The sequence below is a fragment of the Symphalangus syndactylus genome, chromosome 3 (assembly GCF_028878055.3).
Source record: "Symphalangus syndactylus isolate Jambi chromosome 3, NHGRI_mSymSyn1-v2.1_pri, whole genome shotgun sequence".
Classification (NCBI taxonomy): Eukaryota; Metazoa; Chordata; class Mammalia; order Primates; family Hylobatidae; genus Symphalangus; species Symphalangus syndactylus.
Window position 1 is genome coordinate 124,517,297 of NC_072425.2, and position 252,413 is coordinate 124,769,709.

The 252,413-nt window shown below is 42.8% G+C and overlaps 5 protein-coding genes and 1 long non-coding RNA gene across 17 annotated transcripts; 3 read left to right on the forward strand and 3 right to left on the reverse strand.

The window, feature by feature from the left end:
- Window positions 1–44,347: 44,347 nt before the first annotated feature.
- Window positions 44,348–48,890, reverse strand: SLN (sarcolipin). The gene is made up of 2 exons (XM_055272987.2): window positions 48,763–48,890; window positions 44,348–44,814 (listed from the first exon to the last, which is right to left on the reverse strand). Exon 2 carries the CDS (start codon window positions 44,737–44,739, stop codon window positions 44,644–44,646), a length of 96 nt encoding a protein of 31 aa, XP_055128962.1. The 5' UTR covers window positions 44,740–44,814; window positions 48,763–48,890; the 3' UTR covers window positions 44,348–44,643.
- A 20,113-nt stretch (window positions 48,891–69,003) lies between these two features.
- LOC134736219 (uncharacterized) lies at window positions 69,004–133,775 on the forward strand. The gene is made up of 3 exons (XR_010120097.1): window positions 69,004–69,206; window positions 84,947–85,007; window positions 130,982–133,775. It is a non-coding gene; the product is annotated as an uncharacterized lncRNA (long non-coding RNA).
- LOC129479601 (sorting nexin-7) lies at window positions 73,806–76,146 on the reverse strand. Its single transcript, XM_055272985.2, is given in 4 exon segments — window positions 73,806–73,910; window positions 73,913–74,483; window positions 75,565–75,662; window positions 75,819–76,146. Coding segments are annotated over 4 exon segments (993 nt in total). The 5' UTR covers window positions 76,099–76,146; the 3' UTR covers window positions 73,806–73,866.
- On the reverse strand, window positions 93,372–197,286 carry SLC35F2 (solute carrier family 35 member F2). Of its 12 annotated transcripts, XM_063636493.1 has the most exons (10): window positions 196,539–196,667; window positions 156,711–156,826; window positions 156,411–156,596; window positions 154,106–154,281; window positions 150,051–150,178; window positions 144,809–144,968; window positions 143,172–143,328; window positions 142,528–142,580; window positions 140,833–140,987; window positions 129,056–130,856 (listed from the first exon to the last, which is right to left on the reverse strand). In XM_063636493.1, the coding sequence occupies exons 3-10, from the start codon at window positions 156,425–156,427 to the stop codon at window positions 130,671–130,673; spliced, it is 1,032 nt and encodes a 343-aa protein (XP_063492563.1). In that variant the 5' UTR covers window positions 156,428–156,596; window positions 156,711–156,826; window positions 196,539–196,667; the 3' UTR covers window positions 129,056–130,670. The 12 variants fall into 12 exon arrangements, with proteins under 12 accessions (XP_063492566.1, XP_063492565.1, XP_063492563.1 ...); XM_063636491.1 differs by having other exon boundaries at window positions 156,411–156,826; XM_063636487.1 differs by lacking the exons at window positions 129,056–130,856; window positions 196,539–196,667 and adding exons at window positions 139,074–139,732; window positions 196,732–196,856 and having other exon boundaries at window positions 156,411–156,826.
- A 25,520-nt stretch (window positions 197,287–222,806) lies between these two features.
- On the forward strand, window positions 222,807–223,545 carry LOC129479599 (large ribosomal subunit protein eL19-like). The gene has a single exon (XM_055272983.2). It carries the CDS (start codon window positions 222,835–222,837, stop codon window positions 223,096–223,098), a length of 264 nt encoding a protein of 87 aa, XP_055128958.2. The 5' UTR covers window positions 222,807–222,834; the 3' UTR covers window positions 223,099–223,545.
- A 22,720-nt stretch (window positions 223,546–246,265) lies between these two features.
- Window positions 246,266–246,664, forward strand: LOC129479602 (large ribosomal subunit protein P2-like). The gene has a single exon (XM_055272986.2). It carries the CDS (start codon window positions 246,320–246,322, stop codon window positions 246,662–246,664), a length of 345 nt encoding a protein of 114 aa, XP_055128961.1. The 5' UTR covers window positions 246,266–246,319.
- The last annotated feature ends 5,749 nt before the right edge of the window (window positions 246,665–252,413 follow it).

A 252,413-nucleotide genomic window follows, 5' to 3' on the forward strand; every position in this document is an offset into this window, starting at 1 on the left:
AAGCTGAGATTAATGTGAAAAACCCCAGGTAAACTCCCTCTGTCATTCAAGTTAAATGGTCCCTTTGTGATTGATTGCACCTACCCTACAAAGGCTCGGAGGATTTCCACAGCATCACAAGGCATAAGTTTTGGAATCAGCTTTACTAGGAAAATTTCTAAAGCAAGGGTCAGCAACAGAAGAAGGTTCAGGTACTTCCCATGCTCACAAGGCACACCAGGGCCTAGTGGTGTCGGTCTGAGTTCAGCTGGAGAGAGTCCTGCCCCCTGTTGTTCTTTCTTTTAGGGAAAGCCTGAAGACAACCTCGGCCAAGGGGTGAAGATCTGATCAGACCACACTGCAGCCAGGCAGTCTGGCTTGGCTGCCAGCGGTTTGGGAGCTGAGTGGGAGCACTAGCTCCCTGCACCTGGAGGCCCTAAGGTCTGTGGGATGTTGCCCTGGGGGAGGAAATCTCTGGTTTTAAGGGAAGCTAAGCTGGGATGCAACATCTTTGCTGGAAGAGAGAGGAGTTTTCAGCTGCAGCTGGTTTGTCCAAGCAGCCCAGAGAGAGTTCATGAATTATTTTTTTGAGAAATCTCTTCATATTACACCCATATACTTACATTTTTGACATATTAGCTCTCCGTACCAAGTGTATAGCAATTATAGAGGAATAGGGACATCAACAGCCTCAAGCTATATGGTGCTAACGGTTATATCATCCACTTTGGGTGACGTTTTTACTCTTTCTGCAGAGCACGGCAGGAAAAACTTGCAATCCAAAGACCCGTGTTCTAGTGCACGTGCTGCTACCTTTCTTAGGTCAATGATTTCATCCTTCCAACTTTGTTTTTACCATCTGTAACATAAAAATAATAATGACAGCTCCTCTTCAGAGGATTATTGTAGGAGTAAAATTCAAATAAGCTAATAATTATTAGCTATAAGTGTTTGGGAAACTCCAAAGTACTAGTTAAACACAGGTTTAATTACGGTTCAATTTTCATCCCTCTGGTTTTTGGCTATGAGCTTCCTCTAACAAAGAATTCAGCTATAAAATTTGTCCTTGGAGCCAGGGTTCCCCACTAATTCAATTCAGCAAATATGTATTGAAAACTTATTTTAGTCCCAGGCATCGGGCCAAGTCTGGGGACCAAATGGGAGACAAGAAAGTGTAGCCTTGGTCTCAGGGACCTCACAGTCTAAATCTAGTGCCTGGCTTCTCAAAGCCCAGTCTTTGAACCATCACGATGGGCACTTTAGAAATGAAACATCTCAGCCCCCTCCTCAGACCTACTGAATGATAATCATTTTAACGCTCCCCCAGGTGATGTGTGTGCACATTCAGCTGAGAAGCACTTCTCTAGGGATTATTGATGTGGTTCTTCACTGAAACCTGACAAGATTTAGTCTCAGCTGTTGATGGTTTAGAAACCAATCAAACATTCCCTTTGTTCTCCCTCAATTTACGCAGTCACTATAACTTGACCCTGCTCCCACCTCTAACAAAGGACTTCGTGTTCTGTCGTCATCACCCAGAGGTGCAAACAGGAGCTGGCATGGAGAGGAAGAGGGCCTCATCCTGGACATGGGCCTCAGAGGGTGGCCTACCCCCACCCCATGCTGCTTGGGGCGCTTCCTACAGTAGCCAAAGCTGGTCCTGCCCCGATGTAGACTCCCACGGATGACCTTTCTCAGAGGATCCTTCTTTCAAGGTGTCTGTCAGGATGGCCAATCTCCTAGATGCTGGAGAAAACAAATGAGTAGAGTCTTCACTTGTTAGCTTGTTCGTTGTTCCCTCACTAACCAGAACCACCTGGTTGCAGCTTGGTGATGGTATTTCTCCGTTCTGACTGCCGTAACAGAATTCCATAGACTCAGTGGCTTAAACAGTCTCACGGTTCTGGAGGCCGCAAGTCCCAGGTCAGTGTGCCAGCATGGTCGGGTTCTGGTGAGGGCCTTCTTCCTGGCCTGCAGATGGCCCCCTTCTCACTGTGTGCCCCACGGCCTTTCCCCTGTGCATGTGCAAAGAGAAAGCGTGAGAGAGAATCTTTTTTTTTTAAGACAGAGTTTTGTTCTTGTTGCCAGGCTAGAGTACAATGGCGTAATCTCGGCTCACTGCAACCTCCGCCTCCTGGGTTCAAGCGATTCTCCTGCCTCTCAGCCTCCCGAGTAGCTGGGATTACAGGTATGCACCACCACACTGGCTAATTTTGTATTTTTAGTAGAGGTGGGGTTTCATCATGTTGGTCAGGCTGGTCTCAAACTCTCGACGTCAGGTGATCCACCTGCCTCGGCCTCCCAAAGTGCTGGGATTACAGGCATGAGCCACTGTACCTGGCTGAGAATCTTTTACTTCTCTTTTTTTTTTTGTTTTTTTGTTTTTGTTTTTTGAGACAAGGTCTCACTTTGTCACCCAGGCTGGAGTGCAGTCATGCCATCAGGGCTCGCTGCAGCCTCGAACTCCTGGGTTCAAGCAATCTTACTACCTCAGCCTCCTGAGCAGCTGGGACCACAGGCATCCACCACCACACCTCGCTAACTTTCTTTTTTACAGGTAGGGTCTCACTATGTTGCCCAGGCCAGTCTTGAACTCCTTGTCTCAAGCAACCCTCTCACCTTAGCCTCCCAAACTGTTGGGATTACAGGCATGAGCTACCACACCTGGCCTCTTTGATGCTTCTTATAAGGCCACCAGTTTTATTAGATTAGAGCTCTACCCTTAGGATCTCATTTAACCTTAATTACCTCAAATGCCCATCTCCAAATAGAGTCACATGGAGGGTTAGAGCTTCAACATATAAAATGGTCCGGGGGGGGCGGGGTGGGCACAATTGAGTCCATAGCACCAACTCTTTCTAGAAGTTATTTGGAATCTGAGCTTTGTGCTTCCTAGAATGAACCCAGGAGCTTGAAGGCACCAATACAATCAAAATAGTACAATTCTGCTGCCCAACTGTTCTAACCCTATTTTAAGAGAATACCAAAACCTTTGCAGAGAAGGTAGAATCCATTCTTAAATAAACCAAAGAATCTCACCCATCTGAATCTTTTTGAATAATCTAGAATAAAGATGAGGAATTTAAATCAATTAAAAATACTAGCCAATTACAAGAAAGCTATTAACATGTTTCTATGAAAACGTAGGTTTGGGGGTTATGTGCATTCTTACCATAAGCCACATAGCTAATTTCCTGGCTTCAGGTCTTTTCCTTGCTTAAACTTACATTCCTGACTTATATTCCTGACCCTATTTAAATAAGAAATGAACGCCAGGCGTGGCGGCTCATGCCTGTAATCCCAGCACTTTGGGAGGCTGAGGCGGGTGGATCACGAGGTCAAGAGATTGAGACCATCCTGGCCAACATGGTAAAACCCAGTCTCTACCAAAAATACAAAAATTAGCTGGGCATGGTGGCAGGCGCCTTTAGTCCCAGCTACTAAGGAGGCTGGGGCAGGAGAATCACTGGAACCGGGGAGGCGGAGGTTGTAGTGAGCTGAGATTGTGCCACTGCACTCCAGCCTGGCGACAGAGCAAGACTCCGTCTCAAAAAAAAAAAAAAAGAAATAACATGGATGAACCTGCTATACAAATGTGAGAAGTTCTCTTTTTAAAAATTATTACTGTTTCACATAAGGACACATGGATCATCTAAACAGGATCTATCTAAAATACCATTAACTAGCTATGGGTTTACTTGTTTTTATAATTAATACCTTTTAAGTACATTTATTTGGAGAACTTTTTTCCAGCTTTCAAAAGCATCTTTTATTAAACTTCTTAACATCATTGTATTTCTTTACAACATGAGGTTGTAAGAAATGATATGAAGAGATTCCATCTACCCTTCACTCAGTTTCCCCCAGTGGTAACAACTTGCGTAACTATGATACGAAATTACAGCCAAGAAATTGCCATTGATACAATTTACCCACTTACTCAGATTTCATCAGTTTTACATGCATGTGTGTTTCCATGCAACTTTCTCATGTTGGTAGATTCATGAAATCATCACCACACTCAATATCTGGAATAGTTCCATCACTATAAATATGCCACCTCCCTCCCTCAACCCCCATAAGCCCTGGCAATCACTAATCTGTTCTTCATCTCTATCATTTGATCATTTCAAGAATTTTATAAATAGAATCATACAGTTGATATCCTTTTTTTTGGATTGGCTTTTTCGCTCAGCATAATTCCCTTGAGATCATCCAAGTTTTTGTGTGCATCAATAATTCACTCCTTTTTATTGCTGAGTAGTATTCCATGGAGTGAACATACCACAGTTTGTTTAGCAGGTTTACCCTAAGCAGTTGCCAGCTTGAATTTTCCCATTAGCTTAGTGATTTGGGGGTCCCAAGATATTTTCCTTTCACTTGGATATATGGTGATATCTCATTGTGGTTTACATTTGGTATTTCCCTAATAATTAAAATGTACATCTTTTCATGTTTTTGTTTTTGTTTTTTTTTGCTATTTTATAACCGCTGCAGTGAAATGTCTGTTCATATCTTTTGCCCATATTCTAGTTGAATCGTTTGTTTAGTTTTGAGAGTTCTTTATACGTATGGGATACTAGTATTTTGTCAGGTATGTGGCTTGCAAATATTTTTTACCAGTTTTTTAGTTTGTCTTTTTATCCCCTTAGCAGAGTCTTTCACAAAACAAAGATTTTAATTTTGATGAGGTCCAATTTATCAATTTTCCTCTTGTGGATTGTGACACTTTTGGTGTCAAGTCCAAGAACTCATCACTCAGTCCTAGGCCCTGTAGATTTTCTATGATTTTTTTTCCTAAAGGTTTTAGAGTTTCATGTTTTACATTTAAGTCTCTGATCCATTTTGAGTTAACTGTTATATAAAGTAGAAGATTTAGATTGAGGTTCATTTTTTTAGCCTATAGATATTTAATTGCTCCTGCAACATTTGTTGGAAAGGCTATCCTTCCTCCATTGAATTGTTTTTGCACCTTTGTCAAAAATCACTTGGATGTATTTCTGTGGGTGCATAGGTATTTTAAAAAATCATTGAATCTCTCTGCTCTTCAGTTTCTTGTCTGGATAATAACAGTTCGTTCAGAAAATATTTATTAATCTGCTATGAGGCAGACAGTGTGCCAGGCACGCTATAGCTGCCCTTAAATTGTTATCAGTCTTGGAAGTGAGTAAACATCTAAGCAAATACATCACGATGGAACAAGGGTTATGATTGATCTCAGAGGGCTCTGAGAGCACAAATCTTGGCTGAGGGTAAGGGTTAAAGATCTCCCCAGGAAGACTGTTGATTAACCCAAGTCTTTAAAGAAGAGTAGGAATCTCCAACTAAGCAGGGGCTGCAAGTTGTTCTCCAATATCTGATGGAACCTCCTCTCATAGTAACAGAAAATCTCGTTTTTAAACTGGAGCACATGGTTCCCCAGAACAAAGACTTACATTTCCTGACTTTACTTCCAGCTAGGTATTTGACTAATTCTGATTAATAGCATGTAGATGGGAGCATTGTTGGAAGCTTCTAAGATTATTCCATTAAAGATATGTGGAACTGAGGCCAGGTGCAGTGGCTCATGCCTGTAAACCTAGCACTTTGGGAGGCCAAGGGAGGTGGATCACTTTGAGCTCAAGAGTTCAAGACCAGCCTGGGAAACATGGTGAAACCCCATTTCTACAAAAAAAAAAAAAAAAAAAAAAAAAAAAAAAAATTAGCTGGGCATGGTGGCACGCACCTGTGGTCCCAGCTACTCAGGAGGCTGCCGAAGGATCACTTGAGCCAGGAAGTGGAGGTCTGCAGTGAGCCCAGATGATGCCACTGCACTCCAGCCTGGGCAACAGAGTGAGACCTTGTCTCAATAAAAAAAAAAAAAAATTTTTTAAAGATATGTGGGACTTACTCTCTGCTCCCTTGTTTCTAGGTTCTTCTTGCTGCTATAAACCGGATGCGATATTTGCCTTCTTGGACCGTAAATAGAAGAGCCACATCCTAGGGATGTCAGAGTGGTGAGTTGGACATAGCCTAGATCCCTGAGAACTTCAGCAGATCTACCAGCTTTGGTCTGTCCTCCTCTAGACTTGAATGTGAAAGTGAAATAAGCCATCTTGTTTAAGCTGCTAGCTTTTATTTAAATCTCTGTTATTTACAGCCTGACCTAATATTGACTAACAGACCAGGTGCAAACACATGGAGATATACATGACACATCCAGAGAACAATGTTAGCACAGAATGGCTGGAGCATGAATGTCGTTGGTACCTAACTAGAAATGAGGCAGGAGCCAGAGGCAAAGGCAGAAGCCAGGTCATGAAGGGTGTGGTATACCAGGTCTGCTTGTATTCAGGAACACAGATCCTTTCTTCGAAATCTTTCCTGGAGGAAGATTTAGGAATACCCACACATCCAGATGTGCTCTTCCACAAACGATTGAGAGAGAGAGAGAGTGGGTGTTGGCCTTGGCTTTGGTGCTATGCCAGAGCCCTCAGCAGGCTGCTGCCTTCTGCAGCTCAACCCTCCTGGCTTCCTTGCTGCTGCAGCAGCTGACACTGCAGCTGTGGGTCATGCAGATGTTATGACAAATCATTCAGGGTCCCCCTGGTCCCTAGGTCCCTGCAGCAATAGCCTCACCAAAGATGCCTAAAAAACAGTGTCTTCAGGCTGGCACAAACTCCTCCATTAGGGGGAACCCAAGCCCAGATGGGATTTTAGACACAGTTCCACACCCTCCATCCCTCTCCTGGGGCCAAAGCACAAAACTCCTTCCTTCAGCTTCACAATTCCCAAACACACACACACACGCACGCACACACACATATATTCACGCAAATATGCATATATACACGCGTATATAAGGCAGCGCTGTGACTATCACAGAGGCTTGATGTGGTCACATTTGCACCTAAGAAATTCTCTCTGCCTGCTTCTTGAAGAATGGTTGGAAGGCAGCAGAAAAAGAAACAAATAGAACTGTGGTTGCCCAAGGAAGAAATTCCGAGGGTCTGAACCAAAGCAGAGACTGAGGGGATGTATTTGAGTATCCCATCCCCTCACAGATATTTGCGTAGCACCAAACAAGTAAAATCAGCAGGATTTGGTAACTGGCTAGATGTAGGGGTGAGGTATAGGGAGGATGGTAGGATGATTTCTGAGACTAGATGACTTAAGTTATTAATAATAATAATAGTGGCCAGGCACAGTGGCTCACACATGTAATCCCAGCACTTTGGGAAGCCGAGGCGGGCGGATCACAAGGTCAGGAGATTGAGACCATCCCGGCTAACACGGTGAAACCCCGTCTCTACTAAAAAAACACAAAAAATTAGCCGGGTCTGGTGGCGGGCACCTGTAGTCCCAGCTACTCGGGAGGCTGAGGCAGGAGAATGGCGTGAACCCGGGAGGCAGAGCTTGCAGTGAGCCGAGATCGAACCACTGCACTCCAGCCTGGGCGATAGAGCAAGACTCTGTCTTAATAATAATAATAATAATACTAATAACGATAGCTACCAATGACTGACCACCTCGTGTATGCTATTCATTGAGTCAAGTGTATTCGGGCTTTGTTTTCTCCCACTCATCAGCTTCACACACCGTGGGGCAAACTTGCTTATGGTCCTATTATATTAGGACAAATTCGTTTTCTCTTTTTTTTTTTTTTTTTTTTTTTTTTGAGACAGAGTCTCACTCTGTCACCCAGGCTGGAATGCAGTGGTGTGATCTCGGTCACTGCAATCTCCACCTCCTGGGTTCAAGCCATTCTCCTGCCTCAGTCTCCTGAGTAGCTGGGATTATAGGCATGTGCCACCACACCTGGCTGATTTTTGTATTTTTAGTAGAGATAGGGTTTCACTGTGTTGGCCAGGCTGGTCTCAAACTCCTGACCTCAGATGATCCACCCGCCTTGGCCTCCCAAAGTGCTGGGATTATAGGTGTGAGCCACTGAGACAGGCCCATTTTCTCTTTTAACTCTCAAACTAATTCTGTGGTATATTGTCTTTATCCATACTTTACAAATAAGAAAACTGAGTACCGTGCTTACAGCTTCCTAGCTTTAAGAAACTAGCACAGATGTGCTGCAAACCCAGCTTTTCTGGCTCAGCTCAGTTCTTTATTACACAACATATGCTATATCCCACCAGTTCAGCACTTAAATTATGTTAGAAATGGAACTGAAAGAAAATATACCAAAACAGTTATCTTTGGGTGGTAGGATTAGAAGTTATTTTTATTTTATACATATTATTTCTGTTAACCACATTTTCTTCTGTGAGTATATATGCCATCTGTAATCTGGAGAAAATAATAAATGTTTTTATTTAAATAACACAAATAACCTTATGAGAAAGAAAGAATAGCCTCAGGAGAGTGAATTTATGCATGTTCTTTGACAAGGAAGAGGAGACCCTCTGAAGTATTCAGGCCAGGTTGCCCTTAGCAATGATAGCCAACCCTAGCGATATTCCAGATAAAAGCCTTTTCAGAGAGGAGCCCCCTGGGCTGGCGCTGACCAGGGCCCTCCTTTTGCTTAGCCATGACCTTGAGAGTTTGTCATCGTCTCGCTGGCTCTCAGAGACCACTGGGTTTTATTTATGTTTTGTTTTGTTTTGTTTTGCTTAATTTTACCAGTAATAAATTTAGGCATTGAAGCAAAAATTCCAGATAGAACATCCTCTGCCGACACTTCATAACTCTCTGAATAATGACATCATGAATATTTATGTCTTGCTATTATCGCTGCTGCAAAGAATGACAGTTTAAGCACAAGTGACCTTATTCATTTTCCATCTCACTGCTCAACCCTGAATATTGTGTCTTTATTTTCTCCCGCTCATCAGCTTCACACACCCTGGGGCCAACTTGCTTATGGTCCTGTTACATGGAGGAATGTCTCTCAAAGAAATGTTCATTTTTCCTGTTCTGGCACAATCAGAGGGTCGGGGAACCCTGCATTCTTTTTTCCAGGCTTCGGCGAATCTTCTTCAAGGGCCTATTATATGCCAGGCATTCTGCTAGGTACCTGGATACAAGATGAATAAGACCTACTCCTCGCTTGCAGGTCCAGGAGTTGGGAGACAGACATATAAACAGTTCATTATGCTAGAGCAAGCTGAGGGCAATGGTTGGTACCAAGTCCTAGGTGTTATGGGAGAGGCCACACATGGGGACAACATGAATAAAGGCACTAAGGTGAGAAAGAGCACAGAACATTACAGGCAATTCAGTGTTGTCAGAGAGCAGGAGCGTGGGATAAAAATGGTGTTGTGTTACTTAGGTTTGTGCAGTCTAGGTGTGCCAACTCTGACTTTCACAATGACTCAGTAACCAATTCAATGTGCTCAAATTCACAGTTTGTTGCAAAAGAGTCACATACAATTAATGAAGCAATAATATCCTGTATAACATCCATAGAAGCAGTAATTGGAGATAACAAACCACAGCGATGGGTTGGGAGACCAACACGTGGCTAAGTGGGTCCAAAGTCCTTGACTTCAATCAGCAATGAAGTCACTGCTTCTCTTGGGCAGAGCCTTGGGAGTGGATGGGGAGGGGACAAATGCCAAGTTGGGAGGAGGCCTCAGTGTCAGAGGATCAAAAGGTGTCCTGTCCAAGGTCAGGTTCTTGCTACATTTGTGGTCCTCCAGAGGTGTGTCCGTTCTCAGTATCTCAGCCACCTTTCTGAATTTACTTTTTATTGGTTCATTTCATGTCTCAGTGGTTCTAGGCCACAGCAGGTATTATCTTACTACCTCAGTCCATTACACATATGTTTATCACTTTGAGATGTAAACAGCTTCACTATTGGCTCAACGTCACTTGACGTGAGTGACTCCATTTTCAGACATTGGGATCACAAATCATTATCATATATCGTGGCAACTAGATCTTGGATGATGGCTTAGTTAAAGAGCTGGAACTTGGCTAGGCATGGGGCTTATGCCTGTAATCTGAACACTTTGGGAGGCCAAGGCAGGAGGATCCCTTGAGTTCAGGAGTTCAAGGCCAGCCTGGGCAACAAAGCAAGACCCTGTCTCTACAAAAAAAAAAAAAAAAAAAAAAAAAATCAGCCAGGCATGGTGGTACACACCTGTAGACCTAGCTACTAGGGAAGCTGAGGCATGAGGATTGCTTGAGCCCAGGAGTTTGAAGCTACAGTGAGCTACTGATTGTATCACCACACTCCAGCCTGAGCAACAGAGCAAGACTCTGTCTCAAAAAAAAAAAAAAAAAAAAAAAAGCTGGAACTTGAAGCTGAATTTAAAGCATCAAAAAGAAACAGCAAGATTGTTGGGAAATTGGTAGTGCAGTCCAGGTGACACATTATAGGGGCCCAAACTGGAATTGTAGAGGTGAGTATACAGATGAAGAAACAGATTCGGAGAATATTGGGAAGGTGAAATCAGGAGTGCACGATTACAGGAGAAAGAAGAGTGTGCATCTGAAAGAGTTGGGGTAGGTGTATCAGGGTGTGGGACATGGAGAAAAAGGAACCAATCAGTAGACAACTTTGTAGATTTTCTTATGGATATTTAATCCATTTAAAATGTGGAATCTTCCCATCTAGGTTCTTGTTTCTTTTCAAATATTCAGATCTTCTTCTGGTCTCTCAATAAGGCTTTGTCACTTTCTTCATATAGGTCTCATTTCTTGCTAGGTTAATGCCTATGGATTTGGTGGGGGGGGGCGGGTTTGTAATTTCCCCATTACTATTATAAATGGGCTCTTTTCAATATCTGGTTCTCTCATTGGTTGCCTAAGTTAGAATTCCTTTGATTGCAAATAACAGAAAACCCAACTCAAATTGCTATAAACAAGTAATAGCACATATTGAGTGCTTATTATTGCTAGAAATGGATCTAAGTACTTTATATGTACTCATCTTTTAACATTTAAATAAAAGAAAAAGATTTACTGATTACCATCAATAAATATCAATAAATGAATCATGCGTCTGGCTTCAGACATAGATGAATCTAGCAGCTCAAAAAACATCACCAGAATTGAGTTTGTCTCCATCTCTTGGCTCCACAGTGGCAAAGTGACTGAAGCTGCTCCCATGCTATTTAATTTTAGGTTCGGGTCCTGGCAAGAAGTTTGGTAGGGCAGCCTATTTTAAATAATGACCTGGAATTGAGTGTCTTAGTAGCCTAACGTGAGACATGCACTCATCCCTTGAACAACGACAGTTGTTAGGTGCTTTGACTAAATGTGGTCATGTGCCACTTCACCAAAACTACAGACATGAAAAGAAGAGGAGGAGTCATTCACCTCTAAATAAATCAGGTACTTTTAGAAGAAGTGGGGCAAATGGACACTGGAGAAGGGCGACAAAAAACAACTAATGTCTACTCCATTGATTACTACTCCATTGGTTATTATTTTTGTTTTGGATTAAAATTGCACACACATAGACATTCTCTATCTATCATCTATTTATCTACATATACATTCTTATATATATGCATATATATGACAACCAACCAGCTTGGATAGTTGGTTTTTGTTTTGTTTTGTCTTGTTTTTTTTTTTTGTTTGTTTGGTAAAGATATTCTTTTTTTTTTTTTTTTTTTTTTATACTTTAGGGTTTTAGGGTACATGTGCACAATGTTCAGGTTTGTTACATATGTATCCATGTGCCAAGTTGATTTCCTGCACCCATTAACTCGTCATTTAGCATTAGGTGTATCTCCTAATGCTGTCCCTCCCCCCTCCCCCCACCCCACAACAGTCCCCGGAGCGTGATGTTCCCCTTCCTGTGTCCATGAGTTCTCATTGTTCAATTCCCACCTATGAGTGAGAACATGCGGTGTTTGGTTTTTTGTCCTTGCGATAGTTTACTGAGAATGATGTTTTCCAGTTTCATCCATGTCCCTACAAAGGACACGAACTCATCATTTTTTATGGCTGCATAGTATTCCATGGTGTATATGTGCCACATTTTCTTAATCCAGTCTATTGTTGTTGGACATTTGGGTTGGTTCCAACTCTTTGCTATTGTGAATAGTGCCGCAATAAACATACGTGTGCATGTGTCTTTATAGCAGCATGATTTATAGTCCTTTGGGTATATACCCAGTAATGGGATGGCTGGGTCAAATGGTATTTCTAGTTCGAGATCCCTGAGGAATTGCCACACTGACTTCCACAATGGTTGAACTAGTTTACAGTCCCACCAACAGTGTAAAAGTGTTCCTATTTCTCCACATCCTCTCCAGCACCTGTTGTTTCCTGATTTTTTAATGATGGCCATTCTAACTGGTGTGAGATGGTATCTCACTGTGGTTTTGATTTGCATTTCTCTGATGGCCAGTGATGAGGAGCATTTCTTCATGTGTTTTTTGGCTGCATAAATGTCTTCTTTTGAGAAGTGTCTGTTCATGTCCTCTGCCCACTTTTTGATGGGGTTGTTTGTTTTTTTCTTGTAAATTTGTTTGAGTTCATTGTAGATTCTGGATATTAGCCCTTTGTCAGATGAGTAGGTTGCAAAAATTTTCTCCCATTCTGTAGGTTGCCTGTTCACTCTGATGATAGTTTCTTTTGCTGTGCAGAAGCTCTTTAGTTTAATGAGATCCCATTTGTTGATTTTGGCTTTTGTTGCCATTGCTTTTGGTGTTTTAGACATGAAGTCCTTGCCCACGCCTATGTCCTGAATGGTATTGCCTAGGTTTTCTTGTAGGATTTTAATGGTTTTAGGTCTAACATATAAGTCTTTAATCCATCTTGAATTAATTTTTGTATAAGGTGTAAGGAAGGGATCCAGTTTCAGCTTTCTACATATGGCTAGCCAGTTTTCCCAGCACCATTTATTAAATAGGGAATCCTTTCCCCATTTCTTGTTTTTGTCAGGTTTGTCAAAGATCAGATAGTTGTAGCTATGCGGCATCATTTCTGAGGGCTCTGTTCTGTTCCATTGATCTATGTCTCTGTTGTGGTACCAGTACCATGCTGTTTTGGTTACTGTAGCCTTGTAGTATAGTTTAAAGTCAGGTAGCGTGATGCCTCCAGCTTTGTTCTTTTGGCTTAGGATTGACTTGGCGATGCGGGCTCTTTTTTGGTTCCATATGAACTTTAAAGTAGTTTTTTCCAATTCTGTGAAGAAAGTCATTGGTAGCTTGATGGGGATGGCATTGAATCTATAAATTACCTTGGGCAGTATGGCCATTTTCACGATATTGATTCTTCCAACCCATGAGCATGGAATGTTCTTCCATTTGTTTGTATCCTCTTTTATTTCATTGAGGATTGGTTTGTAGTTCTCCTTGAAGAGGTCCTTCACATCCCTTGTAAGTTGGATTCCTAGTTATTTTATTCTCTTTGAAGCAATTGTGAATGGGAGTTCACTCATGATTTGGCTCTCTGTTTGTCTGTGATTGGTGTACAAGAATGCTTGTGATTTTTGTACATTAATTTTGTATCCTGAGACTTTGCTGAAGTTGCTAATCAGCTTAAGGAGATTTTGGGCTGAGACAATGGGGTTTTCTAGATATACAATCATGTCATCTGCAAACAGGGACAATTTGACTTCCTCTTTTCCTAATTGAATACCCTTTATTTCCTTCTCCTGCCTGATTGCTCTGGCCAGAACTTCCAGCACTATGTTGAATAGGAGCAGTGAGAGAGGGCATCCCTGTCTTGTGCCAGATTTTCAGAGGGAATGCTTCCAGTTTTTGCCCATTCAGTATGATATTGGCTGTGGGTTTGTTGTAGATAGCTCTTATTATTTTGAGATACGTCCCATCAATACCTAATTTATTGAGAGTTTTTAGCATGAAGGGTTGTTGAATTTTGTCAAAGGCCTTTTCTGCATCTATTGAGATAATCATGTGGTTTTTGTCTTTGGTTCTGTTTATATGCTGGATTACATTTATTGATTTGCATATGTTGAACCAGCCTTGCATCCCAGGGATGAAGCCCACTTGATCATGGTGGATAAGCTTTTTGATGTGCTGCTGGATTCGGTTTGCCAGTATTTTATTGAGGATTTTTGCATCAATGTTCATCAAGGATATTGGTCTGAAATTCTCTTTTTTGGTTATGTCTCTGCCAGGTTTTGGTATCAGGACGATGCTGGCTTCGTAAAATGTGTTAGGGAGGATTCCCTCTTTTTCTATCGATTGGAATAGTTTCAGAAGGAATGGTACCAGTTCCTCCTTGTTTTGTCTTGTTTTGTTTTGTTTTGTTTTGTTTTGAGACAGAGTCTCGATCGGTCGCCCAGGCTGGAGTGCAGTGGCCTGATCTCGGCTCACTGCAACCTCTGCCTCCAGGGTTCAAGCAATTCTCCTGTCTCAGCCTCCCAAGTAGCTGGAACTACAGGCATCTGCCACCACTCCTGGCTAATTTTTGTATTTTTAGTAGAGACGGGGTTTCACCATGTTGGTCAGGCTGGTCTCGAACTCTTGACCTCAGGTGATCCACTCGCCTCAGCCTCACAAAGTGCTGGGATTATAGGTGTGAGCCACTGTGCCCGGCCTTGGATAGTTTTTAAATTATTTTAATGTGGATGTTGTGCTAGATTGATTGCACTAGAAGCCTCAATGTTGACACCTCCCTGAATCTGATTTCTCCACTCTCTCCACTGACTGTGGACTTGTGCCTTGCTTTTCACCAATAGACAGTATCAAACTTGACTCAGGCAGAGGCTAGAAAAAGAAACTTTTGCTTTGGGAGGCCAAGGCGAGCAGATCACAAGGTCAAGAGATTGAGACAATTCTGCCCAACATGGTGAAACACTGTCTCTACTAAAAATACAAAAATTAGTTGGGCATGGTGGCATGCGCCGGTAGTCCCAGCTACTCAGGAGGCTGAGGCAGGAGAATTGCTTGAACCTGAGAGGCAGAGGTTGCAGTGAGTTGAGATTGCACCACTGTGCTCTAGCCTGGGTGACAGAGTGAGATTCCGTCCAAAAAAAAAGAACCTTTGAGTTTCCTGTTCCTCTGTTTTAGCATGTTCACCACCATGGGAACAAGCTTGGGCTAGCTTGCTGGAGAACCAAAGACCACGTGGAGGCAAGTCAAGCTGTCTTTAGCAAAGTTACCCTAGACCAACAAGTCTTCAGCTGATCTGCCAGCTAACTACAGATGCATGAGCAAGCCCAGCCGAGATTAGCCATGCTCAACCCAGATCAGAAGGGCCACTCAGCCGTAGACTCATGAGAAACAATAAGAGCCTGTGATTTTAAGTCACTACATTTTGTGATGATTGATAATGCAGCAATAAGTATCTGAAACAGACACTCTCTATGTATACCTAATAATGTGATCATCAAAATTAACAAAGCAACTAAGCCTAAGATACTAATAATGAGCTAACTCTGATGGTTGGGAAGATAGCCGGAATGGGAATGACACACGGCTGTAGCCTAAGCAGGTTGCTACAGTGGACAGGCGGGCAGCCCGAGGCTGTGGAAAGCAGGATCAAGAAGTGCTGAAAGCAGAAGTAAGTCGCAAAACAAAGACGATTGACAAACTAATCAACCTACAAGTTCTCATTCATACATTGATTGAAATACTGTTAGGTGGTACAGTGTATATAGGCAAAGATAAAGGAGCCAAGGACACCAGACAATATTCATAAAATGAGCAGAGCGTAACAATCCTTGTGCTATGGTCGAATGCACACTGGCAAGATACGGGGGCCGAGTGCCACAGAAACTGGAGAAGGAGAACAGCGCTGGGGTACAGGAAAACTGAAGGAGAGAAACTGACTCACATTTTCCTACGGAATGGGGAGAATATTTTCCCTAGAAATTTGGAAGCTCAGTTTTCTGAAGTATCTGAATCATGTTGTAAACCCTAAAAAAAGAAAAAAAAATCTGAGAAAAAATATTTCATTGGCTATGTGCTAGGATGGAGAAAGCAGAGTTGAGATGAGAACTGAGTTTTATTTCTGCTTGACCTTGGGCTGGCCACAGAATGTCTTTGGATCTTAGTTTCCTCATCGAGAAAATGAAGACATTAGGTAATCTCTAATGTTTCTCCACTTCTGAAATTCTCCAACTCTCTATACGAAAGAAGAAGCCAGCCATAAAACAGAAAATGTAATTTGGGGGATATGTCATCTACCTTAATTTTGATGCAAGAATCAGCTCTTCATCAAGGAGCCGTAAGAAGAGAGAAAAAGCTGGCAAACTGTCATTTCAAAGCCAAGGATGAGGTAGCTATCCACATTTGACTTTGAATGTATGATGAAAAAGAATAATCTTTCAGCTATTATCTTTTTCCAGAAACCTTTCAAATCTCCCAAGAGTAATGAGGCCTATGTCTACTTTTTTTGACAGTGTGAAAGATGATCAAACATCTCTCTCTCTCTCTCTCTCCTTGGAACACAAAGTCTCAGAGTTCAAATAAATACTCGTTTGATGACTTAGGGAATGGTACTTCAACATTAACTGTCATTACTCTCAATACATACAGTGGTCTAGGTCGTTACTGAGCTTTCAACATCCATCCCCATTCTATTAGCATCTCAATTTGCTAGCAGGAGAATAATTATCCTCCTGTAGTCGTGGAGAGTGGATAATTCTTGAAAAACATTTCTCACACTAGAAGATGAAGAGTTAGGATCCTCCTTCCTCTGGTCTTGGCATGCAATACTAAGGTTGGCCAATAGGACACTTCCTATGAGGACTTGGAATGTGAGCCAACTGGGGCTAGGATTGGATGTCATTCTTTCTAGGTGTTGCTCACCAGATGATTTTTTTCCCCACAATGCCTGTTGAGATTTCCATGGATTCTACATGTTTCTGAAGCCTGGTCCTTCAGGCTCATGTCTATTGTGTGGGCCCCTAGATGTTACCAACAAATTCTCTTTAGCTTACACTATTTTGAATTCATTTCTATTGCTAGTAGTTAAAAATCCTGCCTGATTCAATGATATTCCACCAGAACCAGTCATGTGCCTAAGTCACAGTGTTATACTGTCTCTTATGTCCCAGACCTTAACATGCCGATTCCTCTGCATTGTGTGCTCTTCCTCTTTTAATAATGATTCACAGTGGCAAAGACTTGGGATCAACTCAGGTGCTCATCAGTGGTAGACTAGATAGAGAGATGTGGTACACAAACACCACAGAATACACGCAGTCATAAAAAAGAATGAGGCTGGGCATGGTGGCTCATGCCTGTAATCCCAGTACTTTGCGAGGCCAAGGCAGATGTATCACGAGGTCAGGAGTTCGAGACCAGCCTGGCCAACATGGTGAAACCCTGTCTCTACTAAAAATACAAAAATTAGCTGGCCGTGGCGGCAGGGGCCTGTAATCCCAGCTACTCAGGAGGCTGAGGCAGGAGAATCGCTTGAACCCGGGACGCAGAGTTTGCAGTGAGTCAAGATCATGCCACTGCACTCCAGCCTGGGTGACAGAGCGAGACTCCATCTCAAAAAAAAAAAAAAAAAATGAAATTGTGTCCTTTGCAGCCACATGGAGGGAGCTGGAAGCCATAATCCCAAGCAAACTAACGCAAGAACAGAAAACCAAATACCACATATTCTCACTTATAAGTGGGAGCAGCACACACGGACATAAATATGGGGACAATAGACACTGTGGAGTATTAGCAGGTAAAGGGAAGGGAGCAGGTTTTTAAAAACTACCTAGTGGGTACTATGCTCACTACTAGGGTGACGGGATCCATACTTCAACCCCTAGCATCATGCGATATTCCCATGTAACAAATCTGCACATGTACCTCCTGTATCTAAAACTTGAACATTTCAACAAAAATAAAAATTAAAAATATACTCTTAAAAATAAATAAATAATTCACAATTTAGGGGGACGTTTTATGGCAATTCTATAGTGTAGCAGTTAAAAGCACGGGTTAAAGTCCCAGTTTATCCATTTAGGATCAATGTAACAAGTTAGTTGTTTTGGTTCTGTGTCCCCACCCAAATCTCTTGTTCAATTATGATCATTGTTGAAGGAGGGGCCTGGTGGGAGGTGATTGGATCATAGGAGTGAATTTCCCCCTTGCTGTTCTCGTGATAGTGAGTGAGTTCTCATGAGATCTGGTTGTTTAAAAGTGTGTAGCACTTCTGCCTTTGCTCTCTCCTCCTGCTCTGCCATGTGAAGAAGCTGCTTGCTTCCCCTTTGCCCTTCGCCATGATTGTAAGTTCTCTGAAGCTTCCCCAGTCATGCCTCCTGGACAGCCTGTGAGTGGATTAAACCTCTTTTCTTTATAAATTACCCAGTCTCAGGTAGTTCTTTATAGCAGTGTGAGAACAGACTAACACAATACATTTGGCTTCAGTTTCTTCATTTGTAAAATGAGGATAATGGAAGCATCCACATCATAGGGTTGTTATGAGGACTCAATGAGTTATATCGCCTGAGATTAACTGCCTGCAAAATTCAATAATATATTCAATGAGTATAATACTTGGCACCTGGAAAGTGCTGCATCATTATTAGCTATTGTATACCAAGAACTTTACAAACAACTCTCTCTGTTTTTCACAACAATTTCATCCCCATTTTTTTTTTTTTTTTATTAATTTTTTTTTGCATACAAAAACAATAAACATTTTCTAAAAATACATACAAACAAAAAGATGCGTATCAAACATATTAGGAAGGTTGCACATGGGAAGTCGGGGAATAGAAATGGGGGTGGGAGTTAAAATAAATGAGAGAGGGACTTTATATGGATCAGTGATAATAACTCAATCCTCTATTTGACAAAGAAGAGGGAGAAGGAAGAGGAAGAAAAAGAAAGTGGGATAAAGGATCAGAAAGGGAGGAAAATAGAAAAAATTAGAGTATGACTCCAGGGTGGACCTGTTTTGTTGTCATTGAGTTGGTTGGTTGGTTTGTCTGTTGTATTCTTCATGTTTCGCCAAGTTGGCCAGACTGGTCTCGAACTCCTAGCCCGAAGTGATCAACCCGCCTCGCCCCCCAGAGTGCCGGGACCACAGGCGTGAGCCACCACGTCCAGCCCCCACATTGCTTCTGGCCTCCGTGGTAGACCTCCCAGACGGAGCGGCCAGGCAGAGGAGCTCCTCACTTCTACCCAGACACAGGGCGGCCGGGCAGAGGGGCTCCTCACTTCCCAGACGGGGCGGTCAGGCAGAGACGCTCCTCACTTCTTCCCAGACGATAGGTGGCCGGGCAGAGGCGCTCCTCACTTCCCAGACGATGGGTGGTCGGGCAGAGGCACTCCCCACTTCCCAGACGATGGGTGGCCGGGCAGAGGCGCTCCTCACTTCCCAGACGATGGGCGGCCGGGCAGAGGCGCTCCTCACCTCCCAGACGATGGGTGACCGGGCAGAGGCACTCCTCACTTCCCAGATGGGGCAGCCGGGCAGAGGCGCTCCTCACCTCCCAGACGATGGGTGGCCGGGCAGAGGCGCTCCTCACCTCCCAGACGGGGCGGCCGGGCAGAGGCGCTCCTCACTTCTTCCAGACGGGGCGGCCAGGCAGAGGCGCTCCTCACTTCTTCCCGGACGGGGCGGCTGGGCAGAGGCGCTCCTCACTTCCCAGACGGTGGGTGGCCGGGCAGAGGCGCTCCTCACTTCTTCCAGATGGGGCGGCCGGGCAGAGGCGCTCCTCACTTCTTCCCGGACGGGGCGGCCGGGCAGAGGCGCTCCTCACTTCCCAGACGGTGGGTGGCCGGGCAGAGGCGCTCCTCACTTCCCAGACAATGGGTGGCCGGGCAGAGGCGCTCCTCACTTCTTCCCGGATGGGGCGGCCGGGCAGAGGCGCTCCTCACTTCTTCCCGGATGGGGCGCCCGGGCAGAGGCTCTCCTCATTTCTTCCCGGACGGGGCGGCCGGGCAGAGGCGCTCCTCACTTCCCAGACGGGGCGGCCGGGCAGAGGAGCTCCTCACTTCTTCCCGGACGGGGCGGCCGGGCAGAGGCGCTCCTCACTTCCTCCCGGACGGGGCGGCCGGGCAGAGGCGCTCCTCACTTCCTCCCGGACGGGGCGGCCGGGCAGAGGCGCTCCTCACCTCCCAGACGATGGGAGGCCGGGCAGAGGCGCTCCTCACTTCCCAGACGATGGGTGGCCGGGCAGAGGCGCTCCTCACTTCCCAGACGATGGGTGGCCGGGCAGAGGGGCTCCTCACTTCCCAGACGATGGGTGGCCGGGCAGAGGCGCTCCTTACTTCCCAGACGGGGCGGCCGGGCAGAGGCGCTCCTCACTTCCCAGACGGTGGGTGGCCGGGCAGAGGCGCTCCTCACTTCCCAGACGGTGGGTGGCCGGGCAGAGGCGCTCCTCACTTCCCAGACGGTGGGTGGCCGGGCAGAGGCGCTCCTCACTTCCCAGACGGTGGGTGGCCGGGCAGAGGCGCTCCTCACTTCCCAGACGGGGCGGCCGGGCAGAGGCGCTCCTCACTTCCCAGACGGTGGGTGGCCGGGCAGAGGCGCTCCTCACTTCCCAGACGATGGGTGGCCGGGCAGAGGCGCTCCTCACTTCTTCCCGGATGGGGCGGCCGGGCAGAGGCGCTCCTCATTTCTTCCCGGACGGGGCGGCCGGGCAGAGGCGCTCCTCACTTCCCAGATGGGGCGGCCGGGCAGAGGCGCTCCTCACTTCTTCCCGGACGGGGCGGCCGGGCAGAGGCGCTCCTCACTTCTTCCCGGACGGGGCGGCCGGGCAGAGGCGCTCCTCACTTCCTCCCGGACGGGGCGGCCGGGCAGAGGCGCTCCTCACCTCCCAGACGATGGGAGGCCGGGCAGAGGCGCTCCTCACTTCCCAGACGATGGGTGGCCGGGCAGAGGCGCTCCTCACTTCCCAGGCGGGGTGGCCGGGCAGAGGCGCTCCTCACTTCCCAGACAGGGTGGCCGGGCAGAGGCGCTCCTCACTTCCCAGACGATGGGTGTCTGGGCAGAGGCGCTCCTCACTTCCCAGACGGTGGGTGGCCGGGCAGAGGCGCTCCTCACTTCCCAGACGGTGGGTGGCCGGGCAGAGGCGCTCCTCACTTCCCAGACGGTGGGTGGCCGGGCAGAGGCGCTCCTCACTTCCCAGATGGTGGGCGGCCGGGCAGAGGCGCTCCTCACTTCCCAGACGGTGGGCGGCCGGGCAGAGGCGCTCCTCACTTCCCAGACGGTGGGCGGCCGGGCAGAGGCGCTCCTCACTTCCCAGACGGTGGGTGGCCGGGCAGAGGCGCTCCTCATTTCCCAGACGGGGCGGCCGGGCAGAGGCGCTCCTCAATTCCCAGACGGTGGGTGGCCGGGCAGAGGCGCTCCTCACTTCCCAGACGGTGGGTGGCCGGGCAGAGGCGCTCCTCACTTCCCAGACGGTGGGTGGCCGGGCAGAGGCGCTCCTCACTTCCCAGACGGTGGGTGGCCGGGCAGAGGCGCTCCTCACTTCCCAGACGGTGGGTGGCCGGGCAGAGGCGCTCCTCACTTCCCATACGGGGCGGCCGGGCAGAGGCGCTCCTCACTTCCCAGACGGTGGGTGGCCGGGCAGAGGCGCTCCTCACTTCCCATACGGGGCGGCCGGGCAGAGGCGCTCCTCACGTCCCAGACGGTGGGTGGCCGGGCAGAGGCGCTCCTCACCTCCCAGACGGGGCGGCCGGGCAGAGGCGCTCCCCACCTTCCAGATGGGGCGGCGGCCGGGCAGGGGCTGCAATCCCAGCACCCTGGCAGGCCAAGGCAGGCGGTCGGGGGGTAGAGGCTGCCGCGAGGCCAGACCAGGCCACCGCACTCCAGCCGGGGCAACACCGAGCACTGGGTGAGCGAGACTCCGTCTGTAGTCCCAGTACCTCGGGAGGCTGAGGCGGGCAGAGCACTCGGCGTCAGGAGCTGGCGACCAGCGTGGCCAAGATGGCGAACGCGTGCCTGCATCCAAAGGAGAAAAGGCAGGCAGCGCGCCGGCAGTCCCAGGCAGTCCGCGGCGCGGGCAGCAGCAAGCCGAGTAGATTGCAGCCTGGGGCAGAGAGGGGAAGAAAGACAGACAGACAGACAGACAGACAGACAGACAGAAAGAAAGAAAGAAAGAAAGAAAGAAAGAAAGAAAGAAAGAAAGAAAGAAAGAAAGAAAGAAAGAAAGAAAGGAAAAGAAAAGAAAAGAAAAGAAAAGAAAAGAAAAGAAAAGAAAGGAAGGCAGGCTCATCCCCATTTTATGTATAAGGAAACTGAGGCCCAGAGAAGTTTGAAACCCGCCTTAGGCCCCATATCTACTAAATAACAATGGCAGAGTAAAATTCATGTCCGTTATCTTGCTATCTTCTACTGCCTGACTCATCTCAAGTTCTATCTGCCCCCAGAAAGATTTGAACCCCTACGTTTTAGAGTTTTACTTGGGGGAGCTCTCTGCTGCTCCCTCAGCTCAGCTCAATTCCTCTCCCGCCAAAACAGCATTGCCAAATTGTAATCATGCCTCTGGACTTGAAGCTCCTTCAAGTCAGGAACTGAGCTTCCTTTGCTCAAGCACTGCGCAGCACAGCGCCTGCTACACAGCAAGTTCTCGGCAGAATTGAGGAATGAATGGAGAGGAGGGTATGAAAACAGCATAGAAAGGGCAGGATGGAGGAACCTAGGTAACATTCACCTTCACCTCTGCTTTGCCTGGAGCTAGGCCTGAACCTCCCTGATTCCAACCACACTGAGTAATGCAGAGACTTAAAAGTCAAATCACAAGGCCATGGAGCCCAAAAAGAGTGTGATTTTTAACCATGTAATTCACCTTGTGGGATTCAGTCCCTGGGATGTAATCTGAGATAGAGGAAAAAAGATTTTATATAAAGAGATGCTCATGCTGGCCACAGTGGCTCACGCCTGTAATCCCAGCACTTTGGGAGGCCGAGGCTGGTGGATCACTTGAGGTCAGAAGTTCAAGACCAGCCTGGCCAACATGGTGAAACCCCATCTCTACTAAAAATACAAAAAATTAGCTGGGCATGGTGGCGCAAGCCTGTAATCCCAGCTATTCAGGAGGCTGAAGCAGAAGAATCGTCGGAACCCGGGAGGCGGAGGTTGCAGAGAGCCGAGATCGCACCACTGCACTCCAGCCTAGGCAATGAGCGAAACCCCGTCTCAGAAAAAAAGTAAAAACAATAGCACAGTGGTAAATAATGTTGTTTTATAATATTAATAATAAAAAAATGTTCAAAGCTAAATTTATTGTGTGCTTACACTACAATGTACAGTATTCAAGGCACTTTAAATGTATTAACTCAACCCTCAAAACAGTGCTATGAGAAAAATACTACCATTATCCTGCCCCGCCTCCTTTGAGACAGGGTCTCGCTCTCGCCCAGGCTGGAGTGCAATGGCACGATCTTGGCTCACTGCAGCCTCCGTGCTCCAGGCTCAGGTGATTCTCCCTCTTTAGCCTCCTTGGTAGCTGACACTACAGGCCCGCACCACCACACCCAGCTAATTTTTTGTATTTTTAGTAGAGACAGGGTTTCTGCATGTTGCCCAGGCTGGTCTCGAATTCCTGAGCTAAAGTGATCCTCCTGCCCTAGTCTCTCGAAGTGCTGGGATTACAAATGTGAGCCACTGTGCCCGGCCCCATTATCCCTTTTTTATGATGAGGAAATTGAGGCACAGATGTTGCCTGGGTTCATATAGCCAAGAAGAGACAGTAATAAATAATAAGTACTAATATGGAAAAAAAATACTTACACTATAATTCATGTGAGAAAAGCATGTTTATTTAGTCTTCAAATAAAAATAAATGTATGTTTATTTAGTCATCAAAATGCTTCTAAACAAACAACAAACAGAGAGACAGAGTTTCAACTCTGTCACCCAGGCCGGAGTGCAGTGGCATGATCTCGGCTCACTGCAACCTCCGCCCCACAGGTTCAAGAGACTCTTCTGCCTCAGCCACCTGAGTAGTTAGGATTACAGACGCCTGCCACCATGTCCAGCTAATTTTTGTATTTGTAGTAGAGACAGGATTTCGCCATGTTGGCCAGGCTGGTCTCGAACTCCAGAGTTCAGGTGATCCAACCACCTCAGCTTACCAAAGTGCTGGGATTACAGGCATGAGCCACCATGCCTGGCCTCTCTCTAATCTTAATAGAACCCCCCTGCAGATCCATTCCTCCTCTCCCACCCCCAGGGTCCACAGCCCACCCCCAACTGCTCACTCACTGGCTCATCCACGTCCTTATAAATTTGTATATGAACTATGTCTATGGACTCCAAATAGTTCTCCCACTACAACTTTCCCCCATTAATCTGTTCTACTCTTATTTGTGAAATTTAGCTTCCCATAGGCAGGTCTGATCACATTTTTCTTTTGCTGAAAAACCCTCCTTGATTCCCCACAAATTTTATGTAAGAAAAATCGCCTTTAGACGGTATTTTATCCTTAAGGCATTTGAAACAACCATAGACAAGGCTCTTCTTAGAATGATGGAAACTTAACATACAGAAGAAATTTAGAGGTCATCTAGATTGATTTCTTACCCACATATTTAAACTCACATTTTTAAAGCTCTATGCAGAATGAATTGGTGGGGACAGAGAATAGAGGAGGTGGTCTTGATTTAACTTGGAAGACTAGATAAACTAAACTAACATCATAGATTTTGTTCAAACCCACATCATCTTGTACTGCTGAATTCGCTTCCTCAACGGTACTTTGCTTTCAATCTCTCCTCCCTTCAAACTTTGTATCATGTCACACTACCACAGATATATTTCTAAGATCTAAACTTACGTCATGCCTTTGAGAGCTTCCCATTCTTGCAAAATAAAGTCCATACTTGGCATTCAGATGGTGAAAACCCTTTGTTATCTAGTCTCAACGGAAATAGCTGGAGTGCAAACATGTCTCTAGTTCATGACCCCTCCCTGTATCCCCACCCTTTTACTTTATAGCTCTTCCCATTAAGGGGTGGAGTCTATTTCCCCAATCTTTGAATTTAGGCTGTTCTTGTGACTTTCTTTGGTCAATAGGTGGTACAAATGACAGAGTACCAATTCCAAACCTACGTCTAAAAATGCTTTGTCCATGTCCACTCACGTTTGTGGAACCCTGCCACTGCCACTTGAGCAAGCCCACGCTAGCCTACTAAATGATCAGAGACTCATGTCTCAGCCAACATCCAGCCAATCACCACATGTGTGGGTGAGGCCATCCTAGGCAAGCCAGCCCCCAGCCTATCCCCCAGGTCTCTGCTTATTTGTGACCAAGCCCAGATGAAATCAGCCAAGTCTGGCAGAAACCCCCAGAGGGCTTGTGTAAACAGTAATACATACTTATTGTTTACTCCACTTGACTTAGGGTGATTTGTCACACAGCAGTAGCTAAATAAGACAACAACCGACCTTCCAGCCTCTCCTCCCACTTCCCACTTTGTACTCTGATTCTTACCCTAAATTACTTGGTACTCCCTGAGTATCTCACAATAATGTCTCAATGACTTTATTATGCTGCATCCTCTGCCTAGGAGGCCCTTTTCTCTTTCCTATCTTGTGAAAATCTACTTGTCATTCAAGATCCAGCTGAAACATCATTCATTCATTCATCAGATATGTATTGAGACAAGGCACTGAGGTCTCACAACTGAGCAAAACAGCCTGTGCACTCAACCAGCTCACAGTTGAAGAAAAGGTAAACGAGTAAATAGTCAATGTCACTTCTTTCTTTCTCTACCTCCTTTAGGTAGGCTTAAGTCTTTCTTATTCCTTCCCACATACTTTCATTCCTTGATTATAGCACTTCTCACAGCGTGATGCCAGCCATAATAATAATAAGCAACTTGGAAAGCTCTTATGGAGAGTAGATGAGATTCTAGAGGCACAGCCTTTAGCATGGTGCCGGAAACGTAGTAAGTGGAAATTAAATGTTAGCTGTTGATATTTTTAGTTAACACACACGTTCATCTCCCCTGCCTGACTGCATATAAGCTTCTTGAGAACAGGAACTGAGCCAAATTCAGCTTTGTGTCTGAAGTGCCTAAAGAGAGTATGTGCCTGGCACATAATAAACACTCATTAGATGTTTGTTGAGCAAACATCACCAGAAGTGTAAGAATTGAGCAAAGGCCCAATAATCGCAGAGCTGTTCAGTGGCCCTGGGGCTCTTGGGTTATACTGGGGCGCCCTCTGCTGTGTATATGTTGGATATAAAGTGAAACTTTTAAGGAAGCCCACGGGAAAGTTTCCACAAAGGCTCATTCCGGGCAAAGGTTTCTCAACTTGAGGGGTACTACACCTTGCCCCAGTTCTACACCTGGGGTCAGTTTATTTTATTGCTGAAACCACCTATGTTATTTATGGGGTTTTTCTTGTCTTTGTTTTCTTTCTTTTCTTTTTTTCTCTTCTATTTTCAGGGTCTTGCTGTCACCCAGGCTGGAGTGCAGTGACCCAATCATAGTTCACTGTAGCTTTGAACTGCTGGGCTCAAGTGATCCTCTTGCCTCAGATTTTTGAGTAGCTGGTACTACAGATGCATGCCACCACACCCAGTTAATTTTTTAAAAAAATTTTTAGAGGCCAGGTGTGGTGCCTTACGCCTGTAATCCCAGCACTTTGGGAGGCCGAGGCGGGCGGATCGCGAGGTCAGGAGTTTGAGACCAGCCTGGCCAATATGGTGAAACCCCGTCTCTACTAAAAAAAAAATACAAAAATTAGCTGCACATGGTGGCACGCACCTGTAGTCTCAGCTGGTCAAGAGGCTGAAGCAGGAGAATCACTTGAACTGGGGAGGCAGAGGTTGCAGTGAGCTGAGATCGCACCACTGCACTCCAGCCTGTGTGACAGGCTGGCTTCAAACTCCTGGCCTCAAGTGATTCTCCCACCTTGGCTTCCAAAAGTACTGAAATTACAGGCATGTTATTTGTTATTTGAAGGAACAAAATATTTTGGCTTAGATTCTGTTCCTTGTTTAGGTCATAAATAAACCCTTCAGAAGAAATAAAGTAATAATAAAATAAAGAGGTGGTGGAATAGATGAAAAGATAGGTCACCTGACTCTGTTCCCTGCCACGTTTGGAATCCTTTTGAGAAGAGAGAGGAGAAGCAACTACATACGGGGGACATATCCATTACTTGAGATTCTAGCTGACGACGTCCGAATGTATCTCAACTCACAAAGTAAACGCCAGATCATATGCCATGATGACTTAATCAGGTTACTTTAAAGAAAATATTTAAACAGGAGAGATTTTAAAAATTGCAATTCATCTTGTGACAAACTACTTAAAATAATATATTTGCCTGAAAAGAACACATCTAATTTATATATTAGCAGACACTGTGGTGCCCCGTGGTGAGAAGGGAGATGTAAGTGGGGTGATGACTTTTCGTTTCTGTAAAGCGGTTTCTATTTTTACTTTAAAGAAAACATGTTCAAAGAAAGTTGCTCTGAATTACAGCTCTGAACTTAAATTACAGCGCTCCGTAGACACTGGCACTATGCCTGGTTCTTTTTTGTTGAGTACCAGACGTTGTATATGAAAAATGGTAAAGATAACTTGATGCCTAGGATTATGCTATCTTTCTCCTGGGGGAGTTTTCGTTTGCTTTGGCAGGCTGCTGTGGCACTAGCAATCTTGTATCGCCATTATCTACTCAGGGATTTAGATGATTTATGGCTGGATGTCAGAGACTTCTGATGTTAGTTAAAATGAGTAAAATTGTTCCACTCTATATCTTTCTCAAAACTCACAGGACAGCCATTACAACAGTGAGTTTCTTGTTTCTTTTGTTTTTGTTTTTTTCCCACCCATATATCCTAACTTACACTCTATGGCAGCCCAAATCCTGGAACTACACAGCAAAGGTGAGCAGAAAAGGACTAAGACAAATCCTCTTTGTCTAGTCAGTGGACAAAGTGTGGGGGCCCTGTAGGATTGTGAGTGTGAAGGGAATCCTCATTTTCTTTTTTTTTTTTTTGAGACAGAGTCTCGCTCTGTCGCCCAGGCTGGAGTGCAGTGGCGCAATCTCGGCTCACTACAAGCTCCGCCTCCCGGGTTCACGCCATTCTCCTGCCTCAGCCTCTCCGAATAGCTGGGACTACAGGCGCCCGCCACCACGCCCAGCTAATTTTTTGTATTTTTAGTAGAGACGGGGTTTCACCGTGGTCTCGATCTCCTGACCTCGTGATCCGCCCGCCTCGGCCTCCCAAAGTGCTGGGATTACAAGCGTGAGCCACCGCGCCCGAAGGGAATCCTCATTTTCTTTCTTCTAGTAATCTCCTGGCCCTGCCCTGTGGCAAGTCATGAAGCTGCACTTTTGCAACAGCAGCAGCAGTGGTGGGCTTGCAAGCACCTCAAACTCAGAGAAAATCCTTTTTTATTACCAGAGGAACTGGAAAAAGATGTCCCTGTGATCTGGAGAATGTTGGGGGAATCGCTATTATTGTTTTCTTTCTTTTTTCTCTCTGCTTTCTGCTCCTGAGGTAGACCCCATTGTGAGAAGTACACAACAACATGGAGAGGCTGAAACCCCAGCTTTTTAGACGGAAGACCGTGAAAAGAAGCCCTTGAGAACTAGAAAGTTTTCGGGAAGTCATGGAGAAGAGAGAGCTGGGGAAATGGATTCCTTGAATCTTTGTATGAAGTCACTTCTGAGCTACTTGTAGGTGGAACTGATATGAAGCAGCACAGCACCGCAAAGGTTTTGAGAACTAAACCATAGTGTAGACCACTGCCCATGTGCCAGACTAGCCTTTGGGTGGAACACAAATAAAGTGAACCAAAATAGCACTGCAAAGGTTTTCAAAACTAAACTGACTTTGGAACCATAGAACAGAGAAGGTAGATTGGGATTTGTAATCTTAAACTACAAAGACTGGTTACCTGCTAAAACTAAAGATCAAATTATCCAGAGGATCTTAACAGATCCCAGAGTCTCATAACGTAATATTCAAAATGTCTAGGAAACCATTCAAAATTCCTTAACATATAAAGAATAAGGACATTCTTAATAATTCTCAGTAGAAAAGAGAATCAACAGTTAGCTCAGAGATGACCAGAAGTTAAAATTATCAGACAAAAACTTTAAAGCATCCATTCTAATTATGCTCCATGAAGTAAAAGCAATACACTTGAAATGAAAAGGAGTTCTCAGCAAAGAAATAGAGGCTCTTAAAAAGAACCAAATGTAAAATTTAGAACTGAAACATAAAATGAAAATATTCACTAATGGGCTCAATAGCAGAAAGGAGATGGCAGAGAAAAGAGTGGGAGAACTTAAAGACAGATCAGTAGAAATCATTAAAGCTGAAAAACAAAGACAAAAACCATTTTTAAAAAATTGAACAGAGTCTTGGGAAACTGCAGGACAACATCAAAGGTCTAATAGTCCATATCACTAAGGTCCAGGAAGAAGAGGAGAAATAAATTAATGCAGAAAAAAACTTGAAAAAATAATGGCCAAAAAATCCCAAATTTGTTGAAGGACTTGGATTTGCAGATTTAAAAGCTCAGTGGACCTCAAACAGAGTAACTCAAAGAAAACCACAGCCAGATGGGTGGGGGACGGGGATGGTGAGGAAGAAAGAAAACCACAGTCAGACACATCATGACTTAAAACTGCTGAAAACCAAAAATAAAAGAAAAATCTTACAAGCAGCTAGAGACAAATAAAACACTACATATATGGCATGACAAATTGAATGATTGTAGATCTCTTTTAAGAAGCCATGATGGCAGGGCGCGGTGGCTCACGCCTGTAATCTCAACACTTTGGGAGGCCGAGGCAGGCGGATCACGAGGTCAGGAGATCGAGACCATCGTGGCCAATATGGTGAAACCCTGTCTCTACAAAAATACAAAAATTAGCCGGATGTGGTGGCATGTGCCTGTAGTCCCAGCTACTCAGGAGGCTGAGGCAGGAGAATTGCTTGAACCCAGGAGGCAAAGGCTGCAGTGAGCCGAGATCGAGCCACTGCACTCCAGCCTGGGTGACGGCGAGACTCTGTCTCAAAATAAATAAATTAATTAATTAAATAAAAATAAAAATAAACCATGATGGTCAGAAGACGGTGGAACATTTTTAAAGTGCTGAGAGAGAATAATGGCCAACCACAATTCTATATTTAGTGAAAATAGTCTTCAAGGATGGGGTCAAACGAAGACATTTTGAGATAAAGGAAAACTAAGGGAACTTGTTGGCAGCAGACCTACTCTAAAAGGGAAGATAAAGGAAGTTCTTCAGGTGGAAAAGAAAAGATACCAGAGGAATAACTGGAATGAAGAAAAAGCAATAGAAATGGTAAATATCTGAATAAATAGACTGTTTTTCTCTTAAGTTCCTTAAAACATGTCTATTGAAAGTAAAATTATAACATTACGTTTTCTGGGGGGGGGTTCAGTTTATATAGATGCAAACATATGACAACTTTAATGTAAAGATAGGAAAGTAAAGGAATTTCCCTTTACATTTCACTCGAAGTGGTAAAATATTAACTCTAAGTAGATTGTAAAAAGTGCATATTGCAATTCCCAGCGCAATTATTCAAAGATATATAGCCCCAAAAATAGACAAATTTATAGGGAATACACAAGAGAGTGGAAACAGAAAAAAAAAAAAAAAAAAACCAGAAGGAACAACAGAAAACAAATAATAAAATGATAATACTAAATATAACCATATTAATAGTTACATTAAATATAAATGGTCTAAAGACACATTGTCAACATGAGTAAAAGAGTGAATGAAGGCTGGTTTACTTCTGGCTTACCCTTTTTCCTACGGTACACTTTTGAGGGTCCCAAAGGCTATGGAGCTTGCCATGATTTCCCTTCTTAGGGGACTCTGAATTCAAATATTTATTCCCTTAGTTCCTAACGGTGATCTAAACCACTGCTCACCCTCTCAATCACTTCTTCAGAATCTAGAGACTAATGGGGAAAAAACAGTCCCAAATGCTGAGTTGACTTCTTGTGTTTCCTTTTTCTCCATGATTCTATCTCTGTAATTATTTACTCCCTTCTTAGCTCCTGAGGCCTTCAAACAGATTTTTAAAAAATATTTTGTCCAGCTTTTTTTTTTTTTTTTTGCTTTTTTCAGAATAAAGGTTGGGTTCAGTTATCCGCTTTCTACATATTTAAAATCCTAGAAGAAATGAAAGATTTTAAGAGAAAATATAAATTATTCAAATTGATTCATGAGTAGAAAATCTAAATAATTTATCAACCATATAATTATCTAAGATCTATCCCTAATCACTGTAGTCCACCAAGACAATTTTACCAATGAGTTCTACCAAATCCTCAAGAAAAGATAATTCCAGTATTACATAAAATATGACATAATGTTACATAAATATTACAAACTATAAGGAAGAATTTAAATCTACCCAATCCAATTCATAAGACCAGCATGATGCATGATCCTATTACCAAATCTAGACTGAACAAGGACAGCACAAAAATAGAAAATTAAAAAACAATTCCACTTATGAATACAGATGCAAACATTCTAAATAAGATAATAAGCTGACTCTGATACTATAATGAAAGAATATGTTGTGATCAAGTAGGATATACCCCAGGAATATACATAGTTTAATTAATTACCAGGTCAAATGAGAAAAAAACTTCATGAGGATCTCAATAGACGCTAGAAAAGTGTTTGATAAAGAAAAAAAATCCAAATTTTTTAAATTAACAAATTCAGAATAGAAGGAAAACTTTCTTTACCAGATAAAAACTATCCACCAGAAACTTATGTCAAATATCACACCTAGTGGGGAAACTGTATTTGCCTAATATGTGATTGTCCACCTGAAAATTCCAAAGCAACAACTGCCAAACTACTGGAACTGACAAAAAGTTTAGTAATGTGGCTAGATATAAAATAAATATGTTATTATAAACATATTATTGTTATTAATAGCAATGTTAGTTTTTAAGTTATTTTAAAATATTCTAATTATTTTAAATTAATAGAAAAACATTTCATTTGTAATAGCAAAAAGCTATAAAATCTATAGGAATAAATTTAATAAGAAATATCAAGACATTTTAAATAAAACTAAACATTTTGCTGAAGCACATTTTTTTTTAAATAGACTAGAAAATTTAGAAAAATACTTCACATTCATTACTGGAAATATTTAATCTTTTAATGGTGATAATTCTCTTAAAGCTGACTTAAAATTCAATGTAATTCAAATCAAAATCCCAAAGGGCTTTTTACAAAATTTGAAAAACTGATTCTAAACTTCATTTGTAAAAGTTAATATGCAAGAGTACTTAAGACAATTTTGACTTCTAACAGGAAGAGCCAGCCTTGTTTACTTGCTAGCATTTCATCTCTATAGCATCTGCTATTTCGACTCTTCCCAGTCAGAAAAAAAGGAATGACAAAGATGCTTCTGTTCTCATTTTTTAACAAGAATGTATTGATATATATTTTTTGTTTTAAAAGTATTTTTTAAAAGGAAATGAGAAAGCAATGAATGAGAAAGATGAAAAAGAATACTAAAATTTTAGTTAAAAGATGAGAATCACTGTCTTGTCTTGTTTTGTCTTCTCTCATCCAACCCCCTACTCCCAACACACACACACACGCACTGGTCAGTGTGTAGGACTTGGTGGGGCAATAACCTCTCAAAACCTCATCTTATACAGAAGTTGGGGTTCCATAGTATTAGCCCAATTAACCTAAAACTTATGTTTAAAAGTTATCATTTACCTAGATTCTACTATGTTTTGTACTTTGTATGTATTTTTATATTCACCATTTCTACTTCTTCCATTACTTTCTGAGATAGGTAGCATTATTTCTATATTTAGATGAGAAAAGTGTGGCTCATGGAGTTTAATTTACTTGTCTTAGGTCAAACACTAATAAGTGGCTTACTCAGGATTAATTAATTGTTGCCAAAGTCCATCTTTCTCCACTATGCCCTATTGCCTCTGTTCTGAGGAAGAAGCTATGGAAAGAATTCCTTTGGCAACTCTCAGGGAATAGGATACTGTGTCACTAGGAAGATTTTCTAGCCAAGATCTTGGTGCCTGTGATGACTCATGTTTAGATCATGTTCCTTGAGAGTAGGGAAAGATAGGAAAGATATCTGTAAGCAGCTGGTTTTAGCATCTGAGAGTTGTAAATAATGTTCTTAAGAAAACCATCCAATGATCTTACTTTGTAGGGAAACTTAGAGGTCATAGAAGCACTTATTCCTCTCCACAGCTAAAATTTCAACCCTTGCTGATATTTCCTTTCCACTTCCAGACTTAATGATGGCTAAAGTGTCTATCACTAAACAGACATTAGAAAGATTCTGAGAGATTCAGAAGGCTTTTGATTCCAGCACCCCTGAGCCCACCCTTTTCCAAGTAACTGCACTACTAGAAGCTGAATCTTTAGTAAAAATACCTGGATATCCAGCCAGGACAAGTGTCAATACATTTTCCAGCCTATAAAAGAGAAACCTGGTCATGGGTAGCCACACAATTAAACACTTCCAATTATATATGTGTGGAATGGGATACACTCTTTGAGCCACAGACAAAAGGAACGATATTTTGCTTTTTTTTCCCCCACCCGAGAGCTGTGAAGACAGATTCCATAAAGAAATCCAATTTGATAGAGTTGCCACTTGGAAAACCATTGGTCTAAACATCAGGGGATCTGGCTTGTCACCCCAGCATTGCCACGAACAAAACATTGGTAGTTGTGTAACTTCTCTAAGCCTGTCCCCCACCTCTATAAAATCTCACTGTTGAACCTAGTATCTTTGAAATCTCCTCTAGCTGGAACAGTCTGGAAACCTTATTGGAGGTCTGGTAGGAGACAATTACTCCCTGTGCTTGAAATTAAGCCCACATATTGTGGAGGTATCTCTCCTACTCTCTATTGAAACTTGTGCCTACATCATGTAGTCTAGTTTAAGTACCACTGGGTGATGTCCAATGTGAAGCATTCATTTAAAAGGGCTCCACGCTTTCTGTAAGTCAAAAAGCTCTACCACATTAAAAGAGGCAACAATAGACCCCACTCTTTCTCTTCTTTCCCCCTCGATTTCTTCATCAACCCCAATAACATAAATATGGCTACAGAGACCTTGATTGCAAGTATTTTATAGTCATAGAACAGTAAGATTAGGCTGGGCACAGTGGCTCATACCTGTAATCCCAGCACTTTGGAATGCCGAGGAGGACAGATCACTTGAGCTCAGGAATTTAAGATCAGCCTGGGAAACATGGCGAAACCCCATCTCCACAAAAATTACAAAAATTAGCTGAGCCTGGTGGCACACGCCTGTCGTCCCAGCTGCTCTGGAGGCTGAGGTGGAAGGATCACTTGAGCCCAGGAGGTCAAGGTTGCAGTGAGCCATGATCATGCCACTGCACTCCAGCCTGGGTGACAAAGTGACCCTGTCTCAAAACAAAAACAAAAACAAAAACAAAACAAAACAAAACAAAAAAACTGAAAGTTAGGAAGTAGCTAGGTGTGGTGGTGTGTACCTATAGTCCCAGCTACTTAGGAGGCTGAGGCAGGAGAACAGCTCGAGCCCAGGAGTTTGAATCTAGCCTAGCCAACATAGCAAAACACTGTCTCTTAAAACAAACAAACAAAAAAAAAAAGTTGTGAAATATGACCAAGAAGTTTTTGTTAATGAAAGAGGTCACTGTTGATGATGAAAGAATGATTGCAAAAACATGGCTAGAATCTACTATCACTTAGCCAAAGAGCCCTGATAGCTTCAAGGAAACTCTAGCCAAACAAAATTTGAATAAATTTGTCTCTTCCCAGAAAATATAAGACACTATAATGAAGGGTTATAATAATTTACAATTAAATAGTATTGTAACTTAGAACAACTCATATTTCAAGGCTGAGTTTTTGTTTTGTTTTGTTTTTTGTTTTCGTTTTGTTTGAGACAGAGTCTCTCTCTGTCGCCAAGCTGGCGTTCAGTGGCGCAATCTCAGTCACTGCAACCTCCGCCTCCCGCGGGTTCAAGCAATTCCCCTGCTTCAGCCTCCCGAGTACCTGGGACTACAGCTGTGCACCATCACGCTCAGCTAATTTTTTGTATTTCAGTAAAGACGGGGTTTCACCATGTTGGACAGGATGGTCTCCATCTCCTGACCTCGTGATCCGCCCGCCTCGGCCTCCCAAAGTGCTGGGATTACACACGTGAGCTACCGCACCCGGCTGGTTGAGAGTTCTTTTCTGATTGGCACCCAGATTAACAACAACACCAAAAAAACTCTTCTGGTATCTCTTTTCCAAATCATCATAAATAATATTCAAAAGAACATTTGCCAGCTTTGAAGTGCAGATCAAAAATGATGCTTATCTAAATATATGTCCTGCCCTCAGGTAATAATACGTCATTTTCTACCAGCAGAGATATACTTTCACTCTTATCTCCAGAGATAAGTGTCCATGTGGTTTGTACAGCTAGGTCTGAAGAATTGGGCTTGCTCTACCTTTTCACTGCAGATAAAAAGGATGTCCTTTTATTTCAGAGAATTAATTGCAGATTAAATACAGCCTCAGCTGAAAGTTCACATCAATCATTATGGCATCAGAATAAACATATCTATGACAATGAAAATATCAGGAAAAGATGAAAAAGACAAGATGAAACCACATACAGAGGTCTTCAAGGGAAATATATTTATTTCACTATATAAGTCTTTCTCAGGAGCAGAATGCTGTATGGCTTAGAGACTAATCATCAGTTGTATTACATGTCTGAGATGTGCCCTTTCTTTTTTTAAAATCTTTTTAATTAAAAAAAATAGAGATGAGGCCTCCCTATGTTGCCCAGGCTGGTCTTGAACTCCTGAACTCAAGCAATTCACCCAGCTGGACCTTCCAAAGTGCTAAGATTACAGTCGTGAGCCCCCATTCCTCGCCTGTGATGTTTCTTTTTTTTTTTCTTTTGAGACGGAGTCTCGCTCTGTTGCCCAGGCTGGAGTGCAGTGACGCGATCTTGGCTCACTGCAAGCTCTGCCTCCCAGGTTCACGCCATTCTCCTGCCTCAGCCTCCCGAGTAGCTGAGACTACAGGCGCCTGCCACCAGGCCTGGCTAATTTTTTGTATTTTTAGTAGAGACGGGGTTTCACCGTGTTAGCCAGGATGGTCTCGATCTCCTGACCTCGTGACCTGCCAGCCTCAGCCTCCCAATGTGCTGGGATTACAGGCATGAGCCACCGCGAGTGTCGTTCAAAATGAACTGGTCTAAAACCATCCTTAAAGTCAGTGACATATGGTATAATTCAAAATGTGTCTCAGGTTGGCAGTCTCTCAAATTCTCAAATTGCATATGACTGTCTCTCATTTCCAAATTCAAGATGGTATGATGTATGTGATCAAATCCAATCTTCCAAGTTCAGCTTCCCGCTGATTCTGTTGGTCTGCAATATGAATGTGACCCCAGTCATTCTGACAGGGATGGGGTGGGGATGGAAATGGTGACTTACAAAAAGGGCCTTGCAGTGTTGCCTGTGGAGCTCTTTCACTCACAGAGACATCTCAAAATTGATTGCAAGACACTATGAATGCCTTGTCATTCTGAATGAATGGAAAGCTCAGTGTGGATGTGGCAAACAACAGAAGCTGCTTTCATGTTGAATCGTCAAATAATCACCATAAAACCTCTGGGCATCTGAAAAGCTTGCCATTGTGAAGTCGAATTAGCTTGGGACTTGGCAGGGTGTTTGTGATGTGGGTGGTGGGTATCACCATGCCTGTCATCATTGTAGACACAGCATGTGTTGAAAATAGACTTCTTCCTCCATGTCCTTTTTGAAGCAGTGTCAGAGGAGTATAAAATGAGTGTGTTGTTGGAAGAGAGACAGCTCACAGTTGGATCTGGATCAGGCAGTATTGGCTGGAACTTGTGAACACTGCCCCGAGACAGATATCTTATCATGCAGACCCTGGCTGGAATTGCTGCTGCTGAGAAAACTCATTTTTTACTTACTTTCCCAGAGAGAAAGTCACAAGGTTCTGAATTTTTTAAGTCTGAGGTCTAAAGTAAAGACTGTTTTATGCTGATTTTTAATCCTTGGGTGTAGTCTGACTGCCCGGAAAAGTGAAAGTCAAAAGGAGACATAATTTGGAAACACCTATTGATGTTTAATATCTGTAAAGCCATTAAAACTGGAATGACAGTTCCAGCATCTTCATTGAAAATATGTCAAAATAGAACTCTTGCATACAAGTTAACACACTATATAACTTCAGGTTTAAAAAATAACTTTTATTCAGTGGCATTGTAGATAGGGTTTGAATCTCCAAGTACAACAGGGCGAAGTTGTTTGGGAGAGAATATAGACCCATTGTGGGAACAGACTAGGAATGGGGGTAAAGGGTGCAAGGAAAGCTTTTCCTGGAGACATAGGAAGATAAAGAATGTACATTTGCAGTTCAAAGGGATGGGGCTAAGAATTTTGTGACCTCTCCGGAAAAGTGGAGTTGTGTGAACTTCTCAGTCCAACCAGAGCCCAAGTTCTTGAGAACAGTAGAAATGCAGGGCCGGGAGCTGTGACTTGCTCCTGTGATCCCAGCACTTTGGGAGGCTGAAGCGGGAGAATCACTTGGGCCCAGGAATTTGAGACCAGCCTGGAAAACACAGGGAGACTCCATCCCTACAAAAAAAATAATAATAATACAAAAATTAGCCAGGTGTGCTGGTGCATGTTTGTGGTCCCAGCTACTGGGGAGGCTGAGGTGGGAAGATTGCCTGGGCCCAGGAGGTGAAGGCAGCAATGGGCCGTGATCTCACCACTGCACTCCAGCCTGGGAAACAAAGTAAGACTGCTGTCTGAAAGAAAAAAAAAAAGAGCAGAAATGCAAATCTTAGGTGCTGGTGTGGGAGGATGTTGTAGATCTGGGATTCTCAAACTTTAGTGACTGTAACAATCATCTGGGGAGCTGGCTTAAAACATAGCAAGCCAGATCCCACTCTCAGAAGTTCCCTTTCAGTAGTTTTGGAGTTGGTGCAGGAATCTGCAATTGAAAAAGTATTTTGAGTATTGTAATTCAAGTAGTTCTTTTTTTTTTTTTTCTTGAGACGGAGTCTCGCTGTGTCACCCAGGCTGGAGTGCAGTGGCGCAATCTCGGCTCACTGCAAGCTCCGCCTCCCGGGTTCACGCCATTCTCCTGCCTCAGCCTCTCCGAGTAGCTGGGACTGCAGGTGCCCGCCACCACACCCGGCTAATTTTTTGTATTTTTAGTAGAGATGGGGTTTCACCGTGGTCTCGATCTCCTGACCTCGTGATCCGCCCGCCTCGGCCTCCCAAAGTGCTGGGATTACAAGCGTGAGCCACCGCGCCGGGCCAATTCAAGTAGTTCTTGCATTTTGAGAAATACATTGTATTCTTCATGAGCAAAGGGATTCTACAATTCAGTATCCCTATCCCTTTCCCCTGCTAAAGAAAGAAAAAAAGAAGCCACAACTTTCTCAAAGTGTTTTATTATCCTCTTAAAAGAAATAGTGTTGAAATAGCAGCAGCAGCAACCACCACCCCACCACCAATCCTTGATGCTTTCTTTAAAAGTGTACTAAAATCTTTGGCTGGGCACGGTGGCTCACACCTGTAATCCCAGCACTTTGGGAGGCCAAGGCAGGGGGATCACTTGAGGTCAGGAGTTCAAGACCAGCCTGGCCAACATGGTGAAACCCCGTCTCTACTAAAAATACAAAAATTAGCCAGCGTTATGGTGCATGCCTGTAATCCCAGCTACTCAGGAGGCTGAAGCAGGAGAATCACTTTAACGCAGGAGGCAAAGGTTGCAGTGAGCTGAGATCGTGCCACTGTACTCCAGCCTGGGTGACAGAGTGAGACTTTGTCTCAAAAAAAAAAAAAAAATTACTAAAATCTAACACTTCTTTTTAAAAGTGAGGCTATGTACCAAATATCATACTTTGCTTGTGTTATAACAAGATTAACTATCACTTATTGAGCATTTACTAATGCCAGGCATTGTGCTAAGCACTTTGAAAATATCACCTAACTTAACGCAGTGATCCTGCAAAAAGTATTATTCTCTATTTTTTTTAATTGATACATAATAGTTGTTCATACTTACTGTTATCTTCTACTTTTATAGCTAGGGAAATTGAGGTTCACAAAAGTTCAGTAACTTATCTGGGATCACGTATTAGTAAGCAAAATATAGCCTGTGAATCTAAAGACCATGCTTTTTTCCAGTGCTTTATTTTAAAATGATCTAATGGGTGGGAGATGAAAATTACCATGTGACAAATTCCTGCAAGTGTGTGTAACCAGCTAATGCTGTAGATGGAGCTGTCATTTCCACTTAATCCCCATGTATAAAACTGACACACTGAAAACAGCAAATCGACCATCAATACTCTCCTCTCTAATTATCTACTGCTCAGTTGACTGACAAAGACAAGGTGGTTTCAGGGCTTGTTTCAAAGTCCTGGGAAACACAGAATTGTATAAGTTGCAAACCCTGTATGATTGAACTGCGGTGATTGAGGCATTTACCTGGAGGCTTCTGACATACACATCTTTTGGCTCTTTCAGCCCAGAATAAGGAAAGGTGCTTGTGCCCTCGAGTGATGCACAAGGGCAACTGTGGTGACCTGGAAGAGCCCAGAAGGGCAACCGTGGTGACTGGGAAGAGCCAGCTCTCAGAATTGGAGAGAACTGTGTTTGCCTCTCAGCTTTGTGTTTTAAGCCTGGCCACTTGTCCTTTCTGAGCCTCAGCCTTCTCACTTTTAAGGTACAAATGAAGGTAAATACTTCACAATATAAAAGGGAATTGAGTAAAATAGAACACATAAAAGTGCCTCACATATAGGAGACATGCAGTAAAGTTTGTTTAAACATGGTGTGTGTACATGAAGTTTGACCTTAACTTTCTACAGTTTGAAAAGTGGAAATTTCTCTGGTTTCACCCTGTTTGTAGATGAACTCGAAAACATGCTCAACACATTGGGCTTTGATGAGTAATTCATAAACATTGTCAACTTGTTCAGGGTGGTGATAGAGACAGATCAAAAGAAGCAAACATCATGAATTTTTCATAAAGAAGCAAACTGCCTTTGGAACAACTGTTTCAACTGCCTAAAGTTTAAAAAGAAGTTTGGTTCTCTCATTAACCTAATAGAACTTTTAGAACTGGAACTTTTTATGCCTCCTTTTTATTATACTGTGGTGAACACAGATCATGAACTTAGTCATAGAAATAGGTACATGTCTATTCCAAAAGTTTTTACATCTAGCCAAGTAGTCACTGACATGTTCAACAGATACTTATCTAGTGATTATGATGGACCAGCTAGAAACTAAGATTAAACATTGAAGACAGTCCCCATAAACAAGAATTGCACGTGGGAGAGACACACAAACAAACCAATACAATGTGATAAATGCTATGAGTGTTTAGGCATGAGGCCCAGAGAAGGAAATTATCTGGGGATAACTTTCGGGGTAATAACACTAAATGGCAAAGAGAATAGCTATGCAAGGACCCCACAGTAGGAGACAGCATAGCATGTTTGAAAACAACAAATAGGAAATGGTTGGAAATGAGAGTGGAGGTGGGGCGTGGGGGACAGGTAAACAGAAGAGAGGCTACAGGTAGACCTGGATCTGCTAAGAAGGGTCTTCTGTGCCAAAGTTTTAAAAAACATTCTGAAAACAGGAAATGATAAAATAGATCTACTGAAAGAATGATAGATAACATATTCAGAGGAAAAGGGAACAGAACCAGTTTAATTTGTCACTAACTACTTTCTGGGGGTACTCTAGGCATTCAGGACAGGATTCTGGGTAATGAGATTTCAAGGTGGTAACAGACATACGCAGCCTGCTAAGGAAATGTCCAGGGATGCCATCTAGAAATGGCATTGATTATGCACCAAAATGCCTATGGGGCAGGCCAGAATGGTAGAAAGACTGTGTTCCAGTGAAGCAAAAGGGACAGCAAAATGATAAAGGAATAGTAAAAGTAAAGAAAGGGCTGTCCCCTTGAGATGCCTTAAATTAAATTAGAGAACAATGGAAGCACTACCATTTTGTGACCATTTTCACACACCCCATGTGGGTCCATGAAGCAAAGATGGAAATGTGATTATGGATGCTGATCAGGTTGGAGTATCTTGAGTCTCTTTTCTTAGAGCCACGGCTTGGGACATGAATTATCTGGATTATTTCTTATGCCTTATGGAGCCAACTATATGGCAGCCCCAGGAAGAGGAGTTGGGGACCAGATATGGTGTTGAGACTGCCAGAAATGAGTAAAAAGTATGTGTATTTCAGTGTAAGAGAATAGTTAGATAAAAACAAGAAGTTCCAAAGGATGTACACCTTAGTAGTGAGTTTAGAGAAGACTGGAAGGAAAGTCTAAGTCAGCACTGAAAGATAACTTTTTAAAAAAAAATCAGATGGTTGGTTGGTTGGTATGGTAAAGTGGGCAGCTCAATACCAATACATGCTGGAATCTTAGCATCCCAGGACTTATGGCAAGAAGAAGAGAACATCACCCAACAGAGAACTGCTCAATGGGGTGAGATGGTAAATGGGAAGAGCCAGTCTGGCTGCTGTGGACACAAGTGATAGGATGACCCTAGGCCAGTGTCTAAGTTATATGTAAGCACAGACACGACTCAAACAACTGTTGGTGGCAAAGGGCTCCCTCCAGTGCATAAGGCATGCCAGCAAGAATCTCAGAAGTGATTCAACTTGGAAGTCAGAGCAACGTGGTCAGAATTGTGAGATCTGCTCTTATGTGGCATGACTACTGCCAGTGGCTGGAGAGATACTGTGTGCTTCAACTACACCTAAATTCACCATCCTTTCTAGCGTTTGGTTTTTCATTCATGCTATTCCCTCTGCCTGGAATCTCCTCCAACAGCACCTTATCCTTATCTCGTCAAAGAACTTTTCGCACCATTATAACTACCTATTTACATATCTGTCTACCCCACTAAATTGTATGCTCCATGAGAATGGGGCTTGGCTGTCTCGCCATTTTATCTCCAGTGTCTAGTAAATGCTCAGCACTTAGTTTCATAATAAGTACTTGTTGAATGAATGAATGAACGCAAAAGAAAAAAGCCAGAGTAGGATCAAGTCTATGAGCTGGAACTTCAGTTAATAACTAGGATTTAGTTCTCTGGTTCTAGAGGAGAACTAGCATCTTGTTTGGGATAATCAGGCAGCATTTCAGTGGGTGGAGCCAACATTGAGGGACGCAGAGTTCTGTGATGAGTCAGGGTACTTGAGGTCATAGGGAAGTTTGTACATAAAGGAGATTTATGAGTCAGACTGGGATTTAGCCATAATGACTAGGACTCCTGAATGTGAAAGACATTACATAATTCCTAGCCCCACCACTAAAGTTGTTAATGGATATCCTATCCCTGCAAAGATTGCTCACAATGTGGTCTAAAAATGGGCCCTCTCAGTAGATTCAGTCACAGGAAGTTAGAGAAAGAAAGGAGTGAGGATTAACAAGCAAAAAGAAATGACATAGAGGACTGCAATTGTTACCTTGATCTAAACAGGCTGATATTTTAGAATACTAAAGAATGTGAGGGTAAAACCTAAAGCATAATCCAGTGGTTTGGAGATCTATAACAAAGCATGATTTGTACACAGTTCCCCATAGAGGTTAAGATGATCCTTTTCTCATTGTGGCTTCCCCATTTGCATCTGTTTAGTGAAGTCTCTGATCCTCAGTTCCCGAATCTGCTAAATGGCATGAGTTATGGAACGTGCCCAGAACAGGGCTTCATATACGGTAGACTCAATAAGTGGTACCTGTTGTCAGTGTTGGCACCATCGCTCAGATTTCCGTGAAAGGCCAGATGGTCCAACATCTGAAGGGAATGTGGTGGCTCTCCCCAACACACACACACACACACACACACTTTCTCAAACACATACACAAACAGTAGGTTTTCTGCAAATAAGGAAAAGACTGCTAACCATCTACTAAGGGCCCTAGAGCCACAAGTCTGTGAGTACATATGCTGCCTACTAAATCATTAGCAGTTGCACATCCATATGCGTAGTCTAACTGAAGTTAGGGACAAGGCATTGAGGACTATACGCTGCTATTTCCCAATTTGGAGAGGAACCTCTCAAAATATAACGTTTTTTCTTTAGCTATTTGAGGATTCTTAATCCTGGCTGCACATTAGAGTCACCTGGAGTTCTTCCAAAAAAAGAATAACACTCAGGTTCACCCAAGGCGGAATAAATTAGAAATGGCTAGAAATGGGGCTCAAGCTTGCGTGGTTTTGCTAAAGGTGCCCCAAGTGATTCTAATATGTTAATCCAAGGGTAGCAGTCTGGAAGGGCAGCAGTGGCATCACTTAGGAGCTTGTCCAAAATGTAGGCTCTCAGGCCCCACCCCAGACTGAATCAGAATCAGAACGGAATTAGAATCTGCATTTAAATGAGACTTCTCAGTAATTCACAATCACATCGAATTTTGAGAAGCAATCATTGTTATCGGTGATTCTCAACTCTGGCTATACAATGTAATCATCTAGAAGACATTTTTAAAAGATAGATACTTGGCTCTATCCCTTGGGATTTTTATTTAATTGGTCTGAGAAGGACCCAGCCTCAGTATTTTGAAAAATCACCCCTGGGATAATTGACTTTCTTTGAATGTAGCCAAGGTTAAGAACTATAATGTGATGTAGGCAATGCCTCAATGACAGGTCAAATTCTTGGCAAGAGATGCCTTCATGAAGGCGGCTATGTAAGATGAGGTTTAACAACATTCCCTTTCTCCGTGGTTACCTCAGCACAAATAGCATATTTGTTCTGTCTAACATGGGGTGTTCGGGCAACATGTTTAAGAAACATCTATTTTATATGTCTTTTATAAACATATAAGTTTGCATTTTCTATTTTCCTCCTTTTAGAACTGTAGTTGATTAAAGACTAGCTCTATTTGTGTAATAACAATGATCAAAATAGACTATGCTACTCTTAGGGACATGACTCATGTTCTTGTGTTACTTAGTGTAAATAATTTTAAATATTTACATGAAAACAAACATGAAGACATTATAAGATAGAAAATACATTTCTCGTGGATTCTAAAGATAAAACACAAGACTTCAAAGAAATGTTGTACTTTTAGCCAGCAATTCAGGCTATGCTTCAGACCTCCAAGTGGAATGGATTTATTCTCCCTCTGCCCTTGAGACTAGTTTAGGGGAAAAGTTTGAGGAGCGCTGAACCAATGGAATTACTTGAAATATGACACAGTGTGTTGACTTGGTTTCAAATCTTCAGCAGTTGGAGCATCTTGGCTTACCTCAAATGCTAGAAATACGGTAGCACTTGTCACTCCAATCCCAGCCAAGGGTCAAATGCTCTATCACACATGGAAGCTAAAATAAATTCTAGAAGTTGTTTTTGAAGTTGACTTAACTTTATTCACATGACAGCTATAAGGGCTGACAAAGACTTCCTCTAACATTCCTTCTGGCAGGTTGAATTAGAGTTTGGTTGCAGACCGTGTGGGTTGAAGGGATGTGTGGTGAGACAGATCAGGGGCTTGTAACAATCCTACATCATCATGAATCCAGTTTAATTTTAACTTTGTGGCTTGTCTAACACATTTTCAGTTAAGAGTTGGGGAATAAATCTAACGTTCCCTGGCAAACACTTGGCAGCCCTTGGGAGCAGCATCTTTAGAGAACGCATAATCAATCCTAGCACTACAGCATAGCAGGTATTGTGAGTGCAGGTCACAGGTGCCCTCAGGTGGAGAATGGCATCCCGTGACAATGACAGCAGTGGGGTCTCAGGGCATAGAGCAGGCAGCTCCGGAGCATCTCAGTCAATCCCAGGACCATGGCATGGCCTCTCAGTACTGATAGGACCTCACAAGGAGCCACATAAGAATAACTGTAATCAAGACAATAGTGAAGTTGAGAAACAGCTCCCGGGTGTTTATCCCCATTTTCACAGCGGCTTGGTGAGAACTTCAGGCAGACTTCTGAGGGCACACCAAGGACCTCTGGCTTGTCCTCACCTCCTGATAAAACAGAACAAAGAAAACACAAGGAGATTAATGGGCATTCCTGTATAACAATGCTCGTTCTTTCCTCAAAGGAAACAGAGGTGTTGTGGAAAAGGAGAGTGTGATGGACTAAATTGTGTCCCCCAAAAATCTACATGTCAAAGCCCTGGCCCACAGTATCTCAGAATGTGACTGTGTTTGGAGATAGGGTCTTTTAAGAGGTAAATAAGTTAAAATGAGGTAATTAAGGTGGGCCCTAATCCAATATGACTAGTGTCTTTATCAGAAGAGATTAGGACACAGACACATACAGAGGGGAAGACCATGTGAAAACACAAGGAGAAGATGGGCATTTACAAGCCAAAGAAAGGACTCAGAAGAAACCAACTGTGCCAACACCTTGATCTGGGACATGTAGCCTCCTGACTGTCTTTGGACTGGAGACTTCCCTGAGTCTCCAGCCTACCAGCCCACCCTGCAGATTTTGGACTTGCCAGTCTCTGCAATCACCCAAGCCGATTCCTTAAAAACAGACACCAATCGCCTCAACACAACACATTCTATTAGTTATGTTTCTCTGAAGAGCCCTAATGATTACAGAGAGAGAGCCTGATTTCTCTGCCTGATGTCATAAAGACCACCATTTTTGTCCTTTTTTCCTGTGATGATTGTATTGGTGCTTTTCATAAAATGTGAAATATTACATTTTTCTTTCTCCAACTTCTGTGTGTGTTTGTGTGTGTGCGTATGCATGTGTATACTTTTCTTAAATGTATCAATAAGCGGGAGTACAAAACAGAAAAATTTTATGGTTTAGTATTGTTCTTGCTTTCAATTACACAGATAAGTGGGATGCCATAATCTTTCAGGCCTCAGGCTGCTGTAGGTCTTCATCTAACTCTACAGAAAGCAGAAAGTACTTTCAACAGCTGCATGGCCTCTGACAAGTCCTGCATTGGGCACATAGCCTACTGGGATCAACCAAAAGCCCCTCGCGTAACAGGCATTCAGCCCAAAGAGCAAGTGTTAACTTCATGGGTACTTCTGTTTCAACAAGGGCTTGTGCCAGCTATTTTTAGTCAGGTCCAGGATGTGCCTAGATTGTAAACATTTCAAAGAGCAGGGATGGTATCTTCATAGTATGTACAGATTGTCCATACAGGAAATCATACTTTGAGAACATATGCAATGAAGTCATCAAACTATTGTCTTCAGTGAGATAGTGTAAATTGCACATTATTTATGCAGTCTAAATGAAATTAAAGATTTATATATTTTACATAATTCGATATCTATGTTTTAGACATTTAGGACCAAAGTCTACTGTAGAGTGAAAGTTTAGGGAGAAAGGGTGTTCCGTGTGTTTGCTAAAGGTGAGAGTTCAAGAGGCTGAAAGGGTTGTTAGCAAGCTTTTGGTCTGAGTGGTATTTTTAAATTAACATAACTGAATTATTAATTGTAATTACTGTATTGATTGTATTATCAATGGACCAAATTACTAATTGCATAAATGCCAACTGAATAATCATTTTTCATACTGTATAATTGGCATAACATACAGGTTCAGCCAGGCATGGCAGTGGGTACCTGTAGTCCTAGCTACTTGGGAAGCTGAGGTGGGAGGATCCCTCGAGCCTAGGAGTTTAAGACCAGCCTAGGCAACATAATGAGACCCTGTCTCAAAAAAAAATACAAGTTCAAATCAGATGGTGCCAACCAGTAGATATATAGCCAAATGATGACAGATTTATGTTTCATCTCCCTTTTAATTGTTATCCCTCTTTTAGACCTCAGCATGAAGGAAATAGTAAATTGCCAATGAAAACCATTACAAATGGCTGGGTGTGGTGGCTCATGCCTCTAATCCCAGCCCTTTGGGAGGCTGGAGTGGGAGGATCACTTGAGCCCAGGAGTTCAAGACCAGCCTGGATAACACAGCAAGACCCTGTTTCTCCAAGAAAATAAAAAGGGGAAAAAATAGGAAATCTTTACAAAGATTTGCATGGAGGAGAAAGTAAACAGAAGAAAATGAATGGATCAAGGAAAAAGGATTTATGAGAATGTACAAAAGAGCAGAGGAGAACAGAACGGTAATGAGTCTTGCCAAGGTGCCTGGAGGTAAAGGAATGAGAAACGAAGACAGATTCTTTCTTATAAACTTATCAGTGAAATAAAACCGTAGTCCAAATGTCCACTTATTTGGGTAAGTTCTCAAGAAATGCAGAGATATGCAGAAAATATGAAGCCTGGCTTATAATGATCAAAACATTTCAAAGAGAGCAAAACAACGGTCCCACAAAATCTGCCTATTAAATTAAGCTGTTAAGTCACGGGAATCATGGATAGTGATCCAACAGGATATACTCAGAAAATGAGAAGAATACTATTGAAAGCTGTTCCACAGCTCTGTTTGTGTTACCTTCACAACAACTCAGGCATGTGTTATTGAAGTTTTTATCTTTCTCAAGATTACAGCTGAGAAACTGACTTTTAGAGAGAGGAGATTAAGATGTTTATGTAATGACAGTTAACAAGTTAGAGGCAAAGCTAGAATTAGCAGACTGGAACTAGTTACTAGAATTCCTAGGAGTTATGACACAAGTGAATTATCACTGCAATTAACTGGCCTGGCTAAACAAAGTTAGCATAAATTTTCTACCACTTTGGAAAACAATTTACCTTTCTTAGAATTAATGTTGAAAATGTTCATTCTCTAATACCTAGCATTTCACTTCTACCTTAAGACAGTCAAGGACATGTATGCCAGGTTACATAAACAAAGAGGTTCACAGCAATATTATCACAATAACTCCAAACTGGAAACAACTCAAATGTTTATCAGCAGCAGAATGGATGATAAATTGTGGTATAGTCACACATTTGAATTTCATAAAGCAAAGAAAACGTGAACTATAGCTACACACAAAATGGGTAGATCTCACAAATATAATTGTTGGGTGAAAGAAGAATTTACAAAAGAAACATAGAATATGACTCCATTTATATGAAGTCAAAAATAGGGAGGTTAATCATATTGTTTAGGAATGCAGACACAGATGGTCAAACTATAAAGAATAACAGGGACAAGAGGGTCCGAACATCTTGGGGCAGAATGGGGGTTGATCAAGAATGGGCTTCTGGGTGCTGGCAATGATCTGTTTCTTGACCTGGATGATAATTATAGAAGTGTTGCCTTTTAGTTATTGTTTAAACTATATATGTTTATGCACTGTTTACTTTTTTTTTTCAGTCATCTCTGAATTAGCAGGCTACCCATCACACTTCTTTCTTTCTTGGGATTTACCTCTTACTACTTCTTGCACTTTAATAGTGACCTTGAATATTTGTTGTTTGATGTGATTTTAGATGAATAAAACATAAAGAGTTAAGGTGAGAATTTCTAGTGAATTCAATTCAATCAACACATATGCTAACTGAAAGGTGTGGTGTGAACATTCCTTTCACACACATTTATACACTTTAGGAAGAATGAACCAGTTAGGCAGAAATTCAGATCAGCCAAGTTCCATTTTTCTGTTGTTAACCCGTAAAGACACTTTGGGTTTCATTTTAAACATTCCCTGAAGTCAAGATCATGCCATATGATCCAGTGATTGCAAATGGATGAACTAAAACCCAAAAAGCTCTGAATAAATTGTACAGGAAGTATGACATTGGCTTTCTTTGAATGGAGACTTAGAGAAGATAGGAAACAGACCTTCTTCCATAATACAAAAAAAAAAAAATTTTTTTTTTTTTTACTAGGAAGGGAGAAAATGCATACCCTTAGGAGAAAAAAAAGGAAAACAGAAAGCAATAGTACTCACTTTATATCTTAAGGCATGCTGTATCCAAGGGGCATTGCCTATTTCATTAAGAAATGTAAACATTCCTCTGCCTTTCTCATTTGCAGCTTGTACACACACACACACCGTATGCTAAGCATAAAAATCCTGCAGTTACCTGAAGAGGATCAAAGACACACCCTGGCTATGGCAGGTTTCTCCTCGCTGTCTCCAACTTGAGCTCCAACTCCTTCTCCCCTCCCAGGCTGTCTGGACTCCTGGACTCTGGGCAGCGCCTAAAGTAGTCCGTGGAAGCTGGCAATCACTGTGATGTCACTGATGAAACATCTCAAAGGAACACCCTCCGAAGGTTCGAGGCTATTTGTGTTCAGGGGGACATGGAAATGTGTTGACTAAGACTTTGTTCCTTTGGCTGCCAATTTGCCACCACCGGGATTTAAAAACCTTCTGTTTCCAGTTGACTTTTAGTGTAACTGATGTGGGTTTTAAATGTATCTTTTACATCTTCATGAATGTCTTTAACATGTCTTTAAAACATCATAAACCAAGAATGAATGATAGACTAATTTTAACCAATCGATGCTGCATTTGACTGCTCTCCCTAGTCAGCATGTGAGGTGTAAAAATGAGACTTCATTTTACCACCCATATCTTTAGTTATTTGAAATTGAAGAGTTTGCTGCCTTACACCCACACACATGCACACCCATACACACATACACACACACACACTCCAGAATTCAGTAGGCATCTTTAGATCTTTCAAAACTGATTTTAGTCCAAGCAGTGAAAGCTATCCCCTCAGTCACCTGCTCCACGTAACTTTCCAGCTAAGCTGTGCATTGCAAGTTTACATGTGGATCTATAGTTTCATCTGAAACAGCCGAGGAAGTCACGGTTTGTGTATCTCTGTCAATAAATTAATAGAGCAGTACACTCAACACAGTTCAACTCAGTTATTTGGATAGATTGGGGGTGGAAGGAGAACTAGATTAGGGGTAAAATTAGTGGAAAATATGAATTATAGATTATATCTGAAAGAAAAGTATTATATAACTTTCTAATATAAACACTAACTAAAATTAGACTAAGATGAGTTCGTAACCAACGTATCACGTCTGGAGCCCCTGAAGTGTTAAATTAGGCTTGAAAGCAGATCAGTTAAGTACTTTAAACATGACGCTAGCAATTGTGTTTGCTCGGCAGATCCTTTCTTTATATTTAATAGAGGAAATCTCCCCCTCTGAATTCCCAATTAGGGTCAATCAAAATAATGCATTCCCAAAAGGCATAAACAAACAAAATTCTCTATGTGGTTGTGCTCATAGTCAAACCTTTCCCTCCATTCCTCATACCCCAGAGACATTACCAAAACAAGACTTTCCATTTCATTTCCTCATTTTAACATAAGCTTAGCAATGGGTAATCTTAATACAACATTCTGTCGCCACTTGTCTTGTGAAAAGAAAGCTTGCTGAAGTGACAGAGAGTGTATAATAATTATAGTGCAATTGAACATTGGCAGTTATCTGTTGCCATCTGGCAAACTCCTTGAATGTAGTCAGAGTTCTGTCTTCTGCCTCCAAGCTCTCACCAGATTGTTTCCCAGGCTGGGAATGTTTTCCTAGTTACCAAGCCACACCTGTCCCTTTTTGTAACCACTCAAAATTATTTTTTGTCAAATTAAAAAGTTATATATTTATTGTAGGATATGTGAAAATATATAAAGTATTTAAAATTTTTAAATTACTTTTAATCTCACCACACAACGGGATAAAAAACAAAACTTTACATTACTTTTTTTTCTTTTGAGATGGAGTTTCGCTCTTGTCACCCAGGCTGGAGTGCAGTGGCGCGATCTCAGCTCACTGCAACCTCCACCTCCCGGGTTCGAGCGATTCTCCTGCCTCAGCTTCCTGGGTAGCTGGGATTACAGGCATGCACCACTATGCCTGGCTAATTTTTGTATTTTTAGTAGAGACGGGGCTTCACCATGTTGGCCAGGCTGGCCTTGAACTCCTGACCTCAGGTGATCCAACCGCCTCAGCCTCCCAAAGTTTTGGGATTATAGGTGTGAGCCACCGTGCCCGGCCTACATTACTTTTTATTCATGTGTCTGAGGCTGCACAGGCACAATCTCAAATTCCCAGGATATTTTTGGTAAAAGAATCTGAAACTTGAAAACCTTTTTTCTTAATTCATTTGGAATCAAATTATTTGTAGTATATCATGTGTTGGTATTAGGTTTATGGGATAAGCATTTATTTTGTACACATCAGATTATGAATTAGCTCTACAATATTTAAAATGTTAAATACAATAGGGAAATGTTAACGTATCACCAAAATAGCTCTCCAATGCTGTCATTTTGTTGAACTGGTCAATTTCAAAGTAACTTAGACGAAAAATTCTACTTCTTATTTGACCCAATTGATGGGTCAGTCCGGTTTGCCTCATTTAAGCATGTCTAAGTTGCAACAAGGACTACTGTGCCCAGTTCATTGACAAATTCCCAGACTTCAGACGCTTCTGAAAGTTGGTGGTTTCTTCTGTGATGTCAAGAGATTGGGATTACACTTGGAATGTAGTTGTCACTAGTTTAGCCTTACCCTCTCCAGAAACACATGCAAGCTGACCCAAATCACCTGACAACTACTCAAAGGCATAAGGAGGGTTTAACCCTCAGGATCTGCAGGTCTGCTAAAAAAAAAAAAAAAAAATCTTATTTCCTGCAAGGAGCCAAAATAAAATAAAAATAAACTCAACATTATTTTTAAAAATCATCATTATTGTTTCTCATTTAAGAAGTTGAGAATTCCAACATTTCAGACCTCATTACCAAAGCAAATTCATCCCTTGCAATTAACGTTACTTAACTCTGCTAATACTTTCCTTCCTGAGAGCAATTCCCATGACTTAGCAGCATTCATTTCATATCAACTTTCTTTCAAGGTACTTCTCTGCCCATTGGCAGGACAACATTCTAAATAAACTTTGAAATTATGTCTCTGCCTACTAATCTAGAACTTAGCCAACGGCCAAAAATGTTAAGACAACAACATTAACATTGACACTGGCACTGAATGTCTGATTGGTATCTCCCCACCACCATCACCATATACATTCTCAGGTGTAAGAATGACATCCTTTGAGAATCAGTGCTGAGCTCTTGTGCCTGATTAGTTGCTAAACTAGCTCGTTTCACGTACTCCCCTCGTCCACCCGCCTTTTTACCCTGAGAACTGAAAAGTGGAGACCTATGTCAGTCCTAGAATTCTGCAAGTCTGCAACATGATGGGAGAAGTCACCAAGGCCTTTATGAAGGCGATAAGCTCTTAGCACATCGCAGTATCGACCATGATCGTCTCGGTGGCCTTCTCACTTTGCCGTCTTCACATCCAGCTGGTCGTGGAGCTGGGGAGAAAGAGAACAGCAGCTTTCTGCTCTTCTCCCTCACTTTCCCAAACACATGAGTGAGCACATGCCCAGAGAGAAACGAAAACCCTACTTCTTGAAGTTTTCTCCACGTCACTATTGCCACAATCATCATGTAAGCCCTGCCCTTCTGGCCATGGGGAAAGCCCATGCAAAAGTCATGAAGAAGCTTAAGTGGCCACTGGCAGGTCGACACAATACTGCTAATTCAAACACTTTAGCCCAAGCCATCTGCGGGAAAGTGAAAAGCAAATGGACCTTGAAGTGACAAAAGCCTGTGTTCATGTTCTAAATTTTCCACTTACTGAGTAACATTAAGAAAATGATCTATCCTTTCTGGGCCTCAGTGTCCCCATCTATAATATGGGAATACTAATAACCCTCAAAGATTTGTGGCCAAGATCCAATTAATAGTGTATGTAAAATCAACTTGTTCCTTTCCATCACTAAGATTTGATACTACACCAATGTGTGTAAAAACAAGCACAGAGCCTGCCTGGTCGTAAGTTAAACCATGCTAGTTGTCTGAGGTTTTTTTCAATCCTAATCATTAAAAGTAAATAAATAAATGACAAGGAGGAACTCCTTCCTCTTGGACAAGTACAAAGCTTCTCCTTTCATTTATGACCAAAGGAGAATGGGCTGAGTGTCACTTCGTGTAAAAGTCCTGTGAAACATGCACTAGTATAAGGACTGACTTGAGCCCGGGCAGTGAGTGGAGTGCATGGAGTTGAAGCAAGCTTGGCCTCCTTGACTCTCTCCCTCTCCTGCCACCTGCGTGTCCCTCAGATGCTGCCCAGGTACTGTCACTACAGAGCAGAGGGGATGTACATCAGAAGGCCAAGTCATCACCTTTGCTATTACTTCTGCAATTGTTCAACTGGTATCAAGTGAACACTACTAAGTATACAGCATTGTTCTAGTCACACAGGAAATAATAATGACACAGAATAGGGCTACTGCTCCCCAAAAGAAGAACATTAAGAAAAGTAGACACTATTCGCAGTAGCCCAGTTATGGAATCAACCTTAGTGTCCATGAGCAGTTGAATGGATAAAGAAAATGTCATCTATATACACAATGGAATACTATTCAGCCTTAAAAAAGAAGGAAAATATTGGAGAACATGATGCTAAGGGAAATAAGCCAGACACGACAAATATTCCATGTTCTTATATGCGGAATCTGAAACAATCAAACTCATAGAAGTAGAGTAGAATGGTGGTTACAGAGGCTGGGGAATGGGGTGAATGGGGAGATGATGGTCAAAGGATACAAGGTCTCAGGAAGAACAAATATATATTTTAGGCCTATTGCACAGGATGGTGAATATAGTTAATAATGGTGTATTGTACATTTCAAAATGGCTAACAGTAAATTCAATTGTTCTCACCATGAAAAATGATAAGTATTTGATGTAATGGATATGTCAATTAGTTTGATTTAATTATTCCACATTTGGTACCCTATAAATATCTACAACCACCGATTGTCAATTTACAATAAAATTTAAAAATTTTTTTAAAAAGGGGCGGCTGGCCGCAGTGGCTCACACCTGTAATCCCAGCACTTTGAGAGGCCAAGGCGGGTGGAACACTTAAGGTCATGAGTTTAAGACCAGCCTGGCCAACATGGTGAAACCCCATCTCTACTAAAACAAAAATTAGCCAGGCATGGTGGCACGCGCCTGTAGTCCCAGCTACTCGGGAGGCTGAGGCAGGAGAATTGCTTAAACCCAGGAGGCGGAGGTTTCAGTGAGCTGAGATTGCACCACTGCACTCCAGCCTGGGTGACAGAGCAACACTCCATCTCAAAAAAATAAAATTAAAAGAAAGGGGCAAAAAAAATTAGAATACAAGACAGTGTGAGGGAGGTGGCATCAGAATGACATCAGGAAAGACGATAGGAGCACCTGGGTGAGATGAAAAGAGAGCAGAGCAGCTTCTTACAAAGCATGGAGAGTGGCACTGAAGATGAAGCAGACTCATAAATGATCAACTAGAAGACTATAGTTAGCCTCAAAAAGAGAAAAAAGCTACTTAGGGCTAAAATAATAATAACCACAACAATGTCAACCAGCACTTACTAAACATGAATCACCTTATTTAATTCCTTCAACAATCCTGTGAGGTGGGTACAACATTCCTATTCCATGGAGGAGAAAACTCGGGCCCAGAGAGGCTGTGCCTTAATAAGTCAAAGAGTGCATAAGTGACAGAACTGAGATTTAAAGCTTTTGGACCCAGCCCTGAGCTCTAACCACTACACGATAGTGCATTCAGCACAACTATGAAAGCATCCTCTATCCCAGGAGCCTCCACCTCATTTTCACTGTGCACTTTATTGATAAAAAATTTTACCATGATCACTGACAGAAAACGTATGTATTTTTAATAGATTATATGCAGGTGCTACTATACTAATTTATTATGCATATTTTACAGCACACTAATAAACATTTTAAAATATGAGGCCAGGTGCAGTGGCTCACACCGGTAATCCCAGCAGTTTGGGAGGCTGAGGCGGGTGGATCACTTGAGATCAAGAGTTTGAGACCAGTCTGGCCAACATGGTGAAACCCCATCTCTACTCAAAATACAAAAATTAGCTGGGCATAGCGGCAGACGCCTGTGATCCCAGCTACTCAGGAGGCTGAGGCAAGAGAATTGCTTGAACCTGGGAGGTGGAATTTGCAGTGAACCAAGACTGCGCCACTGCACTCCAGCCAGGGGGATAGAGCGAGACTCCATCTCAAAAATAAATAGATAAATAAATAAACAAAATATAAGGCACAAAGCAAGAGAAAGTAAAAGTCTACTTTGTTTGTTTTTCCCCATCAGGAGACTACTTTTCCCCTGTTCGGAGACCTCTGCAATACTCTATGGCACCTAAAAAAGAATGCCATAAAATTTAGCTTTTGGTTATACATTGAATCCTGGAAGGTGAACAATAAATCCTTGCTGAAAATATAAATAATTATTACCTCTGTCATTACCCACTTGTGACAACTGTGATTTTTGTCTCACTAACTGAATTTAAACTTCAAAGGCACAATTGCTTGTATTTCTTTTGTTTCTCTAGCTGTGCCCTGAACCAGTGAAGAAGCAGAGTAGATGCTCCAAAATGCATAGCACTGATGCATTTTGAATGATGCATTTTGAGTGAGAGGTTGAGCCTCCATCACTTCACATCCCTGCTGACGTCCAGGTGTGTCTGAGCATGGCAAATGTCAGTGGGGAAGTCAAGGTCAACATCAAGGCTACTCATACATGGACCTCAAAGCCTCCCAGGAGAAACTCCTCTGAAGGGAAGTGAATCAAGAAGATACACATGGGGCCAGGCGTGATGGCTCACACCTGTAATCCTGGCACTTTGGGAGGCCAAGGCAGGCAGATCGTCTAAGGTCAGGAGTTCAAGACCAGCCTGGTCAATATGGTGAAACCCCCATCTCTACTAAAAATACAAAAAAATAAAAAATAAAAAATCAGCCAGGCGTGGTGGTGCACACCTGTAGTCCCAGCTACTTGAGAGGCTGAGGCAGGAGAGTCACTTGAACCTGGGAGGCAGAGGTTGCAGTGAGCCAAGGTGGCGCCACTGCACTCCAGCCTGGGCAACAGAGAAAGACTCCATCTCAAAAAAAAAAAAAAAAAAAAAAAAGATACACAAGGGTCAGCAACAGGGAGAACAGACTATGCTTCCATAGCAGGGAACACACATTCCCTGTGTTAGTTCAGTCCCATGAGAAGCAGATGCCAAGATGACACTAAGTGTGCAAAAGAAAAGCATATTAGGGGAAATGACTCTGAGAGAAAATAGAAGGAAGTGGGGAAACTGAGCTAGTCATCAAATAGCAATCCAGGTCTGACCCCAAGAGGAGAGAGGGCAAGGGGACAAGAAGACTGGATGGCAGCATCTTAGACTGCAATGCTAGGGAAAGTCTGACAGGGCCATCAGGAAACCTCAAGTCAAAATCTCCTGTTGCAGGTGCCCTGTGTCTCCCAGGGATAAGTCAGCCTTAGTGTTCCTCTCATGCTCAGTCATCGACTGGGAGCAGCCTGTGGGAAGCCGGCCTCCAGGTAAACGTGACTGTGATTTCAGAGCACAGCAGCTGGGCCCACCTCCATTATGGTGCAGTCAGTTCTAAGAGGCGCATTCTCATAGCTTCCACACTCACATTCTGCCCATTCTACTTCCCTGGAGCCTGGCCTGGTAGGGGAGAGGGCTATGGGCAAAAACTCCATAACTCTTTACTCTTTAACAATTAACCTCAACAGCATGTAGCCCTGAAAGGGAGAGAGAGATTCTCCCTGCAAGTGTCACCTCGCAGACCTCAGCATATCCACGGAACCAGTGGTGTAATGTCCTTCAGAAGTGTCATGGAGCCTGGCAGAAGCAGCTAGACTGTCCAATAATTACTTACCTGCCGTTTATATTAATCTGCAGGCCTCAGCAGCGGACAGCAGCAGAGAAGAGCCAGAGCTTAAGAGCAAGAAAATGACAGACCGTACGTGACAGCCGACAGTACTTGTTCATGAGCACACGTGAGCCACCCCCAAAGTTGCTGGCAATAATCAGGAGGAACATTATAGTGGCACGCAGTCTTGCATAATAGGTGGGAAAAAGAGCCAAAAAAAATATGTGTTACTCCTATTTATAATAACCCATTTTAAGTCCTGGATTGGTGAGGTGACACCTGTTAGCATCATTTGACTTGGAACCAATTAAACTTCTCTTCTCTGGAACAAGTATATTTCTGCTCTATAATAAGATTTTGTAAACAAATGGCTTTCTCTCAGCACATTAAACATCGTTACCAGGGGGAAAAAAGAAAAGAAGCAGCCAAAAATATGTTTACTACTGGGCTAATACCATCTGCCCCCAGAACACTTCCAGATTTCAGACAGGCTTTGTTATCTTTTGGACAGGGAAATAAGAATTCAGTAGTCAGTTGATGTGCTGTTACTGAACCGTTCAGGGAGATTCTAGCCAGACACGCCCACTTGAAATATGCTGTTCCTTTGTGAATCTGATCAAGGGTATTTTCACTGAATCTCTTCTGGGAATCTGTCAGTCAGAATAACACAATTGCAGTTACAGCAAGAATAATAAGGATTAGATAAAATTGCTTGTTGTTCTCTGTGAACAAGTTCATTTGGCTTTAGCTTTTGGCTAGTACAGCAAAGAGAACAGAGTCCTGAATAATCGTGAAAATCTATCTCTGCTCTCTGTGTGAGTAAGGAGAAAACTGAACTGCCTGTTTGCAGCAATGTGGAAGAAGATTAGCTGGATGCAAGCTCCAGGCTAGGTTTCCTTTTGGATTAGGGATATGCTATCTCAGAAGGCAATCAGGCACATGTTCGACAGACTGGGGAGTAACCTAACCTTTTACACTTTTACAGTGAGAGAGAATGTGGAGTTGCCAGGGGCTAGTGTTCTCAGAATTTGGGCAGCTTATCTTGGAGAAGTGGTTCAGGGCTACTCTATGTAGCTTGCATTTCACTGGTTCTTACCCCATTTGGCAGTGTAGAACAGAAAACCAAATATACACATCCCTCAGGCCACCAACTATATCTGTGTCATCACGGGGGTATACCTCTTGTACAACAAAAGTCCAATCAAGTCAGATGCAATAGTTTGTGCCTGTAATCTCAGCTGTTCCGAAGGCTGAGGCAGGAGGGTCTCTTGAGCCCAGGAGTTCAAGGCCAGCCTGAGCAACATAGCAAAACCCAGTCTCTAAAAAAAAAAACAACAACAAAAAAAGTCCAGGGCCAGGCGTGGTGGCTTACGCCTGTAATCCCAGCACTTAGGAGGCCGAGGCAGGTGGATCACCTGATGTCAGGAGCTCAAGACCAGCCTGGCCAGCATGGTGAAACCCTGTCCCTACTAAAAATACAAAAAATTAGCCAGGCGTTGTAGTGGACACCTGTAATCCCAGCTACTTGGCAGGCTGAGGCAGGAGAATCGCTTGAACCTGGGAGGCAGAGGTTGCACTGAGCTGATATCATGCCATTGCACTCCAGCCTGGGCAAAAAGAGTGAAACTCCATCTCCAAAAAAAAAAAAGAAAGAAAAGAAAAGAAAAATCCAATCAGCAAACACTTTCTTCTCTTCCTCCTATTCTATTCCTTTTTTTATTAGATGTTGACAGCATTCATCAGGCATTTACAGTCAACCCTTTATTCCTACCATACAGGCTGAGAACCAACACATACACCAGACATTCATCCCTGCCACTTCCTCTATGGACAATCACATCTTCCAAGCACCACCACTGCTTGCCTTGGGCATTGTCCAGGACTGCAAGGAAGGAACCCTTTCTCTGCAGCCATCTATGCTGGGTCCCAAAGCTTTGGACCACTGGAGGTACAAAAGTACTCTTACTTCTGGAGCAAAATTGGGGTAGGTGTGGAGAAGTGTGTCTCTTTCTGTGTGTTACAACCTGTTGAGGAATACTGTATTAGTCAGGGTTCTCCAGAGAGAGAACCAGTAGGATATATTCAGACATCTAAGAGGATATTTATTATGGGAATTGGCTCACATGATTATGGAGCCTGAGACCCACAGTAGGTCATCTGCAAGCTGGAGAACCAGAAAAGCCAGTGGTATAATTCAGTCTGAGTCTGAAGGCCTGAGAACCAAGAGAACCAAGGGTGTAAGTCCCAGAGTTCAAAGGCCCAAGAACCAGGATCTCCAATGTCCAAGGGCAGGAGAAGATGGAGGTTCCAGACCAAGAAAAGAGAGAATTTACTCTTCCTCTGTCTTTTTGCTCTGTTTGGGCCCTGAATGAAGTGGATGCTGCCCGCCCACACTGGTGAGAGCAGTCTCCTTAGTCCCTGATTAAATGCTAATCTCTTCCAGAAACACTCTCACTGGCACACCCATAAATGATGTTTAATCTGGGCACCTTTTGGCCCAGTCAAGTTGACACATTAAATTCACCATCACAAGTACTAAAGGAATACTATCTTGCTCTCACTCCAGTGTCTGCACAGACATGAGTTCATGGGGAAGTTCAGCCAGGGAATACACAGAATAGGCATCACCCTTCTTCTCTTAGTATGAATTCTTTCTCAGGAGGTGCCTAAATTCCCAGAGCAAATCAACTTCCATCACACCTGCTCCGTTTGCCCGTGAAACATGCACTGACAAATCTTGGACTTGAGACACTCGAGTCTCCGTGTTTGTGTATGCTTTCCTCTTAATTAGAGCATCTTTCTTTCTTCCCTCAATGGCTCCTACCCTTATTTGATGATTAACAATAGTACTTAATTCAAGGGCCACATCCCCTGATCCTCTAGGCTTGGATGGATGAATCTCTGAGATCTACCTAGCCCTATGCACTACTGATTTCACCATACAGTTAGCAATGACTTTCTTATTCATCTCCTCTCCTATGGATAGGGATTCTATCACTCACCTCTGTAAACTTAGTGCTAGCTATGTAGTGTACAATATGTAGTAGGCACTCCATAAAAGTGCTAAATAAATATATATATAAAGTGATTCGTTAATAACTGTTCAACTCTGAAGAGTCACAGCAAATAAATGTTTTCAAAATAAAATGTTCTAATATTTCATCAGTTTATGCTCAGAAAAGATGGAGATGTTTACAAGAGCTGTAGTAACTTGAACTACTCAGAATTTCTTGATCTAAAAATAGTACATGCTAGGCTTCCTACCGCTGAGCAAGTCTGCCAGCTGTTCATTAGCTTGGCACATATTAATAATATGCTTTAAAGAGATGGTTTTGTCTTCTGTTGAAGTTGAACAGCAAACTATGATTTGCTGTAGATTTTTTTTTTGAAAAAATGTAAAAATTTACTAAAGTAAAAAATAACTAAAGTGTTTCTATCACACGAAATTAACAATTTTTAATGTCTTTCTCATATTGCTTCATGTCTTTTTAAATAAAAGCATTAAAATATTATAAATCAAGCTGAGATCTCATTGAACCACCCTTCCCATGTCTATCTTCCTTCTCACCTTCCCAGATAAAACAGCTGATATGAGTTTGGGGCATAATCCAAGTTCCTATGATTGATTCTTTTAGATCTAGCATCCAGATTACTTTAATTTGATAAGTAGGTTTCCCTCTTTCTTTCTTCTCTGAAACAGTGTGTGTAAAATAGGTACAGTTGACCCTTGAACAATAAGGGGGTGAGGAGCACCAAGCACCTGCACAGTTGAAAAATTACCTATAACTTCTGAGTTCCCCAAAACTTAACTACTAACAGCCTTACCCATAACTGCCATACCTGTACCTTACCCATAACTACCATACCCATACTTTACCCGTAACTATCAGAAGCCTTACCCACAACATAAACAGTCTGTTGTATAAACAAATTAATACATATTTTGTATGTTTTATGTATTACATACTGTATTCTTATAATAAAGTAAGCTAGGAAAAAGAAAATGTGTTTAAAAATCATAAGAAAGAGAAATATATTTACTATTCATTAAGTGGAAGTGGGTCATCATAAAAGTCTTCCTCCTTTTCATTTTCACATTGAGTAGGCTAAGAAGGAGGAGGATGAAGAGAGGCTGCTCTTGCTGTCTCAGGAGTGGCAGAGGTGGAAGAAAATTCCCATGCAAGTGAACATGAGTTCAAACTCATGTTCTTCAAGGATTAACTGTATTATCTATACTTTTTCTTTTGAAGGTTTGCTACAAGTAGCCCATTAAACTATGAGGCTGGTGACCTTTTTGGAGTGTCAGAGGAGATTTTTGACAACTAATTTCATGATTTTTTTATGGTTATAGGTTCTATTTATTAGGTTTTCTATTTATTCTTGAGTCAATTCTGGCAATTTATTATATTATTAGGAATTTTTCCATTTAATTTTTTTGTAATTTTATTAATATCACTTTTCATTGTATTCTCCTAGACTTTCAATTTTTCTCTTACCTACTTTATGCTCCCTCATTTTAAAACTTTTTATAATAAAACTTTTCAACACACACAAATAGAAGAAATAATATAATGAACCCTAAGTTTCAACAATTAATAAAATTTTGCCTGTATTTTTACACTTATTCTTATTCCCCTCACTTTTCTTTTCTTTTTCTTTCTCTTTCTTTTTATCTCCCTTTCTTTCTTTCTTTCTGTCATTATTTCTTCTGGAGTATTTCTGTGGAAATCCCAGAAATAATGATCATTTCATATGCATCTTTAACTGATAACATTTTTTAACAGAACCACCATACCATTATCATATCTAACAAAATTAACAATAATTCCTGAATTCTATTTAGTAGCCAATCTATATTAAAATTTCCCTGATTGTCTCAAAAATGTCTTTTTACAGTTCGTCCAAATTAGGATCCAAAGTCCATGTGGTATATTTGGTTAATAAGTCTTTATTTTCTAACAGTTTCCTCTCTTTTTATGATATTTCTTTGTCAGAGAAATATGCCTCTATCCTGTATGATGTCCACATTCTGAATTGGAGGCACTGCTTCCCTGTGATGTTATTTAACTTGCTACTCTATCTTCTGTAGTTTCCACGAAATGCTAGTTAGACCTAAGTTCATCTAAACTGGTAATTAGATTCCAGTTCAATTTTTTTTTTTTTTTAGCAAGAATACTTCATAGTTGGTGTTGCATACTTCTTATTACAGAAGATTGCATGGCAGATAATGTCTGGCTTTCCAAGTTATAGTGTTGCTAAGACTGATCAGCACGTTCTGATAGTTTTAGAAGCCTTTAATAATTGTTGCCTTGATTTATTATTTAGTGGGAATTGCAAACAGGTGACATTAATTCTATCTACAGATGTAATATATCTACATATATTCACAGAAATTCTTCCCTACAGCACTTGCCTTCATCAAATCTATTTGATTATCCCAAAAATATAGTTCAGACAGGAAGGCAGGATAAATGCTTTATTCTTCCCCTTTGCATATCAATTTTCATGTTAATGAGTTGATGTCCTATTAACCTCCAGTGGTTACCAATGGGGATTTCTAGTTTATGAACTAGAGGATTGTTATTGTTGATGTTTCAATCAATAACCACAGATCAATTCTTTCTGCTGTTCAAATTTGTTCCATCTTAGGCCACTGGCACCTTAAAGATGGTTTTTATGTCCTCCTTTTGAAATGACTCCTTCCAGAAATCATCCATTTTGCAAAGGACCCCTGACTCCTTTCAGTGAGAAATGGTATTTGGAGAGTACCATCTGGATACTAGGGGCGGTTGTTGCTACAGGATTGTCATTGTAAACCTTTTTGTTCCTAATATTATTTCATTTTCCTTTCTTTTTTGTTTCCTTCTTAATGAGTCTTCCTATTTATTTTTATTTTTATTTATTTTATTTTATTTATTTTTTGTTTTTTGAGACAGAGTCTCGCACTGTCACCCAGGCTGGAGTGCAGTGGCATGATCTCAGCTCACTGCAACCTCCATCTCCCGGGTTCAAGCGATTCTCCTGCCTCAGCCTCCCAAGTAGCTGGGATTACAGGCGCCTGCCCCCACGCCCGGCTAATTTTTTGTATTTTTAGTAGAGACAAGCTTACACCATGTTGGCCGGGCTTGTCTCGAGCTCCTGACCTCAGGCGACCCACCAGACTCGGCCTCCCAAAGTCCTGGGATTACAAGCGTGAGCCACCGCACCTGGCCAAGTCTTGCTGTTTATTAATTTGTTTTCTATTTAATTAATTTCTCTTTTTACATTTATCGTTTACTTCCTTCTATTTTCTTTGGGTTTATTCTTTGTCCTGTTTCTAGCTTCTTTATTTAAATGCCTAGAGTTTTTTCTTTCTTTTTCTCTTTCTTTTCCAAGTACTTGCGCTTGAGGTTATAAATTTCCTACATTATAAGTTAGCTGCTCTCAGTATGTTTCTGTATGATAGCACTCTTGGTATGTCACCTTTAAATATTATATCTTTTTTATTTGGACTTCCTTTTTAATCACAAATTATTTACAAGGGAGTATTATTAGCCTGTTTTGGTTTTATTTCAAATATATAAATATTTGGGTTCTTTTTTATTATTTAGGTCTAATTTTATTTACTCATTTGCCAAGAATGTGTTCTAGTTGGCATGAATTCTTATAGTTTTGTGAAACTGTATTTGGGGCATAATATGGAATAAATTCATGTAAATCTTCTCTGTAATTGAAAAGAATGTGTATTCTCTGATTGTCAAAACTAAGATTTAGTGCATATCCATTAGAGCAAACTTGCTATTTGTATTTCGCAAATCTCCCATACCTTTACTAATTTTTATCTGCTTTATTGATCTATTTCTGTGCAAGGTGTATTAAACTCTACCAAAGTAACTGGATTTAGATGTTTTCCTTGTAATTTGGAATATTTTAATTTATACTTTTGAGCTTTTCTTGTTATATTTCCACATTTCTGATGAGATTTTTTTCCGATTTAAGAATATTTTTTCTTGTTCTTCAATATTTTTCATTGTATTCTATATTATCTTGTTTAAATAATGTTGTACTAGCTGTCTTTTGATTGATATTCACTGATAATTTTTAAATCCGTTTATTTTTGACATTTCCATATAGTTTGCTTTTGTCTCTCTATAAGTTGCCCATATTAAATTTTTAAGATTCAATCTTAGTGTTTATATTCAAATGAGTAGGTTCAACCTATTAGTATTTATTGGATTGTTCTGAAACATTTCTAACATCTTATTTTGCATTTTCTATTTGCCAGATTGTTCTTCCTTTTCTTTGCTGACTGGTCTCATAAGCTTGGTTTTGTTGTCATTGTTGTTTGTTTGATTTGTCTTTTCATTTTTTCCCCTCCTTTGAGTCTATATAGAAGCTATATATTCTATGTTTTTTTAAAGATTGTCATTATTTAATCAACACTTATTTATTGAGATATTTTCTGAATGTATTGTTACACCCAGGATTCTCGCATTCTACTTGTACCAAGTTCACTTTTGTTCTTGCCAAAGTTCATCTTTTAATAATTCTTTCATTAAGAGTCTGTAGTAACCCTTTTTAGTCCTCATATACTTGAATATGTGCTTTCTTCAGACTTCTCTCTTCACTGATATTTTTTCTGACTATTAAATTTCATTAACACTTATTTCCGCTTGCTACTTTGGAGCAATGACTCCATTGTTCTCTGGCTTCCATTTCTGTGGCAGAGAAGTCTGCTGTTGCCCTGATTGATGTATTGTTGTAGATGATCTGTCCTTTCTTGCTAGTGACTTCTAAGACTTTAACTTATTTGTATGGCTTTGTATCTCATTCTATCTCTCGTCCATATTTCCCAAATTCTCTTTCATTTTCTGCATCTTTATTTATCTCTACATCCCGAAAAATTTCTTCTGTTCTATCTTCTAATTCATTTTCTCTTTGACTCTTTTAAAATTACTATTTAGCCCACTCGTTATATTTTTAAATTTTGTGACTATATTTTATTTTCAAGATTTCCAATAGTTTCTTTTCATATCTTCTTTTCTGCTTTCATAAATACTTAGTCTTGTTTTATGGATAATAATTTTGCTTTGGGGGGGCTTTTTTGCAGAGGCGTTGACAATTTTAAACTTCATGTCCTCCTCTTTTTTATTTTTGGGGAGGTTGACAGTTTTAAACTTCACGCCTCTTTCAGATTATTCTGTTAGCCCTCCTTCCTTGGCTGTGAATTTTCTTGTTTATAGATTCTATTGACTATTTTTCATGACACTGAGCTTCATTGTATTCTTTTGGTTTGAGAGTTCATCCTCAGTAAAGGGTTTCTTCTATATTTTGCCTTACCAGTTATCTGGCCTCAAACCAAGTCATACACTATAATGTGCCTTTGGATTCCCACCTATTCAGGCAGTCCAGTTACAACCATGTATATTATTCAAACTCAAATTCCAGTCTCATGCAGAAATGTCTGTTTCAGCTACCAGGCTTGAACAGAAGTATTAGGTTGGTGCAAAAGTAATTGCAGTTTTTGCAATTAAAAGAATTGGTTTTTGCAATTAAAAGTAATAGATTGGCCAGGCATGGTGGTTCATGCCTGTAATCCCAGCACTTTGGGAGGCTGAGGTGGGTAGATCACTTGAGGTCAGGAGTTCAAGACCAGCCCAGCCAATGTTTCTTCTAAAAAAATTTTAAAAATACAAAAAATTAGCCAGGCATGGTGGCAGGCACCTGTAATCTCAGCTACTTGGGAGGTTGAGGCAGGATAATTGCTTGAACCTGGGAGGTGGAGGTTGTAGTGAGCCAAGATAGTACCACTGCCTTCTAGCCTGGGCAACAGAGTGAGACTCCATCTCAAAAAAAAAAGAAAAAAAAAGTAATAGGTTTCCAATGATAAGTGAATTCATTTCAGATTTATTTCAGTTGCCTTTTTTTTTTTTTTTTTTTTTGAGATGGAGTTTCACTCTTGTTGCCCAGGCTGGAGTGCAATGGGGTGATCTCAGCTCACTGCAACCTCTGCTTCCCAGATTCAAGTGATTCCACTGCCTCAGCCTCCCAAGTAGCTGAGATTACAGGCATGTGACACCACACCTGGCTAATTTTCTAGTTTTAGTAGAGACGGGGTTTCTCCATGTTGGTGAGGCTGGTCTCAAACTCCCGACCTCAGGTGATCCACCTGCCTCATCCTCCCAAAGTGCTGAGATTACAGGCGTGAACCACCACAACCAGCCTCAGTTGCCTTTTAAATACAAGACATGGTTGATATTTGAAAGCAAAGAAAATAGCTCTTTGTCTCCAGATTGAAAAACCTGATTTCCATTCTCATCAAGTCTGGAGCACGTTTAAATCTTGATCTCATAAAGGCACTGACGTTTGTTCTGTCTCCAATCCTAGCTTCACAAGAACCGTGTATCTTCAGGTCCTGCTATCTCTGTAGTTTCTCTCTCTAAATGTGTGTATGGTGGGCCTTTTGCAATTGTTTTTTAGTTTGATTGTATATATTGTTTAATATTTTATCTCTCATTTCTATACATGTAGGACAGAAGATGGAGATTTCTGCATATTCTCATTCAGTCATGCTGACCCAGTAATTTTACTTTTATTCTTAAAATAAATTATTATTGCAGGAAACAGCAAAATATAATTTTATATGAACTTAAAAATAAGAAAACTCGAACTTGATTCTCTGAACCTGAAGTTGGGATTATTTTTTTCAACTCTCTTATTATGCTTCATATCATTATATAAATAATCATGAAAATAGCTGTCATCATGGTGACATCTAATATTTTCAAAGTATGTGGCATCTTCAAAGCACTTGAGACTCATAAAATTCCTGTAAGAATAGTTTGTATTATTATCTCTATTTTTCAAATGAGGAAAGATAAATGAGCCACACAACTAGTTAAATGATCAACCCAGAATGGAATCTTACCTTTTATAGATGAAAGTAATATTTATGGTCATTTGAAATACAGATTTCAGATCAAGTGTTTATTTCACTACATAAATCCCAATCTTGTAGAAGATATTTATTGACAACATGCATGCTGACAAAATGGTTTAATAGTTTTCAACAAATTTGCATTATATTAAATGCTATAGCATATATAAATATTTGAAAAATAGTCGTAAATATTATGTTTTCAGTCCTTTAAGTTGTGCTTGGTATGAATAAGGATTCATGAGCCTCTGCAGTAACTCCATGTACCCAGGCATTGATCCCATCTACATCATTAATGAAACATCCTCAGTCTCTTAAGTTTCATCAACCAGATGACATCATGAAATTCTACCTGAACTTGTCAAAGAATTAGCATAGTCCTGCCATAATTTGATGATAGAGGAATCCAAAATGGATCATTTAATGAGAATATAGATAGATAGATAGATAGATGCTAGATCCTACTAATCTTTTTATAATTCCTAAAAAGCAATAAAACCAAGATATTAAGAAGATGAAAAATATTAGACAAGAATGGAGATCCACCATCCCTCTTCCAAGTCTGATAAATTCTCAATTCTACTAATTACTGAAAGATGTTAGAGAAATTTTTCTTTTTAAAGAAATCTGCCCCTGAACTCATTACTGAAAGGAATACCTTGCTGATAAAGGCCAGCACTTCCTTTTATGAATATTAAACATGGCAATCAGAAATTGAAACATGGCCTTGCTGTCACTTTTTTTAAAAGTAACAGAATAAATTTTCACAAATAATTTGGTGGAGGCAAAATATAATTACTAGCTAGAACTATCTCCACACAATATTTTTAATCAAATGGATAGCTCTCTTTTCTCTTTGACGATAAGAGATAACATGCTTTTGTTATTCTTCATCACAGTAAACATTATTTGAATAATTAACTTTTTAATTATAAAAGTAATATATGCAAATTGTGGAAAAGGAGAAAAATTTAAGGACCAATTAAGCAAAAAATAGCAATGTTAACTATGATTAATATTTTGTCACTTATCTTCCAGTCTTGTATACATTTATGGTTTTCGTATCTGAGAGCATAATGTCATATACTCAGAACAAATGAAGAGTGACATGCCGGGCCTGAATTAGTGAGGGTCATCCTTGCAAAGAGATTGGTGGGGGACGAAAGATGTTTCAGCTTTATCACTTCTAAACAATATCTATGCTTTAGTAAAAATGAAAAAATAAAATTCAGTACAACCATATAATTGAGAAGACTAAAGGGAAAAAAAATCTGTTGTCTTTTGTTTTTTTGAGATCAAAGTCTCGCTCTAGCACTCAGGCTGAAGTGTAGTGGCGTGATCTCGGCTCACTGCAACCTCCACCTCCCGGGCTCAAGCAATTCTCCTGCCTCAGCCTTCTGAGTAGCTGGGACTACAGGCATGCATCACCACACCCGGCTAATTTTTGTATTTTTTTGTATAAACAGGGTTTCACCATGTTGGCCAGGCTGGTCTGAAACTCCTGACCTCAAATGATCCGACCACTTCGACCTCCCAAAGTGCTGGGATTACAGCCACGAGCCACCGTGGCTGGCTTGTTCTCTTGATTTTTAACTTTGTTTATAATGTTCTTACATTCCTAAATTTGCATAAACTTGTAGAAGCTGTGAGTTCAGAGATTATTTTGTCCAACTTTTATTTTATAGATGAGGAAATTAAGGCCAAGAGAAATTAAATGACTTGATAGCAAGGTCACATCTTTAATGCCTTTGACCTGTATATTACAGGTTAATATTAATTTACTTTCAGTGGTTAAAAAGCATGTGCATTTTATTGATCCACTTTGGCATTAGTCTGGATTTGGCATATGTGTTATTCTCACTCATTAAGAGATTTTTTTCCCAACAGCTAATCCAAGCGAATTCCCCCTTATTATTCCTTTTTATGGTACTCTGTTTTCTTTTATAGCACTTATCACACATTGTAATTATATATTGCTTGTGCTTATATATTGTTTTCTCCATGACCACACTCTACGCTCCTTGAAGGCTAACCTTCTACATGGTCTGTCTTCATTGTATACCCAGTGCCTAGCATAGTGCCTGGTTTGTAACATGTGCTCAATAACTTGGAATTGTTTTTATGGTTTCCCTTTTCTGACTGTCTTTTCGTGGGCATCCAGGTTACCTCAACTTATTGAGCATTTACTGTCTTCTAGAATTTAGACAATGTAAGAACATCATATATGTGTATATACATTAAGCTCATTAATTAGCCACATTATTATCTCTATTGTACAGGTGAAAAATACTGAGGCTGGGAGAGGTTAGGTAAATGTCAAAAGGTCAGAAACCTAGCAAATGACAGACACCGGTTTCAACCTCAGGTGTGATTCCAGAGTCTAAGATCTGAACTTGTATGCTATCTTCTTGCTAGTTTCCTGGCTTCATTTGATGTTTGAGATTCAGTAATAGGCACAGTATCTCTTGACCTATAGTTTGAACATTTTCTGGGCTTCTGGATTAATATAACAATAGAAGCAGACTGAACATATGTTTCTAATTTTAATCCCTTGATATGGTTTGGCTGTGTCTCCCGCCAAATCTCGTCTTAAATTGTAGTTCCCATAATCCCCATGTGTCGTGGGAGGGACCAGGTGGAGATAATTGAATCATGGGGGCAGTTCCCCCATCCTGTTCTCCTGGTAGTGAGTTCTCATGAGATCTGATGGTTTTATAAGGAGCTTCCCTCTTCGCTGGACACTCATTCTTCTCCCTCCTGCCACCGTCTAAGAAATGCTTTTGCTCCTCCTTCGCCTTCCACCATGATTTTAAAGCCTCCCCATCCGTGTGGAACTGTGAGTCCGTTCAACCTCTTTTTTTAAAATTATCGAGCCTCAAGTGTGTCTTTATTAGCAGCGTGAGAATGGACTAATACATATTAAAATGACAGTAGAGGGACTTTTCTTAAAGCATAAAGTCATAAGAACAAGGAAAACTGAAAGGAAAAAGTAGCAAAGAAAGGTGTAACTGACTCAGCAAAGCTAAGACATCTGAATCTTAAACTGGTAGTAGGGGAAACCCAGCCACCCTGATTTATGCTGTTCAAATTGGTGGCAGTGGCGGGAAAGAGACGGGTGGCTAAAATAAGAATTGGTTGAGAGCTTCTAAAAATATTGTTTGGTCCGAAGATTCCTTCCCCCACCTCAACCTTGATACAACCAATAACTGCCCTCCCCCACCCACATTTTATTTCTTGGGGAGAGTTTCTGGACTAGAAGACTACAAGCATAGGTGAAGGCAGAAGTATCTTACTGAAAGGGGGATTTTTAAGAATGTATATACCATTGGCTGGGTGCAGTGGCTCATGCCTGTAATCCTAGCAGTTTGAGAGGCCGAGGCCAGTGGATCATTTGAGGTCAGAAGTTCGAGACCAGCCTGGCCAACATGATGAAACCCCATCTCAACTAAAAATACAAAAAAAATTAGCCTTGCATGGTGGTGCACACCTGTAAGCCCAGCTACTCAGAAGGCTGAGGCAGGAGAATTGCTTGAGCCCAGGAGGCGGAGGTTTCAGTGAGCCAAGATTGTGCCATTGCACTCCAGCCTGGGCGAGGCGTGAGACTCTGTCTCAAAAACAGACAAAAAAAGTGTAAACATGAAATGAATGAGCAAAAGTAAATATGCAAGTAGACATGAAGTGAATTTGCAAAAAGATGAAGGTGGTGGGGATAGGAAGAGATAGGAGTGAGTGGAGCACTGCTGTTTGTTGTAAAGGCAACTAGTCTCATTAAACTATTGCATATATAACTTTAAAAACTACAACCAATGAAATCTTTTTAAAATGTAAGGAAAGCTATATATAGACTTCTCATTTTCCAACTCTTAGAATCAGGAAGTACACAAGCAGGTTTATTACATGGGCATACTGTGTGATGCTGAGGTTTGGGGTATAACTGAATCCATCACCCAGGCAGTGCATGTACTACCCAATAGGTAGTTTTTCAGTCCTTGTCTCCCTCTCTCTTTCTCACCCCTTTTGTTGACCCCAGTGTCTATTGTTCCCGTCTTTACGTCCACGTGTACTCAATGTTTAGCTCTCGTAAGTGAGAACATGTGGTATTTGGCTTTCTGTTTCTGCATTAGTTCGCTTAGGCTAATGGCCTCCAGCTGCATCCATGTTGCTGCAAAGAACATGGTCTTCTAAGTGTCTTCTTTTCTCCATAGCCTCACCAACATCTGTTATTTTTTGAGTTTTTAACAAGTCATTCTGACTGGTATGAGATGAAATCTCACTGTGGTTTTGATTTGCATTTCTCTGATGATTAGTGTTGATGAGCATTTTTTCATGTTTGTTTGGCCGCTTGTATGTCTGCTTTTGAGAAGTGCCTGTTCCTGTCCTTTTCCCACTTTTTAATGGTGTTAATTGTTTCTTGCTTGCTGATTTAAGTTCCTTATAGGTGGCCGGGCGCGGTGGCTCATGCCTGTAATCCTAGCACTTTGGGAGGCCGAGGCGGGTGGATCATGAGGTCAGGAGATCGAGACCATCCTGGCTAACATGGTGAAACCTCGTTTCTCCTAAAAGTACAAACAAACGAGCCGGGTGTGGTGGCAGGCGCCTGTAGTCCCAGCTACTCGGGAGGCTGAGGCAGGAGAATGGCCTGAAGCCAGGAGGCAGAGCTTGAAGTGAGCCGAGATTGCGCCACTGTATTCCAGCCTGGGCTACAGAGCAAGACTTCATCTCAAAAAAAAAAAAAAAAAAAACAAAAACGTTCCTTATAGGTTATGGATATTAGACCTTTGTTGGATGCAGTTTGCCAATATTTTCCCCCATTATGTAGGTTGTTCATTTACTCTGTTGATAATTTCTTTTGCTGTGCAGAAGCTTTTTAATTTAATTACATCCCACTTGTCAATTTTTGGTTTTGTTGCAAATGCTTTTGAGGACTTAGCCATAAATTCTTTGTCAAAGCCAATATCAAGAAGGGTATTTCCTAGGTTTTCTTCTAGGATTTTTATAGTTTTAGGTCTTATTTTTTAGTCTTTAATTCATCTCGAATTGATTTTTGCATATGGTGATAGGCAGGGGTCCAGTTTCATTCTTCTGCATATAGATAGCCAGTTATCCCAGCACCATTTAGTGAACAGGGAGTCTTTTCCCATTGCTTATTTTTGTTGACTTTCTTGAAGATCAGATGGTTGTAGGTGTGTGGCCTTATTTCTGGATTCTCTATTCTGTTCCATTGGTCTATGTGTCTGTTTTTGTGCCATTATCATGCTGTTTTGGTTATTGTAGCCTTGTCATATAGTTTGAAATCAGGTATGGATGCCTCCTGCTTTGTTCCTTTTGTTTAGGACTACTTTGGCTATTGAGGCTCTTTTCTGGTACCAAATGAATTGCAGGATAGTTTTTTCTAATTCTGTGAAAAATGATGCTGGTACTTTGATATGAATAGTGTTGAACCTGCAAATTGTTTTGGGCAGTATACCCATCTTATCCACCTTGATTCTTCCAATCCATGAGTATAGAATATCTTTCCATTTATTTGCCATCTCTGATTTCTTTCAGCAGTGTTTTATAGTTCTCCTTGTAGAGATCTCTCACATTCTTGGTTAGCTGTATCCCTAGGTATTTTATTCTTTTTGTGGCTATTGTAAATGAGATTGCTTTCTTGATTTGGCTCTTAGCTTGAATGCTCTTGGCATTGATTTTGTATCCTGAAACTTTACTGAAGTCGTTTATCAGTTCTAGGAGCCTTTTGGTAAAGTCGTAAGGGTTTTCTAGGTATAGAATGATATCATCAGTGAAGATAGATAGTTTGACTTCTTCTTTTCCTGTTTAAATGCCTTTTATTTCTTTCTCTTGCCTGACTGCTTGGTTAGGACTTCCAGTACTATGTTGAATAAGAGTAGCAAGAGTGGGCATCCATGTCTTGTTCCAGTTCTCAAGGGGAATGTTTCCAGCTTTTGCCCATTCAGTATAAGGTTGGGGGTGGTTTTGTCATAGATGGCTCTTATTATTTTGAGATATGTTCCTTTGCTGCCTAGTTTGTTGAGGGTTTTTACCATGAAGGAATGTTGTATTATATCAAAAGCTTTCTCTGTATATACTGAGATGATCATATGGTTTTTGTTTTTAGTTATGTGGCAGATCACTTGTATTGATTTGTGTATTTTGCATCAACCTTGCCTCCAGGAATAAAGCCTACTTGATCACGATAAATTAACTTTTTGATGTGCTGCTGGATTCAGTTTGTTAGTATTTTGTTGAGGATTGTTGCATCTATGTTTATCAGTGATATTGGCCTAAAATTTTCTTTTTTCACGTGTCTCTGCCAGGTTTGGGGATCAAAATGATGCTGGCATCATAGATAAGTTAAGAAGGAGTTCCTCCTCGTTGATGTTTTGGAATATTTTCAGTAGGGTTGGTACCAGGTCTTATTTGTATGTCTGGCAGAATTTGGCTGTGAATCGATCTGATCCAAGCCTTTTTTTGTTGGTAGGTTTTTTATTACTGATTCAACCTCAGGACTCATTAGTGGTCTATTCAGGTTTTCACTGTCTTCCTGGATCAATCTTGGGAGCTTGTGTGTTTATAGGAATTTATCCATTTCCTATGGATTTTCTAACTTCTGTGCATGAAGGCTTTCCTAATAGTCTCTGAGGGTCTTTTATGTTTCTGTGGGATCAGTTGAATGTCACATTTGTCATTTCTGATTGTGATTATTAGCATCTTTTCTCTTTTTTCTTTGTTAATCTAGGTAGTGGTCTATTGATCTTGTTTATTATTTCAAGGCACCAACTTTTGGTTACATTGATCTTTTTTTCATATTAAACTTTTTATTAAAACTAAGTCCTTACAACATGTTTACAATATCATGTTCCACAGTCAAATATTTAACAAAAAAATCTATACACAATTATTGGCATACAAATTTAAGAACATAATTAAAACCAAGCTAAATCTCTCTGTATCTATATATCTATATATGTATAGATGTATATCCATACAAATAGATATATAGATATATCTTCAAATTCATGTCAATGAACTGGAGTACCTGAGGTTTCAAGTTGTTGGTTTTTCCAAATAGTATAAAACATTTTTCAGCTGGCCGGGCATGGTGGCTCACGCCTGTAATCCCAGCACTTTGGGAGGCTAAGGCGGGCGGATCACGAGGTCAGGAGATCGAGACCATCCTGGCTAACATGGTGAAACCCCGTCTCTACTAAAAATACAAAAAATCAGCCGGGCGTGGTGGCGGGCGCCTGTAGTCCCAGCTACTCGGGAGGCTGAGGCAGGAGAATGGCGTGAACCCCGGGGGGCGGAGCTTGCAGTGAGCCGAGATCGCGCCACTGTACTCCAGCCTGGGCGACAGAGCGAGACTCCGTCTCAAAAAAAAAAAAAAAAACAAAACATTTTTCATCCACTTTGTAAAGGACATGGCAGATCCAGAAAGAATAACTTTGGTTGATAAATGTTGTCTCCCAAAGATTAAACAGAACTCCTCAGTGGGATTAAGGTTCATCTTCGGAGGCTTCTTCCAAGTGGAGGTTGGTGATGTAAGGAATGTTTCCCATGTAGCAAGGCACTGTTCATAATAGTGGATACTCTCCTCAGCCATATCTGTAAATGCTAACTTGATATCATTTTGCATATTTTGTTGCCATCTTTCCCATTCTGCTTTCAGGGCATTATTAGCATATTCTACTTTATCTTCAAGTTTTCCAATCTCCTCTGTAAGCAGATCACTATCTGCCTTTTTATAGGTCAAAGCTTCAACTTTGGAATCCAATTCTGCTTGTATTTGGTCTCTTCTTTTCATAACACCCATTAACATTTCACTATAAAGCACGTACTCATGTACAACAGGAAGCAGGGCCTCTGAGAGTCCAAACATCCATTTTTCAGTGGCCTTACAGCATCTGTCAATGCAGCTGGCAACATCTTTTAGAGTATCAACCAGATCCTCTTCTGACACTAACCACAGAATATGAATTGGACCATATTCTTTCATTTCATCAAAATATTCCCTTTCTTCCTTGAAAATTCTCCAAGATATTTTATCTATCAAATTTGTTTTCTGGCTAAAAATTTCAATGAAGTTATTCATTTCCATGAACTCTTCTAGGCGTTTTTTTTTTTTAATGTCTTTTAATTGGAGCTTTTAGCCCATTTACATTTAAGCTTAATTTTTGTTTGTTTTGTTTGTTTTTGTATACTTTAATTTCTAGGGTACATGTGCACAACGTGCAGGTTTGTTACATATGTATACATGTACCATGTTGGTGTGCTGTACCCATTAACTCATCATTTAGGTATTTCTCTTAATGCTATCCCTCCCCCCTCCCCCACCCCACAACAGGCCCTGGTGTGTGATGTTCCCCGCCCTGTGTCCAAGTGTTCTCATTCTTCAATTCCCACCTACGAGTGAGAACATGCAGCGTTTGGTTTTCTGTCCTTGTGATAGTTTGCTCAGAATGATGGTTTCCAGCTTCATCCATGTCCCTACAAAGGACATGAACTCGTCCTTTTTTATGGCTGCATAGTATTCCATGGTGTATATGTGCCACATTTTCTTAATCCAGTCTATCATTGACGGACATTTGGGTTGGTTCCAAGTCTTTGCTATTGTGAGTAGTACCGCAATAAACATATGTGTGCACGTGTCTTTATAGTAGCATGATTTATAATCCTTTGGGTATATACCCAGTAATGGGATGGCTGGGTCAAATGGTATTTCTAGTTCTGGATCCTTGAGGAATTGCCACACTATCTTCCACAATGGTTGAACTAGTTTACAGTCCCACCAACAGTGTAAAAGTGTTCCTATTTCTCCACATCCTCTCCAGCACCTGTTGTTTCCTGACTTTTTAATGATCGCCATTCTAACTGGTGTGAGATGGTATCTCATTGTGATTTTGATTTGCATTTCTCTGATGACCAGTAATGATGAGCATGTTTTCATGTGTCTGTTGGCTGCATAAATGTCTTCTTTTGAGAAGTGTCTGTTCATATCCTTCACCCACTTTTTGATGGGATTGTTTGATTTATTCTTGTAAATTTGTTTAAGTTCTTTGTAGATTCTGGATATTAGCCCTTTGTCAGATGGGTAGATTGCAAAAATTTTCTCCATTCTGTAGGTTGCCTGTTCACTCTGATGGTAGTTTCTTTTGCTGTGCAGAAGCTCTTTAGTTCAATTAGATTTCTGCGTGGTTTTTAATTCCTCTCATTGAGGATGCAACAGCTCTGACTGTTGGCCCCATCCTGCTTAGCAATCCAGTACCCTGCTTCTTGTGAGAAGAGAGTTGTGCAGTGAGAAAAATTTTGAAGACTTCATTAAATGTTAAAGTTGGATGATCAGCAGTTCAGCCCAAAAATTTATGTAAAGGCTTCCTGCATGTCTCAATGAAGTCATCATTAAAGTGTTCCACCATTCCTTTTACTATAAATTTTTCTGGAAATGGTGGAATAATCAGACTCGGGTGTGCTTCTTCAAGTTTTCCCTTCAACCAAAGGAAACCTTGATACCATCTCCTAACTTCAAATTCACTGGAGTCAAATTCTCCACAAGATGTCTTAGTAATAATCCTATGCGTAATGAAAGTTTCTATTGTAGTAACATAACTTTCAGGTTTATCAACTGTGATGAAGATTTCCTTTAAATCTCGTTCATCTTCAAACTTGTTTTGGTTTATCATTGATAAAGGGGATGTTGGCATCATAGTGCTGAAGGAATTCATGTCCATCAATGAGGCATCGTTGCTGAACACCTCCAGATCATCCTCATCCTCGTCCAAATCGAGCACACCTCTGCCTGCAGCAGGGCGGAAGAGCCGCTGCTGCGCAAGAAGCGGGCACCGGAGGCCCAAGGAGCGCGCCTGAGATGCCTGGTGCTTGCTCTCCTACATTGATCTTTTGTATGGATTTTCAAGTCTCAATTTCATTGAGTTCTCTGATTTTACTTATTTCTTTTCTTCAGCTAGATTTTGGGTTGATTTGTTCTCTTTTTTCTAGTTCCTTTAGGTGCAATGTTAGATTGTTAATTTGAGATTTTCTAGCTTCTTGATGTAGGTGTTTGGCCCTATAAACTTTACTCTTAACACTGCTTTAGCTGCGTCCAAAAGATGTTGGTATGTTGGGTCTCTACTTTTATTGATTTCAGAGAATTTTTTGATTTGTGTCTCGATTTTATTGTACACCCAAAAGTCATTCAGGAGCAAGTTGCTTAATTTCCATGCAATTGTGTGGTTTTGAGATATCTTCCTGATATTGATTTCTATTTTTATTGCCCTGTGGTCCTAAAATGTGCTTAGTATGATTTCGGTATTTTTAAATTTATTGAGACTTGCTTTATGGTTGAGCATGTGGTCAAACTTAGAATATGTTTCGTGTGCAGATGAGAAGAATGTATGTTCTGTAGCTGTTGGGTAGAGTATTCTTTTAGATGTCTATTAGGTCCAATTGGTTGAGCGTCAAGTTTAAGTCCAGAATTTCTTTGTTAGTTTTCTGCCACATAATCTAACACTGTCAGTAAGGTGTTGAAGTCTCCCACTATAATTATGTGGCTCTCTAATCCTTTTCATAGGTCAAGAACTTGTTTTATGAATCTGGGTGCTCCAGTGATGGGTATATATATATTTAGAATAATTAAGCCTTCTTGTTCAATTGAACCCTTTATTATTATGTAATGCCCTTCTTTGTCCTCTTGACTATTGTTGGTTTAGAGTCTGTTTCATCTCATGTAAGAATAGTGACTCCTACCTTGTTTTGTTTTCCATTTGCATGACAGATCTTTCTCCAGCCATTTACTTTGAGCTTTGGGTGTCAATTACGTGTGAGGTGAGTCTCTTAAAGATGAAAGATAATTGGATGCTGTCTTTTTATCTAACTTGCTACTCTATGTCTTTTAAGTGGGGTGTTTAGATCATTTACATTCAGGGTTAATATTGATATGTGAGATTTTGATACTGTCATGTTGTTAGCTGGTTGTTTTGTATACTTGATTGTGTAGTTGTTTTATAGTGTTTATGGACTATGAGCTTAATTGTGTTTTTGTGGTAGAAGGTATTGTTCTTTTGTTTCCATGCTTAGCACTCCCTTAAAGACCTCTTGCAAGCCTGGTCTAGTAGTAATCAATTCCCCTGCTGTTTGCTTGTCTGAAAAGGACTTTATTTCTCCTTTGTTTGTGAAGCTTAGTTTGGCAGGATACAAAATTCTTGGTTGGAAATGCTTTTTTTTTTTGTTTTGTTTTTTTTAAGGATACTGCAATTAGGCCCAGAATCCTTTCTGGTTGTAAGGTTTCTGCAGAGAGGTCCACTCCTAGCCTGATGGAGCTCCCTTTGTAAGTGACCTGACCCTTATCTCTAGCTGCCTTTAAGATTTTTTTCTTTCATGTTGACCTTGTGTCTTGGGGCTGGTCATCTTGTATAGTATCTCAGAGTGGTTCTCTGTATTTCTTGTATTTGCAATCTCTCTAGTGAGATTGGTGACCTTTTTGTGGATTACATCCTCACATATGTTTTCCAAGTTGCTTACTCTCTCTCCTTCCTTCTCAAGAATGTCAATGACTTATAGGTTTGGTTTCTACAAAACCCCATATTTCTTGGACAATTTGTTCATTTTCTTAAATTCTTTTTTTTTTGTCTGAGTTGATTTGAAGAACTGATCTTGATGCTCTGAGATTCTTCAGCTTAGCCTATTCTATTGTTAATGCTTCTAATGGTATTATGGAATTCTTGTGGTTAATTTTTTAATTCCAGAAGTTCAGTTTGGTTCTTTCTTAAAATGGCTATTTTGTCTTTCAACTATTGTATTATTTTACTGAATTCCTTGAATTCCTTGGATTGGGTTTGAACTTTCTCCTGAACCTTAATGAGCTTCCTTGCCATCCAGATTCTGAATTCTATGTGTGTCATTTCAGTCATTTCACTCTGGTTAGGAACTATTGCTGGAGAGCTAATGTACTCATTTGGAGGTAAGGAGACACTGTAATTTTTTGGATTGCCAGAGTTCTTATTGCTGACTCTTTATCATCTAAGAGGACTGGTGTTCCTTTGTCTTTTTAGATTTGCTGTCATTTGGATATTGTTTTTATATACTTCATTTCCCTTGAGGGTTTTGTGGTGTACGTTGAGTATAGTCAATCAGCTTTGTTTCTGGGTGTTTTCAGAGAGCCAAGGCTCTGTGCAAGATCTTTATTTGTGGCTAGATTCTTGCCCTGCATTTCACAGATGATATATATTGGAAGAGTATTTTTGGCATTGTAACTTGGGGTGTCATCCAGTGGATGGCGCTTAATAGTAATGGCCAACAGATATGCTCTTAATTAGCCGAGTAGCTCTTCCGTATTTCAGTGGGTTTATTGCAGTGCTCTGTGGTGGGGAAGGAAGAGAGATGACTTCCTTACCAGGTCCATTCCCCTGCCTTAGGGTAGTTCCCTCCTAACACTGGCACCATGCCAACGTTGCCTTCGTTGGGTGTTCCAGGCCACAGGGCTCCTTCAGGCAGAGGCTTTGGCTGCCAGACAGGCCTCACCCTTCCCAGACTGACACTTTGGAGGGAGGCATACCCCACTCCCGCACCTGCCCAGAAACCCGCTTCTTACTCTTCTCAGTGTTCTGAGTGTGCAGGCTCCTCTCCCACTTAATCACTGGCGACAGATGTCAGCCTGCCACTTATGAGCTATGTGCTGCAACCCAGGGGTATTGGAATCTGGCCTGCAGCTTCGTCCTCTGCGTTGGGCATTGGTTGTGCTAGGGGAGCTGGAGTGCTCTCAGGCTGTGAAGAAAGCACTCTGCCTGGGCAGTGGAGGCCATGCTGTGTACCTGCTCTTGCAGGAGTGGCCAGGCAGGGGCCTTGAGAGGGGCCAGTGGATAGAGGAACATGCAGAACAGACATGCCCCAGTCCCACAGGAAAGATGGCCCCACTCTCTCCTGACCCAGCAGCCAGCCAAGGTTAGAGCTACTCAGAGGAAGACAGAGAATCTTGTGGGATGGGCGCCTGTGGCCACATTTTGCTGCAGCTGCTCCATGTGCAAAACCACTTAGGCTCTGCACAGCCTGGAGCACTGTTTTTGCCTACTCTCCAGGCAGATTCCCTTGACAATTCAAACATCTGTAGGAGTCATGGGACCTCTTGTAGCTAATATCTGAGAGGTCTGTGGTGAGAGTGGGTTACCCCGCCATCACTTCACTCACCCCTTCCTTAGGAGCTGTTCAGGGCTGGGAAACAGTCTCAGTGCTCTGCAATCCCATGCAGGGTTCCCAGCTTCCTCCTCCTGCAGTCTCAGTGTCTGCCTTACCTCTCTATTACTCTGTTTTCTCTCCAAAGATCTGTCCTAAGGATGTTTGTTTACTCAATATTTTGGTGTCTCTCATTGGGAGATGTTCCCTGGCTGTATCTGTTGGCCATCTTATCACCTCCATCCAATTTTTTTTTTTTTTAAGATGGAGTTTCATTCTTGTTGCCCAGGCTAGAGTGCAGTGGCACGATCTCCAGTCACCACAACCTCTGCCTCCTGGGTTCAAGCAATTCTTCAGCCTCAGCCTCCCAAGTAGCTGGGATTACAGGCACCTGCCACCACGCCTGGCTAATTTTTGTATTTTTAGTACAGACAGGGTTTCACCATGTTGGCCAGGCTGGTCTCGAACTCCTGACTTCAGGTGATCCACCTGCCTTGGCCTCCCAAAGTGCTGGGATTACAGGCATGAGCCACCATGCCCGACCCATCCAATATTTTTTAAATGATAAAATGTATTCTCAACTCCCCTTCTATCCTCTTTCTCTCTTTAAAGTTATAAATCTTATGTTAGTCCCTGCAGCCACTCACCTGGAGAAGGCATGTTTAAAATACCAAATTGGCCAGTAGCAGTGGCTCACGCCTGTAATCCCAGCACTTTGGGAGGCCAAGGTGGGTGGATCACTTGAAGCCAGGAGTTCGAGACCAGCCTGGCCAACATGGTGAAACCCCATCTCTACTAAAAATACAAAAATTAGCCAGGCATGGTGGCAGGTGCCTGAAATCCCAGCTACTAGAAAGGCTGAGGTATGAGAATTGCTTGATCCTGGGAGGTGGAGGTTACAGTGAGCCAAGATCATGCCACTGTGCTGCAGCCTCTGCGACAGAGTGAAACCCTGTCTCAAAAATAAAATAAAATGCCAAGTTGACTTAGATAAGTAAGCAGAACACAGACAGGAAAGAAGTTCATTTCCTATCATTCCATATGAATCAGCCAAAAACTTGCTGGAAGTGGAAATTCAGTTTTGCCATAAAAGGACCCCTTTAATGATTTATCTTTCACCTCTGTGTAACTCTGTATTTCTTTCTACTGATTTCTCCATAAAAGCTCTGCATAATGGTGTGGGTTGATTTATGAGACTTCCTCCAGCCTTTATTCCATTTTTATTTTTTCTTACTTTGTTATTTCCCCTGGCGGATGCCAGTGTTAGTACTTGACCCATACAAGGGGTGTTCAGCCAAAGACAGTCCTCAGTCAAATTGTGGCCTGAGACAGATGGTGAGGCCAGTTGGTGCCTTGGGGCAGTCAGATTACATTTCCAAGGCGTTCTCGTGTAACAGCTGTGTGCCTTTGATCAAAACATTGAGAAACAAACCCTCACGTCTCCCATAGCACAAAAACAGCCAGGACCCTGTTTTCCTGGATCAAAGAGAGGCATGTCAGATACTCTATAGTATCATGTGCATTAAATACCAACAGTCTCAGAAGAGCTGCGGAGGCCCAGGATGACAGGGGTCACTACAGAAAGAGGACCTCTGCAGGAGGTGAGGAGGGGCTCCACCGGAGCAGACTCCCTTTGTATCTGTTGTACCCTCAGCACCTACAACAGTACTTGGAGCAATGTAGAAGCTCAATAAATATTTTTTGAATTAATTGTTATATAAGTGAGCTGCTTCTGTCTGGCATGTGCCTTACTTTACTCAGATTGACGCATCATTCCTGCTCATTTTTGAAAATCCAGCTCATCTCTTTCTCATAGTGCTTTCTTTGACCTGTCTAAACACTTCTCTCTATATAAAGCTGTACTTTTGAACAGATTTCCGTTGCTTGTTCTTATAACACAGTATTGCAATTACTTTGATTGCATGTCCCTCCTTCCTTCAAGACCTTTAATTCCTTCGTAGCTAAGGACAAGTCTTATTCATCTGTGTACTCATGCTGCCTAGTATAGTTCCTGTATATTTACTCCTTCATCCAACAGGATTTGAGCACCCTGCTTTATTCCCAGCACTGAAACAGGCTCTGGGGATACAGCAGTGAACAAGACATGAGCCCTCTCTATTCCCCAAGCTTAAATTTTATAAGGATTGCAGACAATTAAAACGAGTAAGTGCAATGGTAGAGGTTATGAGGACACCAAAGAAGCACATAGGAATGACACCACTGCATAAAATTTGATGGATCATTAAAAGCCTCCTAGAGGATGCTTCCCAGGAAGAAAACAAAGAATATCTGAAGGATAAATAGAAGTGAGCCAGTAAAGGTGGGGGGGTGTTCCAAGAATAGAAGAAAGGAAGACAGAAGGGAGAAACAGATGAAAGGAAAGCAGGGAAGGATGGGAGAAGTGAAGAAGAGAGGAAGGCAGGGATATTGCATTCTCTTATTTGCCTTGTAATATTTCTTCCAGTAGGTGGCCTTACCAAGAGCCCCATAATTGCTAGAGGCCACCTGCTACCCCATCTTACTTGGAGGATCTGTTTTTACCCCTAGTCACAGAATCACAGGCTATTGTAGAGCTGAAAGCGACTGTTAATACCTAGTTCTATCCCTCTTATTCTACACATATGAACGATGAAGCCCACAGAGGTTAGTAATAACTGTATTTTGCTTTTATCTGTTATCTTGCAAAGCATTTTTACCCCTATCCAGTGTGCGTCCAACAGCCCTGTGAAGCAGCGTTATTCTTTTTTACATATCAGGAAACTGGGGTTTAAATGGAATTAGTGGTAGAGCTGGAAGCCAGGTCTCTACCAAGGGCACACCATGACGAGCGGAGCCAGCAGGAGATGACTCCTCATCCAAACTCCTTCCAGAAGGCAAGAAGAGCGCTCTGACACCTGATGGGGACTGGCCATGCTAATTATTCACAGCATGTCCCAATTAAAAGAACACTTGTGCTGAGTGCCTTGTTTGCCAATAGCCTGGAGATCACTAGAATGACTGGAGTTGACTGGTCTTGCCTTCATTTGGTGTCAGGTGGTAGGTCAGTCTTTTTACAAATAAAAAGAGTGTTCATTTTGGACTATTTAAAAATGTGAAATGTCTGTAAAAGCAGGACTCTATAAGCCAAGTTAAAAGATAAGCCATACAGTAACAAATGCTGGCAAGGATGAGGAGAAAAGGGAATTCTCATACACTCTTGGTGGGAATGTAAAATTAGCACAACCACTATGAAAAACAGTTTGGAGATTCCTCAAAAAAACTAAAAATAGAGCTGCCATATAATCCAGCAATCCCACTCCTAGGTTTATACCCAAAAGACAGGAAATCAGTATATCAGAGAGAGATCTGCACTCCCATATTTATTGCAGCACTGTTCACAGTAGCCAAGATTTCGAAGCAACCTAAGTGTCCACCAACAGATGAGTAGATAAAGAAAATGTGGTACTATATATAATGGAGTACTATTCAGCTACAGAAAAGGATGAGATCCTGTCATATCCAACAACTGAGATAGAACTGGAGGTCATTATGTTAAGTGAAGTAAGTCAGGCACAGCATGATGAACATCACCTGTTCTCACTTATCTGTGGGAGCTAAAAATTAAAACAATTGAATTCATGGAAATAAAGAGTAGAAAGATGGTTACCACAGCCTGGGAAGGGTAGTGGTGAAGTCGGGGATGGGTATGGGGGTGGGGAATGGTTAATGGGTACAAAAAAAGTAGTTAGAATGAATTAGAGGCTGGGTGTGGTGGCTCACGCCTGTAATCCTAGCACTTTGTGAGGCCGAGGCGGGTGGATCGCTTGAGGTCAGAAGTTTGAGACTAGCCTGGCCAACATGGTGAAACACCATCTGTACTAAAAATACAAAAATTAGCTGGGAGTGGTGACGCACACCTGTAATCCCAGCTACTCGGGAGACTGAGGCAGGAGAATCACTTGAACCCAAGAGGCAGAGGTTGCAGTGAGTCAAGATTGCGCCACTATATTCCAGCCTGGGTGACAGAGTGAGATCCTTCTCAAAAAAAAAAAAAAGAAAAGTAAGACCTAGTATTTGCTAGCACAACAGGATGACTATAGTAAAAATATATATAGATATATGAATTTTAAAATAACTAAAAGAGTGTAGTCAGAATGTTTGAAACACAAAGGATAAATACTTGAGGTGATGGATACCCCTATTTACCCTGATGTGATTATTACCAATTGCATGCCTATATCAAAATACTTCATGCAACCCATAAATACATACACCTAGGTACCCACAAAAATTAAAAATTAAAAAAAAAGTTAGCCACAGACTGGGGAAATATTAACTTTATAAAAACCATCAAAGAAATAATATCCAGAGCTCAAAGAATTCTAAAGTCAATAAGAGAAAGATTAATAACCCAATAGAAAAATGAGCAAAGGATATAAAGAGGCAACTCTCAAAAAAACAGGAAATCTTAATGACCAAAAAAAGAAAACATGAAAAATATTCCCTGTTAATCAAGATGCACCATAAAACAGTAAGACAAACTTTCACCTCCATTCATTTTATAAAGGTTTTAAAGTCTAATAAGTGTTGATGAAGATGGGACAATGCTATCTAGGGAGGGAATGAGACAAGATCTAGTAACACGGAAAATGCTCTATATTCAATGAATTTTACTTCTAGATATATATACACACATATATAATAGTAATATATGTAATTAATGTTATATATATGATTTATGTAATGTATATTAAAGAAACTGTCATGTATGTGCAAGGAGGTTCACTGAAGTATTATTTGCCACCACAGTAAAAAAAATAGCAAATTTCAAGATGTTATAGACTATGTTACCATTTCTATAAATTAAATTATATTTATTAGTACATATATATGGAGCAAATGTGTCAAAGCACTAAATCAATTATAATGGTTAACTCTAGGAAGGAGAGGAATAAGATAAGAAAGGGAAATACAGGGACTTCAAATTTGTCAGGGTTTTTTTTCTTAGAAATTTTTTCAGGCCGGGTGTAGTAGCTCCCACTTATAACGCCAGTGTTTTGGGAGGCCAAGGCAGAAGGGATAGCTTGAGGCCAGAAGTTTGAGGCCAGCCTGGGCAATATTGGGAGACTCCTATCTCTACAAAAAAAAATATAAAAATCAGTTGGGAGTGGTGGCACAGTCCTGCAGTCCCAGCTACTCAAGGCTGAGGAGCGGGGGGTTCTCTTGAGCCCAGGAGTTAGAGGCTGCAGGGAGCCATGATCACTCCACTTCACTCCAGCCTGGGTGACACAGTGAGTCTTTGTCTCAAAAAATACATAAATAAAAATAAAATAAAAATTTCTTTTCGAAAATCTGAACCAAAGCCTTAAAAATATTTTTTAATTATTTGTTCATGCCTATATCAAAACTATTTGTTTTTGTTTGTTTGTTTAGATACGCGGTCTCCTGGCTTCAAGTGATCCTGCCCCAGCCTCCCAAAGTGCTAGGATTACAGGTATGAGCCACCGTTCCCAGCCCAAAATTGCTTTTCAAAACATTTTTAATAAGCCTGACTTTTCACACAGAAAATTCAAGTACTTAACTTTCACCCCAGATTTAATCCCACCAGTTTCCTCATCTGTTAATTTAAAAAAGAACAGATTAGATCACTTCTAAGATCCTTCCAGCCCTGACACTCTAGCCTCCTATGAAATCTCAAAGGCTTTGAAGAGATTGTAGATGAGTGACCTTTTGTTCAAGTAAGTTCTGGAAGGAGCTAGGAATGTACTGTCAGCTGTTATAAGGGAAAGAAGCCTTGGAACCTTTTTTTAAACCATGAAAGCTGCTTCTTTTCACGTAGCCTCACCCCAGAGGCATTCCCCAATTAGTGTCCTAGCTATTTATATTCTGGGAACCCTATCTAAATTTAGCTTCCACACAAAAAGTTTGTACTGTGATGGGATCTGGACACTCTGGTACTGTTTTCCTCCCCCTACCCCAAGTGAAAAGCCTTTACATAATACTTGGTGGTCATTAATTATTGTGTAGAACTTTAGGCTTAGGAGTTTGGTGGCCATATATTGAACTCAGTAGTAGACCTTGTAATCTGTCACAGGTCTGATGATGTGGTAGATTATTTTGCATTCAGGATGGTCCCAGCAAAATCCTTGTCTTGTGAGAAGCTGAAGGAGCCAGTTAACAGGTTAAATGGGAGACTTGCGGCAGACTCAAGGATTTTTGTTTGTTTCTTTAGAGATAGATAGATCTATGTTGCCCAGTATGGCCTCAAACTCTGAGGCTCAAGCAATCCTCCCACCTCAGCCTCCACAGTAGCTGGGACTACAGGTGCAGGTTAATACAGCTGGCTAGAACCAAGGATTTTATACACAGTCAGGCAGTCTTTCTAGTGCACACAGCTCCTTCCTAAGGAATCTACCTGGACTCTCATTTAACCAAAGGAGAACTGAAGAAACTTCAGCAAAAGGACTGATAATGAGAATTTAATATATTTAGTTGTAAAATGAAGAATAAAAGAAGGGCTGGGAAACAGGTGGAAGAATAGTATGTGAACAAAATAGAAATGATGCAGCAAAAATTATGGGAAGAGAAGAGGTAAAGGAGAAAATAGAAAAAGATTCTGAAAAAGGATCCCATCTTAAACTGAAAGTATATGATTAGTTTTTAAATGGTGAACCAGTGATACTAGAAATGCTTTTCAACAAAGATACCCATTAAAACTAATGAAACCAATTTTCCTAAATACCAAAAGAAACATTTTTAAAATAGTACAGAAACAGTAAATACTGGCCGGGCGCAGTGGCTCACGCCTGTAATCCCAGCACTTTGGGAGGCCGAGGCGGGCGGATCACGAGGTCAGGAGATCGAAACCATCCTGGCTAACACGGTGAAACCCCGATTCTACTAAAAATACAAAAAATTAGCCGGGCGCGGTAGCGGGCGCCTGTAGTCCCAGCTACTCCAGAGGCTGAGGCAGGAGAATGGCACGAACCCGGGAGGTGGAGCTTGCAGTGAGCCGAGATCGCGCCACTGCACTCCAGCCTGGGCGACAGAGCCAGACTCCATCTCAAAAAAAAAAAAAAAAGAAACATAGTAAATACAATACACACAATAATTAGAGCATTAAATAAATAGCAACACTGAAGGGTGATTCCATGATATATTGTTAACTGAAAAAAGTAAAATGCTAAAGAGCACAGGTAGCATGCTGTTTTTTGTGTAAGAAAAAAACAGGAAGACAAGAAGTATACATATATCTATTTCATTTTTTGCAAAAAGAAATACAGGAAGGGTAATCAAAAAACAATGAGATTACCCAGATACAAGGAGAGAAATTAGGAGGATGAAGGGGAGAGAGAGATGCTTCTCTGAGGGTAGTTTTTACTTTTGGAAGTGTGTGAATATATTCCATACATTCAAATAATAAAATGGAATTAACAAGAAGAAATGGCCATGCACAGTGGCTCATGCCTGTAATCCCAGCACTTTGGGAGGCTGAAGTGAGAGGATCACTTGAGGCCAAGAGTTCGACACCAGCCTGGCCAACGTGGCAAAACTCCATCTCTATTAAAAAATACAAAAATTAGCCTGGGGTGGTGGTGTGTACCTGTAGTCCCAGCTACTCGGGAGGCTAGGCAGGAGAACTGCTTGAACCTGGGAGGCAGAGGCTGCAGTGTGAGCCAAAATTGTGCCACTGCGCTCCAGCCTGGGCAACAGAGCAAGACTCTGTCCAAAAAAAAAAAAAAAAAAAAAATGAAGGACTTAAAACTGAGAACAGACAGAAAACCTGAGTGTATTTCACATTAATAACCTCAGTAAAAGGCAGGGAGGCTGATAAGGAACTTTTGGACACAACACTTTGAGCAAAACCCTCATAGAAAAGGTGGGGAGTGAAGGGATAACAGACAAATCCTGAGCTCTTTTCCGTTTGTGTGTTTTTTATTTGCTACTGCCTCTCCAGAGTTTTGTATACCTTTGTTTAAACTTTTATTTTAGGTTTGGGGTACATGTGCAGGTTTGTTATATAAGTAAATTTCACATCATGGGGTTTGTCGTACAGATAATTTCATCACCCAGGTAATAAGCATAACATCCAATGGGTAGTTTTTCCATCCTCACCTTCCTCCCACCCTCCACTCTTAAGTAGGCCCCAGTGTCTATTATTCCTTTTTTGTGTGTCCATGTGTACAAAACGTTTTGCTCCCACTTCTGAGAACATGTGGCATTTGGTTTTGTTTCTGCACTAGCTTGCTTAGGATAATGGCCTCTAGCTTCACCTGTGTTGCTGCAAAGAACATGATCTCACTGCTTTTATGGCTTCATAGTGAAATGGGAAAAGTTGCCTTGTCCCCCTCGCAGGGTGTGTGATGGGGGTGTGACTCACTTCTTCAGTGCCCCACTGCTCAAACCTCTATGGGGAGCATGCAGACGGGCAGGCTGTGGGGCTCCGACCCCACAGCAGTGTCTAGGGGTGAATGTTTACAGCTGAAGCCCCAGTGGGCGTGTATTACAGGGTGCTCTTTTAGTTTAGCCGTCCATAGGCGGTTTGTGTTACTCAGCTCAATTAGACCCCTGCCTTATCGCAAGCACAGAGGGCTTTCTGTATCCCTGGGTTCTTGCCTTGGTGTACTGGAAGAATCGGATCACACGTGGGCTTGGAGACTTGAGTGCAAGTTTTTGTTGAGTGGAAGTAGCTCTCAGCAGATAGGGGAGCCAGAAGGAAGACGATTTTCCCCTGGAGTCTGGCCGTTCAGCAGCGCAGGCTCTCCTCCTCCGACCCTGGCCAAACTCCATGTTCTTCTGCTGGTAGACGGCCTGCTGACCTGCCCGGGTCTGTCTGTGTGCTCCTCCGCTGGCATGTTCCCCTTGAGTCCTCTCGACGTCCGGCCGCTTGTGTGTCTGCCCGCTAGGGTCTCGGGATCTTTATGGGCACAGGATGGGGGCATGGCAGGCCAGGGTGGTCTTGGGAAGTGCACCCTTTGGGCAGGAAAACAGAAATGCCTGTTCTCATCTAAGTCTGTGGGCACAGGCCTGGGGGTGAAGCGCCAGCCAGAGACCACGCCCTCCTCTACCCAGCACTTCCCTGCCCCTCTTCCGGATCAATAGTATTCCATAGTGTATATGTGCCACATTTTCTTTAGTCTACCGTTGATGGGCATTTGGGTGATTCCATGTCTTTGCCATTGTGAAACAGCGTTGCAATAAACATACACGTGCATATGTCTTTGTGGTAAGACAATTTAGATCTCTTTAGGTATATATACCCAGTAATGGGATTGCGGGTTGAATGGTAGTTCTGTTTTAAGTTATTTGCTGAGTTCTTTTTTAATAGGTTTGTTTTTCATAGTGGTGTGGATGTAACAATTCTGAATCTATTTTGTATTTATTGAAGAATTAAGGGTGTAAATATGATTATGTTTGAAGAAGCCAGGGTTCTCACTCTGGAAGAAAGGAGGTAGAATTATGGAATGGAGAAAAGAAAGGAAGATCTCTGTGGTGTTGTTGAATTGGCACAGGAGATCACAGTATGAACTCATGATTTCTAAAACAAACAAACACGTCAATAGCGATGAGTGTCCCTAATGCCCAGATCTTAGTTGGTTTATAATAGAAACGGCATCATCTAACTAGAGGGAAAGATGATGTTGCAAAGCGTGGCACCTTTTTTTTTTTTGAGACGGAGTCTCACTCTGTCGTCCAGGCTGGAGTGCAGTGGCACAATCTCGTCTCACTGCAACCTCCGCCTCCCGGGTTCAAGCGATTCTCCTGCCTCAGCCTCCCAAGTAGCTGAGATTACAGATGCCTGCCACCACGCCCAGCTAATTTTTGTATTTTTTAGTAGAGACGAGGTTTTACCATGTTGGCCAAGCTGGTCTCAAACTCCTGACCTCAAATGATCCACCCACCTCAGCCTCCCAAAATGCTGGGATTACAGGCATGAGCCACCATGCCCGGTGGAACGTGGCTCCTGACACGAAAAAAAATTAACGTGAATCCACACTTCACACCATAAATGAATTCCAGATGGATTAAGTAACTGTATATAAAGGGTAAATCTATAAAGCAAACAAGCAAAAAATTTAAATAAATAAAATATCAAAAATATCTTATAAACTCAGTGAAGGATTTTTTAAACAAGACCCAGAAGGCAAATACATAACGAGAAAAGTTGATGAGATTTGACTACAGCAAAATCAAGAATTTCGGTTCAACAAATCATGGCATACCAGCAAGTGCTCTAGTAACAAATTAGAATGTGTTTGTGACATATAAAACCAATAAGGAATTAATTTTGCGGTATACAAGGGTCACTTGAAAACATACAAGAAAAAGCAAGGACATTCCATTTTTTCAAAAGTAAATAATATGAATAGGTGGTTCACAAAACAGAAAAACTAAATGATAAACAGGTATATGTCCCCCAAGCCAAGGTCTTTCTCTTCCTCCAATACACACCAAATTTCTTTTTTCTTTTCTTTACACTTAATCTTTTTATTTTTAAATTTTTATACCGAAATCTTTAAGTTCAGCGGTACATGTGCAGGATGTGCAGGTTTGTTACACAGGTAAATGTGTGTCATGGGTGTTTGTTGTACAGATTATTTAATCAGCCAGATATTAAGCCTAGTGCCCACTAGTTATTTTTCCTGATCTTCTCCCTCCTCCCACCCCCTGCCGTCTGGTAGGCACTAAGTTTCCCTCTATGTGTCCATGTGTTCTCATCATTTAGCTCTTGCTTATAAGTGAGAACATGCGGTGTTTGATTTTCTGTTCCTGTGTTAGCTTGCTAAGGATGATGGCCTCCAGTTCCATCCATGTCCCTGCAAAGGACATGATCTCACTCCTTCTTATGGCTCCGTAGTATGCCGTGGAACACCAACCAAATTTCTTATCCTGGCCATTGAGTTTGTACCAGCCATTGCTTCAGTCTTGAATGCTTCCTAGGGCTGCTTCCTCCTTGCTATTCAGGTCTCAGTTGAAAGGGTGCTTTCCATCCATCCCCACCTAAAGCAGCCATCCCACTTCCTGCCCCAACATTCCTTATGACATCACCCTCTTTTATTTTCATTAAATATTATTCAGTAGCATGTTCTTCTATATGTGTCAATGTACTTGTCTCTCACCAGAAAGTTAGACTCACAAAATAAGAAATGTATCTGTCTTGTTCAACCTTGCATGCCCAGTGCTTGACACATAGTTGGAGTTCAACAAATATTTGCAAAATTAATGAACACATTAATGTATTAAAAGGGTCATACAATCCCTGTTGCTGGAATGATGAGCTTTCCAGACAAGGATGTTCAGTCATCATCAAATGACTAATTAATGGAATCTTGCTAAGTGGTGCCAAACATCGGACGGAGAACTGGACAGGATGACCATTTAATATACTCCTTCTAAAAATAATATCTAATGAGTCAAAAGAACACAATTCCCTTGGATACCTTTGTTTTGAATACAGTGCCTGGGGCTCAGTGTTTGAGTGAAATAGATTAAGCCACTTGAAACTCAACCCTCTTTAGGACTGTGCACATCACCCAGAGGGGCTCTGATGTGAATTCCATCAACAGGAGATGGTGGTTTGTACTGAATATTCCAGCAGGCAAAAATATTCTAACCATGAATCTCTGTGACTCAAGGTCATTGACAGTTGCTTCCCATTTTAAAGCCCGTGAAGTGACAGTCACCACACAATAATGGAAAAGTACATTTTGCTAACCAAGTCCCATGTGAGAAAATCCGGTTAGTTTCTTATGATCTGGTCCCAGGAGGGAGCAAAATGTCATAGGTACCACATCTGCCATTTCACTTAAGGCACAGAGGCTTTGATTTAACAGAGTGCTGAATTTATTTCAACAGAGTGCTTACACGCTTAGAAAATCTATCATTCACCTTCTTAGCATGCCATGAGATTTCTAATGATTCATTTATGTAGCTTTCGCTTGCCCAGTGTAAGATGAGCCTAGTCCCTGTGGATTTGTAGGGATTTCTGTTTATGAGGTTTTGTTTTGTGTTGTTCTACCTTAGGTGAAGAATTAAATTAAGCATGATCCTAATTCTTAACACATTATCATCATCAGTCCATGCAAAACATCCCTCCTGCTTTATCTCTTTAACTTTTGCCTTTATCCTTTACTCCTACGTCACTAACTCTGATGCATGTTATATAATGTCCTGAAATAAGCACATAGCCTCATGAAAACTGTGATGAGTTTGTATGTACTTCTAATATAATTTCAATGTGCTTCTTACTTTTGTCACTTCATTACCATGTTTAAGACATACGAATTCCTGCATGAATATCTACTTCAAAGCTTCTAACTATTTCAGTTTTTACCCACTATGTTTTTTGTTTTTTGAGATGCAGTCTCACTCTGTTGCCCAGGCTGGAGTGCAATGACATGATCTCGGCTCACAGCAACCTCCGCCTCCCGGGTTCAAGTGATTCTCCTGCCTCAGCCTCATGACTAGCTGGGATTACAGGCACCAGCCATTATGCCCAGCTAATTTTTGTATTTTTGTAGAGAAGGAGTTTCATCATGTCGGCCAGGCTGGTCTTGAACTCCTAACCTCAGGTGATATAGCCCACCTCGGCCTCCCAAAGTGATGGGATTACAGGCATGAGCCACTACACCCAGCCTGCCATGTTTTAATGATCCTTTCTCTTACGCACTTGTTACTGCTATTGTCAACAAAATCTTATTTTCTATATTATTTTCAAGTTTGCTATTACTAGCCTAGAGAGAAACAATGTTGATTTTTATAAGCTGATCCCGTCTCCAGCAATTTTGCCAAGTATTTTTATTTGTTATATATTTAGGCCAGGCATGGTGGCTCATGTCTGAAATCCCAACACATTGGGAGACCAAGGTAGGAGGACTGTTTGAATCTAGGAGTATGAGACTGGCCTGGGCAACAAAGCGAGACCTCACCTCTATACAAATTCGATATTTAAAAATAAAAAATAATATATTTAGATGTTGAACAGATGTGGTTTTGTCTTTTTCATTTCAGTCCTAGTATCTCTTAGACCCTTTTCTTGTTTAACACTGGCCAGGACCTTTTTTACTATGTTAAAAAGTAGTAGTGGGTTTGGCACAATGGCTCATGCCTGGAATCCCAGCACTCTGGGAGGCCAAGGTGGGCAAATAGCTTGAGCTCAGGAATTTGAGACCAGCCTGGCCAACGTGGCAAAACTCCATCTCTATAAAAAATACAAAAATTAGCCAAGTGTGATGGTGTGTCCCTCTAGTTCCAGCTACTGGGGAGGCTGAGGTGGGAGGATAGCTTGAGCCCCAGAGGCGGAGGTTGCACTGAGCCAATATCGCACCACTGCACTTCAGCCTGGATGACAGAGCCAGACCCTGTTTCAAAAAACAAAAAAACAAGGATGTCCACTGCAGTAAGACTGAAAAGAATTCAAGTATCAGCCAGGCGCAGTGGCTTACTGGCTCATGCCTATAATCCTGGCACTTTGGGAGGCTGAGGCAGGTGGATCACAAGGTTAAGAGTTCAAGACCAGCCTGGCCAACATGGTGAAACCCCGTCTCTACTAAAAATACAAAAATTAGCTGGTCATGGTGGCATACGCCTGTAGTCCCAGCTACTCGGGAGGCTGAGGCAGGAGAATTGATTGAAACCGGGAGACAGAGGTTGCACTGAGCTGAGATGATGCCACTGCACTCCAGCCAGGGCAACAGAGGAGACACCATCTCAAAAAAAAAAAAAAAAAAAAAAAAAAAAAAAAAAAAAAGCAAATATCATTGCTGAGGGATATTTGGGTAAACTATAATACATCCACATGATGAAGTAATGTACAACTATAAAAGAAAATGAAGAAGAAAACAAAAATACAAAATATAAAATGAGGAAGATCTTTTATTTTACTATGGAATAATCTCTGGGCATTTTTGTTTAATGAAAAAGCAGGGTGCAGAACTGTGCATATACAGTACTTCCTTTATATCTAAGAGAGAAAAGAAATACAAATGAGGACGAGCGCAGTGGCTCATGCTTGTAATCCCAGCACTTTGGGAGACCAAGGGGGGTGGATCGCTTGAGGTCAGGAGTTCAAGACCAGCTTGGTCAACATGGTGGAACCCCGTCTCTACTAAAAATACCAAAAAAAAAATTAGCCTGGTGTGGTGGTGCACACCTGTAATCCTAGCTACTTGGGAGGCTGAGGTGGGAGGATTGCTCGAATCTGGGAGACTGAGGTTGCAGTGAGCTGAGATTGTGCCAGTGTACTCCAGCCTGAGCAACAGAGTGAGACTCCGTCTGGAAAAAAAAAAAAAATACAAGAGAGGAGAGACAGAGTTTGTTCCTCCACACTCCAGTACTTGTTGCAAGTTAAAACTAGGGCCTTAATTCTTTAGGCACCTAAGGCAGTTTCTTGACCTGATATTCTAGCTCAGTAATCATTGTCTGTATTTACTCTGCTCAGTGCCATATCTGTTGAATCCATATTTCAAGTATTATACTTTTTATACCTGAGATATCTACTTGGATCATCTTAGTTGTTTTTTGTCCTTGCTTCATATTAACCAATATAATCTCCTATTTCTTTGAGGATATTTATTAAGCTCATTTGTAAATCATGGTTCATGTCTTAAACCAATTCTGGTTCCTCCAGCATAGGTCATTTGGGTGGTGGTTTTTCCATCAAACAGATTGGACTCCTCCACTATTTCGATATTTTGTTGCCTTTGAGTTCATTTTCCCCTGGTAATGTGTACCCAGAGTGAGGAGCTAAGGCCCAGACTCTTGCTTGTGCCATTTCTGGGGAGTTGGGGAGGATGAGTGTCATTTCATATTTTACAACTTCACCAGGTAATTCTGACCCTCATACCAGATTATTGCAGAAGCTACATAAACCTTTACCCTCAAAGATACCCACTGAAAGATCCTTTCTCCCCCCATTTCAACTCTCCAATCCTGGAAGTGTGGGGAGATGGGAGAGAGTGGGGAACACACAAAGACTCAATTATCTGACTGCCCCATTGTTAACTGCTCCTCACTCTAGCCATCCACGCTGCTTTTGTCCCACTGACTTGAGGCTTTGGGCTGGAACTACTACATTTCTTTTCTACTTACAATAGAGATATCAATGATCTACCCAGGACAATATACAAAAAAAACACATATCTCAAAGTCCCCTTTGCCCCTCCATCCCACTGGAGCCTGGCCTTCTACCCAAACTGAGTTTTCCTTTCCATACCAGGTCGTAATCACTTTGCATCTCCTCAAAGTTTTCTCATGAATTTTGCGTTAGTACTTCAAATCCCAGAGCTTTTCTCTTATTTCCGTGGCATCTCTACAGTTCAGTTAGAAGAGACAGCCAGCAGCTCTGCTCATTCACCATCATATCTGGAATCGGAATCAGAAGTAGCCTCTGTCCTTAGCAGCACTGATTGAAGTCTCATTTGACCTATGATTTTTAGGAAATTTTATAAATTTTAGCTTTTTTTTTTTTTTTGAGACGCAGTCTCACTCTGTCGTCCAGACTAGAGTGCAGTGGCTCAATCTCAACTCACTGAAACCTCCACCTCCTGGGTTCAAGTGATGCTTGTGCTTCAACCTCCCGAGTAGCTGGGACTACAGGCATGTGCCGCCACACCTGGCTAATTTTTGTATATTCAGTAGAGACGGGGTTTCACCATGTTGGCCAGGCTGGTCTCAAACAAACTCCTGACCTCAAGTGATCCACCTGCCTCAGCCTTCCAGAGTGCTGGGATTATAGGCATGAGCTACCATGCCCAGCCTATTTTATACATTTTAACTCTGCTTCTTCCACTCATTAGCAATTGATGTTGGACAAGTTAATTAAATTCCCACGATCTCTATTTTTTTTAGATCCCATCTCATGTAGTAATTGTTAAAATTAAATGAGACAACATTCAAAATCATCTATGAAATTTGTTGTACAAAGTAAGTATAATCTAGAGGCAGCATAGTGTGTAGTCAAGTATCAATTAGCTTCTGCTGCTTAACAAACTATCCCAAAGCTCAGTGGCTTAAAACAGCACAATTTATTTATGTTTTTGTGGGTTGGCAATTTGGGCTGCACTCAGCTGAAGAGTTCTGGGAATTGTCTACTGCCATCTAGAGCTGAGGAGGTAACAGGGCCAGTATCTCTCATTAGCCAGGAGGGTAGCCCAGGCTTGTTCACATGGCAGCAGGCTAGGTCCCAAGAGTGAGATAAGAAACATGTATGGGATGGTTTGGATCTGTGTCCCCACCCATATCTCATGTTGAATTGTAATTCCTTGTGTTGGAGGTGAGGCCTGGTGGGAGGTGGTTGGACCATGGGGGAATGTTTCTCACAAATGGTTTAGTACCATCCTCTTGGGACTGTCCTCCCCATAGTAAGTTCCCGTGAGATGTGGTCATTTAAAAATGTGTAGCACCTTCTATTTATGATCATCATGGCAGATGGGAGGCAGGAGTAAATTGCAGCTCTGACTCAGATAGACAGAGCAGCATGTGGAGGCTCACATCGTGAACTTAAGCTCCAGAACAACTTCAATAACAAACCAGGAGTCCCGAGAGGACCCACAGACCCTCTGAAGGAAGTGGACTGCTCCTGCAGGACCCAGGAGACACCCCAAACACTGTGCCCAAACTGCAGAAGTGGGAAAGGGAGATCCTCCACCCCCAAACACACACACCCACTGGGGAAACTGAAGATCTAGTTTGCAGGAGGATTTTCTGACCATACATGGAGCTGAGTCAATTTAGAGAGCCAAGTGAAATACAGGGGTAGAGGAAGCAGCAAGAAAGGTCCTGGGAGCTCGCTGGTCCCCAAGCAGGCCATTCCTGCCTAGCACCACAAGGATCCTTTGGGAGGGTGGACAGAGGTGCAGGGGTAAACACCACAGGGAGAAGGAAGTCTCCAGGTGAACTTTGTAACAATTTGAACCTGGTGAGAAGCCTCCTGGCCAGAACTCAGGGGAGGGTGAGAATCTGGTGTGCAGACTCTATAGATGGAGGAAGAACCAAAGCCCTTTATTTTTGCAGCTGGGAGACAGGTAGCCTGGGGCAAGTTCTCAAGCCCTGCTCTCCCACTGCCTGGAAACAGACTCAGGGCTGTTGGAGGGGCACAGTGGGAGTGAGACCGATCCTTTGGATTGTGTGGGAGCTGGGTGAGGCCTGTGACTGCCGGCTTTCCCCACTTCCCTGACAACATGCATGACTCAGCAGAGGCAGCCATAATCCTCCTAGGTACATAACTCCATTGACCTAGGGACCTCACCCCCATTCCCCACAGCAGCCTCAGCAAGACCCACCCAAGGAGAGTCTGAGCTCAGACACACCTAGCCCTGCCCCTACCAGATGGACCTTCCTGACCAACCCTGGTAGCTGAAGACAAAGGGCATATACTCTTGGGAGTTCTAGGGCCCCACCCACCACCAGTTCCTCTCTATACCACCACAGCTGATACTCTCTGGAAAGTGCCACCCTCCTCCAAGTGGTTGGCAGGAGGCCAACCGGCACAAAAATAGACCATTAAGCCACCAAAGCTAAGAACCTTCACAGAGTCCATTTCAACCCCCTGCCACCTCCACTGGAACAGGTGCTGATATCCATGGCTGAGAGATCCGTAGACAGTTCATATCACAGGACTCTGTGCAGACAACCCTCAATACCAGCCCAGAGCCTGGTAGACTTGGTGGCTAGACCCAGAAGAGAGATAACAACCACTGCAGCTCAGCTCATAGGAAGCCACATCCATGTGAAAACAAGAGTACTATATCAAGGGAACACCCTGTGGGACAAAAGAATCTGAACAACAGCGTTCGGCCCAAGACCCTCCCTCTGACAGAGTCTACCCAAATGAGAAGGAACCAGAAAACCAACTCTGGTAATATGACAAAACAAGGCTCTTTAACACCTGCCAGAAAATCACACTAGCTCACCAGCAACAGATCCAAACCAAGAAGAAATCGCTGATTTATCTGAAAAAGAATTCAGAAGGTTAGTTATTAAGCTAATCAAGGAGGCAGTAGAGAAAGGTGAATCTCGATGCAAGGAAATCCAAAAAACGATACAAGAAGCAAAGGGTGAAATATTTGAGGAAATAGCATAAAACACAATCAAAACTTCAAGGAACACTGGACACACTTATAGAAATGCAAAATGCTCTGGAAAGTCTCAGCAATAGAATTGGACAAGTAGAAGAAAGAAATTCAGAGCTCAAAGACAAGGTCTTAGAATTAACCCAATCCAACAAAGACAAAAAATAAAGAATAAGAAAATATGCACAAAGCCTCCAAGAAGTCTGGAATTGTGTTAAACAACCAAACCTAAGAATAATCAGTGTTCCTGAGGAAGAAGAGAAATCTAGAAGTTTGGAAAACATATTTGGGGGAATAATACAGGAAAACTTCCCCAGCCTTTCTAGAGACCTAGACATCCAAATATGTCTGGAATTGGTTCCAGTGAGTTCTTGGTCTCGCTGAATTCAAGAATGAAGCTGAGGACTCTCACGGTGTTACAGTTTTTAAAGATGGTGTGTCCAGAGTTTATTCCTTCAGATGTTCAGATGTGCCCAGAGTTTATTCCTTCTGGTGGGTTTGTGGTCTTGCTGACTTCAAGAGTGAAGCCACAGACCTTCACAGTGAGTGTTAACAGCTCTTAAAGGTGGCGCATCCAGAGTTGTTCATCCCTCCCGGTGGGCTGATGGTCTTGCTGATTTCAGGAGTGAAGCCGCAGATCTTCACATTGAGTGTTACAGCTCATAAAGGTAGTGCGGACCCAAAGAGTGAGCAGCAGCAAGATTTACTGTGAAGAGCAAAAGAACAAAGCTTCCACAGCGTAGAAGGGGACCCTAGAGGGTTGCTGGTGCTGCCTTGGGTGGCCTGCTTTTATTCCCTTATTTGGCCCCACCTACACCGTGCTGAGTGGTCCATTTTACAGAGAGCTGATTGTCCATTTTACAGAGTGCTGATTGGCCCATTTTACAGAGTGCTGATTGGTGTGTTTACAAACCTTTAGCTAGACACAGAGCGCTGATTGGTGCATTTACAATCCTTTAGCTAGACAAAAAAGTTCTCCAAGTCCCCACCCGATTAGCTAGACACAGAACACTGATTGGTGCATTTACAAACCTTTAGCTAGACACAGAGCACTGACTGGTGCGTTTACAAACTTTTAGCTAGACACAGAGCACTGATTGGTGCATTTACAATCCTTTAGCTAGACATAAAAGTTCTCCAAGTCCCCACCTGACTCAGAAGCCAGCCGGCTTCACCTTGCACAAATACAGGGAGAACGATGAACACCTGGGAAAATCATCATAAAAAGGTCATCACCTAGGCACATTGTCATCAGGTTATCTAAAGTTAAGATGAAGGAATGAATCTTAAGAGCTGTGAGACAAAGCACCAGGTAACCTATAAAGGAAAACCTATCAGATTAACAGCAGATTTCTCAGCAGAAACCCTACAAGCCAGAAGGATTGGGGCCCTATCTTTAGCCTCCTCAAACAAAATTATCAGCCAAGAATTTTGTATACAGCAAAACTAAACATCATATATGAAGGAAAGATACAGTCTTTAGACAAATGCTGAGAGAATTTGTCACTAACAAGCCACCAGCTACTATAAGAACTGTTAAAGGAGCTCTAAATCTTGAAACAAATCCTGGAAACACATCAAAACAGAACCTCTTTAAAGCACAAATCATATAGGACCTATAAAACAAAAATACAAGTTAAAAAAAAAAAAACCAAGGTACACAGGAAACAAATAGCATGTTGAATGCAATGGTACCTCACATCTCAATACTAACATTGAATGCAAATGACCTAAATGCTCCACTTAAAAGATACAGAACTGCAGAACAGATAAAACTCACCAGCCAACTATCTGCTGCCTTCAGGAGACTCACCTAATACATAAGGACTCACATAAGCTTAAAGTAAAGTGACGGAAAAAAGGATTTCATGCAAATAGATACCAAAAGTGAGCAGGGGTAGCTATTCTTAAATCAAACAAAGCAAACTTTAAAGCAACAGCAGTTAAAAGACAAAGAGAAGCTGGGCACAGTGGCTTATACCTGTAATCCTAGCATTTTGGGAGGCCAAGGCGGGCAGATTACCTGAGGTCAGGAGTTCGAGACCAGCCTGGCCAACATGGCAAAACCCTGTCTCTACTGAAAATACAAAAAATAGCCGGGTATGGTGGTGCATGCCTGTAATCCCAGCTACTCAGGAGGCTGAGGCAGAAGAATCACTTGAACCCAGGGATTGGAGGTTGCAGTGAGCCAAGATTGTGCCACTGCACTCCAGCCTGGGTAACAGAGCGAGACTCCATCTCAAAACGTAAAAAGACAAAGAGGAACATTATATAATGGTAAAAGGCCTTGTCCAACAGGAGAATATCACAATCCTAAACATATATCCACCTAACACTGGAGCTCCCAAATTTATAAAACAATTCCTAATAGACCTAAGAAGTGAGATGGAGAGCAGCAAAATAATAGTGGGGGGCTTCAATACTCCACTGACAACACTAGACAGGTCATCAAGACAAAGTCAACAAAGAAACAATGGATTTAAACTATACCTTGGAACAAATGGATTTAACAGATATATACAGAATATTTCATCCAACAGCCACAGAATACACATTCTGTTCAACAGTGCATGAAACTTTCTCCAAGATAGACCATATGATAGCCCACAAAACGAGCCTCAATAAATTTAAAAAAATTGAAATTATATCAAGCACTCTCTCAGACCACAGTGGAATAAAGCTGGAATTCAACTCCAAAAGGAACCTTCCAAACCATGCAAATACATGGAAATTAAATAACCTTCCCTGAATGATCATTGAGTTAAAAACAAAATCAAGATGGAAATTAAAAAATTCTTTGAACTGAACAACAATAATGACACAACCTATCAAAACCTCTGGGATATACAGCAAAGGTGGTGGTAAGAGGAAAGTTCATAGCCATAAACGCCTACCTCAAAAAGACTAAAGAAGCACAAACTGAAATTCTAATGTCACACTTCAAGGAACTAGAGGAACAAGAACTAACCAAACCCAAACCCAAACCCAGCAGAAAAAAAGAAATAAACAAGATCAGAGAAGAACCAAATGAAATTGAAACAAAAAAATACAAAAGATAAATGAAACAAAAAGCTGGTTCTTTGAAAAGATAAATAAAATTGATAGACCATTAGCAAGATTAATCAAGAAAAAAAGAAAATCCAAATAACCTCATTAAGAAACAAAACATGTTACAACTGACACCACTGAAATACAAAAGATCATCCAAGGCTACTATGAACATCTTTATGCACATAAACTAGAAAACCAAGAAGAGTTGGATAAATTCCTGGAAAAATACAACCTTCCTAGCTTAAATCAGGAAGACTTAGATATCCTGAACAGACCAATAACAAGCAGCGAGATTGAAATGGTAATTTAAAAATTACCAACAAAAAAAAAGCCCAGGACCAGAGGGATTCACAGCAGAATTCTACCAGACATTCAAAGAAGAATTGGTACTAATCTTTTTGACACTATTCCACAAGAAAGAGAAAGAAGGAACCCTCCCTAATTGATTCTATGAAGCCAGCATCACCCTAATACCAAAACCAGGAAATTTCGGACATAAACAAAAGAGAAAAGTACAGACCAATATCCTTGATGAACATAGATGCTAAAATCTTTAACAAAATACTAGCTAACCGAATCCAACAACATACCAAAAAGATAATCCACTATGATCAAGTGGGTTTCATACCAGGTATATGGGGGATGGTTTAACATACACAAGTCAATAAATGTAATATGCCACATAAACAGAACTAAAAACAAAAATCACATGATCATCTCAATAGATGCAGAAAAAGCATTCAGTGAAATCCAGCATTCCTTTATGATTAAAACTCTCAGCGAAATCAGCATATAAGGGACATATCTCAATGTAATAAAAAGCCATCTATGACAAACCCACAGCCAACATAATGCTGAATGGGGAAAAGTTTAAAACATTCCCTCTGACAACCGGAACAAGACAAGGATGCACACTCTCACCACTCCTTTTCAACTTAGTACTGGAAATTCTAGCCAGAGCAATCAGACAAGAGAAAGAAATAAAGGGCAACCAAATCAGTGAAGAGGAAGTCAAACTGTCACTGTTTGCTGACTATATGATCATTTACCTTGAAGACCCTAAAGACTCCTGCAGAAAGCTCCTAGAACTGACAAAAGAATTCTGCGAAGTTTCTGGATACAAGATTAATGTATACAAATCAGTAGCTCTTCTATATACCAGCAGCAACCAAGCAGAGAATCAAATCAAGAACTCAACCACTTTTACAATAGCTGAAAAAAGAAATACTTAGGAATATACCTAACCAAAGAGGCAAAAGACCTCTCCAAGGAAAACTACAAAACATTGCTGTAAGAAATCACAGAGGATACAAACAAGTGGAAAAACTTCCCATGTTCATGAATGGGTAGAATCAATATTGTGAAAATGACCATACTGCCAAAAGCAATCTACAAATGCAATGCAATCCCCATCAGAATACCACCATCATTCTTCACAGAATTAGACAAAACAATTCTAAAATTCATGTGGAACCAAAAAAGAGCCCACGTGGTCAAAGCAAGACTAAGCAAAAAGAACAAAGCTGGAGGCCTCACACTACCTGATTTCAAACTATACTATAAGGCCATAGTCACCAAAACAGTGTGGTACCGGTATAAAAAATAGGCACATAGACCAATGGAACAGAATAGAGAACCCAGAAATAAACCCAAATATTTACAGCCAACTGATCTTCAACAAAGCAAATAAAAATGTAAAGTGGGGAAAGGACAATCTTGTCAACAAATGGTGCTGGGATAATTGGCTAGCCACATGTAGGAGAATGAAACTTGATCCTCATCTCTCACCTGATACAAAAAGCAACCCAAGATGGATTAAGGACTTAGATCTAAGGCCTGAAACTGTAAAAATTCTAGAAGATAACATTGGAAAAACCCCTCTAAACATTGGCTTAGGCAAGAATTTCATGACCAAGAACCCAAAAGCAAATGCAATAAAAACAAAGATAAATAGCTGGGATTTAATTAAACTAAAGAGCTTTTGCACGGCAAAAGGAACAGTCAGCAGAGTAAACAGACAATCCACAGAGTGGGAGAAAATCTTCACAGTCTATACATCTGACAAAGGACTAATATCCAGAACCTACAATGAACTCAAATCAGCAAGAAAAAAGCAAACAATCTCATCAAAAAGTAGACTAAGGACATGAATAGACAATTCTTAAAAGAAGATATACAAATGACCAACAAACATAAGAAAAAATGCTCAACGTCACTAATGATCAGGGAAATGCAAGTCAAAACCACAATGTGATACCATACTACTCCTGCAAGAATGGCCATAATCAAAAAATTAAAAACCAGTAGATGTTGGCATGGATGTGTGGTGATCAGGGAACACTTACACCCTGCTGGTGGAAATGTAAACTAGTATAGCCAATATGGAAAACAGTGTGGAGATTCCTTAAACAACTAAAAGTAGAACTACCATTTGATCCAGCAATCCCACCACTCAGTGTCTACCCAGAGGAAAAGTCATTATACAAAAAAGATACTTCCACACACATGCTTATAGCAGCACAATTTGCAATTGCAAAATCATGGAACCCACCCAAATGCCCATCAATCAACAAGTAGATAAAGAAACTGTGGAATACTACTCAGCCATGAAAAGAAATGAATTAATAGCATTCACAGAGACCTGGATGAGATTGGAGACATTATTCTAAGTGAAGTAACTCAGGAATGGAAAACCAATGATCGTATGATCTCACTGATATGTCAAGGCTAAGTTATGAAGAAGCAAAGGCATAAGAATGATACAATGGACTTTGGGGACTTGGGAGGAAGGGTGTGAGGGAGGTGAGGGATAAAAGACTACAAATAGGATGCAGTGTATACTGCTCAGGTGATGGATGCACCAAAATCTCACAAGTCACCACTAAAGAACTTATGTAACCAAATACCACCCATACCCCCATTAACCTATGGAAAAAGAAAGAAGTGTGTATTTCTTTTGAGGCATAAGTATAGAACTTGAACAGAGTTGCATCTGCTACAAGTGATTGTCCAAGGCAAGTCAAAAAAACAACTCCAGATTCCATCTCTTGATGGGAAGAGATACAAAGTCACATTCCAAGACCTACACATGGAAGCAAAAGAACAATATCTATTATCATGAAAACACATGAAAGTATAAAACCCACTGGTACAGCAAACACACAAATGAGGGAGAGAAAAGACTCAAATGTTACTGCTGCAGAAAACCACCAAACCACAATGATAAGCAATAAGAGAGAAAGAAAGGAACAAAGGATATACAAAACAACCAGAAACCAACTAATAGAATGACTGGAATAAGCTGTCACATATCAGCAATAACCTTGAATGTAAGTGAATTTAATGTTTCACTTAAAAGATTATAGACTGTGGCCAGGTGCAGTGGCTCTTGTCTGTAATCCCAGCACTTTGGGAGGCTGAGGCAGGAGGATTGCTTGAACCCAGGACTTCATGACCAACTTGGACAATATAGTGAGACCTTGTCTCTAAAAAAATAAAAATAAAAAATGAAAAAATAAAAATGTAAAAATTAACCAAGCATGGTGGCGTGAAATTGTAGTCCCAGCTACTCAGGAGGCTGAGGTGAGAGGATTGTTTGAGCCAGGAGGCATAGGCTGCAGTGAGCCAAGACCATGCCACTGCACTCTAGCCTGGGCAATAGAGTGAGACCTTGCCTCAAAATATACATATTTTGAAGGATGACTATGACTAAATATATACAGTCAGAGAGAGAATGAGAGAGAGAGACTAGCTGAATGGATTTTAAAAATTGCTGAACTGTATGCTGCCTATAAGAAACTCATCTCACTTGTAAAGACAAAAAATAGACTGGCAAGAAAGGGATGGAAAAAGATAGTCCATGCAAATGGAAACCAAAAGTGAGCAGGAGTAGCTATACTTACATCAGAAAAAGCAGACTTTAAGTAAAAGACAGTAAAAAGAGACATTATGCAAAAAAGGGCATTATATAATGATAAAGGGATCAATTCAACAAAAGAATATAACAGTTGTAGGCCGGACGTGGTGGCTCACACCTGTAATCCCAGCACTTTGGGAGGCCAAGGCGGGTGGATCACCTAAGGTCAGAAATTTGAGACCAGACTGACCAACATGGTGAAAACGTCTCTTCTAAAAATTCAAGAATTAGCCAGGCGTGGTGGTACGCGCCTGTAATCCCAGCTACTCAGAAAGCTGAGGCAGGAGAATCGCTTGAACCCAGGAGGCGGAGGTTGCAGTGGGCAGAGGTCGCACCACTGCACTCCAGCATGGGCGACAGAGCGAGACTCCGTCTCAAAAAAAGAGAGACAATATAACAATTCTAAACATATGCAACACCAAAGCACTCATGTGAGTGCAAGGAACAAAACTAAATATTATTAGATCTAAAGGGTGGGATAGACTCCACTGCAATAATAGTGGGGGACTTCAACACCCTACTCTCAGCATTAGACAGATCTTCTAGACAGAAATTAACAAAGAAAGTTTGGACTTTAACTGTGTACTTTAGAACAAATGGACCTAACATTTACGGAACATTCTACCCAACAGCCACAGAATATACATTCTTCTCATCAGCACATGGAACATTCTCCAGGATAGACCATATGTTAGGACACAAAACAAATCTCAAAAAAATTTTTTAAATTGAAGTCATATCAATTATATTCTCAGATCACAATGGAATAAAACTAGAAATTGATAACAAAAGAAACTTTGGAAACTGTACAAATACAGTTTTACAAATACAGATATTAAACAACATGTTCTGGAACGACCACAGGGACAAGGAAGAAATTAACAAGGAAATAAATGAGTTAGTGTTTGTAAAGTGCTTTAAGCAGCAACTGCCACAGAAAGCCTCTGTGTGTTTGCTTATTTTTGTTTTTTGTTAAGTTCATCTTTCTCTTGTCTCCTGACTTCCCTGGCTTTGCTCATCATGTTTCCTCTTGAAGCAAGGGATCAATCTCAATCAACTTTCCTTTTCCCATGAAAATTCCACCCATCCCTCAAGGTTCTGTTCAAACACTTCGTTTCCTCGTGACTCTTCCTTGAAACAGGGTCTAGCTTTGTTGCTCAGGCTGCAGTGCAGGGTGCAATCATGGCTCACTGCAGCCTCAACCCAGGCTCAGGCGATCTTCCTACCTCAGCCCCCTGAGCAGCTGGGACTACAGGCATGTGTTACCACACCCAGCTAGTTTTTTGTATTTTTTTGTAGAGACAAGGTTTCACCATGTTGCCCTGGCTGGTCTAGAACTCCTGGGCTGAAACAGTCCACCCACCTCAGCCTCCCAAAGTACTGGGATTATAGGCATGAGCCACTGCACCTGGCCTTCCTTCTTCCTTTTAATCGATATTACTTTTTACCCTTTCTGTACTCCATCATCACTTTTTATTTCTCTGACAGCAGTTGTTATATTTTGCTTTGCATAGATTATATATTTCTTCATCCAAAAAATAATGAGCTCCTATTATGTTCCAGACACTGGATATAAGGCGATGAACAAGATAAACTAACTTGGTTTATCACCCTACAGTAGAGGTGTGTGTGTGTGTGTGTGTGTGTGTGTATACGTATCTTCTAGATTACGCCTCCTGAAATCAGATTCACTTATTTATCTTTCACATACCCTAGCCAGAGTAAGTACTCAAAAGCCATTCTTTGGGCTGGGCACAGTGGCTCATGCCTGTAATCCCAGCATTTTGGGAGGGCAAGGCTAGCAGATCACCTGAGGTCAGGAGTTTGAGACCAGCCTGGCCAACATGGTGAAACCCCATCTCTACTCAAAATACAAAATTAGCCAGGCATGGTGGTGCACACCTGCAATCCCAGCTACTCAGGAGGCTGAGGCAGGAGAATCGCTTGAAACTGGGAGGCGGAGGTTGCAGTGAGCCAAGATAATGCCATTGCACTCTGGCCTGGGTGACAAGAGCAAAACTCCGTCTCAAAAAAAAAAAAAAGCCATTCTTTGGATTGAAATATATTGAATTGAACTCAGTCATGTTGAAGGTTATCAAATTGACAATGTTTCATTTGGGTCACTAGTTAACTCTCTTGTTAGTTGCCTGTGACCAGGAAGGGAGCTAGATTGTCTTTAAACCTTCATCAATGGCATCTCCTAAACCATCACTTCAAGATCTCCCTATTTAGGCTCTCAGTTTAAGCCAGACCTCATTTTCTCCAGCTGAATAAAGCCAGAACAGTCAGCTCCCAGAGCAAGTGTCACTTGTGGCTTTTCGTAGAGTCTGTGGGAACAAAGCTGCTTCTCATCCCTTTGTGCTGCTTCCCATAAGATGAAATGCATGTCCATGACTCAGTGCTATAATAGACCCAGGGAGTTACTATCAGTGAGTGTGACATGACTGTGCTCTGACTCTGAAAATGCCTTCAAGTCCTCAATCGTATTTTCATGGTACTATGCTTCTAGGACCTCTGCTATGGAGTTTGAGAAGTCAGTGTAGAACAAGATAAAAACAAACTAAATCATAAAATAAATGTAAAAAAAAAAATCTCATGTTCTGATTCTCCCCGTGATGACTGTTTTTAATAACAGAAATGATCAAATTCTAGTGGGGTGCAGTGGCTCACGCCTGTAATCCTAGCACTTTGAGAAACTGAGGTGGGTGGATCACCTGAGGTCAGGAGTTCGAGACCAGCCTAGCCAACATGGTGAAACCCTGTCTCTACTAAAAATACAAAAATTAGCTGGGCGTGGTGGCGGGAGCCTATAATTCCAGCTACTTGGGAGGCTGAGGCAGGAGAATGGCTTGAACCCAGGAGGCAGAGGTTGCAGTCAGCTGAGATCATACCACTGTACCCCAGCCTGGGTGACAGAGTGAGACTCTGTTGAGAGAGAGAGAAATCAAATTCTTTCAAAATGTTTTTCTCATATTTTATGAGTGGGATTGGGAGGACCCTAAGTACCTGTATAATCTATGTATTTGATACCCTAGAATGGGGCCAAGTATCATTGTTACTCATATTTAACAAAACAGAGGTAGAGAAATAGGCAAGCTAAGTGGTTTAACCGAGATCCCAATGTTAGTGGCTAAACTACAATTCCAGACTTGCATTTTGCACTGTCTCCCAATAGATTGTACTGTACAAATACCAAAGGGTGTGTGTGATGTGTATTTGTTGGCATCAGGGATGGAAACTATCTACAAACAACATGGTAGCCGGGCGCGGTGGCTCATGCCTGTAATTCCAACACTTTGGGAGGCTGAGGTGGGAGGATCATGAGGTCAGGCGTTTGAGATCAGCCTGGCCAACATAGTGAAACCCCATCTCTCTAAAAATACAAAAATTAGTCGAGCATAGTGACACGCACCTATAGTCCCAGCTACTCAGGAAGCTGAGGCAGGAGAATCACTTGAACCTGGAAGGCGGAGGTTGTGGTGAAGCAAGATCACGCCACTGCACTCCAGCCTGGGCAACAGAGCAAGACTCTGTCTCAAAAAAAAAAAAAAACAAAAACAAAAACAAAAAAAAAAACACTGACTAAATCTGACCATCTGACCCAAGGAAGGCTGGGACTCAGAAGGCCCAGGTTGACACACTCTCTGTGGGCAGTTGCTATGGAGAATATACATTCCAGGGAGAGTCACATAAAGGTCCCTGAGACTTGGAATCTCAGAGTGAAGCACCACCCACAGAGTGCCTTAAACCAGACATGGAGATGTTTCTCCCATAATTACCATGGGGCAAGGCTTCCTCTGTTGCAACAGAAGTGGTGCAGGATTCAGAGTTGCTTTTCAGGCTGGGGAGGCAGAAAAAGTATCGGTCCATCTGCTGTGTCTCATACAGGCATCCAGAAGAGAGTGTGAAAGAGATGGCAAGCAGTTTATTCATAGAGGGCAAGTTTTCAGTTTCACAGATGGATGATAAAACAAATCTGAATGCAGCCTTACAAATCTTAAAGAGTCTTAAGAGCTGATGTTTGTAGCCCAAGCTGGGGGAATATGGAGCCTCCAAAGTAATAATCTTGATCAGATATATGTTCTTTCACCAGTTATTAATTATCAGGATGTCAATAACAGGACTTGACTGAAGAAGTCCCAGGAGCTTCTTGTTCTTGCATTAGTTAATGCAGGTGTTTATTTTCCGAAATTTTATTTCAACACCGCCATCTAGTGTACAGTTTCCTGATTCTTACCAAGCCTCAGGATATCTGTTCAAGTGGGTGTTATTCAGTTCTTAGGAGGAGCAATATTCTCTGGCTTGGAAAGATGTCTATGACGTTTCACTAAGTGCAAAAAAGCAAATTACAAATGATATGTGCTATATGTTTCAATGCATGCAGACTACATGTATGTATTTGTACAAACTTTTTCATATGTGTATATGCATAAAGATCTGGAAAGGAGGCTGGGCGCCGTGGCTCAGGCCTATAATCCCAGCACTTTGGGAGGCTGAGGTGGGTGAATTACTTGAGGCCAGGAGTTCAAGACCAGCCTGGCCAACATGGCAAAACCCCAGCTCTACTAAAATACAAAAATTAGCAGGATGTGGTGATGCCCGCCTACCTGTAGTCCCAGCTACTTGGTGAGGCTGAGATGGGAGGATCACTTCAGCCTGGGAGGCGGAGGTTGCAGTGAGCTGAGATAGTGCCACTGCACTCCAGCATGAGTGACAGAGAGAGACTCTGTCAAAAAAATAAAGATCTGGAAAGATATTCTCTAACTTGTTGATAGTGATTGTCTCTGGCTGGGAGAATTGGGGGAATTTTTTTGTTACTTATTCTTATCTGTACTTTTTCATAATTGATCATTGACATATATAGGGTGAAAACTTAATTTTTAAAAAGATCAAAGGAGCCCCCAAAGTGAGAATCCACCCAAAAAAGATTATTTTCTGAAGGCAATTATATTCAACAGTTATTTATTGAACAGTGACTATGTACAATGTATTCTGCTTTTTTTTTTTGGTTTTTTTTTGGTCTTTTTCCTTCTGTTACAATGTTTTCTTTTGATCTTCAAGTATACCAACAAAGTAAGATAAACTCCTCTACCATAATAACAGCTACCATTTAATGAGTTCACTGTGTATTAAGCATTGTGCTGAGCTCTTTGCATTCTGAATCTTAATTCTGGAGGTGAAACTACTGAGGTGAGAATACTAAGGCTCAGAGAGGTCAAGTAGCTTACCCAAAGTACCAAAGGATATATGGGATTTAAATACAGAATACAAGTATTTTTCCAAAGCCTGAACACTGGACCACTACACAATTCCCAATTCCCCTCCAACTTTTTTTTTTTTTTTTTTTAAGACAGAATGTCACTCTGTTGCCCAGGCTGGAGTGCAGTGGCAGAATCTCAGCTCACTGCAACCTCCGCCTTCCAGGTTCAAGTGGTTCTCCCACCTCGGCCTCCCAAGTAGCTGAGATTACAGGCACCTACCACCACATCAGGCTAAATTTTGTATTTTTAGTAGAGATGGGGTTTAACCACATTGGCCAGGCTGGTCTTGAACTCCTGACCTCAGGCAATCCGCCCTCCTTGGCCTCCCAAAGTGCTGGGATTACAGGCGTGAGCCACCATGCTGGGCCGAGGAAATTTCTTAGAAAGTTGAAGGGGAAGGCCAAGGCGGGCAGATCACCTGAGGTCAGGAGTTCGAGACCAGCCTGGCCAACATGGTGAAACCCCATCTCTACTAAAAATACAAAAGTTAGCTGGGTGTGGTGGCGGGAGCCTGTAATCTCAGCTACTCGGGAAGCTGAGAATCACTTGAACCCAGGAGGCAGAGGTTGGAGTGAGCCAAGCTCATGCCACTGCACTCCAGCCTGGGCAATAGAGCAAGACTCTGGGAAGAAAAAAAGAAAAGAAAAGGTGACAAATGAACTATCAGAAATGCCTAAAGAAACCAAAGAGCAATGGAATATAGATGGGATATAGTTGATTCACTAAAGGAGGCTTTCACTACTAAACTGCTGATGACTTACCCACTATCACAGATGCCCCTTGGCTAGAAAGGAGCTGGCCTAAAAACTCCACCCTGAGGATTCTCCAACACACATTTCCTAGGTTAGACCAGACATTATGTCAAGCAGGTAATGGAGGACTAATTCAGTATTGATTTAGCATTGGAGTTTTGCTGGGCAAGACTGTGGGTACAAGCAAATGGTGTAGGTGGAATGGAAGAAGTCCAAGCAATCAACTAGACTCCAAGCAGGGTAGAGAGAAGAAAAAGTACTCAAGAAGGGGGAAAAAGTCAACGTTCTTAAAGAATAAGATTTCAGGGGAGTATACAAAATGGCTGTGCTGGGTTTGAAGAGGTGAATTGTGCTCAGCATCTGGAATACGTGAATTTAAGACAGGGAAAGCACTTCTGAGTGGTAACAAACTTTAGATGTAATATGGGAGTAGCTGCTAGAGAGAAATTAAGGTAACAGTCATTGGCATTAAGGAGATAAAGAAGTTGTGAGGTTCAAGGGGAATTGGCCATGAATCATTCAAGTGATGGAGGAAGCTGGGTGGGAAACCTATAAGCCAAGTTTCAAAGTCTTTATTGAAGACTGGAGAGTGAATAAGAGACAGAAGCTGACAACATCAAGAGACAAAAGGTATAAAACTAGACATGACTGGAGATATTGGGGGAAGAGCAGGAGAGAGGTGAGGGATAAAAGACTACACATTGGGCCGGGTGCAGTGGTTCACGCCTGTAATCCCAGCACTTTGGGAGGCCGACACAGGTGGATCACGAGGTCAAGAGATGGAGACCATCCTGGCCAACATAGTGAAACCTCCATCTCTACTAAAAATACAAAAATTAGCCGGGCGTGGTGGCGGGCACCTGTGGTCCCAGCTACTCAGGAGGCTGAGGCAGCAGAATCGCTTGAACCCGGGAGGCAGAGGTTGCAGTGAGATGAGATCGCACCACTGCACTCCAGCCTGGGCGACAGGGCGAGACTCTGTCTCAAGAAAAAAAACAAAAATTACACACTGGGTACAGTACACTGCTAGGGTGCACCCAAATCTCCAAAATCCCCAGTAAAGAATTTATTCATGTAACCAAACACTACCTGTTCTCCCAAAAACCTATTAAAATAAAAATTTTGTAAAGATTACAGAACTATTAAGTGATAGATTCTGCCACTAGAGCACACACAATTAGCTAATGTGTTAGAATCCCTTAGAACACAAGCCTCCTTAAAAGAAAAAAAAACTAAATATGAAACAGGGAGATAATAAACTAAAATTCACAGTTGTATTGTTGGAAATACATTTTATTGTTGTGAGAAAATCACAAACTAATTTTTCCATTGGGCAAAATTGAAATAATACCATTGGAAACAAATTTTATCACCATGGCAATAAAGCACAAATAGCTATTAATCCCCATCAGAGAAAAGATTTCTGGTAGGTGTTAGGCTTTTAAAAAAACAATCGTCAGATTTTTATTTCTAATTTATTTCCCACACAATGTGGATGTATTTTTCTTGTATTATTTTTTAAATTTATTAGGTTTTTCAAACCTGATAGTTTATTCTTAAGTGTGAATCACCCTAATAATGTAGTGAAATGACCCAGATAAATTTATGGGTTGTTTTTTGTCTTTTTCAGCAAGGAAGGTACTAGAAAACTGCTATAGATGCATTGAGCACATCATCTTTTCGAAAGGGAATGGAATAGCTTAGATTCATTAAAAATAGTCATTGCTCCAGAATTTTATATGAATATATTAGAATCTCTTGGGGGCATCTCCTCTAAAAAGATGAGTATTAAGAGTTGCATCCTGGCTGGGCACAGTAGCTCGTGCCTGTAATCCCAGCACTTTGGGACGGCAATGCGGGTGGATCACCTGATGTCAGGAGTTTGAGACCAGCCTGGCCAACATGGTAAAACCCCGTCTCTACTGAAAATACAAAAAATTAGCCAGACATGGTGGCACACACCTGTAATCCCAGCTACTTGGGAGGCTGAGGCAGGAGAATCGCTTGAACCCAGGAGGTGGAGGTTGCAGTGAGCCGAGATTGCCCACTTCACTCCAGCCTGAGTGAAAGAGCGAAACTCGGTCTCAAAAAAAAAAAAAAGTTGCATTTCTTAGGAGCGTTGATGGTCTTGTTTTGGTAGAGGAAGAGAGGATATTCTGTGTTTTGAGGATTGAACATTTTAAAATTATTTAACCCCTAAAGATGCAAACTCCTGGCCGGGCGCGGTGGCTCACGCCTGTAATCCCAGCACTTTGGGAGGCCAAGGCGGGCGGATCACTTGAGATCAAGAGTTCAAGACCAGCCTGGCCAACATGGTGAAACCCCATCTCCGTTAAAAATAAAAAAAATTATCCAGGTGCTGTGACAGGCGCCTATAATCCCAGCTACTCAGGAGGCTGAGGCAGGAGAATTGCTTGTACCCGGGAGGTGGAGGTTGCAGTGAACTGAGATCGCACCACTGCACTCCAGCCAGGCTGACAGAGCAAGGGTCTGTCTCAGAGAAAAAAAAAAAAAAAAGATGCAAACTCCTGGGCAGGAAAAAAAGTCAATCATTCTGGGCAGTAGACACTTAAATCAGTCCTTTTACGTGCCTAACTCCAGCTGATGCTTTAAGGGATGATTGCATATAAAGTAAAATGCTAAGTATAAGCAGGCATGATGGTTCATGCCTTTTGTCCCAGCAATTTGGGAGACTGAGGCAGGAGGATCACTTGAGCCCAGGAGTCCAAGACCTGCCTGGGCAACACAGTGATACCGCTATCTCTATAAAAAAAAAAAAAAAAAAAAAAATTTTGGCCAGGTGCGGTGGCTCACGCCTGTAATCTCAGCACTTTGGGAGGCCGAGGCAGGTGGATCACCTGAGGTCGGAAGTTCGAGACAAGCCTGGCCAACATGAAGAAACCCTCTCTACTAAAAATACAAAATTAGCCAGGCGTAGTGGTGCATGCCTGTAATCCCAGCTACTTGGGAGGCTGAAGCAGGAGAATCGCTTGAACCCGGGAGGTGGAGGTTGTAGTGGGCTGAGAATGCGCCATTGTACTCCAGCCTGGGCAATGGGAGGGAAACTTCGTCTCAAAAAAAAAAAAAAAATTTTAGTCAGGTGTGATGATGTACATCTGTGACCCCAGCTACTCAGGAGGCTGAGGTGGGAGGAACACTTGAGTCCAGTGAACTGTAATCACATCACTACACTCCAGCCTGGGCAACAGAGAAAAAACGCTAAGTATTAGGTACTGCAACATGTGTAGCTAAGCTTCAGCAGGTTTTTATTCATTCTCTCTTTTTGTGGGGCGCAGGGGTGGGAGGCAAGTTATTGCTCCATCACCAGGCTGGAGTGCAGTGGCATGATCACAGCTCACTGCAGCCTTGACCTCCTAGGTTTAAGGGATTCTTCCACCTCAGCCTCCTGACTAGTTGGAACTACAGGTAAGCACCACCACACCTAGCTAATTTTGTATTTTTTTGTAGAGACAGGGTCTCACCACATTGCCCAGGCTGGTCTCAAACTCCTGGGCTCAAGAGATCACTTAGCTGGCTGATTTCTAATAGTTCCCTGGGTAGCAGGCCTGTGTCAGGGAAGTGGCCAAAATCTGAAGCCCACAGTGGAACTGTAGTATGGCCAAAAAATATTTTTTTTGACAGGATCTTGGTCTGTCGTCCAGGCTGGAGTGCAGTGGTGTGATTAGGGCTCACTGTAGCCACAACCTTATAGGCTCAAACAATCCTCCCACCTAAACTTCTCAAGTAGCTGGAACTACAGATGTGTGCCAGCATGCCCAGCTAATTTTTTATTTTTTGTAGAGATGGGATCTCACTATGTTGCCCAGGCTGGTCTTGTACTCCTGGACACAAGCAATCCTCCCACCTTGGCCTCCCAAAGTGCTGGGATTACAGGTGTGAGCCACCATGCCCAGCCAGCCAAAAATTAAATCTTGTTTTAAGCCAATAAGATATTTGGTGTTGTTACAGTAGCATAACCTAATTCTATCCTGCCTGGTACAAGCCTGCATTTCCTCATTGGTTAAATGGAGACATGTATAGTATATGCCTCCTTAAGATGTGAAGTTTAAATAAGACAATGTATGTTTTTAAAAAACAGTCCATTGCCAGACACATACTACTGCTAGATCCATGACAGTTATGAAAGGGAAGTGACAAAGAATCACCCTAGATCATCCAGCTTTTTAATGATAGAACCCGTTTCTTCAATCCTAAGCAGTCGCCTGGAGAGTCTATAAGAGTGTGAATCATCTACTCAGATATGCAGATTCTGGCTCCCAAATATAGTCATTTTCACAAACATTCATGTTAACACTGGAATAATCATATGTTCCTCTCATTCCCCTTCTATTTACTTTGTCATTTGTCAATAGCTTATGTTCCAACCATAGAAAATATAACTTATTGAATTAAGCTTTCCTTTTCCTAAATAGGAGTAGCATTTCCTCATCAAGCATCTTCTAAAATTCTTTGTTCTGTCCCATTTACCTTATGCCAAGAATGAGACTTCCTGGAAAAGATTGATATGCAATTTAGATGTATCATATTTGGGCAATGTCTTGAATATTAAATCACTTTTTGCTTTGTTACATTGTAGGATTATTACTACTTACCCAAACAAAAAGTAGTGATTCACAAGTTTAGGATCTGATAGAACATAGGAAAAAGCATAGTTAATCAACAAATACAAATGCAATATTAGTGAGTTCCTGTTATTTTTAAGGCTTTATGTTGGTTCTATGTTGAATGTTTAAAAAGTGTTTGTTTCTGACCTTTCCTATTCCATTAAGATTTTGATACACTGCAAAGTGTAGAATAAGGCATGTCTTGGTCCATTCACACTGCTATAACAAAAATACTATAGATTAGCTGGCTCATGAACAACAGACATTTATTTCTTGCAGTTCTGGAGCCTGGGAAGTCCAAGATCAAGCTGCCAACAGAATCCATGTCTGGTGAAGTCACTCTTCCTTGCTTGTAGATACACTGTGTCCTTGCATGGTGTAAGAAGGAATGAACTCTCTGGGGGTTCTGTTATAGCAGCAAAATGGACAAAGATAGCATGGAAACCCCAGCTGCTAGCACTACAAGTTCTCCACATCACACATTGTGTATAGACTGTGGCCTCCCCAATGGGCAGGCAGTGAATGTTAATAGCTGATTGAGTGAGGCATATATGGAACCATCTGAATGCTTGTTTATGGTCAGTTGGAGTTAATAATTGTTCAAATGGCCTCTTAAAATTGTTATGAATTCTTTCATTTCCTTCTCCAAAAGTGTTCGCATTTTAAATTAAGATTGCTGGAAGAGGCTGGGTGCAGTGACTCACACCGGTAATCCCAGCACTTTGGGAGGTCAAGGCAGGCGGATCACCTGAGGTCGGGAGTTCGAGACCAGCCTGACCAACATGGAGAAACCCCATCTCTACTAAAAATACAAAATTAGCTGGGCATGGTGGGGCATGCCTCTAATCCCAGCTACTCGGAGGCTGAGGCAGGAGAATTGCTTGAACCCAGGAGGCGGAGGTTGCGATGAGCCGAGATTGCCCCATTGCACTCCAGCCTGGGCAACAAGAGCAAAACTCCGTCTCAGAAGAAAAGAAAAGATTGCTAGAAGAGGATAGTATTTAAACCGAGGAATAAGGTACATTGTAAAAGTTTGAGCATTGGGAGAAGAAAGCTTGGAACATTAAATCCTACAGGTTTATGCATAAAGGGTGGGTAAAATTTTGTCGTTCTGAAGAGGCTTTGCTTTCCCTAATACACCATTTATATATTGCCAGACTTCTCAAGACACCCTTTATAGGACTACTAGAGAACTGCATGGTCAGCATTACCTAATTTCCTCATAAATCTCTTGCCTTTTAATCAGCTAAGTGGCTATCTGCTAAATTCCCCTGATTTATTGATGTATTTTGAAGGCTGAGGATATGTCCAGATACTAAGTGATTAAATGTAGATGAAATGGCACATCACCATAATTATGACAGAAAAGAGAATCGTGACTAGGCATACGTAAGACCTCACAGAGACAAACTGTAGACAGCTTCTTAAAAGGGCAGCCCCCAGCGTTGCAGAGAAAACTGTATTACCAAGCTAGTTTTTCCAAGAAAATCATCCCAACAGCTCTCATTAGAGATGCATTTGCATTTGCTGTCTCAGCAGTTCCACAGGAACCATGACCCCTTCAGAATTTACAGAGTGGAGACTTTGGCTGCTGACTAAACTGAAAGGTTAAAATCCTGGTTTCTAATTTTACCTTAGCCACCAAACTCAGTGTGACCTGAGACAGATATTTCAACTTTTCTGAGACCTCAATTCTTTTTTGTTTGTTTGTTATTGTTTTTTGTTTTGTTTTGTTTTTGAGACAGAGTCTCACTCTGTCTCCAAGGCTGGAGTGTAGTGGCACTGTGTTGGCTCACTGCAACCTCCATCTCCTGGGTTCAAGCAATTCTCCTGCCTCAGCCTCCAAAGTAGCTGGGATTACAGGCACGAGCCACCACGCCTAGCTAATTTTTGTATTTTTAGTAGAGACCTGGTTTCACCATGTTGGCCAGGCTGGTCTCAAACTCCTGACTTCAGGTGATCCACCTACCTCAGCCTCCGAAAGTGCTGGGATGACAGGTGTGAGCCACCGTGCCTGGCCGGGATCCCAGTTCTTCAACAGTTTTTTTCTAACTGACATAGTCAATGTTTATTTTTTTTCCCAGTAGATGTCCAATTGCTCCAGCACCACTTGTTGAAAAGACTATCTTTCCTCCATTGAACTGCTTTTGCACTTTTGTCAAAAATCAATTTCAGCATATTTGTGTGAGGTTCTTCCTAAGTCCAATTGATCTATGTGTCTGTTCCTCTGCCAGTGTACCCAGACAGAACGAGGGGTCCAGCTGCTTGTTCTCATAGTTCAATAATGAGATGCAGACAGACTGAGAAAGAAGGGAGTTTATTTCTGCAACCAGTTTCAGGGAGAAGGTTGGAGTAACTCACCGGACCAACTCAAATTTACAAGGTTTTTTTTTTTTTTTTTCAGTGCTTATACATATTCTAAGTTATATGCCTATGTGTGGGAGTGCACCTACAAGCGGAAGTGTTTCATTCGATCTACATCTAATCTTTAACTAGGGTCTAGGGTCTGGAAAGCTTTCTCTAGAGTCTTGGAAAGTTTCTTCATCTTGAATGAACTCTGGCACGAGGTGTATGTGTAAGAATGCTTTTATTATTTGATCAGACTTTAGGGCCGGAGAAAACCCAGGCCAGGTCTTTTTTTTTTTTTTTTTTTGAGACAGAGTCTCGCTCTGTTGCCCAGGCTGGAGTGCAGTGGCGCGATCTCGGCTCACTGCAAGCTCCGCCTCCCAGGTTCACGCCATTCTCCTGCCTCAGCCTCCTGAGTAGCTGGGACTACAGGCGCCTGCCACTGCGCCCGGCTAATTTTTTTTGTATTTTTAGTAGAGACGGGGTTTCACCGTGGTCTCGATCTCCTGACCTCGTGATCCGCCCGCCTCGGCCTCCCAAAGTGCTGGGATTACAGGCTTGAGCCACCGCGCCCGGCTACCCAGGCCAGGTCTTAATGGGTTTGTTTTCGCATTCCAGCGCTCACACTCGGGCACTAGTTTCTTCAGTTCTTTAATGTTTAACTTACACATTCATCAGAAAAGGGTTAGTGGAAACCGACTGTTCTGGTTGGTAATGGAAACCTGGTCTGACATACCAGTGCCACAGAGGCTTAAAAAAGGAAAAAAACAACAAAAATATATATTTTATATATATTATATATATTTATTACATATATATGTGTGCACAAGTGCAGGTTTCTTACACGTGTATATTGGGTAGTGGTGAAGTCTGGGCTTTTAGTGTACCCATCACCCAAATAATGAACACTGTACCCAACAGGTAATTTTTCAACCCTCACCTCCCTCCCACCCTGCCACTTTTTGGAGTCTCCAATATCTATTATTCCACTCTGTATGTCCACGTGTACCCATTGTTTAGCTTCCAACAATTATTCGTCTGTTAACCAAAGGCAGCCCCTGATGAGGACAGTCTTTATAATACCCTTTTTAAAACAAAACAAAACACTTTGATTTACAGGACATTATGGAAGCACTATAAAATGACAACACTATTGTTTATGCAAACGGTCTTTAGGTTGTTACAATTGTTAAAGCGCCACCTGCTGGAAAGTCCACCCATAAATATATACCAATTCCTTAAGAGGCTGAAGACAACTTTGTTTCAAAACACAAATAGTGAAAGTGACACCAGCAAAATCCTCTCTTCTTACAGTGTTACCCCAGACCAGTTGCACAATATACTTCATCTACACAACACTATGGAAAATGTAGCAACTCTGTTATACTAGTCATCAGTAGGGTTTGGGCTTTTTTTAAATACTTTTTTTTTCTAATTTAATGAGGGGATGGGGGATAGCTATGTTGGAACTATGTTGCCCAGGCTGGTCTCCAACTGTTGGGCTCAAACAATCCTCCCACCTCAGCCTCCCAAAGTGCTGGGATTACAGGTGCCAGCCACCAGCAGTGCTGTTTTTTGTTTGTTTGTTTTTTGTTTCTTTTTCTTTTTTGAGACGGAATTTTGCTCTTCTTGCCTAGGCTGGAGTGCAATGGTACAATCTCGGCTCACCGCAACCTCCGCCTCCCAGGTTCAAGCTATTCTCCCGCCTCAGCCTCCCAAGTAGCTGGGATTACAGGCATGCGCCACCATGCCCGCTAATTTTGTATTTTTAGTAGAGCAGGGTTTCTCCATGTTGGTCAGGCTGGTCTCGAACTCCTGACCACAGGTGATCAGCCCGCCTGAGCCTCCCAAAGTGCTGGGATTACAGACGTGAGGCACCGCGCCCAGCTGGTTTTTTTTTTTTTTTTAATGGCATGAATGTCTACAAAAAAATTTTTAAATCAATAAATATTGTTCTAATAGGCTAAAAAAAAGCATTTAGAGGACTTTTTTTCTTTTTTTCTTTTTTTTTTTTGAGACAGAGTCTCATTCTGTCACCCAGGCTGGAGTGCAGTGGTTCGATCTCGGATCACTGCAAGCTCAGCCTCCCAGGTTTACACCATTCTCCTGCCTCAGCCTCCCGAGTAGCTGGGGCTACAGGCGCCCACCACCACACCTGGCTAATTTTTTTGTATTTTTAGTAGAAACGGGGTTTCACCGTCTTAGCCAGGCTGGTCACGAACTCCTGACCTTGTGATCTACCTGCAAAGTGCTGAGATTACAGGCGTGAGCCACTGCGCCCGGCCTTAGAGGAGGTTTTCAACTAAAGAAGATGTGTTTCAAAAGCTTGTGCTTGCTCCTGATTTTTAGCCTCAGGGATCAGCACGCATTTAGATAAATTACTTCTTATCTTCATGAATGGAATTTTATAGTAAAATACTCACTGAAAGATTCTTTATGAAAATTGGCCGGGCGCGGTGGCTCACGCCTGTAATCCCAGAACTTTGGGAGGCCAAGGTGAGCGGATCACGAGGTCAGGAGATCAAGACCATCCTGGCTAACATGGTGAAACCCTGCCTCTACTAAAAATACAAAAAATTAGCCGGGCATGATGGCGGGCGCCTGTAGTCCCAGCAACACGGGAGGCTGAGGCAGGAGAATGGCGTGAACCCGGGAGGCGGAGCTTGCAGTGAGCCAAGATTGTGCCACTGAACTCCAGCCTGGGTGACAGAGCAAGACTCCGTCTCAAAAAGGAAAAAAAAAAAAGAAAATGGTTGTTATCAAACGTATTTCTGATTTTAAATGTTGTGATAACTTAGATTCAATCTCTCTAATAAGACAATTTATATCAACAATCCCTCGGACAGTCTTGTGAGCAGCGGTGATTCTGTACAGGTCTGCAGCAACTCAATTCTTGCCTCCTCAGAGGAAATAATTAGTCTAAGAGGCAAGGCAGAGTGAGAAACCAAGCACGTTTTAGAGCAGGAATGAAAGTTTATTAAAAAGCTTTAGAGCAGGGGCCAGGCGTGGTGGCTCATACCTGTAATCCCAGCACTTTGGGAGGCAGAGGCAGGCGGATCATTTGAGGCCAGACTAGCCTGGCCAACATGGTGAGACCCCCCAACTCTACTAAAAAACACAAAAATTAGCTGGGCGTTGTGGCGTGCGCCTTTAATCCCAGCAACTATGAAGGCTGAGGCAGGAGAATTACTTGAACCCGGAGGGCAGAGGCTGCAGTGAGCCAACATCACGCCATTGCACTCCAGCCTGGACAACAGAGTGAGGTTCTGTCTCAATTTTTTTCTAAAAAAAAAAAAAGAGAAAAAAGCTTTAGAGCAGGAAAAAAAAGTAAAGTACACTTGGAAGAGGACCAAGCAGGTGACTTCAGAGATCCGAATGGAGTTTTGAGTCTCTCCTCCCTTGATTTTTCCTTGGGGTGGACTGTCCCCGTGCACAGTGCCTGCCAGCACTTGGGAGGGGTTGCATGCGCAGTGTGTTTACTGAAGTTGTGCGCATGCTCATTTGAGGCATTTTGCCCTTACCAGTCCAGCCTTCCTAGAGGGATATCATATACCAGTTAAACTCCGCCATTTTGCGTCAGTGTGCATGGGTGAGCACACTCACTCAGCTCCTAAGATCTTATTGAGAAGCTGCTGATAACCAGCTTCGGGTGTTTTCTGTCTGTTGGGAGACTGCCTTTCCCTGGTGCTGGCTGTGACCAGTTATATTTAAGACAGAGAGTTTAAAAACCGCCTGACCATCACCGGATGGTTGCCTAAGGTTCCTTAGGGAGAGCCCTCTCCTGCGGTGTTCATGTTTGCCTACCCACCTACTCTAACAGTCTAATTTGAAGAAGTTAAGACCTCATTGTTCAACAGGGTGGTCACCATCACATGCGGCTATTGGATACATGAAATGTGGCTAGTGACACGCTGAAATAATATTTTAAATATATTGATTAAAATATATTATTTTTAAAAAAACTTTAAGATCTCATGTAAGCCAGATGTTTGAAAATAAATTTTTCAAGGAAGCAGTGTTATACAGGCTGGTTAAACTCCCAGTTCTCACAAATTTCTTTAAACCAGGATGCATAGCCTTGCACAGTATTATGATATAATAGCTGTCATTCATACCACTGCTTCTCTGGGACATTGTTTTTTAACTTGGGATGCCCTGATTGGAACTCCTCTGCCCCTCTCCAGATGAGACAAGGCAAAGGGAAAGACTAGGACTAAAAGGCACAGGAGGAAAGAACAGAACAGGGTAGGACAACTTGCTAACCACATGTGTCTGCATAGAAGGCTTTACTTTAGGTCAATGTCCCCTTCAGTGTTCTGTACTGGTTCCAAAGGTAAAGTTTATTTAACCCAAGAGGTGAGCTGACCGATGGGCTAGAAAGATGAAAAAAGGGGCCGGGCACGGTGGCTCATGCCTGTAATCCCAGCACTTAAGGAGGCCGAGGCGGGCGGATCGACTGAGGTCAGGAGTTCAAGACCAGCCTGGCCAACATGATGAAACCCCGTCTCTACTAAAAAATGCAAAAGTTAGCCAGGCGTGGTGGCGGGTGCCTGTAATCCCAGCTACCCTGGAGGCTGAGGCAGGAGATTTGCTTGAATCTGGGAGGCGGAGGTTGCAGTGAGCCGAGATCATGCCACTGCACTCTTGCCTGGTGCAGAGCAAGACTCCTGTCTCAAAAAAAAAGGAAAAAAGGCCACTGTTGACCTACAAGAGCTCCAACTGGGTTGAAGAAGGGCAGGTAGGTAAACCGCAAGCACTGTGGTAAGCGCTAAAAGGAAGATATGAGCAAAGACTATGGAAGCTTAAAGGGAGGTGGGACCCAGGCTGAGAAAGCGTTCCTAAGAGACTACATTTGAGATCAACCTTGATGGACAGATAGAATTTTTGTCACCTGAGATTCTCTACTTCACCATTACACCATTATCCCTATAGAGATAGAGGTTTATTTTTTTATTTTATTTATTTATTTTTTTGACACAGGGTCTTGCTGTCACCTAGGCTGGAGTGCAGTGGTGGCAATCATAGCTCACTGCAACCTCAAATGTCTGGGCTCAAGTGAGCCTCCTATCTTAACCTCCTGAGTAGAGCTGGGGCTACAGATGAATGCCACCCTGCCTAATTTTTTTTTCTTTTTTGTACAGACAAGGTATCACTGTGTTACCCAGGCTGACCTTGAACTTCTGGCCTCCTGGCCTCAAGCGATCCTCCCGCCTTGGCCTCCCAAAGGGCTGGGTTTAAAGGTGTGAGCCCCACCACACCAAGCCCAGGTTTATTATTAAGCAAAATATTTTAGGAAATGTGTGCTCAGAGATCCCTGGCCTCCACCCCTGGAGACTGACTCAGTAGTTCTGGGATAGGGCTTGATAATCTCTATTTTTAAAAGCATCTCCAGTGTTTCTGACATTCTGCTAAGTCTGAGAATTAGTAATGAACTAGGAATCCATTTTTGTTTGGCGTAAAACTCAGACAAATCACATCGCTTTCCTGTGCCTTCCTTTATTTATCTTTAAAAAGGGAATTGGGCTAGATGATAATTAAAGTGAGAGGTCAAGGTTTTCAAGTTCCTTGATTATTTACATTATTGGGAAAGTTGAAACTACTTGTACACAACTCATAACGTCCAACAGTAGGCGGAGAGATACCCTTCTTAGAGTAATAGAGAAGTAGAATGGACAATTGAAACACTGGTTCCCAAAGTGGGGGGGATACAATTATGAATGGCTGGCTTACACACCTTCACGAGTGTGTGCTCACACTCAAAATGAGTGGAACTAGAATCTCCCCCACTAGATTTTTTTTTCTCCTTCTAGTTAATCTGGTGAAAGGGGGGCTGGGGAGGATGTTGGTAATGACTATACAATTCTTGCCAAGGGAGGAATACACTGGTATAATGACTATAATTTTTTCTTTCTTCCCCAAATTGTAACCACCCAGTGGGTTCACCTTGCCTGTTGCCTAGACAGAGCTGATTTATCAAAACAGGGGAATTGCAATAGAGAAAGAGCAATTCACACAGACCCAGCTGTATGGGAGAGTCGAGTTTTATTATTACTCAAATCAGTCTCCCCAAGCATTCGGGAAGCAGAGTTTTTAAGGACAACTTGGTGGGTGGGGAGAAGCCAGTGAGCTACGAGTGCTAGTTGATTAGGTAAGAGATGAAATCATAGGGAATTGAAGCTGTCCTCTTGCACTGAGTCTGTTCCTGGGTGAGGGCCACAGATCAGATGAGCCAGTTAGTCAATCTGGGTGGTGCCAGCTGATCCATCAAGTGCAGGGTCTGCAAAATATCTCAAGCACTGATCATAGGAGCAGCTTAGAAAGGGTCAGAATCTTGTAGCCTCCAGCTGCATGACTCCTAAACCAAAATTTTTTATCTTGTGGCTGATGTTAGTAGTCTAGTCCCCAGGCAAGGAGGCTTGTTTTGGGGAAAGGGCTGTTATCATTTTTGTTTTATTTATTTACTCTTATTTTTTGAGACAAAAGTCTCATTCTGTCACCCAGGCTGGAGTGCAATGGCGTGATCTTGGCTCACTGCAACCTCTGCCTTTTGGGTTCAAGCGATTCTCCTGCCTCAGCCTCCCAAGTAGCTGGGGTTATAGGTACCCACCACCATGCCCTGCTAATTTTTGTATTTTAGTAGAGACAGGATTTCACCACGTTGGCCAGGCTGGTCTTGAAATCCCAACCTCAGTTGATCCGCCCACCTCTGCCTCCCAAAGTGCTGGGATTACAGGTGTGAGCCACCATGCCCAGCCTCATCTTTGTTTTAAACTATAGCCTATAAACTAAGTTCCTCCCAAAGTTAGCTCAGCCTATGCCCAGGAATAAACAAAGACAGCCTGGAGATTAGAAGCAAGATAGAGTTGGTTAGGTTAGAGTTCTTTCATTGTCTCAGTTATAATTTTGCAAAGGTGGTTTCAAAATCACCTCAAAAAAAAAAAAAAAATTTTTTTTTTTTTTTTGAAACGGAGTCTCGCTCTGTCGCCCAGGCTGGAGTGCAGTGGCGCGATCTCAGCTCACTGCAAGCTCCGCCTCCCGGGTTCACGCCATTCTCCTGCCTCAGCCTCCCGAGTAGCTGGGGCTACAGGCGCCCACCACTATGCCCAGCTAATTTTTTTGTGTTAACCAGGATGGTCTCGATCTCCTGACCTCGTGATCCACCCGCCTCGGCCTCCCAAAGTGCTGGTATTACAGGCATGAGCCACTGCACCTGGCCAAAAAAAATTTTTTTTTCTCTCCACTACTTAATGCAGTCCTAGGACCGGAGCTGTAACTACAAGTGCTACAAGCAGGAATTATTTCTAAGCAGGAAACTGTCACTATGTTTTTAAACTTTGTCAGAATTCCTAAGGGCCTGATGAGGGGTTGGTTGTGCCTTCACCCCATCTGGAAAAATTGGGATTAGGAATAAACACAGGCTGGGCGTGGTGGTTCAGGCCTGTAATCCCAGTAGTTTGGGAGGCTGAGGTGGGTGGATCACCTGAGGTCGGGAGTTCGAGACCAGCCCGACCAACATGATAAAACCCCGTCTCTACTAAAAAAAATACAAAAATTAACCAGGCACGGTGGTGTGTGCCTGTAGTCCCAGCTACTCATGAGGCTGAGGCAGGAGAATCGCTTGAACCCGGGAGGTAGAGGTTGCAGTGAGATGAGATCACACCATTGCACTCCAGCCTGGGTGACAGAGCGAGCAAGACTCTGTCTTAAAAAAAAGGCTCACTAGTTCAGAACCTATGTGACCCTTCCTTCTATGAATGGGCATGGACTGAGGAGGAGGCACTCGCTAGACAGGTACTGCTACCAGCAACGTGAATCAGCACAGTGGCCAAACCTAATGTCCCTTCCAAAAGTGGAAAAATTGGGGTAAAATTAAATGACAGATGGAAAAAAGGAGGAATAGCCAAGAAAAAAATAAAAAGTGCATTATAAATTGAGGAAAATCCAATATCATATTAATGACTCTAAAGAGACTCAGAGCAAGAGATGACACTGTCTCTTAGCTCGATGATCCCAGGTGCCTGAAAGGGCAAAGCAGTGTGCCTGCCAAGACCACTCCTGCTTTTGGAGTCTGACAAGATTAAAAGGAAGCTTGCAAACTTGAGTGGCCTCTGCCTGGGAGACAGTCACACAATATGATGGACTAAAGTAATTATTAAAGATTCTGTATATTTATTTTGCTGTAAGGGATCCATGGTTGAAAACCAGAGGTGGCCTATGGTGTCATGATATATATTAGTTTGCATCCAGTTCCTGGTTCCTAACTACCATAGCCCCATTACAGTCTTTTGTTATGTTGGGTTAGGCCTCAGGAAACAGAATATTTCTCCTGCCCTCCTTTCACCTGCCCCAAGGCAGGACTCTAACCTTGCCAGCTTTTCTGATTGTGGGTCTTCAGACCCTCCCCAGGGAGAGTCCCACCCTATACCCTGGGGGAAGGAATGCTGAATCAGGAAACTTCCATAAAAACACAAGAGGGCCAGGCGCAGTGGCTCACACCTATAATCCCAGCACTTTGGGAGGCCAAGGCGGACAGCTCACTGGAGTGCAGGAGTTTGAAACCAACCTGGCCAATGTGGTGAAAACCCGTACCTACCAAAAATACCAAAAAAAAAAAACAAAAAACAAACAAACAAAAAAAACTGGGCATGGTGGCTCATGCCTGAGGCTGAGGCACAAGAATTCCTTGAACCCAGGAGGCAGAGAGCCGAGATCATGCTACTGCACTCCAGCCTGGGTAACAGAGCCAGACTCCCCTCAACAAAACAAATCCAAGAAAAGTGAGTTCAGGGAGCTTCTGGATAGCTGAAGCCATGAAGGTTCCTGGAAAGTGGTATGCCCAGGGAGAGCATGGAAGCCCCTCACCCCTTCCTCCATGCTTTGCCCTACACATATCTTCATCTGTATCCTTTATAATAAACTGGTATACATACATAAAAAATACTTAGACACGATAAACATTCAATATCTGTTTAGTGAGGAGGGACACATCATATTAGTTGTAAGGGGTGACTTCGGATTTCTCCAAGAGCACTCAGACTCAAGTGAGATAACTCAATTATGTTAAAACATTAACCTTCACTTATGGTGGTGTATTTTCTAGTATAATACATACATCAAAAATTATTCTCTAAAAGTGTTAAATTTTATGTTTTTGAATATATAAACAAAGTATATCTCTAAAAGTTAACAGAGATGGCTGGGCATGGTGACTCACGCCTGTAATTCCAGCACTTTGGGAGGCCGAGGTGGGCAGATCACAAGGTCAGGAGTTCGAGACCAGCCTGACCAATATGGTGAAACCCCGTCTCAACTAAAAATACAAAACTTAGCCAGACGTGGCGGTGCATCCCTGTAGTCTCAGCTACTTGGGAGGCTGAGACAGGAGAATCGTTTGAACCTGGGAGGCAGAGGTTGCAGTGAGCCAAGATCAGGACACTGCATCCCAGGCTGGGCAACAGAGCAAGAGTATATCTCTCAAAAAAAAAAAAAAAAAAAAAAGTCAACACAGATAGGTTGAGATTTGGATGGTTTCCTAGGGTTCAAAAAATGCTACCTCCTTTTTCTTTTCTTTTTTTTTCTTTTTTTTTTTTTTTTTTTGAGACAAGGTCTGTTGCCCAGGCTGGAGTGCAGTGGGGCATGATCTCGGCTCACTGGGGCCTCGACCTCCCGGGCTCAAGTGATCCTCCAGCCTCGGCCTCTGGAGCAGATGGGACTACAGGTGCATGCCACCACATCCAGCTTATTTTTGTGTTTTTTAGAGACAGGGTTTCACCATATTAACCCAGCTGGTCTCCAACTCGTGGCCTCAAGTAATCTGCCTGCCTCAGGTTCCCAAAGTGCTAACAGGACTAGTTGGATTTCCTAGGCTAAGAATTCCGAAGTCTAGCTGGGGAAGGTGACCTCACCCACCTTTAAACACAGGGCTAGTAACTCAGCTCACACCCAATCAGGTAGTAAAGAGGGCTCACTAAAATACAAATTAGGCTAAAAGCAGGAGGTAAAGAAATAGTCAAATCATATATCGCCTGACAGCATGGGGAGAGGACAATGATTAGGATATAAACCCAGGCATTTGAGCCGGATCGGGCAACCCCCTTTGGGTTCCATTTTATGGGAGCTCTGTTTTTACTCTATTAAATCTTGCAACTGCACACTCTTCTTGTCCGTATTTGTTACGGCTCGAGCCGAGCCGTCCACCACTGTTTGCTGCTGTCGCAGACCCACCGTTGTCTTTCACCCCTCTGGATCTGGCAGAGTGTCCACTGTGCTCCTGATCCAGTGAGGCGCCCACTGCCGCTCCTGATCGGGCTAAAGGCTCGCCATTGTTCCTGCACGGCTAAGTGCCCAGGTTCGTCCTAATCAAGCTGAACACTAGTTGCTGGGTTCCATGGTTCTCTTCAGTGACCCACGGCTTCTAATAGAGCTATAACAAACACTCACCACATGGCCCAAGGTTCCATTCCTTGGAATCCATTGAGGCCAAGAACCCCAGGTCAGAGAACAAAAGGCTTGCCGCCATCTTGGGAGCTCTAAGAACAAAGACCTGCAGGTAACAGTGCTGGGATCACAGGCTTGAGCCACTGCACCCGGCCTACTTCCTTTTTCTAAAGTCCATCACAGTGTATATGTATCCTAAACACCCAAATATGTAACCAAAGACTTTGTGAATGACCCTGCTCACCAACAGCAATCTTGGAGGATCAGCAACTGCAGTTCTGACTGCAGCTGTCACTGGTGTAAATAAAATGAAACGAGCAAAATAGCACAAATTTAAAACTAAACCGTCAGCGTGCTAATCAAACTGAAAGTCTTCCTAAAAGAGCCAAACATTTTAACATAACCTTTCCCACTCTCATCATTGTTAATGTTAGGGAGCAAAAACCAAACATCAATTGGAAAGGCAGTTTTAATTGGTTGCAGAAAATGGAAGGTTACTTCACTCAAAAAAGTAAAAAAAACTCATTGTGGTAATTCAGTATTGGAAAATGTTTATTCCTGCAAATGATCGGTGAGCTTGCTCTGAATTCCCTTGAATCCCAGCATAGTCCCCAAATAGACAGGCCTGCCTCACCCCACAGAGGATATCACTCTGAAAAATTGAATATGAAGAAATATTGAATACATCAAGTCATTCAAAATCCACAAGGAGGCCAGGTGTGGTGGCTCATGCCTGTAATACCAGCACTTTGGGAGGCTGAGGTTGGTGGATCACTTGAGGTCAGTTCGAGACCAGCCTAGCCAACATGGTGATACCCTGTCTCTACTAAAAATACAAAAATTAGCTGGGCATGGTGGTGCATACCTGTAGTCCAGGTAGGAGAACTGCTGAACCCGGGAGGCAGAGGTTGCAGTGAGCTGAGATGGCCCCAACTGCACTCCAGCCAGGGTGACAGGGCAAGACTCAAAAAAAAAAGAAAGAAAAAATCCACAAGGCTTTTGATGGATTTGAAGGATGGTTTTACTGGAAAAAAAAAAAAATCCACAAGGGGAACTAGTTAATCAAAGAAACCACACAGTTAGTTGATGTATTTCCATGAATTCAAAGCCTTTTAATGATGTGAACACTTACTCCCCATTTCTTTTTTACATTGTTACAAAAAATTTACAGAGTTTTCTGAAAGTGGCATTTTGTTGGTTGTTATTATACTAATGATACATATTAACACTTTGAAGAAGTATCATAAAAATCACAGGGCATTACAAATTTTTGATAAGAAGTAGTAATAGTATCCTCTTTTAACAACTGGAGGCTCCCAGGCATACTCTTCGGTGAGAAATGATTAATTTTATATTTTCATTTTGATGATAATCTTTTCTTGTTTTTACCAGTTATAAAAACAAAGCTTTTTCTTTGTTGTGATAATGTGCACTAAGACGTAGTTTCTTGAGCTGATGCTAAATAAAATGAGATCAATAGGAATATTCCAGGAGGTCATGAGAAGTTTTTAGAAAGGATGGCATCTACCTGTATACGGAGCTCTGAAAAATGTTGGAGAGTATGGGACTGAAACTGTGAAGCACATATCCAGTGTCACAGGCTCCGAGAGCAGAGAGTTTGCTCTGGGACCTGGAATGGGTGATGGAGAAATGTTTTAAACAAACAAACATGCCAGGCACAGTGGCTCCCATCTGTAATCCTAGCACTTTTAGAGGCCGAGGTGGGCAGATCGCTTTAGCTCAGGAATTTGAGACTAGCCTGGGCAACATGGCGAAACCCCATCTCTCTATAAAAACAAACAAAACAGGCCTGGCATGGTGGCTCATGCCTGTAATCCCAGCACTTTGGGAGGTCGAGGCAGGCAGATCACTTGAGGTCAGGAAGTCAAGACCAGCCTGGGCAACATGGTGAAACCCCATGTCTACTAAAAATACAAAACTTAGCTGGGCGTGGGGCCACACACTTTTGTAATCCCAGCTACTCACACTTGAACCCAGGAGGCGGAGGTTACAGTGAGCTGAGATTGTGCCACTGCACTCTAGGCTCTGCGTCTCAAACAAACAAAAAAAAAACAATTGTGGGAGGGTTCCTAGGTTTACTGCACTCCAGTTTAATGCTTGTGTGAGATATAATAATTATATCTCAGGACTTTTCAAGGGCTGACCCACCCGTTTTCTGCCACATGCAGTCAGACCCAAGGCCTCATCTACCCAAAGGCCTGTGGACAATAACTGCCTCAGCAAAAAAAAAAAAAAAAAAAAAAAAACCTTGAAGCCTCTGATAGAGGAAACGTACTCCAGAGCCACCGTGAGTTGCCCCTGTTCCTGACCACCAAGCCCAGCCTGGACAGCCTGCTTTCCTGCCCTGGCCTGAGGCTGGCTCACTCCTGATCTCTCCCCAGTCCTGCTTTCCCACTGGAGCCTCTAAGACCCCAGTGTGGAGTCCGCACTTCATCTCCTCAACACGAACAGATGTTGGTCCTCAAACACAGAAACGCACTCTTAGCTTGGTTTCTGCTCTATTTTGGTATTTCTACTTTCGAACTTTGTTTAGTGTTCCTTTCTAAAACCTAACCGCTGGATCCAACCCAGGGTTGTAGAGTGTCCACTCTGAGTCTGCTATTTCCCCAAGTGTACCCTCAGCAGGCAGCAGGCTCTGCTTTATCCTGGTGGGGGATGGGTGCGCCATCTTCTCCAGCTACAAGACAGCAGAGTGGGTCTCCTGGAGGTTCTCCTCCAGCTTCAGCCCCAAGTTGTCAATCCCAATGCTGGTGACTGGAGGCACGCTGCTTTCAGCCGGCTCGGCCGTGCGAGTCGGGGTGGAGCAGTACAGGATAAACCCCACCATGATGACAGTGAAGGACAGGATGTAGAGTCCTGAAAACTAGAAGGGAAGAACAGGCAGTGAATTGTGCCCCTCACATACACACCTTTGCTGCTGGCTTTTGCCAACTGTGCTTTGATGATTACCTTCTCATAATCTTTTTTTATTTTTATTTTTTTTTTAAGACAGGGTCTCACTCTGTGGCACAGGCTGGAGTGCAGCCTCCACCTCCCAGGCTCCAGTGATCCTCCCACCTCAACCTCCAGAGTAGCTGAGACCACAGGCACTCACCACCACACCTGGCCAATTTTTGTGTTTTCTGTACAGACGGGGTTTTTCCATGTTGCCCAGGCTGGTCTCGAACACCTGAGCTCAAGCAATCCTCCCGCCTCAGGCTCCCAAAGTGCAGGGGATTACAGGCGAGAGCCACCACCCCTGGCATCATGATCTTTTTCCTGAAAGTTGCCTAAGGAGATGCTAATGCACAAAACCTCCCCATGTATGCTGGTGAATGATGGGACTCTGTCAACAGCACCCGGCACATAAGCCACCTGGATCCTTGGATCTTTAGGAGAAATGGACCTTTGCTTTTCTCTGTCATAATCCAGCTACACCCCACTCTGCATATAGTCCCACTTAGTGGAGAAAATAAAAGGTCATCATGGATACCACAGAGAGCCCCATTCAGACCCTAGACACAGCTTACAATATTGGTATGAAACAGAGGAACATACGACTATGATGAAATGTGGAAGTACAGAAGTGGCATCTGCTCCACAGCCTCTCAATGTGTGCTATTCAATGAAATTCATTTTGCTAAAATTTAATACATTATCTTGTCTCTGTAGTCAAGTATTACATAGTAAAATTTATGGTGGACTGAGCAGATTCCGAATTTTAGAGCTAGAAAGAGCCTAAGATACCAGAAGAGTCCAAAGCCCAAAGAGGTGACTGGTGTAAGGTCCAGTGAGGACCATCATAGGGAACAGAGCCCTGTGAGAGGCATCTCATACGTTCTGTTCCCAGAAGGACCAAATAGAGCAGGAGCCCATTCTGACAGATATTTTACAAGTATGGATGGAGTTTTTGGTGACTTTCCCCAACCTTCCCCTTCCTAAGACTGAAAACCACCACCCAGAGAAAAATGCAATGACAACACTAATTCATTGGGTATATGTATCGAAAAATGATATACCCCAAAAGTCTAAAAAATTATATTAAGAACTTTGTATATTTCCTCTTATTTGAGTTGAAAATCCATACAAAAGTTGAAGTATTAAAGAAATCAGTCTGTATTTTTTTTTTTTTAGATGGAGTCTCACTCTGTCTCCCAGGCTGGAGTGCAATGATGTGATCTCAGCTCACTGCAACCTCTGCCTCCTGGGTTCAAGTGATTCTTCTGCCTCAGCCTCCCGAGTAGTTGGGACTACAAGCCTGCACCACCATGCCCGGCTAATTTTGTATTTTTGGTAGAGGCAGGGTTTCACCATGTTGGCCAGGCTGGTCTTGAACTCCAGACCTCGTGATCTGCCCACCTCAGCCTCCCAAATTGCTGGGATTACAGGTGTGAGCCACCGCGCCTGGCCATCAGTATGTATTTTTAGCAGCATGATAAAGCACAGAAAGAGAGTGGCTAAAGACTGACCAAGAATGGTGTACTAAAAATTAGAGAAACTATGTAGTATAACTAATGTGTAATTAAATACCCAGGGCCTTTTTTTTCCTTTCAATTGGAAAAAGCAAACTCAACTTATGATTATTCCTGCTAACCTGATTTTAAAATTAGGAATGGAGTAGCTAACATCATACTGAATGGGGAAAATCTAAAAGCCTTAATTCTAAGAACTGGAAAAAAACAAGGATGCCCACTTTCACCACTCCTATTCAACATAGTACTGGAAGTCCTAGCCAGAGTAATTAGGCAAGAAAAAGAAATAAGAGGCATCCAAATTAGAAAAGAAGAAGTTAAATTATCCCTCTTTATAGATGACATGATCTTATATCCAGAAAAACCTAAAGGTGCCACAAAATAGCTCTTAGATCTGATCAATAAATTAGGTAAAGTTGTAGGATACAAAATCAACATATAAAAATCAGTAGGTTTTCTATACACTAATAATGAACTAGCTGAGATAGAAACCAAGAAGTCAATCCCATTTACAACAACTACACAAAATAAAATGGGAATAAATTTAACCAAGGAGGTGAAAGACCTCTATAAGGAAAGCTACAAAACCCTGATGAAAGAAATTGAAGATGACACAAACGGAAAGACCCATACTTATGGACTGGAAGAATTAATCTCATTAAAATGAGCATACTGCCCAAAGTGATCTATAAATTCAATGCAATCCCTATCAAAATATCAGTGTTATTTTTCACATAAATAGAAAACACAATCCTAAAATTCATATGGAACCACAAAAGGGCCCAAATAGCCAAAGCAATCCTGGGCAACCAAAACAGCATGGTATTGGTATAAAATGAAAATGAACTGCTATCTCTCACCGTATAAAAAAATCAACTCAAGGTGGGATTAAAGACTAAAATATAAGACCCAAAACTATAAAGCTACTAGAAGAAAACACAGGGGAAACACTTTAGGACATTGGTCTAGACAAAGATTTTATGGCTAACATCTCAAAAGCACAGGTAACAAAAACAAAAATAGACAAATGGGACTATATTAAACTAAAAAGTTTCTGCACAGCAAAAAAGACAATCAACAGAGTGAAAAGATAACCTCTTGAATGGGAGAAAATATTTGCAAACTGTAAATCCAACAAGGGACTAATAGCCAGAGTATACAAGTAACTCAAACAACTAAAGAGTGAAAAACAAATAATCCTATTAAAAAGTGGGCAAAGGACATGAATAAACATTCACCAAAAGAAGACATAAATGGCCAACAGGTATATGAAAAAATGTTCAGCATCACTAATCATCAGGAAAATGCAAATCAAAGCCACAATGAGATATCATCTTACCCCAGTTAGAACGGCTAATATTAAAAAGTCAAAAAATAACATGCTGGCAAGGATGTATAGAAAAGGAACTCTTAGGCCAGGTGCGGTGGCCCATGCCTGTAATCCTAGCACTTTGGGAGGCCAAGGCAGGTGGATCACCTGAGGTCAAAAGTTCGGAGTAGCCTGGCCAAGAGGTTGAAACCTCGTCTCTACTAAAAATACAAAAACTAGCTGGGCATGGTGGTGGGCACCTATCCAGGAGAATCACTTGAACCCAGGAGGCGGAGGTTGCAGTGAGCCGAGATCATGCCACTGCACTCCAGCCTGGGCAGCAGAGCAAAAACTCCATCTCAAGAAAAGAAAAAGAAAAGGGAACTCTTAAACACTGCTGGTGGGAATGTAAATTAGTATAATAGAGTTGCTGTGGAAAACAGTATGGAGATTCTCAAAAAACTAGAAATAGAACTACTATACAATCCAGCAATCCCACTACTGGGTATTTATCCAAAGGAAAAGAAATCAGTATATCAAAGGGAGATACCTGCACTCATCTGTTTATTGCAGCACTATTCACAATAGCAAAGATATGGAATCAACCTGTCTGTCTGTCAGTGGACAAATGAATAAAGAAAATATGGTATATAAACACAATAGGATACTACTGAGCCACAAAAAAAATGAAATCCTATCATTTGCAGCAACATGGATGGAACTAGAGGTCATTATGTTAAATGAAATAAGCTAGGGCAAAAAAAGACAAATAATGCATGTTGCACTCATATGTGGGAGCTTAAAAAGTCAATCTTGTGGAGGTAGAGCATAGAATGACAGATACCAGAGGCTGCGGAGGATGTGTGGATTGGGGACGGGAGATGAAGAGAGGTTAGGTTTTTGTGTTGGTGGTTGTTTTGAGACAGGGTCTGGCTCTGTCACCCAGGCTGGAGTGCAGTAGCTCAATTTCAGCTCACTGCAACCTCTGCCTCCCAGGCTCAAGCAATCCTCCCACCTCAGCCTCCCAATTAGCTGGGACTACAGGTGCGCACCAACATACCCGGCTAATTTTTGTATTCTTTTTGTAGAGACAGGGTTGTGCCATGTTGCCCAGGCTGGTCTCGAACTCTTGAGCTCAAGCAATCTGTGTGTCTTGGCCTCCCAAAGTGGTGGGATTACAGGCATGAGCCACCATGCCCAGCCTAAGGACGTTGTTTATTGGGTACAAACATTCAGTTAGATAGAAGGAATAAGTTCTGATCTTTGACAGCAGAGTAGGTTGACTACAGTTGAAATGATAAATACTCGAGGTGATGGACGTCTCACATACTCTGACTTGTACACAGTCTATGCATGTAACAAAATGTCTTATGTATCCCATAAATATATATAAATACTTGTATCAGTAAAATAAGAATGGGGCATTCTATTTTATTCACACCAATAAATAGTTTTAAATTAGCTTAGGTTTCATATTATGCCCAATAAAAAGTTCAAATAAGGAGATGACAGAGAAAAACAATAAGAAAACAGAATGGGCTAGGGAAGGAGGGAAAAGGAAGAGAAAGAAGATGAGAAGGAAGGACGGGGTGGAAGGAGTGAGAAAGAGAGAGATGGAGAGAGAAGAAAAAGAAAGCTAGCTTAGCACAGTGGTAGGCACCTGCAGTCTCAGCTACTCAGCAGGCTAAGGTGGGAGGATCGCTTGAGCCCAGGAGTTTGAGGCCAACCTGGGCAATATAGTGAGACCCTATCACTAAAAAGAAAATTAAAAATTAAAAAAAAAGCAAGATACACTCCCAAAGGTAAAAGAAAAAACTAAGTAATTTTTTGAAATGAGTATTAAGTAGATTGCTGGTCACATCCAGCTGTGGGCTCTTTGGGTCACCAACAGCTTTAATGTGCTAACTTGTTGTAGATGCTCAATTATTTCTTAACGTTAAACCTTAAGAATTCCTTAAGGAATGTAATAGCCACAGCCCTCCCCAAGACAGGAAAATGCTTCCTGGATTAAATGATAATGCAAAACCAATAATAATGTCAAGCTAAGCAGACAACTATAATTTCCTACCACTGACTTTCATTCTTGGATCTAATACATAGCACAGGGCCCAACACATAGCTGGTGTTTAATAAATGTTTGTTGAAAAAAATTAATTCAGAGAATATTAGGGGAAGTTAGAGCTATTTGGAGTACTCTCAACTTTTAAAAGTTGGTAATTTTATTTTTTTTGTTGTTATTTTTATTTATTTTTTGAGACAGAGTCTTGCTCTATCACCCAGGCTGGAATACAGTGGTGCAGTCTCAGCTCAGTGCAACCTCTACCTCCCGGGCTCAAGCAATTGTCCTGCCTCGGCCTCCCAAGTAACTGGGATTACAGGTGCCCACCATCATGCCCAGCTAGTTTTTGTATTTTTAATAGAGATGGGGTTTCACCATGTTGGCCAGGCTCTTCTCAAACTCCTGAACTAAAGTGACCCACCCACCTCGGTCTCCCAAAGTGCTGGGATTACAGGTGTGAGCCACTTGCGCCCAGCCTTAAGTTGGTATTTTGACAGGTAATCATGCTGTCCCATAAAATGTTCACCGTTACCTGTGAAAAAACCTATATAACTTGTTCAAAACCTGTTATATTTGGTTTGGTGGCTTTTAAATGTTCAGAAGAAAAACTATCATGTCTCTCTCAAGAAGGCAGGTGATTAAATGGAGTCACTTTTATTAGCATGGAGAGACTAATAAAGAGATTAAGTCTCCTGAATTAGAGGCGCTTACTTCTTTGTCTTGTAAAATTCTTTGTGTCTGGATCTATACAGGAAGTTTCTTGCGGTTACTTTATTCAGCAAATATTCACTCACAATCAATTTCAGGAGAGGCAGAGTGCTTAAGGTCTGACACAGATGAGTGTAAAAACTTCTGAGCCTCTTTTTCTCAACTGTCTGCTTCAAAAAATTAAAGCCAAAGTTATTTTAGACACAGTTTTTAAAACTGGTAGTGTATCAAGCTTACAATCTGCCTTTAAAAACTACTTCTTGGCCAGGCTCAGTGGCTCATGCCCTATAGTCCCAGCACTTTGGGAGGCAGAGGCAAGCAGATCACCTGAGGTCAGGAGTTCGAGACCAGCCTGGCCAACATGGTGAAACCCTGTCTCTACTAAAAATACACAAATCAGCCGGGTTTGGTGGCAGGTGCCTGTAATCCCAGCTACTCGGGAGGCTGAAGCATAAGAATCACTTGAACCAACCAGATGAAATGCAGCAACGGCATCACAGAAAAACTTAAGGCTGACATTGTAGTCTATGACAATTTGGCTCTCAGAAAAAAATCTGGGCCCATCAGGATGACTTCTCTGATTCACCTTGACTTTATGTATTTTAATTTTTTTTTTTTTTTTTTTTTTAGATGGAGTCTTGCCCTCTCGCCCAGGCTGGAGTGCAATGGCATGATCTTGGCTCACTGCAACCTCCACCTCCCAGGTTCAAGTAATTCTCCTGCTAGGACTACAGATGCGCGCCACCACGCCCAGCTAATTTTTGTATTTTTAGTAGAGACGGGGTTTCACCATGTTGGCCAGGATGGTCTCTATCTCCTGACCTTGTGATCTGCCCGCCTTGGCCTCCCAAAGTGCAGGCGTGAGCCACTGTGCCTGGCACACTTTGGCTTTTTTTTTTTTTTTTTTTTGAGACAGAGTCTTGCTCTGTTGCCCAGGCTGGAGTGCAGTGGCGCAATCTCGGCTCATAGCAAGCTCTGCCTCCCGGGTTCACGCCATTCTCCTGCCTCAGCCTCCTGAGTAGCTGGGATTACAGCTGTATGCCACCACGCCCGGCTAATTTTTTGTATTTTTAGTAGAGACAGGGTTTCAGCGTGTTAGCCAGGATGGTCTCGATCTCCTGACCTCGTGATCCGCCCGCCTCGGCCTCCCAAAGTCCTGGGATTACAGGTATGAGCCACCGCGCCCGGCCTGGCTTTTTTTAAATGATGTTACCAATAAGCTATAAATATTCCTTCAGTCTTAGTTCAGGAATACTTTAACCAGCAAGTCTGCAAAGATAACAGCTGGTTCCTTCACATGTAACCTTGCAATGCAAAAAGGTTTACACTCCTTAAGCAGAAATTTCTGAGAATCCACTGAGCTTAATGTATCAATAATTCAGCTAAGTGTTGTGAGTTCATGGCCGACTTCTGGGAATAGCATAAATAAGGATTTGTCTGGATACAAAATTTAACAAGGACAAAGAAATATAGCTGATAACCTCTGCTGAAACTAAAATTAGCGGGTTAACAGCCAGCATCCTAACTATCTGCTCAAATGACTGTAAGGAAAATATGAAGCAGGTCAGCAATCCTTTACTGAAGGCACGCTGAGAAAAGACGGGTCTCGCTCTGTCAGCCAGGCTGGAGTGCAGTGGTGTGATCAGATCATGGCTCACTGCAGCCTCGACCTCCCTGGGCCCAAGTGATTCTCCCACTTCAGCCTCTCTCTGGAATGGCTGGGACTACAGGTGCACATTACCATATCTGGCTAATTATTTTTGTATTTTTTTGTAGAGATGGGGTTTTGCCATGTTGTCCAGGTTGAAAAGAGATATTTCTAAAGCAGGGGTTCTCAAAGTATAATTCAAAATCCTTGAGGGGACCTGAAACCCTGGGGAAGAATCTATACAGTCAAAGCTATTATTACTTTTTTTTTTTTTTTTTGAGACAGAGTTTTGCTCTTGTTATCCAGGCTGGAATGCAATGGCGCAATCTCGGCTCACTGCAACCTCTGCCTCCCAGGTTCAAGCGATTCTCCTGTCTCAGCCTCCCAAGTAGCTGGGATTACAGGCATGTGCTACCATGCCCTGCTAATTTTTGTATTTTTAGTGGAGAAGGGGTTTCACCATGTTGGCCATGGCTGGTCTCAAACTCTTGACTTCAGGTGATCCACCCTCCTCAGCTTCCCAAAGTGCTGGGATTACAATTGTAAGCCATTGCACCTGGCCCTCAAAACTATCATTACTATAATACTAAAATGCTATTTGCCCATTTCGCTTTCATCGTCTTGCAAGTGCACCACAAAATGTTCTAGAAGCTACATGACATGTGATACCACAAGGCAGAAGGAAGGAGCAGATGTGGGAATCCAGGTGTTTTCTAGTAAGCCACAGAGTAAAGAGATTTTTTAAATATAAATCAATGATATTCTTCTCACTATTTTTTTATTTTGAAAAATACATTTTTTCATAAGAATGATAACATGATGAATTTATTATTTTCTTAATGAGTTAATAAGTATTTTTTATTTTCTCAGTTTTCATTTATAATATGGTAAATAATAGGTATAAATGACTGGGGTTCCCAATTTTTAAGCATTTAAAAGAGGCTTAAAATTTTAAAAAGAATGATCAGCAAGCCCTGGATCTAAGGAAAAAAAAAAAAAAAGATAAGAACTGCTAAACTGCTGCCCCAGGAATTTTCAAATTAGCTGTGAAGTTGGAAAAAAAAATCTATATACTTGGTTCTCTCTGATTATGAGACTTTAACATGATGCAATCATAAGCTTGAGACTCTCATCTTAATAATGAAATTAAGGTGGAAAGTGCAGAGGCAAGAAGCCTGGACCGATAAAAGACTGACAACTAAGACTTAGTATTGGCTTTACCATTAACCAGCTGCTGACTAAGGGTAAGTCACTGAGCTGCACATCACCTCCCTGGGCCTTTGTTCCTCCATGTCTAAAATAAATGGCTCCTCCAGGCACGGTGGCTCACACCTATAATCCCAGCACTTTGGGAGGCTGAGGCGGGAAGATCACCTGAGGTCAGGAGTTCAAGACCAGCCTGGCCAACATGGTGAAACCCCATCTCTACAAAAATACAAAAATTAACCAGGCATGATGGAGGGTACCTGTAATCCCAGCTACTCAGGAGGCTGAGGCAGGAGAATCGCTTGAACCTGGGAGGCAGAGGTTGCAGTGAGCTGAGATCACACCATTGCACTCCAGCCTAGGCAACAGAAAATAATCTCAAAAAATAATAATAATAAATAATAAAATAAAATGAATGGCTCAATCAATTCTCAAGGGAAGGTGTATCAGACTCTCTGAGGATGTTATTTTTTCAAACTCCATATTTGCTCTCTTGCTTCCCTTGAAGACACTGATATATTCCCTCCCACCCCACCTCCCTTGAGAATTAGTACATGTAATAGGACCCACTGCTGATGGCAGCAGATTACGCTTGTAAACGCTATGATGATGTGGATAGAAAAAGTCTGAAAAACCACTGGACTGAATTACCTTTAAGATATAAAATTACTGGCCGGGCACGGTGGCTCACGCCTGTAATCCCAGCACTTTGGGAGGCCGAGGCGGGCGGATCACAAGGTCAGCAGATCGATACCATCCTGGCTAACACGGTGAAACCCCGTCTCTACTAAAAATACAAAAAAAATTAGCCGGGCGAGGTGGCAGGCGCCTGTAGTCCCAGCTACAAGGGAGGTTGAGGCAGGAGAATGGCGTGAACCCCGGGGGGCAGAGCCTGCAATGAGCCGAGATTGCGCCACTGCACTCCAGCCTGGGTGAAAGAGTGAGACTCCGTCTCAAAAAAAAAAAAAAAAAAAAAAAAAAGATATAAAATTACTATCAAAGACAGAACCATTCCAATCATGCATGCATGATAAGCTGGCCATCTCTCTTTCCTTTCCATCAGGTACTCCAGACTTTTTGTCTGTGTACCAGGGCAAAAAGAATGAATGGAAAAACTCCTAGTGCTCAGGCTAAGTTACACTGTCCCTCAAGGTCAACAGCAGCTCTGGGTCAGCTTGTTTATCACCTGAAAACATGTGTTAACAATTCCATAAGCTAGTGCCCTGGGCCATACCATCGAAGATGAAATCCATGTATTTCACTCTTTAGAAAAACCCTAGAAGGGCAATTCTTATGTGAACCCATTTTCTAATTCAGAAGCAGTAAAGGGAGGCCCGACCAATGAAATTCTTGCCAAGAGGATGAGGTTTTATTTTTTGATCTAGAGTCTTGAAGAAACCTGCTACGTTTTTTGGATCCAAGCAAGTATTCTTATTTGAACATGATCTATTTGTTTACCTTATAGCCAAACAGAAAGAGTCCAACGAAAAGGCTGTAGAGGTCCGCTGTCAGGATGCCCAGGTTGACGGAAGTGGCACTAGTGACTTTAATCACCAATGGCATGAAGCTGTACAGGCAAAACATACACAGGGCAAATGCCACGAATAGCAGGGCTGTGGAAAAAAACATGGAATATCTAATATTAGGGCAAGAAATCATAAGACAAAGGAGTTTGAGGCTTGGCTGCCATATAAAACTCCCTAACCCTTTAACATACTATCTACAAAGCCCCTTGTTAACAGTCAGCATTGCAAATGAGACCATAAAGCTCTCTCGAAAAAAGAATATTAATAGCAAGTTGTGATGTGGATAAAGGACCTCAAAAAATCCAACAAGGTATTGGATGATCAAGGTCAGAAAATCCTGCTTATGGTGTGACTGAGTCCATTGCTCTTATCACCCCTCGCTACGCACCCTGCCAGGACAGAGTGATACCTGTGATAAAAGGCCAATAAAGGCAGAATCAACATCTCGTGTCAAGAAAAATCATTCATTATCTTTTCTTTGCTTTTGTTTGGTTGGACATGATTCGTATAATTGTATTCAGAATAAAGTATCTTTAAAGACATCAAAGACAGTTATTAGGTCCATTGTATTTTGTTCATCTCATTAAATTAAGTGCTCCAAGGCAGCACAATATAATTATCCTTTTTAGGACAGTGCTTGCCATGTGGATGTTGACTACATTAGCAGTATCTCTGCTTTGCAACTACTTCTTTAATCTCATCCCATACTCAACACACACACACTTTCTAGCAATCTAAGTTATTTTTATTTTTATCTATTTTTTTTGAGACGTAGTCTCGCACTGTTGCCTGGGCTGGAGTGCAGTGGCACCATCTCAGCTCACTGCAACCTCCGCCTCCCTTATTCAAGTGATTCTCCTGCCTCAGCCTCCCGAGTGGCTGAGATTATAGGCGCCTGCCACCATGCAATTTTTTTTTTGTATTTTTAGTAGAGACAGGGTTTCTCCATGTTGGCCAGGCTGGTCTTGAACTCCTGACCTCATGATCTGCCCGCCTTGGCCTCCCAAAGTGCTGGGATTACAGGCATGAGCCACCGCACCCAGCCTGCAATCTAAGTTATTTAATTGAATTAAATTATCAACCATGGTAGACAATCTTCCATGACATCTATGTACTATTTAACTTCTCCCCACCCCATCGTTAAACCAGGTTCCAATCTTTTCTGAGTGTCCCATCACCATTTTCTTTTCCTTTATTTATTTATGCAGATGCCTAGGAATATCAGATGACAGGAGCAATGGGAGGTGAGGGAGACTTCACACCATTGACGATTCAGGTTAATGCTTCACAAATTATATCAAGCAGACAACCTTCGCAAGAAGTTTGAAGACCCAAGATACAGATCTAATTGAAAGCTGGTTTGACCAAAGGTCAATCTCCAGTCTTGTTCAGGATTCCGAGTAACCAAAGGCTATTCCTGAAGGTAAAGATTAAGAATTAACTTTTATGGAAGTTTATCTACCAATTTTCAGAGAAAACTCAATGTAAACCACTATAGCTGATATGTATTAAATCACTCCTGGATTTTACAAAGACGTCTAAATATTATTAAAATAAAGCACATATTTCTAGATGTTCATTTGTTTGTTGAAGAATGCTGACTAAAAGGAATTATTTCTTTACATACCAATTTTCCAGTCCCAATGAATGCTGGCAATATCCTTATATTCCACAATCAATCTAAGATTAAAACAAGAGGTCACAGAGAGGTCCACATACTAATTTTCATGATTTTATAAGCATTTTAGTCACTATACTTCAGCTGAAGTGAGGAATTACATGGACTTTTGAATTTGTCTTAGAATATAAAAATAACTATCTTTAATAAAAATGACAAAGAATAAAACCAAAGGAGTTCATAAAGCTATGTTTGACTCCCTTACAGGTGCTCTGCAATAATAGTTAAGTATAGGAGGAAAATATGATATTATGCTTTGTTTTTGAATAAGCTTAGGAAGTTAATGTGTTAATATTTTCTGGAAATAACTAAAAAAGAAAACTCCTTACTGGCAAATGCCTCTACCACATGGTAATCAGGAATCCTAAGCAACACACATGTTTAAGAAAATAGGAAGTAATTCTTGATGTTTTAACAATCCTCTAATAGACACTCAGCAAGTTATTAGGTAATGGCAAAACCACAGTTACTCTTGCATCCACCTAATACTAATTCCAAATGTGAATTTGGGCCAAATAAACAATGAATATTAGTAATTATCATCTATAATATATTTGCTAATTTTGTTTTTAGGAAAAATTGTAGAATCTTACAGCTGTATACCACTGATAATTGTTCCAAACAGGCCCACCATTCCTAAAAACTCCTGTCTGCTCAGCTTCTTCACGATGTATTCCTCACAAACATTCGAAATGGCATAGAGGGAAGCCCCAAGAAGGACCAAGATGTCACCAATCAGTACATCACTCCCTGCAGGAAGACAAGCCACAGAAAGCAAAACACTGTCAACAGGTGAACCTCCATAGCATGCCTCCAGGCGGTCATCTGACCTCGTGTTCATTTATATGACGCTAAAGAAGAAGAAACTGGTTACTAGAAGTTTATGTGTGAGAGTGTGTGTGTGTGTGTGTGTGTGTGTGTGTATGTGTGTGTTTGAAACAGTCTTGCTCTGTCGCTCAGGCTGGAGTGCAGTGGCGCAATCTCAGCTTACTGCAACCTACACCTCCGGGTTCAAGTGATTCTCCTGCCTCAGCCTCCCAAGTAGCTGGGATTATAGGCATCCTCCATCATGCCTGGCTAATTTTTGTATTTGTACTGGTCTTGAACTCCTGACCTCAAGTGATCGGCTCACCTTGGCCTCCCAAAGTACTGGGATTACAGGTGCGAGTGACTGTGCCTGGCCTAATTTTTGTATTTTTGGTAGAGACGGAGGTTTCACCGTGTTGGCCAGGCTGGTCTTGAACTCCTGACCTCAGGTGATCCACCCACCCTGGCCTTCCAAAATGTTGGGATTACAGGTGTGAGCCACCGCACCCAACCTGGTTACTAGAAGTTTAAAATCTCTTACTCTTCTTTCTGGTGCAATTCTGCTGTGATTTTTCATAATTTAACTCCTCAGAAGTCTAACAGGCTAGAAATTGATGATATATATCATAATATAAGGCCTCAGAAAATGATTCCATGACATGACAAATTAATGGAGTTCATTGAAGGGGTAGGTCAATTTGAAAAATGGGAACCTGCTTTCAAAGTAATTTTCCCTCTCAATCTAAAGAGACACTTAACTCACTTGTAGACTGGGTGAATTCATAGACCTTAATTAGATTTTATACTATCAACTATAATTTTCTCTCTCAATCCAAGGAGACATTTAACTCACTTGTAGATTGGGTAAATTCATGGACCTTAATTAGATTTTATAGCATCAACTAATTTTCTCTCTCAATCCAAGGAGACATTTAACTCACTTGAAGATTGGATGAATTCATAGACCTTAATTAGATTTTATACTATCAACTGAATTCAACACAAAGTGTGGCAAAGTGTTCTCACCTACACAGTGACTTAAAAAGAAATACTCCAGTAAACAAGTTTCTTTGTTGATAAAAACAAACAAAAAAAAACAAGAATCGACAGTAGGTTTTCCAGTAACCAATCTAAATGAGACAAAAGATTATTGCAAATACATAAAGAAACTTTGCTCTCAAGAGACAAACAAAACTATTTAGTATAACAAAAAGGAAGAAAAACTGTGGGCTGGTAGGAACATACAGATTGTTTTGTGGAGGTAGTTACAAAATACCAGATACAAGTAAATCTAAAAATACAATTTTAAATGTAGTTAACCAGAATGTATTTTCTGCTTTTTACTGTTTCTTTGCAGAATAAAAGTGAAAACATAAACAAAATTCTGCTGTGACTGAAGCACAAACATGTGACACCGTCTCACCTGAATTGTCTTCCCTCCCTGCTAGTATGTCTGCACCAACCATGGTTCCTACACCTAACAGACAGACAGCCACGGCGATGAAGTGGATCACTCTGTATCTTGCATGAAGAATAAACCACGACAGAGCCATCAACACAGGAATCCCAAAGCAATCCAAAAGCTGCATGGAAAGAGAATCAACAGTTTAAAACATATCTCTCATTAGCTAAAAGATGGGTAATTAAGAAATAATAGGAGTCAGTATTTATAATAGGAGTCAGTATTTATTGAGCATTTATTATTGCCAGCCTTGTACTAAGAGCTTTACCTAGATTCACTCATTTAATCCTCACAACAACTCTATGAGACTGAAATTACAATCCAATTTTATACATGAGAAAATGAAGATACAGAGAGGTGAAATGAGTTGCCAAAATCACATAGTTAAAAATGGGATGACAGCCAGGCACGGTGGCTCACGCCTGTAATCTTAGCACTTTGGGAGGCTGTGGCAGGCAGATTGCTTGAGTCCAGGAGCTCAAGATCAGCCTGGGCAACATGGTGAAACCCTGTCTGTACAAAGAAAAAAAAAAACTTGGATGTGGTGGTGCACGCCTGTAGTCCCAGCTACTTGGGAGGCTAAGGTGAGAGGATCCCTTGAGCCCGAAGTTCAAGGATGCAGTGAGCTGTGATGGTGCCACTGCACTCCAGCCTGTACAACCCAGAGAGACCCTGTCTCAAAATAAATGAATAAATAAAACAAAATACAATGGAAGAGTCAGTTGCTGAATATGAGAATTCTGCCAAGGCCTGTGCACTTTACCTCTATGCTCCCACCTGTGTATATCTTTTATTTTTATTATTATTATTATTTTTTGAGATGGAGTCTCGCTCTGTTGCCCAAGCTGGAGCACAGTGGTGCAATCTCGGCTCACTGCAACCTCCGCCTCTCAGATTTAAGCAATTCTTCCTGCCTCAGCCTCCTAAGGAGCTTGGATTACAGCCGCCTGCCACCACACCCAGCTAATTTTTGTATTTTTTAGTAGAGATGGGGTTTTGTCATGTTGGCAAGGCTGGTCTCGAACTCCTGACCTCAGGTGATCTGTCTGCCTCGGCCTCCCAAAGTGCTGGGATTACAGGCGTGAGCCACCACACCTGGCCCTGTGTGTATCTTTAAGTTCAGTAGACAGACAAACCTTCCTGCATGCAACCATTTACTCAGTCAACAAATATTTGTTAAACACCTTGCATGTGTGAGACACTGTGAATGGAGCTAAGAATAGAGGTGAATAGGACAGAGCAAGCCGTGTCCTCAGGAGCACACAAAGCTAGAAAGGACATGGAATAAATAATCACACCACCAGATATTTCACTGGAATTGGGCTAAGCACTACAAAGAAGACGGGTTACTGTGAGAGAACAGACACCATCTCCCTGACAAGGCATCCAACCCCACCATGTGAGACACACTTGTGCTCACGGCAAATACTCTTGCTCATCCTCCTCACGTGCTCCCCCTCACCTATTGATACGGGGACCAGAAAACACTAGCTATACACCTGATTGCTCATCTGGAAGGCAGAGGGATTAAGCATGCCAAAATTACAGCAGGTCCAAAATTGTTTGCAAGATAAAAGATAAAAAAGAGAGTACACTTGCTCAATTCTTAAATTCACAAATTTAATGTGCCTTCAAGGATAAAATATATTCAAGAGATTCTTGATGCATTCCAATGTATTTCTTTCAAGGAAGAAATATATTCCTTATACTAATAATATTCCTGAAACTGCTGTTTTATTGCTCACCCTTTTGTTGTTTCAAACCTTGTCCCTGATTCTCTCTGTATCTGTTTGGTCTTGAACAAGACAGGCCCCTAAATCTCCAACAGCCCATTCGGTCCTGTCCACAGTTGTTTACTGATTGCCTTTCACTGCAGTAGCATCAGTGGAGTCCAACGCATCATGTGTAGGAATGGGCATCTTGCCTTGTTATTTATTCCAGCTGCAGAACTCTAATCTCTTAAGTGCTTTATTGAGCCTGCCTGAATAACAAAACATTAAACGATGCAAATGATAATACCCTGTCCCTGAAGACACCAGCAGAATCCAGCCATAACGGCTTAACAAAATCTCAACTACATTCCTTAAACAAAAAAAATAGAAAAAGACATTCTAAGAACTACCACAGAAGACTCCCTTATCCTTGTGTCTTAAAATCAAACTTAAATTTGCTCTATCCATAGGCCGGGTGCGGTGGCTCACGCTTGTAATCCCAGCACTTTGGGAGGCCGAGGCGGGCGGATCACGAGGTCAGGAGATCGAGACCACGGTGAAACCCCGTCTCTACTAAAAATACAAAAAAAATGAGCCGGGCGTGGTGGCGGGCGCCTGTAGTCCCAGCTACTCGGAGAGGCTGAGGCAGGAGAATGGCGTGAACCCGGGAGGCAGAGCTTGCAATGAGCCGAGATCGCGCCACTGTACTCCAGCCTGGGTGACAGAGCGAGACTCCGTCTCAAAAAAAAAAAAAAAATTTGCTCTATCTTTAACAATTTTTGTTGGGCAATGAGGGAGCTGCCTATGTCATGGTCAGAGCTCCAGAAACCTCAGGCCCCAGCCCCACACTGACCAGCTAGCTGTGTGGCCCCAGCCAGTCACTCTCCAAGTCAAAATATAAAAAGATCAGATGAAATGATCACACAGGTTCCCTCCGACTCTAACATTCCATGACTTCTCATCTGATATCTATCGCCTTTAGCCATGTGAACCTTCTTTTCTAAATGTATTCTTGGTGGCTGGGAGCGGTGGCTCATGCCTGTAATCCCAGCACTATGAGAGGCCAAGGCCGGAGGATCACTTGAGGTCAAGAGTTCGAGACCAGCCTGGCCAACATGGCAAAAGCTCGTATCTACTCAAAAAAAAAATCAGCTGGGCACATGCCTGTAATCCCAGCTACTCAGGAGGCCGAGGCTGCAGTGAACCAAGATTATCCCACTGCACTCCAGCTGGGCAACAGAATGAGACTCCACCTCAAAAAGAAAAAAAAATAGCCAGGTGTGGTGGCGCATGCCTGTAATCCCAGCTGCTCAGGAGGCTAAGGCAAGAGAATCACTTGAACCTGGGAGGCGGAGGCTGCAGTGAGCCGAGATCATGCCATTGTACTCCAGCCTGGGTGACAGAGCAAGACTCCTTCTCAGAAAAAAAAAAAAAAAAAAAAAAAAAAAAAAAAAAAAAAAAAAGTATTCTTGGTGATGGATGTCTTCTCTGATTGTCTCAGTTCGAAGAGTATCAATTTTATTTTTAAAAATTATTGTATAGTCACAGTAAGCAGAGTACTAAGAGAGACCCTGCGACATGGGTATCAAAACAAGTTAGATCATATTAGAGGTACAATAGAGTATAGAAGTGAAAATGAAAATTGAATTAGCCTTTGACAATAAGGGGAGCAGGCTTCAAAAAGGACTGCATTCCAGGAAGAACACAGCAGCACAGGGGAGAAGGAGCAGGCCATGAGTGGGAAATGGGTTGATGTGGCAGTAAAGTGGGAAGGGACATGAGCAGAAACCTAGGCCGCATCATCATCTTCATGTGAACTATCCCATGACTGTTGGTAATTACAGAACCTTCTAAGGAATCCTTAAGAAGAAAGTTCAAAGACCACCTAATCCAAAGTTCCACCCTTTTGGACTACCCAGGCCAGAGATTTACTCAGGTGGAGAACCAGTTTGAATTACTCCTGTCACAGCCGTCGCTGCTGCTGGAGAAAACATTACCTTGTTAGATGGCTTTTTTATAATATATTCTTTGCTAGGACCGTAAGTGCATGACTTTTGGCAACCAAATGCTTAGGTTTTTCTAAGAGGCTAGCGTGAAAGAAATTGTTTTCAATTTCTTTGAAATTGAAAGAAGGCATGAACTTCAGTCACAACTATCCAACTGTAAGTGTTCTGTTTAACTGTGTTTAGGCCTTGCACCAATTCAAAACTTTTTATCATTATTAGAGATCAAAGTTCCTGGGAATTGTAATCAAGTAATTAAAATGTAGGTGAGATTATGAGAGTAGATGTGACAAGAAAACGCCATTTTCTACATACTTATGTATACTTCATTAACCAGTGCTAAAAGTACATTTACTCCTATTAGTGATAAACTTCATTCTCTAGGTAACTGCTGGGTTTAATTTTTACGAAACTTTAGGTTCTTTGTGTGCCTCCTATGGTGTCTGTCTTAATAATCATTTCCTATCTCAGCTTTTTAACCCATACTGGTCAAAATCCAAGAGGTTTGCTGAGAACAATGCTTAGCACAATGTTACAGAAAAGTATTTAATATAATGGTAATAACATTTAATGTAGGTTCACATTGGAAAAATACTGAGTTCTCATCAATCCTTATATTTTCTATGCGAAATAAGTCTAATTTCAATTTTTCCAGTCCCTAAAATTTGGAGTCAAGTAAGAACATCTCTGTATTTTGTATAGTGAGAAAGGGATATATCAAAAAGTTATAAACTGTAAATCCCACATCTGAAACACACTTTTTTTATTATTTAAAAAAATGAAAAAAGTTATAAACTTATTAAACTGTGACATCTAAACCTGGCATTTGAGTCTATCTCACTTTCACCTCCACTTACAAAACATTTTGTAGTCAGTAATGATGAGTCAGTGTTAGGACACATCCCATAGTTTGGTAACATTAAGACAACTGAAATCAGTTGTCTTCAACTTTACAAAGTTGAAAACCTCTGCAATGTAGGAATATTTTTCTTTCAATGCAGCAAGAATAAACCTAACAAAGAAATAGGGATGGGAGTTTTAACTCCCAAAATGTCTAATCTCCCAAAAATGTCTAATAGGTTTCTTCCAATGGTTTCTTTGTCATAAATATCTACTATGCTTGCAAAGCTCCAACTTTCCTATAGAACAAAGGTATATCTACTTTCATATGCCATGTTTGAGCAGCATATAAAACAGAACACGTGTCAACACCACAGCATCAACTGCCAACTAAATATTTATGCTTATTTGGTAGGAACTGTTCTAATCTGCCATAGCAGTTTGGGGGCAGCTTAACTTGTATACATTTTCACTAATTCTAGGAAACATTACTCATTAGCGCATATGCTCTACTAGAAAACAGCATCCACCTGTGTTTAGGTTTTCTTCAAGTGAACAGATTTGCAATAAAATTAGGTCAACACGTATGACTTCATGTTCTCCTTTAGAAGCTATAAAATCCAAAGTGGTCAGAGGGCTCCTTCTTACCTGGACACTGGTTAGAGTTGTGTACTGGTAGGCTCTGACGATCACATAATTAGCTTCCACATCTGCTAGTCCCAGCAGGATGTACTTCCACCATTTTCTTTTCAAGATTACTAAAAGGTTATCACTGCCTGGTTGAAAGGAATCTGGGTTAGTACATGTTACTTGCAAATGATACCATACATGTTGATTTGAAGATAAAAGAGTAGAAGCAAGAGTTTCTTGTTTTTTTTTTTTTTCTTCTTCTTCTTCTTTTTGAGATAGGGTCTCATTCTGTTGCCCAGGCTGGAGTGCAGTGGTGCAATCTCGGCTCACTGCAACCTCTGCCTCCTGGGTTCAAGCCATCCTCCCACCTCAGCCTCCTGAGTAGCTGGGACCACAGGCGTACGCCACCATACCCACCTAATTATTTTTGTATTTTTAGCAGAGATGGGGGTCTCACCATGTTGCCCAGGCTGGTCTCGAACTCCTGAGCTCAAGTGATCTGCCTGCCTCAGCTTCCCAAAGTGCTGGGATTTCACGTGTGAGCTACCACGCCTGGCTATTGTGTATTTCTAATGTGGCCCCCTCCTAGTTTCCATTCTTCATAACCCAAACTCCTGCAATAGCTCACTAGAGTTAGATTTTCTTCTAGTATGAAACCCTAGTTAAAGTATCATCAGAGAGCAAGTGTTCAATAAAAGCACCAGAATGAAAGTAAGAGAAAAGTGGTTAAATTCCCTTTCCTAGCTGGGCACAGTGGTGTGCGCCTGTAACCCCAGCTACTCAGGAGGTTGAGGTGAGGGTGGAGGACAGCTGGAGCCCAGGAGTTCAAGACCAGCTGGGCTTACATAATGAGACTATACCTCTTTAAGAAAAAAAAAAAAAGGTGGAGGGCGGGGTGGGAGGAGAGCATTAAGGAAAAGAGCTAATACATGCTGGACTTAATACTTAGGTGATGGGTTGATAGCTGCAGCAAACCACCATGGCACACGTTTATCTATGTAACAAACCTGCACATTCTGCACATGTACGCCGGAACTTAAAAAAATAACTTTTTTTAAAAATCCCTTTCCTATCATAACAGAAATAAAATTTCTGGATATGAGCTTGTATGTCGCCATTTCTGACAAGCCACGGACTATCCTAGGAAATGAAATGTTTTCCTAGAAATTAATTGGTTATTTAACTTCTATTCATGGGCTTCTTCAAAGAAAGTCTGCATGTGATCATTCTTTTGGAAGAGATGTGCTTTCAAGTGAAAATTAAGTCAGTGATAAGCTTGAGAAAAGGCTTAGTGGCACACTGAAGAAACACCTTTTATTCCTCCAAATTATATTTATTCAAATTAATTGGATTCACTACTTTAGAGAATCTGGCATCATAGGAGATGCAGAGTTGGCACATATATGAGAAGGTTTTATGGCAAGATAACTCACAAATAAATAAAAGTAGTGAGAATCATAACCAAATAATTATCACTGAAATCCAATTAGCAGGAACATCTTGAAAACACAGAATTAGGCCGGGTGCAGCGGCTCACACCTGTAATCCCAGTACTTTGGGAGGCCAAGGTGGGCAGATCACCTGAGGTCAGGAGTTCGACACCAGCCTGGTCAACATGCAGAAACACCATCTCTATTAAAAATACAAAAATTAGCTGGGCGTGGTGGCTGGTGCCTGCAATTCCAGCTACTACGGAGGCTGAGGCAAGAAAATCACTTGAACCCAGGAGGCAGAGGTTGCACTGAGCCGAGATCGTGCCATTGCATTCCAGCCTGGGCAACAAAAGCAAAACTCTGTCTCAGAAGAAAAAAAACAAAACAAAACAAAAACACAGAATTAGTCTTCCTCAGCATCAAATGGCATGGGAAGCACCTAACAACCATCCCTTAGGGAGACTAACTGCACTGATATATTTGGGAGTCTCACCGAATTCCTGAAGGCCAATGCTTCCACAAAGAGCAAAGTCCAGGGTTATTAACCATGTACAGTTCCACTCCCAACTCTTTTTTTTTTCCTTTGGAGACAGAGTCTTGGTCTGTCATTTGGGCTTGAGAGCAGTGGTGCAATCTTGGCTCACTGCAACCTCAGCCTCCTGGGATCATCCTCCACCTCAGCCTCCCAAGTAGCTGGGACTACAGGGACATGCCATGATGCCCAGGTAATTTTTGTATTTTTTTGTAGAGAAAGAGTTTCATCGTGTTGCCCAGGCTTGTCTTGAACTCCTGGCCTCAGGTGATCCTCCCACCTTGACCTCTCTAAGTGCTGGGGTTACAGGTGTAAGTCATCACACTCAGCCCTAAATTTCAATAAAGACCTTTAAATAGCTGGTGCATGGGATGAAATAAATTACTGTAATTTCCTAAGTGTGAACAGTGCTGTCCTTCTTCACTGGATTCACTAACCTTTACGAGGCTTTTTCTTCTGCTATGTTGGCCACATGATTCAAAAGCAAGTAGTAAACTTAGAATCAGACCTTCAAACCCCTTTAAAACAAAGGGTTAAACTAAAGTTTTAAAAAATAATGAAGCTGGACAGGCAACTGTAATCCCCGCACTTTGGGAAGCCGAGGCAGACAGATCACATAAGGTCAGGAGTTCGAGACCAGTCTGGCCAACATCTCCACTAAAAATACAAAAATTAGCTGGGTGTCGTGACACGTGCCTATAATCTCAGCTACTAGGGAGGCTGAGGCTGCAGTGAGCCAAGATCATGCCACTGCACTGTACTCCAACCTGGGTGACAGAGCAAGACTCTGCCTCAAAAGAAAAAAAAAAAATAGAAGCTGTGGCTACCAGGAGTTTGTGGGGAGGGAGGGAGGAATGAATAGGTGGAACAGGGGGATTTTGGGGGTAGTGGGGCTGCTCTGTTTGATACTGAATGGTAAATGTATGCCATTATACATTTGTCAAAACTTATAGAATGCACAATACCAAGAGTGAACCCTAAGGTAAATTATTGACTTTGTTTAATAATAATGTATCTGGCTGGGCCCCGTGGCTCACACCTGTAATCTCAGCACTTTGGGAAGCCAAGGTGGGAGGACTGCTTGAGCTCAGGAATTCGAGACCAGCCTGGGCAACGTAGTGAAACCCTCTCTCTAAAAAAAATACAAAAATTAGCTGGGCACAGTGACTCACATCTATAATCCCAGCACTCTGGGAGGGCGAGGCAGGTGAATCACTTGAAATTAGGAGGAAGGTAAGACCCAGACTCCACTAAAAATACAAAAATTAGCCAGGCGTGGTGGTGTGCGCCTGTAGTCCCAGCTACACAGGAGGCTGAGGCACAAGAATCATTGGAACCCAGGAGGCGGAGGTTGCAGTGAGCCGAGATTGTGCCACTGCACTCCAGCCTGAGTGACAGAGCGAGACTCTGTCCCAAAAAAAAAAAAAAAAAAGAGGCCTGAGCTACACATGCAACTGATGTTCCATTTACCATCTTTATTTAGTTGGAAGTAAATATTCTAGAGAGTAAGGTTCTTGACTTTAAGTGTTTTTAATATCATCTTAATATTTTAAAATATTTTTTAAATTGGGGGGGAAAACCTAACTTGTAATGATATTTACACTTTTTTAGGTTGGGTCCAGTGGCTCACGCCTGAAATCCTAGCACTTTGGGAGGCTGAGGTGGGCAGATCACTTGAGCCCAAGAGTTAGAGACCAGCCAGGGCAACATGGCAAAAAAAACCATCTCTAAAAAAAAAAAAAAAAAATTAGCCAGGCATGGTGGCACACTCCTATAGTCACAGCTTACTAGGGAGGCTGAGGTGAGTGGATCACTTGAGCCTGGGAGGTCAAGGCTGCAGTGAGCCGAGATTGCACCACTGCACTCCAGCCTGGGTGACAGAGTGAGACCCTGTCTCAAAAACAAACAAACAACAAAAAAAACAACACTTTCTTTGGACAACTTCTGTGTTACAAACAGTATGGTGCTACTTACTTTAATCAACAATTTCAGAGAATTGTGCATAAGTGTCTAGTCACTACTTTCACAGAATTTAGAGGTGTCATACTTTTCTAGTAATTTTTATGAAGATAATTTTGTTGAAAAGATAATTTCCACATTTGACATACCTGATCGAAATGCCAGCATCACTGTATAAATTAGGAACAGCAAGCAATAATTGATAAAGCTCTGAAGCATGGGGGTGTTCACTTTGTATCTTTCTGCCAAATACTGGCTGGTGATGGCTGTCCCACATATACACAAGGACAACATCTGACCCAGAGCAATTGTTTTCAAAATATTCCTAGAAAATAAGGGAATAAATCAGAATAGCATGCAAATGAGTTATACCTTCACACACACACACACACACACACACACACACACGCACTGCTAAACACAAAGGGAAATGCTAATTATTCCAGGTGGTTCTTCATTTCATTTTATGAAATAAACATTAAAATGTTAGTTATTGAAGGACTACATTTTTATTCTCTTTTATTTTTCTGATCCCCTCCATTCCCACAAAGGCATATTCCCCCATTTCACTGAGCATCCATTTAGAGATCATTTTGATTACTTGGCTATAACATATACTTTGTAAAGTGCACACGTGTGTGTGTGTGCGTGTGTGTGTGTGTATGACTTTTTTTTTTTGAGACAGGTTCTTGTTCTATTGCTCAGACTAGAGTGCAGTGGTGCAATCATAGCTCACTGCAGCCTTGACCTGCCAGACTCAAGCAATTCTCCCACTTCAGCCTCCAAATAACTGGGACTATAGGCACATGCCACCATGCCCAGCTAATTTTTTTTTTTTTTTTTGTAGAGATGGGGTTTCACTCTGTTGCTCAGGCTGGTCTCAAACTCCTAGGCTTAAGGGACCCTCCCACCTCAGCCTCCCAAAGTGCTAGTATTTCAAGGATAAGCCACCATGACTGGCCCTTACCCTGCATTTCTAACATGGAAACTAATTAAAGAAGCAAGCTGACTGAGACAGAAGAGACTACAATAATACCTATTTTCTGGATCAGATAATTGGATAGACAGCAATATGGTTAACCAAGATCCTAAAGGCAGAATGAAAAGGCATATTTGGAAAGGATAATAGCTCCATTTTGGACATGCTGGATTTTGTTTAATTATGAGACAGCCAAGAAGAAATGTCCAGTAGGCAGCTTGGAGCTGGAAGAAAGGATTGGATTAGAGAAATAACTTGAGAATCATGAGCATAAAGGTGGTGGCTGAATGTGGGGACATAATGAGATCACTAAGGCATATAACTAAAAATTGGGAAGAAAAGAGAGCAAAAAAGAAATACTGTGGGAAACAGCAATATTTAAAGGGCTGGAGAGGCTAGGTGCGGTGGCTCACGCCTGTAATCCCAGTACTCTGGGAGGCCGAGGCAGGCAGATCGCTTGAGGTTGAGTTCGAGACCAGCCTGGCCAACATGGTGAAACTGCGTCTCTACTAAAAATGCAAACATTAGTGGGGTGTGGTGGCAGGCACCTGTAATCCCAGCTACTCGGGAAGCTAAGGCATGAGAATCACTTGAACCCAGAAGGCGGAGGTTGCAGTGAGCCGAGACTGCACCATTGCACTACAGCCTGGGTGACAGAATAAGACGACGAACGGAAGAAAGGAAAGAAAGAAAAGAAAAGAGCTGGAGGGGGAAGACTCATTAGAGATGGAGATAAGAGGGCATGGCCAGAGAAGTAAACGGGAACTAGGAAAGAAAAAACAATCTGAAGGCCTAGAGAAGATGGTGTTTCAAAGAGGAAACTTTTTCTAAGCATTCTTCCTGTCCTACTCTCATCCTACCCAAATCCAATCTCCACGCTGCAGCAGGAGTGATGTTCTGAGTGTTAATATGATGAGATCATTTCTCATGTCTAAAACCTTTCGGTGGCTGGTTCCCCTCTGGCCTTAGGTGAAAGCCACACTTTAAAATGGCCTACAGGCAACCCACCATCTGAATCTCCAGCCTCACCTTGAACTACTCTCACAGCTTATTTCATTTTTAATTTTTAATATTTCTTCTATCTAACACATAACAAAGTATGTATAATGTATAATCAACATGTATCCGTGTATCTATCACCTCAAAAAATAAACAATTTGCCAGGCACGGTGGCTCACGCTTGTAATCCCAGCACTTTGGGAAGCTGAGGAAGGAGGATTGCTTGAGCCCAAGAGCTCAAAACCACCCTGGGCAACAAAGTGAGACCCTGTCTCTATTTTTAAAAAAAAGGGGGGGAGGGGGGGTTATAGATATGCTGAGATTTAATCTCGTCAGTACTCAGGATGGCCTGATAGGAGCCATCTAAGGCATCTGGAGAGATTCCAGCCAGTTGCATTCTGCTGGGAGCAGGAAACTCAGAGTGTCCTGCAAATACAATGACTTTCTATTTCTATAATAAAGTTTAAAGGAATTACTTGCTCTGGAGATACATCCAAGAACGGAATTGGAAGAGATGGTGTTTGTTCTTAGGGCATGAGCATCTTCAGTTTCGTTTTCCTAGATTGCTCTCCAAAGGGTTATATTACTTCATGTAGCTGTGTCTGGTACTCTCAAAAGGAAGGAATCTCCACTCTCCAAAGGGAAGGTGATGATGCCAAGAACTGGCCAAATCCAAGGACACTGTGTTAGGTTACTGGAGGAAATTTTCACCAAGATGAGCGAAACGTTAAGGATTTGCTCCCCTACGGGTAGCATTCTTTCTAAGCATACTCTACCAGGCACCAGCTGATGAGCTAAACCAGATCCAGGAGTTGCTATCTCCTTCTCTCGTGCACACTTCCTCTTGAAGGAGTCATGGTTTGCATTGATTCGGGTCTGAGGCTGCCCTATCCTAGACAAAGGAAATTCACCACTTAGTCCGGTATAGTGCACCAGGAGTCTCCAGGAATGTGGGGCCAAAGCCAAAGGCTGAAAAAGTTCATTCATTTTGTGTCATTATTCCCAGCCATATGCTTCTCAGGAACCATGTGGGGAGAGGTGCCTGGCCGAGGAAATGGTTCCAATTTTCCTATATTCCATTGTTCAATTAATAGCTATCACAGCTCACAATCTCAATAACATGATCCTGACAACAGCCCTGAGAAAAGTCCTATTGCACTCATGTTACAGATGGAGAGGATGACTCAGAGTGGGTCCAGAATTCACCCATCATCATACTGTCCGTAAAAGGCAGAAGAGATCAGTGCTCCCAACTATTAAAAGACCAGATCACAGGATTCAAATTTGCTTAAAGGTGGCTCACACCAGCACTTTGAGAGGCCAAGGCAGGTGGATTACCCAAGGTCAGGAGTTTGAGACCAGCTTGGTCAACATGGTGAAACCCCGTCTCTACTAAAAATACAAAATTTAGCTGGGTGTGGTGGTACATGCCTGTAATCCCAGCTTCTTGGGAAGCTGAGGGAGGAAAATCGCTTGAACCTGAAAGGTGGAGGTTGCAGTGAGCCGAGATCGTACCACTACACTCCAGCCTGGGCAACAGAGTGAGAGTTTGCCCAAAAAAAAAAAAAAAAAAATTTTTGGGAGAGAGAGAAAAGAAAGGGAGGGAAGGGAAGGAAGGAAGGAAGGGAGGGAGGGAAGGGAGGAAGGAAGGAAGGAAGGAAGGAAGGAAAGAAGGAAGGGAGGGAGGGAGGGAATGGAGGGAAGAAAGGGAAGGAAGGGAAGGGCTCTAAGGAAACTTCCTCTCTTCCCTGGAAGGAAGTCTCAGAATTGCAGAACCTTGGCACTAACCCACTTTAATCAAGGAGAATGGCGCCCAGAAGAGAGTAGTGTTTTGCCTAAGATCACACAGGAGCAGCGTTAATGCCCAAAATTCCTGGCCATTAAACATCTGCTGTCCCTCCTACAGCACACAGTCTTGGGATAACAGGTGGGTCATCCCTCACAGTTGGTATCTTCCTATGTTCTGTATCTCCTTCTCCTTCCTCTCCTTCCCCTCATCCCTCTCTTCCCCTCCTGTATCTCTCCATTATGATTCTATAACAGAGTTTATATTAGAAAACCCCTTCAGGCTGGACACAGTGGCTCATGCCTGTAATCCCAGCACTTTGGGAGGCTGAGGGGGGCAGATCACTTGAGGTCAGGAGTTCGAGACCAACCTGGCTGACATAGTGAAATCCAGTCTCTACTAAAAATACAAAAATTAGCTGGGCATAGTGGCAGGCGCCTCTAATCCCAGCTACTCGGGAGGCTGAGACAGGAGAATTGCTTGAACCTGAGAGGCAGAGGTTGCAGTGAGCCGAGATGGTGCTACTGCATTCCAGCCTGGGCAACAGCGCAAGATTCTGTCTCAAAACAAAACAAAACACCCTTCTTCAAAGCATCCCTGTACCTCGCCTTGCTGTCAGGAAAGAAGGAGCCTGGCCTGATCTCTCTCCTCCCAGTAGTCACACTGTTTCTCTGTACATCATGGGGGAGTTGGATGTCCAAAGTACCAGGCACAGAAACCCTAACCAAGTGGCTGATAACCTAATCAAATTGAGAACATTTTTCACATCTCATAATGGACTTGAAAGCAATTATAAATCTGAAATAAGTGAGAATAAAAAGTGTGGAAGCATTAAGCCCTCTTCACAAATTGACAGAATTCCTACAGTAAGCTCATATCTGCATTCTAAAATAGCACAATTAAGCAAGCTGTCCTCCAACTATAAAGTATAACTATCTTCTAAAAAAAGGAGAGTCACAAATTGAGTATGGAGATTTAAAGTTACAGGAATCCACTTCTCTTGGCTCCAAATCATAATGACCTCATCTATAATAGAAGAGTAGGAGAGCAAGAGTGAGAGAGAAAAGCTGGCCGGGAGGGGTAGGAAATTGAACAAAGGAAGAAAGAAGACAAAAACACTCAGACTTATAGACACTGAAGGCCTCAGAACAATTTTTGTTACTTATAGCTCCACATTTATGTTTGTATAAATTTGTACAAGGTCCTGGTTCATGTGAATTCTGAACACAGGAACCCTCTATACCATAACAAAACCTGTTCCTGTTTAAGCAAAGTTGCCAGAAGAAACATGCATCTGACCTTGGGATATATCCTGTCCCGGTTTTTCTAACGGAACCTCCACTAAAATGAACTTCAATGGCAGGATATGATCCAACTCCAAGACAAATTTCCCCAAGGCAGCTTCACACTGGGGGCCAGGCTACCAGAATACACAGCAAACAAGAGTTATGGATCACTGAGGGCAGGAGTGGACAAACAGGTAGAAGATGGGCTGAGTGAGGTCACTTCCAACCACATTAGTTTTAGAATCTATTTTATAACTTTAAGAATTTAAGGCATGAGCCCAGGCACAGTGGCTCATGCCTGTAATCCCACTACTTTGGGAGGCCAAGGTGGGCGGATCACTTGAGGTCAGGAGTTTGAGACCAGCCTGGCCAACATGGTGAAACCCCATGGTGAAACCCCATATTTTTTGTAAAAGTACAAAAAAAATTAACCGGGTGTGGTGGCACATGCCTGTACTTCCAGCTACTCGGGAGGCTGAAGCGGGAGAATCACTTGAACCCAGGAGGCAGAGGCTGCAGATCACACCACTGGACTCTAGCCTGGGCAACAAAGCGAGACTCCATCTCAAAAAAAAAAAAAAATTTAAGGAATGAAAGAAGAAAAGATCATGAGGCACTTTATTTCCCTCCTTCTTTCTTCTGGGAAACCTAAAATCTGTATCGTAACCTCCCTTCCATTCCAAAATAGATACTTATGTACCTGATTTCCAGTGAAAATATACTTTTATTTATGTCTTCAGTCAGTAAGCTCCTCAGTCATATATTCACCAAAGTTCAATGGTTGTTAATATGTGCCAAGCACAAGGAATTTAGAATTAAGACTCACCTATTTTCTAGTCCCAGACCCTCTTTATTCTCCCCAGAACACATCGGGGAGCTCCACTGTGTGCCCCCACAAAATACCACAACCCTCCATCATAGTACCCACCATATCACTTATGACTGTTCTTTCCCCAAAACTCTAAGCTCCAGCAGGAAAGGGACATTATATTCTCCATGATTAATAGTGCCTGGCAAATAGGGTATTTGCTATTGTTGAACCATCTCAGGAGTTTTCTGTGTGAGGAGTCAGACAGACCTCACAACACAAAACCACAATAAAATGAGGAAGGGTTAAAATAAGAGTTGTGCATGCAGCCAAGGAGAAGGAAAGCTCAAGACGTCCTGGAGAAGGTTCACAGAGGAGTCAAAACAATCACACACCTGAAAGGTATTTCAGGAAGATTGAGGAATGGAGGAAAGGTCGTAATACGAGTTTGTGCCTAATTCAAACACTAGTTTTACATTTTTTATATATATATATGAGACACAATGATGGGATGCATTCATATACACATGTATAATATATATATGAGACGCAATGATGGGATGTATTCATTTCTTTAGCTCTTCTTTATTTACTATTTCAAATTAGATAGGCAGTCCTCTACTGATTATATATTAAAAAATCACTGGGCTTTAAAAATAACACTGACACCAAGACCCCAGCCCCAACCAATTGGTTCAGATTCTCAGGGGGTAGATTCCAAGTATCAGCCTATTTTAAGTCTCCTAGATGAGTCTAAGACACAATCAGGATGGCAAACCACTAAATTATTATTTCCTTTTTATTTGAAGAAAAAAAAGTTCCAAATGACAGATAAGATGCATTATTTGAATGCAAATTATGCATTCCCTTCACTTTATGTCTCAATAAATCTGTGCTGCTAGGTTGCATGTTGTCAGCTAAAGGAAGGATTTCATATTAGTGCTAAGACTCCTACTGAACATAATTACTTGGGGGAGATTTTAAAATCCATTACATCTGCCACCTGTAAATACTTGGTAAAGAATAATAACTTCCAGTACATCTATAAAAATCCTATTATGAACCCAAAAAGAAATATTCATTTAGGCCAAGTTCTCGTACTCTGCACATAAACTACCCAGTTTCTATTTCTAAAGCATTTTAAATTATATCAGAAGCATGTTTAGAAATAAATTATAAGTAGTTTTTGGCCAGGCACTGTGACTCACACCTGTAATTCCAGCACTTTGGGAAGCAGAGGTGGGCAGATGACTTGAGGCCAGGAGTTTGAGACCAGCCTGGCCAACATGGCAAAACTCCCTATCTACTAAAAGTACAAAAATTAGCAAGGTGTGGTGGCGTGCACCTATAGTCCCAGCTACTTGGGAGGCTGAGGCAAGAGAATCGCTTGAACCCAGGAAGTGGAGTTTGCAGTGAGCCAAGATCATGCCACTTCATTCTAGCCAAGACGGTCTCAAAAAAAAAAAAAAAAAAGAAAGAAAGAAAAAAGAAAAGAAAGAAATTATAAGTAGCTTTTCTTTACATAGTGAGTAGCAGCCAAGATGAAATGTTTTCTTTCCATCTCCACATTCCTACAATTCAAAAGTTGAGCCATCAATATATCATCTAATTCTAGTAAGCATAAGTAGCTTGCAATTGTGAAGAATCCACATTCTGTTAGTCATATTCAAAACTCAAAGTAGCTAAAAAAGTCAAATTTTAAAAAATAGTGTAGTGGTGTATATGATCATGTCACAAAGAAGGCAAGTAAAAGAGAGGAAATCAGTGTTTTCTTTTTGCTCACTGGATGATATCTTACTTGAAATAGGTGCTCAGTAAATGTTTATTAACAAAAAATGCTACTATTATGAAGATGGCATCATGTTAAAATGCAAGGCAGACCATAGTGTAGACAAGAAGCCCTCAAAAGTGAACTCAATGAATGTTACAGTGGAAAAAATACAAGCTCCAGAGTTAGATAAAACTGGGGTCTGGATTTAAATTTGAAACATGAAAGAGAAGAGAAACAGGTACAGGCAAGTGAAAACAGTGGTTCACACCATGTGTTGTTCTGGAAAAGGCTAGTAGAGAGTGCAATTTGGATGTGGCCTTCAGGAAAAGATTATTCCTTCTGAACACAGCAGAAAGAATCCTAGTCTTTGAATCCAAAGATCTAACTCTACTCTTTATCGGCGTTAGGTAGTTCTCTTATGTCTTTTTCAAGTGAGTGTAATACCACCTTTATGTGCCTGAGGGTTAATTGATGTAACCTATAAAAGTACCTAGCACATCCACCCACCTGAGGCACTGAGTGCATTTTATTTCCTTCCTTCCTCTGGCTCGCCCTGCCTTTTGGTAACCTCTTGACCATACCTGTCGATTCTATATATGCACCATCCAATAGAGTAGCCTCTACCCATATGCAGCCATTGAGTGTTTGAAACATGGCTAATATGAATGAGGAATTGAATGTTTAATGTTATTTCATTTCAACTTAAATAAAATGGCCATATATGGAGAATGGCTATCAAATTAGACAGTGAAGCCAGGGATCAGCATTGTGCAATACTGTAGATGTTACCACAATGATGAAAATATTTGAAGAGTAGCTCTTCAGCACTTGAAATATGGCAAGTATAAATGAGGAACTGAATTTTTCATTTTATTCTATTTTAATTCATTTTCATTTAAATAACCACATGTGGCTGGGGGTTATAGTACTGAAGAACACAGCTCTAGCCTGGTGCTTCTCAAACTTTCATGTGATATGAATCATCTAAGGCTCTTGTTAAATTGCAGCTTCTGATTCAGTAGGTTTGGAGAGAGGCCTGAGATTCCGCATTTCTTTTTTTTTTTTTTTTTTTTTGAGATGGAGTCTCGCTGTGTCACCCAGGCTGGAGTCCAGTGGCACGATCGCAGCTCACTGCAACCTCCACCTCCTGGGTTCAAGCGATTCTCCTGCCTCAGCCTCTCGAGTAGCTGGGATTACAGGTGCCTGCCACCACGCCCAGCTAATTTTTGTAGTTTTAATAGAGACGGGTTTCACCATATTGGTCAGGCTGGTCTCGAACTCCTGACCTGGTGATCCACCCACCTCAGCCCCGCAAAGTTGTTGGAATTACAGGCATGGGCCACTGTGCCCGGCCTGAGATTCCACATACCTAACAAGCTCTCAGGAGATACTTATACTGCTGGTCCACGGACCACACTTTGAGTGAGCAAGGGTCTACAGCAATGTTTCTGATTCTGAGGTCTCTCAACTTTTAGGAATCCATGGAAGAAGTGAATGCAATCCATGGGCTGTTCAGAATCTGTTTTTGACACTTCAAAAACTTAATAGTACTTCTGACTGTTGCTGGTGAAAGTGCAAAATAATAAATCTCTATTTCAGTGGCAAGTTTGGGGGTGCCGATTTGATAATTTCTAGCATTTTGTCTCAAGGAATCTACCCCAAGGCAACTCTGGCAAAAATACAAAAAGGTGTATTTACAAAGCTATTCATTGCAGCACTATTTATACTAGCAAAAGACTAAAGGAAAAAAAATGTCTAACAATGGGAGACTAGCTGAATAAACACACAGGAGTACTACTGTACAGCTATAAAAAGCAAGGCACATATTTATATGTTCTGTTATAAAGTGACTGCCAGGTATACCTTTTTAAACAAGGAAGAAAATGTGGAGAAAAATGGGTATGGAATGCAAATATTTATCTATAATTTGTTAATTTTTTAAAAGGAAAGATAAAACTTTTTTTTTTTTTTTGAGACGGAATTGTACTCCTGTTGTCCATGCTGGAGTGCAATAGCTCGATCTGGGCTCACCACAACCTCTGCCTCCCAAGTAGCTGGGATTAGAGGCATGAGCCACCACGCCCGACTAATTTTGTATTTTTAGTAGAGACAGGGTTTCTCCATGTTGGTCAGGCTGGTCTCAAACTCCTGACCTCAGGTGATCCATTCTCCTTGGCATCCCAAAGTGCTGGGATGACGTGAGCCACCGCGCACCCTGCCAAAACAAAACTTTTTAGAAGTTGTGTATAGGGCAGCAGAGGGAGCAAAGTAAAAGGTGTATGTCTGACTATACCTTGTTTTATAGATTTGCCTTTGAGGCCATGTAAGTATGTTACATAACTTACAATTATGTAAAACAAAAATTAAATTTAAAAAAGCCACATCTAAAATAAACAAAATTTAAAATAAACTTGATGTTTTAAAAATTGGTAGCAAAACCAAACAGACAGGAATTATTTCAAGGGACTTTTAAAACATACTAATTTGACAGTACACTCCTAATAAAATATACCATAGGATCAAAAAGAACTGTACAATAGCTTAAACTGTTTTGATATAGTGTTGATATTATTCTGGGAGTATGTGCAAATACTGTGGAATACAGAAAATAAGAAAATTATATTGATGGGAGCCCCTTTAACCTCTTCTGGTTTTGAGTGCTGTGTCCCCCCTACAATATGAATATTATATATACATATTGATATATGAATATTGTATATACATATACAATATGAATATTATATATACATATTGATATATGAATATTGTATATACATACATATACAATATGAATATTGATGTATTCTTTGGGGTATATAGAAAAAAGAAGATGAAGATGTAAGATTGAAGAGGTTGAGTTAAAAACCTTATAGTTCTGAACTTTATTGAAGGTACAATTGACTCATGAGTACTTCGTAGTATGAGTATTTCATAATATATACATATATATATCCTATCTCTTTCCCCTAAAAAGCTCTGAAACAATGACTAATCCATTAATTATGAACACCCCTAGTGCCTAGATAATGGCAACTAAATACCACCTCCCACCAAAAAGAACTAGGAGCCAGGCGCGGTGGCTCACACCTGTAATACCAGCACTTTGCGAGGCCAAGGTGGGTGGATCACTTGAGGTCAGATGTTCAAGACTAGCCTGGCCAACAGGGTGAAACCCCATCTCTACTAAAAATACAAAAATGGCTGGATGTGGTGGCTCACGCCTATAATCCCAGCACTTTAGGAGGCCAGGGCGGGAGGATCACCTGAGCTCAGGGGTTCGAGATCAGCCTGGCCAACATGGCGAAACCCTGTCTCTACTAAAAATACAAAAATCAGCCAGGCATGGTGGCGTGCACCTGTAATCCCAGCTACTCAGAAGGCTGAGGCAAGAGAATCACTAGACCCCACAAGGCGGTGGATGCAGTGAGCCGAGATCGCACCCACTGCACTCCAGCCTGGGAGACAGAGCAAGACTCTGTCTCAAAAAAAAAAAACAAAAAATTAGCTGGGCGTGGTGGAGCACCCGTAATCCCAACTATCCAGGAAGCTGAGGGAGGAGAATCACTAGAACCCAGGAAGTGCAGGTTGCAGTGAGCCGAGATTGCATCATTGCACTCCAGCCTGGGCGACAGAGTAAGACTCTGCCTCAAAATAAATAAATTAAGTAAGTAAATAAAAATAAAAAGAACTAGGGCTTTTTGGAGAATGGCTGATTTCAGACCTGGGGCAGGAAATGTACAAAATAAGCCTGAAACATCTTGTCACACCAAATAGCAAGAAAACTAACGATTGACAAAATCTATGACAAAAATAAATTCTTAGCACTGGGAAGAACAACTGCAATGGACTGAAACACCTCAAATGTTTAAACCCATGAGTTAATAGCAATACTGGCTGGGCACGGTGGCTCAGGCCTGTAATCCCAGCACTTTGGGAGGCTGAGGTGGGCGGATCATGAGGTCAGGGGTTCAAGACCAGCCTGGCCAATATGGTGAAACCACGTCTCTATTAAAAATACAAAAATTAGCTGCGCAGGTGGCGGGCGCCTGTAATCCCAGCTACTCGGGTGGCTGAGGCAGGAGAATCACTTGAAACTGGAAGGCAGAGGTTGCAGTGAGCTGAGATCGCACCACTACACTCCAGCCTAGGTTAATGACCGAAACTCCGTCTCAAAAAAAAAAAAAAAGATAGCAATATTAAAAAACTTTTTTAACTTGCTGGTCTTCTTTGGAGGATGCTAGGGAATGAACTTATTATTCTGAAGACTGGAGAATAAAAGAAATGAATCAATGTTTATCCTGCCCTTCTTACACAAACTATACCTCAGGGTAATCAAACAGTTGATGAAAAGGAGTTTGTCCTTGTGGAAACAGTCTGTATAATAAGATGGGATGACAAATAAAATATCACTCTAGGAGCCCTAATAAAATAATGGATCTAGACAAAACATCAATAGCTCCTAACATAACAAAAAAGAGACAAGAAAACATTATATGTCTCCTGCTATGATTTGAATATCTGTCCCCTCTAAAATTCATGCTGAAACTTAATCCCAGACGGGCGCGGTGGCTCATGCCTGTAATCCCAGCACTTTGGGAGGCTGAGGCAGGTGGATCACTTGAGGCCACAAGTTCCAGACCAGCCTGGCCAACATGGTGAAACCGTGTCTCTACTAAAAACACAAAAAATTAGCCGGGAGTGGTGGCACACGCCCGTAGTCCCAGCTACTCAGGAGGCTGAGGCAGGAGAATTGCTTGAACCCAGCAGGCGGAGGCTGCAGTGAGCCAAGATCACGCCACTGTACTCCAGCCTGGGCGACAGAGTAGGACTCTGTCTCAGAGCAGGAGGTCGGTAGGGAAAAAAAAAAATCTCACGCCTGTAATCCCAGCACTCTGGGAGGCTGAGGTGGACCAATCACCTGAGGTCAGGAGTTCGAGACCAGCCTGGTCAACATGGTGAAACCCCATCTCTACTAAAAATACAAAAATTAGCCAGGCATGGTGGCAGGTGCCTGTGATCCCAGCTACTTAGGAGGCTGAAGCGGGAGAATCATTTGAACACAGGAGGCAGAGGCTGCAGTGAACAGAGATCGTGCCACTGCACTCCAGCCTGGGTGGCAGAGTGAGACTACGTCTCAAAAAAAAAAAAACAAAAAAAAGCCTGTTTGACTCTCAGTGCACCCTTCTTGCCCTGTGATGCCTTCCACCATGCTATGACACAGTACGAGGCCCTCACCAGAAGCCAAACAGATGCAGCTGCCCAATCTTTGGACTTCCCAGCCTTTACAGCTGTATGAAATAAACTTCTTTTCTGTATAAATTACCAGTCTTGCATATTTTTATAGAACAAAATACAAACTAAGACACCTCTTGATGGTAGTACATAATACCTATGAAATCTCACAACACAAAAAAAAGGACTACAGAGTTTTTAACCTGGGGCACATGGACCAGGTCCATGAAAATATTCTAGGGTCTATGAACTTCAGTAGAAAAAAAAATATATATCCTCATTTTCAGTAATATTGAACTAAAATTTAACAATCCCTTCAATTATAAACGTAGGCAACAAACTATAGTGGTGCTAGCAATACCTAAGACTTTGCTGCCAAAAGAATTCACAGATATTTTCACTTTGTATGGCAACTATAGCTAAAATTTCAAATAAAATTTATATTCATCACTACTCCAAAATCATGGTAAACCAGGCACACTGGCTCCCACCTGTAATCCTAGCACATTGGGAAGGCCAAGGTGGGAGGATCACCTAAGGCCACAAGTTGGAGACCAGCCTGGGCAAAAGAGCAAGACCTCATCTCTATAAAAGTTAAAAAAAAAAAAAAAGCTGGGTGTGATCGTGCATGCTTGTAGTCCCAGCTACCTGGGAGGCTGAGGAGGCAGAATTGCTTCAGCCAAGGAGTTTGAAGCTGCAGTGAACTATGATGGCACCACTGCATTCCAGCCTGGGCAACAGAGCAAGATGCCATCTCTTAAAAAAAAAAATTGTAGTTAAAAACTCATGGTGATATTTTGTTACTTCGTAAATTTTAAAGAAAAGAAGCCTCTATATTAACATATATCCCAATTTGCTTTTTAATAATTTGACAACTAAATCTTTGCAATTGGTTTCCATTATAATCTTATATATTTATGCATTTAAAAACACTATCCCAGGAAGAAAATACTGTTGGCCAGGCGCGGTGGCTCACGCCTGTAATCTCAGCACTGTGGGAGGCCGAGGTGGGCAGATCACGAGGTCACTAGATCGAGACCATCCTGGCCAACATGGTGAAACCCCATCTCTACTAAAAACACAAAAATTAGCTGGGCCTGCTTGCTGGTGGGTGCCTGTAGTCCCAGCTACTCGGGAAGCTGAGGCAGGAGAATCACTTGAACCCAGGAGACAGAGGTTGCAGTGAGCCGAGATCACGCCACTGCACTCCAGCCTGGCAAGAGAGTGAGATTCCATCTCAAAAAAAAAAAAAAAAAAAAAAAAAAGAAAGAAAATACTGTTAACTTATCAGAAAGACACAATCAACAAAAACCAAAATATGGAAAACCACATGATAAACGAACTGTTTCTTTAAAAATAAATTGCAAGCAAAAAGAGAGGAAGTTAAGCCTAAGAGAGAAAACGATATAAACATAACAACCCATTAAAATATATGGGCCTGATTTGCATTGTGATTTGAACAAACTACTTTTTTAATTATTAATTGAGAAAATTTTAATATGAACTGGGTATTTTATATTAAGGAATTAATGTTTAGATGGAATGATGGTATTAAAATTGCTTTTAAGGGCCGGGCGCGGTGGCTCACGCTTGTAATCCCAGCACTTTGGGAGGCCGAGGCGGGCGGATCACGAGGTCAAGAGATCGAGACCACGGTGAAACCCCGTCTCTACTAAAAATACAAAAAATTAGCCGGGCGTGGTGGCAGGCGCCTGTAGTCCCAGCTACTCGGAGAGGCTGAGGCAGGAGAATGGCATGAACCCAGGAGGCGGAGGTTGCAGTGAGCCGAGATTGTGCCACTGCACTCCAGCCTGGGGGACAGAGCGAGACTCCGTCTCAAAAAAAAAAAAAAAAAAAAAAAAAAAAATTGCTTTTAAGTTCTTATCTGTTAGAGATTAACATTGATCTGTGCATTAAATTACATGATGCCTGAGATTTACTTTAAGATCATCCAGGAGGAAGAAAGTGGAAGTGTCTAAATGCAACAAGAATGAACTGCTGATATTCATTGAAACTGGGTGATGGGGGCAGGTTGCTGTGGCCCACTCCTATAATTCTAGCACTTTGGGAGGCCGAGGCGGGCGGATCACTTGAAGCCAGGAGTTCAAGACCAGCCTGGCCAACATGGCAAAACCTCATCTCTACTAAAAACACAAAAATTAGCTGGACGTGGTGGCGCATGCCTGTAGCCCACTTGGGCGGCTGAGGCAGGAGGGTCACTTGAGCCCAGCAGGCAGAGGTTGCAATGATCCGAGAACACACCACTGCACTCCAGCCTGGGCAACAGAGCAAGACTCCATCTCAAAAAAAAATAAAAGAAGAAGGAAACTGTGTTGTCATCACAGTAGAGAATAGCCTCTACTTGGCCGGGCACGGTGGCTCACGCCTGTAATCCCAGCACTTTGGGAGGCCGAGGCGGGTGGATCACGAAGTCAGGAGATTGAGACCATCCTGGCTAACACGGTGAAATCCCGTCTCACTAAAAATACAAAAAAAAATTTAGCTGGGCATGGTGGCGGGCGCCTGTAGTCCCAGCTACTCAGGAGGCTGAGGCAGAAGAATGGCGTGAACCCGGGAGGCGGAGCTTGCAGTGAGCCGAGATCATGCCACTGCACTCCAGCCTGGGAGACAGAGCAAGACTCAGTCTCAAAAAAAAAAAAAAAAAGAGAGAGAATAGCCTCTACTTTTGTTTGAATGTTCCCATAAAACTTTTTTTTAAGCCAACAGAAACCCTACATGTACCCATGCCAAGGCTGTTCAGACAAGCCAAAACATCACATCTATTTGCCTTTAGCTCTAATTATATCAACCAAGTGTGGTAACAGTCACTTTCTCTTGCTAATCAGAAGTTCTAGTGTCTGATTAGTTAAAAGAGAGAGAGAAAAAAATAAACTCATTATTACTTAACAAATGAGTATTGGGGAAAGGGTGTCAAAATCTTTCAAAACATAAGATTCCTGGCAAAAAATAATAATAAAAGGGGTTCATAATGGAAGAAAAACCTGAAGATTGCTGATCTAATATAAAATGTCTCATACTGTATTCTACTCACTATGTGTACGGCTCCCCAGGTAGGTCACAAGCTCCTAAAAGACAGAAACAGTGTCATATTCATCTTTGTTTATCCAGGATATGAATCAATATAGGCTGGCACAATTGCTGCAAAGGTAAAAAAATGCCACCAGAGAAAGCTGACCTTTCTGAAACCTGTTAGTTCAACTGGAACAAGTAGGAACAAATGGATTACAAAAAGAAATCAATCTACAGTTTAACTTGGAAATGTGTCAACCCAAATGTGACTATCAGGAAGCATTCAACTTAAAAATAAAAATGTAAAATAAGTTGCAAAACTCATTGGAATGGGACAGGGTGATAGCATCTGCTCCCATCTCAGCCTACCATGTAGCTGGGACTATAGGCACATGCCACCACACCCAGCTAATTTTCAAAATTTTGGTAGAGACAAGGCCTCACTATGTTGCCCAGGCTGGTCTCAAACTCCTGGCCTCAGGCGATCCTCATGCCTAGGCCTCCCAAAGCACTGGGATTATAGACGTGCACCACCACACCCAACCAACAAGACAATCTTATCTGGTTGCAATGCAGATACAAAAGTATCTTCATGAAGTGGGGGGACATGTAATTTCTTTGCCTTTGTTCTAGATACACCAAGCAACTTTAATCCTGTATTTCCCAGATAGGTTTTTCTTTTGAGATGGTCATCTTGTGACCATCTGTCAAAGTTAGCAGTGACAATTCTCATTAAAAAAACTACCACCTTTATTTTCAAGTATAAGTGTAAGTTTGAACAGCAAGAGCTACTTTCTCCAGAGACTGGTCACTACCAAATGAACTGATCATAATGTTCCAGACAAAGAGAACTGGAAAATTCTGGCAAAGAACAGGAATCAAGAGGTTCAGGTGTCAGCCTTCTTATCTACAACTCTAGAAATATGTTCCTAAAGTTTTGCCAAAACCACAGTCTCACTATTTAATGAAGCAATAAAGCAAGCTTTTCCAAAAATTACCCTATAAATTATAACACCAGTTATAGTTTCTTATGGAGCAGGACATTTCTGAAATTGGCAAAATATTTTTTTTCTGCTAATCTTCACCAAATGTTATACTGCATTTCTTAGACTAAAGGATGAGGTGGGTGAGCTAATTTTGAGGTATTCTATAGCAATACGACAGAAGTTTAGAGTAGAGCAAGCTTAGTATAGGTCTACATCCAGCAAGTAACCCACTAGGTTATATCCAGTCACTTTAGTTGTAACTCAGGATATTTCCAATCAAGACAACTTCTACCTCTGAGCATTCCCAATGTTGTTAGTTCCTGGAACTGGTTCATTCTATTCTGAATCTGCGAGAACAAGAGAAGGTCTAGAGCCAAAAGATAGTGGTGGGAGGGTTTAGAAGTCAATGACTTGATGAATTGATTGATGGATCAAATTGCCCGACTGACTAAACCTTAAAAGAACCAGCTACTTTGGGTGGGATTGTGGAAATTTTTTGTTATTTTCTTTTTATTTTGTACATACTAGTTTTCAAACAATGAGAAATCTATTTACAGCAAAGTGTGGTGGCTCACGCCTGTAATCCCAGCACTTTGAGACGTCAAGGTGGGCAGACCGCTGAAGCCCAAGAGTGCGAGACCAGCCTGGGTAACGTGATCAAATGCCTTCTCTACAGAAAAAAAAGGCAAAAATTAGCCGGGCATGATGACATACACCTATAGTCCCAGCTACATAGGAGGCTGAGGTGAAAGGATCACCTGACCCCAGGGAATTCAAGGCTGCAGTGAGCCATGATCATGCTACTGCACTCCAGCCTGGGTGACAGAGTGAGACCCTGTCTCAGAAAAAAAAAAAAAAAATCTATATTCTGTCTTAAAAGAACCAGGAAAATACAGGGACTAGAAGAAAACACTAATTATAACATTGGAAGGCTTCCCCTTGACTTCTCATGTTTAATCCTGTGGCTAATTTGGATTTGCAGCTCACATTCCATCTTTTGTTTCTCTCCCAACCTCTTCTGGTCTGTGATCCTCTGTAGACAATTCAAGATTTCCAAACTGCTGACTTAAAGCTCCTGGACTTGCCAGTGGGGCATCCATCATCATCAAGTATTATTTATTTATTTATTACATTCATGCTAATGGACCCCATCAGACTACCTTGTCTATGTTTTTTATAGTGCCTCACAGTTTACAAAAACTCTTCTATACCCTGTCTTATTTTTGATCCATTTGCCAATGCTGTGTGGTTACAGATGAAGAAACTGAGGCTAAGAGAGGTGAAATGGCCGGGCGCGGTGTCTCACGCCTGTAATCCCAGCACTTTGAGAGGCTGAGGTGGGCAGATCACGAGGTCAAGAGATCAAGACCATCCTGGCCAACATGGTGAAACCCTGTCTCTACTAAAAATATAAAAATTAGCCAGGTGGCACATGCCTGTAATCCCAGCTACTCGGGAGGCTGAGGCACGAGAATCACTTGAACCTGGGAGGCAGAAGTTGCAGTGAGCCAAGATCACACCACTGCACTCCAGCCTGGACAACAGAGTGAGACTCTGTCTCAAAAAAAAAAGAGAGAGAGGTGAAATGGGTTGCCTAACTGATGCTATTCAAAAAATCAGAATCAGATGCAAAATACAAACCTACTGGCACTAAGTAGAGTGCTTTTGCTAACCATGCTCCCTCCTACATGACTCTTGTTAAAATAAATTCCAAATAGAGGATGTATCCAAATGTTGATGAAAATGAATGAAGGGGCTGGGCGCAGTGGCTCACGCCTGTAATCCCAGCACCTTGGGAGGCTGAGGTGGGTGGATCACCTGAGGTCAGGAGTTCGAGAACAGCCTGGCCAACATGGTGGAACCCCATCTCTACTAAAAATACAAAATTAGCCAGGTGTGGTGGCGCATGTCTATAAACCCAGCTACTTGGGAGGCTGAGGCAGCAGAATCACTTGAACCCAGGAGGCTGAGGTTGCAGTGAGCCGAGATCGCGCTATTGCACTCCACCCTGGGCGACAAGAGTGAAACTCCATCTCAAAGAAAATGAATGAAGCTACAAAAACACAGGCTAGATTTCCACAGCTGTAAAAATACAGGCTAATGCAATTTCTCTCTATAAATGCCCAACCTTTATCTGATCATATATACTCATATCATATATACTCATATCTATTTTCCATACATTTTATAATAGATAACATATTGCGTGACTACAGATTCAGTTATTATAGAATTATAATTATTATACATTTAATTTAGAATTTTGCATACAAAAATATTCTAACACACTCCAATCATATTGTCCACACTACCGAAATATACAACTCCTGTAATACCTGACAACTGTAAACCATCATAATATCATCCCATAGCCAATAAGATAAAAGCTACCAATGTCAAGTCCCGTAGAAAATGACAGTTATGCAGAAAATCAAATGGGGGCTAGTTAGAGGCCAACATTCAATGCCTTAAATCATTAACACGCACACTCACATGCAAAAACAGAAAAGTGTGGAGCAAGAGCAAACAGCCACTTAAGGTATTTGAAGGTAACTGCACCTAATGGGCTGAACACAGCACACCTGGTAAACTGCAGCCTTGTCTGCGGGAGGTCATCTATCTCAAAACAATCAAATCAGAGGTTGTACCTGTGTCTTTTTTCAAGATAGGCCTTTGCAGTAGCACACCACTTCAAGACTTTTACCTAGAGACTGGAATGTGTGTGAATTTTCCTTCCCTGCTTAGTGGAAATAGTCCAAACTTGGAAGGCAGCTTCAATAGCCCACAGTGACTTTTCTTTTTTTCCTTTGTTTGAGACAGGGTCGGGTCTCACTCTGTCGCCCAAACTGGAGCACAGTGGCATAATCAGGATTCATTGCAGCCTCCTGGGCTCAAGTGATTTTCCCACCTCAGCCCCCAAGTAACTGGGACTACAGGCGTACACCACCATGCCCAGTTAATTTTTTGTATTTTTAGTAGAGACAGGGTTTCACCATGTTGCCCACGCTGGTCTGGAACTCCTAGACTCAAGTGATCTGCCTGCCTCGGCCTCCTAAACACAATGACTCTTACTACCATCTCCTTAATGGTACCCAATTCAATTCAGCACATGTTTTTTTAGATCCTTAACACTGTGTCAAGCTATGGGAACACAGAGAAATGGAGCCCCTGTCCTCATGGAATTCACAATACAGCAGTGAAGAAGAATAGTAAAGCAACAATTCCAAATGTGGTGAGGGTGAACAAAGAGATGTACAAGGTAGGATGAGATCTAACCAAATCTGGGATTCATGGAAGGCCTTACTCATAAGGTCTTGACTTGAAGAATAAAGACAAGTTGTTTGGGTCAAGAGAAGGGCTATAGGAATTGTCATCCCAGCAAAGGGGACAGCATGAATGGAGCCTGAACATGCAGCTCATCCAAAGGAATCAGTATTTTTCTAATCTGTGGTATAACTTAAACAGTCCGTAGCAATTATTGGTTTATTATTTCAAACACTGAGTATGTGTAAAAGGTTGTGGGTGAAAGAGTTGAGTAAAGGTTTCCTTGACATTTTATGAATTATCACTTACATTTTTTCTTTTTCTTTTTTTTTTTTTTTTTTTTTTTTTTGAGACAGAGTCTTGCTCTGTCACCCAGGCTGGAGTGCAGTGGCCCGATCTCGGCTCACTGCAAGCTCCGCCTCCCGGGTTCACGCCATTCTCCTGCCTCAGCCTCTCCGAGTAGCTGCGACTACAGGCGCCCGCCACCACGCCCGGCTAATTTTTTTTTTTTTTTGTATTTTTAGTAGAGACGGGGTTTCACTGTGGTCTCGATCTCCTGACCTCGTGATCCGCCCGCCTCGGCCTCCCAAAGTGCTGGGATTACAAGCGTGAGCCACCGCGCCCAGCCCATTTTTTCTTTTTCTTATTTCCCTGCTGTTCATGAGCTGTAGAAAGCTGTAGAGCTATTGCTTGCATTTTCACCAACATCTAGGTGTTCTTATTTCTTTGTGCTCTAAAGCTTTTTTTTTTTCTGGTGGGGGGCATCATTTCTAGGTTCTACCACTAAATGTAGGTGGAAGAATACTGGCCCTCCAAAAGTGTCCACACTCTCTCCCTCACCCCTGAACCTGTGAATAGGTTACCTTACAAGGCAAAAGGGACTTTGTAGATGTGGATTAACCAGGTAGCCCCAATCTAATCACATGAAACTTTAAAATCGAGAACCTTTCCCAGCTGTAGTCAGAAGGAGCTACAACTATAGAAGGCTCAGAGAGATGCAACGTTGCTAGCTTTGAAGTCACAAGCCAAGGAAGGCAGGCGGCTTCCAGAAGGTGGAAAAGGCAAGGAATTGATTCTCCCCTAAAACCTCCAGAAAAGAATGCAACACCAACACTTTGATTTTTAGCCCGGGAAGACCAGTGTTGGCTTTCTGACCTACAGAACAGTAAGATGATGAATTGGTGTTGTTTTAAGCCACTAAATTGGTGGTAATTTGTTATGACAGCAATAGAAAACTCATATACAAAGTCAACAATGCCTGTGATACTTTAAAACAACACTTGAATCATAATGTTATAACTATTTACATTCATCTCAGCAAATTTCCTTAGTAACAAAATAATCACATCGAATAAAGAGTCTATTAAAAAACTGCAGGCAAAGCTGATTGGGAGCCACCTTGGATTAAAACACTTTCATCGTTTGCCAGGGAGAAAATAAAACCATGCCATGAAGCCAGAAACTGCTGAACTAGTTCCATGCAAACCAACAAAAATTCAAAGTATAAATCCAGTGATTTATTCTTATGCATTATGTCCCATGTGACTCAGTGAAGAATACAGGGGACACATTAGTACTGTCCCATCCTCTACATAATAAAAGATGGGGAAATGCTAGCCACTGATGAGCTCTTACATACATTAACATACTGCATGTTCATACAACACTATATATGTATCATTTTGCCAGCATTTAAGTCTTTTAACCAACTTTATGTGCCAAATAAATAGCAACACTAGATTAAAATCCAAATATGATTCCAAAGCCTGTGTTCTTTACATTCTGCCATGCTAAAAAATTGAAATAAGGCCAGGAGTAGCAGCTCATGCCTGTAATCCCAGCACTTTGGGAGGCCGAGGCAGGTAGATCACTTGAGGTCAGGAGTTTGAGACCAGCCTGGCCAACATGGAGAAGCCCCGTCTCTACTTAAAAAAAATACAAAAAATTAGTTGGGCGTGGTTGCACAGACCTGTAATCCCAGCTACTAGGGAGGCTGACGCAGGAGAATCAGTTGAACCTGGGAGGCAGAGATAGCAGTGAGCTGTGATGGCGCCACTGCACTCCAGCCTGGGCAACAGAGTGAGACTTCGTCTCAAAAATAAAAATAAAAAAGTAAATTAATTGTGGGAACAAAGATAGTAAGAAAGGCACCCATTACCAGAATGACGACCTCTAAATTCCTATGACATTTTGGTCGTAATCCTCTTTTTCCATTTTCTATATTCTGCCTGTAGTGTTTTATATGTTCCACTTGCTTTACTAGATTCTAAATGCAGACATCGTGTTATGGATTTTTTTGCCACCCACCCACCCCCACCTTATACACACATAGTCTCACAATATCTAGTAATAGTAATGGTAATAATAATTATGACATCTAATACTTATTGAGTGTATACTATATACCAACCACTAATTGATTTAATCCTCCCAACAATCCTGAGATGGGTACCATTATTATTGCTATTTATAGATAACAGAAATGGAGGCACAGAGATAGTAATTTGCCCAATATCACACAGCTAGCAAATGGCAGAACCTGGAGACCAACCCAAGCAGCATGGCTCCAGAGGCTGAGCTCATAACCACTGTTACATTGCAAGTACACTACCTGCATCTATAAGGGATTCATAAAACCTTTCTTATCTCAACAAAAGTGGCTTAATAAAAATAAATGTGTGTGGATGCCATACTAAGTATTTATATGTGATGTTTCTTTTCTTTTTTTTTGAGGTGGAGTTTCGCTTTTGTCACCTAGGCTGGAGTACAATGGCGTACTCTCAGCTCACTGCAACCTCCACCTCCTGGGTTCAAGCAATTCTCCTGACTCAGCCTCCCGAGTAGTTGGGATTACAGGCACCTGCCACCACGCCCAGCTAATTTTTGTGTTTTTAGTAGAGACGGGGTTTCACCATGTTGGCAAGATTGGTCTCGAACTCCTGACCTCAGGTGATCCACCTGCCTCAGCCTCCCAGAGTGCTGGGATTACAAGCATGAGCCACTGTGCCTGGCCCTCTTTTTTTTTTTTTTTTTTTTTTTTTTGAGACAGTCTTGCTCTGTCCCCCAGGCTGGAGTGCAGTGGCGCTATCTATCTCACTGCAACCTCTGCCTCCTGGGTTCAAGCGATTCTCCTGCCTCAGCCTCCCAAGTAGCTGGGACTACAGGCGTGCACCTCCATGCCTGGCTTATTTTCATATTTTTAGTAGAGATGGGGTTTTGCCATATTGCCCAAGCTGGTCTCGAACTCCTAACCTCAAGTGATCTGCCCAATTCGGCCTCCCAAAGTGCTGGGATTACAGGCATGAGCCACCACACCCGGCCGATATGTTTCTCGTAAATATCACAAAAACTCTTGTGAGATAGGGATTATTAGTACAATTCTACTGTTGAAAAACAGTTGTAACAGTTTCAGCTGTTCAGAAGTAACTTTTCCAAGATCAGAAAATTAGTAAGTCTATATTTTTCCCGTTCCATACACTACTTCCCTGATAACAATAAAATATACCATATGTAATATTGACGATTGTGATACCATACAGGGAGATCAATTGGTACAAATTACCCTGGCTCTGGCTGGATGCAGTGGCTCACTCCTATATTCCCAGCACTTTGGGAGGCCAAGATGTGGGGATCACTTGAGGTCAGGAGTTCAAGACCAGCCTGGCCAACATGGTGAAACCCCGTTTCTACTAAAAATACAAAAATTAGCTGGGCATCATGGCACATGCTTGTAATCCCAGCTACTCAAGAGGCTGAGGTGGGAGGATCACTTGAACCCGGGAGGCAGAGGTTACAGTGAGCAGAGATCACACCACTGCACTCCAGCCTGGACAATGGGGCAAGACACCGTTTCAAAAAAATAAAAACAAGAAAAGATATTACCCTGCCTCTCTAACAAAGGGCACTGATTAGCCAAACCCATATGGTTATATGTTCTACAATTATTTTAATAAGGGGTGTTCTGATAAAAATAAGGGAAAATACAAAATCCATTTATGATATCCTTCTCTTTGTCCTCTGGCTTTCATTGGCTGAAATGAGAAAGTGTGAAACACATTTTCTTTTCTTTTCTTTTCTTTTTGAGACTCAGTTTCGCTCTTGTAGCCCAAGATGGATTGCAATGGTGCGATCTTGGCTCATCGCAACCTCTGCCTCCCAGGTTCAAGCGACTCTCCTGCCTCAGCCTCCCGAGTAGCTGGGATTGCAGGCATGTGCCACCACACCTGGCTAATTTTGTATTTTTAGTAGATATGGGGTTTCTCCATGTTGGTCAGGCTGGTCTCAAACTCCCCAACCTCAGGTGATCCCCCTTCCTTGGCCTCCTAAAGTGCTGAGATTACAGGTGTAAGCCACCACACCCAACCTGAAATACATTTTCAAATCACCTATTCTCTTTGGATATGGGTCAGAGGAACTTAAGTCTATTGCCTAGATTAGGGGGAAGGGGGCAAAATAAAGAGCGCAGCATTCAACTGTGGGCAATATACGGAGTATGTGGCCTCTGCCTCCAGGATCCTCCCTCCCCACAACTCTTCTGTGAGAAAAATTCTCAGAGAAGCACAAACATGGACACACTCCAAAAGACACAGAGGAGCTCCAGGGGGGCTGAAAAGGTGGGTGCTGGGGTGGGAGGCAGGTAGGATCAGGAAGCATGGGATTAGCGTTGGTAATAAACGTGCTGCCATTTCACAAGTCTGGATTCCAAGAGAGTACATCCCTGAGACAGACATACAACCCTCCCTCTGCCCATCCCAGTCTGGCACAGGGACTGAGCACAAACAAACCCTGTTCTCAACAGGCAGCCAAGAAGCCACATAAAATGTTCAATTCTTAACACTGCCTGCGCATTGAGGTGGAACAGAAGGTTCTGAAGGACGATTCTTTTTAACTATTGTAAAAGCTAAATTTCCCTCATTGCAGATTATCAAAACAAAAATCGCTTTCAACACTTGATGGGTTTGTTCATTTTGTGTTCTGTGTGATCTAAATTGTCCAGTGCAATCCTCAGATGAAGATAATCAACTGGCATGCAGCTGGAAGAATGAAGCCAACAGCAAATGCAATGCACAAAGGCTTACACAGAATCCTGCTGTGGTTTGGCCTCCTGGCTCCTGCTGCTTCTCTGGTCTCTCTGTGGTTTGGCAGTGTAACCCTCCATGATTCTGTAAAGTAATAAATCCTCTTTTTTTTTTTTCGTGTGCCAGTGGTGAGCTGGACACCACCAGTACCTCTAACAACTGACCTACGACACTCGTGACACCCCAATCAGGCACCTGAAGAAAACAGGAGTCTGTGACTAATCTAGAAAGCTCGTGGAGACCTGGCCCAGTGAGGGAAGCGGAGGCGGCGGGGAGATTTCCTATGAGTCATGTCATCCTTTCTAGCCTTTCAACACCCTACAGGCCCCAAACCAGAAAAACTGTCATACGCCTCCCTTAAACTAGCTTCAACTTCTCCTAATTTAATCCAGACAAACTCTGAATAGGCTCAAAAACTTTTCAACTTCCACTACCACACAAGAACTAAACAAGGATTATTGGGGAACCTGACGCAAGCCAAAATTTTGTCAGTCTCAGGTGGGGTCTTTAAATCCATTAAGTTGCAATGTGTATAGAGCAATCTGATTAATAGGAAATTAATATGGAAAAGGTGGGTATTTCACAGAACAGCAACACTCCACAGAAGTACACTAAGGCCGGCCAGGTGTGGTGGCTCATGCCTGTAATCCCAGCACTTTGGGAGGCCAAGGCGGGTGGATCACCTGACGTCAGGGGTTCAAGACCAGCCTGACCAACATGGTGAAACCCTGTCTCCACTAAAAATACAAAAATTGCCAAGTGTGGTGGTGCAGACCTGTAATCCCAACTCCTCAGGAGGCTGAGGCAGGAGAATTGCTTGAATCCAGGAGGCGGAGGCCACAGTGAGCCGAGACTGTGCCACTGCACTCCAGCCTGAACGAAAGAGACTCCATCTCAAAAAAAAAAAAAAAAAAAAAAGTACACTAAAGCCAATAAACATAGACAGAGACCCAACTTCATTAGGGATCAGGCATATGTAAATGAAGATGTTATTTTACATTCATTTGACCGTCAAAAATTTTAAAGCCTGGCCGGGTGCAGTGGCTCACACTTGTAATCCCAGCATTTTGGGAGGATGAGGCAGGTGGATCAGTTGAGGCCAGAAGTTCAAAACCAGCCTAGCCAACATGGCGAAACCCTGTCTCTACTAAAAATACAGAAATTAAGGCCGAGGTGGGCAGATCATGAGGTCAGGAGTTCGAGACCAGTCTGGCCAACATAGTGAAACCCTGTCTCTACTAAAAATACACAAAAAATTAGCCAGGCGTGGTGGTGTGCACCTGTAATCCCGGCTACTCAGGAGGCTGAGGCAGGAGAATTGTGTGAACCCAGGAGGCGGAGGTTGCAGTGAGCTGAGGTCGTGCCACTGCACTCCAGCCTGGGTGACAGAACAAGACTCTGTCTCAAAAAAAAAAGAAAAATAAAGAAAAATAAAAAATAAAAATAAAAAACTTAGCCAGGTATGGTGGTGTACCTGTAACCCCAGCTACTCAGGAGGCTGAGACACGAGAATCACTTGAAATTGGGAGGCATGAGCCAAGATTGCACCACTACACCCAGCCTAGGCGACAAAGTGCGACTTCGTCTCAAAAAAAAAAAAAAAAAAAATTAAAGCTTGACTGGAAGTTGTTTTACAGGATTTCTCATATACAGCTGGTGGGAGTGGAAAAAAAAATTTTAATATTTTTATTTTTTGAGCCAGAGTCTCACCGTGTTGCCAGGCTGAAGTGCAGTAGCATGATGTCAGCTCACTGCAAACTCCGCCTCCTGGGTTCAAGCAGTTCTCATGACTCACCCTCCAAGTAGCTGGGATTACAGGCAATGTGTCACCACATCCCTCTAATTAAAAATAAAATTTTTTAATACCGCCTCACTCTGTCACCCAGGCTGGAATGCAATGGTGCAATCTCAGCTCACTGTAATCTCCACCTCTTGGGCTCAAGCGATCCTCCCACCTCAGCCTCCCCAGTAGCTGGGACTACAGGTGTGTACCACCATACCTGGCTAATTTAGGAGTGGAAATTGGTAGGACTGCTTTGGAAAACTGTTTGGCATTATTTTATGAAGTCTAACAATCATCTGCCCTATAAACCAGCAATTCCGCTCCTAGATATATGTATATGTGCATGTCTGTGAATGAAAGAAGCCCTTTACACATGATCAATAGGAGATCTGCAGAAGACTGTTTCTAGAAGTCTGTACACAATAGCAAAAAACCTGGAAAAAACCCAAATGCCCATCAACAGCATGAATGAATAAAGTGTGGTATATTCACAGGAAAGAATATTACATAGAGTCAAAGTGAGTGTTTGTATACAGCATCTGCAACAATATGAATTAATTTTAGCAATGTGATAAGGGAATATAAATATCACCAGATTATACAGCATGATATCCTTTTTATAAAGTCAAACATGGTAATAAAAGCATACTTTTTAGAAATACAAAGGTACAAAGCAATATTAAAATGAGAGCAAAGGAACAGTGAAAGGAAAATTCCAGATTGTGACTATCTTTGGTCTAGGTACACGTAAATTCTAGCTTTAGGACTGGTGATGGGTTTATGGGAACTTACTATATTAAAAAAGCAATTGAAAGCCGGGCGCAGTGGCTCACGCTTGTAATCCCAGCACTTTGGGAGGCCGAGGCGGGCGGATCACGAGGTCAAGAGATCGAGACCACGGTGAAACCCCGTCTCTACTAAAAATACAAAAAAATTAGCCGGGCGTGGTGGCGGGCACCTGTAATCCCAGCTGCTCGGAGAGGCTGAGGCAGGAGAATGGCATGAACCCAGGAGGCGGAGCTTGCAGCGAGCCGAGATCGCGCCACTGCACTGCAGCCTGGGCGACAGAGCAAGACTCCATCTCAAAAAAAAAAAAAAAAAAAGCAATTGAAGCTGCCAAGCACAGTGGCTGACGCCTGTAATCCCAGCACTCTGGGAGGCCGAGGTGGGCAGATCACCTGAGGTCGGGAGTTCAAGACCAGACTGACCAATATGGAGAAACCCCATCTCTACTAAAACTACAAAATTAGCCGGGCTAATCCCAGCTACTCGGGAGGCAGAGGCAGGAGAATCGCTTGAACCCAAGAGGTGGAGGTTACAGTGAGCCAAAATCGCACCATGCACTCCAGCCTGGGCAACAAGAGTGAAACTCTGTATCAAAAAAAAAAAAAAAGTTAATTGAGGCTGAGCAGAGTGGCTCACGCCTATAATCCCAGCACTTTGGGAGGCCAAGGTGGGAGGATCATTTCAGCCAGGTGTTCAAGATCAGCCTGGGCAAAAGAGCAAGACCTCATTCCTACAAAAAAATTTTTTAAATTAGGTCTAGTGATGCACCCCTGTATTCCTAGCTACTCTGGAGGCCAAGGCAGGAGGATCACTTGAGTTCAAGGCTGCAGTGAACTATGATCACACCATGGCACTCTAGCCTGGGTGACAAAGTGAGACTCTGTATCTTAAAAAAAAAAAAAAAAAAAAAAAAAAAAATATATATATATATATATATATATATAAAGCCATTCATGAGAGTGTGTCATAGGCCAGTGATTATGATTAATCCATTTCCATGCAACTAGGGTCTAAAAAATAAATAATGCTCCCAGAAGATGCATTCTATTTATCTGACTTTATATACTCTTTGCCATCCCTAGAGATACAAATAATCCAGAACAAGCCTAGGGATAGATTGCCCAAGGTCTGCTTTTTGTTTGTTGCCCTATCACAAGAGACAGAAAGGTACAGTGAGTAAGAGCACAGGCTCTGGGGGCCAGACTGCCTGAGGGGGAAGCCTGGTTGCATTCCTTACTACTGTGTGACTAATACTGTTAGGGAAAATTACCTCACCTCTCCGTGCTCCAACTTTCACATCTGTGAAATGGCACTAGCAATAACAGTATTATAATACCTGCTGCAGAAAGTTATTATAAGGGCCAGGCACGGTGGCTCCCACCTATAATCCCAGCACTTTGGGAGGCCGAGGCAGACGGATCACCTATGGTCAGGAGTTTGAGATCAGCCTGGCCAACATGGTGAAATCTCTTCTCTACTAAAAATACAAAAATTAGCCAGGCCTGGTGGCATGCACCTGTAATCCCAGCTACTCAGGAGGCGGAAGCAGAAGAATCGCTTGAACCCAGGAGGCAGAGGTTGCAGTGAACTGAGATCGCGCCACTGCACTCCAGCTTGCATGACAGAGCCAGACTCCTTCTCCAATAAATAAATAAATAAATAAATAAATAAATAAATAATAAATAAATAAAGTTATTGTAAGAATTACATGAGTTAATTCACCCTGAGATCCCAGAATAGTGTGGTTGCTCAGTGCACAAAGTAAGCCTTACTCAACAAATGTTATTATTATTTTTATTTCTTGCTTGATATCACAGTGAAAAGCTTAGAAAATGCTCTTCCCCCAAGTACATCCTAAACACTTCTGGAGTAGGAATATCCCCACAATTCTCTGGGAAGATCTACTGCACCCACCCAGCACAACACCATCCTCCTTAGTAAGGATGTGTTAGACTGAAGAAACGGAATCTGTTTTTTCCTTAAGTACCCTTACATTTTTAAGAAATGACTAGAAGGTTCACACCTGTAATCCCAGCACTTTGGGAGGCCAAGGCGGGCAGATCGCCTGAGCCCAGGAGTTCAAGACCAGCCTGGGCAACATGGCGAAACCCAGCTACTCAGGAGGCTGAAGCTGGAGGATTGCTTGAGCCTAGGAAGTCGAGGCTGCAGGGAGCCATGTTTGTGCCACTGCACTCCAGCCTGGGTGACAGAGGGAGACCCCATCTCCAAAAAAAAAAAAAGGAATGAAAAAGAAATGACTAGAAAGAAGTTTTGGACTTCACCTGTGGTTTTTCATGGAGTCTGTGTAGCATTAACATAAATAACCAAGTTTTTGTGACACATCACTTCTCTGATGGCTTTAAATACCATAGACTCTGGCTAGGCACAGTGGCTCACGCCTGTAATCCCAGCACTTTGGGAGGCTGAGGCGGGTGGATCACTTGAGGTCAGGAGTTAGAGACCAGCCTGGCCAACATGGTAAAACCCCATCTCTACTAAAAATACAAAAATTAACTGGGCGTGGTGGTGTGCATCTGTAATCCACACTACTCAGGAGGCTGGGGCAGGAGAATTGCTCGAACCCAGGAGGCAGAGGTTGCAGTGCGCCGAGATCACACCGTTGTACTCCAGCCTGGGCGACAGACCAAGATTCTGTCTTAAAAAAATAAATAAATAAAAAATAACATAGGCACCTGTCATCATCCAAAATAAACAGCTCAAAATCTCTGGATTCAAAGCTTTTATAATTTATTAAAATGAAAACCATTCAAATCTTTATTTGGGGTCTATTTATACTTTGACTACACGCAATCCTAAGAAACTGAGTTATCTGGTTTCTACAGTGTTAATACGGTAGAAATCATAATTTAGAAAGAACACAGGGTTCCAGATATATGATTGGTAACAGAAAAAAAATCACATGTGACAACCTGGGAGACAAAAGGCTGAAAAAAATCCGACAAATAATTCATATCAACGCCCATGAACACATTGTTGCCGCTCAGCAGAAAAAAGTCAATGATGATGATCCTGAATCATGAAGAAAACGTGATACCATGATAAATGTACTGTCTATCAAAAGAGTAGTCTCATATATTTGTCTTAAATATGCCATGAAAATTTTTAAGTAATGTTTTTTTTTTTCTTGGCAAAATCTCCAGGATTAGTTGCAAATGGACCCACTAAGTAACTAAATGGCTTGGCCTACCCTAAGACAGTTGTTCAGTACAAACCAATTAATCCTCAAAGAATTGCTGCCAAAATTATAAATAAATGAATTAGCAGAAGTTAACAATCCATTACATAAATAGTGTCATTCAACTGGATTTAAAAGTGAATTTTAGGCTGGGAGCAGTGGCTCAAGCATGTAATCCCAGCACTTTGGGATGCCAAGGTGGGCAGATCACTTGAGGTCAGGAGTTCAAGGCCAGCCTGGCCAACATGGTCAAACCCTCTCTCTACAAAAATACAAAACTTAGCTGGCGTGGTAGTGGGCGCCTGTAATCTCAGCTACTCAGGAGGCTGAGGCAGGAGAATCACTTGAACCCAGGAGGCGGAGGCTGCAGTGAGCCAAGATCACGCCACTGCACTCCAGCCTGAGCGTCAGAGCAAGACTCTGTCTCAAAAAAAAAAAAAAAAAAGTGAATTTTTATGCTTAAGAGTTTTAAATTATCTGGAAAATTAACCTGTGTGAAATGATTTGTTCTCTCTGATGATCTTCAGTAAATAATGACATAAGTTTTCATAGCTTTTCTTTTACAGATAGGGACTTACCTTGTCGCCCAGGCTACAGTGCAATGGACTGCCTTTGAAATACTGGACTCACAAGCTCAAGTGATCCTCCTGCTTCAGCCTTCCAAGTAGCTAGGATTATAGGCCTACACCACTGCACATGGCTAATATTCTATTTTTTATTTTTTTGTAGAGACAGGAGTCTTGCTTTGTTGCCCAGGCTGGTCTTCAACTCCTGAGCTCCAGAAAGCTTCCTGTCTCGGTGCTCCAAAGTGCTGGGATCACAGGCATGAGCAACCTCACGCAGTCTACTATACCTTTTTAATAAAGGTACCAAAACCTACCTACACAAGCAATTTCCTGGAGAGGCAATTCACTTCTTCCACAAATGTGGCTACCTTCAAAAATAATCTCTGAAAGCTATTCAGAAATAGCCTAATTTTTATTTCAGTCTTAACTCATACATCTCACGGGAGGAACTGCTACCATTTCAGATCTGTGCCAGGCATAAAATACTGCAGGAACTTCAAAGATGAATTATCATCTCTGTCCTTAAAAAGGATTCTCTGTCCTTAAAAAGGCAAGTGATAATTATACTCAACATTACAATACGAGAAGTGCAATGATGAGGTAGGAACAGGTACACAGAGGGGCACCCAACCGAAGATGTGTGTCAGGAGGGACAGAGAGGAAACAGGGAAGAAGATTTCCTAAGTTGGTGCTAACAGCAAAAGCAATCCCAGGAGGGAACTACAGGTGCAAAGGCGCAGATATGGTGTGCACAAGGGAATCACCAGCAGGTCAGTGTCTCTGGGCCAAGTGCCAAGTGACAGAGGGACACTCTGGGAGGTGAGCCTGGAGAGGGAAGTGGGCCAGTGATGGAAAGCCTCATAGTTCATGTCGAGAAGCCTGAACTCTCACAAAATGACAAGTGCCAAATGATTCCATTTATATGAAGTATCTAGAGAAGTCAAATTCATAGAGACAGAAAGTAGAACCATAGTGGCCAGGGGCGGGGGGCTGGGGAGGGGGAGTGCAGAGTTATTGTTTGAAATGTACAGAGTTTGCGATAATAAACAAGTTCTGGAAACAGTTATGGTAATGATTGCACAGTATTACAAATGTACTTAATCCCCCTGAATGGTACACATAAAAACGGCTAAAATGGTACATTTTATATTATGCATATTTTACCACAATAAAAAAGAAAACTTAAAAAAAGATTATTATGTTCAGGTAAAGAGGAAGAAGAAAGAGGAGAGGAGGGTGAGGAGAGGAGGAGGGGCAGCAGTTTGAGCTCTAACCAATAAACAGTGGCTTTCAGATTTGTTTTAGCTGCAGAACCCTTTCTTCAAACAGCATTGGTATAGACTTAATATTTGTGTCTCTTCAAAATTAATATGTTGAAACTTAATCCCTAATGCGATACTATTTGGAGGTGGGGCCTCTGGGAGATGATTAGGTCATGAAGGGGGAGTCTACATACATGGGATTAGTGTCCTTACAAAAGGGACTCCAGGGAGCTCCCAAACCCTTTTTACCACGTGAGGACACAGAAAGAAAACAGCTGACTATGAACCAGGGGACACCAAACCCGCAGGCACCTTGGTCTCAGACTTCCCAGCCTCCAGACGGTGAGAAATAAGTGTCTTTGGCTTTTTTTTTTTTTTTTTTCAAGTAGCTGGGACTACAGGCACCCGCCACCACGCCCGGCTAATTTTTTGTATTTTTAGTAGAGACAGGGTTTCACCATGGTCTCGATCTCTTGACCTCGTGATCCGCCCGCCTCGGCCTCCCAAAGTGCTGGGATTACAAGCGTGAGCCACCGCGCCCAGCCTGTGTCTTTGGCTTATACGTTATCCAGTGTACAGTATTATTCTTATTAAGCTGGCATAAAAGCCCAGCTATAAAACAAGCAATAGCAGCACACCCTGGTGGGCGCCAGAGGCCAACTCAGAAGCCCACCAGCTCCTATTCCCTACTTGTTTCCCATGGTGAACTCTAAGGAACCTCCAGGGAACCCCAAGAGCTCCTCCGGTTTGCAAACCACTGGGGTAGGTGATGGGAAGAATCCCAAAAGGTTTTCAGCCTGAGCATAATGCGGTGAGATTTCTTTCTCTTTTTCTTTTACTTTTTTTGGGTAAACTGGTCATATCACATGAGACTTCTGAAGGAGTAAAGCAGGTGTGGATTTTAGAATCAAATGAAACTATCTCAGCTCTGCCTCTCACCAGCCAAGTGTCCTGGGTAAGTTACTTACCTGCTCTGTCTGTCAAAACAGAATAAAAAACCTATTTTTGTAGGATTGCCATCAGGATTGATGGAATGTAAGTAGGGTGCCTGATACACAGCGAATTCTCATTTGATGACAGCCATTAATACTCTTTCGTTTTATTAGGCATCACTCTGACTTCTGTGTAGCGAGATGATTGGGGTCGGGGATAGATGGAGGCATGGATGGAAGCTATTACAAGAGTCTAAGTGAGAGACGATAAAGGCTTGAACTGAATTAGTGACAATAGGGATTGCGGACAGGCGCGGTGGCTCACGTCTGTAATCCTAGCACTTTGGGAGGCCGAGGTGGGCAGATCATCTGAGGTCAGGAGTTCGAGACCAGCCTGGCCAACATGGTGAAACCCCGTCTCTACTAAAAATACAAAAACTAGCCAGGCATGGTGGCAGGCACCTGTAATTCCAGCTACTCGGGAGGCTGAGGCGGGAGAATCGCTTGAACCCGGGAGGCGAAAGTTGCAGTGAGCCGAGATTGTGCCACTGCACTCCAGCCTGGGTGACACAGCAAGACTCCGTCTTGAAAAAAAAAAAAAAAAAAAAGACAATAGAGATCGAAGCGGGAGGTGGACTCTAGGACTATTCTGGATGCACTGTCAAGACAGGGAATAAGCACTGACTTCCTTCAAGTCAACCAGAAGAAAGAAGCAAAGAAAAGAAGGAATAACCCAACGGTTATCTAGAACTGGTCTAGGGGAAGAAGGAGACTACAGCCTGGGGCAGAGAGAGGAGCCAGAGGCCCAGTGGAGGGCATGCTGGAGAAAAGCTTTTCAATTCCAGTCTTACCTCTCCCTACAGTACATGTCTGCCCCTTTAACAACTCCCTCCAGTGTTGAGAAATTAATAAAACAGGTTCAGGCTGTCCAGCCAGCAATCATTCCTCACCTACCCTCTCCAAGCTCCTTGGGCTAATGGGCTGTAACCTAGAGAGACTGCCTCCTCCTTCTTTCAGAGCAGCTGATAGGAATAGCTTAATGGACAGTCACTGAACAACAGAAATCAACAGTGATTCTGCGGTGCCCAAGATTTCTCCATCCTGGGGTGCATCGCCTCCCCTCTACCTAGAGGGACTCAGACCCAAGCCTGGCTATCATCTCTTTCTTCAGCACATAGGGGACATGTATGAGAGTGGTCATCACAGTGATGTTTGTGGAGGCTGGGAGCTGGAAACTGGTTGTCTAACACTGGTGGATGGGCCATGGAACCACAGAATACTCTGTAGCAGGTAAAAACAATAGACTACATAAGTGGTTCTCAACCAGGGATGATTTTTGTCCCCAAGAAGACATTTGGCAATGTCTGGAGATGCTTTTGAATATCACAACTGGGAGTGGGGGTGAGGGTGCTATACTGGCATTTACTGGGTGGGGCCAGGGCCAGGGATCTACATCTTACAGAACAGCCCCAACAAATAGTCAACTCAAGGCCGGGTGCAGTGGCTCACTTCTATAAGCCCAGCACATTGGGAGGCCAAGGCGGATGGATCACTTGAGGTCAGGAGTTCGAGACCAGCCTGGCCAACATGGTGAAACCCCCATCTCTACTAAAGATACAAAAATTAGTGGAATATGGTGGCAGGCGCCTGTAATCCCAGCTCCTCGGGAGGCTGAGGTAGGAGATTCGTTTGAACCAAGAGGGGGAGGCTACAGTGACCCGAGATCATGCCACTGCACTCCAGCCTGGAATGAGACTCCCTCTCCAAAAAAATAAAGAATTAGTAAACTCAAAATGTCAAGAAGGCTAAGGTTGATTGGGTGCAGTGTCTCACACCTGTAATCCCAGCACTTTGGGAGGCTGAGGTGGGCAGATCACCTGAGGTTGTGAATTCAAGACTAGCCTGGCCAACATGGTGAAACTCCGTCTTTACTAAAAATACAAAAATTAGCCAGGCATGGTGGCAGGCGCCTGTAATCCCAGCTACTTGGGAGGCTGAGGCTAGAGAATGGCTTGAACCCAGGAGACGGAGGTTGCAGTGACTGGAGATCGCGCCATTGCACTCCAGCCTAGGTGACAAAAGCGAAACTCCATCTCAAAAAAAAATTTTTTTTTAATAAATTAAAAAAAAAAAAAGCCGGGTGCGGTGGCTCACGCCTGTAATCCCAGCACTTTGGGAGGCCAAGGCGGGTGGATCACAAGGTCAGGAGATCCAGACCATGGTGAAACCCCGTGTCTACTAAAAATACAAAAAAAATTAGCTGGGCACGGTGGCGGGCGCCTATAGTCCCAGCTACTCGGGAGGCTGAGGCAGGAGAATGGCCCGGAAGGCAGAGCTTGCAGTGAGCCAAGATCCCACCACTGCACTCCAGCCTGGGCGAGAGTGAGATTCCGTCTCAAAAAAAAAAAACCCACACTAGATGAACAAAACAACACGACTGGGTCACAAACATATAATGCAGAGTGGAAATTTTTTCTAAAAAAAGAGATGTAACCTTTTATGCAATGCCTATTGGTATTAAGGATTCATTCTCAGCCATGCATCCCATGCAATATCTATTGCAAGGTCAGTAATGTAACAATCAGAATATACAATGGCCATAGCTAGATATGATTCCTGATTCCTGGAGTCTAGTAGAATGCGCAGATACTAAATAATTTCATAGGAAAAAGGGGGAAGGGAGGAGAATTTATGGAGACTAGTAGAATCCAGAGTTCCCCAATTCCACAGGGAACTGCACAAGCCACAAAAGATTCCTAACTTTAAGATCCCTATCTTTGTTTAAATAACACTATAAAACAATACCCTTCAGCAGGGCTACATACCAGCTTAGGATTTATGCTGCATACACAGTAAGTGCTCAATAGATGTCTATTGATTGGATAAAGTCTGCACAGTTAAGCACAACTAAATGACTCCTTCAAAAATGTCTAGGACTTTACCCTTTGGAAGGTGGAAACCAAAATGAAAGGAGAAAGCACAGGTGTATCCTAGACCTGTTGCTAGACAATAACAAGGAGTGTGGGTGTTGGCCGGGCGTGGTGGCTCACGCCTATAATCCCAGCACTTTGCAAAGCCAAGGGAGGTGGATCACTTGAGGCCAGGAGTTCAAGACCAGCTCAGCCAACATGGTGAAACCTCAACTCTGCTAAAAATACAAAATTGGCTAGGCATAGTGGCTCACACCTGTAATCCCAGCACTTTGGGAGGCCGAGGCAGGCGAATCAAGAGGTCAGGAGTTTGAGACCAGCCTGGCCAACATGGTGAAACCCTGTCTCTACTAAAAATACAAAAAATTAGCTGGGTGTGGTGACAGGCACCGCTGTGGTGACAAGGCGCCTGTAATCCCAGCTACTCGGGAGACTGAGGCAGCAGAATCACTTGAACCCAGGAGGCGGAGGTTGCAGTGAGCAGAGATCACGCCACTGCATTCCAGCTGGAGTGACAGTGCGAGACTCCACCTCAAAAAAAAAATAAAATAAATACAAAATTAAACTGGCTGGGTGCAGTGGCTCACGCCTGTAATCTCAGCACTTTGGAGAGGGCCGAGATGAGCGGATCACCTGAGGTCAGGAGTTCAAGACCAACCTAGCCAACATGGTGAAACCCTGTCTCTACTAAAACTACAAAAATTAGCCAGGCATGGTGGCATGCGCCTGTAATCCCAGCTACTACTAGGGAGGCTGAGGCAGGAGAATCACTTGAATCCAGGAGGCGGAGGCTGCAGTGAGCCAAGATCGCACCACTGCACTCCAGCCTGGGCAACAGAGCAAGACTCCACCTCAAAAAAAAAAAAAAAAATTAGCCAGGCATGGTGGCCCATGCTTATAATCCCAGCTACTCAGGAGGCTGAGACAGGAGACTCGCTTGAACTCAGGAGATCATGCCACTGCACTCCAGCCTAGGGCTCCATCTCAAAAAAACAAAGGAATGTGGGTGTAGACTGACCACCTATTATCCTTCCCTCCTCCAGTCCATGCCCCCTTCACACCAAGCTACTTGAAGTTCCTTAAGCAAAACACTTTCTGGCACTTTCAAGCCTAGACTACCCTTCCTCACCTAGGCCACCTGGAAAACTCATTCAGGCTTCATAATCCCGATCACCTTCCCTCTCAAGCTCCCCAACCCTATCTCACCCTGGTAGACTTGGTCTCTGCCCTTTTTTGTGCCATTGCTGAACCTTGCACTTATCTTTATAGCACTTATCATAACTTTTTACCATAATTTGATTATGAGCTTTCTCTAGAGCAGGAACTTAGTCCTATTCGTTATGGCCAAAGAGACTAGTCTGAAGCCTAGAACATTACCGATGTCCAAGGCTTGGTGATTGAAAGAATCAATGTATAAACCATGTCCAGCACTCTGCTACAAAAGGAATATGATAAAATCCATGCCCTCGAAAAGCTTACCATCAATTTGACAGGAAAAATATAAATATATAAAATAATAAAGGTTTTTGCTAGAGATACAAACTTGATGGTTGTTATAAGGAATACGCGTTTTTAAAATATATGAATAGGCCTGGTGCAGTGACTCATGCCTGTGATCCCAACATTTTAGGAGGCCAAGACGGGAGGACTGCTTGAGCCCAGGAGTTCAAGATCAGCCTGAGTGACATAGTAAGATTTTGTCCCTACAAAAACTAAAATTAAAAATTAAAAACATATCCATGAATAAATTAGGATCTATGTGTCAGAATGTAAACTGACAGTATACAATTAAATAATAATACCAGGCGCAGTGGCCCACTCCTGTAATCCCAACATTTTGGAAAGCCAAGGTAGGTGGATCACTTGAGCCCAAGAGTTTGAGACCAGCCTGGGCAACATGGTGAAACCCTATCTCTACGGGAAAAAAAAAAAAAAAAATTAGTAGTACATGGCGGTGCATGCCGTAGTCCCAGCTACTCAGGAGGCTGAGGTGGGAAGATCACTTGAGCCAGGGAGGTCGAGGCTGCAGTAAGCCATGATCAGCCACTGCACTCCAGCCTGGCCAACAGAGCAAGACCCTGTCTCAAAAAAATGATAATAATAATAATAAACAATTAAATAAGTATTCTCAGATACTCCTGGAAGTCCATGGTCTTCTATCACAATATTTTTCACTTGAGTTGACAGCAATAAATCGCAAAAGCCAAAATTACAGACTCCACTAAGGAATATATGGTTCTCATTATCATGAATGCCTGGCACATAGTAAGCGTTCAATAAACTTTTATTGAATGAGTGATCTGATATTCCTAATCATAGAGAAAACTTGTCTGTACCCTATGGGGGCAGGTATATTAAGAGCCGGGGTCACTTAGAACATATCCTCCTCATAATGAAAACATAACAAGCTCTAGGCCCCAATCTTCTCCCTATATTTAGTACCCAGTTGCCCAAAAAGGCTCTTCTTGCCCCCTTTTGGTAAAAGGAGTATAAATGAGCTATGTGGTTATAAATCTCTCTCTGTATCTTGCCCATATGGTGATAACACATCATATCCATTCACCAACCTCTTTCTACACTCTCCCACCCTTGGTTCCCTGGCCACAGGTGGGGATTCACAAAGCTACTCAAACTTGGGACATGAGTTTTGACAACAAAGCTTAAAATATTGAGTATTAGGGGTACTGGATATCTGGTAAACCACTCTTTTCTGATTGCTGGGTCAGATAAAGAGAAACTGCAATCCAAAATTCAAGTGTTTGGATGGTTGCCAGAGGTAGGAATGGAAACTTTAATTAACAAAAGAGCCCAGCCAACTAAACAAGAAGCTCAGCCCGAGACCCTTGGAATAAAGACCAATAAAGGGAAGAGTTCAGGGAGGGAGGCAGAATGCAAAGGAAGACTTGAGAACCTTTGTCATCCCTCAGTCATTCATTCATTCATTCATTCATGTGCTAAGGGTTGTGGTAGATATAAAAAAGAAAAAGACACCATTTCTGCTGTTAAAGAACTTCGTCCATGGCCAGGCGTGTGGCTCACACCTGTAATCCCAGCACTTTGGGAGGCCGAGGCGGGCGGATCACCTGAGGTTGGGAGTTCGAGAACAGCCTGACCAACATGACCAATATGGAGAAACCCCATCTCTACTAAAAATACAAAATTAGCCGGCTGTGGTGGTGCATGCCTGTAATCCCAGCTACTTGGCAGGCTGAGGCAGAAGAATAGCTTGAACCCGGGAGGCGGAGGTTGCGGTGAGCCGAGATCGCGCCATTGAACTCCAGCCTGGGCAACAAGAGTGAAACTCCGTCTAAAAAAAAAAAAATACCCACAACCACTATTCTACAAGAAAGGAAAAAGCCCTCAAAGAGATACATAAAAAGGACATTCATAGACAAAAGAAATCTCATATTTAGGAGGCTACTAGACTGATTATAAAACATACCCGGATTCCAAAAGTATCAGAACATTAGGAGAGAAAAAAAAAAAAAAAATCAGGCCAGGCACAGTGGCTCACGCTTGTAATCCCAGCACTTTGGGAGGCTGAGGTGGATGGATCACCTGAGGTCAGTAGCTCAAGACCAGCCTGGCCAACATGGTGAAACCCTGTCTCTATTAAAAATTAGCTGGGCATGGTGGCGGGCGCCTACAATCCTAGCTACTCAGGAGGCTGAGGCAGGAGAATCACTTGAGCCCGGGAGGCAGAGGTTGCAGTGAGCCAAGATCGTGCCACTGCACTCCAGCCTGGGCAACAACAGCAAAACTCTGTCTCAAAAAAAAAAAAAAAAAAAAGAAAAGAAAAGAAAATCATTGTTAATTCTTATCACATCTTGTTAAACATACATCTTGCCATATCATCTGCCCCGGCCTCAAGGCCACTGGCATCTCCTGAAGCAATCACCACATGTTCCCATCACCCAAGAATAGAGAGAGCTAATGGTGACAACTAACCCATATAGAGCACTGAAAGGAGCCAGGCTCTGCCTGCCCTCTCCTGCATAGTCATCCAATTAATCCTTGTAACAGCCCTACAAGGTAGGTACTGTTATTATCTCCATTTTACAAATAAGAAAACTGGAGCACACGCTGGGCGTGGTGGCTCACGCCTGTAATCCCACCACTTTGGGAGGCAGAGGTGGGTGGATCACTTGAGATCAGGAGTTCAAGACCAGCCTGGTCAACATGGGGAAACCCCATCTCTACTAAAAGTATGAAAAAATTAGCCAGGCGTGGTGGTACACGTCTGTAATCCCAGCTACTTCGGAGGCTGAGGCAGAATAATCGCTTGAACCCAAAAGGTTGAGGTTGCAGTTAGCTGAGATGGAAACTCTGCACTCAGGCCTGGGTGACAGAATGAAACTCCATCAGGAAGGAAGGAAGGAAGGAAGGGAGGGAGGGAGGGAGGGAGGGAAAAGAGGGAGGGAGACTGGAGCACAGAGAATTGACTTGTCCAGGAAGGAAGGAAGGCAGGAAGGAAGGAAGGTAGGAAGGAAGGAAGGGAGGGAGGGAACTGGAGAACAGAGAACTGACTTGTCCAAGGTCACCCAGTGGAAGGAAGGGAGGAAGGAAGGGTGGGAGGGAGGGAGACTGGAGCACAGAGAAGTTAAGTGACTTGTCCAAGACAGACGGACGGAAGGAAGGAAAGAAGGAAGGAACAAAGAAGGAAGGAGGGAGGGAGGGAACTGGAGCACAGATAACTGACTTGTTGAAGGAAGGAAGGGCAGACGGAAGGAAGGAGAGAGGGAAGGAGGGAGGGAGGGAAGGAAGGAAGGAAGGGAAGGAGGGAGGGAGAGAGGGAGGGGAGGGAGGGAGAGAGGGAGGGGAGGGAGGGAACTGGAGCACAGAGAACTGACTTTTCCAAGGTCCCCCAGCCAGGATTTGAGTCCAGAATGTGAGTGCCGTTAGCCATTACACTGAATTGCCTCCCAGCTGAGAACTTTTAACAAATCCATCAGGACATACACCACTGGATGCTACAAGGTGGTTTTTGGCCAGCTTTCCCCTTTAAACACGTGCATCAATTTCAAACTATATTTATATGATAAAAAATGCTTACACCTTTATCGATCTCGTTTTTAAAATGGTATGGCTTTTCAGGACTATCTTTCACAGTCGTTAAAGGGAAATTCACTTTGTTAATATGAAAAAAAATCAAACGTCTAATTCATGAGTTGTCAGTGGCCAACGCTGTTCAGACTGGGGCTTGAACGCATCACCCCTTAAAGATCATCTTGTGGCCTTTGGCAAATTGTTTAGCCTTCTTTGTTTCTCCAGCGGCAAAGTGGATATAACAATAGTACCATCTCCTAAAGTGGTGAGGATTAGCTGATATTATCCATATAAATTGTTATGCACAGTACCTGACACAGAGCGAATGCCCAATAAATGTCTTTCACTATTTAGGTCCTGGGTTCTCTCATTTCCAGAGTGCAAGTCCTCCAGCAACCACAGAAACGCTTTCTAGAGTCGCTGCCCACTCCTTAAAAACATTTGTCCCTACTTTGCACAGAGCATAGTGATACCACAAACAGGCTTCCCTGGACCCCAGCCCTGGAGGTGGCTATGTCACCTCGCTCAGGCCCAGGAAGAGAGAGACTGCTCTGGTCTCCCGCCCGGCAGCAGCACAAAACTTAACCAGGTTTTCTCACTTCGGTCAACTCTTGAATCACCGCACCCACTCTGGCGGGCTCGGCAGCAGACGGAATGAGGGCGCCGGCGCCAGGAAGTGGCGCTCACCCACCTGCCCAGCCCGAGGTGGGCACTCCTCCTTCACACTATCCCTGGGGACCTCGTCCCTCCACGGCGGAAGGCCCCAGAGGACCGACCTAACAGTGCCAACAGGGTGGATTTCCCCCCAAATCCTCTAAAATACATTGCCATGATTTCGAAACGGGAGCCGAGGGAGACGCACCAAATGCTTCCCGAGGCCAGGTGAAGCGCACCATCCCTGGTGCGCGTGTTGAACCCCGAACCGAAGTCCGTGCGGCCGCCACCTCTGCCTCCCTGCTGGGGGCCTCAGAGCGTGTGCTCCGTGTCCACGTGCGCGCAGGGCCCGCAGCCGCCCCCGCGCCCCAGCGAAGATGCAGCGCGCGCCTTCCACTCACCAGGTGAAGAGTTTGCCTTTTATCCTGCGCAGCAGGCTGGAGAACTCGCCCGCCGCTCCCTCCGCGAGGGGCTCTGGGGCGCCGGGGCCCGCCGGCGAGTCTGACTCCATCGGCGCCCTTGCGCGTCTCCGGCGCCCAAAACCCCCGATGTGCCGGGTCCCGGAAGACGGGAGGCGGCGCCTGTGCGGCCGGCTGGGGCTCCGCTCGGGCCCTGCGCTCCCTCCCTCGCTCGCTTGCTCGCGTCCCTCTCGCTCCTCCGCCCGGCTCCTTCAACGACCAATCATTAACTGTCAAGCCCTAAGGGCCAGACAATACATTTGCAGATTACAACCTGGCACCTCCAGGGTGGCAGGAGGAGAAAGGGCAATTTTTTTTCGTCTTGGCAGCCGAGCCTTATTGTTGAGCGTTACCCAATGTGCCTTTCAGGTTTTTAGGGTTCCTTGTTTGAAATCACAAGATACAGTGACACGAGGTTATTGTAGGTGATTCCTAAGCTAAGAAGCGGTGAGTGAGCAGTGAGTTAGAAGCAGTGAGTGAGCCGGGACTCTCCTAACTGGAAGGACTGGCTGACCCCTCCTCTTCCCTCCCACTCTCCCTCCCTCTGGCTGATTTGTACAAGATCGCTTCATTAAAATAACTGAAGGCAGGCAGGGCGCGTTGGCTCACGTCTGTAATCCCAACACTTTGGGAGGCCGAGGCGGGTGGATCACCTGAGGTCAGGAGTTCGAGACCAGACTGGGAAACATGGTGAAACCCCCGTCTCTACTAAAAATACAAAAATTAGCCGGGCGTGGTGACGGGTCCCTGTAGTCCCAGCTACTCGAGAGGCTGAGGCAGGAGAATCGCTTGAACCCGGGAGGCGGCGGTTGTGAGCCGAGATCGCGCCTTTGCACTCCAGCCTGGGCAACAGAGCGAGATGTCGTCTTAAAAAAAAAAAACAAAAAACAAAAACAAACAAACAAAAAACCTGAAGGCGCTTCAGGTCTGTATCGCTTTTCCCTGCAAAACATGGGTAAGATCCTAAAAAGATTTTGGAAACGTGCCTTTGTGGCGTGTATGGAGGCGTGGCTCATTCCTTGCAGTGTGTTGGTTTTGTCTTTCAGTATTCAGTTGTCTCCGCTGTGCCAGGGAGACAGACGGTGCCAACCCCGGGCGCTCGGCTGGGATGCCCTGCCCTCCCTGGCCACGCCTTCCGAGGCTTCCACGGGCCAAAGAGGGATTAAGAGACACTAGGCTGGGGTCGAAAAGTTCCTGTCACTGACCCCCTGCTTCCGGAAAGGAGGAGATCCAGAAAACAAAAGAAAAGGTGTTGAGACCTTTTTTTTTTCCTGGCCACATGCTTTGGGGGTTGGGGTGGGGCAAAATAAACGTATGTTCAAATAGACACGCTATGCAGACCAGCTGGCAATTCTGTAAGAGGAGTCTAAGAAAAAAAAACAGCTATAGGCCGGGCGCGGTGGCTCACGCTTGTAATCCCAGCACTTTGGGAGGCCGAGGCGGGCGGATCACGAGGTCAGGAGATCGAGACCATCCTGGCTAACACGGTGAAACCCCGTCTCTACTAAAAATACAAAAAATTAGCCGGGCGTGGTGGCGGGCGCCTGTATTCCCAGCTACTCGGAGAGGCTGAGGCAGGAGAATGGCGTGAACCCGGGAGGCGGAGCTTGCAGTGAGCCGAGATCGCGCCACTGCACTCCAGCCTGGGTGACAGAGCGAGACTCTGTCTCAAAAAAAAAAAAAAAAAAAAGAAAAAAAAACAGCTTTCGAAAATGAAATATGGCTTCAGGAACCCCAAGTTTAGCAGCTGCAGGAACCTCAAAAAAACCTTTGAAACTAAGAACGCGGTCATCCGTAGAGACTAAGTATTATAATACAAGCATATCATGAAACAAGAGGACATTAGAAGCACATTTAAGATGTCACTTTTGTAAAGTAAACAACTCATTTAACCCTGCGTATTGACAACGTTGAATTCTACCTGAGCCCTGTGGAAAATAATGACAATTAAGTAACCTTCCTAGGCCGGGCGCGGTGGCTCACGCCTGTAATCCCAGTGCTTTGGAAGACCTAGGCGGGCGGATTATCTGAGGTCAGGAGTTCGAGACCAGCCTGACCAACATGGTGAAATCCCGTCTCTATTAAAACTACAAAAATTAGCCCAGCGTTTTGGTGTGCGTCTGTAATCCCAGCTACTTGGGAGGCTGAGGCAGGAGAACTGCTTGAACGCGGGAGGCAGAGGTTTCAGCGAGCCGAAATCGTGCCACTGCACTTCAGCCTAGGCAACAGAGTAAGACTGTCAAGAGAGAAGAAAGAAAAAGAAAGAAAGAAAGAAAGAAAGAAAGAAAGAAAGAAAGAAAGAAAGAAAGAGAGAGAGAGAAAGGAGGGAGGGAGGAAGGAAGGAAAGAAAAGAAGGAAGGAAGGAAGGAAGGAAGGAAGGAAGGAAGGAAGGAAGAAAGAAAGAAAGAAAGAAAGAAAGAAAGAAAGAAAGAAAGAGAGAGAGAGAGAGAGAGAAAGGAGGGAGGGAGGAAGGAAGGAAAGAAAGGAAGGAAGGAAGGAAGGAAGGAAGGAAGGAAGGAAGGAAGGAAGGAAGAAAGGAAGGAAGGAAGGAAGGAAGGAAGGAAGGAAGAAAGAAAGAAAGAAAGAAAGAAAGAAAGAAAGAAAGAAAGAAAGAAAAAGAAAAGAAAGAAAGAAAGAAAGTTGAATTTCCCTCTGAACTTTCACCCACCCTGACCCTGAGCCGCAGGTAACCCCTCCTTAATAGCTCCTCCTGAGAAGTTGGCCTCCGGGTGAAACATTCTCTGATCTATTATCCAATGACAAATTTGATTTTTTATTTGCAATATATACAGTAGTCACCTCCTTACCTGAGGTTTTGATTTCCACGGTTTTAGTTACCACAGCCAATTACCCTCTGAAAATAGGTGACTAGAGGATAGTAAGGCCGGGCGCGGTGGCTCACGCTTGTAATCCCAGCACTTTGGGAGGCCGAGGCAGGCGGATCACGAGGTCAGGAGATCGAGACCACGGTGAAACCCCGTCTCTACTAAAAATACAAAAAAAATTAGCCGGGCGTGGTGGCGGGCGCCTGTAGTCCCAGCTACTCGGAGAGGCTGAGGCAGGAGAATGGCGTGAACCCGGGAGGCGGAGCTTGCAGTGAGCCGAGATTGCGCCACTGCACTCCAGCCTGGGCGACAGAGCAAGACTCCGTCTCAAAAAAAAAAAAAAAAAAAAAAAAAAAAGAGGATAGTAAGATATTTTGAGAGAGAGACCACATTCACATAACTTTTATTACAGTATGTTATAATTGTTCTATTTTATTATGAGTTGTTAATTTCTTACTATGCCAATTTTATAAATTTTATTATAGATATGTGTAGGAAAAAAGTGTATACTGTATAGGGCTAAATACTCTCTGCAGTTTCAGACATCCACCAGGTGTCCTGAAACATAAGGGAGGACTACTATCTTTGATTATGTGAGTATGAAGAAAAATAGAAGATACACGTCAACACAAGTAACTTTAAAAGAGGGTGGGAGACCAGGCGCAGTAGCTCACGCCTGTAATCCCAACACTTCAGGAGGCTGAGGCAGGAGGATTGTTTGAACTCAGGAGTTTCAGACCAGCCTAGGGCAACATAGTGAGACAGTCTCTTAAAAAAAAAAAAACACACACACACACACACACACAAAACTCCGGCACATATAATAGAGTCCCCCTCCCTTTTTTTTTTCAGACGGAGTCTCTCTTTGTCAGGCTGGAATACAGTGGCTCGATCTCGGCTCACTGCAACCTCCAACTCCCTGGTTCAAGGGATTCTCATGCCTCAGCCTCCCAAGTAGCTGGGACTACAGGCACACGCCCATGCCCGGCTAATTCTGGTATTTTTAGTAGAGACAGGATTTCACCATGTTGGCCAGGTTGGTCTCGATCCCCTGACCTCGTGATTCACCTGCCTCGGCCTCCCAAAGTGCCGGGATTACAGGTGTGAGCCACCACGCCCGCCAATAGAGTCCCTGTTATGTCAATTGTATGCCTTTGTATAAATACATGAGATTAAAAGATGAATTTAGACATTGTAGCAAGCTGAATAATGTCCCCCAAAATATCCACGTCCTAATCCCTAGAACCTGTGAATGTTGCCTTGAGTGGCAAAATGGACTTTGCAGATGTGATTAAATTACACACCGTGAGATGGAGAGATTATCCTGTGGGCCATAATGTAATCACAGTGTCATAGGAGGGAAACAGAGGCCAGGCATGGAGGTTCACACCTGTAATCCCAGCACTTCGGAAGGCCAAAGCACGTGGATCATGAGGTCAGGAGTTCGAGACCAGTTTTGCCACCATGGTGAAATCCCATCTCTACTAAAAATACAAAAATTATCCGGGCATGGTGGTGCACACCTGTAATCCCAGCTACTCAGGAGGCTGAGGCAGGAGAATCACTTGAACGCAGGAGGCAGAGGTTGCAGTGAGTAGAGATCACGCCATTGCACATCAGCCTGAGTGACATAGCAAGACTCTGTCCCCCCGACCACCACCACCAAAAAAAGGAGGGAAACAGAAGGAAAAGAAAGTGATATAATGTAAGCAGAGGTTGAAGTGATGCGCTTTGAAGACAGAGAAAGGCTAACACAAGCCAAGGAATACATGCAGCCACCAGAAGCTCAGAGGCTCCAGAAGAAAGTAGCCCTGACAACTTTAGGCTTGACAACAGGCCAGTGAAACTGATTTCAGACTTCTGACCTCCAGAACTGTAAGAGAATAAATCTATGTTGTTTTAAGCCACTAAATTGGTGATTTATTACAGCAGCCATAGGAAACAAATGCGGATGTGTATACACTAATTTATAGAAATCAGGGTACACTGTCAAGTGAAAAAAGCAAATTTTAGGGTAACTGTATAATACGGTTACATTTTAATAAAAGCTACCAACTAAATATCTTTATATATACATATATTAATACATTGATAGACATATATTTATATTTGCTGTGTTTATTATATAAGCAAGAAAAAAGATTTGGAAGAATACATAACAGGTTATTGATAATGGTTAAATCATGTGAGTGGTTGGGGATGGGGGCGGGGAATGAATAAGGGGGTGAGAGATTGCCATATATATCTTCATTTTGTGTCCTTACTATGAGCATATACTGCCTTTGCAATTTAAAAAATGTACAATTAAGACATTTTTCAATAGGTCACATTAATCTTAATTTAAAACATATTAAGCTCAGCTGGGCACAGTGGCTCATGCCTGTAATCCCAGCACTTTGAGAGGCCAAGGCAGATGGATCACCTGAAGTCAGGAGTTCAAGACTAGCCCCACCAACATGGTGAAACCCCATCTCTACTAAATACAAAAAAGTAACCTGGCATGGTGGCACATGACTCTAATCCCAGCTACTTGGGCAGTAGCTGAGGCAGGAGAATTCCTTGAACCCAGGAAGCAGAGGTTGCAGTGAGCCGGGATTGTGCCATTGCACTCCAGCCTGGGCAACGAGAGCAAAACTCCATCTCAAAAAAAACAAACAAACAAAACGTATTAGGCTCAACATGTCACCCCCAGGAGACAATGGGGCCAGGAAATATAATTAGCCACTGACATGGATTCTAAAGTTATGGACAAAATTGTATGTATTTCTTAAACACAAAATCCTCCTCAAAAAGTGGCAATAGTAGTACTGCTCTAGCGTTGCTCCAAAATGAGCTCATCCCTGCTGAGGAGTATTGATCAGTCTACCTTATTTTGGTATCAGAATTAAAATATATTGAGTGGATCTGTGGGCACCGATCCACAAGTTTATGTCAATGGAAATTTACTGGAAAAATAAGTTAGGTGTTGGGTATTTTGCACGTAGTAACTTTACTTCTTACAATTACAAAATAACAGCTACCACTTATTGAGCGCCTACTGGTGCCAGATAATTTAGATTTTCTATTATATGTATCAAATCACCCCAAATCATAGAGGCTTCAAACAGCAATCATTTTATTATCCCTTGAGGTTTCTGTGGGTCAGGAATTTAGGAAGGTGTGGGCAGGCGGTTCTGGCTCGAAATCTCTCTTGTGGTTGCAGTCAGAAGGTAGCTGAAGTGAGAAGGCGAGGAGTAGAGTGGGAGGTTTGGGCTGGAGCATCGAGCGCCTGACCAGAATCTCTCTCTCTCTCTCTCTCTCTCTCCCCATTTAGTTTCAGGGGCTTTCCACGTGGTCTCTCTTTGCAGGCTAATTTGCTAATTTGGGCTTCCTCATAGCCAGGTGACTTCAGGATAATTGGTCCACTTACGTGGCAGCTGGCAGCTGGTTCTTACCCCAAGCAAGTGCCCTAAGAGAAAAAAGCAAGAGCTTATTGTCAATATCCTCCAACCAAGACCACTGTGAATGTATATGTAGTTCAACAAGTTGAATTTACTACTCCTTGCTGTGAGAGAGAATTCATGTGATGGGGGAACCATAGATTCTCAGTAACAGGGAGTTAGAAAGAACTAAATATATATAGGATGTTAGCTTGTTTGAGTGATTTGAAGAAGGGTCTAAGGAAGCAGGAGTTCATTCTAGATTGGAGGCTGTTTGGATGCAATTCTTATTGGTATCTCAAGACATCTATATGGAGGGCAGACTTGGGTGAAGAAAAAACTGTAATTGGTAAAGAACTAGCAGTCACTTATTTTGGCAAAAAACCCAGAGTTGGTATTATACCGGTGGCACAATGACATTGTTTTTGTGCTTAGAGAAGATTATGAGCTAGCCTTGCTTTACCATGGTCTCAGGATAATCTCTTCTGAGAATGATATTCTGTTAGATTATGTCCTATAAAAGAATAATGTGAAGGCTGGGCGCGATGGCTCACGCCTGTAATCCCAGCACTTTCGAAGGGCGAGGCGGGCAGATCACCTGAGGTCAGGAGTTTGAGACCAGCCTGGCCAACATAGCAAAACCCCCTCTCTACTAAAAATACAAAAAGCCGGGCGTGGTAGCTACTGGGGAGGCTGAGGCAGGAGAATTGCTTGAACCCAGGGGGCAGAGGTTGCAGTGAGCCGAGATCGCACCACTGCACTCCAGCCTGGGTGACGGAACGAGACTCCGTCTCAAAAAAAAAAAAAAAAAAAAAAAAAATAATAATAATAATAATAATAATATGGCTCAGCTGTAAGTGCCAGGCCAGTTTCAAAAAAAAAAAAAAAAACCAGTTTATTTTTCTATTCTTTCTCAGTATCTCCTTTCATGACCTAGCCAAAAAAGTCCTGTAGTCTCATTACCACCATAGTCCCAAACCCACCCAGGCTCAAAAGAAGGGAATGTAGACCCCACCTTTCAAAGGAACAGGGGGTCACCATCACATGGGAAAAGAGCATATGGGATGGAGGATATTGTTGCAGCCATATATGGTCTGCCACAAATGCTTTGCAAATTGCTCTCAGGCATAATTAATACTGTTTTTCAGGTGAGTAAGCTAAAATTCAGAAAAGACTAAGTAAATTGTCCAAGATCTTCAGAATAAGGCCGGGCGCGGTGGCTCACGCTTGTAATCCCAGCACTTTGGGAGGCCGAGGCGGGTGGATCACGAGGTCAGGAGTTCGAGACCACGGTGAAACCCCGTCTCTACTAAAAAATAGAAAAAATTAGCCGGGCGTGGTGGCAGGCGCCTGTAGTCCCAGCTACTCGGAGAGGCTGAGGCAGGAGAATGGCGTGAACCCAGGAGGCGGAGCTTGCAGTGAGCCGAGGTTGTGCCACTGCACTCCAGCCTGGGCGACAGAGCGAGACTCCATCTCAAAAAAAAAAAAAAAAAAAAAAAAAAAAAAAAAAGATCTTCAGAATAGTAACTGATTGATACTGACATTAAAAGCACCAAGCTGTCTTTCCAATTTAATTGACAAGCATGTATGAGCCTCTTTCCCAGTATCTTTTTCTCATTGCTTGTAAAAATAATTATAAACAGATATACTTTTTAGATCTCACCAAATACAACATACTGAATAAGAAAAGCTATGATAGTCACATCCATATTAAGATTACCATCCATTTAAAAAAATAATAAGACTGTAGCTCTAAGTGATGGTTTTGGATATTTGTCCCCTCCAAATCTCATGTTGAAATGTGATTCCCAAAGTTAGAGGTGGGGCCTGGTGGGAGGTAATTGGATCAATGGGATAGATCCCTCATGAAAGCTTTCGCACCATCTGCTTAATGATAAATGAGTTCTCACTCAGTTTACACAAGATCTGGTTGTTTAAAAGAGTCTGGAACCGGCCAGGTGCGGTGGCTCACACCTGTAACCCCAGAACTTTGGGAGGCCAAGGCAGGTGTATCACCTGAGGTCAGGAGTTCAAGACCAGCCTGGCCAACATGGTGAAACCCCGTCTCTACTAAAAATACAAAATATGTGGTGGTGCATGCCTGTAATCCCAGTTACTCAAGAGGCTCAAGCAGGACAATTGCTGGAACCCGAGATGTGAAGGTTGCAAAATGAGCCAAGGTCACGCCACTGCACTCCAGCCTGGGCAACAAGAGCAAAACTCCGTCTCAAAAAAAAACTTCCCCCACTCTTGCCATGTGACATGCTGGCTCTCCGTCACCTTCCACTGTGATTGTAAGCTTATTGAGGCCTCACCAGAAGCAAATGCCAGCACCATGCTTCCTGTAAAGCCTACAGAACTCTGAGCCACCAATTAAATCTCATTATTATTTGAGACAAGATCTTGCTCTGTCACCCAGGCTGCAGTGCAGTGGCACAATCATGGCTTACTGCAGTCTCAACCTCCTGGGCTCAGGCAGTCCTCCCACCTCAGCCTCCAGAGTAGCTGGGACTATAAGCATGCACTACCATCCCGGCTAATTTTTTTTTTTTTTTTTTTTTTGAGACGGAGTCTCGCTGTCTCCCAGGCTGGAGTGCAGTGGCGCGATCTTGGCTCACTGCAGGCTCCGCCCCCAGGGGTTCACGCCATTCTCCTGCCTCAGCCTCCCGCGTAGCTGGGACTACAGGCGCCTGCCACCTCGCCCGGCTAATTTTTTGTATTTCTAGTAGAGACGGGGTTTCACCGTGTTAGCCAGGATGGTCCATCCCGGCTAATTTTTACATTTTTAAAATTTTTGTAGAGATAGAGTCTCACTATGTTCTCCAGGCTGGTCTCAAACTCCTGGGCTCAAGCAATCCTCTGGCCTCAGCCCCACAAAGTGCTGAGATTATAGGTATGTGCCACTGTGCCTGACCTAAATCTCTTTTTTTAATAACTTACTCAGCCTCAGATATTTCTTTACAGCAACATAAGAACAGCCTAATGCACTAAGTGTTTATGTTTTTTTTTTTCTTTCTTTGAGATGGAGTACTGCTCTGTCGCCCAGGCTGGAGTGCAGTGGCATGATCTCGGCTCACTGCAACCTCTGCCTCCTGGGTTCAAGCAATTCTCCTGCCTCAGCCTCCCAAGTAGCTGGGACTACAGGCACAGGCCACCACACCCAGCTAATCTGTATATTTTTAGTAGAGATGGGGTTTCGCCACATTGACCAGGCTGGTCTCAAACTCCTGACTTCAGGTGATCCATGCACCTCAACCTCCCAAAGTACTGCGATTACAGGCATGAGCCACCATGCCCAGCCATGATTTTATATTATTTGTGAGGAATATTTGAATACTAAAAATACCACAGTAGTATCGCTTCTCGGCCTTTTGGCTAAGATCAAGTGTAGTAAAAATACCACAGTAGTAAAGAAGTGGCTTTAGAAGGCCAAGGCAGAGGATCACTTGAGGCCAGGAGTTTGAGACCAGCCTGGGCGGTATAACAAGACCCCATCTCTACAAAAAATATAAATAAATAATAAACATAAAAATTAGCTGGGCATGGTAACTTGCACCTGTGGCCCCAGCTATACAGGAGGCTGAGGTAGGAGGATTCCTTGAGCCTGGGAGGTGCAGGCTGCAGTGAGCCATGAACATGCCACTCCACTCCAACATGGGTGACAGAATGAGACCCTGTCTCAAAAAAAAAAAAAAAAAAAAAAAAGAAGACTCCTTTCATCTAGAACCAATGTTTAAGGTAGTTAAACTAAAGTCATTTCTATAAACATTCAATGGAAACTTTCCAAATATAATCTATAATTAAAGTTCATTTTAAAACACTTACTTAAAAAGCTTTATTTTAAAAAATTCTGTTTGCAGCATCCTATTAAATACATTTATTGCTACTATACTTGAGGCTCACAAGGACAATAGCTGCATTATTCCAGCTAAGCCTCTTTATTTTCTCTTTCACAAGTATTCGAAGAATACTGATCAGTGTCAATCTGTCTTCGATTTGAATGGCCTAGATTAGTACACAAGGTACCAAACAAATGCAAATGTCAGAATTGGCCAGGCACGGTGGCTCATGCCTGTAATCCCAGCACTTTGGGAGGCCAAGGCAGGCGGATCACGAGGTCAGGAGATCAAGACCACAGTGAAACCCCATCTCTACTAAAAATACAGAAAATTAGCCGGGCGCAGTGGTGGGCGCCTGTAGTCAGGAGGACAGTGTGAACCCAGGAGGCAGAGCTTGCAGTGAGCTGAGATCGCGCCACTGCACTCCAGCCTGAGCGACGGAGTGAGACTCTATCTCAAAAAAAAAAAAAAAAAAAGTCAGAATTACCTGTCATTAAGCAGAGGAAATCAATAATACTATCTGCTTAGATGGCAACTTTGTTTAGAGAATTCACCTTATTACCATTATCTTGTTATAGGACACATTACAAATCAATCAACTATATATTGGTTGAATGCAAATTATGTGCAGACCACATTTCTAGATGTGATCTCTGATATTCAATATGTGAAAGATACTGTTACTCTTCCATCCACCTTTCCTTCCTTCTTTCCCTCCAAAAACATCTTAGAACACCTACTATGTTCAGGGCCCCATGGTAGATGGCATGAAGAATTTTTTTTTTTTTTTTTTTTTTTTTTGAGACAGAGTCTCGCTCTGTGGCCCAGGCTGGAGTGCAGTGGCGCAATCTCGGCTCACTGCAAGCTCCACCTCCCGGGTTCAAGCAATTCTCCTGCCTCAGCCTCTCCGAGTAGCTGGGACTACAGGCGCCCGCCACCACGCCTGGCTAATTTTTTTGTATTTTTAGTAGAGACGGGGTTTCACCGTGGTCTCGATCTCCTGACCTCGTGATCCGCCCGCCTCGGCCTCCCAAAGTGCTGGGATTACAAGCGTGAGCCACCGCGCCCGGCCAAGGCATGAAGAATGTAGGAGTAATTAAGACTTGGTTCTTGTCTTCATATTGTTTACGATTTAATAGAGAGGAAAGTACTTTGCACAACCCTAACTGCCCTTATTTTTATTTTATTTATTTATTTATTTTTTGAGACAGAGTCTCGTTCTGTTGCCCAGGCTGAAGTGCAGTGGCATGATCTGGGCTCACTGCAGCCTCAGCCTCCCGGGTTCAAGCTATTCTCCTGCCTCAGCCTCCGGAGTAGCTGGGATTACAGGTGCCTGCCACCACGCCCAGCTAATTTTTGTATTTTTCATAGAGTCGGGGTTTCACCATGTTGGCCAGGCTGGTCTTGAACTCCTGACCTAGTGATCCGCCTGCCTTGGCCTCCCAAAGTGCTGGGATTACAGGCGTGAGCCACCACACCCAGCTTTTTTTTTTTGAGACAAGGTCTCACTCTCTCACCCAGGCTGGATTGCAGTGGTGTGATCACGGCTCACTGCAGCCTCAACTTCCTCAGGCTCAAGTGATCCTCCCACCTCAGCCTCCCACGTAGCTTGGACCACAGGTGCACATCACCACGCTCAGCTAATTTCTTGTATTTTTTGTAGAGATGGGGTTTCTCCATGTTGCCCAGGATGGTCTTGAACTCCTGGGCTCAAGTGGTCCTCCCGCCTTGGCCTCTGAAAGTGTTGGGATTAAAAGAGCTTGAGCTAGGCCGGGTGCAGTGGTTCACACCTGTAGTCTCAGCACTTTGGGAGGCCAAGGCGGGGGTGGATCACCTAAGGTCAGGAGTTCGAGACCAAACTGGCCAACACGGTGAAACCCTGTTGCTACTAAAACTACAAAATTTAGCGGAGTGTGGTGGTGGGTGCCTGTAATCCCAGCTACTCGGGAGGCTGAGGCGGGAGAATTGCTTGAACCCAGGAGGCAGAGGTTGCAGTGAGCTGAGATCGCACCACTGCACTCCAGCCCGGGTGACAGAGCGAGACTGACTCTGTCTCAAAAACAAAATAAAGCTTGAGCCTGGGAGGCAGAGGTTGCAGTGGGCCGAGATTACACCACTGTACTCCAGCCTGGGTGACACAGTGAGACTCCATTCCCCAAAACCCCCAAAAAGGCATGAGACACCGTGCCCAGACTAACATTATTTAATTGAGGAGTAAAGGCTCCAAGAAATGAGCTTTTTCCTGATTATCCCTTGGTCCCAGCCAGCTCCCACTTCACCCCTTCTTTTCTGCTTACAGTCCTGAAAGATTTCTCTTCACTTCACCTCTTTTCCAGGTACCATTGCCTGAATCCCTTTTCCTGAGGTCATCTAACTTCTGAAATAAGTACTGAAGGGAAAATGAAAAGGAAACAAATATAGGTTGTACAAAAAATGAAAACAAAAAAGAGAAAAACAAAAAATCACCTTGAGAAGTTTTAAACTGTGTCATTAACCATAGCAGTCCCTTTTAGTCTAATGCAGTGGTTTAAAATACCAACCATAGGCTAATGACTCCCTGACTTTTTTAGCTCCAGCACAGGCTTCCCCTGAGCTTCAGATTTGTATATATAATTGCTGACTTGCCATATCCACTAGGAAATCTTAAAGGCATCTCAAACATGGCCCTAACAAAACGCTCTCTGTTCCTCCATTTCTTACTTTCCTCACTTACACCCATTGCAATATAGAGCACTTCAATCTATCAGTTCTCAAACTGAGAAACTAGGGATCTGCCAGGCATGGTGGCTCATGCCTGTAATCCCAGCACTTTGGGAGGCTGAGCTGGGAGGATCACTTGAGGCCAGGAGTTTGAAACAAGCAATAAAGACCTCATTTCTACGAAAAAAAATATTAATTTTAAAAATAAAACAATCAGCCGGGCGCGGTGGCTCACGCCTGTAATCCCAGCACTTTGGGAGGCTGAGGCGGGTGGATCACGAGGTCAGGAGATCGAGACCACGGTGAAACCCCGTCTCTACTAAAAATACAAAAAAATTAGCCGGGCGTGGTGGCGGGCGCCTGTAGTCCCAGCTACTCGGAGAGGCTGAGGCAGGAGAATGGCGTGAACCCGGGAGGCGGAGCTTGCAGTGAGCCGAGATTGCGCCACTGCACTCCAGCCTGGGTGACAGAGCAAGACTCCGTCTCAAAAAAAAAAAAAAAAAAAAAAAAAAAAAAAAAAAAAAATAAAACAATCTAGGGATCATACATGGTTTCTCCTTTTATCTCTCTCATTCAATCCAATAGCCAGTCTTTCCTTTTTTTTTTTCTTTTCTTTTTTTTTTATTTGGACGCAGATTCTTGCTCTGTCACTCAGGCTGGAGTACAGTGGCACGATCTCGGCTCACTGCAACCTCTGCCTCCTGGGTTCAAGCAAATTCTCTTGTCTCAGCCTCCCTAGTGGCTGGGACTACAGTCACACCCCGCCACGCCTGGCTAATTTTTGTATTTTTAGTAGAGACAGGATTTCACCATATTGGTCAGGCTGATCTTGAACTCCTGACCTCAGGTAATCCACCCACCTCAGCCTCCCAAAGTGCTGGGATTACAGGCATGAGCCACCGCGCCCGGCCCAGTTTTTATTTTCCTTTTCAAGATATATCTGAAATCCATTCCCTTTTCTCTGTCTTCACCACCATAGGCCAAACCACCAAAATCTGTGGCCTATATGCTGCAACAGACTGGTATATCTTCTTACTTATTCTATTCTTGCCTCCCTACAGTCCATTACCCAAAATCCCTATGAAATAAGGTCACTCTCCCCTGCTTATAAGCCTACAATGCCTGCCTATAGTATTTAGCGTGAAATTTAGGCTCCTTGCTCTAGCTTAAATGCCCTGCCTAACTCTTCAACCTGCATACTGTGCTCTTTCTCTTTCCGTTTATTTCTATTGCCTCATTTCCTCTGCCCAGAATAATCTGCCTTCAGATCTAAGCATAGTCTTAGGTCCAGTCTTGTATCCCTTAGAGAAGATGTCCTTGACTTAATCCACTGGTTCCCAGTCTCTCCCTATCAAATTGATAGGTTACATTTTTATCATAGGAATTGTTGGGGGCTGAATTGTGCACCGCCCCCTGCCCAGAAATTTATATATTGAAGTCACCCAGGGCTGAGGGGATGGATCACCACCCTGGTGGGCCGAGGACAGAGCATCAAGCCAAAGATTATTCTGGAGCCTTAAAGTCTTTTTTTGTTTGTTTGTTTTTTGGAGACAGAGTCTCTCTCTGTCACACAGGCTGGAGTGCAGTGGCATGATCTTGGCTCACTGCAACCTCCGCCTCCCAGGTTCAAGCAATCTCCCTCCTCAGCCTCCTGAGTAGCTGGGACTACAGGCATAAGCTACCACGTCTGGTTAATGTTTGCATTTTTAATAGAGATAGGGTTTCGCCATATTGGCCAGGCTGGTCTCGAACTCCTGACCTCAGGTGATCCACCCGCCTCGGCCACCAAAGTGCTGGGATTATAGGCGTGAGCCACCACATCCGGCTGGGGTTTATTTTTTATTTCTGACTTTTGGAATGGGAAAGTCTATGCTATGCCTATGCCACCATTGTATTTTGGAAGCAGGTAACTTGTCTGGTTTTATAGATTCACAGCTGGAGAGGAATTTTGCCTCAGGACAAATCATAACTCCTATGAGTCTCACTCATACCTGATTTAGATGATATTTTGTGCTTAGACTTGATGCTGAAATGAGTTAAGATTTCTGGGGCCATTAGAACAGGGTGAGCGTATGAATTTGGTGGACAGGTGGATGGAGGGCTATAATGAGGTCTACCAAATTCATATGTCGAAGTCCTAACATCCAGTGCCTCAGAATGTGATTGCAGTGACAAAGTCTTTAGAGGTATTAAGTTATAATGAAGACATTAGGGTAGGCCCTAATCCAATATAACTAGTATCCTTATAACAAGAGGAAATTAAGACACAGACAGTTACAGAGGAAAGACCGTGTGAAAACACAGAGAGATGGCCCTCTACAAGCCACGAGAGATGCTTCAAAAGAAACCAGCTCTGGCTTGGCGCGGTGGCTCACACCTGTAATCCTAGCACTTCGGAAGGCCAAGGTGGGTGGATCACCTGAGGTCAGGAATTCGAGACCACCCTGACCAACATGGAGAAACTCCATCTCTACTAAAAATACAAAATTAGCCGGGTGTGGTGGCACATGCCTGTAGTTCCAGCTACTCGGGAGGCCAAGGCAGGAGAATCGCTTGAATCTGGGAGGCGGAGGTTGCAGTGAGCAGAGACCACCCCATTGCACTCCAGCCTGGGCCACGAGAGTGAAACTCTGTCTCAACAAAAAAACCAGTTCTGCCACCATCTTGATTTCAGACTTCTAACCTCCAAGACTGTGAGAAAATAAATGTGTTTAAGCCACTCAGTCTGTTGTATCTTGTTATGGCAACCCTAACAAACTAACACAGAAATTATCTGAAATTATCTTGTTCTTAGATTACTTCTATTGTGTTCTTCCGCCCACAAAGAATTTCCTGCCCATCTATGGAGAACAGCCCCATAAGTATCTTGAGAATCATGTTAGCACTTAAAAGAAGCTAAACCATAAAGTGGCCTCCCAAAAATATTTATTTCTTTTTATCTTTTCACACACGTCTTCCATGAATTTTAATGTATTAATCTCAGTGCGTCTCTCACTGCCTTTTCCTTTCTTCACTCTTCTGCACTCACTTACAACCACTATCCCTCTAGCCAGACCAAGTTACTTAGAGCTTGTGAACTACAACATGCCATTTTGCACAGCTATACCTTTCAGTTAGATTAAGGGGAAGTCTTATCCTTCAACACTAAGCAAAGGGATTCCTTCCTCTGGGAACTCTTTTTTAATCCTCTCTATATATATATATATATATTTTTTTTTTTTTTTTTTTTTTTTTTTTGAGACGGAGTCTCCCTCTGTCTCCCAGGCTGGAGTGTAGTGGCGCAATCTCGGCTCACTGCAAGCTCCGCCTCCCGGGTTCACGCCATTCTCCTGCCTCAGCCTCCAAGTAGCTGGGACTACAGGCGCCCGCCACCACGCCCGGCTAATTTTTTGTATTTTTAGTAGAGACGGGGTTTCACCGTGGTCTCGATCTGCTGACCTCGTGATCCACCCGCCTCGGCCTCCCAAAGTGCTGGGATTACAAGCGTGAGCCACCGCGCCCGGCCTCTATATTTTATTTATTTACTGATTTATTTATTTATTTTTGAGTCTCACCTAGGCTGGAGTGCAGTGGCGTGAACATGGCTCACTGCAGCCTCAAACTCCCAGGGTCAGGTGATCCTCCCACCTCAGCCTCCCAAGTAGCTGGGATCACAGGCGTGAGCTGCCATGCCTGGCTGTTTTTGTATCTTTTGTACAGACTGAGTTGCCCAGGCTGGTCTCCAACTCGTGGGGTCAAGCTATCTGCCGTCTTGGCCTCCCAAAGTGCTGAGATTACAGGTTTGAGCCACCGACCTTTGCCCTACTTCAGTAATTTTTGTTCCAATTTATATTATTTCCTTCCTTCTACATTATTTGGGTTTATGTTGCTTTTTCCCTAACTCCTTAAATTGTGTTCTAAACTCGTTAATTTTGAGCTGCCTCTCACCAGTTTTGATAATGGCTTTACTATCATTCACTTCTATGTATTTTCCAGTTTCCATTATAATTTCTTCTTTGACTCGTGAGTTGGAAAGACACATCCCTTAATTTCCAAGCATAATAAGAGTTTTTAACTTTTTTTTTTTTTTCTGAGATGGAGTCTCGTTCTGTCACCAGGCTGGAGTGCAGTGGCGTGATCTCGGCTCACTGCAACCTCCGCCTCCCGGGTTCAAGTGATTCTCCCTCCTCAGCCTCCTGAGTAGCTGGGACTATAGGCATAAGCCACCACACTTGGTTAATTTTTGTATTTTTAGTAGAGATGGGGTTTTGCCATATTGGCCAGGCTGGTCTCGAACTCCTGACCTCAGGTGATCCGCATGCCATGGCCTCCCAAAGTGTTAGAATTACAGGCATGGGCCACCACACGTGGCCAAGTTTTTAATTATTTTCTATAGTTGATTTCTAACTTAACTGTATGATAATGTAGGCTATATGATACTTTTTTTTTTTCAGAGATAGGGTCTCACTCGGTCACCCAGGCTGGAGTGCAGTGGTATAGTCATAACTCACTGCAGCCTCAAACTCATGGGCTCACAGGATGCTTCTGCCTCAGATTCCGGAGTAGCTGGGACTACAGGCGAGTGCCACCACACCTGGCTAATTTTAAAATTTTTTGTAGAGACTGGTTTTATCCATGTCACCCAGGCTGGTCCAGAACTCCTGGCCTCCCAAATCATTGGGATTACAAGTGTGAGCCACCATGCCTGACCTGACCTGATACTTTCAATATTTTGAAAATATTGAGATAAGTTTTAAGACCTAGTACATGGTCAGTTTTGATAAATGTTTTTCTTGTGTGTGTAAAATAATTTTTTTTGTTTATTTTGTTTTCTTTCTTTTTTTTTTTTTTTTTGAGAGAGTTTCACTCTTGTTGCCCAGGCTGGAGTGCAATGGCGCCATCTCGGCTCACTGCAACCTCCGCCTCCCAGGTTCAAGTGATTCTCCTGCCTCAGCCCTCCCAAGTAGCTGGGATTACATGCACCACCACACCCAGCTAATTTTGTATTTTTAGTAGAGATGGGGTTTCTCCACGTTGGTCAGGCTGGTCTCAAACTCCCAATCTCAGGTGATCCGCCTGCCTCGGCCTCCCAAAGTGCTGGGATTATAGGTGTGAGCCACCACGCCTAGTGGAATGTTTATTCTCAATGTGGTTTTTGTTTGTTTGTTTGGTTGGTTTTTTGTTTTTGTTTTTGTTTTTTTGAGATGGAGCCTCACTCTCGCCCAAGCTGGAGTGCAGTGGTGTGATTTCAGCTCACTGCAGCCTCCTTCTCCCAGGTTCAAGCAATTCTCCTGCCTTAGCCTCCCGAGTAGCTGGAATTACAGGCACCTGCCACCACGCCTGGCTCATTTTTGTGTTGTTACTAGAGACGGGGTTTCACCATGTTGGCCAGGCTGTTCTCAAACTCCTGACCTCAAGTGATCCATTGGCCTTGGCCTCCCAAAGTGTTGGGATTACAGGCATGAGCCACCGTGCCCAGCCCTCAGTGTTTTAACATGTCCATTTGAACAAATATTCAGTCTCCTACTGATTTTTTTTGTCTATTTGATCTATCAATTTCTGAAATATTTGTTAAACCAGTGGTTGTCAAAGCATAGGCCTGAATCAGAAACATTAGCAGCACCTGAGAACTAGGTGCTTCTCTCAGGTGCTTGTGAGAAGTGGAAATTCTCAGGCCCCACCCTAGACCTATTGAATCAGAAGCTCTGGAGTTGGGCCTAGCAATCTGTTTTAACAAGCTCATCATGGGAGCATGAGATAGACTAAAATTTGAGAACCAACCTACTCTTCCATTATAGGAAGAAATAGAAACTTAGTTTCTCATTATAAAATTGTCAATATTTACTTCATATGTTTTAAATTTTTATTATTAGGTACACAGTAGTTTTTGTTACACATGTCTGTTGAGTATTTTATTATTATGACATGACATTCTTTATCTGCCCTAATACTTTTTGTGTGAAAGTCTATTTTTTCTGATGCTAATATAGCTTTTCCAACTTCATTTTAGTTGGTATTGGCCTGGCATTTTTTTTTCTATTCATTGCTTTTCAATATTTCTGTATAATAATTATATATATATATATATATATAAACAGCACATAGCTGGATTTTGTTTTGTTTTTTTGTTTTGTTTTTGAGACAGAGTTTTGCTCTTGTTGCTCAGGCTGGAGTGCAATGGCAATCTCGGCTCACTGCAACCTTTGCCTCCCAGGTTCAAGCGATTCTCCTGCCTCAGCCTCCCAAGTAGCTGGGATTACAGGTGCATGCCACCATGCCCGGCTAATTTTGTATTTTTAGTAGAGGCAGGGTTTCACCATGTTGCCCAGGCTGGTCTCAAACTCCTGACTTCAGGTGATCCACCCACCTCAGCCTCCCAAAGTGCTGGGATTATAGGCGTGAGATACCACGCCCAGCTTTGTTTTGTTTTTAGTCTGTTTGCCTTTTCTTTTTTTTTTTTTTTGTTACTTGAACCGCTACATCTACTTTAATCTTTGCCTTTTCATTGGACAGTTTAGTCTATTTACACAAAGGATGATTACTGACATATTTGGATTTATTTATACCAAATTACTATGTGGTTTGCAACTTGTCTTAATGTTTCTTTCTGTCTCTCTGTGTCTTGCCTTATTTTGAACTGGCTGAGTTTTTTCTCTTGTTTGGAAGTTTTGTTACCTATACCTATTCTTTCATAGTAGTCATAGCTATTCTAACATGCAAATTTAGCAAAGTCTAAAATTAATAAAAGTTTTATCCTCTTCCCAAACAATGCAAGAACCTTAGAATACTTTATAACTCTCCCAGCTTATATGCTATTGTTATCTAGTAATTTAGTTCTAGCTTGCTTCTTCTCACCCACAAAGTACAGATTTGTGGAAGCTAAATCAACTCCATATGCTAATCCATGTTGATTTATGATTAACTCCAGTTCCGAGAACGCCTCTTAAGATTTACAGTTTCACATACTTATGTCCTGCCCTTTGGCAAATTCCCTATTATTGAATATAAGCCCTGGGTCTTGGGGGTAACTGCAAGGATCCACCAATTTGCAGTTGCATGAGACAAAGCTTCTGTTAGTAAGTCCTATTAAATATTGCTTTCTGAGAAACTGGATTTGTCAGCCTCTTTCTATGGTCTCTCAGCTCCCTCGGCCTTTGGGGTAGGTTTTCATATGGCTGCCCACCACAAAACAATATTATTGTTGTTTCATATAATTAATGATTATATAGCAGTCATTCAACAGTACAGTACCTAGGGCCAGATTTGTGGATGTATGACCTATGTAGTCACAAAGGGCCCCATTTGTGGATGTATGACCTATGTAATCACAAAGGGCCCCATGCTTGGTGTCTTAGTCTGTTTGTGCTCCTATAACAAAATACTGGATAGTTCATAAAGAAGATACGCGGTGGCTCAGGCCTGTAATCCCTGCACTTTGGGAGGCTGAGAATCACTTGAAGTCAGGAGTTTAAGACTAGCCTGGCCAGGCCGGGCGTGGTGGCTCACGCTTGTAATCCCAGCACTTTGGGAGGCCGAGGCGGGCGAATCACGAGGTCAGGAGATCGAGACCACGGTGAAACCCCGTCTCTACTAAAAATATAAAAAATTAGCCGTGCGTGGTGGCGGGCGCCTGTAGTCCCAGCTACTCGGAGAGGCTGAGGCATGAGAATGGCGTGAACCCGGGAGGCGGAGCTTGCAGTGAGCCGAGATTGCGCCACTGAACTCCAGCCTGGGCAACAGAGCGAGACTCTGTCTCAAAAAAAAAAAAAAAAAAAAAAAAAAAAGACTAGCCTGGCCAACATGGTGAAACCTACTAAAAATACAAAAAATTAGGTGGGTGTGATGGTGTGCACCTGTAATCCCAGCTACTCGGGAGGCTGAGGCACGAGAATCGCTTGAACCCAGGAGGCAGAGGTTGCAGTGAGCCGAGATCAAGCCATTGCACTCCAGCCTGGGCAACAGGGCAAGACTGTCTCAAAAAAGAAAGAAAGAAAGAAAGAAAATAAATTAATTTTCTCACAGTTCTGGAACCCGAGGAGTCCACCATCAAGGCACCAGCAGGTTCAGTTTTCTGGAAAGGGCTGCTCTCTGCTTCCTGGATGGGACCTTATTGCTGCATCTTGTGGAGAGGGGGATCCCCGTGTCCTCACAGGGTGGAAGGCAGAAAGGCAAGCCAACCTGAACCTGTGTGAATCCTCTCTTAAAACACTTAATCCCATCCCAAAGAGGAGGAGCCCTCATGACCTAATCACTTCTTAAAGGCACCACCTCTTACTATCATTACACTGGCCATTAAGTTTCAACACTTGAATTTTGGTGGGGACACATTTAAACCACAGCACTTGCTCTCATGCTCTGCTGTTGTCATCATTTTTTTTTTTTTTTTTTTTTGAGACTGAGTCTCGCTCTGTCGCCCAGGCTGGAGTGCAATGGTGCACTTTTTCAGCTCACTGCAACCTCTGCCTCCCTGGCTCAAAGGATTCTCCTGCTGGGATTACAGGTGCATGCCACCACGCCCAGCTAATTTTTGTATTTTTAATAGAGACCAGTTTCATCATGTTGGCCAGGCTGGTCTTGGACTCCTGACCTCAGGTGATCTGCCTGCTCTGGCCTCCCAAAGTGCTGGGATTACAGGCGGACCCACCACACCTGCTATTGCCATCTTGAAATTTTTTTTTTTTTTTTTTTTTTGAGACGGAGTCTTGCTCTGTCACCCAGGCTGGAGTGCAGTGGCGCAATCTCGGCTCACTGCAAGCTCCGCCTCCCGGGTTCACGCCATTCTCCTGCCTCAGCCTCTCCGAGTAGCTGGGACTACAGGCGCCCGCCACCACGCCCGGCTAATTTTTTTGTATTTTTAGTAGAGACGGGGTTTCACCGTGGTCTCGATCTCCTGACCTCGTGATCCACCCGCCTCAGCCTCCCAAAGTGCTGGGATTACAGGCGTGAGCCACCGCGCCCGGCTGCCATCTTGAAATTTTTAATAATTTTTTTTAACAAGGAGCCTCATATTTTCTTTTTTCTTTTTTTTTTTTTGAGACAGAGTCTCGTTCTGTCACTCAGGCTGGAGTGCAGTGGCATGATCTTGGCTCACTGCAACCTCCGCCTCCTGGGTTCAAGCGATTCTCTTGCCTCAATGAATTACAGGCACCTGCCACCAGGCCTGGCTCATTTTTGTGTTTTTGTAGAGATGGGGATTTCACCATTTTGGCCAGGCTGGTCTCGAACTCCTGACCTCAGGTGATCCGCCTGCTCTGGCCTCCCAAAGTGCTGGGATTACAGGCATGAGCCACGGTGCCTAGCCTCGGAGCTTCGTATTTTCTTTTTTTTTTTTTTTTTTTGAGACAGTCTGTCTCCCAGGCTGGAGTACAGTGGTATGATCTCAGCTCACTGCCAGCTCTGCCTCCCAGGTTCACACCATTCTCCTGCCTCAGCCTCCTGAGCAGCTGGGACTACAGGCACCCGCCACCACACCTGGGTAATTTTTTGCATTTTTAGTAGAGACAGAGTCTCACCGTGTTAGCCAGGATGGTCTCGATCTCCTGACATCGTGATCCGCCCGTCTGGGCCTCCCAAAGTGCTGTGATTACAGGCATGAGCCACCGCGCCCGGCCAAGCCTCATATTTTCAGTGGCTCTGCACTAGGACCCAAAAATTATGTAGCCTAGATCTTCCATCAGGATTTTATTTTGTTTCTACTGCAGTTACATCTTTAGAATTTCCTTTACAGAGGGTCTTTTGATCTAAAGTCTATTTCTGTTTGTCTTAAAATATCTTTATTGCACCCTCTTTGTTTTTTAAGATACTGTTGATGGATATAAAACTCAAGATTGACTAATATTTTCTCTAACCACTTTGAATATATCTTCCTGTCTTCATTTTTGCAATAGAGAAGGCAGCCAACCATCTAATTACCTTTTTCCTGTAGGTCACCTGCCTGTTTTCCTGTGACTTTTCACCACCTTTTTATTTTTTATTTATTTTTTTTAGGGTTGTGCATTTCACTATGATGTATCTAGATGTGGATTTTTTTGCTTGGGATTTTTTTTTTTTTTTTTTTTTTTTTGAGACGGAGTCTCGCTCTGTCACCCAGGCACCCAGGCTGGAGTGCAGAGGCACGATCTCGGCTCACTGCAAGCTCTGCCTCCTGGGGTCATGCCATTCTCCTGCCTCAGCCTCTCCGAGTAGCTGGGACTACAGGCGCCCGCCACCACGCCCGGCTAATTTTTTGTATTTTTAGTAGAGACAGGATTTCACCGTGGTCTCGATCTCCTGACCTCGTGATCCACCCGCCTCGGCCTCCCAAAGTGCTGGGATTACAAGCGTGAGCCACCGCGCCCGGCCTTTTGCTTGGGATTTACCTGGCTTTATTGAGCTTCCTAGATCTGAATATTGATATATTATCCGTGAATATTTTGATATCTGGATTATAGCTGAATTCTCCAAAAGATAAGTTACTTCTGACTGAGAGAGCTATCAGGCCCCAGCCCAAGCTAAGCCATCATATCCCCTGTGACCTGCATGTACACATCCGGATGGCCTGAAGCAACTGAAGATCCACACAAGAAGTGAAAATAGCCTTAACTGATGACGTTCCATCATTGTGATTTGCTCCTGCCCCATCCTAACTGATATAATATATTCTGCCCTGCCCTTAAGAAGGTACTTTCTAATATTCTGCCTCTCTCCCCCCGCCCTGCCACCCCCCACCCCGCCCTTGAGAACTAATGATAATCCCACCAACCTTTGCTGACTCTTTTTTCGGACTCAGCCCACCTGCACCCAGGTGATTAAAAAGCTTTATTGCTCACACAAAGCCTGTTTGGTGGTCTCATCACATGGACATGCGTGACAAGAGCTACCAAATAGCACCATTTAAAATTCCCTATTCGAAGGTTTTCTTTCTGAGTTTCACAGGTAGCATGAATTAAAACTGTATAAAAACTAGCTTGTGGTATGAATCTCTAAGAAATAGCTTTCTCTTCTGTCAAGTTCCCAGTTCAAGACATGAAACTGCCTTTGCAAAATTATGACTGAGACAGTGAAAGAGATTTTTTTTTTTTTGAGATGGAGTCTCGCTCTGTCGCCCAGGCTGGAGTGCAGTGGCGCGATCTCGGCTCACTGCCAGCTCTGCCTCCCAGGTTCACACCATTCTTCCTGCCTCAGCCTCCCGAGTAGCTGGGACTACAGGCGCCCGCCACCACGCCTGGCTAATATTTTTGTATTTTTAGAAGAGACAGGGTTTCACTGTGTTAGCCAGGATGGTCTCGATCTCTTGACCTTGTGATCTGCCCGCCTCGGCCTCCCAAAGTGCTTTGATTACAGGCGTGAGCCACCAGGTCCGGCTGAAAGCAAGTTTATTAAGAAAGTAAAGGAGTAAAAGAACGGTTACTCCACAGACAGAGCAGCCCTGAGGGCTGCTAGTTGCCCTTTTTTATGGCTATTTCTTGATTATATGCTAAACAAGGGGTAGATTATTCATGCCTCCCCTTTTTAGACCATATAGGGTAATTTTCTGATGTTGCCATGGCATTTGTAAACTGTCATGGTGCTGGTGGGAGTGTAGCAGTGAGGACCACCAGAGGTCATGCTTGTGGCCATCTTGGTTTTGGTGGGTTTTAGCCAGCTTCTTTACTGCAAGCTGTTTTATCAGCAAGGTCTTTATGACCTGTATCTTGTGCCAACCCCCAATCTCATCCTGTGTCTTAGAATGACTTAACTGCCTAGGAATGCAGCCAGTAGGTTTCAGCCTCATTTTACCTAGCTCCTATTCAAGATGGAGTTGCTCTGGTCCAAATGCCTCTGACAAGAAGTCTGATTTCTAGATTTCTCACCTAAGCATGTCCCGGACTTTAACTTCTACAGTTAAAGAAGTAGCTCCAAGAGGTCTTCAAAGCAGAAGACTCACATTCTTCAAGATTTAGCAGAAAACTCCAGGGCAGAGACTGTCTTTAGCATATTACCTCTCAAGGTCTCTGAGTTTTGTTTGGAGGCCTCTGCAGAGTTATTGTTACAGTAAGTAATTAGTCAGGTATGAGCAGGGCAGGAGAGGGCCTCTTGCTCTACCAGGAATGTTAGGCAACCATCAGGTGATGGTCAGACAGTTGTTAACTTTCTCTCTTGGTTGCAGCCAGCACCAGGGAAAGGCAGTCTCCCAATATATAGAAAAACCTGAAGCTGGTGATCAGCAGCTTCCTGATAAGATCTTAGGAGTTGGGCAAGTTGGCTCACACATGCGCACTAAGCGGCAAAATGGTGGCGTTTAACTGGTATATGACCTTATAGGAACACTTGACTGGTAAGGGAAGAATGCCTCAAATGAGCATGCATACAACTCCCGTAAACACACTGCACAAGCTCACCTCCCAAGCACTAGCAGGCGACTGCACATATGGAGAGCCCACTCCAAGGGAAGAATCAGGGAAGAAGTAATGCAAGACCCTGGAAGAATGCCAACATATAAAACCCCAAGTGAAAAGGTCAGACTGTGCACTTGACTCTCTCAAGTTCCTCACTTGGCCCTCTTCCAAGTGTACTTTACTTCGTTTCATTGCTGCCCTAAAACTTTTTAATAAACTTTATTCCTGCTCTAAAATTTGCCTGGATCTCTCACTCTGCTTTATGCCCATCAGGTGAATTCTTTCTTCTTAAGAGGCGAGAATCGAGGTTGCTGCAGACCCTTACGTTTTCGCTGTCGGTAACATACTTTGGTGCTCTGTGACTTGGATATGTTCCGCTGCTAACATTATTACTTTCATATCAGCTCAGTAATGCATTTTAAATTATTTTATGTGCCTTATATTTTGTTTAGTTTGAAGGGTCATTCAGGTGTCTAATTGACATTACTGCTTGAAATGGAATTTTGCATTTACTTAATCTATAATATAAAAGCATTGAGCCATTAAAACAATTTTTTAAATCCAGCAACAGATTTATTTATTTAAAAATATTAGGTCAGGCATAGTGGCTCACGCCTGTAATCCCAGCACTTTGGGAGTCTGAAGCGGGCAGATCACAAGGTCGGAGTTCGAGACCAGCCTGGCCAACATGGCGAAACCCCGTCTCTATTAAAAATACAAAAATTAGCCAGGTGTGGTGATGGGCACCTGTAATCCCAACTACTCACGAGGCTGAAGCAGGAGAATTGCTTGAACCCAGGAGGTGGAGGTTGCAGTGAGCTGAGATTGTGTCACTGCACTCCAGCCTGGGTGACAGAGCAAAACTCTGTCTCGGGAGGAAAAAGAAAAATTACAGGAGCTCTTTCCTTTCGCTGCTGTGGCCGCAGCCATGAGTATGCTGAGGCTTCAGAAGAGGCTCGCCTCGAGTGTCCTCCGCTGTGGCAAGAAGAAGGTCTGGTTAGACCCCAATGAGACCAATGAAATCGCCAATGCCAACTCCCGTCAGCAGATCCGGAAGCTCATCAAAGATAGGCTGATCATCCGCAAGCCTGTGACGGTCCATTCCCGGGCTCGATGCCGGAAAAACACCTTGGCCCGCCGGAAGGTCAGGCACATGGGCATAGGTAAGCGCAAGGGTACAGCCAATGCCTGAATGCCAGAGAAGGTCACATGGATGAGGAGAATGAGGATTTTGCGCCGGCTGCTCAGAAGATACCGTGAATCTAAGAAGATTGATCGCCACATGTATCACAGCCTGTACCTGAAGGTGAAGGGGAATGTGTTCAAAAACAAGCGGATTCTCACGGAACACATCCACAGGCTGAAGGCAGACAAGGCCCGCAAGAAGCTGCTGGCTGACCAGGCTGAGGCCCGCAGGTCTAAGACCAAGGAAGCACGCAAGCGCTGTGAAGAGCGCCTCCAGGCCAAGAAGGAGGAGATCATCAAGACTTTGCCCAAGGAGGAAGAGACCAAGAAATGAAACCTCCCCCTTTGTCTGTACATGCTGGCCTCCGTGGTTACATAGATCAGCCATTAAAATAAAACAAGCCTTAATCTGCAAAAAAAAAAAAAAAAAGAAAGAAAGAAAAAAAAAGAAAAATTACAATACATATATCTGCCGGAAGACTCAACTTTTTTTTTTTTTTGAGACAGAGTCTCACTCTGTTGCCCAGGCTGGAGTGCAGTGGCATGATCTTGGTTCACTGCAACCTCTGCCTCCCAGATTCCATCGATTCTTCTGCCTCAGCCTCCCAAGTAGCTGGGATTACGGGCATGCACCACCATGCCCGGCTAATTTTTTTTATTAGTATAGCAGAGACAGGGTTTCACCATGTTGGCCAAGCTGGTCTCGAACTCCTGACCTCAAGTGATCTGCCCACCCCAGCCTCCCAAAGTGCTGAGATTATAGGTGTGAGCCACCGCGCCCGGTCAAAAGACCCATATCTATATACATAAAGAACTCATATAAATCCAAAAGAAAAAGCCCAAACAAAAAGTAGACAAAAAATTTTGTTCATTTTTCTTTATGTTTATTTTTTTCTTTGTAAAATTTAATTTATTATTATTATTATTATTATTGGTAGAGACAGGGTCTCTCCAATGTTGCCCAGGCTGGTATCAAACTCCTGGGTCAAGTGATCTTCTAGCTTCAGCCTCCCAAAGTGCTGGCATTATAGGCATGAGCCACCACAACTGGCCAGCAAAATTTTTTTTTTTTTTTGAGACCGAGTTTTGCTCTTGTTGCCCAGGCTGGTGTGCAATGGCTTGATCTCAGCTCACTGCAACCTCTGCCTTCTGAGTTCAAGCGATTCTCCTGCTTCCCAAGTAGCTGGGATTACAGGCATGCGCCACCATGCCCGGCTAATTTTGTATTTTTAGTAGAGACAGGGTTTCTCCATGTTGGTCAGGCTGGTCTTGAACTCCTAATCTCAGGTTATCTGCCCGCCTCGGCCTCCTAAAGTGCTAGATTACTGGCAGGAGCCACCGTGCCCAGCCAGCAAAATATTTTTATAGGCCGGGTGCGGTGGCTCACACCTGTAATCCCAGCACTTTGGGAGGCCAAGGCAGGTGGATCACAAGGTCAGGAGATCAAGACCATCCTGGCTAAAACAGCGAAACCCCATCTCTACTAAAACATACAAAAACTTAGCCGGGCATGGTGGCGGGCGCCTATAGTCCCAGCTACTCGGGAGGCTGAGGCAGGAGAATGGCATGAACCCGGGAGGCGGAGCTTGCAGTGAGCCGAGATCGCGCCACTGCACTCCAGAGCCTGGGCGACAGACCGAGACTCCATATCAAAAAAAAAAAAAAAAAGATAAAGGAAAAGAAAAAAAATGAAAAAATATGTATTTTTATAGACCCTTGACAAAATAAGACATCTGTGATATTGTGATATAATGAGAGATACATATTTGGTCTTCATCCCAGTTCCTGGCACAGAACTCCTAAAACCCTTGGAATCTCTAAAGTAAGAGGAGCGTCTTTTGTTATTCATAGTAAGCTCCTTTCAACTAAACCTAAAATAACACTAATAAGGTGATTCTTGGTGGTTCTCTAGATAGCTGTAGGATGGAGGATGGTAGCCAGAGGAATCAACCATGTGATTAGAGAGTTGGAACTTTGGCCCCCACCTTACCTCTGGGAAGGAGGGAAGATGTGGAGATTGAGTTCAATCACCAATGGCCAATGATGTAATCAATTATGCTACCATAATGAAATTTCCATAAAAACCAGAAACAATGGGGTTTGGAGAGTTTCTGGGTTGATGAACACATTGAGGTGCTGGGAAGATGGGGCACCCAGAGACGCCGTGAAAGCTCTTTGCCTCTTCCCCATACCTTGCCCTGTGCATTTCTTTTATTTGGCTGCTCCTGGGTTGTGTTCTTTATACTAGATCAGTAAACGTAAGGAAACGGTTTTCCTGAGTTCTGTGGGCTGTTCTAGCAAATTATAGAACCTGAGGAGGGGATCATGGGAACTCCCGATTTATAGCTGGTCATTCAAAAGAAGGGAGGCCCTCAGCTTGCAATTGACATCTGAAGTGATGGCAGCCTTGTGGGACTGAACCCTTAATTTGTTGCATCTGATGCCAACTCAAAGTACATAACATCAGATAGAACCGTAGGATGTCCAGTTGGTATCTGAAGAGCTGGAGAACTGGTTGATGTCAGGGAAAAAAAAACCCACACATTTGGTGCCAGAAGTGTTCTATGGGTAGAAACAGATCACAGTAGTTGGTATCAGAAGTATTATGAATAAAACAGTTTCAAATTAATAATATCCAAATGATCAATAAACATAAGATACTCACTATCATTAGTCATCAAAGAAATGCAATGACATTCCACTACATGCCCAAAGGAACCGCTAACTTTTTAAATGATAATACCAAAATTGATAAGGATGTATAACTACTGTAATTCTAATATACTGCTGGCAGGAATAGAAAGAAATATAACCACTTTAGAGAACTGTTTGTCAGTATAGCTGCTAGAGCTGAACATATGCATATGCCATGACCCTGCAAACCCACTCCTAGGTGTATGCGCAAGAGAAAATGAATACATATTTGCATTAATGTTACAAGAACACAAGAATGTTCATAACCTTTTTTTTTGAGACAGGCTCTTACTCTGTCACCCAGGCTGGAGTGCAGCGGCACAATCTTGGCTCACCGCAACCTCCACCTCCCAGGTTCAAGTGATCCTCCACATCAGCCTCCCAAGTAGCTGGGACCACAGGCGTGCGCCACTGCGCCTGGCTAATTTTTGTGTTTTTTGTAGAGACAGGGTTTTGCCAGGTTGCCCAGGCTAGTCTCAAACTCCTGGGCTTAAGCGATCCACCTGCTTCGGCCTCTCAAAGTGCTGGGTTACAGGTGTAAGCCACTGTACCTGGCTCCATTTTTATTAATAATAGCCTCAAACTGGAAAACACCCAAGTACCCATCAACAGAATAAACTATTGTATATTCCTACAATACTATAGTGCATGAAGATAAAAAAAAAAAACACAAAAAATTAGCCGGGCGAGGTGGCGGGCGCCTGTAGTCCCAGCTACGCGGGAGGCTGAGGCAGGAGAATGGCGTGAACTCCAGGGGGCGGAGCCTGCAGTGAGCCGAGATTGCGCCACTGCACTCCAGCCTGGGTGAAAGAGCGAGACTCCTTCTCAAAAAAAAAAAAAAAAAAACTGAAGTTCTAGCTGGGCACAGTGGCTCACACCTGTAATCCCAGCACTTTGGAAGGCTGAGGTGGGCAGCCCACCTGAGGTCAGGAGGTTAAGACCAGCCTGGCCAACATGGTGAAACCCTGTCTCTACAAAAACACAAAAATTAGGCAGGCATTATGGTGGGTGCCTGTAATCCCAGCTACTTGGGAGGCTGAGGCGGGAGAATCACTTGAACCTGGCAGGCGGAGGTTGCAGTCAGCCGAGATCATACCGTTGTACTCCAGCCTGGGTGACAAGAGCGAAACTCCGTCTAAAAAAACAAAACAAAACAAAACAAAAAACCTGAAGTGTTGTTTTATTTTGTTTTGTTTTGTTTGAAACTAAGTCTCGCTCTGTCACCCATTCTGGGGTGCAGTGGCAAGATCTCAGCTCACTGCAACCTCTGCCTCTCATGTTCAACCGATTCTCCTGCCTCAGCCTCCCAAGTAGCTGGGATTACAGGCACCTGCCTCCATGCCCGGCTAATTTTTGTATTTTTAGTAGAGACGGGGTTTCAGCACGTTGGCCAGGCTGGTCTCGAACTCCTGACCTCAAGTGATCCACCCGCCCCAGCCTCCCAAAATGCTTGGATTATAAGTGTAAGCCACTGTGCCCAGTCCCTAAAAATTGAAGTGCTTTTGAAAATTTTCCAGAAAGAAGTAAAAAGAGAAGGGGTTTGGACATTTAGTATGTAATGGAACACCCTTTGAAAGTGCTGCTGGCAAAAAGTAAGTAAGTAAGCACTTGAGAAATTTGGGCATATAGTATTGAGTGCATATGAAGATGATATTTTAAGCTCAAGAATGAACTAAAAGTCTTATTGAACTGCTGGCAGGTTTGAAAAGTATTGAAAAACTATAGTGGCACAAAGAATTGAAAAGGCAAATAGAGCGCCATCCTGTATCAACTGCATATGCCTTGTTCCTTAATGTTTCTTACAATTATCCTTACAGGCTCAGCCACTTGTCAGCAAAAATTAAATGGCAGAGTTATAGTGATATCATTACTGAGATGCTGCCTACTTTTACAAAACACTCCTTAAGACATTTACTAATGCACTACAGTGTGTTGCTATAAATAATTAAAATCAAATAAATTCAGAATAGCTAAATAATTTAAACATTTGTCAAAATAAATCAGCTAAGATATTCTGAGGTTTAATGTATTTGATTTTCATGCTTTGATTTACTTGTTTTGTGTTAAATCAGATAAGATAAAAAAAGTGAAACTTTTCATTCATATATGCCAAATAACATCGGCTTTATTGTGCTGCAAGATACATTAGTTAGAAAACAAATACACAAACATAAAGGACTTATACACTGATCACAAAATTTGGGTGGGTTCCCCGTGAGTCATGAGTACTTGAAGTTCAAATGGCAGTCCTGTGTACAGACAAATTTTCACACACCATATGTCCCAATTTTTAATTTAATGTATGTGACTCTTGGGCTCAAGACACTATTATATGTATTAATGGATATATAGGTATATGTGTTCTTGGCATCAAGAAATTAGTCATATCAGCCAGGTGCGGTGGTCCACACTGGGTGGATCACCTGAGGTCAGGAGTTTGAGACCATCCTGGCCAACATGGTTATACCCCATCTCTACTGAAAATACAAAATTAGCCGGGCGTGGTGGTGCGTGCCTGTAATCCCACCTACTTGGGAGGCTGAGGCAGGAGAATCACTTGAACCTGGGAGGCGGAGGTTGCAGTGAGCTGAGATAATGCCACTGCACTTCAGCCTGGGCAACAGAGCGAGACTCTGTCTCAAAAAAAAAAAAAGAAAAGAAAAAGAAAAGAAATTGGCAATGTATTAAAGAAATAAGGCATATGCATTAAAAGTTAATTGAGGAAGTAAGGCACTAAATGTTAGTATGATAAATTATACAGGAATTCAAAACTAGATGAGATGGCTGTGAATTAAATCAAAGAAACCTTACTGGGAAGAAGAAGAAGAAGAAAGAGGAGAAGGAGAAGGAGAAGGAGAAGGACAAGGAGAAGGACAAGGAGAAGAGAAGGAGAAGGAGAAGCCTCTTTCCCTGAGCTTTAAGTTATGATGAGGTCCTGGATAGGCTATGAGTAAGGGAGAATTTAGAAGCCAGGTAAAAAGTGGAGTATAACATGAAAGAATAGGCAAAACGGCCTGGCTGAAAGAGGGAGTTTCATGATAGGACACAGGAAAAGAGAAGGAAAGAAAGGCAAATTGAAACTTGATTGTTAAGAGTCTTGAGTTTTACAAGTCAAGAAGTTTCAATTTCCTTCTGTGAAACAGTGGACAGTCATTAAGAGGCTTTTTGAGTAGTAGAGTACTAAGAAGGTTGCTCATGTAGAATAAATTAGAAAGGATTCTGAATGTACAGAGGGTCATTAGAAGGTAATTATTACAGCACCACAAGTGGTAACAGGGTCCACTTTAGTAGTGATGACAGCAGTACCAAAGACGGGACCAAAACAAAGGAAATAGCTAAAGAACTTGGTGACTGCTTGCCAAGGAAACGAAAGAGATGAAAGGTAACCTGAAGATGTTACTTTGTTTTGTTGTATTGTGATAAGAACACTTGATAGAAGATCTACCCTGTTCATTTTTTTTTTCCCTTGGAGACGGAGTTTCACTCTTTTTGCCCAGGCTGGAGTGCAATGGCGCGATCTTGGCTCACTGCAACCTCTGCCTCCCAGGTTCAAGCCAGTCTCCTGCCTCAGCCTCTGGAGTAGCTGGGATTACAGGTATGTGCCACATCTGGCCAATTTTTGTATTATTAATAGAGACAGCGTTTCACCATGTTGGCAGGCTGATCTCTAACTTCTGACCTCAGGTGAGCAACTCTCCTCAGCCTCCCAAAGTGCTGGGATCACAGGCGTGAACCACCATGCCCAGCCCCTGTTAATATTTTTTTAAGTGTATAAGACATTATTGTTGATTATAAGTACAATGTTGTGCAGCAGAACTCTAGAATTTATTCATCTTGCTTATCTGAAACTTTATGCCCATTAATTAGTAAATTCCCATTTTCTCTTCCCACACCCCCCACCCCCACCCCTGGCAACCGCCATTCCACTCTTTGGTTCTATGGAATGGACTATTTTAGATACCTCATGTAAGTAGAATTATGAAGTATTTGTCTTTTTTTTTTTTTTTTTGAGACAGAGTCTTGCTCTGTCGCCCAGGCTGGAGTGCAGTGGCGCAATCTCGGCTCACTGCAAGCTCCGCCTCCCGGGTTCACGCCATTCTCCTGCCTCAGCCTCTCCGAGTAGCTGGGACTACAGGCGCCCGCCACCACGCCCGGCTAATTTTTTTTTTTGTATTTTTAGTAGAGACGGGGTTTCACCGTGGTCTCGATCTCCTGACCTCGTGATCCGCCCGCCTCGGCCTCCCAAAGTGCTGGGATTACAAGCGTGAGCCACCGCGCCCGGCCAAGTATTTGTCTTTCTGTGACTAGCTTATTTCACTTAGCATAACGTCTTCAGGTTTCATCCATGTTATTGCATATTGCTGAATTTCCTTCTTCTTTTTTTAAATCAAGGACTTGAATAGACATTTCTCCTAAAAAGACATACAAATGGCCAGTATCTGAAATATGCACATCAAAACCACAGTGAGATACCACCTCACAACTGTCAGGAAGGCTATTATCAAATAAAAGATGGCAAGTACTAGCAAGATGTAGAGAAATTGGAACGTTTGGACACTGTTGGTAGAAATGCAAAATGGTGCAGCCATTGTAAAAACAGTATGAAGGTTTCTCAAAAAATTAAAAATAAAACTAACGTATGATCAAGCAACTCCTCTTCTGGGATATAAAAGAATTGAATTCTGGGCCGGGCGCGGTGGCTCACGCCTGTAATCCCAGTACTTTGAGACGCCGAGACGGGCGGATAACGAGGTCAGGAGATCGAGACCATCCTGGCTAACATGGTGAAACCCCATCTCTACTAAAAAATACAAAAACTTAGCCTGGAGTGGTGGCAGGTGCCTGTAGTCCCAGCTACTCCAGAGGCTGAGGCAGGAGAATGGCATGAACCCGGGAGGCAGAGCTTGCAGTGAGCCAAGATGGTGCCACTGTGTTCCAGCCTGGGCGACAGAGCAAGACTCCGTCTTAAGGAAAAAAAAAAAAGAATTCAATTCTAGATCTCAAAAGATATTAGCAGTCCTATATTCATTGCAGCACTGTTCACAATAGCTAAGATGCGGAAACAGCCTGAATGTCAATCAAAAGATGAATGAATAAAGAAAATGTGTTACATAAAACCTGAAAGTTTTGAGAGTGACTGAGAGACTGATGGTACTATTGACAGAGAAAGAGAAATCAGGAGGAGTCAGTTTGCAAAGAAGAAAACGAGTTTGATTTTCAAGCATGTTGTAGTTCAAGGAGCAGCTGAGCTTTCAGGGAGTCAAGTCTGGGCCTGTTACATGGAAAAGACAATAGCAGAGAGAAAGATCTGGGGTTTTTTTTGCCTAGAAGCGGTGGCTGAAAAGATTAAACTGAACAAAATTCCCTAAGGATGAGAATGTAAATAGAGAAGAACAGAAGCAAACTTAGAAAATACCCTATTTACAGGATGCAAGAGGAAGAGAGGCTATTGTGGAGGCCAAAACACTTAACGGATCTCAGTGCAGGAAATGGAAATATGAAACATGAGTGACGATAATGATTATTATTTTAGAAGTTTGTCCCTCAATATTATTCAAGTAAATATAAGATGTTGCAATTTTACTTAATAATGAAAAGGGGCCGGGTACTGTGGCTCACACCTGTAATCCCAGCACTTTGGGAGGCTGAAGTGGGTGGATCGCCGAGGTCTGGAGTTTGAGACCAGTCCGACCAACATGGTGAAACCCCATCTCTACTAAAAATAAAGAATTAGCTGGGCTTGGTGGTGCATGCCTGTAATCTCAGCTACTCGAGAGGCTGAGGCAGAAGAATCACTTGAACCTGGGAGGCGGAGGTTGCAGTGAGCTGAAATCACGCCATTGCACTCCAGCCTGGGAAACAAGAGCAGAAACTCTGTCTCAAAAAAAAAAAAAAAAAAAAAAAAGACAAGGAAAGAAAAGAAAAAAAAGAATAATGAAAAGGTAAGAGGGATACCAAAACTGTTTTTCAGAAATTCTGAAACTAGAAATTATAACAGACCGGGCATAGTGGCTCACACTGGCAATCCTAGCACTCTGGGAGGCTAAGGCCAGAGGATCACCTGAGCTCAAGAGTTCAAGACTAGCCTAGGCAACATAGCGAGACCCACCCCAATCTCTAAAATAAATAAATAAATAAATAAAAGTAAAAAAAGAAAAAGAAATTATAACATATTAAGAGACAGAGATGGGAAGGCACTGTGACTCACACCTGTAATCAGCACTTTTGGAGGCCAAGGCAGGAGGATCGCTTGAGCCCAGGAGTTCAAGACCAGCCTACAATTTTACACACATGCACACACACAAATTAGCCAAGTGCGGTGTTGTGCACCTGTAGTCCCAGCTAGTTGGGAGGCTGAGGTGGGAGGATCACTTAGGGCCCAGGAGGTCAAGGTTGCACCAATGCACTCCAGCTTGGGTGACAGAGCAAGATCCTGCCTGAAAAAAAAAGAGAGACAGATAAATGTTGCGGTGTTTCAAGTTAAGTGTGTATCGCTCATTTAAGTAGGATGAAGGCTAATAAAGTATATGAATACAAATATTTGAGTTAATAAAGACTACAAAATTTCTAGGAAGGAGAAGATGAAATTATCCATAATAATCACACACACACACAGGGAAAATAAATCACCTGTGCTAGCTAACTACCCGTGTCACTTAACTAGTTGCATTTTTAAAAATAAATTGACAATCAAACTAACATATTTGATTGTTTAGAATCATTGTCAAGATGATCATGCAGACAAAGCCAAACATATTCAAATATATGGTTAAATCCTGATTACTAACTAGTATATTGTAGACAATCCTGTAAGCAACTCATTTGTTAGGTCCCTGAATTCTAACTGGATTGATCCCATTTCTGCATTATGTCAAGCAATAAAGTAATGTTTAGAAATAATCGCCTTGTATAACATGAGACTATTGTTGGTAAATTTTTATGGAACCACAGAATTGTAAGAAGACTCTAAAGAGGTTAATATTGGCTGGGCACAATGGCTCAGGCATGTAATCTCAGCACTTTGGGAGGCCAAGGCAGGTAGATCACCTGAGGTCAGGAGTTCGAGACCAGCCTGACCAACATGGTGAAACCTCATCTGTACTAAAAATACAACAGCAACAACAAAAAATTAGCCGGACTTGGTGGCACATGCCTGTAATCCCAGCTGAGACAGGAGAATTGCTTGAACCAGAAGGCAGAGGTTGCAGTGAGCCAAGATCATGCCACTGCACTCCAGCCTGGATGATGGGAGTGAGACTCTGTCTCAAATAAAAAGAAAAAGAAAAAGAAAAAAAAAGAGGTTAATATTAAAACCAAAAGTCTGTATGGTAAAATAGCATGAATTTAGGAGTCAAGCAAACTTAGACTCAGATAGAACATTGAGAGAGTTACATAAGTGCACATATGTATTACATATGCACATCATAATAAGCACTTAATGTTGTTAAATAATTAGTTAACAAAATTCTGACCTCAGATGTGCATGGACAGCAGAGGAAGCCATACATACAAATCGCCAATTAAAATAAAGTTAAATAATGCAATAATAAAAATACTTAATATTATTACTATATTAAGTGCTTACCATGTATCAAATATTATCTCCACTTATAGGACAGGAAACTGGGGCTTAAAGAGGTCATATAATGTGGGATGGTGAGCAGGAAAAAAAATTTTTTTTTTTTTTTTTTTTTGAGACGGAGTCTCGCTCTGTCGCCCAGGCTGGAGTGCGGTGGCGCAATCTCGGCTCACTGCAAGCTCCGCCTCCCGGGTTCACGCCATTCTCCTGCCTCAGCCTCTCCGAGTAGCTGGGACTACAGGCGCCCGCCACCACGCCCGGCTAATTTTTTGTATTTTTAGTAGAGACGGGGTTTCACCGTGGTCTCGATCTCCTGACCTCGTGATCCGCCCGCCTCGGCCTCCCAAAGTGCTGGGATTACAAGCGTGAGCCACCGCGCCCGGCCTGGAAAAAAAAATTTTTAAGAAAAAAATTTATGGCTGGGCTTGGCAGCTCACGCCTGTAATCCCAGCACTTTGGGAGGCCGAGGTGGGTGGATCACTAAGTCAGGAGCTCAAGACCAGCCTGGCCAAGATGGTGAAACCAGGTCCCTACTAAAAATACAAAAATTGCCGAGCACGGTGGCTCATGCCTGTAATCCCAGCACTTTGGGAGGCCAAGGTGAGCGGATCACAAGGTCAGGAGATGGAGACCATCCTGGCTAACACGGTGAAACCCCGTCTCTACTAAAAATACAAAAATTAGCCGGGCGTGGTGGTGGGCGCCTGTAGTCCCAGTTATTCCGGAGGCTGAGGCAGGAGAGTGGCGGGTGAACCCAGGAGGCGGGGGAGCTTGCAGTGAGCCGAGATCACGCCACTGCCCTCCAGCCTGGGTGACAGAGCAAGCCTCCGTCTCAAAAATAAAAAATAAATAAATAAATAAATAAAAATACAAAAATTAGCTAGACATGGGGGTGGCAGGTGCCTGTAATCCCAGCTACTTGGGAGGCTGAGGCAGAGAATTGCTTGAACCCGGGAGGTGGAGGTTGCAGTAAGCCGAGATTGCACCACTGCATTCCAGCCTGAGCAACAGAATGAGACTGTCTCAAAAAAAAAAAAAAAAAGGAAAAAAAAGAAAAAAATTTACATAGTTAATAAGTGATAGATTCAAACCCACATTTGCTAACTCCAGAGTCTGGGCTCTTAAATGCACACATGTACGGTCTCCAGATAGAGTTGAATAGAAGGTGCTATGGAAGTAGAAAAGAAGAATCTCTTGGCCGGGTGCAGTGGCTCACACCTGTAATCCCACACTTTGGAAGCCTGAGGTGGATGGATCATTTGAGGCCAGGATTTCAAGACCAGCCTGGCCAACATGGTGAAATCCCATCTCTATTAAAAATACAAAAAATAGCCAAGCGTGGTGGCACACACCTGTAATCCCAGCTACTGGAGAGTCTGAGGCATGAGAATCGCTTGAACCCAGAAGGCAGAGTTTGCAGTGAGCTGAGATCATGACACCTCATTCCAGCCTGGGCGACAGAGTGAGACTCTGTCTCAAAAAAAGAAGAAGGAGAAGGTGAAGAAGAAGCTCTTGAGGCTGAGTGGCAAGAGACAGTATAGAGTGAGTGAAAGGGGATCAAGAATGACTTTATTGACAAGATGGCAAAGGCAGCTCCTTAAAAAGTAGGAATCTGGGGCTGGGCGCAGTGGCTCACACCTGTAATCCCAGCACTTTGGGAGACCAAGGCAAGTGGATCACCTGAGGTCAGGAGTTCGAGACCAGCCTGACCAATATGGTGAAACCCAGTCTCTACTAAAAATACAACAATTAGCTGGGCATGGTTGCAGGCGCCTGTAATCCCAGCTACTTGAGAGGCTGAGACAGAAGAATTGCTTGAATGCAGAAGGTGGAGTTTGCAGTGAGCCAAGATCGTGCCACTGCACTCCAGCCTGGGCAACAGAGCGAGACTCCGTCTTAAAATAAAATAAAATAAAATAAAATAAGTAGGAATTTGGTAGACAGCCAAGGAGATAGAAAGGACATTACAGGCAAAAAGGAGAGGAACTTCAAACACCTGGGGTGTGGCTGGCTCACAGAGGGCACATGGAGATGCAGTGAAAGAAGAGGTCATAGAGGTCGCAGGCACATGCCATAAAGCACTTGATGCCTCCTGAGGAGCTGCAGCACCTGGAAGCATGGGAATGCCACCATCACTCTGTCACTAATGTGTGTGATACACAGGAGGGGGCAGAAACACTAGTTAGGAGGCAATTGTAATAGTCCAGGCAAAAGATGATGAGAGCCTGAATTAAGAATGAAGTGAAGGGGACATGGCTGAACATATGTAGGAAATAGAATCAACACGGTTTAGTGCTGACTGGATGCCATGGGTAGAGAGGATGGAGGCATCTAGGCTAAGTCCCTGGCTTCTGACTAAGGCAACTGCATGAAGGATGAATTATTCCTTTTAAAGACTGTAGGGGCCAGGTGCGGTGGCTCACACCTGTAATCCCAGCACTTTGGGAGGCCGAGGTGGACGGATTACTTGAGGTCAGGAGTTAGAAACCAGCCTGGCCAACATGGTGAAACCCCATCTCTACCAAAAATACAAAAATAAGCTGGGTGTGGTGGCGTGCACCTGTAATCCCAACTACTTGGGAGGCGGAGGCAAGAGAATGGCTTGAACCCAGGAGACAGAGGCTGCAGTGAGCCAAGATCACGCCACTGCACTCCAGTCTGGGTGACAAGCGAGACTGCATCTCAAAAAAAAAAAAAAAAAAAAAAGACTGGAGGGAGAGGAGCAGATCTAAAATGGAAAATAACAAATTTTACATTGAACTTTTTGTGTTTGGGTACCTCTAAGACATCTGGATGGAGATATATAGCAAATGTCTGCCACTCAGAAGTGATTTATTAGTCTTTACTAATATAAAATTAATTTAACCCTTCCAAATGTACAATATTATTTTATTAATTCACAAAACATTGTTTTATATAGGCAAAAACAGAGGTATAGATTTAACAGCTTGCACCGGTGGACATAATCATACAACTAATCCACAACAGATCCTGGTGGTGAATGCCAGGCTGACTCCAAATCTGAGACTCCATTAGACTGTACTGCCTCCATGTGTATCCTTCTGCAATAGCAGAAGGAAAATTAAATCACCTACTTCACTGTTTTAGGCAACTCTGTATGAATTCAAACATTTGGAGGCCAAAAGCAACCCAATGGAACAGATTCTTAGGTTTATGAAACTTTTTGAGAAACTTTTTGGGAGCTCTGCCATAGTCTGGTATTTCCCAGAACAAAACCTCAACTAACAATAATAATTTCTGTAGGACAGAAAAAATAGTTTTTTTAGGCCGAGCATTGCCTTTAATCCCACTATTTTGCAGGGCCGAGGCAGGAGGATGGCTTGAGCCCAGGAGTTCAAAGTTGCAGTGAGCTGTGAATGCACCGCTGCCCTCCAGCCTGGGTGATGGAGCAAGACTTTGACTCTTAAAAGAAAAAGTAGTTATTCAATAATCGGAAAGAACTTTAATCTTAGCTCCATTAAGTTATCAAGAAGTAACAGACCAGTCGGGAACAAGGGCTAGAAGTAAAATGTAATTACTTGCTATACCATTGTCCCATAGTCTTTAGTGAAAAGCACTGAAGGCCTGAATTTCTCTAGTATTAATAAAAACAAAAGCACTTTTAAGCATTATATAGTCAGCATACTCTGAAGATTAGGGAAAAACACCAAGACAATTATGATCTTTCTAAACTTTGGGGGAGTAGACTCACATAAGTTCTGCAAAATATAATTAGCACTTACCCATTCAGACAAAGAAAGAAATGCACCTCCTTTTTTTATTTATTTTTCCTTTATTTTTTATTTATTTATTTTTTTCTGAGATGGAGTCTCACTCTGTCACCCAGGCAGGAGTACAGTGGCGTGATCTCGGCTCAGTGTAACCTCCATCTCCCCGGCTCAAGCGATTCTCCTGCCTCAGCCTCCCCAGTAGCTGGGATTACAGGCACTCACCACCATGCCTGGCTAATTTTTTTGTATTTTAATAGAGATAGGGTTTTCACTACGTTGGCCAGGCTGGTTTCGAACTCCTGACCTCAAGTGGCCTGCCGGCCTCGACCTCCCAAAATGCTAGGATTACACGTGTGGGCCACTGTGCCCAACTTTTTTTTTTTTTTTTTGAGATGGTGTCTTGCTCTGTTGCCCAAGCTGGAGCGGAGTGGCCCGATCTCGGCTCACTATAACCCCTGTCTCCCAGGTTCAAGTGATTCTCAAGCCTCAGGCTCCCGAGTAGCTGGGATTACAGGCATGCACCACCACACCCAGCTAATTTTGTAGTTATAATAGAGACAGGGTTTTGACACGTTGGCCAGGCTGGTCTCAAACTCCTGACCGCAAGTGGTCCGTTCACCTTGGCTTCCCAAAGTGTTGGGATTACAGGCGTGAGCCACCATGCCCAGCCACCTCCTTTCTTTAAAAACAGACACCACAGAACTCCAAAAGGGGAGAATAATTATGAGAAGGGAAAAGACAGAAATAGAAAGAATGCACTGATCTAGGGCTTTAAAAATCAGATACTTTACCTTTTTACACTTGAAAAGGAGAAAGAGGTTGCACAAATTGTAAATGAGGTAACTGGGATTTGAACCCAAGTACTGAAACCTACTTCTGTCTTCAAATCTCACGTTCTTTTTTTCTTATTTTTGTGGGTATATAATAGGTGCATACATTTAATTTCATACTATTAATCACCCTGTTTTCTGCTTTCAATTAAGAAGATTAGACATATTCTTCCAAAACCACAAGTCAAAATGTCTGTATGCCTTCCACCAGTCATCATCTGGAGAAGATGTTTTTCTCAAAAGCAAAATCGTAAGTGAGGGGAAATCTAAGGTACAGGCCACTTACCTTTTCATTCATTCATTCAATCACTAAGTTCTGAGTGCTTACTCTGTGTCAGACACTGTGCCCTACTACATATATACAGCACGGAAGATGGGGTGGGGAGACGAGCAAATAAATAATACATGGGAAGACTACTGGATAGTTATAAGTGCTAGTGGTAGAAAGGGAGGAGTGGGAAAGCGGAAATTGATAATAATAACCCCGAACTTGAAAACAGAAGCACTAAGTACTAGCTTGGTTTTGCCACACACTAGAGTTTGGTGCGTGGGCAATTCACCTCACTCCCTTGGATCTTAGTTCATCACACATCAAATAAGTCATTTTGAAACATATTGTACTGAGTGTATGTGTTTATATTTGTTCCTTTCCAAAATCCCAGTGAGTAACAGTAAACAAATTAACAACAACAACAAAAAAAGAGACTTAAACCCACAAAGACAACAGAAGAAAAGACAACAGTAGACAAGGATGCCAACCACATTTTGGAAGAGAAAAGTAATCAAACACACGGCAACTGACAGTGGAATTGAGGAAGCTGAAGCCTCCTGTGGAAAGTCAGAAGCCAAAACAACCCACCAGAGAGAACAAAACGAACTCAGAGCAAACATAGACTAAGCAGGGACTAAAGGAAAACTTCGAAGATAATAATTAATATCAGGAAACAAGAAGAGCACAGTGTAAAAAGAAAATAATCAGACAGCAACAACAAAAACAACAAAAAACTGATTGGGTGTGGTGTTTTACATCTGTAATCCCAGCACTTTGTGAGGCCAAAGTGGGAAGATTGCTTGAGCCCAGGAGTTAAAAACCAGCCAGGGCAACATAGAAAGACCCATCTCTAAAAAAATAATAATAATAGATCAGTCAGGCGTGGTGGCACACACCTGTAGTCCCAGCTACTCTGGGAGGCTGAGGTGGGTGGATCATTTAAGCCCAAGAGCTTGAAGCTGCAGAGCTGTGATGGTACCACCGAACTCTTGCCTGGGTGACAGACCCAGACCCTATAAAAAACAAACAAACAAACAAAAACTCTTGGAAATTAAATGATGACAGCAAAAATTAAAAATTCAACTGAAAGATTGGAAGATAAAGTTGATGAGCTCTATCAGAAAGTAAAACAAGAACACAAAGAGACAGAAAATGGGAGATACAACATAATCATCTACCAAAGTTGCTCTTTTCTTTTTGGAAGGTCTGTGGAGGAGAAGGAGCACTCATCACAAGTTTCCCAGAGAGAAGAGATAAGTCAGTATACTGCTGACAACATGAGCCAGGGTTAAGGTACCCCTTGGAATTACTGATTTCTAAGATTAATAAAGTAATTCTATTTAAAAAAAGAAAATAGGAGATAATAAGAAAATCAGAATATATATATCCAAAAAATATTACATCCAACTTTTAGGCATTTAGAGAAAATAATAAGAAATGGGGCCAAGTATGGTGGCTCATGCCTGTAATCCCAGGACTTAGGGAGGCCAAGGCCGGTGGGTCACCTGAGGTCAGGAGTTCGAGACCAGCCTGACTAACATGGTGAAACACTGTCTCTATTAAAAATACAAAAATTGGCTGGGCGTAGTAGCGGGCGCCTGTAATCCCAGCTACTCAGGAGGCTGAGGCAGAATTGCTTGAACCTAGGAGGCAGAGGTTGCAGTAAGCTAAGATCGCGCCATTGCACTCCAGCCTAGGCGACAGAGCCAGATTCCGTCTCAAAAAAAAAAAAAAAGAAGAAGAAATGGGTCCAGTCACGGTGGTTCACACATGTAATCCCAGCACTTTGGGAGGCTGAAGCAAGAGGATCACTTGAGCCCAGGAGTTCAAGACCAGCCTGGGCAACATGTAGAAGCCCCATCTCTACAATTAAAAAAAAAAAATTACCCAGGTGTGGTGGTGCACACCTATGATTCCAGCTACTCAAGAGGCTGAGGTGGAAGGACTGCTTGAGCCCAGGAGATTGAGGCTGCAGTAAGCTATAATCACACCACTGCACTCCAGCCTGGGCAACAGAGTGAGACCCTGTCACAAGAAGAAGAAGAAAAAAGAAAGAAATAAAAGGAAATTCTCAAAGAAACAACAATACAAAACTTCCCAGAATTTAAAAGTGAGAGTCTCCATGATAGAAGAGCCCACAATTAAAAAGAAATGTATACATTGTAAAATTTAATGAAAATTTTTAAAAGGATCCTAAAAGCTTCCAGAGAGGAAAAAAAGCAAGTAGATCACAAATATGTAAGAATGAGAATGGCAATGAAATTTTCAATCACAACGCGGGAATCTAGAAGACAATACAAGGATGTCTTCAAAATTCAGATGAAAACTTATTTTTCAATCATAACACTATAGCCAGGGAAACTGTTAATATAAGAGCAAAATAAAGACTTTTTTTGAGCACAAAAGTTCTCAAAAAATGACTTGCTATGTATCCTTTTGGTGGGAAACGATTGGAGAATGTGGTACACCTAATTGGAAGTTTATTTTTTATTTTTCATTTTTTTTTGAGACAGAGTCTCGCTCTGTCACCCAGGCTGGAGTGCAGTGGCACGATCTCGGCTCACTGCAAGCTCCGCCTCCTAGTTTCACACCATTTTCCTGCCTCAGCCTTCCGAGTAGCTGGGACTACAGGCACCCGCCACCACACCCAGCTAATTTTTTGTATTTTTAGTAGAGACGAGGTTTCACCGTGTTAGCCAGGATGGTCTCGATCTCCTGACCTCGTAATCCGCCCGCCTCGGCCTCCCAAAGTGCTGGGATTACAGGCGTGAGCCACCGTGTCCGGCCTCAAACTGAAAGTTTATTAAGAAAGAAGGAGATATTTTCTTTTTTTCTTTTTTTTCTTTCTTTCTTTTTTTTTGAGATGGAGTCTCTCTCTGTCGCCCAGGCTGGAGTGCAATGGCATGATCTCAGCTCACTGCAGCCTCCGCCTCCCGGGTTCAAGTGTTTCTCCTGCCTCAGCCTCCCAAGTAGCTGGGACTACAGGCACATGCCATCATACTCAGCTAATTTTGTGTGTGTGTGTGTGTGTGTGTGTGTGTTTAGTACAGATGGGGTTTCACCATGTTAGCCAGGATTGTCTCAATCTCCTGACCTCGTCATCTGCCCGCCTCAGGCTCCTAAAATGCTGGGATTACAGGCGGGAGCCACCCCCAGGCCAAGAAGGAGATATTTTCTTTTTTTTTTTTTTTCCAGACGGAGTCTCGCACTGTTGCCCAGGCTGGAGTGCAGTGGCGCGATCTTGGCTCACTGCAACCTCTGCTTCCGAGGTTCAAGCGATTCTCCTGCCTCATCCTCCCAAGTAGCTAGGACTACAGGCACACACCACCACACCCAGTTCTTTTTTTTTTTTTTTTTTTTTTTTTTGAGATGGAGTTTCTCTCTGTCACCAGGCTGGAGTGCAGTGGCGCTATCTCAACTCACTGCAACCTCCGCCTCCTGGGTTCAAGCGTTTCTGCTGCCTCAGGCTCCTGAGTAGCTGGGACTACAGTCATGCGCCACCATACCCAGCTAATTTTTGTATTTTTAGTAGAGACGGGGTTTCACTATGTTGGCCAGGATGGTCTCCATCTCTTAACCTCGTGATCTGCTAGCCTTGGCCTCCCAGAGTGTTTTGTATTTTTAGTAGAGATGGGGTTTCACCTTATTGGTCAGGCTGGTCTCAAACTCATGACCTTAGGCGATCCACCCGCCTCGGCCTCCCAAAGTGCTGGGATTGCAGGCGTGAGCCACCATGCCTGGCAGAAGGAGATATTTTCTATTCTGTATTTTTTTTTTTTTTCGGACAGTCTCGCTCTGTCGCCCAGGCTGGAGTGCAGTGGCATGATCTCGGCTCACGGCAAGCTCCACCTCCTGGGTTCATGCCATTCTCCTGCCTCAGCCTCCCGAGTAGCTGGGACTACAGGCAACTGCCACCACGCCCAGCTAATTTTTTGCATGTTTTAGTAGAGATGGGGTTTCACGGTGTTAGCCAGGATGGTCTCGATCTCCTGACCTCGTGATCCACCCGCCTCAGCCTCCCAAAGTGCTGGGATTACAGGTGTGAGCCACTGGGCCCGGACTATTCTGTATTCTGGCTGGTTATTTGCGTCTCCTTCTGCAATCATCCACAGGAATGCAGTGGTACAGCTCCAGGAAGTGCTTTCAGAATTTTAGGCAGTTCCATGCTGGCTCTTTCACATGCATGACTTTCTTCTGTCCATAGAAAACACTCACTCATCCGTTGCCCAAAGAACAAAAAATACAGGTTAGCTCCAACACATAGGCAACCTCTTCTTGGCTCCTCCATTAGGAGGAATAAGCAGCAAGGTGCTCACTTTTTAGATTTCCTAAGTGGAGCTAAACACGCCCCGCAACTGCAGGGGGTACACATTGAGGTTGGTAAGTGGTCCTGTTGAGGCACTTTCCCTGGACTTGAGACGGGGAACATCTACCCTTGTGGAAGAGAGAAAGAACATGCAGAACACTACCAGCTCTCTGCAAAACTTCCTCCTCATCACCAGCAACCCATGCCTTTTTATTTGTTTGTTTGAGATGGAGTTTCGCTCTTTTGCTCAGGCTGGAGTGAAGTGGGCAATCTCTGCTCACTGCAACCTCTGCCTCCAGGGCTCAGGCAATTCTCCTGCCTCAACCTCCCCAGTAGCTGGGATTATGGGCAGCCCCCCCACCATGACCAGCTAACTTTTTTTGTATTTTTAGTAAAGACGGGGTTTCGACATATTGGCCAGGCTGGTCTTGAACTCCTGAACTCAGGTGATCCACCCACCTCAGCCTCCCAAAGTGCTGGGATTACAGGTGTTGAGCCACCATGCCTGGCCTCATGCCTTTTTATATTGCAACCCATGACTTTTTATATTTTTTATATAAGTGATTATTTACTTATTTTGAGACAGGGTGTCACTCTGTCACTTAGGCTGGAGTTCAGTGGTGCAATTTTAGCTCACTGTAACCTCCACCTCCCAGGCTCAAATGATCCTCCCAACTGAGCCTCCTGAGTAGCTGGGATTACAGGCACTCACCACCACACTTGACTAATTTTTGTATTTTTAGTAGAGACCAGTTTTCACCATGTTGCCAGGCTGGTCTCAAACTCCTGAGCTCAAGCAATCCACCTGCCTCATCCTTTTAAAGTGCTTGGATTACAGACCTGAGCCACTGCACCCAACCTAGGTGATTTTTTATATTCTGTATATAGTTACGGGTTTATGAGTTGAATGGCCATTTTGAGATTTCTCCTTTGAAATCTCTGTATGTTGGTCTGAACGCTTACTTTGGAATATGTTCTGCATTGTGCAGGGGATTCAGTTGAGATTTCCATCATATTTTGTTACTCATTAACAAAAATTAAAATTAAAATGACCAGCTATCACTAAACTGCATCGTCTCTAAATTCTCCTACAGCTCTAAAAGTTATATTGTGTGGGTAGGGAGAGGTATAGTTCAAGAGAAGAGCAAAATGCTAACAATGGTGACACTGAGAAGAGAATTTATGTACCTGTGTGGCGTGATGTGGTCAGGTAAGAGTATAGTGCCATGATGCATTCCCCATTACTGTCCCCAAAAGCTTTGGAGGACAAGAGGAGCTAGCTGCAAGGATGACCACACAAGACTCCAAAGAACTAGTGGCCAAATACCATCATTTGAAGAGACCTGAAGAAAGCAAGTGGTTTGGAAAAACAAAAAACCTTTTTTCTTCTCCATTTTGAGATCTTTAGGATGTTAGGGAAATACAGTTCAATACATTAAACTCTCGGGAGGACTATAATAGTGACTCTTTTATAATATACCGGGTCTGTATGTTTTTTAATAAAAATAGATGGCATTCTTTTTCAGTAACTCCATGGATGCATTATTGAAGAATGAAGGCTACATTCAGCCTGCCTATTACTAATGAAATGTTGCTTGACAGAAAATGTAGTAAGAGCTAAGCCATTTCTTAACAAATAATCAGAGTCCAAGCATTTAGCTCTGCTAAGGTGAATAGATCCCAAACACTCTTTGGTAGACTTCCAATCAGAAATAACTGGTGTCTGAGAAGGCTTAGAACTGGAAGAGAGCCAATTCTTTCTCTTTCCTCTCCCTCAATAATATTGATTTTTTAGCATCTTTGTAAAGTAAAAATTTCTGAGTGTTTTAGGTTTGGGACCAGAGGAAAATTTCAAAACTTTCACAGTTCCGAAATTCAAACAAAATGGCTTTCTTTAATGATCCTGAAATTCACTGTGATGATTTATACTCTAACCTTTAAGTCATTTAATTTTCAGTGGTGGGAAACATGAGGTAAGGAAAAATTAGAGTGATCAATCATCAAGTTAGTCGCCCTCAGCAAAACTGTCCATTTGATAGGTAAAAAATGCATGTCATTTATTTAATTTGCCTCTATTTGATGACTAGTGAGGCTGGGCATTTTTTTAGTGCTTAATGGCCATTTATATATTTTTATTTGTGAATAACCTTCTGATAGGTAGAGAGCGTCTTTTGATAAATTAGGTAGCAATTTTCAGTGAGGTAAACACACTATGTTTTGTCCCCACTATTTTTTAATTTGCACCTTAATGACATGATACTCCTTATAATTGAATAGATTACAGACCCCTAGACACAACGCAAAAAAAAAACCAAACCAAACCAACAAAAAACAACCATCATCTCAAATGTGAATCACTATTAATGTTTCTGCCATCACTGATCTGCTCTCTATTTTCAGACAAGAAATGCATCTAAAAAGTCAATTGGGCAGGGTGTGGTGGCTCACACCTCTAATCCCAGCACTTTGGGAGGCCGAGGCAGGTGGATCACTTGAGGTCAGGAGTTCAAGACCAGCCTGACCAACATGGTGAAACCCCGTCTTTACTAAAAATACTAAAATTAGCCAGGCATGATGGCACATGCCTGTAACCCCAGCTACTCGGGAGGCTGAGGCAGGAGAATTGGTTGAACCTGGGAGGCGGAGGCTGCAGCGAGCTGAGATCATGCCACTGCACTCCAGCCTGGGGAACACAGTGAGAGACTCTGTGTCAAACAAACAAACAAACAGACAAACAAAAAGTTAACTGTTCTAAAAATAAATTCTTACCTTTGAAGGACAGACACCAACCAAAGTTTAACTTGCTTATCTATTATGCAAGTGAATTCACTGGGTTACCTACATGTATTTTCCTTTTTTTTTCTTTCTTTTCTTTTTTTTTTTTTTTTGAGATGGAATCTCCTTCAATCGCCCAGGCCAGAGTGCAGTGGCACGATCTCAGCTCACTGTAATCTCTGCCTCCCAGGTTCAAGCAATTCTCCTGCCTCAGCCTCCCTAGTAGCTGGGATTACAGGCATGTGCCATCATGCCTGGCTAATTTTTGTATTTTAAGCAGAGATGGGGTTTTACCATGTTGACCAGAATGGTCTCGAATTCCTGACCTCAGGTGATCTGCCTGCCTCAGCCTCCCAAAGTGTTGGGATTACAGGCATGAGCCACCTCACCCAGCCCTACATGTATTTTCATGTTGAGTGGATGGACACAGGCATTTGGTTTTACCTGATTTAAAATTTTCTCAGGTTAAGTTACGGAAGTCATCCTCCACTATATAAAACTTTGAGGTCTATGTCCTCTGTGTGCTGTAGTGAATCCCAAACTACCTCCTGAGGAGGGGCTAGGCCCTGCCAAGGGTGCTTCCTTTGCCTGCCTTTATGCCCTTCCAAGCCAACCTTCAAATGAGGTTGTCAATCCTCTCTCCAGCCCAGCTTACTGTTAAAATTTAGGACCCTGCCAGTCACAGTGGCTCCCTCCTCTAATCCCAACACTTTGGGAGGCCAAGGAGGGTGGATCACTTGAGGTTGGGAGTTTGAGACCAGCCTGGCCAACATGGAGAAACCCCGTCTCTACTAAAAAGAGAAAAATTAGCTGGGTGTGATGGCGGGCGCCTGTAATCCCAGCTACTTGGGAGGCTGAAGCATGAGAATCGCTTGAGCCTAGGAAGTGGAGGTTATAGTGAGCCAAGATTGTGCCACTGCACTCCAGCCTGGGTGATAAGAGTGAGACTCCTTCTCAAAAATAAATAAATAGCTTTTCCTCGCTGACGCCACCGAGGTCGCACGCGTGAGGCTTCGCCGCCACCGCCTCAGACGCCGCCGCGATGCGCTACGTCGCCTCCTACCTGCTGGCTGCCCTCGGGGGTAACTCCTCCCCCAGCGCCAAGGACATCAAGAAGATCTTGAACAGCGTGGGCATCGAGGCGGACGACGACCGGCTCAAAAAGGTTATCAGTGAGCTGAACGGAAAAAACATTGAAGACGTCATTGCCCAGGGTATTGGCAAGCTTGCCAGTGTACCTGCCGGTGGGGCTGTGGCCTTCTCTGCTGCCCCAGGCTCCGCAGCCCGTGCTGCTGGTTCCGCCCCTGCCGCAGCAGAAGAGAAGAAAGATGAGAAAGAGGAGTCTGAAGAGTCAGATGATGACATGGGATTTGGCCTCTTTGATTAAATTCCTGCTCCCTGCAAATAAAGCCTTTTTACACATCAAAAAATAAAAAATAAAATAAATACATAAATACATAAAAATAAAAATTTAGGACCTTACCTCTAAAAATTAAAATTTAGGACCCTACCTTTTTGAGTGCTGGGGTTATACTCCAGGTGCCTGGCATTGAGAATAACATTGAACTCACAATCCTCGTCCACAGTAGGACAAATAGTATTTATGGAAGTTTGACTGAGTGGTCTATATACCCCTAGTGTATGTCAAGATCGATACCTAGGAAAGACCAAACCAGAAGAGAGCTAGCTAGGCCCCAGCCTCTTATCATCTATTCTTGCTGAATTATGCTCAGACATGACGCCATCGATCTACACTGAAGGGCATTTACATGAAACTATAAAACTCACTGGCCTCTCAGTTCCTTGATGTCCTCATCTTCATAGACATTTTTCATCTACACCACCTGAGGTACTCACTTTCTAGAGTGACATCCTGGAATTGTCATCACCAGAAATGGTACTACTTCCAAAATCACAAATCTAAGATCTCAACCTCCTTACTGTCCATCCAGTTCCTTTGCTCAAGTAGTGCAATGCCACAACTCAGTCTCAAAGAGTGCCAATCCATTGACACATTGACACTACCACTTTTTTCCTATCTTCCCTTCCTTCCTTTTATTTTTTTTAGATGGAGTTTTGCTCTCATTGCCCAGGCTGGAGTGCAATGGCTCAGTCTCAGCTCACTACAACCTCAACCTCCCAGGTTCAAGCAATTCTCCTGCCTCAGCCTCCGGAGTAGCTGGGATTACAGGCACCTGCCACCACACCCGGCTAATTTTGTATTTTTAGTAGAGACTGGGTTTCTCCATTTTGGTCAGGCTGGTCTCGAACTCCCGACCTCAGGTGATCCGCCTACCTCAGCCTCCCAAATTGCTGGGATTATAGGCATGAGCCACCGTGCCTGGCCCACTTCCTTCCTTATCCACCTTAGGTACTAATGCCTATATTTTTTTCAGCTATTTTTTTTTTTTTTTAAGATAGGGTCTCTCTATGTCACCCAGGCTAGAGTGCAGTGGTGTGATCACAGCTCACTGCAGCCACAACCTCCTGGGCTCTAGACAATCCTCCTACCTCAGCCTCCTGAGTAGCTGGGACTATAGGCACACACCATCACTCCCAGCTAATTTTTATATATTTTGTAGAGACGGAGTTTTGCTATGTTGGCCAGGCTGGTCTTGAATTCCTGGACTCAAGCAATCTGCCCACCTCAGCCTCCCAAAGTGCTAGAATTAAAGGTGTGAGCCATAGTGCCCAGCCTTATTTTTTTCATCTTCTAAAAATTATTTTTTTATTTTTAATTTTTGTGGGTACATAGTAGGTGTATATGTTTATAGAGTACATCAGATATTTTGGTATAGGCATACAGTGCATAATAATCACATCATGGAAAATTGAGTATCCAACCATCCCCTCAAGCATTTATCCTTTGTGTTATAAACAATCCAATTGTACTCTTTTAGTTTTTTTTTTTTTTTTTTTGAGACAGAGTTTCACTGTTGTTGCCCAGGCTGGAGTGCAATGGCACGATCTCTGCTCACCGCAACCTCCGCCTCCCGTGTTCAAGCGATTCTCATGCCTCAGTCTCACAAGTAGCTGAGATTACAGGCATGCACCACCACGCCCAGCTAATTTTGTATTTTTAGTAGAGACAGGGTTTCTCCATGTTGGTCAGGCCGGTCTCGAACTTCCAACCTCAGGTGATCCACCCGCTTCGGCCTCCCAAAGTGCTGGAATTACAGGTGTGAGCCACCACGCCCAGCTCTTTTGGTTATTTTTAAATGTACAATTAAATTGTTATTGACTATAGTCCTTATGTTGTGTTGTCCAATACTGGTCTTATTCATTCTTTCTTACTATTTTTTTTCTTTTTCTTTTTTTGTTTTGTTTTGTTTTGGAGATGGAATCTTGCTCTGTCGCCCAGGCTGGAGTTCAGTGGCATGATCTCTGCTCACTGCAACCTCTGCCTCCTGAGTTCAAGCGATTCTCCTGCCTCAGCCTCCCAAGTAGCCGGGACTATAGGCATGCGCTGCCACGCCCAGCTAATTTTTGTGTTTTAGTATAGACAGAGTTTCACCATGTTGGCCAGGTTGGTCTTGAACTCCTGACCTCAAGTGATCTGTCCACCTCAGCCTCCCAAAGTGCTGGGATTACAGGTGTGAGTCACCGCACCAGGCCACTAACTATTTTTTTTGGTTTCCATTAACCATCTCCACCTCCCCACCATCGCTGCCCCCTTACTACCCTTCCAGCCTCTGGTAACCATCCTTCTATTCTCTATCTGCATGACTTCAATTGTTTTGATTTTTAGATCCCGCAAATAAGTGAGAACATGTTATATTTGCCTTTCTGTGTCAAGGCTTCAATTTATAATCACTCATGTAATTTTAAAAATCCAACAGTAATTTTTGCTTTGGCTATAGTTTGATGCAGGGGATGAAATGATGTCACAAGAACCCAGTTTTTTTTCCTGGGTTTAAGAGCATTGGGCTGGGTGCGGTGGCTCACGCCTGTAATCCCAGCAGTCTGGGAGGCCGAGACGGGTAGATCACGAGGTCAGGAGATCAAGACCATCCTGGCTAACACGGTGAAACCCCGTCTCTACTAAAAATACAAAAATATTAGCCAGGCGTGGTGGCAGGCGCCTGTAGTCCCAGCTACTCGGGAGGCTGAGGCAGGAGAATGGCATGAACCCGGGAGGCGGAGCTTGCAGTGAGCCGAGATCACACCACTGCACTCCAGCCTGGGCGACAGAGCGAGACTCTGTCTCAAAAAAAAAAAAAAAAAAAGGCACTGCTTCCTCTAGGTTGGTTCCATTCTCAGGCAGGCTTTCTTCCCACCCTGCCAAGGAGGTTGCATTCATTAGCCTCACAACCCTAGATCCAACCACAAGAGAGATTCCCTTCTTTAAGAGTTTTTATAAAAGTCCTGAGATTCACTAAGAATCACTAAGATGATGTGCACGTCATCCCCTCCTTCCCCGTCTTGCCTGAATGTGGGTATGATGGCTGATGTTTAAGCAGCAATTTTGAGGTAAAAGCCACTTGTAGAACACGGCAGAGCAGCAATATAGACAGAGTCTAGCAATACAGACAGCTGCTCTATTAGTCCTGGCAGGCTCAACTTTATACTTCTTTTTACATGAAAGAGAAAAAAAAATTCCACCTTATTTAAGCCAGTTATTTTTGTTTTTTTCTGTCACTCACAGCCTAATCTAATCCTGATGAATGCCAAGTGCATGTATCAAGATAGACGATGGCATCTTAGGAGCCACATACTGTGTAATAATGTAAGAGCAAATTTTAACAAGTGGAAGATGAAAGAAAGTTTAATGGTGACCAAACCATCTTTTACACCATCTTAAACAATTTTATTCTTTAAGCAATATGTGTGTACATACAAGGGATGGGAGGGTTGGAATATTTTGAGCTAGGAGTTAATGATTAGATTATTTATATGTTAGAAAGATTCTTCACGTGCTTCGATGGATATTTTGGAAGTGGGCAAGACTGGGGAACTGAGTTTGCAACAACTCTAGCAAGAGACGATAAAGATCAAAATCTGGGCAACAGTACTGGAGAAGGCAAAAAGGAGACAGATTTGAAAGATATATACAAGGTAGAATTGGCCAAAATGTGGCCAGTCTGAACGACTTCTGAAGTGACAGAGGCAGATAGATCCTATTATAAGAATATAACAGCTGATACTAGAAGTAGCATTCCAGAGAGATGATTTTTTTTAAATGCAGATATCTATGCTGTAGAATTTTTTATTCACTATTTTCATATATAGTTCTCACAAAAGTTCTGAGATTCACATGCATGTTATGTCTGAATCAATGGGCATAGTTTATTGGAGTGTACATATATTTAAATAACTATTACATGTCAGTTATCATTTGGATCAGTTCTTCCTCTTGTAGCAAGCAAGATAGCTTCAATCTACTGCCTCAGGCATGCAACTGAACTGTAACTTTATCTTTCTACAACTAAACTTCGTCTTGACCTAGAGCCTCCATTCCACTTGATGACATAAGTGGTTATAGTTACTTAAGACATTTAGCTATTTAAGACATTTTTTCCAGATATTATAGATTTAAACTCTGTCAATTCAAGATATTTTTCCCTCTTTCCATATTTGTTCAGGTCATTTAAACACCTGGATGTTTGGATTTTTTTTTTTTTTTGAGACGGAGTCTTGCTCTGTTGCCCAGACTGGAGTGCAGTGGCGCAATCTTGGCTCACTGCAAGCTCCGCCTCCCGGGTTCACGCCATTCTCCTGCCTCAGCCTCCCGAGTAGCTGGGATCACAGGTGCCCGCCACCACGCCCAGCTAATTTTTTGTATTTTTAGTAGAGACGGGGTTTCACCGTGTTAGCCAGGATGGTCTCGATCTCCTGACCTCGTGATCACCGTGTTAGCCAGGATGGTCTCGATCTCCTGACCTCGTGATCCACCCATCTCGGCCTCCCAAAGTGCTGGAATTACAGGCGTGAGCCACCGTGCCCGGCCACACCTGGATGTTTATATGAGCTCATTGTGTAGCTGCACCAGACCAATCTGGTTCAGCCACTTTTTTTTTTTTTTTTTTTTTTTTTTTGAGACAGTGTTTCGCTCTTGTTGCCCAGGCTGGAGTGCAATGGCACAATCTTGGCTCACTGCAGCCTCTGACTCCCAGCAATTCTCCTGCCTCAGCCTCCCGAGTAGCTGGGATTACAGGCGCTCGCCACCATCCTCTGTTAATTGTATTTTTAGTAGAGACAGGGTTTCATTATGTTGGCCAGTCTAGTCTCAAACTCCTGGTCTCAGGTGATCCACCCACCTTGGCCTCCCAAAATGCTGGGATTACAGGCATGAGCCACTGTGCCCTGCCCTTTTTTTTTTTTTTTTTTTGAGACAGAGTCTCACTCTGTCACTCAGGCTGAAATGCAGTGGCAGGATCTCGGCTCGCAGCAACCTCTGCCTCCTGGGTTCAAGTGATTCTCCCACCTCAGACCCCCAAGTAGGTGGGACCTCAGAAGCTCACACCACAGCTGGCTAAGTTTTTGTATTTTTAGTAGAGACAGGGTTTCTCCATGTTGCCCAGGCTGGTCTCCAACTCCTGGGCTCAAGGAATCCACCCGCCTAGATCTCCTGAAGTTCTGGGATTACAGGTGTAAGCCACCCTGCCAGGCCTGTTTCAAAGTTGTGTTTGTTTTTCAGTTGCCATGAACCCTCACGTCACTGTAACCTGAGCATGCCCAGATGAACAAAGCATTGCAACCACATGGAGAACCTAAGTGCTCAGACCAAGGAGCAGGGACTGAATTAAGAATTGGAAACCACATGGCAGGATCCAATCAGATCAAGCCCTGGTGTCACCCTATGGCAGGATCTAGTCAGATCATGCCTCCCAGCATCACCTTATTGCCAGATTCAGTCAGATCCCATCTCCTTACCTTATGCCTGTAAAACCTGTCCCAGCCCCCAGCCTGGAGAGGCACTGCTTTGGGAGCTATCCCCAGTGTTTTCCTTACTTGCTGCAAGTAAGAAAATCCCCTTGCTAAATCCTCCTTGGTTGTTGTCATTGGGCTATCACTCGCCAAGCATCCAAACTCACCTATTGTGGGGGTAACAACTGGATTGGAGATAGGGAGTGAAATTGACCATTGGTTCAACTGAGAGATGACAAAGGCCTTCACTAACACAATAGCTATAGGGT

Excerpts from the sequence above, each read along its gene's own strand:
- SLN (XM_055272987.2), bottom strand. The coding sequence starts at position 44,739 with ATGGGGATAAACACCCGGGAGCTGTTTCTCAACTTCACTATTGTCTTG.
- SLC35F2 (XM_063636485.1), bottom strand. The coding sequence starts at position 196,841 with ATGGAGTCAGACTCGCCGGCGGGCCCCGGCGCCCCAGAGCCCCTCGCG. Across the intron at positions 143,329-144,808 it reads AGGGAGGGAAGACAATTCAG|GGAGTGATGTACTGATTGGT; the intron begins GTGAGACGGTGT and ends GTCTTCCTGCAG. Across the intron at positions 142,581-143,171 it reads ATTATCAGTGGTATACAGCT|ATTGATTGTGGAATATAAGG; the intron begins GTAAGATTCTAC and ends TTTTAATCTTAG.
- LOC129479599 (XM_055272983.2), top strand. The coding sequence starts at position 222,835 with ATGAGTATGCTGAGGCTTCAGAAGAGGCTCGCCTCGAGTGTCCTCCGC.
- LOC129479602 (XM_055272986.2), top strand. The coding sequence starts at position 246,320 with ATGCGCTACGTCGCCTCCTACCTGCTGGCTGCCCTCGGGGGTAACTCC.